The sequence below is a fragment of the Mesoplodon densirostris genome, chromosome 10 (genome assembly GCF_025265405.1).
Source record: "Mesoplodon densirostris isolate mMesDen1 chromosome 10, mMesDen1 primary haplotype, whole genome shotgun sequence".
NCBI classification, from domain to species: Eukaryota; Metazoa; Chordata; class Mammalia; order Artiodactyla; family Ziphiidae; genus Mesoplodon; species Mesoplodon densirostris.
Genome location: NC_082670.1, coordinates 57,129,090 through 57,417,447, shown reverse-complemented (window position 1 = coordinate 57,417,447; position 288,358 = coordinate 57,129,090). Strand labels below are relative to the sequence as shown.

Genomic DNA, 288,358 nt, shown 5'->3' with positions numbered 1-288,358 from the left:
CTCCTGTCTGCTAACCAACTAAACCAGACAGGCAGTGCCTGCATCTAGAAGTCCATACTCCCTGGCACGATCATCACTGTCACTCAACTCCTTAACCATTTTCCTCATCACTTCCCATCCAGTTAGGTTGGTTGCCTTATTATCCCTTTTGGGCTACTGTGCAAATCCTTGCTGGCATGAATCTGTTCCTTTTGTGCTGCACCTGGAATGCCCTCTGCCTATCCTGATCCTGTGTGTCTCTTGGCCCTGATTTGAGTCTTGCTTTTCCACTCATCTTTCTCCAGCTATTAGTGCAGGTGGATCTGAACATTTTCCTGAGATTTCCTGAATTTATGTATAACAAATGCTCAATTATGAGATATAAAATTATTGTTTTCTTATTTTTTCTTATACATTGATCTTTTGCTCTGTTATTACATGTTCCTATATATATTACAGTGTTGGATACATGATACTCAATACACTGTATTTTTTTAACTTTTCTCTTTTTTTTTTTTTTTTTTTTTTTTTTTCTTTTTGCGGTATGCGGGCCTCTCACTGTTGGGGCCTCTCCTGTTGCGGAGCACAGGCTCCGGATGCGCAGGCCCAGCGGCCATGGCTCACGGGCCCAGCCGCTCCGCGGCATATGGGATCCTCCCAGACCGGGGCACGAACCCGTATCCCCTGCATCGGCAGGCGGACTCTTAACCACTGCGCCACCAGGGAGGCCCAACTTTTCTCTTTTTCAGCATCTTTATTGGAGTATAATTTTTTTTTAATTTTTACTTATTTATTTTTGGCTGTGTTGGGTCTTCATCACTGCATGAGGGCTTTTCTCCAGTTGCAGCACGCGGGCTTCTCATTGTGGTGGGTTCTCTTGTTGCAGAGCAAAGGCTCTAGGAGCGTGGGCGTCAGTAGTTGTGGCTCATGGGCTCCAGAGCACAGGCTCAGTAGTTGTGGCGCACGGGCTTAGCTACTCCACGGCATGTGGGATCTTCCCGGACCAGAGCTCGAACCCGTGTCTGCTGCATTGGCAGGCAGATTCTTAACCACTGCGCCACTAGGGAAGCCCTATTGGAGTATAATTGCTTTACAGTGGTGTGTTAGTTTCTGCTGCATAACAAAGTGAATCAGCTATACATATACATATATCCCCATATCTCCTCCCTCTTGTGTCTCCCTCCCACCCTCCCTATCCCACCCCTATAGGTGGTCACAAAGCACCGAGCTGATCTCCCTGTGCTATGTGGCTGCTTCCCACTAGCTATCTGTTTTACATTTGGTAATATATATAAGTCCACGCCACTCTCTCACTTCATCCCAGCTTAACTTTCCCCCTCCCTGTGTCCTCAAGTCCATTCTCTATGTCTGCATCTTTATTCCTGTCCAGCCCCTAGGTTCTTCAGAAACTTTTTTTTTTTTTTTAGATTCCACATATATGTGTTAGCATACGGTATGTGTTTTTCTCTTTCTGACTTACTTCAATCTGTGTGACAGACTCTAGGTCCATCCACCTCACTACAAATAACTCAATTTCGTTTCTTTTTATGCCTGAGTAATATTCCATTGTATATATGTGCCACAACTTCTTTATCCATTTATCTGTGTGGACACTTAGGTTGCTTCCATGTCCTGGCTATTGTAAATAGAGCTGCAGTGAACATTGTGGTACATGAGTTTTTTTGAATTACAGTTTTCTCAGGGTATATGCCCAGTAGTGGGATTGCTGGGTCGTATGGTAGTTCTGTTTTGAGTTTAAGGAACCTCCATACTGTTCTCCATAATGGCTGTATCAGTTTACATTCCCATCAACAGTGCAGGAGGGTTCCCTTTTCTCGACACCCTTTCCAGCATTTGTTTGTAGATTTTTTCAAGATAGCCATTCTAACTGGTGTGAGTTGATACCTCATTGTAGTTTTGATTTGCATTTCTCTAATGATTAGTGATGTTGACCATTCTTTCATGTGTTTCTTGGCAATCTGTATATCTTCTTTGGAGAAATGTCTATTTAGGTCTTCTGCCCATTCTTGGGTTGTTTGTTTTTTTGATATTGAGCTGCATGAGCTGCTTGTAAATTTTGGAGATTAATCCTTTGTCAGTTGCTTCATTTGCAAGTATTTTCTCCCATTCTGAGGGTTATCTTTTTTTTTTTTTTTTTTTTTTGCTGTACACGGGCCTCTCACTGTTGTGGCCTCTCCCCTTGCGGCAGAGCACAGGCTCCGGATGCGCAGGCTCAGCGGCCATGGCTCACGGGCCCAGCCACTCCATGGCATGTGGGATCCTCCCAGACCGGGGCACAAAGCCATGTCCCCTGCATCGGCAGGCGGACTCTCAACCACTGTGCCACCAGGGAAGCCCCCATTTTTTATTTTTGTTTTTATTTCCATTTTTCTAGGAGGTGGGTCAAAAACGATCTTGCTGTGATTTATGTCAAGGAGTGTTCTTTCTGTGTTTTCCTCTAGGAGTTTTATAGTTTCCAGTCTTACATTTAGGTCTCTAATCCATTTTGAGTTTATTTTTGTGTATGGTGTTAGGGAGTGTTCTAATTTCTTTCTTTTACATGTAGCTGTCCAGTTTTCCCAGCACCACTTACTGAAGAGGCTGTCTTTTCTCCATTGTATAGTCTTGCCTCCTTTATCAAAAATAAGGTGACCATATGTGCGTGGGTTTATCTCTGGGCTTTCTATCCTGTTCCATTGATCTGTATTTCTGTTTTTGTGTCAGTACCATACTGTCTTGATTACTGTAGGCTTGTAGTATAGTCTGAAGGCAGGGACCCTGATTCCTCTACCTCCATTTTTCTTTCTCAAGATTGCTTTGGCTACTCAGGGTCTTTTGTGTTTCCATACAAATTGTGAAATTTTCTGTTCTACTTCTGTGAAAAATGCCATTGGTAGTTTGATAGGGACTCAACTGAATCTGTAGATTGCTTGGGGTAGTATAGTCATTTTCTCAATGTTGATTCCTCCAATCCAAGAACATGGTATATCTCTCCATCTGTTTGTATCATCTTTATTTCTTTCATGAGTGTCTTATAGTTTTCTGCATACAGGTCTTTTGTCTCCTTAGGTAGGTTTATTCCTAGGTATTTTATGCTTTTTGTTGTAATGGTAAATAGGAGTGTTTCCTTAATTTCTCCTTCTGATCTTTCATTCTTAGTGTATAGGAATGCAAGAGATTTCTGTGCATTAATTTTGTATCCTGCAACTTTACTAAATTCATTGATTAGCTCTAGCAGTTTTCTGGTAGCATCTTTTGGAGTCTCTATGTGTAGTATCATGTCATCTGCAAACAGTGAGAGCTTTATTTCTTTTCCAATTTGGATTCCTTTTATTTCTTTTTCTTCTCTGACTGCCGTGGCTAAAACTTCCAAAACTGTGTTGAATAATAGTGGTGAGAGTGGGCCACCTTGTCTTGTTTCTGATCTTAGTGGAAATGGTTTCAGTTGTTCACCATTCAGAACAATGTTGGCTGTAGTTTTGTCATATATGGCCTTTATTATGTTGAGGTAAGTTCCCTCTATGCCTACTTTCTGGAGAGTTTTTATCATAAATGGGGGTTGAATGATGTTAAAAGCTTTTTCTGCATCTGCTGAGATTATCATATGGTGTTTCTCCTTCAGTTTGTTAATATGGTTTATCACATTGATTGATTTGCGTATATTGAAGAATCCTTGCATTCTTGGGATAAACCCTATTTGATCATGGTGTATGATCCTTTTAATGTGCTGTTGGATTCTGTTTCCTAGTATTTTGTTGAGGATTTTTGCCTCTGTTTTCATCAGTGATGTCGGCCTGTAGTTTTCTTTCTTTCTTTTTTTTTTTTGCTGTGTTGGGTCTTTGTTTCTGTGTGCGGGCTTTCGCTAGTTATGGCAAGCAGGGGCTACTCGTCGTTGTGGTGCGCAGGCTTCTCATTATGGTGGATTCTCTCATTGCAGAGAATCTAGGCGCGTGGGTTTCAGTAGTTGTAGCACGCGGGCTCAGTAGTTGTGGCTCGTGGGCTCAATAGTTGTGGCTTACAGGCTCTAGAGCACAGGTTCAGTAGTTGTGGCGCATGGGATTAGTTGCTCTGTGGCATGTGGGATCTTCCCAGTCCAGGGCTCAAACCCGTGTCAGCTGCATTGGCAGGAGGATTCTTAACTACTGTGCCACCAGGGAAGTCCCTGGCCTGTAGTTTTCTTTGTGACATCTTTGTCTGGCTTTGGTGTCAGGGTGATGGTGGCCTCATAGAATGAGTTTGGGAGTGTTCCTCCCTCTCTGTATTTTGGAAGAGTTTGAGAAGGATAGGTGTTAGCTCTTCTCTAAATGTTTGATAGAATTCACCTGTGAAGCCATCTGGTCCTGGGCTTTTGTTTGTTGGAAGATTTTTAATCACAGTTTCAATTTCAGTGCTTGTGATTGTTCTGTTTATATGTTCTGTTTCTTCCTGGTTCAGTGTCGGAAGGTTGTGCTTTTCTAAGAATTTGTCCATTTCTTCCAGGTTGTCCGTTTTATTGGCATGTAGTTGCTTGTAATAATCTCTCATGATCTTTTGTATTTCTACAGTGTCAGTTGTTACTTATCCTTTTTCATTTCTAATTCTATTGATTTGAGTCTTCTCCCTTTTTTTCTTGATGAGTCTGGCTAATGGTTTATCAATTTTGTTTATCTTTTCAAAGAACCAGCTTTTAGTTTTATTGATCTTTGCTATTGCTTCCTTCATTTATTTCTGATCTGATCTTTATGATTTCTTTCTTTCTGCTACTTGGGGGCTTTTTTGTTCTTTCTCTAATTGCTTTAGGTGTAAGCTTAGGTTGTTTGAGATGTTTCTTGTTTCTTGAGGTAGGATTGTATTGCTGTAAGCTCCCTCTTAGAACTGCTTTTGCTGAATCCCATAGGTTTTGGGTCATTGTGTTTTCATTTGTTTCTAGGTATTTTTTGATTTCCTCAGTGATCTCTTGGTTATTAAGTAGTGTATTGTTTAGCCTCCATGTGTTTGTATTTTTTAGAGTTTTTCCTGTAATTGATATCTAGTCTCATAGCGTTGTGGTCGGAAAAGATACTTGATAAGATTTCAATTTTCTTAAATTTACCGAGGCTTGATTTGTGACCCAAGATAGGATTTTTCCTGGAGAATGTTCCATGAGCACTTAAGAAAGTGTATTCTGTTGTTTTTGGAAGGAATGTCCTATAAATATCAGTTAAGTCCATCTTGTTTAATGTATCATTTATAGCTTGTGTTTCCCTATTTATTTTCATTTTGGATGATCTGTCCATTGGTGAAAGTGGGGTGTTAAAGTCCCCTACTATGATTGTGTTACTGTCGATTTCCCCTTTTATGGCTGTTAGCATTTGCCTTATGTATTGAGGTGCTCCTCTGTTGGGTGCATAAATATTTATAATTGTTGTAACTTTTTCTTGGATTGACCCCTTGATCATTATGTAGTGTCCTTTTTTGTCTCCTGTAATCGTCTTTATTTTAAAGTCTATTTTGTCTGATATGAGAATTGCTACTGCAGCTTTCTTTTGATTTCCATTTGCATGATGTATCTTTTTCCATCCCCTCACTTTCAGTCTGAATGTGTCCCTAGGTCTGAAGTGGATCCCTTATAGACAGCATGTAGGTGGGTCTTGTTTTTGTATCCATTCAGCCAGTCTGTGTCTTTTGGTGGAAGCATTTAATCCATTTATATTTAATGTAATTATCGATATGTATTTTCCTATTACCATTTTCCTAATTGTTTGGGGTTTGTTATTGTAGGTCTTTTCCTTCTCTTGTGTCTCCTGCCTAGAAAAGTTTTTATTTTTAGCATTTGTTGTAAAGCTGGTTTGGTGGTGCTGAATTCTCTTAGCTTTCGCTTGTCTGTAAAGGTTTTAATTTCTCTGTCTAATCTGAGTGAGATCCTTGCTGGGTAGACTAATCTTGCTTGTAGGTTTTTCCCTTTCTTCACTTTAAATATGTCCTGCCACTCTCTTCTGGTTTTCAGAGTTTCTGCTGAAAGATCAGGTGTTAACGTTATGGAGTTCCCTTGTATGTTATTTGTTGTTTTTCCCTTGCTGCTTTTAATATTTTTTCTTTATATTTAATTTTTGATAGTTTAATTAATATGTGGCTTGGCGTGTTTCTCTTTGGATTTATCCTGTATGGGACTCTCTGTGCTTCCTGGACTTGGATTAACTGTTTCCTTTCCCATGTTAGGGAAGTTTTCAGCTATAATCTCTTCAAATATTTTCTCAGTCCCTTTCTTTTTCTCTTCCTCTTCTGGGACCCCTATAATTCCAATGTTGGTGCGTTTACTGTTGTCCCAGAGGTCTCTAAGACTGTCCTCAATTCTTTTCATTCTTTTTTCTTTATTCTGCTCTGCAGTAGTTATTGCCACTATTTTATCTTCCAGGTCACTTATCCATTCTTCTGCCTCAGTTGTTCTGCTGTTGATTCCTTCCTGAGAATTTTTAATTTTATTTACTGTGTTGTTCATCATTGTTTGTTTGCTCTTTAGTTCTACTAGGTCTTTGTTAAACGTTTCATATATTTTCTCCATTCTAGTTCCAAGATTTTGGATCATCTTCACTATCATTACTCTGAATTCTTTTTCAGGTAGACTGCCTATTTCCTCTTCAGTTGTTTGGTCTGGTGGGTTTTTATCTTGCTCCTTCATCTGCTGTGTGTTTCTCTGTCTTCTCATTTTGCTTAACTTACTGTGTTTGGGGTCTCCTTTTGGCAGGCTGCAGGATCCTAGTTCCTGTTGTTTTTGGTGTCTGCCTCCAGTGGCTAAGGTTGGTTCAGTGGGTTGTGTAGGCTTCCTGGTGGAGGGGACTAGTGCCTGTGTTCTGGTGGATGAGGCTGGATCTTGTCTTTCTGGTGGGCAGGACCGCGTCCGGTGGTGTGTTTGGGGGTGTCTGTGACCTTATTATGATTTTAGGCAGCCTCTCTGCTAATGGGTGGGGTTGTGTTCCTGTCTTGCTAGTTGTTTGGCACAGGGTGTCCAGCACTGTAGCTTGCTGGTCATTGAGTGAAGCTGGGTGCTGGTGTTGAGATGGAGATCTCTAGGAGATTTTCGCCGTTTGATATTACGTGGAGCCGGGAGGTTTCTCGTGGATCAGTGTCCTGAACTTGGCTCTCCCACCTCACAGGCACAGCCCTGACACCCATCCAGAGCACCAAGACCCTGTCAGTCACATGGCTCAGAAGAAAAGGGAGGAAAAAAAGAAAGGAAGAAAGATAAAAATAAAGTTACTAAAATAAAAAAAATAATTATTAAATAAGTTAAAAAGTAATTAAAAAAAGAAAAAGAAAGAAGAGAGCAACCAGACCAAAAAAAACAAATCCACCAATGATAACAAGCGCTAAAAACTACTAAAAACAAAAACAAAAACAAAAAACGGACAGGCAGAACCGTAGGACAAATGGTAAAAACAAAGCTATTCAGACAGAAACACACAAAGAAGCATACACATACACACGCTCAAAAAGAGAAAAAGGAAAAAAATATATCTATATATTTCAAAAAAAAAGGAGGAAGAGAGCAACCAAATCAATGAACAAATCTACCAATGATAAGAAACTCTAAACACTAAACTAAGATAAACAGAAAACCAGAAATAAATCCGATGCAGAAAGCAAACCTCAAGTCTACAGTTGCTCCCAAAGTCCACCGCCTCAATTTTGGGATGATTTGTTGTCTATTAAGGTATTCCAGAGATGTAGCATACATTAAGTTGATTGTGGAGATTTAATCCGCTGCTTGTGAGGCTGCTGGGAGAGACTTCCCTTTCTCTTCTTTGTTCACACAGCTCCTGGGGTTCAGCTTTAGATTTGGCCCCGCCTCTGCATGTAGGTCGCCTGAGGGCATCTGTTCCCTGCCAAGACAGGATGGGGTTAAAGTAGCAGCTGATTAGGGGGCTTTGGCTCTCTCAGGCCAGCGGGGGAGGGAGGGGTGTGGAATGTGGGGCGAGCCTGCAGCGGCAGAGGCTGGCATGACATTGCAACAGTCCCTGAGTTGCACCGTGTGTTCTCCCAGGGAAGTTGTCCCTGAATCACAGGACCCTGGCAGTGGCAGGCTGCACAGGCTCCCAGGAGGAGAGGTGTGGAGAGTGACCTGTGCTTGCACACAGGCTTCTTGGTGGCTGCAGCAGCAGCCTTAACGTTTCATGCCCGTCTCTGGTGTCCGTGCTGATAGCCGTGGCTCACGCCTGTCTCTGGAGCTCCTTTAGGCGGTGCTCTGAATCCCCTCTCCTTGCGCACCCTTTTGGGAAGTCTGAGGTCTTCTGTCAGCGTTCAGTAGGTGTTCTGTAGGAGTTGTTCCACATGTAGATGTATTTCCGATGTATTTGTGGGGAGGATGGTGATCTCCACATCTTACTCCTCTGCCATCTTGAAGGTCTCCCTCTAACTTATTTTTTAAATTGAGGTATAATTGACATGTAACAGTTTTAGATGTACAACATAATAATGTGATATTTGTGTATATTGTGAAATGATCCCTTTATTTTGTATTAGAGACTGTACAGTGCTGTGGGAGATTTTAAAGGAAGGTTAGTAGCATCAGAGATGGGGAGTCAAGAGAAATTTTCATACTGAATATAGCTTGTCAGTGCTGATTTCTTGGCCTTTATCTGGGACTAGGAACTAGTAAATCCCGAACTTGATCTAGTACCCCTTCATTCTCTAGGATGTCCATGCAGAACCCTCCTCTTGATACTGCTTTAGGGCTTAAGGTCAGTAAGAATGACTCCTTTAATAAGTTTGGAATAGGTCTTGTAATGACTTGTCACTGATTGCTTCTGGCCCAGCTGGATCCTGCCCTTTTCTTAGGGAGAGTAGATAAGCAGTCTTTGTCTCTACTACAGATAAGATTTTATTGTTTTATAGCCTGCACTGATGAGTGTTCCTGATAATCTCATTATTGTAGGGAAGAATAGTTCAAGATCAACTATTCTCACACCCCAATTAGAGTTTTAGGCTCATATCTTCTCATAGTTAATTGACTTTCATACACCTCAGGTATATTTTGCAAATGTCTCATAGAGAAACTCCTAAAACTTGGACAAGATTTAACAGAGTCAAGAATAAAGCAAATGGAATATTAAGACATTTGGTATCTTATTATACCGTAGACTTATAAAAACTCCTCTTGTAATTATAATTACAGGTGAAGAAGTACTTTTACACAATGACCTTTTGGGACTTGTCTTGGTGTGTCGCTTTATCCTGTGGTGCGGTGACTGGGAAGGCCTTGCCTAACATCTGTCTGATGTGAGGAAGTTGTTTGGGATATTCTGGACCATTTTATGCCTCATTAACTTACAGGAAATCACAGCAGTAGGACCTATTTTCGTCCTTACATGCATTCTTTTCAGTTGTGGGAATATATGAATTTTGTATTGCCAACAGGAAGGAGGAAATCCCTTTGAGGTTTAGATGCCAATTTGGATTTGAATTTTTTTAACTTTTTATTTTGAAATAATTGTAGAATCACAGGAACTTGCAAAAACAAAATGTAAAGGGAGGTCCTTTGCATTCGTGTGTGTGTGTGTGTGTACGTGTACGTCTACGTGTACCTCTATGCTGTTTTATCAAGTGTAGCTTCCTTAATCACTGCTGCAATCAAGAATCAGAACTATTCCATCAGACTTCCCTGGTGGTGCAGTGGTTAAGAATCCACCTGCCAGTGCAGGGGACACAGGTTCAATTCCTGGCCCGGGAAGATCCCACATGTCGCGGAGCAACTAAGCCCGTGCACCACAGCTATTAAGCCCGCGCACCTAGAGCCCATGCTTCGCAACAAGAGAAGCCACCGCAACGAGAAGCCTGTGCACTGCAATGAAGAGTAACCCCCGCTCGCTGCCACTAGAGAAAGCCTGCACGCGGCAACAAAGACCCAATGCAGCCAAAAAAAAAATAAATAAATGAATAAAAATTTAAAAACAAAACTGTTCCATCATCACATGGTTCCCTCATGCCACCCCTTTATAGCCACACCTCTCCCCTCCACCCTGGCCACCACTAATTTGTTCTCTATCTCTATAAGCTTTGTTATTATATAAATGGAGTCATGCAGTATGTAACCTTTGGAGATTGGATTTTTTTCACTTTGCATAGTTCTCTGGAGACTCATCCAGATTGTTGCATATACCAAGTTTGTTTTTATTGCTAAGTAGTATTCCATGGTATGGATTACCGCAGTTTGTATAACCATTGAAGGACATCTGTAGTGTTTAGAGTTTGGGTCTCTGATGAGTAAAACGTTATGCACATTCATGTATCAGTTTTTGCAGGAACGTAAGTTTTCATTTCTCTTGGTCATATACAGAATGTAGGAATGCAATTGCTGGGTCATACAGCAGTTGCATGCTTAGTTTTTAAAGAAACTGCTAAACTGTTTTCCAGAGTGGCTGTACTATTGACCTCTGATTTGATGAAAGTGTTTAGTAGGATAAAATTTTGATTGCCTACTTAATGTATGTGTTGATTTTGGTAGCAGTCTTATTGCCATTAATATATCTGGTTGCTCCTGCTGGCCTGACTTGTGTGAGACGGCATTTCCCAAAAGGCTTTCACTTGGGTCATCAGTCATTTTGATGGTTTAATACCCAGAAGGAAATTCCCTTAGCTTCTACAAAACCCACACAAACTGCACAAGTGAATCTCTTCTCTCTCTTCCTTCCTATTTCTAGAGAAGAGTTAGCCTCACACCTTGAGCCCTGAATCTTGCCTTTAGAGATCCTCTTTTCTTTCTCTGTCTTTAGACATCTTACAGGTTTCTGGCTAAGCATTTATCATGCTCAGTTCTCTCCTGTCTTGAAATTCCTTTCCCTTTGACCTCACCCACTACTACCCTTTATCTGGCCACTCAAAGCTGCACTGGGTGACTGGGCTGTCTCTATTGCACTGCCTTGTCCAGCCCTCACTTCCAGTGTACAGTACAGTAATCTAGGTTGCCTCCCTGAGCACACTGAAATGGTCCTGTTGATGTCACCAGCAACCCTGCAGCTCAGTCTCATGTAAGCATTTCAGTACTGTGAGTAGCATTCAGCACTCTTTTTTTGTTTGTTTGTTTTGTTTTTTTGTTTTTTTTTGTTTTTTTGCGGTACGCGGGCCTCTCACTGTTGTGGCCTCTCCTGTTGCGGAGCACAGGCTCCGGACGCGCAGGCTCAGTGGCCATGGCTCACGGGCCCAGCCGCTCCGTGGCATGTGGGATCCTCCCGGACCGGGGTACGAACCCATGTCTCCTGCATTGGCAGGCGGACTCTCAACCACTGCGCCACCAGGGAAGCCCCCAGCACTCTTGATTACTTGCTCTGAGTAGAAATACTTTTTTCGTGATCGACTACCCCTTGGTCTGCTGCTCCTAATTGTCCTTTGCTGGTGTCTCCCCCTCTGTTCATCCCTTAAATCTTGGGGTTCCTCACAGTTTTGCACAGGGCCGACTTTCCTCATTCTAGGTAATCTCCCACATCTTGGTCTCCACCTCAGACCTGTCTCCTGAGCTCCAGACCCATATATCCTTTTGCCTCCTAGCCAGCTCCACCTAACTCTTCTGCAGACCTCTCATATACAGCATATTTAAAATGGAATTTATTCTCTTCCCAGCACCCTTGCCTCTTAAAAAGAAGAAGAAAAACTCTTCTTTCTTCAGTGAGGCATCAGTGTGTTAATACCACATCACACAACAGTGGGAGTGCTGTTAAAACCACCTGCGTTTAATTGAGTTGCCGAATTAGCCAGAGATAACTGTTCTCCATTCAATGCAAATGCATAAAAATTATACTTAAAAAAAATTTATTTAGCCACGCCATGTCGTAGTTGTGGCACATGGGATCTTCACTGCCACATGCGGGATCTTCATTGCAGCATGCAAACTCTTAGTGTAGTATGGGGGATCTAGTTCCCTGACTAGGGATTGAACGCGGGCCCCTTGCACTGGGATTGCAGAATCTTAGCCACTGGACCACCAGGGAAGTCCCCCAAATTATACTTTTTATGGCCAGTTAAATAACTGCAAGACTAAAATTGAATGTGAAAAGGAATTGTTTCTATGAAAATAAATTGAATGCTTTGGAAAGACCAAAAAAGCTACTAAAATACTTGCAGTGGAATTAAGTAAGAGCAAGGCAACTGTGAAAGGCTAGTAAAACTCGTCCAACTCTAGAAGGATTCTGCGTGCTGCTTCTCAGGTGTCCCAGATCTTGCTCCACTTCAAATAACATCAGTCTGGAAATGGTAGTCATAAATGATGGAAGTGATTAATGCAGAAAACATGATGGGGAATTCCAGTCAGGTGCATTCTCAAAGAAAAGGCCCATTTCAAAAGACTGAATAAATAAATGTGCCTTTTTGTTTTAAATGAAAATAAAATGGTTTAAGCATATATATATTATCTTGTTTGCTATTCCGTTTGTATTCATCCTGTCTGATGAGGGCTTCTATTGCATCTTCCAGTGATTTCACTCTTGTCCATTACTACTACCCTGCTCACTGTCTTTCCTCTGATTTCTTACATCAGCTTCCCCAACTGGATGTCCAGCCCCAGTTTTGCCCTCCCCCACTGTCTCCCCCTCCCCGTCTCTCCCCCATCTCTCCTCCCCGTCCCTTCTTTATATTGTAGCTATAAAGAACTACTAAAAGCATAAACCTCATCATGTTACCCCTTTGCTTTATACATTTATTTATTTATTTTTAAAATTTATTTTTGGCTGCGTTGGGTCTTCGTTGCTGCGTGCAGGCTTTCTCTAGTTGCGATGAGTGGGGGCTACTCTTTGTTGCAGTGCACGGGCTCTAGGCGCACAGGCTTCAGTGCTTGTGGCACGTGGGCACGCTAGTTGTGGCTCGCGGGCTCCAGAGCACAGGCTCAGTAGTTGTGGCGCTCAGGCTTAGTTGCTTCATGGCATGTGGGATCTTCCCAGACCAGGGCTCAAACCCGTGTCTCTTGCATTGGCAGGCAGATTCTTAACCACTGCGCCACCAGGGAAGTCCCTACCCCTTTGCTTTAAAAATGCTTAAAATCCAGATTCCTTAAACTAGTAAAAGGAGGCATTTAGATCTGGCCTCTGCTTATTACCTCTCTGGTCTCATTTCATCATTTCTGTGCTGCCATCCCCTCCCCTCTGACACGTTAGCCATGTTGACTCAACTCACTTTCACAGTTGAGTGGGGCTTGTGGGATATCTGTGTGTGGTTGGCATGAGAAGGTACCAAGCTCTCTCATTTCTAGGTCTTTCTGTGCACTGCTTCTCTGCCTGGAACTTTTCCCCCTACCTTTCACCCCACAACTGACTCTACTGTCCTTCTGGTCTCAGCTTTCCTTCAGGAAGCCTTTCCCAACCTCCAGGTTGAGTGCCTTTTCTGTGTGCTTTTATAACAACACCTCGGATTTCTCCTGTTCTAGCATTTAGCACACAGTAGGTAGTTAATTATCTGTGTACCTATATTCCCTTCAAGGCAACTGGGGTGTAAATTATGTGTAGATCGGGTTCATTCAGTAATCTTGTTTGCCGAGTCTCCACTTGATAAATATTTGAGTGAACAGGTGGTGTTTTCTGAATAACGTAGGTTTCCCTGAAAAACACTTAAGCAAAATGTTTTGTTTCTTTTGTAGGTGCTGTCTCTGTTGGCCTTTATCTGTGAGGAAGTTGTGTCACAATGTACTTTGTGTGGAGGCCTTTACTTTTTCGAACTTGTAAGCTGCAGTGCCTTTCTGCTGAGTCTCCTTATGCTGATTGTGTACTGCACTCCAGTTTATGACAAAGTTGATCCTGCAAAAGTCAAGTCATCGGTAAGCATGAAAAAATATAATCCCTATAACAAGAATTTAGATATTTTTGGATCTTGTGTAGTTGTATTGTTCACAGTCGTAATGCTTTCATAACTCAGTAACAGGAAAAGACTCTATCCATTGTTCCAGCTCTGCCTCTAAGCAACTCAGTTTTTCCCTGCCAGATGGTATGGTAGAGGGGGAAGGTGAAATTAGAATGAGAGTGACAGACACTGCTGATAATTTAGTTATTGGTGGTTTAATCTAATTCACAGGTATTTTGTAAAAACTAGGATTTTGTCACTTTTGATTTCTCCTATTTCAGACTGTCACTCACTGGTTGTACAATTATTCACTATGTGCCTATCGTAGGCCAGGCGTTATGCCAGGCGTAAGAGATGGAGTAGTGAACTAATGTGATATATTGATACTTCTGAAGCCTTTAAACAAAACATGTAATTCTACCTATTTTGTTTTGATTTTATTTTATGAAAGAAAGATCTCTACAAGTGAATTTAGAAGGTATTTGTTAAATTTATTGCATAGAAATTTACCTTTTAATAAGAGTCTATGTGAGAATTTTATACTCACAAAATTAGAGATGTATAACTTTCTAAAGACTTAGTCTGCTGACCCTCTGTTTTTATTTGAGTATAATATGGATTTTTGAGATAACAGATGAGATAATTTACATAGTTACTGCATTTAAGGAAGAAAGAATTGAGCAGTTTACTTCTTCAATAGCATTCAAGTTATCAGGAGTGGTTTATCAGGAACTGTAACTATCAGGGTTGATTTATGAAAGAATTCTCAGTTTTGAGGGAAGAGATAAAAGTTAGGGTAAATTTTAACTATTAAAAGAAGAGAGGGACTTTCCTGGTGGCACAGTGGTTAACAATCCGCCTACAAACACTTCTCCTCGGCCAATTGGCAAAAAAAGTGGCCCACACCATCCAGAGTCCCATTGTTGCTGTCGAAATAGAAGCCCAGAGAGAGCTACAGGGTGAAAGTGAAAGGGAGATCAATCAAGAAAAAATGGACAAAGAAGACAGGAGATAAACAGAAAACAGGAGGAAGAAACTCTTGAGAAAAAAAGCAGAAAAAAGAGAAATAACAGATGGAGCCGTGTGGCTGACAGGGTCTTGGTGCTCAGGCCGGGTGTCAGGCCTGTTCCTCTGAGGTGGGAGAGACAACTTCAGGACATTGGTCCACCAGAGACCTCCCAGCTCCACGTAATATCAAACGGCAAAAGCTCTGCCAGAGATCTCCATCTCAACGCTAAGACCCAGCTCCACTCAACATCCAGCAAGCTACAGTGCTGGACACCCTATGCCAAACAACTAGCAAGACAGGAACACAACCCCACCCATTAGCAGAGAGGCTGCCTAAAATCATAATAAGGTCACAGACACCCCCAAACACACCACCGGACACAGTCCTGCCCACCAGAAAGACAAGATCCAGCCTCATGCACCAGAACACAGGCACTAGTCCTCTCTACCAGGAAGCCTACACAACCCACTGAACCAACCTTAGCCACTGGAGGCAGACACCAAAAACAACGGGAACTAGGATCCTGCAGCCTGCGAAAAGGAGACCCCAAACACAGTAAGATAAGCAAAATGAGAAGACAGAGAAACACACAGCAGATGAAGGAGCAAGGTAAAAATCCACCAGACCAAACAACTGAAGAGGAAGTAGGCAGACTACCTGAAAAAGAATTCAGAGTAATGATAGTGAAGATGATCCAAAATCTTGAAACTAGAATGGAGAAAATATAAGAAACGTTTAACAAGGACCTAGTAGAACTAAAGAGCAAACAAACAATGATGAACAACACAGTAAATAAAATTAAAAATTCTCTAGAAGGAATCAACAGCAGAACAACTGAGGCAGAAGAACGGATAAGTGACCTGGAAGATAAAATAGTGGCAATAACTAACGCAGAGCAGAATAAAGAAAAAAGAATGAAAAGAATTGAGGACAGTCTTAGAGACCTCTGGGACAACAGTAAACGCACCAACATTGGAATTATAGGGGTCCCAGAAGAGGAAGAGAAAAAGAAAGGGACTGAGAAAATATTTGAAGAGATTATAGTTGAAAACTTCCCTAATATGGGAAAGGAAATAGTTAATAAAGTCCAGGAAGCATAGACAGTCCCATACAGGATAAATCCAATGAGAAACACACCAAGACACATATTAATCAAACTATCAAAAATTAAATACACAGAAAAAATACTAAAAGCAGTGAGGGAAAAACAACAAATAACATACAAGGGAATCCCCATAAGGTTAACAGCTGAACTTTTGGCAGAAACTCTGCAAGCCAGAAGGGAATGGCAGGACATATTTAAAGTGAAGAAAGGGAAAAACCTACAACCAAGATTAGTCTACCCAGCAAGGATCTCACTCAGATTAGACGGAGAAATTAAAACCTTTACAGACAAGCGAAAGCTAAGAGAATTCAGCACTACCTAACCAGCTTTACAACAAATTCTAAAGGAACTTCTCTAGGCAGGAAACACAGGAGAAGGAAAAGACCTACAATAACAAACCCCAAACAATTAAGAAAATGGTAATAGGAACATACATATTGATAACTACCTTAAATGTAAAGGATTAAATGCTCCCACGAAAAGACATAGACTGGCTGAATGCATACATAAACAAGACCCATCTATATGCTGTCTACAAGAGACCCACTTCAGACCTCAGGACACATACAGACTGAAAGTGAGGGTATGGAAAAAGATATATCATGCAAATGGAAATCAAAAGAAAGCTGCAGTAGCAATTCTCATATCAGACAAAATAGACTTTAAAATAAAGACTATTACAGAAGACAAAGAAGGACACCAAGGGATCAATCCAAGAAGGAAGATATAACAATTGTAAATATTTATGCACCCAACATAGGAGCACCTCAAAACATAAGGCAAATGCTAACAGCCATAAAAGGGGAAATCGACAGTAATACAATCATAGTAGGGGACTTTAACACCCCACTTTCACCAATGGACAGATCATCCAAAATGAAAATAAATAAGGAAACACAAGCTATAAATGATATATTAAACAAGATGGACTTAACTGATATTTATAGGACATTCCTTCCAAAAGCAACAGAATACACTTTCTTCTCAAGTGCTCATGGAACATTCTCCAGGGTAGATCATATCTTGGGTCACAAATCAAGCCTTGGTAAATTTAACAAAATTGAAATCATATCAAGTATCTTTTCCGACCACAATGCTATGAGACTGAATAGCAGTTACAGGAAAAACTCTGTAAAAAATACAAGCACATGGAGGCTAAACAATACACTACTTAATAACCAAGAGATCACTGAAGAAATCAAAGAGGAAATCAAAAAATACCTAGAAACAAATGACAATGAAAACACGATGACCCAAAACCTATGGGATGCAACAAAAGCAGTTCTAAGAGGGAAGTTTATAGCAATACAGTCCTACCTGAAGAAACAAGAAACATCTCAAACAACCTAAACTTGCACCTAAAGCAATTAGAGAAAGAACAAAAGAGCCCCCAAGTACCAGAAAGAAAGAAATCATAAAGATTAGATCAGAAATAAATGAAAAAGAAATGAAGGAAGCAGTAGGAAAGATCAATAAAACTAAAAGCTGGTTCTTTGAGAAGATAAACAAAATTGATAAACCATTAGCCAGACTCATCAAGAAAAAAAACGGAGAAGACTCAAATCAACAGAATTAGAAATGAAAAAGGAGAAGTAACAACTGACACTGCAGAAATACAAAGGATCATGAAAGATTACTACAAGCAACTACATGCCAATAAAACGGACAACCTGGAAGAAATGGACAAATTCTTAGAAAAGCACAACCTTCTGAGACTGAACCTGGAATGGAAGAAATAGAAAATACAAAGAGACCAGTCACAAGCACTGAAATTGAAACTGTGATTAAAAATCTTTCAACAAACAAAAGCCCAGGACCAGATGGCTTCACAGGTGAATTCTATCAAACATTTAGAGAAGAACTAATACCGATCCTTCTCAAACTCTTCCAAAATATAGCAGAGGGAGGAACACTCCCAAACTCATTCTACGAGGCCACCATCACCCTGATACCAAAACCAGACAAAGATGTCACAAAGAAAGAAAACTACAGGCCAATATCACTGATTAACGTAGATGCAAAATCCTCAACAAAATACTAGGAAACAGAATCCAACAGCACATTAAAAGGATCATACACCATGATCAAGTGGGAACGCAAGGATTCTTCAGTATACACAAACCAATCAATGTGATACACCATGTTACCAAATTGAAGGAGAAAAACCATATTATCATCTCAATAGATGCAGAAAAAGCTTTTGACAAAATTCAACACCCATTTATGATAAAAAGTCTCCAGAAGTAGGCATAGAGGGAACTTACCTCAACATAATAAAGGCCATATATGACAAAGGCACAGCCAACATCATTCTCAATGGTGAACAACTGAAACCATTTCCACTAAGATCAGGAACAAGACAAGGTTGCCCACTCTCACCACTATTATTTATTTATTTATTTTTAAAAATTTATTTATTTATTTGTGGCTAAATTAGGTCTTTGTTCCTGCACGCGGGCTTTCTCTAGTTGTGGCAAGTGGGGTCTACTCTTCGTTGCGCTGCACGGGCTTCTCATTGCGGTGGCTTTTCTTGTTGCAGAGCACAGGCTTTACACCTGCGGGTTTCAGTAGTTGTGGCTTGCGGTCTCAGTAGTTGTGGCTCACAGGCTCTAGAGCGCAGGCTCAGTAGTTGTGGCGCACGGGCTCACGGGCTTAGTAGCTCTACGGCATTTGGGTTCTTCCTGAACCAGGGCTTGAACCCGTGTCCCCTGCATTGGCAGGCAGATTCTTAACCACTGCGCCACCAGGGAAGCCCCTCACGACTGTTATTCAACATAGTTTTGGAAGTTTTAGCCATGGCAGTCAGAGAAGAAAAAGAAATAAAAGAAATTTAAATCGGAAAAGAAGAAGTAAAGCTGTCACTGTTTGCAGATGACATGATGCTATCCATAGAGAATCCTAAAGACTCTACCAGAAAACTGCTAGAACTAATCAATGAATTTGGTAAAGTAGCAGGATACAAAATTAATGCACAGAAATCTCTTGCATTCCTATACACTAAGAATGAAAGATCAGAAAGAGAAATTAAGGAAACACTCCTATTTACCATTGCAACAAAAAGCCTAAAATACCTAGGAATAAACCTACCTAAGGAGACAAAAGACCTGTATGCAGAAAACTATAAGACACTGATGAAAGAAATTAAAGGTGATACAAACAGATGGAGAGATATACCATGTTCTTGGACTGGAGGAATCAACATTGTGAAAATGACTATACTACCCCAAGCAATCTACAGATTCAGTGGACTCCCTATCAAACTACCAATGGCATTTTTCACAGAAGTAGAACAGAAAATTTCACAATTTGTATGGAAACACAAAAGACCCTGAGTAGCCAAAGCAATCTTGAGAAAGAAAAATGGAGGTAGAGGAATCAGGGTCCCTGCCTTCAGACTATACTACAAGCCTACAGTAATCAAGACAGTATGGTACTGACACAAAAACAGAAATACAGATCAATGGAACAGGATAGAAAGCCCAGAGATAAACCCACGCACATATGGTCACCTTATTTTTGATAAAGGAGGCAAGACTATACAATGGAGAAAAGATAGCCTCTTCAGTAAGTGGTGCTGGGAAAACTGGACAGCTACATGTAAAAGAATGAAATTAGAACACCCCCTAACACCATACACAAAAATAAACTCAAAATGGATTAGAGACCTAAATGTAAGACTGGAAACTATAAAACTCCTAGAGGAAAACATAGAAGGAACACTCCTTGACATAAATCACAGCAAGATCGTTTTTGACTCACCTCCTAGAGAAATGTAAATAAAAACAAAAATAAACAAATGGGACCTAATCAAACTTAAAAGCTTTTGCACAGCAAAGGAAACCATAACAAGATGAAAAGACAACCCTCAGAATAGGAGAAAATACTTGCAAATAAAGCAACTGACAAAGGATTAATCTCCAAAATTTACAAGCAGTTCATGCAGCTCAATATCAAGAAAACAAACAACCCAATCCAAAAATGGGCAGAAGACCTGAATAGACATTTTTCCTAAGAAGATATACAGATTGCCAACAAACACATGAAAGTATGCTGAACATCACTAACCATTAGAGAAATGCAAATCAAAACTACAATGAGGTATCACCTCACACCAGTCTCAATGGCCATCATCAAAAAATCTACAAGCAGTAAATGCTGGAGAGGGTGTGGAGAAAAGGGAACCCCCTTGCACTGTTGGTGAGAATGTAAATTGATACCGCCACTATGGAGAACAGTATGGAGGTTCCTTAAAAAACTAAAAATAGAATTACCATACGACCCAGCAGATCCCACTACTGGGCATATACCCTGAGAAAACCGTAATTCAAAAAGAGTCATGTACCACAATGTTCACTGCAGCTCTATTTACAATAGCCAGGACATGGAAGCAACCTAAGTGTCCATCGACAGATGAATGGATAAAGAAGATGTGGCATATATATACAATGGAATATTACTCAGCCATAAAAAGAAATGAAATTGAGTTATTTGTAGTGAGGTGGATGGACCTAGTGTGTGTCATACAGAGTGAAGTCAGTCAGAAAGAGAAAAACAAATACCGTACGCTAACACATGTATATGGAATCTAAAGAAAAAAATGGTCATGAAGAACCTAGGGGTAGGAAAGGAATAAAGACGCAGATGTAGAGAATGGACTTGAGGACATGTGTAGGGGGAAGGGTAAGCTGGGACGAAGTGAGAGCGAGGCATGGACTTATATATACTACCAAAATACATAGCTAGTGGGAAGCAGCCTTATAGCACAGGGAGATCAGCTTGGTGCTTTGTGACCACCTATAGGGGTGGGATAGGGAGGGTGGGAGGCAGACGCAAGAGGGAGGAGATATGGGGATATATGTATATGTATAGCTGATTCACTTTGTTATAAAACAGAGACTAACACACCATCATAAAACAATTATACTCCAATAAAGATGTTAAAAAAATAAAAATAAAAAACTAAAACAATCCGCCTACCAGTGTAGGGGACATGGGTTCGATCCCTGGTCTGGCAAGATTCCCACATGCCACGAAGCAATTAAGCCCGTGCGCCACAACTACTGAGCTCTGTGCTCTAGAGCCCACGAGCCACAACTATGAAGCCCACACGCCTAGAGCCCATCCTCCGCAACAAGAGAAGCCACTGCAGTGAGAAGCCTCTGCACTGCAGTGAAGAGTAGCCCCTGCTCGCTGCAACTAGAGAAAGCCCGTGTGCAGCAACAAAGAGCCAATGCAACAAAAATAAATAGAGAACTGGATAAATACAAAGCAGTAAGATTTTATTGTTTTAAATTAATGAGAAGCAAGCGTTGGGTCCTATATTGATCATACACCTACGATTTACTTTTTTCTGTATACTCATTTGTACCTCTTAAGTTTTGTACCATTAGAATCTATTGCCTTCTTTCACTTATTTTTTTGCATTTAAAAAATTTTATTGAAGTATAGTTAATTTACAGTGTTGTGTTAATTTCTGCTGTACAGCAGAGTGATTCAGTTATACATATATATATCCTTTTTCACTATGTTTTATCACAGATACTGAGTATAGTTCCCTGTGCTACACAGTAGGGCCTTGTTGTTTATCCATCCTATATATACTTGTTTGCATCCGCTAATCCCAAACTCTCAATCCTTCCCTTTCCCACCCTCCCTCCCCTTTGGCAACCACAAGTCTGTTCTCTAAGTCCATGAGTCTGTTTGTTTAGTAAATAAGTTCATTTGTGTTGTATTTTACATTCCACATATAAGTGATATCATATGGTATTTGTCTTTCTCTGTCTAACCTACTTCACTTAGATGGACCTAGAGATCATCAGACTATGTTGCTGCAAATGGTGTGATTTTATTTTTTATGGCTGAGTAATATTCCATTGTGTGTATGTATGTGTGTGTGTATACACGCACACACTCATGTATATATATATACACCACATTTTCTTTATCCAGTCATTTGTTGATGGACATTTAGGTAGTTTCCGTGTCTTGGCTATTGGAAATAGTGCTGCTGTGAATATTGGGGTGCATGTATAGTTCTGAATTACAGTTTTGTCTGGGTATATTCCCAGGAGTGGAATTGCTGGATCACATGGTAACTATTTTTAGTTTTTTGAGGAGCCTCCATACTGTTTTCCATAGTGGCTATACCAATTTACATTCCCACCAGCGGTGTAAGAGGGTTCCCTTTTCTCCACACCTTCTCCAACATTTATTATTTGTAGACTTTTTAATGATGGCTGTTTTGACCAATGTGAGGTGGTGTACCTCACTGTAGTTTCAATTTGCATTTCTCTAATAATTAGCGATGATGAGCATGTTTTCTTGTGCCTATTGGCCATCTGTATATCTTTTTTGCAGAAATGTCTATTTAGGTCTTCTGACCATTTTTTAATTGGGCTTTTTTTGTTATTGAGTTGTTTGAGCTGTTTGTATATTTTGGAAATTAAGCCCTTGTCAGTCACATCATTTGCAAATATTTTCTCCCAGTCCATAGGTAGTCTTTTCATTTTGTTTATGGTTTCCTTTGCTTTACAAAAGCTTTTAAGTTTGATTAGGTCCCATTTATTTTTGCTTTTATTTCTATTGCCTTGGGTGACTGGTATGATTGGTACGACTTATGTCAGAATGTTTTGTCTATGTTCAAGGAGTTTTATGGTGTCATGTCTCATATTTAAGTCTTTAAGCCATTTTGAATTTATTTTTGTGTATGGTGTGATGGTGTGTTCTAACTTCATTGATTTGCACGTGGCTGTCCAACTTTTCCAATACCACTTGCTAAAGAGAGTGTCTTTTCCCCATTGTATATTCGTGCCTCCTTGGTTGAAGATTAATTGTCCATAGGTGTTTGGGTTTATTTCTGGGCTCTCCACTCTGTTCCATTGATCCATATGTTTTTGGGCCAAAACCATGCTGTTTTTTTTTTTTTTTAAATAAATTTATTTATTTATTTTTGGCTGCGTTGGGTCTTAATTGCTGTCTGCAGGCTTTCTCTGGTTGCTGTGAGTGGGGGCTACTCTTCGTTGTGGTGCGCGGGCTTCTCATTGTGGTGGCTTCTCTTGTTGCAGAGCACGGGCTCTAGGCGCATGGGCTTCAGTAGTTGTGGCACATTGGCTCAGTAGTTTTGGCTCATGGGCTCTAGAGCGCAGGCTCAGTAGTTGTGGCCCACAGGCTGAGTTGCTCCGTGGCATGTGGGATCTTCCCAGACCAGGGCTTGAACCCATGTCCCCTGCACTGGCAGGCAGACTCTTAACCACTGCACCACCAGGGAAGCCCAACCATGCTCTTTTGATTATTGTAGCTTTGTAGTATTGTCTGAAGTCTATGAGGATTATACCTCCTGCTTTGTTCTTTTTCCTAAGGACTGCTTTGGCAATTCTGGGTCTTTTATGGTTTCATATAAATTTTAGGATTATTTGTCCTAGTTCTGTGAAAAATGTCATGGATAATTTTATAGCAATTGCATGAAATCTGTAGATTGCTTTGGGTAGCATGTCCATTTTAACAGTTTTCTCCCAATCCAAGAGCATGGGATATCTTTCCATTTCCTTGAATCCTCTTTAATTTCCTTTATTAATGTTTTATATTTCTCAGCATGTAAGTCTGTCACTTCCTTAGTCAGGTTTATTCCTAGGGGTTTTTTGTTGGTGGTGGTAGTGGTGGTGCTATTTTAAAAGGTATTGTTTTTTTTACATTCCCTGTCTGATATTTCATTGTTAGTGTAAAGAAATGCAACTGTTTTCTAAATATTAATCTTGTATCTTGCTACTTGCTGAATTCATGTATTAGATCTAGTAGTTTTTGTGTGGAATCCTTAGGGTTTTCTATGTTTTGTATCATGTCATCTACATATAGTGAAAATTTTACCTCTTTCCTTCCAATTTGGATACCTTTTATTTCTTTTTCTTGTCTGATTGCTGTGGCTAGGACTTCCCAATACTGTGTTGAATAGAAGTGGTGAGAGTGGGCATCCTTGTTCCAGATTTTAGCAGGAAGACTTTCAGCTTTTCACTGTTGGGTATTATATTGGCTGTGGGTTTGTCATAAACAGCTTTCATTATGTTGAGATATATTCCTGTATACCCACTTTGGCAAGAGTTTTTATCATGAATGGATGTTGAATTTTGTCAGATGCTTTTTCTCATCTATTGAGATGATCATGTTATTTTTCTCTTTTTTAAAATTTATTTATTTTATTTATCTTTGGCTATATTATAAAGCCTGCTGCACGCAGGCTTTCTCTAGTTGCAGTGAGCGGGGGCTACTCTTAGTTGTGGTGCACGGGCTTCTCATTGCGGTGGCTTCTCTTGTTGTGGAGCACAGGCTCTAGGCACGTGTGTTTCAGTAGTTGTGACTCGCGGGCTCTAGAGCACAGGCCCAGTAGTTGTGGCACACGGGCTTAGTTGCCCTGTGGCATGTGGGATCTTCCTGGACCAGGGCTTGAACCCGTGTCCCCTGCGTTGGCAGGCGGATTCTTAACCAATGCGCCACCAGGGAAGCCTGACCATGTGTTTTTGACTTTTGTTAATGTGTATTACATTGATATGCGTATGTTGAACCATCCTTGTGAACTTGGGATGAATCCCACTTGGTCATGGTGTATGATCTTTTTTATGTGTTGTTGGATTCAGTTTGCTAATATATTGTTGATAATTTTTGCCTCTATATTTGTCAAAGATATTGGCTTGTAATTTTCTTTCTTGGTATCTTTGTTTGATTTTGGTATCAGAGTGATGGTGGCTTCATAGAATGTCTTTGGGAGTGTTCCCTCATCTTCAGTCTTTTGGAAGAGTTTGAGAAGAATTGGCAGAAGTTCTTCTTTGTATGTTTGGTAGAATTTGCCTGTGAAGTCATCTGGTCCTGGACTTTTGTTTGTAGGGAGTTTTGGTTTTTTTATTTTTATTTTTGCGGTACGCGGGCCTCTCACTGTTGTGGCCTCTCCCACTGCGGAGCACAGGCTCTGGATGCACAGGCTCAGCGGCCATGGCTCACGGGCCCAGCCGCTCGGCGGCATGTGGGATCTTGCCAGACTGGGGCACGAACCCGTGTCCCCTGCATCCGCAGGCGGACTCTCAACCACTGTGCCACCAGGGAAGCCCTGGTTTTAGTTTTTTGACCACACCATGCAGCATATGGGATCTTAGTTCCCTGACCAGGGATCAAGCTCTTGCCCCTTGCATTGGAAGCGTGGAGTCTTAACCACTGGACAGCCAGGGAAGTCCCTGTAGGGAGTTTTTTTGCTTTTTTTTTTTTTTTTTTTTTTTTTTTACTATAGATTCTGTTTCACTTCTAGTGATTGGTCTGTTCAAATTATTTCTTCTTGATTCAATTTTGGTGGGCTGTATGTTTCTAGAAAGTTGTCCATTTCTTCTAGATTGTCAAATATGTTGGCATATAATTGTTCATAGTATTCTCTTACAGTTTTTTTTGTATTTCTGCAGTATCAGTTGTGATTTTTCCCCTTTCATTTCTTATTTTGCTTATTTGGGTCTTGTCTCTTTTCTTCTTGGTGCACCTGGCCAGAGGCTTGTCAATTCTGTTTACCCTTTCAAAGAACCAGCTCTTGGTTTTATTGATTTTTTTTCTATTTTTTTAATCTCTATTTTATTTATTTCCTCTCTGATCATTATTATCTCCTTTCTTCTGCTGACTTTAGGTTTTGTTTGTTCTTCTTTTTCTGATTATTTTAGGTGGTGGGTTAGTTACTTGAGATTTTTCTTGTTTCTTAAAGAAGGCCTGTGTCACTATGAACTTCCTTCTAAGAACTGTTTTTATTGCATCCCATAGATTTTGTTTATCTTTTTTGGCTGCGCTACATGACTTGTGGGATCTTACTTCCCTGATCAGGGATTGAACCCGGACCCTCAGCAGTGAGAGCATGGAGTCCTAATCACTGGACCACTGGGGAATTTCCCCATAGATTTTGTATGGTTGTGTTTTCATTGTCATTTGCCTCAAGGTATTTTTAAATTTCTTCTTTGCTTTCACCATTGACCCATTGGTTATTTTAGGAGCATGTTGTTTAGTCTCCATGTAATTGTTTTTTTTCTTGTTTTTCTGTTGTTGATTTCTGGTTTCATGCTGTTGTGGTCAGAAACGATGCTTGAAATAATTCCTATACCCTTAAATTTGTTGAGGTTTGTTTTGTGCCCTAGTATGTGGTCAGTCCTAGAGAACGTTCCATGTGTGCTTGAAAAGAATGTGTATTCTGCTTTTTGGGGGTGTAATGTCCTGAAAATACCAACTAAGTCTAACTGTTCTATTGTATCACTTAGGATCTCTGTTGCCTTATTGATTTTCTGTGTAGAAGATCTGTCCATTGTTGTGAGTGGGGTGTTAAAATCTACTATTACTGGGGCCTCCCTGGTGGCGCAAGTGGTTGGGAGTCCGCCTGCCGATGCAGGGGATGCGGGTTCGTGCCCCGGTCTGGGAGGATCCCATGTGCCGCGGAGCGGCTGGGCCCGTGAGCCATGGCCGCTGAGCCTGCGCGTCCGGAGCCTGCGCGTCCGGAGCCTGTGCTCCGCGGCGGGGGAGGCCACAACAGTGAGAGGCCCGCATACCGCAAAAAAAAAAAAAAAAAAAAAAAAAAAAAAATCTACTATTACTGTACTCCTGTCAGTTTCTCCCTTTATGTGTGTGTTTGTTTAATGTATTGGGGTGCTCCTATATTGGGTACATACATGGTGACAAGTGTAATATCCTCTCCTTGTGTGATCCTGTTATTATATAGTGTTCTTTATCTTTCTTTATAGCCTTTGTTTTAAAGTCTATTTTGTCTGATGTGAGTATTGCAACCCCCACTTGTCGTTTTCATTTGCATGAAACATCTTTTTCCAACTCCTCACTCTAAATCTATATGTGGCCTTTGCCCTAAAGTGGGTCTTTATTTTTAATTATTTATTTATTTATTTATGGCTGCATTGGGTCTTCATTGCTGTGCACGGGCTTTCTCTAGTTGCGGCAAGCGGGGGCTTCTCTTTGTTGCGGTTCGTGGGCTTCTCGTTGCAGTGGCTTCTTTGGTTGCAGAGCACAGGCTCTAGGCACATGGGCTTCAGTTGTTGTGGCACACAGGCTCAGTAGTTGTGGCGCACAGGCTTAGTTGCTCCGTGGCATCTGGGATCTTCCCGGACCAGGGCTCGAATCCGGGTCTCCTGCATTGGCAGGCGGATTCTTAACCACTGCGCCACCAGGGAAGTCCCTTAAGTTGGTCTCTTGTAGGCAGCATAGTGTAGGTAGTCTCTTGTTTCATCCAGTCTGCCACTCTGTGTCTTTTGATTGGAGCATTTAGTCCATTGACATTTAAAGTAATTGTTGATAGATACATATTTACTGCCATTTTAAACCTTGTTTTCCCGTTGATTTTATATTTCTTCTTTGTCCCTTTTTGTTTTTCCTTTTGTGGTTTGAAGACTTTCTTTGGTATTATGCTTATGTTCTCTTCTTTTTGGTGTTTGTGAACCTATTGTGTGTTTTTGATTTGTGGTTGCCCTGTTTTTCAAGTATATTAACCCTTCCCACTTGCTTTAGACTGGTAATCATATGGGTTTGAACACATTCTAGGAAAAAAAAATTACATTTTCTTCCTCTCCTCCCCCACATTTGATGATTTTGATGTCTTCTTTTACATCTTCATGTTCTTCCTTTTGCTGTTCATTGTGGTTATCATCACTTCCACAGAAATTTTTTTTTTTTTTTCTGTACGTGGGCCTCTCACTGTTGTGGCCTCTCCCGTTGCGAAGCACAGGCTCCGGACGCGCAGGCCCAGTGGCCATGGCTCACGGGCCCAGCCGCTCCGTGGCATGTGGGATCTTCCCGGACCAGGGCACAAACCCGTGTCCCCTGCGTCGGCAGGCGGACTCTCAACCACTGCACCACCAGGGAAGCCCCCACAGAAATTTTTCATTTTTTTTTTAAATCTGTATATGAGCTTACTTAAGTGATTTACTTTCTGATTAGGATTTTCTCTTTTCTATAGATTCTTCTTTTCTATTTAGAGAAGACCTTTCAGTATTTCCCTTAGGATTGGTATTACTGTATTCTTTTAGTTTTTGCTTGTCTGAGAAATTCTTTATCTCTCCTTCTATTCTAAATGATAATCTTGCTGGGTAGAGTATCCTAGATTGCAGATTTTTCCCTCTCAGGACTTTGAATGTATCTTGCCACTCCCTTCTGGCCTGCAACATTTGTTTTTTTTCCATAGGCACCTTTTTTGGGGGGGGGCGGGGGAGCTACATTGAGTCTTCGTTGTGGCACATGGGATCTTCACTGTGGCATGCAGGATCTTTTGTTGTAGCGTGTGGGCTCTTCGTTGCAGTGCATGGGCTTCTCTCTAGTTGTGGTGTGTTGAGTTTTCTCTCTCTAGTTGAGGTGCATGGGCTCAGTAGTTGTGGTGCATGGGCTTAGCTGCCGCATAGCATGTGGGATCTTAGTTCCCCGACCGGGGATTGAACCTGTGTCCCCTGCATTGGAAGGCAGATTCTTTACCATTGGACCACCAGGGAAGTCCCTGGCCTGCAACATTTCTGTAGAAATATATGTCTTGGTGTAGATCTGTTTGGGTTTATCTTGTTTTGGACCCTCTGTGCTTCCTGTACTGGGGTATCTGTTATCTTCTTTAGGTTTGGGAAGTTTTCAGCCATCGCATCTTCAATTCCCTTTTCTCTTTCTTCTCCTTCTAGGATCCCAGTTATGCGTAGATTGGCATGCTTTGTATTATCCCACAGGTCTCTTATGTTGCTTTCATTTTTTTTTCATTTGCCTTTCTGTCTGCTGTTCTGTTTGGGTGATTTCCATTATTCTATCTTCCAGGTCATTTGTTCTTCTGCATTATTCGTTCTACTATTCATTGCCTTTAGCTCAACTTTCATCTCAGTGAATGAGTTCTCTAATTTTTCTTGGTTTCTTTTTTATAGTTTCTAGTTTCTTTTTATAGTAATCTGCATTTCTATCAATACTCCTTAACTTCTTCAGTGTTTTCATTATCTCCTTTTTTTTTTTTTTCCCAGTACGCGGGCCTCTCACTGCTGTGGCCTCTCCCGTTGCGGAGCACAGGCTCCGGATGCGCAGGCTCAGCGGCCATGGCTCACGGGCCCAGCCGCTCCGTGGCATGTGGGATCCTCCCAGACCGGGGCACAAACCCGTGTCCCCTGCATTGGCAGGTGGACTCTCAACCACTGCGCCACCAGGGAAGCCCCATTATCTCGTTTTTGAACTTACTGTCTATTAGACTGAAGAGGTCTGTTTTGTTGTTTGTTCTTTTGGGGAATTCTCTTGATCTTTTAATTGGGAGTGGTTCCTTTGCTTTTTCATTTTACTTATATTTCTCTTGGTTTATGAGTTGAGGACAAACAATTATCTACTGTGGTTTGGAGGGCTGTTTTTATGTGGGAGTGTTCCTGTGTAGCCTTTGTGGGTGTGATATTTTTTGGTGCGAGGGCTGTTTTTAGCTTGGATGCCTGCCACCTCTTTCCTCGGTGTATGCTGGCTGTTGTTATCCCCTTGCTAGGAGGTGTGACTGGTGTTGTGGTGACCAGAACCTGCACTGCATATTGAGTGGGGCCTCCTCCTTGCTCTGTGGTTTTCACTGCTCTATCAGGGGCTGGGTTTGTTCCCTAGTTGTTGTAGTAGAAGCCCCCAGATGCATTTCTGAGTGATGGTGCAAGGTAGGTGGGATTGGCGTGCTCCCATTGGGAGAGGAGCCACTATTTATCTGCTAGAGCTGTTCACAAGTGAGTGTGCTCACCTGTCACCTGTTGTGCGGGCTCACAAAGTACACTGTTGTTGGCACTGCCCTTGCCCCTGTCTCAACCTTGGGAATGCCATCAGTCAGCCCTGGTTTCCCTCTGGCCTTGTTTTCACAAGGCCACCAGTGCGGCCACCAGTGCAGATCCACTGAAGTCAGGTTCCAGGACTACAGTAGTTGTGCACCTGGACCCGCTGTGGGGGCTATGGAGGCAGCTCAGACCCTGGCCCAGCCCAGTCCCCACATGCATGTGCCCACAAAGCCCACAGCTGCTAAGGCCACATCTGTCCCAGCCATGGGAGGACCTGTTGTCCCTTGGATGTGCTGCAGGTGCTGACTTTACACGGCTGGCAGCGGAGGTGTAAGTCTGTGGCTTGCACAGCTGCAGGGAGAGATTTCAGCCCTACCTCCTAAGTTGCGTGGCTGCTGGGGTCCAGCTGTGGTTTCAGCTCTGCCTCTGTGTGTGGGCAACCTACTGGCGTTTGCGCCTGGAGCCTGCCAAGGCAGCGGCTGGTTCGCCGGAGCCTGTCAAGGCAGGAGCCCCCAAGGCGGTGGCTGAGGTGTGCTCGCCTGGAGCCTGCCGAGGTGGGGGCTGGCACGTGAGAAAGAGGCTGCTATGGCGGCCTCCATCGCCTCCTCGTACGCCACTTAACGATGGCGCTTCACTTCTGTGACAGGCCTGGGCTTCTTCCGCAAACATCCCCAGTTGCGACCACACCACATTCCAGCCCCTTCAGGCTGTTTCCACACAGCCAACAGAGCCCTCTCCCTGTTCTGTCCTCTAAACCCTGAGTTTCAGCACCCAGCCCCTGTCTGTACCAGCAGATGTGCGTCTCAGGCTGGGATGCGCAGGGCGGTGGCACGGCTCTCTGTGCAGGTCTCTGTTTGTTCTGCCTCCCACAGACCGGTTGTTGCACTCTCCTCTGTGCCTCTGAAGCTCCCTTTCTGTCCTGGTTGATCTCCCTGCCAGTGAGGGGGCATCCCAGGGTGCGGGAACCTTTCCTTTTTCCAGCTCCCTCCCATGGCCGCAGATCCCGTCCTTCTTTCCCTTTTTTTTTTTTCCCTTTCGTCCTACCTGGTCACATGGAGATTTTTCCTGTCCTTTCAGGTGTTTGAGGTCTTCTTGCTGGTGTTCAGTAGGTGTTCTGTGAGAACTGTTCCATTTGTGGGGGTATTTTTGGTGTATTTGTGGGAGGAGGTGAGTTCCACATCCTTCTACTCTGCTGTTTTGATTGGAGCTCCTATTCCCTTCTTTTAATTCTTTAAGCATGAAATATTGCCATTTGCAGTAATATGTTAGTTACTAGACCTAGAGAATATTAAACTTAGTGAAGTAAGTCAGAGAAAGACAAATACTATATGATATCACTTATATGTGGAATCTTAAAAATAATACAAAAGAACCTGCATACAAAACAGAAACAGACTTAACAGACATAGAAAACAAACTTATGGTTACCAAAGTGGAGAGGGAATGGAGGAGGGGACAAATTAGGGGTGTGGGGTTAACAGATACAAACTACTATACATAAAATAGATAAGCAAAAAGGATTTATTATGTAGCACAGGGAACAATATTCAATATCTTGTAATAACCTATAATGAATATAATCTGAAAAAATATAACTGAATCACTTTGCTGTACACCTGAAGCTAACACAATATTGTAAATCAACTGTACTTTAATAAAAAATACATATATATATAATGATTCTTTTACGTTTGAAAAGTTAAAAAACAAGAAGTTGATACCAAACAGCTAAAAAAATAACTTTGAAAAACAGAGTCTGAATCAAATCCATTAAGCCTTTGATGAACACATATGTGCAGTTCTTGGTATGGCCAATATATGACAGTTCCCATTATGTTACCTGATAATAGCTGCTGTCAGTGTTTACTGTGTGCCAGGCACTTTATGTGCTGTGATTTAGAATCTTCACACCTCAATGCTCCATTTTTCTGTTGAAGAAACTTAGGTTGAGAGTGGTTAAGTAACTTGTCCGAAGTTACACAGTGAGGGTAAAAATAAACAGATTTGAACCCAGGAAATTCTCACACTCTGCAGTCTATCATGTGGCCTAGGCAGAATGCTGCTAGAACCACTGCCCTAGTAACTTTAGATGCTATTATGGCAAATATCGTCACCACAAGAGTCTTTGTATAGCAATAACAACAGAACCCATTTGTTTTATGAAGTATGTATTAAGAAGAGGATGCAGAGAATATCTTAGAATTTTTGTTAATTATATTTTTAATCTTTGAAAAGTCCTCCTTTTTACAGATCAGTATGTGATAAGATTTGGACAAGGGAAAAATTCACTAGCATCTGAGCTGGTTGATTTGTAGCTTGAATGTGTAAATTTATGTTTTAAACATTAAAGATTGAAAATATTTTTTTCATTTCTTATCTCAACAGCAAAATAGCACTACTTTCCATAAAAATATTTTTAGAAATGTTTATAGTTTTTTAGTGCTGCATCTGTAGTGTTTAAGAACATTGGTCTTTTTGACAAGAAACAATATAATATTTTCCAGTTTAGTATAATGGTCAAACTAAGCAAAATGTAAAGCAGTTATTACATCAAACTTGAGCATTTAAGAAGTTATTTTAGAGTAAATACTAATTTTAAAATACTGAGGAAAAAAAGAAAAATTAGTCATTTCATCCTAAAATAGCTTTTGTAAATATTGTACTGTATGTCTTTTGGGTCTTATAGAAAGTTTTAAACACAGTTGTAATTGTAGAGTATGTATGTTCTCCTTTTCACCTAACATCATAAGGAAGTCATGTTTGTTTGAATGGTTTAAAAATTACTTTTACTGTCTGCTTATTAATATACTTAAATTAAAAAAATCTTTATGTAAGGGGTTTTCTGTTTTAGAGAAAATGTTTTGAGTGTGTGGTGGTGGTAGTGTCTAGGGAGGCTAGGGAGGAACAGTAATCTTTTTGGAAAGAGAATCTTTTCTATCCCATGCTCTTGCGGGTCCCATTGTATCAAGAATAACAATAGCCAGTGTTTATGGAACATTTATTGTGTTTCTGGCACTGATCTGAGCACTTTCCATGGATTAACTCTAATCTATAGAATCACCTATGAATACGATATTGTTACTACTCTCATTTTGCAGATGAAGAAACAAAGGCACACAGATGTTAGGTAACTAATTCAATCATGTAGCTAAGAAGTAATATTACTGGAATGTGAGCTCAGGTAGTCTGGCTCTAGAACCCATGTTTATTGAATACTGCATTATTCTGTCTCAAAATGATTGTCTTGTTTAAATACCTCCTTGAGTGTACTCCAAATATTAGTAAATAGTTTTATATTTGTATGTAACAGATTTAAATAATATTCAGTTCAAAGGAATAGAAAAAAAGAGAAAGTGCTGCAGAAAAACACCTCTTTTAGAAGCAAAGAGGAAATCTCTGAAATTTCTTAAGTGAACTAACAAAATAGTGAATTCTGTTTTGGGTAGTTTTACTGATACTAGGTTTAGTGGAGATTGCATTTCAGAAAACTCAAAGTATCAGACTTAAAACACTTTGGAGTGGCTATCATTTTTCCAGTTTCTCCTCTGAATCAAGTATGTATGTCAAGCACTGTTTTCAGTTGGCATTTGAGAGCGAACCTCATGAGGTGATGCCTGAGAGAGCACTTGGAAACCATGAAGAATTCCATTGCTGTAAGCTGCATTATGATGAGATGTGGATGCTTTTATGTAGTAGATAATCTCATCATACAAGCTCATGTTGGATTACCCACTTGGCACAATTGAAAACAACATGCTATTCCAAGAAAGCCTAAGTGTCTTTAGTTAATGATGGGTGATCCTTTTGAGTCTCTCTTTTTCCAAAGTGCTTTAAAAGCACTGAAGTACCCTCAGAGAGGCCATCCTAGCATGAATTATGTTGAAAGGGAAGAAAAATGCTGTTCTTTGCTGGAAGTAATGTGGGATTTAATAAATCCTTTGGCTTTGATCTTAATATGTCCTAGAGAGGGGACTTCCCTGGTGGTCCAGTGGCTAAGACTCCGTGTTCCCAATGCAGGGGACCCGGGTTCGATCCCTGGTCAGGGAACTAGATCCCACATGCCGCAACTAAAGATCCTGCATGCGGCAACGAAGATCCCACGTGCTGCAACTAAGACCTGGCGCAGCCAAATAAATAAATGAATATTTTAAAAAAATTAATACATCCTAGAGAAAAAGATAAGCACACACATGCATGACCTTTGGGGAACTGTTTTTATTTTATTTCATTTATTTGTAATAGAATATAATTGAATTTACAATATTATATTAGTTTCAGGTGAACAACATAGCAATTCAGTATTTTTATAGATTATACTCCATTTAAAGTTAGTTACCAAAAAACGGCTAGATTTTCCTGTGCTGTACAATGTATCCTTGTTGCTTATTTATTTTATATGTGATAGTTGGTACTTCTTAATCCCCTTCCCCTATCTTGCCCCTTCCCTTTCCCTTTCCCCACTGGTCACCACTAGTTTATTCTTTGTGTCTGTGGGTCTTTGTTACTCATTTGTTTACTTTTTAGATTCCACAAATAAGTAATAATGGATAACTATTTTTATTAAAACATTATCTTGTGATGTACTTTCTGAATATGCCCTGTCCAGAGTGTGCATAGTGTTCCTTTACAGGGTATTTATCAAATACCAGGCTTATTGAAAAGTTAGAAGTTGAAGTATGTAAGTTTGAGTCAAGAAAAAAAAGTCACTGAAGTTTTTTTTTTTTTTCCACTGAAGTTTTTTAAAAGTTAAAAATTAAAACATTTGTTTTCAGCCACCCTAACCATGCTGTATTCCTTATGTTTTATGTGTATGTGTAGGATTTTTATATTACTGTGGGAACAGGATTGGTGTTTTTGGTGGCATCCATCTTTTTCGCTTCGACACATGACAGTACCGCGGCTGAACTTGCTGCAATTGTAAGTACCTTTTATCTTTGCTTATTTTTATTTGCTTAGAAATATGGAATTTGGAAAGTACTTGACAGGTTATACAATAAGGGAGAGTGGTTTGTCTTTTAACTTATTTTTTAGTGTAATTTGATTAGAGGCCTAAAAGCAAATAAATATGATAGCCTTAAAAACCTAGAACCTGGGCTTCCCTGGTGGCGCAGTCGTTGAGAGTCCGCCTGCCGATGCAGGGGACATGGGTTCGTGCCCCGGTCTGGGAAGACTCCACATGCCGCGGAGCAGCTGGGCCCGTGAGCCATGGCCGCTGAGCCTGCGCGTCCGGAGCCTGTGCTCCGCAATGGGAGAGGCCACAACAGTGAGAGGCCCGTGTACTGCAAAAAAAAACAAAAAACAAAAAAAACCTAGAACCTGTCTTTAGAATTTGACTGAGTTTTGTTAACAAAAATCCATTGAAGCCACGTATGAACTTTATTGCTAATGGAAGTGGTAAAATTGACTTGATTATCTCATATTTCTCCCCTTTTTGGTTCAACAGAAACACACCTACATATCATGTGCTGTTTTAGGTGTAGAGAATAGACAGGAGAAATGACCCCAAAGTTCAGCTTAGTATAAGAGATAGATAAGTAAATGTTTTTATCTGAAATCCTTGAGGGACCAAATGTTTTTTAGAATTCAGAATATTCTGCATTTTAGAAAGGTAATACTGTGCATATACTGTATTACACACCTTCAGAGGGCCTGGGCAGCACCTTGTAATCCAACATATTAATTTTTCTGAAGCATCTGAATATTCACAGTAAAAGAGATAGGTAAAGACTGTAAAGAGTTTTACCTTGTGTCAATTTTGAGCCAAGTAAATCATGAAACTTCGAGTTTTTGTTGCTTTTTGGACTTCAGAATCGCAAATCAAGGATCATGGACTTAATTGGTGCCAGTGCTGTGGACATGAACAACTAACAACTCGTTAACAAGTCCTCTTACCAGTCAGCTGATTTCCAATTATTGCTCTGTTCATAAGAAAACTGAAGTTGTAATTAATTGAACTGTCAGCTAATAGATCATTAAAACTGCCTTTTATGATAGAACAACTCAAAAGGAGTTCAGAGAATTAGATAGCTATAACATATCTACCTATTTATGTGAACACGGTTTCTTAGTACTTACACGTGTAAAAACAAAACAATAAAATTAATGCCGAACCTTGATGCATTCTAGCAATAAGTACTATTTAGTCATGGATACATGAACCAGTTGAAGAGAAAAGAAGCCTTATGCTTAATTTGTTTGTAATCATATTTTTGTTGCAGAAGAATATGATAGGGTGAATCAGTAAAATACTTTCTAGTGTAAGAATGTATTACTGTAAAATCCTGTGGAGGAAGTAAAATAAAGTTGAGGAAATGTTGAGTTCGTGGGGGGAAAGAAAGCATGTCCTAAAATTACCAGCTATTAAAAAAAAGCTTATTTATGTGTTTTAATTAGGTGGTATGTCAGAATGTTACAGTATTCAGATTTCATTAGGTATATTTAAGAGCGACTGGTGGTTTAAAAGCTCAGTATTTATAATATGCTGGAAATTACCTTTTGCAACTAGTTAAATTATGAAAATTATATAGACTGAAATGGGTGAGGGAGTCCACTTTTTAAAAAATTGTGATGTGAGCAGAAGAGCTAGAAGATCATTTGGGTTATATGCATAGAGGGTCCTTTATGGACTGGAGCTCTCTAAGGCAGTCAGAGATGTCTTCGTAGACAAGATGACATCTGATCTGCCTTTAAAGTGTCAAATAAATTTGCCAGTCAAGTAAGGGGACAGATGCCATCAAGCCAAAATACAGACTCCAGAGTGGAGAAGAGACTTGGGTTTTGAGGGGTGGAATTGATAATTACATTTTGGTGGGCTGTGTTGGGGACATCCAGGTGAATTAATGAATTGGGAGCTCCGTTTGCTTTACAGTGAAATGAGGCAGAATGGAGGGATGGGGTGTGAAGGGCAAGAGACTGCAGCAAACGACAACAAAATGTTAAACTTCATGGAGATGGAGCCTTAGAATTGGGACTTTAGCCGTAACCTACATTGATTTTCTCTTTTTACAGAGCTCTTCTTTGGCCCCCTTCCTTAAGCGTTTTCCTAGTGAAGAAGCTATATTTGCACCATGGTCTTCTGTCTCTTGACAGAATTCTCAGAATGTTTGATTAGATGTTAGAAGAGTACAATGAGGAAGTCATTTAAGGAAGAGGTAGTAGGTAGTGGCGTCATGTTGCTGTGTCATTACAGTGTGACAGTGAGCTGGAAAATATTTTTTAGGTAATTGAACCATTTAACCTAAAAGTATCTTCAAAATAGAATTTCTGTTTTGATACAAATAACCTTTTCCATTTTTACCTAGGCATGGCTGCCTGCTCTTCTCATCTGTCAGTCTAAACCACTGCTAACAATCCGGTGTTTTGTATCATGTTATATAGGATTTTGTTTTTCATCTATTAACCTTAGCTTCATAGATTGGCACCTCACACATACACACACACACACAAGACAGGACATTAATATTTTGTGAGACCTTGACTAATGGCCATTATTCTGGATTTTTTTTGTAACTTCTTTCCATTTTTTGATGACCTTAAAATTTTTTTAACCACTAATGTTAAGAATGATGTGTATAAGATAAATTGATGAATTGTCTTGCTTGTATTAAACACGATCAGAGCCAAGTAGGAAATGTGAGAGTATATTGCAGCATTCCTCATATAATCTTTGCCCCCTTTTCCCTCCTCAGGTGTTTGGATTTCTAGCAAGTTTTGTGTTCCTGTCTGACTTTTTCATTATGGTCTATGAAAAACGTAAGGAGCCCCGGCCAAGAAAACCTGAGGCTACTGTTAGTGAACCACTTAATGCTTAGAGACTCTAGGGGAACAGGTGTTACGTCGCCACTGCATGGTGCCTGAGCCCTGGCAGAAGCTCTTGTAGAGTCTGTCATTATTAAACCACTTCTTTTGGAGCGCAAGGCAGAAAGGCAGTTTGATCAGTATTGATTGGACTGTGTGTTAGTCACCACAAATTGGGCCAGAGGGCTTTTTGTTTAAAAAAAATTTTTTTTTTTTTTGTAACAGTTGAAACTTGTGTCAGATGAAGTTTTGTTTTGTTTTGTTTGGAGGTGAGGGCAATTGTTTGTTTAAATCACATAGCTCAACTGATGATAAATTATTCTGTCATTGTTACTAGGCTTAGCTTTCAAATTATGCTTTATAGCTGTATAAACAGCATGATTAAGTTTATCCATTTAGAAATGGTTTCATTTTTAAATTAATTTGCTTAACTATAACTTTGCTTTTTGATGACTAGATAAAATTTAATGTATATTTAAGAGATCAATATTTTAAATGTTGGTCTAGGTTTTTTCCTTAAAATGTAAAACCCAGGCTTTACTGTATCTCACTCAGACTTAAAATTATACCGTAATATTTTAGGATAATAATAAACTTTTTCTGAGACCTTTTATAGCCTAACAGAAAATGTATGGGAGATGCTGATATTTTACATAAAAGCAACAGCATCAGTAACCCCATGTTTATACTGTACTTTGGTTGTCAATATCAAGTAAAAAAAAAGATCTTTATATAGAAAGATAGAAAAATGGAAGAAACTGCTATCATGACTAAGGACCAAAGATAAGATACACTTTTGCACAGTGCAGTGAAAGTAGTTATAAAAGTAGGCCTCAACCACTTCCAGATGCCTGAAGAGATGAGTTCATACTAGAAGACAGAAAATTGTTTGCTCCCTTTTGCCATATGATTATTTCTACTGAAGTTAATACAGCTCTGCAGGTTCTGTTCAGTGTTTTCTTTGGAGCCAGCCTTCTTTTGAAACCTCAATCTTTGATTTTTGATTTGAGAGCCTCCCTTTTCTGTCTCCTTATCAGAATGGTCCATGTACTACTTCATCAGGCATAGCTGGGCTTCTGGCTCTGGCTTCCTTGATGGCAGATTCTCCAGAATCTTGGGCCCTCTTAATTGCATAGAGTATAGAGCAGGATCTTTAGGGTTCTTGTTCCCACATAGGAATTGCTCTGGTTTCTCTTCAAAGGAGACCTTCTTAAGAAAGTGAATATCCAGAGATTCCTGCCCAGTTTAATACTGTTGATGGTGTAAGAAACCATTCTCAGAAGACACTTCATACCCAGTTCTGATAATCTGGAAGAACTGTCTGTTGCTGGCAGTCTGTCTTAGAGCCAGCCAGCCAGGGCACCTTGAGCAAGACTTTTCTTAAAGTGGGTCCTTTTTTTAAAATTTTTTATTTAAACGGGACCTTTCTGACCAAGTGGGTCACAGACCAGCCCTTTCTTGTCCTCCTGGTAGATTTTTTTGACTCAAGACTGTAGGGCTCAGGCAATGAGCCCATGCAATCACATCCTTCAGTACTTTGGTGAAAGTCTCCTGGGCTAGTAGGTTTTCTGTCTGAAAGAGTGGAATCATGTTTCCAGTGAGACAGTTTAATGACCTCATCCTTTTTAAATTTCTCATCTGCCAATTGTGTGTTGTAGATGGTTTTCAGACGCAGATGGCCAGACACAGCTTCTGCTCTTACCGACTCAGAACCTTATCCATTTGTATCAGAGCTTGGATGCTAGTGCTAGTGGTGATGTCACCACTACCTGCTTGGGAGATAATGAAGCCAATCTTGGATGCTGTTTTTACTAGGTGTGCTGTCTGAGAGAGGAGAAATAGCCTGGGTCTTGGGTTCAAAGATAAGCAGCTTATGATAGGCAGGTTCTCATATTTCACATCCAGCTATACCGTTATCCTTTTAAGTATCACCTGCACCCAGCTGGGATTCAGAGCAGACCATCTGGGCTACCTCAGGGTCCCCACTCATGCACTGGGCTCAGTTGAGTTTGATGGAATGTCCTCTGCTGGCCTCACATCCACAGCATGTTGGCGTGGAACTTAAGCTCTGCGTGTTCTGAGGTTTCACTTCCATTTGTTTCATTGGCGCTGAATGGACCTCTTAGCTGGCCACCGAAAGGTAATATCTTCACTGGTATTTTGGGTCACTCTAGAACCTTTCTTCACATTGTTTTTTACAGGACCCATGACTGATTAGCCTCCGTCTTCTATTGTAGAAGGAGTTAGGAGTAAAAAGATCTTTGTGGTAAATAAAAATTTCAAGGTGAACTTGAAACCAAAAATACTGTTACTTACAGAAAAGGGCACACCCAGTTAACGCAAATGTAAAATAATTTATTAACATTTATGGTAAATTTATATTCTACACAAATAGACTGTTTAGAATGGTTCTTAAAAATGATAAGGGAAATGCACATACAAAAATTTTATAATTGCTATACTTCTGTTTGGGGACTGGGAAATGTATTTTTACATTGTTTATAGCCAATCATCATTTTTGTATTTAATAATTTTAAATCCTGAGTCTTTTATATCTCTGTGTCAAATTTTGTAGTCTTCTTTTTAAATAAACCCACTTTATTGTTCACACCTTTGTAGTTGTTTAATTATTATAAAAACATGGTGTTTAAATGAAAGCTTTCTCCAGAGTTCTAGGAGTTGGCTCTACAACCTTGGTTAAGAATACTGGACTTTGGATCTACCTGGGCGTGGGGCATGGGTAGACGTCCAGCTCCTACCCATGGGCTGTCCCTCTTCTTGGAAAGTTGGAATACACATTGAAACAACATTTTTAGGGAGCCGTGTGTGAAGAGTTACAAAGGAATGGGCTTCCCTGGTGGCGCAGTGGTTGAGAGTCTGCCTGCCGATGCAGGGGACATGGGTTCGTGCCCCGGTCTGGGAAGATCCCACATGCCGTGGAGCGGCTAGGCCCGTAAGCCATGGCCGCTGAGCCTGTGCTCTGCAACGGGAGAGGCCCGCGTACTGCAAAAAAAAAAAAAAAAGTTACAAAGGAATATTACGGACTAAATATGCCTTTAAATACTCCCAAAGCAGCAAATTTGGACTCGATCACATTTCTCAGTGTGGCCAACCATCCTAAAAACAAAATAGGTACATTCTCTTTCAAGCTGTTCAATGATTGGGAAAGTGTGAAGCAAAACTGAGGTGGTTCTGGTAAAGCTACAATTATTTGTGTAGTTTGCAAAATTCCTGCCTCCAGACGTACAGAATAATAAGGTCTTTATAGTCGTCATGAACTCACTGGAATTTGTACATTCTTCAGAGTTTTGTGTTTTGTTTTGATAAGGAGCGTGATTTTATCAATGTGCAATCAACTGCAAGGAGCAGAAACGTAATTAAGTAAGTGGGTCTTAAACAGTAAGGAAAATTTATTTCACAAGAAGTCTGGGTAGGGCAGTTCCACAACTGGTAAATTCAGTGGCTCACCAGGGACCCAGGCTCTTTCCATGTTTTTCTGCCCATCCACCTTTTTTTTTTATTATTTATTATTTATTTTGGCCATGCTGGGTCTTAGTTGCAGCATGCATGTGGGATCTAGTTCCCCGACTGGGGATCAAACCCAGGCCCCCTGCATTGGCAGCACGGAGTCTTTCCCCTGAGCCACCAGGGAAGTCCCTGCCCATCCACCTTCTGCTGTGAGAGTTTTTGTTTTCTGGATTGACCCTTTATGGTTTCGCAAGATGGTGGCAACATCTCCAGGCATCATCTGCTTGTACAATGTCCAAAGGTCAGAAGAGAAGAGGTTGTTGATTCTTCCATGTCCTTCCAAGGTGTTCCTTTTTCACAGAGGCCCCTTGGTGGACTTCACCTACTTATCTTACTAGGAGATATTAAATGCCTGTTTCCAAATCACTTTTTAGCATGGAGACTAGAATTGCTGTGATTGGCTTAAAGTAATCAAGATTCCTCCCCTTAGGTTGTGAAAATCCTTTGAAGCCTATAGCCTTCTGATACCTGAACAAAACTGGTTCTGTTAGCAAGAGAAAGCGTCATGGGTTAGGGATCAACAGTGTCTGTCATAAGCATGTAAAGGATTGTGACCTAGCTAGCAGAAATAAAATTTCCAGTTTAAGAAATTCCTACAACATTGTAAGTCAACTGTACTTCAATTAAAATTAAAAGCAAAAAATTTCTGTAGGCCTGACTACTCCAAAACAATTTAAAATAGAAAAACTTGTTTTATTTCTTACACTAAATTATAATTCTACAAATAATGTCTACCATAGAAAATTGGTTTAACAAAAGTGGGAAGTATTTTTCGTTCCCTGATATCTTTGCATTTAGCTACTTTAAAAATTTTTGAAATATGTCAAGCACTGGAAGTACAGAGGATAATGCTTATTGTAGATACCACCCAGCTTTAGTGGATCATAACATTTTTGCCATATTTGCTTTAAGGCCCTTGTTTAAAGAGAAAATGAAGTTATACTTTTAAAGTACCACCACCTCTGATCTTATTCTCTTTCCTTTTCCAAAGGTAAACACTGTCTTGAATTTGGTGGATATCTTTCCTGTTTTTCTTGCCTGACATATATATAGATGTATCCATAAACAATGTACAGTGTGGTATAGTTTGCTTTTTTTAGTCAGTAATATTTTTTAAAATTTATTATTTTGGGCTGCGTTGGGTCTTTGTTGCTGTGTGCAGGCTTTCTCTAGTTGTGGTGAACAGGGGCTACTCTTCGTTGTGGTGCGCGGGCTTCTCATTGCGGTGGCTTCTCATTGCAGAGCACGGGCTCTAGGCGCTCAGGTTTCAGTAGTTGTGGCTCGTGGGCTCTACAGAGCACAGGCTCAGTAGTTGTGGTGCATGGCCTTAGTTGTTCCACAGCACGTGGGATCTTCCCAGACCAGGGCTCGAACCCATGTTCCCTGCATTGGCAGGCAGATTCTTAATCACTGCGCCATCAGGGAAGTCCCAGTCAATAGTATTTTGAAATTCATCTGATACTTGTAACTCTAGTTCATTCATTTTTACTGCTACTTGGTGTTCCATCATACGTATACTACATGCCACGATTTACTTATCATTCCTATGTTGATAGAAAATTTTTTAAAAATTCTTGATCATTTCAACCAGTGTTGTATTGAGCAAACATACTTGGAACATCTTGTGTACATGTGTTGGGTGTGTATTAAGAAATCAAATTGTTGGGTCAGAGGGTATATGCAATTTCAACATGGCTAAATATTTCCAAATGGGTCTGCAAAGTGGTGGAACCAATTTGTTTATATTATTTTTATTTTTAATACATTTATTTATTTATTTTGGCTGCATTGGGTCTTCGTTGCTGCACACGAGCTTTTTCTCTAGTAGCATCGAGCAGGGGCTACTCTTCGTTGTGGTGTGTGGGCTTCTCATTGTGGTGGCTTCTCTTGTTTCAGAGCAAGGGCTCTAGGTGCGCAGGCTTCAGTAGTTGTGGCACTGTGGCACACAGGCTCAGTAGTTGTGGCTGGTGGGCTCTAGAGCATAGGCTCAGTAGTTGTGGCACACAGGCATAGTTGCTCCATGGCATGTGGAATCTTCCCGGACCAGGGCTCAAACCTGTGTCCCCTGCATTGGCACGCAGATTCTTAACCACTGCACCACCAGGGAAGTCCCCCCAAATTTTTTGACATTATAAAGTACCATAAGGTAATGATGAAAGAAATATTAAAAGTAATAAAAAGCAAAGTTTATTCCTTTTACCTTTTGTATAGTGATTTAACTAGTAAATATTTAACAAAGAGAATTTAAGTTAAATATCCCAAAGCCAGATGAGCTACTTATGAACAGTTTACCAGAATAAACTCACCTATGTGGCAAAATAGTGAGAAGATTTATAAGTAGAGGTGATAAGCCTAATGAGCCTGGTGATAGCTGGTTGTCCAGAAACTTAGTTCAACTTTTAAAATTACCAAAAAAACTATAAATTTTAATGTATTTCTTTTTTTTTTTTTTTTGCGGTACGCGGGCCTCTCACTGTTGTGGCCTCTCCCGTTGTGGAGCACAGGCTCCAGATGCGCAGGCTCAGCGGTCATGGCTCACGGGCCTAGCCACTCCGCGGCATGTGGGATCTTCCCAGACTGGGGCACAAACCTGTGTCCCCTGCACTGGCAGGCGGACTCTCAACCACTGCGCCACCAGGGAAGCCCTTAATGTATTTCTAAATGTTCATCTAAAAAGGTACAGCTTTTTAGAAACAGGATACAACCTTATCTAGAGAGTAAATATAAACAATACCATAGTTGGCTTAAAAGCAGCCACCAATTAAGAAGGCATTCAATGGGGCTTCCCTGGTGGTGCGGTGGTTGGGAGTCCGCCTGCCGATGCAGGGCACACGGGTTCGTGCCCCGGACCGGGAGGATCCCACATGCCGCGGAGCGGCTGGGCCCGTGAGCCATGGCTGCTGAGCCTGTGCGTCCGGAGCCTGTGCTCCGCAACGGGAGAGGCCACAACAATGAGAAGCCCGCATACCGCAAAAAGAAAAAGAAAAAAAAAAAGAAGGCATTCAAGCTCAACAATATAATTATCTTCTCTCTCTTTTTTTTTTGTTTTGTTTTGTTTTTTGGCCACACCATGTGGCTTGCGGGATCTTAGTTCCCCGACCAGGGATTGAACCCGTGCCCCCTTGCAGTGGAAGCGCAGAGTCCTAACCACTGGACTGCCATGGAATTACCAACAAAATAATTATCTTAATACCAACAACAAATTAACTCCTAGTTTAATACTGGACTTATTAATTAATAGAAGCAGTAATGTTAATGAGTAACAAGAAATATTTCTCTTTGCATAAGCTTACATCAGTGACCAATGCTATACTGATAATTAACAGTAGATAAACGAAACCAATGATAAACTATTTATCAAATACAGTTAACCTTTATACAGTTATGCACCTAAGGAAGATTTTTAAAAAGTGAAAGGAACTCTGCAAATACAAACCCCACTTATTTACCAAAAACATCACCTCTAGCATAAGAAGTATTAGAGGCACTGCCTGCCCAGTGAGTGACATCTGTTAAACAACCGAGGTATCCTGACCATGCAAAGGTAACATCACGATTTGTTCTCTAAATGAGGACTTGTATGAATGGCCACACAAGGGTTTTATTGTCACTTACTTTTGATCAGTGAAATTGACCTTCCCATGAAGAGGTGGCAATGACAAAATAAGACCAGACGACCCTATGGAGCTTTAATTAATTAACCCAAAAAATAAACGATTAAGGGACAACAAAAATTTCATGCGGGTTAACAGTTTTGGTCCAGGTGACCTCAGAGAACAAAAAAACCTCCGAGTGATTAAAATCTAGACCTACTAGTCAAAATAATTTATCATTTATTGATCCAAAAAAATTGATCAATAGAACAAGTAACCCTAGGGCTAACAGCACAACCCTGTTCTAGAGTTCATATCGAAATAGGATTTACAGACTCGATGTTGGATCAGGACACCCCAATTGTGTAACCACTATTAAAGATTTGTTTGTTCAACTATTAAAGTCCTACTTGATCCCAGTTCAGACAGGAGTCATCCAGGTCGGTTTCTATCTACTCTATATTTTTCCCAGTTTGAAAGGGCAAGAGAAATAAAGCCTACTTTATGAAAGCACCTTAAAATAATTAATGATATAGGGACTTCCCTGGTGGTCCAGTGGTTAACACTGTGCTTCCAGTGCAGGGGGCGTGGGTTTGATCCCTGGTCAGGGAACTAAGGTCCTACATGCCGTGTGGCGCAGCCCAAAAAAAAAAAAAATGATATAATCTTAATTTAATTAATTCCTAATTACTCAAGAAAAGGGTTTGTTAGGGTGACAGAGTCCAGTAACTTCATAAACTTAAACCTTTATAATCAGAGGTTCCACTCCTCTCCCTAACACAGTGTTTATAGTTAATATCTTAATACTCGTTGCAATTCTTCCAGCCGTAGCATTCCTTACATCAACTGAACAAAAAGTACTAGGTTATATACAACTTCGAAAAGGACCAAACATCACTGGACCATATGGCCTATTACAACCTATTGTGAACGCAGTCAAATTATTCATTAAAGAACCACTATGAGGGCCTCCCTGGTGGCGCAGTGGTTAAGAGTCCGCCTGCCGATGCAGGGGATACGGGTTCGTGCCCCGGTCTGGGAGGATCCCATATGCCGCGGAGCGGCTGGGCCCGTGAGCCATGGCCGCTGGGCCTGCGCGTCCGGAGCCTGTGCTCCGCAACGGGGGAGGCCACAACAGTGAGAGGCCCGCATACCGCAAAAAAAAAAAAAAAAAAAAAAAAAAAAAAAAAAAAAGACAAGTGATAACAAGAGTTGGTAAAGATGTGGAGAAAAGGGAATCCTTGTGCACTGTTGATGGGAATGTGAACTGGTACAACCATTATGGAAAATAGTATGGAGTTTCCTCAAAAAATTAAAAGTAGAACTCATATATAATATTATCCAACAATTCCATTTCTGAGTATAACTCCAAAGGAAATGAAACCACTATCTTGAAGAGATATCTGCAACTCATGTTCATTGTAGCATTATTCACAATAGATAGAAAGATATGGAAACAACCTAAGTATCCATTAAAAGACAAGTGGATAAAGAAAATGTGGAATATTTATTTATATAATTCAACCATAAAAAGAAGGAGATCCTGTCTTTTGTGACAGCATGGACCATGAGGGCATTGTGCTAAGTGAAATAAGTCTGACATAGAGAAACTGTATGTTCCCACTTATATATGGAATCTAAAAAAAATTTAACTCATAGAAATAGAGAGTAGAATGACGGTTACCAGGGGCTGGGAGTGGGGGAAGTGGGGAGATGTTGATCAAATGGTACAAACTTCTAGCTATAGGATGAGTAAGTTCTGGGTATCTCGTGTACAGCATGGTGACTGTAATTAGCAATACTGTATTATATACTTTAAAGTTAAGAGAGTAGACCTTAAACATTATCACCACATGCAAAACAAGGGTAATTATATGAAGGGATGTAGGTGTTAACTTACATTTTTGTGGTATTCATTTCACAATATATTCATATATCAAATCAAAAAAAAACTAAAAAATGAACCATTATGGGGACTTCCGTGGTGGTCCAGTGATTAAGAATCCATCTTGCAATGCAGGGGATGCTGGTAAGATCCCACATGCCACAGGGCAACTAAGCCCACATGCTGCAACTACAGAGCCCACACGCCACAACTAGAGAGAAGCCCGCACACCACAACGAAGAGCCTGTGCACTGCAACGAAAGATCTCGCATGCCACAACTTAGACCCGATGCAGCCAAAAGATAAATAAATAGGGCTCCCCTGGTGGCGCAGTGATTAAGAATCCTTCTGCCAACACAGGGGACATGGGTTCGAGCCCTGGTCTGGGAAGATCCCACATGCTGCAGAGCAACTAAGCCCATGCGCCACAACTACTGAGCTTGCACTCTAGAGGCTGCGAGCCACAACTACTGAGCCTGTGTACCACAACTACTGAAGCCCACGTGCCTAGAACCCATGCTCTGCAACAAGAGAAGCCACTGCAATGAGAAGCCCACACACCACAGCGAAGAGTAGGCCCCACTTGCCACAACCAGAGAAAAGCCCACACACAGCAACGAAGACCCAATGCAGCCAAAAAAAAAGATGGGAGTTTAAATCTCCCCTTAATGATATGCCACAACCAGAGACATAAACAAGATTCATTACTATTTCATCAATCATTCTAGCCCTACTTATTATAGTCCAATAAAAAATTTCAAACTATGTTTATCACTTAAACCCAGAATTAAAACTCACTCAAATGCCAAAACAATCCACCCTTTGAGAAACAAAATGAATGAAAATGTATTGGCCTCTTTCATTACCCCAACAATAACAGGACTTCCTATTGCTATCTTCATTGCTCTAGTCCCAAGCATTGTATTCCCCACTCGTAACCCACGAATCCACAACCGTATCATTTTCACTCAACAGTGACGAGTCCAATGCACATCAAAACAAATAATGGCCATTCACAATCACAGAGGACAGACCTGAATACGAATACTTCAATCACTCATTCTATTTACTGGGTCAACAAATTTACTAAGACCCCTACCACCTTCATTTATTCCCACCACACAACTCTCAATGCATTCAGGTCTAGCAATCCCTCTATGAGCAGGAACTGTAATGACTGGTTTTCCCCACAAAACAAAAGCATCCTTGGCCTATTTTCTACCACAAGGACCCCAGTGTCTCTTATCCCTGTGCTAGTCATCATTGAAACTATAAGCCTATTTAGTCAACCAATAGCCTTAGCCATTCGATTAACAGCCAGTATTAGAGCAGGTCACTGATTAATTCATTGAATCGGAGGGGCAACTCTAGCACTACTACACATTAGTACCACCACAGCCCGTGTGACAGTCGTCATTATTATTTTTTTAGTATTTATTTGGCTGCATCGGGTCTTAGTTGCGGCATGCAGGCTCTAGAGCTCACGGGTTTAGTCGCCCCTCGGCATGTCAGATTTTACTTTCCCAACCAGGGATCAAACCTGTGTCCCCTGAATTGAAAGGATGATTCTTAACCACTGGACCACCAGGGAAGTCCCGACAGTCATTATTCTTCTCCTACTCACAGTCTTTGAATTCGCCGTCCCCCTAATTCACACTTACATATTCACCCTACTAGTAAGTTTCTACGTATATGACAACACACAAAGACCCACAAAACCCCTGCATGTCATAGAGTAAATCCTAGTCCCTGACCCCTTACAGGAGCTCTTCCAGCCCTCCTAATAACATCCAGCCTTGTCATAGGATTTCAGTTGAATTCAGTACTATCATTAGCACCAGGCTTACTAATACTCTAATAATATTACAGTGATGACAAGACATTGTCCAAGAAAGCACCTTCCAAGGCCATCCTATACCAACTGTTCAAAAACGACTTCGATATGATCTCATTCTCTTCATGATTTCAGAAGCCCTCTTTCTTACCAGCTTTTTCTGAGTCTTCCATCACTCGAGCCCCACCCCACACCTGAACTAGGCAGATGCAGACCATCCCGGGCATCTGCCCTCTAAACCCACTAGAAGGACCACTCCTCAACACCTCAGTCCAATTAGCCTCCAGCACACAGGCTTAGTTGCTCCGTGGCATGTGGGATCTTCCCGGACCAGGGCTTTAACCCATTTCCCCTGCACTGGCAGGCGGATTCTTAACCACTGCACCCCGAGGGAAGCCCCTCATTCTTTTTTTTTTTTTTAATGGATAATAGTCCATTGTGTGTGTGTATACCTATATATATATACATACATATATACATATATATATATATATATATATATATATATATATATGATGCATCTTCTTTATCCATTCATCTATGGATGGACACATAGGTTGCTTCTATACACTGGCTATTATAAATAATGCTCAATGAACATAGGGGTGCATGTGTCTTTTTGAACTAGTGTTTTTGTTTTCTTCCGAAAAAATACACAGAAGTGGAATTTCTGGATCTTATAATAGTTCTACTTTAAAAGTTTTGAGGAATGAGGTGCATTACTCTTGAAACGAAGTTTACCTGGTGATGTTAGGTGAATCCATCCAGGATCTCTGTGAAGACCTCCAAAACTGTTAAAACATAAGGGTAGGGACTTCCCTGGTGTCCAGTGGTAAAGAATCCGCCTTACAATGCAGGGGCCCTGGGTTCAGTCCCTGGTCAGGACACTAAGACCCCACGTGCCGCAGCGTAACTAAGGAATGGTGTGGAGGAGGTTAAGGAAAAGACCATGCCAAGCTCAGAGGCCGTTTCAGATGGCAACAAACTCCTGACATTGACTGAAAATCAAAGTTCTTTATGTGGAACAATCGAAGAGGCAGGGTGGGTCCTGTTAGCAAGGTCCCCTGAGATGCCAGGTCACCTGACCCCCAGCTCCAGATGCAGAGATGTCCGGGACCCAGGCTTTGCTGGCCTGGGAAGGCTGAGGGTGCCCAGCTGCTGACAGGACACACGAGGTGGGGGGATGAGGGCGGCCGGGGGAAAGAGTTGGTTGCCGCCCAAGGCAGACGAGCGTCTGTGCAGAACTGCCTCGGCTCAGCCTCGAGAAGCCTGGCTCAGAAATCGACAGCAAGTCTTCCAGAAGCTCTGCGCATATTCCATTCAGGCGTCACCGGTCACACCTGTGGCTGCCCGGATGAGGACTGGGGGCCCACACGTTCACACACTGAAAGTTATTACCAAATGCAAGAGAGTGAGGGATCAGACCATGAACTACTCTAATTTTAATGCCTAAGTAGAATCACACGCACCTTATTCTACTTTCCGGTTTTGCATTTGTAATTTCACAAAATGGGTGATTTGTGGGGCTTTTCTAATTGCTTGTCATTTTGCCTGATGAGAAAAAAACAGCACAATAAGAAAACATTATAGTTTTCACTGGTAATGGGCATAAAAATATATGCACTGTTCCTGCTTGAAAACAGCATTAATGTGAACGTTCCAGATGATTTTCTATTTGGTGATGGGTTAAGTGGCTTGCCCACGTTCACTTTTATGTAAAGGGAAGATTAGAAAATTGCACTCTTCTTGCACTTTAAACTTTAAGAAAATGGATTTCGGGAAACCTGGATAACAAATTAAGAAAGCAATCAGAACTGCAAGTATTTAGGGGTTTTAGGTTAGTTTCAAAACACAAGGGAACAACCCATGATGTATGTGTCTTAACAGACCCCTTGGTACAGTGAGATTCCACGGACAGCCTTGTCATCACAGAGCTCAGAACTGGTTGCACGTTTCCCACAGGCCACTTTCTCAGCATTAGGTGAACAGTGTCGGCTCACTCCCCTGCTTGGGGGCAGAGAGGACCCGTCTCCTTTCCTTTCTGAGATTCCTTTCATGAGTGGCCAGAAAGCTTAAGCACTGGAATTCCATTAGAGAAAAGGAGTATTCCTCAGAGGATTGTAAATGACACAACCCCAAGAGGACTTTCACAGCTGCGTCCCTGTGTCAGAGACCTCCCACGCATGGCGGGGGCCCAAATGACACAGAACAGGGGGGGCCCAAGGGCCGCGGTCCTGGGACGCCGCTCCCCAACCACCAGAGTCCTCCTGCTCCTCAGGGAAAAACAAAGGTGTTCTCAGACACACACAACTTCTGGAGCCAGGAAGTGAGGACCCCACCTGCCTGGCCTGTCCCAGGAGAGTGGCTGATGCAGTGCCCAGAACCAGAAAGGGGAACTGAGACCCAACAGAAAGGGAACCACGAGACCGATGCATTCCTCCCCCCTCACCCACCTACCCCCGCAAAGAAGCTGCACCCCAGTACCAAGGAGGGTGCTCTTCAACTAGGAATCTTATCCACACAAACGTGCTGATTTTGAGAACCTTTTGAAATGCATAGTATTCAACCTCTCAAAGTAAAAAAAAGGAAGGAATTACATAGCAATGCTGGAAAATACAGGAAAAAGACAATAAACCTTGGAAAACAATGTCTACTAACAGGACCCCAACTGGAAAAATTTAGAAACATTTAAGACGACTCTGAAAGCCAATAAGACAAGGAAAACAAAACAGAACAAAAGAAAACAAGACAGTATTGGGGCAGGAAGATGGGCAGTGGACATGAACAGGCCCTTCATATAAAAACAGAAATACATCAGTCTGAAAAGACCACAGAATGAAGGACTCCAACTACCTGACATTCTGGAAAGGGCAAAAATACACAGACAGTAACAAGACCAGCAGCTGTCAGGGGCTTGGGGGCACTGGGCAGGTGAACAGGTGGCCCCCAGGGATGTTTCGGGCAGTGAAATGGTTCTGGGTGGCACTGCAGTGGTGGCTGCAGGTCATCACATCTGTCCAAACCTGAACAGTAGGACACAGAGAGTGAGCTTTAATATAAACTACAGACTCCAGGGGAGAATTAGGTGTCAATGCCGATCGGTCACTGAGATGACGCGCCACACAGGCCAGAGATGTTACCAAGGGAGGGAACCCAGAGGGACGGGTGTAGGAAACTGCTGTCTGCTCGATTCTCCTGGAACCCTAAAACTGCTCTAAAGACTGTCTACCAATTAAAAAGAGGAAACAGCTTCTAAGCACGTGAAAATTCTCTCAACCTCATTCACGATTCAGAAAACCCCAAAGGAATGTCCATACTGCTTACCGGGGCCTAGGATGAGCGGGAACACGCCGCGGCCTCGCCCCTTCCTGTCGGGCATCGCGCTGGAGCCCAGAGTCCGCCTGACTTGACCCACCACACCCCACCCCGCGTTTCATGCCGTCCACAGTCTCTACACATGACTTTTTTTTTTTTTTCGGTACGCGGGCCTCTCACTGTTGTGGCCTCTCCCGTTGCGGAGCACAGGCTCTGGACGCGCAGGCTCAGCGGCCATGGCTCATGGACCCAGCCGCTCCGCGGCATGTGGGATCCTCCCGGACCAGGGCACAAACCCGTGTCCCCTGCATCAGCAGGCGGACTCTCAACCACTGCGCCACCAGGGAAGCCCTACACATGACATCTTTTGATCAGATGACTCACTGCCCCAATTACAAGGTTTCAGTTTCTCCACAGGATGAAACCAAAACCAGCACAGAGGGGAGGCTCTTCAGTCAACCTCAGGGTCTGCCTGCATTCACGTCCCGCTCTTCCTGACGGGAGGCCCACATCCTAAGGAAGGAGGTCCTTACCAGCACCTCAGGAGCCTCATCCAGTCCACCTCATGCTGCTCTGAGAGCCTCGCCAACCTCTGCAGCTACCTAAGTCCTGGTCACTTGAGGGCCATCACCCTTCCGCGATTCACTGAGCCACGTGCTCTGACAATGCATTTATAACCAGGCTCTCGGACTTCCCTGGTGGCACACTGGTTAAGAATCCGCCTGCCAATGGTGGGCACACGAGTTCGAACCCTGGTTTGGGAAGATCCCACGTGCTGCGGAGCAACTAAACCCATGCGCCACAACTACTGAGCCTGCGCTCTAGAGCCCGCGTGTCACAACTACTGAGCCTGTGACCCGCAACTACTGAAGCCCGCATGCCTAGAAGCTATGCTCCGCCATAAGAGAAGCCACCGCAATGAGAAGCCCGCGCACCGCCACGAAGAGTAGCCCCCGCTCGCCGCAAGTAGAGAACAAAGCCCGCGTGCAGCAATAGAGACCCAACGCAGCCGAAACTGAATAAGTTAAGAAGTAAACAAATAAAAAATTTAAATGAATAAATAAATAAAAGCAGGCTCTGCTTTGTCAGCACTCTGGAGTTCCCTACGTATCGACGGGCAGGATTCCCGTCCTCTCCTGTAAGTGCGTCTGTGAAGTGCCCTTCCCGAGGAGAACAGAAGCTCCCGGAAGCAGAGAACTGCTTCTTAAGATCACATGCAGAACCTGAAGACATTTGATGTTTATGTCTCAGATAAAAGACACAACACTAGATGGTGTGAAGGGTCCCCAAAGCCAAGAGCCAGGCAAGCAGGACACTTCCTCTGGGGACCCTTCCACCAGCAGAGCAGAAAACGTCTGTGGCCAGAACTGGCACTCAATTCGCTTTGAGCTGAGAAGCACCCATGTAATTACATAGGCTCCCCAAAGAGTAATTACTCCCACATTTAAGAAAGGAGATGGCTTTTCAGGCAGAGAAGGCAAGTACAGTCTTCCCAGCTGGCTGGACTGTGTGTGCTGATGGTCACGATGGAGCTGGGCCCCAGAGCTCTGCTCTCCCCTCAAACCCCCAACCTCACCCTCACCCTCAGCTGAGGAGCTGCTTCCCTGAGAACAGAGAAGCCATCGGAGGGCTTCCCCACCTGCAACCCAGCTCTGCCATCCCCTCCCCACTCCAGGACCCCGGGCAGCAGCTCTCCCCTCCCCCCCACACATCTACTGGATCATTCCCACTGTTATTTCTCCCATCACAACACAACACAACACAACACAACACAACATCCTCCCCGGACCTCAGCTCCTACCCCAGCTACTGTCCAGTTTCTCTGTTCCCCGTCACAGCAAAACGTCTTGAAAAAGTTGGCAAAAGAACAAACCCAGTTCTCCCACTCCTCTCTCCTAAGCCTCTCTGATCAGGATTTTACCCCACAGATCCATCCAAACACATCATCAGCGAGGTACGACCTCCCCCCAGTGCTGGGCTCGATGGTTAATGGCTCCACAGAACGGCAACCTCGTTTGTCCAGTCACCCAGGGAACCTCTAAAGTGCTTCCCACATGCAGACAAAACGCTGTGATTAATATTTTAGGAGAAATACTCAGCGTGGAGAATACACTTGAGCTGCTGGAAGAAAGAGGGAGCGGCACAGAAAAAAAGTTTCTGTAACTACAGAAATGAAAAGATAAGCTGTTTTAAATGCTAGCAAGTATGGGATGAAGGAGAACGAATAAAAACCATTTGGAATACGACATTAACAAGCCTCATCCTACAACGTGGTAACAGAGGATGCAGAAGGACTTCAGAATGAACTCATTTTTCTGGGTAGGTGACAGGCTGGATGATGCAACGATGAGCCGCCAGGGACAAAAGGACAAGGCAAGGGGCAGGGGAGCTGTAAATAATCATTTCTGGATCTACTGGATCTAGTAATCCGAGGTGCCCTTTGGACAAACTCCACAGAGATGCTGGCAAGTGGCTGGACAGAGGCATCTATCTGGTCCAGGTGGGAGAACTGACAGAGTTGGAGGTGAAAAGCGCCAGAGGGTGAGATCAGACGGGTTGAAGAGTCATGAACCAAGGGTGAAAAGACAACACACAAAGAGGGCGGAAGAAAGAATCAGTCAGGGGCTTCCCTGGTGGCGCAGTGGTTGAGAGTCCGCCTGCCGATGCAGGGGACACGGGTTCGTGCCCCGGTCCGGGAAGATCCCACATGTCGTGGAGTGGCTGGGCCCGAGAGCCATGGCTGCTGAGCCTGCGCGTCCGGAGTCTGTGCTCCACAACGGGAGAGGAGGCCACAACAGTGAGAGGCCGCGTACAGCAAAAAAAAAAAAAAAAAAAAAAAGAATCAGTCAGGAAGAGAGCAAGGAGAGATCTGTCACAGAAACCAACATAGCAGACTCTGCAGAAGGGAAGGCGACAGTGGTCTGAGGTGACGACGGGCAAATCTCCACTGGTTTGTATGCTGGATGCCAGGTCACCTCAACCGGATCAGGTTCCGGGGAGGGGCAGAACCAAGACCGCAGGCTGCACGATACAATTCAGCTGGGAAACAAGGAATCTTTGCCAGAGACCTCACTGCATGGTGTGTAACACGACCCTCTGAGATCGTAAGAGACAAAGAGGGAAATTTACTGGAAGGGTGACAAGGCTGTTCTTCCAGGTGATCCTCATTGCATCCCTTGACTGAGCACTGAAAACAATGTACATATGTGACAACGGTGTTCTACTGAACCGACAAGTTATATGCACTGAGTGCTCCCTGAACAGCACGCTCTCGGCTTACAAGAAGCACAAGGAAGGCACCAATGTCAACATGTGAGGGGCTGTCGCTCAGGAAGGCTCCCAGCCTACAGTGGGATCCTCAAGGAAACCTTTTAACACCCGAGAACAAAAGTGCTTCGGCAGGACAATGTAAGTCGAGCAAGGGATGGTGTTTTGCCACAAATGTCAAGAACACGAGGCTTGTACTGTGGCTCTAAGAGGATCGTGGGATCTACATGTAGAACTTGCCAGAAACACTTGGTACTGACCTGCTCCTCTACGCTTTGTCTAACCACATCTTTTACCTACTCCTGCTTTCCCATTTTAAATTTTGAACTATTCGCCTCCCAAGGTGTTATCACAAAGGAACAGCAGCAGATAAATACGTAAACAGCACAACTCACCAGAGGCTGATTCATTTTCCGCTGCTCTTGGAACAACGTGCAGGACTGTGACAGCAGAGGCGGACCTGGAGAAGGAAAACGCAGGCAGTGAAGCTACGATGGAAGCGGCTCGGGGTGCATGAGCACCCGCCCCGCGCTCCACAGGAGACACCTGTGGGAGACCCGTCCTTTCACCTTCAGAAGGGCCTGTGAGAATAAGGAGGGAGCAACCACCCTCAGGTCTGTAACTCCCACGTGACTGTGGTACCCGAGGGGATACCTTTTTTTTCAGTAGCGAGTGTACATTGAATCCTATTAAAATAAACCTCCGTCATTAAATATGAAATTAAAAAACGCTTAGAGTTTACCTCTTCTAAGTCTCTTAACAACTTAGATCAGAACATCCATAGGATACCCAGAATAAACGGACACACTCAGGTGTGTTTCAGTCTTGCAATGATTTGTACAAACTTTACAAACTTAAGTGTGACGCTCAAAAACATCTTTTATTAAAACTGACTTTAAGTGGACAGAACACCTGCCCTGGGAGTTTGGAGTCCTGTGAGCGACCCCACGTGCACACCCGGTGAGGATCTAGGACAAGTCATCTCCCTTCTCAGGCCCCATCGCTTCCTTCCTCACCCGAGGCAGCAGGACAGAAGCCCTGCAGACTCATCCTGCACCGATTACACTGTGCGACTCCACAGGCCACAACCCAGGGGGGCGGCGGACGCTTACATTAGACAACCAAGGTGCTGACGCGCCTTGAGACACACGTGCGAGATGCCGAGACGGCGACAGGAGGGGGAGAACGAGGAGGAGGTGGAGGATCGGGGTTGGACGGAGAGGAGGACGCGGCACGTCCCGGCCGAGCCTGTGGACCCTGCTCCCCCAGGACACCCGGAGCTCACAAGTCCCACGGGAGCCCCATCCCCTGTCCTCCAGCCCGGCCCCTCCACCTCCAGGAAGCGGTCAAACCCTCCCGGTGGCTCTACCGCGGGGCCCGGGGCGGGCTACCCCAAGCCCCGCTCTCCAAGGGCCGCAGGCTCCACAACCGCCTGCAGGCCTGCAGACACAACACCTACCCCGTCGGGACTCGCTCACCGGCCCCGGGCTCCTGAGGCTCCGGTCCGGGGGCTGCTCCTCGGGCGTGCTCCTCTCTCGGGGTCCCTTCGCTCCGCCTCCCGAGACCACTGGGCCAGAGGAGCCGGCTCTGGGCCTACGGCACCAGCTCCCTTCAGGCCCACGTCCCTCCCGGGACCTCGCTTGGCCGCGCGCTGCAGACGGTCTGGCACTGCACCGCCGCCGGCCGCTCGGCCACTCCGGCCCAAACGCGGGCTCCGCGGCTCGAGCTCAGGGGTCACAGTTCCAGCCTCCGCCTGGCCCACGCGAACCCTCGCCCGCACACACCGCTCCCGCTGGCTGCCGGCCGTCCAGGACTGCGTCCAGCCCCGCAAGCCCCGAAATGCTCGCCCGCAAGAGGCCAAGATGGGGAAACGACGGCCAGCGACGACCTGGGCACGCACAGGAAGCGAGGGCGGCGCGGCGACGCTGCGCTTGCCGCCAACACGCACAAACCCTGAGGCGCACCTGCGCAGGAGGACGCCCGGAGTCCGCCTGCCAAAGCCCGCCCGGAGAGTGGGACAGGTACCAGGACTCTATTTCCCAGAAGTCTCCGCGCCGTCAAGACAGGGAGCGTCTGAAATGTCTCCATCTCATCTGGCGCTGAAGAGCTGCTGTGCTGGGAGCGTGGGCCGCCTGGACCAGGGACTCAGTTGCCCATTTGTCTTCACTCCTGTTAGGGATCAAGGAAAGGTGTGGCCTCAAGTGGGGGCTGTGTGATGGCCTCCAGGGTCCCTTGTCCTTTCCCGGCCCTGGGACATTTCGGGTTACATCTGAGATTCCCCCACCACCAGGAGAGGGGAAGGAGTGCATCATGTTCGCTTAGCTGAAACGCTACAACTTTCATTCAAATCCTAGAATACAATAAATGCCCAGCCACGATACAAACTAATATTACCCACGGAAGGAAAAGAAAATAGAAATTGTAGCTGTTTAGATTACACAACCAGGACCCTGGGAAGATGGCGGAAGAGTAAGACGCGGAGATCACCTTCCTCCCCACAGATACATCAGAAATTCATCTACACGTGGAACAACTCCTACAGAACACCTACTGAACGCTGACAGAAGACCTCAGACCCCCCAAAAGGCAAGAAACTCCCCACATACCTGGATAGGGCAAAAGAAAAAAGAATAAACAGAGACAAAAGGATAGGGACGGGACCTGCACCAGTGGGAGGGAGCCGTGAAGGAGGAAAGGTTTCCACACACTACAAGCCCCTTCGCGGGCGGAGACTGCAGGTGGCGGAGGGGGAAAGCTTCGGAGTAGCGGAGGAGAGCACAGCAACAGGGGTGTGGAGGGCAAAGTGGAGAGATTCCGGCACAGAGGATAGGTGCCCTCAGGCACACACCAGCCCGAGAGGCTTGTCTGCTCGGGCCGCCGGGGCGGGCGGGGCTGGGAGCTGAGGCTCGGGTATCCGCTTTCAGTCGGAGCGCAGGGAGAGGACTGGGGCTGGCGGCAGGAAGAGAGCCTGAAGGGGTTAGTGCACCACGGCTAGCCCGGAGGGAGTCCGGGGAAAGGGTCTGGAGCTGCCGAAGAGGCAAGAGGCTTTTTCTTCCCTTTTGTTTCCTGGTGCGCGAGGAGAGGGCATTAAGAGGGCTGCTTTGGGAAGCGCCGGAGACGGGCGCGAGCCGCGGCTAAAGGCGCGGACCCCGGAGACGGGAGTGGGAAGCTGGGGCTGCTGCAGCTGCTGCCGCCGCCGCCGCGGGGCCTGTGTGCGACCGCAGGTCACTGTCCGCCCCGCCTTCCGGGGGGCCTGTGCACCCCGCCACTGTCGGGGTCCCGGAACCCGGGGACGGCTTTCCCGGGAAAGCGCACGGAGCGCCTCGGTCTGGTGCAACGTCACGCCGGCCTCTGCCGCCGCAGGCCCGCCTCGCTCTGCGCGCCCCTCCCTCCCCTCTGCCTGAGTGAGCCAGAGCCCCCCAATCAGCGGCTCCTTTAAACCCGTCCTGTCTTAGCGAAGAACGGACGCCCTCCGGCGACCTACGCGCAGAGGCGGGGCCGGTCCAAGGCTGAGACCCGGGAGCTGCGAGAGCAGAGAAGAGACAGGGAAATCTCTCTGTGCAGCCTCGGAGGCAGCGGATTAAAGCTCCACGGTCCACTTGATGTGCCCTGCATCTGTGGAGTGCATGAATAGATAGCGAATCATCCCAAATTGAGGAAGTGGACTTTGAGGACAAGATTTAAGACTTTCCCCCTTTTTCCTCTTTTTACAACGAATTATCCCAAATTAAGGAGGTGGACTTAGCAAGATTTCAGACTTCTCGCCCTTTTCCTCTTTTTACAACGAAGTAACCCAAATTGAGGAGGTGGATTTGGAGAGCAAGATTTTTGATTTTTCCCCCTGCTCTCTTTTTGTGAATGTGTATGTGTATTCTTCTGTGTAAGATTCTCTCTGTATAGCTTTGCTTCCACCATATGTCCCAGGGTTCTATCGGTCCGTTTTTTTTTCAATAATTACTTTTAAATTTTAATAACGCTACTATATTTCATACTTTATTCTATTTTACTTTACCTGCTCTTTCTTTTTTTCCTACCTTCCCTTCCTCCCTCCCTCCCTCCCTCCGCCCCTCCTTTCCTTCTTTCTCTCTTTCTTTCCTTCCTCCCTCCCTCCCTTCTTCCTTTCACTCTTTCTTTTTCTTTCCTTCCTCCCTCCCTCCCTCCTGTCTTTCTTTCCTTCCTCCCTCCCTTCCACCCCTCTTCCTTGCACTTTCTTTTTCTTTCCTTCCTCCCTCCCTCCCTGCTTCCTTTCACTCTTTCTTTTTTCCTTCCTCCCTCCCTCCCTCCTGTCTTTCTTTCCTTCCTCCCTTCCTCCCTCCCTCCCTTCTTCCATTCACTCTTCCTTTTTCTTTCATTCCTCCCTCTCTCCCTCCTTTCTTTCTTTCTTTCTTTCCATCCTTCCTCCCTCCCTCCCTCCTTTCTTCCTTTCTTCCTTCCTTCCTTTCTTTCCTTCTTCCTTTCTTTCTCTCTCTCTTTCTTTCTTCTACTAATTCTTTCTTTCTACTTTTTCTCCCTTTTATTCTGAGCCGGGTAGGTGAAAGGCTCTTGGTGCTGCAGCCAGGAGTCAGTGCTGTGCCTCTGAAGTGGGAGAGCCAACTTCAGGACACGGGTCCACAAGAGACCTCCCAGCTCCACATAATATCAAGCAGCGAAAATCTCCCAGAGATCTCCATCTCAACACCAGCACCCAGCTTCAGTCAACGACCAGCAAACTACAGTGCTGGTCACCCTATGCCAAGCAACTAGCAAGGCAGGAACACAACCGCACCCATTAACAGAGAGGCTGCCTAAAAACATAATAAGGCCACAGGCACCCCAAAACACACCACCAGACGTGGACCTGTCCACCAGAAAGACAAGATCGAGCCTCAACCACCAGAACACAGGCTCTAGTCCCCCCCACCAGGAAGCCTACACAACCTACTGAAACAACCTTGGCCACTGGGGACAGACACCAAAAACAACAGGAACTACGAATCTGCAGCCTGCAAAAAGGAGACCCCAAACACAGTAACATAAGCAAAATGAGGAGACAGAAAAACACACAGCAGGTGAAGGAGCAAGATAAAAAACTACCAGACCTAACAAATGAAGAGGTAATAGGCAGTCTACCTGAAAAAGAATTCAGAATAATGATAGTAAAGATGATCCAAGATTCTATTTCCAAGATCCAAAATCTTGGAAATAGAATAGACAAAATGCAAGAAACAGTTAACAAGGACCTAGAAGAACTAAAGATGAATCAAGCATCGATTAAAAACACAATAAATGAAATAAAAAATACTCTAGATGGGATCAATAGCAGAATAACTGAGGCAGAAGAACGGATAAGTGAGGTGGAAGATAAAATAGTGGAAATAACTGATGCAGAGCAAAATAAAGAAAAAAGAATGAAAAGAACAGAGGACAGTCTCAGAGACCTCTGGGACAACATTAAACGCACCAACATTCGAATTATAGGGGTTCCAGAAGAAGAAGAGAAAAAGAAAGGGACTGAGAAAATATTTGAAGAGATTATAGTTGAAAACTTCCCTAATATGGGAAAGGAAATAGTTAATCAAGTCCAGGAGGCACACAGAGTCCCATACAGAATAAATCCAAGGAGAAATACGCCAAGACACATATTAATCAAACTGTCAAAAATTAAACACAAAGAAATCATATTAAAATCAGCAAGGGAAAAAAAACAAATAACACACAAGGGAATCCCCATCAGTTAACAGCTGATCTCTCAGCAGAAACTCTACAAGCCAGAAGGGAGTGGCAGGACATAATTAAGGTGATGAAGGAGAAAAACCTGCAACCAAGATTACTCTACCCAGCAAGGATCTCATTCAGATTTGATGGAGAAATTAAAACGTTTACAGACAAGCAAAAGCTGAGAGAGTTCAGCACCACCAAACCAGCTTTACAACAAATGCTAAAGGAACTTCTCTAGGCAAGAAACACAACAGAAGGAAAAGACCTACAATAACGAACCCAAAGCAATTAAGGAAATGGGAATAGGAACATACATATCAATAATTACCTTAAATGTAAATGGACTAAATGCTCCCACCAAAAGACACAGATTGGCTGAATGGATACAAAAACAAGACCCATATATATGCTGTCTACAAGAGACCCACTTCAGACCTAGAGACACACACAGATTGAAAGTAAGGGGATGGAAAAAGATATTCCATGCAAATGGAAATCAAAAGAAAGCTGGAGTAGCAATTCTTATATCAGACAAAATAGACTTTAAAATAAAGACTATTAGAAGAGACAAAGAAGGACACTACATAATGATAAAGGGATCGATCCAAGAAGAAGATATAACAATTGTAAATATTTATGCACCCAACATAGGAGCACCTCAATACATAAGGCAAATACTAACAGCCATAAAAGGGGAAATCGACAGTAACACACTCATAGTAGGGGACTTTAACACCCCACTTTCACCAATGGACAGATCATCCAAAATGAAAATAAATAAGGAAACACAAGCTTTAAATGATACATTAAACAAGATGGACTTAATTGATATTTATAGGACATTCCATCCAAAAACAACAGAATACACATTTTTCTCAAGTGCTCATGGAACATTCTCCAGGATAGAGCATATGTTGGGTCACAAATCAAGCCTTGGTAAATTTAAGAAAATTGAAATTGTATCAAGTATCTTTTCTGACCACAATGCTATGAGACTAGACATCAATTACAGGAAAAGATCTGTAAAAAATACAAACACATGGAGGCTAAACAATACACTACTCAATAACGAAGTGATCACTGAAGAAATCAAAGAGGGAATAAAAAAATACCTAGAAACAAATGACAATGGAGACACGACGACCCAAAACCTATGGGACGCAGCAAAAGCAGTTCTAAGGGGGAAGTTTATAGCAATACAATCCCACCTTAAGAAACAGGAAACATCTCGAGCAAACAACCTGACCCTGCACCTAAAGCAATTAGAGAAAGAAGAACAAAAAACCCCCAAAGCTAGCAGAAGGAAAGAAATCATAAAGATCAGATCAGAAATAAATGAAAAAGAAATGAAGGAAACGATAGCAAAGATCAATAAAACTAAAAGCTGGTTCTTTGAGAAGATAAACAAAATAGACAAACCATTAGCCAGACTCATCAAGAAAAAAAGGGAGAAGACTCAAATCAATAGAATTAGAAATGAAAAAGGAGAAGTAACAACTGACACTGCAGAAATACAAAAGATCATGAGAGATTACTACAAGCAACTCTATGCCAATAAAATGGACAACCTGGAAGAAATGGACAAATTCTTAGAAATGCACAACCTGCCAAGACTGAATCAGGAAGAAATAGAAAATATGAATAGACCAATCACAAGCACTGAAATTGACACTGTGATTAAAAATCTTCCAACAAACAAAAGCCCAGGACCAGATGGCTTCACAGGCGAATTCTATCAAACATTTAGAGAAGAGCTAACACCCATCCTTCTCAAACTCTTCCAAACAATTTCAGAGGAAGGAACACTCCCAAACTCATTCTATGAGGCCACCATCACCTTGATACCAAAACCAGGCAAGGATGTCACAAAGAAAGAAAACTACAGGCCAATATCACTGATGAACATAGATGCAAAAATCCTCAACAAAATACTAGCAAACAGAATCCAACAGCACATTAAAAGGATCATACACCATGATCAAGTGGGGTTTATTCCAGGAATGCAAGGATTCTTCAATATACGCAATTCAATCAATATGATACACCATATTAACAAGTTGAAGGAGAAAAACCATATGATCATCTCAATAGATGCAGAGAAAGCTTTCGACAAAATTCAACACCCATTTATGATAAAAACCCTGCAGAAAGTAGGCATAGAGGGAACTTTCCTCAACATAATAAAGGCCATATATGACAAACCCACAGCCAACATTGCCCTCAATGGTGAAAAACTGAAACCATTTCCACTAAGATCAGGAACAAGACAAGGCTGCCCACTCTCACCACTCTTATTCAACTTAGTTTTGGAAGTTTTAGCCACAGCAATTAGAGAAGAAAAGGAAATAAAAGGAATCCAAATTGGAAAAGAAGAAGTAAATCTGTCACTGTTTGCAGATGACATGATACTATACATAGAGAATCCTAAAGATGCTACCAGAAAACTACTAGAGCTAATCAATGAATTTGGTAAAGTAGCAGGATACAAAATTAATGCATTGAAATCTCTGGCATTCCTGTACACTAATGATGAAAAATCTGAAAGTGAAATCAAGGAAACACTCCCATTTACCATTGCAACAAAAAGAATAAAATATCTAGGAATAAACCTACCTAAGGAGACAAAAGACCTGTATGCAGAAAATTATAAGACACTGATGAAAGAAATTAAAGATGATACAAATAGATGGAGAGATATACCATGCTCCTGGATTGGAAGAATCAATATTGTGAAAATGACTCTACTACCCAAAGCAATCTACAGATTCAATGCAATCCCTATCAAACTACCACTGGCATTTTTCACAGAACTAGAACAAAAAATTTCAAAATTTGTTTGGAGAAACAAACGACCCCGAATAGCCAAAGCAATCTTGAGAACGAAAAACGGAGCTGGAGGAATCAGGCTCCCTGACTTCAGACTATACTACAAAGCTACAGTAATCAAGACAGTGTGGTACTGGTACAAAAACAGAAAGATAGATCAATGGAACAGGATAGAAAGCCCAGAGATAAACCCACGCACATATGGTCAACTTATCTTTGATAAAGGAGGCAGGAATGTACAGTGGAGAAAGGACAGCCTCTTCAATAAGTGGTGCTGGGAAAACTGGACAGGGACATGTAAAAGTATGAGATTAGATCATTCCCTAACACCATACACAAAAATAAGCTCAAAATAGATTAAAGACCTAAATGTAAGGCCAGAAACTATCAAACTCTTAGAGGAAAACATAGGCAGAACACTCTATGACATAAATCACAGCAAGATCCTTTTGGACCCACCTCCTAGAGAAATGGAAATAAAAACAAAGATAAACAAATGGGACCTAATGAAACTTCAAAGCTTTTGCACAGCAAAGGAAACCATAAACAAGACCAAAAGACAACCCTCAGAATGGGAGAAAATATTTGCAAATGAAGCAACTGACAAAGGATTAATCTCCAAAATTTATAAACAGCTCATGCAGCTCAATAGCAAAAAAACAAACAACCCAATCCAAAAATGGGCAGAAGACTTAAATAGGCATTTCTCCAAAGAAGATATACAGACTGCCAACAAACACATGAAAGAATGCTCAACATCATTAATCATTAGAGAAATGCAAATCAAAACTACAATGAGATATCATCTCACACCAGTCAGAATGGCCATCATCAAGAAATCTAGAAACAATAAATGCTGGAGAGGGTGTGGAGAAAAGGGAACACTCTTGCACTGCTGGTGGGAATGTGAATTGGTACAGCCACTATGGAGAACAGTATGGAGGTTCCTTAAAAAACTAAAAATAGAACTACCATATGATCCAGCAATCCCACTACTAGACATATACCCTGAGAAAACCATAATTCAAAAAGAGACATGTACCAAAATGTTCATTGCAGCTCTATTCACAATAGCCCGGAGATGGAAACAACCTAAGTGTCCATCATCGGATGAATGGATAAAGAAGATGTGGCACATATATACAATGGAATATTACTCAGCCATAAAAAGAAACGAAACTGAGCTATTTGTAATGAGGTGGATAGACCTAGAGTCTGTCATACAGAGTGAAGTAAGTCAGAAAGAGAAAGACAAATACCGTATGCTAACACATATATATGGAATATAAGAAAAATAATGTCATGAAGAACCTAGGGGTAAAACGGGAATAAAGACACAGACCTACTTGAGAATGGACCTGAGGATATGGGGAGGGGGAAGGGTAAGCTGTGACAAAGCGAAAGAGAGGCATGGACATATATACAGTACCAAACGTAAGGTAGATAGATAGTGGGAAGCAACCGCATAGCACAGGGAGATCAGCTTGGTGCTTTGTGACTGCCTGGAGGAGTGGTATAGGGAGGGTGGGAGGGAGACGCAAGAGGGAGGGGATATGGGAACATATGTATATGTATAACTGATTCACTTTGTTATAAAGCAGAAACTAACACACCATTGTTAAGCAATTATACTCCAATAAAGATTTAAAAAAAAAGATTACACAACCAACGCATTAAAAACTGTACGGGGGCTTCCCTGGTGGTGCAGTGGTTGAGAGTCTGCCTGCTAGTGCAGGGGACACGGGTTCGTGCCCTGGTCCGGGAAGATCCCACATGCCGCGGAGCGGCTGAGCCCGTGAGCCATGGCCGCTGGGCCTGCGTGTCCAGAGCCTGTGCTCCACAACGGGAGAGGCCACAACAGTGAGAGGCCCGCGTACCACAAAAAAAAAAAAAAAAAAAGAAAGAAAGAAAAAGAAAAAAAAAAACTGTACGAAAATCAGAAGGTACACACAAACCGAAAACAGAAAACAGATACCTGGGATCTTACCTCTTAAAGAGGATACTGTTTATGTTAGGTAAAGATATCATTTTTCAAAAATGGAATCAGAAGGGTAATGATTTATCACTATTTTGGGGATGAAATAATATAACTGTGTTCTTGACCAACTGTTCCTTAAAAGCTGCTAGGGGAAAAGTTAGGAATAAAATCTCCAGGGACTTCCCTGGCGGTCCAGTGGTGAAGACTCCTAGGTTCCACTGCAGGGGGCACGTGTTTGATTCCTGGTTGGGGAACTAAGATCCCGCATGCTGCGCAGCGCAGTCTCATTGATTAATTAATTAACGAACACACAAAATAAAAATAAAAATAAAACCTCCCGCCAACCGAGAAAATCCTCTCCACAAATGTAGAGATAAAGAAAACGGTTTTACTGTTGAATAACCATTAAACCAGCCTGTGCTGTGCACCCACAGGTGAACCACTAATGTTTGTGCAAATGAAATCAACCTCACCTTTTTTTTTTTTTTATAGCTCAGCAGATAAATTCTTTGCATACACGTTCTCAAGATAAACGGGAACTTGTCTCATGTGAAAAGACTTGACAACACCATAAAAATGGCATACATTCTTTCAGAGTACATCCTAAATTCACCTGGTCATCTTGGTGGTTGTCCATGCTAGTTAATACCCTTTATCCAAAGGAGAAAGACAACTTCTCCTGTCTCTAGGACAAGCAGGTACTTATAGCGCAGAGGAAAGTGCCTAACACCTAGCCTAAACTCCCCTGCTGACAGAGAGATAAAGAAGATAGCTCTGAGGTCCTTAACATAAACATTCCTGGGTTGTAATGCTGGCAAGAGACTGATTTACCTTTTAAAAAGATTCAGATACTTACGAAAGGGACAGAGGAAGTATTTATATTACAAGCGTCTTGAGGAAATCCTCTAAAAGCGGAAATAAGAAGTGATGATTCATCCAAATGAGTAAGCACCTAACCCATTCCTGATTTCCCCAGCTGAACTGCCACATTAAATGAATCCTGCACAAAATGTGTGCTTCTCCAAAACTGCTCTTGGAAGTGGCTGCTTAGAGCCACGAATGGTCTTTTCCAGTTCTTGCTGCTGCTGACTGTGGCCTCTGCCTGAATTCTCACCGATGAAATGCTGCTTGTGTGGGAATGACAGCGACCACGCCTCCTCTGAGCCTGAGCCTGGCAAACCTCCAGGGCGCATTTCTCGCATTTTCCATGTTCACCACGTAAAGACGTCAGCTACACGGAGTACCTTGCTCGGAAGCACCTTGGATGGGCAGTGCGCCCATCAGTCCGCCACCAGGCCTCCAGTTCTCACCTCACCCACGTGCACTGACCGGCTCTCAGCAGACGACTGGGGTGGCCTGTGAACCCCAGCTGCTGTGCCCACCTCAAACCTCACTCTATCCCTTCAGCCCAGAGACATGCTGGGCTCCCCAGCCCCCTGCCCTGGACACTCTCTGGAAGTATTTCTATTACAAGTTGTCTTGAGGAAATGCTCTAAAAAAGGGAATAAGAAGTACGGAGTCATCCCAATGAACAGGATGTCCAGCAGTGAGCTGATGTCTCTCACGACTCACCCCTCTCTCCAAAAGGCGAAAAACCGTCATTTCATACATTTCCCTCTTTTTAAAGTTGTCGAAGCTAGGAGGGTAAACCTGCACCCTGCGATTTCACCTTGACCAGAAGCAGCAATGGCCACCTTTTAGTTTGGTTTCATTAAGATCTCTTCATATATATGGGTATTTACAATAAAAAGCTTTCTCTTTTTGTATCTGCATTTCTATTAAATACAGATATTTTCCCTACTTTGTCACTTATCTATTTTTATTGAAGTATACTTGGTTTACAATATTTCAGGTGTAGAGCAAAGTGATTCAGTTACATGTATTTATGTAAGAATATATGTATTCTTTTTCAGGTTCTTTTTTCCATTATGGGTTATTAGAAGATATTGAACATAGTTCCCTGTGCTCTACAGTAGCTCCTTATTGTTTATCTACGTTACATATACAAGTGTGTATCTGTCAATCCCTGTGCTTTATCTTTTTAACTTAATTTTTTACTCTCACATTCTGTTATACAGACACTTAAAAAGATATTTTGTGTTCAGATCTTTCACTTTCACTTCATACTTTTCATCGGCTTTGACACTGTACTTGAAGAAGCCTTTCCCATCCTGCATTTCCTAAGTAGTTGCCTGTGTTTTCTCCTGTTTATTTTGGGTCTCTTAACATATCAATTTTATCAAGATAACTGGCACCCATCTTCAGGATTTGTAAAATCATTTTCCTCTTAAAGTCTCTCAACCATTTTTTTCAACACTAACACACCTACCACAACCAGGAAACGCAACGTTGAAGAAGAAAACTCAAGTTTCTAATCTAACAGAAAAGGACAGGCTCTTCTTTGAAGCTCAGCAACACGTCTTACTTTCAAGGCAGGGGAGGGACTTCCCTGGTGTTCCAGTGGTAAAGAATCTGCCTTCTAATACAGGGTACGCGGGTTCAAAGCCTGGGAACACTGGTCCGGGGGCTAAGATCCCACACGCCACGGGGCAATTAAGCCCGCGTGCCGCAACTAAGACACGATGCAGCCTAAGAGAAATAAATAATTTTTTACAAATAAAAATAAAAAAATAAAGGCAGGGGAAGCAGGAAAGTGACCATCACATGTGAATTCCTTCTTATTCAAAATACAGGTCGTAGCAGTTTACTTGGGCTGCATCACAAAGTACGACACACTGGCGGGCTTAAGCAACACAAATGCACTGTCCAACATTTATGCAGGCTGGAAGTCTGAGATCAAGGTGTCAGCAGGGTTGGTCCCCTCTGAGGGCTGTACGGGAGGATGTGCGCCAGGCTTCCTGGTGGAGAGGGCAGTTTCCTCAGCAGCACATGCACTATGTATGTACCAGGTAGGTGCCTGGGCTGAACTCTGATCCCAGGGCTGCTTATCCGCAGCAGCACCAGGCCGCTGGAGGGCTTGTCACGGACCCGTTGGCAGGAGGACTGGAGGCTGACACAGACGTCCGCTCAGCTGTGGACCCATGGCACGGCCACAGCCCTGCCAGAGGCTGCCTGGGTGAAATCCAGGTCACGGTTCTCCTCCCTCCTGCTTATTGCATTCAACGACGCCTTGAAGACCCTCTACTGCACCAGCCTGGGTGGCACATCCCACCCAGACATTCCCGAATCAGAAGCATGTCAACTGAGAAGGTTAAAATTAGGCCCTAGCTCGGTGCTGTGGAATTAGAATCTGTGAGGCTGGGTCCAGGCATCTGTGTTGGAATATTTTCTCCACGTGACTCTCATGCCGAAAGGATTGTATTGACAAAGCACTTGTGCTTCACTCTACCGATATTTCTGCACTAGAGCTACAGCCGTTGTTATACTAAACTGCATCCACAGGAGGAAAAGAGAGGAGGAGAGGTGATAGTTTTGCTTGTCTCCAAACACGCTGTTACTGAACCAAACTTGGGTCCACTCGCCCGCTCGCACTAAAGCCAATCTACTGACACCGGGTCATGGTGAAGGAAAGTGCCGCGTTTATGACAGGGCAACAAGCAAGGGGTCCAGGTATCTAGGGCTCAAAAGGCCCCCACTCCCCAATGGCTTTCAGGGAAAGGTGTTTACAGATGGGGTGAGGCTGTTGGTGGGAATGTACACTGGTGCTGCTGCTATGCAGAACAGCATGGTGGTTCCTCAAAACACTAAAGCTAGAGCTACCATAGGACCCAGCAATCCCACTCTGGGCATATACCTAGAGAAAACCATAATTCAAAAAGACACATGCACCCCAATATGTATAGCAGTACTATTTACAATAGCCAAAACATGGAAGCAACTTAAATGTCCATCGACAGAGGAATGGATAAGGAAGATGTGGTACATATGTGTGATGGAATACTACTCAGCCATAAAAAAGAATGAGATAATGCCATGTGCAGCAACATGGATGGACCTAGAGATTATCATACTAAGTGAAGGAAGTCAGACAAAGACAAATACCATATGCTATCACTCCTATGTGGAATCTAAGACAGTGATACAAATGAACTTCTAAACAAAACAGAAACAGACTCACAGACATAGAAAACAAACTTATGGTTACCAAAAGGGAAAGGTGGGGGAGAGGGATAGATCAGGAGGTTGGGACTAACGTATGCACACAACTACATATAAAACAGACAATCAACAAAGACCTCCTGTATAGCACAGGGATCTCTACTCAATATTCTGTATTAACCTAGGGAGTTCCCTGGTGGCCCAGAGGTTAGGATTCTGGTCTTTCAGGGCCGTGGCCCAGGTTCAATCCCTGGTCAGGGAACTGAGATCCTACAAGCCACACAGTGCCACGAAAAAAAAGCAAAATTCTGTAATAACCTAAATGGGAAAACAATCTGAAAAAGAATAGATATCTGTATACATATAACTGAATCACTTTGCTGTACACCGGAAACTAACACAACACTGTAAATCAACTATACTCCCAATATAAAATTTAAAAAATGTTTAAAGTGAATTACAAAAGAGTGGGTGAGGGAGGGGAGGTTGAGGGGTGTGTGATCAGCTTGTGGACATTCTTCCGACTGGTTGGTGGTGAGGTAATCTGAGGTCAACATCATCAACCTTCTGGTTCCAGCTGGTCTGGGGTCTACGTGCTTGTGGGCAGCATGCAGTTAATTTCTTCCCCCTGCTGGGGGCTTCAGTCTCTGCAAAACAGCTCTAAGGACGTGGCTCAGAACAGTATCTACAGCCCTTGAGGAGGAACTAAAGGTCCTTGACTTTGTTTAACGGCTACACTAGTATTATTTGGTCTTTTTGGACTCTTTTCCTTTCTTTTTGCACTTCCTCCCTTCTCTGATTAAATTGTTTGTTTCGAACTCAGGGAAGCCTAGGAGGCTAAAATTTTCTAAAGACAAGAAGCAGGCAGAAGACATGGAGAGAATCCGTCCCAAGAAGGCCCCACAAGGTCCTGCTCACTTACAACATCACATTCAATCTGGGCTGTTTACGCCATTTTTGGACAACATACCAACACATCTTAAGATGGGTCCCACCCGACTGTAGCACATCTGGACAAGGTGCGGTGGGGTGGGATTATGCAAATCCAGATCTGAAGACTAGATAAAGCAATCAGGGTATTTCACAGTACACAAGAGAAATTTTCACAGGGACAGAATACAAACCTTCTAATATCTGAAAGCCTGTTAATCAACAGGGAGAGTGAACTTCTGTTTTGTTATACAAGGACCCAATCGGCTGTGATGGTTGAAAGCATGATGAATACAAATCTGAATTCATTTGCCTCCTAACAATGCAACGTCTACAGCAGAGGGACACAGGTTCTCAAGCAGCAGTGCTTTTCCCAGCAGTGCGGACCCTGAGGAGACCCGGGCTGTGGCAGCTCTGGAGGACCTCAGACACTCTTTGCACGGCCTCTGAGACCTAGAACATCTCAGAAAGTCCACGAGTGCAAACCAAAGAGACACTCAGTCCCTGCACCTTGGATGAACTGACTTGACTCTACGTATGCATTGCTTGGGCTAATTAGAAATGTGTAAGTGATCAAAAGACAAAATAAACCTCTGGGCACATCCTGAACAACAGAGATACTTCTCATCAAAGTCCAAACAATAATTCAAAAGCAAGATTCAGGGCCAAAATGTGGAAACAACCCAAGTGTTCATTGACAGATGAATGGATCAAGAAAATGTAGTGTGTATATTCACACAACAGACATTATTCACCCACAAACAGGAAGGAAAGTTTCTAATTGATACAAAGACCATTTATGTATTTTTCAAAGATTGACATTTCTTTGTATAAACAATGAAAATTCAACAATTCCACTGTTAAGAGGAAAGGTTAGTGTTTCTTTGTAGAAACAATTAAGTCTCAGCAGTAGAGGCATAAGCACACACGTGCACACAGAGTTAAACAGAAATAGCGCCCCCTACCTGCCTCCAATCTGATCCCCCGATGAGCCCTGCTGATTCTCCCTCCAAATACAGAGAACCTGTTTACTTCTCTCCATCTTCTCAGACATCGTCTTCCTGGACTACCACACCAAATTCCTAAGCATATCTGGGTCTCCCGACTTCCACTCTTACTGAATCCCCACCCCATCCATTTATGCAGCAGCCAAAATCAGTTGTTTCCCTTTCAGTGCAAACTGGATCACGACACCTCTCCTTCACTGGTTTCCCGCTGCACTTGGCATACGTCTGAACTTCTTCAGACCCACGGTTTTATTTCCTTCTCACTCACTGTGTACTGTCCACACTGGCTTTGGGGTCTAGGAAGGAAATTTTGACACAGGCTACCACACAGATGACACTTGAAGACATTATGCTAAGTGGATAAGCCAGATACAAATGGACAAATGTTACATGATTCCACTTCTGTGAGATCCCCAGAGGGGTCAAATTCATAGAAACAGAAAGTGGAGTGGTGGGTGTCAGGGGCTGGGAGGGTGATGGGGAGTCAGTGTTTAATGGGGACAGAGTTTCAGTTTGACAGGATGAAAACACTCTGGAGATGGATGGTCGGGATGGTTGCACAACAATGAGAATTCTTTTTTTTGTTTTCCTTAAGATTTTTGTTTTACTTATTTTCGGCTGTGCTGGGTCTTCATTGCTGTGCGCAGGCTTTCTCTAGTTGCGGCGAGCGGGGGCTACTCTTCGGTGCAGTGCGCGGGCTTCTCATTGCGGTGGCTTCTCTTTGCGGCAGAGCATGGGCTCTAGGCGCACGGGCTCAGTAGTTGTGGCTCGTGGGCTGAGGAGTTATGGCTTGCAGGCTCAGGAGTTGTGGCGCATGGGCGTAAGTTCTCCGCGGTATGTGGGATCTTCCCGGACCAGGGCTCGAACCCGTGTCCCCTGCATCGGCAGGCGGATTCTTGACCACTGTGCCACCAGGGAAACCCAAGAAAAAAAGCAAGACTCAGACCCTCAGGGGAGGAATGCAAGTATGAGTTGGGAGGTTCAGAAGCTTCCAGTGACACTGCATGACCCTGAGTTGGCTATTTTCCTCTCTGCATCTCGGCTACCCTATACTTCCTACCTTCATAGAAAAATAACATGTCTGGAATTGGAAATTCTTCCATTTAGTCTTTTTGTGCATGTGACATTTTTATTCAGAAAAATAATCTGTCTTGAACTGGAGATTTTTCCATTTAGTCTTTTGTACATGTGACATTTTTATTCAGGTAGTGAAATCTCTGGGTCAACAGTGATACCATATTCTCAAAATTTTGATACGTAGACTACAATTTATTAATTGGAATCGAGGGGCAGGCTTTGGACAATCCATGGACTTTGTGACATCCAAAGGTGCCCTTTGTGTGTGTGTGTGTGTGTGTGTCTGTGTCTGTGTCTGTGTGTCTGTTTGTAGACATCCTTTGAAGGATGCGTGAGCACCTGTAGTTTTCTATGATTTTAGCTTCTCCAAATGGCTCTTGTACTGAAAGGTGCCTGAGGGGAGCGGACGTGTGCTCCCCCAGTACAGAATTCTGAACACAGTGTCAGTAAACATTGAGCAGAAGAGCTTTGCCAAATTGCGAGTTTTAACGTAACTTTTTAATCCAGTTAGTCAATGTACCTGGGATCTTTTTTTACATACTTATCTCGATTTTTTTTTCTTTTTTTTGCAGTACGCGGGCCTCCCACTGTTGTGGCCTCTCCTGTTGTGGAGCACAGGCTCCGGATGCGCAGGCTCAGCAGCCATGGCTCACGGGCCCAGCCGCTCTGTGGCATTTGGGATCTTCGCGAACTGGGGTGCCAACCCGTGTCCCCTGCATCGGCAGGTGGACTCTCAACCACTGCGCCACCACGGAAGCCCTTATCTCACTCTTATAAGGCTGAACCGTTGCTGCTTCCCCTAACTTTCCTTGTCCCTCTCCCCACTCTCCCACGAGGCTGTGGAAAAGGAATGGGACGGAGAGGGAGAGTCCAGCAGGGAGAGGACAGTGCACCTGCTGGGAAGCGGTAAAGAGGGGTCTGGACCCCTTGAGGGGGGTTTTGTAGGACGGGCAGAGGTTGGGTCAGTGGCAGGAGATACCATTTACCCCTGATCTCTGGGACAAGTGCACACATAGGTCTGACAGTTACTTGCATTTTCCTTCAAACTGGTTTCCTTCAAACTCCGATTATGACATTAGAGGCTTCCGACCTTTCTGATTGGAAGGACCAGATTCCGTGGTGCTTGGCAGCAGTAGTAGACAACAGAATCTCGCCAGAGCTTCTCTCCACTGACAGTTGCCCCGCAGCTTGGAGAAGGGACGACCACTTGTGTTTAGCCCAAGTCCAGAAGAAGAGTTGGGACAAAGCAGAGTCTAGGCTTCGAGGAAGGGAAGAGTTTGGGAGACATCATGGACAATTGTCAACCGAGTTCCCAGGCTGAGGACCAGAACTCTCAGTCCAGCTCTTCAGGGTACCCCCTGGAGGTGACTGTCTATGAAGAAAGCCCAGGACCGTCAGGTGAGGGAGATGGCACGAGAAGGAATTTCAGAGGCTTGACCAGTAAGGAGGAAAGGGTACAGAGGTCGGGAAGGAGCACCTGCGTAAGATGCCTATGAAAGAAAGGAGACATTCAGAAAGCGAGGGATTGAGGGAGGAGAGCACAGGAGCTGGGGACACAGAACACCTGGGGAGCAAGAAAGAGGGTTAAGAGATGAGATCCAAGGATGAGAGAAGGGAAGAGAGGAAACAAGAGGAGGGTTCTTTTGTTTTTTTCTTGGTGGGAGAAATTATCTACCATGAGAAAGAGTTTCGAGGACAGGAAGCTGGACAAATGACAAAAAGAGTCAGGGAGGTGATAGGTAGATATGGACAGAGAAAGATGGAAAGATGACTTGGGGCAAGGTCGGCGGTCTGTGAGACTGGAAAGCCTGGGGGTGCTTCGAGGGGGAGGCGGAGTCAGGGTGGGGTTGGGTGGTCACCAGTGGCTGAATTCCCAAGACGAGTGCGTCATACTGTAGTCTCTTCTCCTTCGTCAGCCCCCTGGGCCAGTTGCAGCCCCCTGCCTCAGGGCCCCGACTGTAAGAGGAAGAGGTCAGTGGCACTCAGAGCGGAGGTGGAGGGCAACACGGCCTCTGAGGCCCAGGACACCTCAGTCGTGGAGTCGCTGAGTGGGCTCAAGATGAAGCTGAAGCGACAGCGGGTGTCTTCAGTGCTGCCTGAGCACCACGAGGTGTTCAACAGGATGCTCGGTAAGGACCCGTCCCTCCCCCCGCCCAGCACCCTCCAATCCTATACTTGAAAAACAAGCAGACAAAAACTTCCCATGACTACACTTTTCCAGTGGAAAAGAATTCCCTGCTACTTGGTGCGCTCTCCATCCCTGGCGGACTGTCTACGGATAAAGGATACAGGGGACACATAAATGATACAGGATGAGGTTAAATTTAGAAATGATACAAGACTAGGTTAGATTTAGAAATGATACAGGATTAGGTTTGCTTGGTTTCAACTGTACCTGAGACTCTAGCTCTTACTGGCCTTTTGAATCTTACTGGCATATGGCGGGGGGCGGGGCTTACAAGCCATGTTCACCCCGACATGACTGTCAATTGAGACATTGGCTGAGAGTAACTCGATGGCCTCTGCAGTGGTACGTAAATGCATGATGAAGGGGCATCACTCCCTGTCACTCGGCCCCCCTAGAAGGGGAGTCACCCCCTTTCCTCCCACAGTGAATGGTCTTCCCTCCCCTCTTCCCATCAGCTTCACCCTGGGCCACATCTTGGCATTTCCCCAGGGGGGCACGGTTCTCCCTCTTGGCTCTGGAATGCTCCCACGACAGCCCTGTTCCCACTGGCAACATCTGCCCTCTTTTCACAGAGGATCCCGTCGTCAAGAAATTCCTCGCAAGGGACAAAAACCTGGAAGTATCTGACAAGGTAAGTCACCCACTGAGATGGATTCCTGCGCCAGCGCCTGTCCTGGGTGGGTGCACTGGGTGCTTTCTACACCCACGTTTCCACTCCCCTCCCAACCTCATGCCTTGTCAACACTTCCCTCCAGGGGCCTTGAGGTCCCCTCTGGGATCTGAGCCCCAGGAGTGCCCCTTTGGTGGTTGCTGCCTAAGTCCCCTCTCCTCTCAGCTCCTGGGGACTCGCCTTGGCACTGGTTCATTAAACACCATCCTGTGCCAGCAGCCCTAAGTCCACGCCCTCAATCCCACAGCCTCCCATCCTGGGAGCGCTGCCACCTCTGACCTTCTGTCCTCTCCCCTTCCCCAAATAATCAGGCTCACCCCACACAGGGGTCTCTCCTCCAAGTGGCACCACCCATTCCTCATGCCCTGCTCCCTTCTCCCTCCCACTCTTTCTCCTCTTCCAGGATGTGACCTGTCTCCTACGTTTTTTTCCCTCTTTCCATCGGTATCTCCTGTCCATGGTGATAGCTTATGTTAGCCGGGCCAGGCTCTTCTCCTGGGAATTCCAGAGAATCCATTTCTTCATAGCTCTGTGAGTACCTTGCTCCATCCCCGCCATCAATATTCACTACCCTGGGAGGGCGGAGGGAGAGACATGGGGCTCCGACTTTTCATCTATTTTTTTAAATCCCTTTGTACTGTTTACTCTGGGTGTGAAAATGACAGGATTACGGTACAGTGGTTTCTTTTTCAAACCAAGTTCTGTTTTTTATACCATTCATTGTCAAAACAAACTACCCTAATGTTAATTAAAACACAACGAAACAAAGCAAAACGTGAAACCTTCCTAAGAGGAGAGGAAGAAAGAACTGACACCATCCTGCCCCCCGAGTAAACAGACTTGAGACGTTTCCGGTTCTGATTCTCCGGTCTCGGGTCTTCCCACATCAGCACCAAGTGTGATTATCTTCTGTTTCTGCGTTCCCGTGACAAATGCCACAATCGGGGCCCATATCACATAGCACGGATCTGGTGTCAAATGCTCCCCACTGATGTTTCTTCCAAGTCTCCCAAGCCAGTCGGCTCTATCTGCCTGAATATCCTTCCAAATCACAGGTCTGACCCCTTCACACAATTTCATTGGCTAATGACATGCCAAATCAAGGCCAGAGTTCTGGGTTGGAATTCAACTCTCTCTGCAATCTCCATCACACTGTCCTGATACTTTATTCCTGTGTTTCACTGTTCCTTCCAAATACCCTGCCCTCTAAGTTTCTATTGGGCTTTCTGTCCAGGTATCTTTCCCACACATTTATCTGAAGAAAATGACCCTATCCTTAAAGTGGGTTCAAACACCAAAACCTTCACAATGCCCAATCTCCCTAACTTCTGCATCCTGGAGGCACTTTAGTTAAAATCGTATTATAATGTGACGCTTTGCATTATAGTCATTTCTTATCTCCCCCCTTCCCCTTCCCCACTAGACTAGACACCATGTGGAAGGCAAGTATCATCAAAATGTCAATGCATTCCCAAAACACTCAGCACAATTCTTTTCATTTGGCAAATGTTTGTTATTGTGAGTCTTCCAGGTAATCAGTATTGCATTTGGCCATGAGATAAAATGTCCATTCATTCATTCATCTAACAAACCTTATAAAGTACACCCTACATGCTGGGGAATATGAGGTGGTGGGAACAGAGATTCACAAAAGGCTGTTGAATTCATGCATCAATATGAACCAAGCCCTAAATGTGTCATTTGCTAAGAGAGGGATGAATGCAGAAACAGATCAGATCAGCTCCTGCCCTCACGAACTGTACATGTACCTACAACATAGGGAGAGAGGTGTGTGCACATAAAACAAGTTGAAGGGAACGGGGGGTTTGGATCGTGGCCTCATCATCAAGGTGTGAGAGGCACCCTTCCGAAGGTCCTGCCTGGCAGTGGCTCCTTGATGACTGGGTGGCTCTCGGTGACGCTGGGCAGGGCTGGGTGGGTCGTGTGAGGATGCTCAGCCTGCCTCTTTTCTGGGAAGCTGATCTCAAGTGGAGGCCCTTCCTGTCCTGATGACAGCGACCTGATGTCTTTCCCCAGCTATGTGGCCAGCGACATGGAAGAGGACAACCAGGCCCCCAAGCAGGCCATCGTTTCGTTCCTCTATGGAGAGAACCGCTCCCAGCATGCCTTGTTCCACAAACTGCATTTGCGGTTCATCCGTTCCATGGGCTGGAAGAGGAGGGTCACTCGGGAAGAGTGCGAGTAGGTGGGCAGGCTGTGGTGGTCTCGGGGAGGGGGAGGGCCGGAGAGGAGGTGGGGATCATGGGGGACTCGGTTTGGGACTTGGAGAGAGACGAGAAGGAACCGGAGGCCGGGCAACGGGAGGCAGCGGCATCCTCATTGCCAGGGGCTGTTTGTCTTTCCAGATCCAGGCTTTTGATCCAGAGCTCTGGGTGTGGGGAAGAGATCGCGCCCTCTTGCCCCAGAGGCCCCAGGACCACGCAGGCCTGAGGTCATCGGCCTGTGCAAAGGTAGGTCTGCATGCACAAAGGTGCGGGTGGAATGACGTGTTGTCTACTGAGGAAATCGGAGGAATCCCACTGCTGGACCCACATCACCTCTCACGCTGTGAAGGGGGCCAGCCGGGCACACAGCCACATGCGGACTCAGCGCCAGCCACGGACTGACAGCCACACACAGACACCAGCACCACGGGGCCCGTGGGCGCCAGACCTCGGGGAAACCAGTTTGTCCCAGACGCATGGGTCTCACTGAAGTCATTTCACCCAAAGCAATTGGGTCCAAATAACAGCTTTGATGAGATGGTGATTGTTTTCCATATACTGTGTTTCCAGTTTCTCTTTTTCATTCATTTTTGGCCTTACATTCTTCAGGGATATGGGTTCTAGCATTTACCTACAACAAAGTCAATGTCTACAAACAGGATATTAGATAGAACAGTCCATACGTTCAATAAGAAAAGATGAATTATGACTAGCTTTATTTTCATCCAAATTTACTTTCAAATTGCCTATGGCCACATCACTGGGACTCTTTATTTCCCCTGACTCACCACTTCTGGACCAATGATTCTTCTTGTACAATTCACCTTTTCCCCCTCACGTTTATGGTCAAGGGGGTTTATCACAACGACTGAAGGTTAAGGAATGCCATCTTCAGCATGGCTTATTACAATTGACACATTAGAGTTCTAGATGTGGGCAGAGGATTGAGCAGACATTTGGTTTAAATCTTGCAAACTAGCTGTCTTAGTCCATTCAACCTGCCCTACTACAGACCGCATGGCTTATAAACAACACAGCACGGTCTCTTTTACAAGGGCAATAATCTCATTCATGAGGGCTCTACCCCATGACCTAATAACCTCTCAAAGACCCCACCTCCTAATACCAGCACCTTAGGGGTTAAGATTTTAAGATTTCAACATAAGAATTTGGGGGGACACAAACATTCAGCCCATAACACTAACCAAGTTTAGGACTCAGTATTATTTAAACATTAGCATCCAGGGAGTTCCCTGGTGGAGCAGTGGTTAAGAATCCGCTTGCCAACGCAGGGCACATGGGTTCGAGCCCTGGTCCGGGAAGACCCCACATGCCGCGGAGCAACTAAGCCTGTGCGCCACAACTACTGTGCCTGCGCTCTAGAGCCCACGAGCCACAACTACTGAGCCTGCATTCTAGAGCCCGCAAGCCGCAACTACTCAGCCTGTGCGCCTAGAGCCCGTGCTCTGCAACAAGAGAAGCCGTCATGAGAAGCAACGGAGAGTAGTCCTCGCTCACCAGAACTAGAGAAAGCCCACACGCAGCAACAGAGACCCAATGCAGCCAAAAATAAAAGAAAGAAAATAAGTAAATAAATGAAAAATTAATAATAACATACACATTAGCACGCAGGGTTAGGTTTAGGGATCCGGCCTCAGGTCTCCTGGCCCACGATGTTGACTTGTCAGTGATGTCCGTAGTGTGCTTCCAAGTTCAGAATTTAAGTGGTGCCAAAGGACCAAGGTGAGTTAAGACTAAAGCAGCATTCTCCAAATGCCAGCTCCCTGAGCAGAATCACCTGGAGTCTGGGCTATAAAGCAGATTACTGGGCCTGACCTTAGGTGTATTCAGTAGTTTTTGGAGTCAGGGTCACCAAAGTCCAAGAATCGCACTTGAAAACAATGAATGGCTCAGGATTGGGGTTCAGAATGGAGAACTTGAGATAAAACTGCAATCATAAATGGGTCTCAATTCTGGTTAGAATTGACTAAGAATGTGAAAACCTTTATATCTGGACAGTTGCCACTTTGAAATCTGACATCCTTGCTCCTTCTCTTACTTCCAGATCACAGAGTGCAGGAGAGATGGGGATGTTCAACACGAGGTCAATCCAGACACTGGTGAGAGCCGTGAGGAAGGAAGGGAGAAGCCTCTTGTGCAGATCATCAGGAAGAAGCCAGCATCTTCTAGAATGAGCTGAGGAGAATTTTCGTGTCATACTCCTAGGAGCGGGGCGTGCTTCTAGGAGTCTGTGGCAGGAGAGTAAGAAAACAGGGTTTTTTCAGATTCCACCCTTTTGGAAGGCACCACCCCAATTTTCAGATCATTTCATTCCCATCTCCCCTGAGATGAACATTGGAGGTCCAATTTTTTATACACTTGTTTGCCCCAGTCTAGAAGTGTTTGAAGGTGGAGTGTAGGGGCTCAGAATAGGAGGGAATAACTTTAAAATATATAATTAGAGCCATAGGGTTCTGACTGATGACAACTTTCACTGGCTTATTTTGAAAATGTCACCTATAAAATTATTGTATTTTTATATTTTATATTTATATATTTATTTTAAATAGTTTTGAAATCGTCATTTTGAAACATCTTGTTCCTACAAAGTGTTCTGATGAGTATCATAGCTGTTGTATATTTACACATATATACAATTTTACTCACATTTTCAAGAGAGATTGTTGATTTTATCTATTACATAATATACATTTTATCTATTACATAATATTTCCATTCTACTTATAGCTTGGTGGGTATTTCCCCCCAATTCTTGTGAGCATAAATTTTATTTTTTTAGTTCTCATTATTGAATTGTGGGAATTCAGTCGTAATTTTTTAACTTGTCTCAGCATGTTATTTGTATGTTATTTTGTATGTTATTTTAGATTATTAAAGAGTACCGTGCGATGCAGCTTTTGGGGAACTACAATAAAGATGAAAGTCTTCTCACAGTCATGACATGTGTGGTCATTACCAGTTGGCTTCACCTCTTTGCTGTCCAACGAGGTGTTGCTTAATGGCGTTGTGATTATCCAACCACATTTCTTAACTCTGAAGAATAATCCTGAATTATTTTTCATGTAGAGAAAACTACAGAAGATGAGGCAGGTCTTGCATCATTCAGGACTCCAATACTGAGAGACAAGTGTTGGGTAAAAGGAAAGATAGCTTTTATTGAGGAAGCTGGCAGTCCAGCGGAGAAGGTGGACTCATGGCCCGAAGAACCAACTCTCCCCTCCTGAGGTTTTGCTTGAGGACTATACAGGGAAAAGAGAAAGGGGCTACATGTTGAAGAGAGGATTACAGGGTGCGTGATCAGCTCACGGACGTTCTTCTGATTGGTTGGTGGTGAGGTAACGGGGACTCAACATCATCAGCCTCCTGGTTCCAACTGGTCTGGGGTCTACGTGCTTGTGGGCAGCATGCAGTTAACTTCTTCCACCTGCTGGGGGTTTCAGTCTCTGCCAAACAGCTTCAAGGATGTGGCTCAGAATATTACCCGATAGCCCTTGAGGAGGAACTAAAGGTCCTTGACTTTGTTTAACGACCAAGGTATGATCATTTTGTCTTGGCTGTTTTTTTGGCCTCGCCACGCAGCTTGCAGGATCTTAGTTCCCTGACCAGGGATCAAAAACAGGCCTCTAGCAGTGGAAGCGCAGAGTCCTAACTCCTGCAATGCCACGCAGTTCCTGACAGTACACTTTAAAAGAAAAAAAAAAAAAAAAGACCAAAAAGAACACAGTTTTAAGGAAGCTTAATTTTCTCAGAAATGCAGAAATTTTGTTGTGCATTTATTTTCTTTCTTTTTTTCAATACATTTATTTATATATTTATTTTTGTCTGCGTTGGGTCTTCATTGTTGCACGTGGGCTTTCTCTACTTGCGGTGAGCGGGGGGACTACTCTTCGTTGTGGTGCATCGCCGTCTCAATGAGATGGCTTCTCTTGTTGCGGAGCATGGGCTCTAGGCACGTGGATTCCAGTAGTTGTGGTTTGCGGGCTCTAGAGGTTTTTTTATTTTTTACTTTTTGCAAGTATTCATCAAATGTTTATTGCTTGAATGAATGACAAATAATTTCTTCCAACAACCTTCAAACTGCTTAACACTATGACAATATTTAGCATTTCAAATTTCACATAACCTTACTCTTTCCGTGCTCTAGTTTCTAAAAGCACGTGGGATCTTCCCAGACAAGGGCTCGAACCAGTGTGCCCTGCACTGGCAGGCAGATTCTTAACCACTGAGCCACCAGGGAAGTCCCTGTGCATTTATTTTCAAAAAATAATAAGGCCGGATGAATTCAGAACTAGGTGCAGAAAGCTCTTCCACTGAGATACAGAATCTCTACTGTTTAGGCAGATTTAGAGAACATTTCCAACCACTTATTAAAGAGACCAATACTGCACGAAAAAAATTTATCATTTATACAGAGAGAAACCAGCCTCCAGCTTTGTATCAATATAATATTTGATACTAAGAGAACCGTAAGCTCTTTTTTGAAAATCTCTGGAATAAACATCAAAACTGAGCCACCTTCGGCTCAGACAAATAAAATTCCCTTTCCACCCATCTCCTAGAACTTTCTATACTCATTCAGGTTGTGTCCTTCACTATCCTCTTTCTGGAGCTGGAACAATGAGTCATTTTACTTTAGGACCAAACTATTTTTGTTCCTGTTAATACACAAAATTACAACTCATTATCTTGCATACAAAGTTGTACCTCTCGGTTGCTGGAACCAAGCAGGACCCTGCAGGGCCCTTCCATGTCCCCTGCCTCTTGTTTTTAAAAGAGCTGCAGTCTCCCAGGCCTCCCCTGAGTCACCAAAGAACAGGTTCAAGCAGTTAATGATTAGGACAACAGCAGTCACAGAATCTTTAGTTCCTCCCGAAGGACATAAGTAACAGTGTCGGACACACACTCCTAACTTGTTTTGCAGATACTAAAACCACTACAAGAGGAGAAAGCTAACTGTACGATGACCAGACTGGATCTATGACACAAGCTGCTCCATCTGGAGCAGACCTGAACCAATGGCTTACACAATTCCAGGAACTGGCCTCAAGGAAATAGGAACAAACCAACACTGGAGTTGAAGATTAACTGTGCCTGAAACAATCAACATGACACTGACCACACCACTACATGACCAATTTCAAGACGACGGTCAGAGCTGACTGTGCTACTCTGCATGTAGCCCCCACCGGCACTGCCCAGAGACTTCCCGTCTTTTCCCTGTCAACCCCTCTCCCCTCTCATTGGCAACTGGGAGATGGTTTTGGGGACACTAGCCCACCATCTTCCCAGGTTGCCAGCTTCCTGAATAAGCATCTTTCTTCTTCCACCAACCCTTGTCTCTGGAACACTGACTTCTGAGCGATGAGCAGCTGAACCTGAGTTCTGTTCCAGCCGATAACATCACTATTGGTCAACACTCATTCATATTATATTAATAACTTTGAACCAAATTTACTTCAATTTCACAAAGAAAACTAGGAGTGAGGGCCTCCCTGGTGGCGCAGTGGTTGAGAGTCCGCCTGCCGATGCAGGGGATACGGGTTCGTGCCCCGGTCTGGGAGGATCCCATATGCCGCGGAGCGGCTGAGCCCGTGAGCCATGGCCGCTGGGCTTGCGCATCCGGAGCCTGTGCTCCACAACGGGAGAGGCCACAACAGTGAGAGGCCTGCATACCGCAAAAAGAAAAAAAAAAAAAAAAAGAAAGAAAACTAGGAGTGAATAATTGACAACTGCCCATCACACATAAGTATTTTAGGCTAGCAGAGCTCATGAACACACATAACAACTTTACACAGCCACAAACATCCCTTACACATCTTCTCCAAGTGGCAGAGACAAACACATTCATTAACACACCCATAGACAGAGCCTCTAGGTAACAAAAAAAATATGCAGCAAGAGCACATAACTTGAGATTATGCTTAGTAATGAATGTTTCATGTTTCTGTCTTGCATAGAAATGACCTCGGTATCCAATAATTATCCAGTAAGTAACACAATTTAGTATCAGTTCAAGGGTGTACGTAAACTAAAGATCTTGGAATTTATCGACAAGCTAAGACAGTACAAAACATAATTACTGTTGAAAGAAAGTTTGTCAGAATAAAAATTAAATGTGGTTAAACAAAAATTTACATTTCTGATAACCTTAAATATTAAGTAGAAGTAATGTTAGCTTATTTGATGGGCACACTTCTATAAATTTAGGAAGAACACACCCAAGTAGAATTCTTTAAAATGTATGCCTAATACTGATAAATAAGATAGGAATAAATTTTTTTTAAACCAGAAATATTAAACTAGCTTCATTTGTCAAAGATTTACCTAAATTATGTAAACTTGAAGTTTTTAAATTTCTGAGTTGGGTTTTTTTTTTTTTTTTTTTTTTTTTTTTTTTTGGCTGCACCGAGAGGCTTGCTGTATCTTACTTCCCTGACCAGGGACTGAACCCGGATCCTGGCAGTGAAAGCACCGAGTCCTAACCACTGGACCACCAGGGAATTCCCTGGCTTCATTTCTATAAGAATACTTCTCTAGCACATTTAAAATATTAGAAGGTCTAATTCTTTTCTCTCTAAGAATTTTAAGGATATATAATTTTTATAAGCAGATTTGTATCTTTGTAAGCCAATCAGGACAGAAACCCTTGAATTTAAGAGACTCTACAATCTACTTTAATAAATCCAGAAGTAGGAAAACATTACATACTCGCACTGTCAGAGGTAAAGACCTTTTTGAATTACAGACACACAGACATACAGAGAAATGGAACTTTTACCTGCAGTTTTAAGTCTTAGACTTGGGTCAGGAATAAACACTCACCAGTCTAGATATTAAAGAGCCGTTCTCCTCCCATTGTGCAAGAGATTCTTAATTGATTTGAGTTTGTCAAAGTAGACAAATAGACAAACAGAAAAGACTAAGAAAAGATTAACAAACTAAATCCCCTGTTACATCTCACCTACCTGAGATTGGTTCTGTAGAAACTTAATCCCTTTAGAGACCATTAAGTCTTCAAACGACAGAGTCAAACTCAGAATCACTGCTACGACAAATGGGGAACCACTTAGGTTTAATCTGAAAACAAAGGAGAAACACAAAATTAATAGAAGGGGAAACTGAAGAAACAGGAAGTGAGCCAAGTTCAAAGGCTGCTTGGGTTCACCCCTGGGAGAGGAGAAAAGATGTATCTGGGCTTCACCGGCTCATGAAATACACCACTTTTTGCTGGGCTTTTACAGTTTTATTTACGTATAACTGATATACAAAATCCAGCCCATGTTTAATGTATATAACTTGATGAGTTTGGACATATGCACACACCTGTGATACCATGACCACAATCATGGTAATATACTCGTCACTTCCAAAAGATTCCTTCTATCCCTTTGTGTGTGTGTATGTGTGTTTGAAATACTTAACACAGTACCAGGTATATGAAAAGGTGCTCAACGTCACTAATCATCCAGGAAATGCAAATCAAAATCATCATGAGATACTACCTCACATCTGTTAGAATGCCTACAATTTTTCATTTTTTTTTAAGGTAAGAGTTGTCAAAGTTGTAGAGAAATCGTAAGTCTTGCATATTGTAGGCAGCAATGTAACATCGTGCAGGCACTGTGGAAAACAGTATGGAGTTTTCTCAAAATCTTTTAAATAAAATTTCCATATGATCCAGCAATCCCACTTCTGGGTATACAGGCCCAGCTCAGAGACACTGCAGCTTCAGTTCCAGAACACTGCAATGAAGCGAAAACTGCCATAAAATGAGTCACATGAATTTTTTCGTGTACCCGTGCATGAAAAGCTTCTGTTTACACTATACTGTAGTCTGTTAAGTGTGCGACAGCCTTGTGTCTAAACAAACAATGTACATACCTTTATTGAAATATACTTTAGGGAAGAGAAATATAGATCAATGGAACAGGATAGAAAGCCCAGAGATAAACCCACGCACATATGGTCACCTTATCTTTGATGAAGGAGGCAAGAATATACAATGGAGAAAAGACAGCCTCTTCAATAAGTGGGGCTGGGAAAACTGGACAGCTACCTATAAAAGAATGAAATGAGAATACTACCTAACACCGTAACACAAAAATAAACTCAAAATGGATTAAAGACCTAAAGGTAAGGCCAGACACGATCAAACTCTTAGAGGAAAACATAGGCAGAACACTCTATGACATAAATCACAGCAAGATCCTTTTTGACTCACCTCCTAGAGAAATGGAAATAAAAACAAAAATAAACAAATGGGACCTAATCAAACTTAAAACCTTTTCCACAAGAAAGGAAACCATAAACAAGACAAAAAAAACAACTCTCAGAGTAGGAGAAAATATTTGTAGATGAAGCAACTGACAAAGGATTAATCTCCAAAATATACAAGCGGCTCACACAGCTCAATATCAAAAAAACAAACAACTCAATCCAAAAATGGACACAAGACCTAAATGGACATTTCTCCAAAGAAGATATAAGATTGCCAACAAACACACGAAAGGATGCTCAACAACACTAACCATTAGAGAAGGCAAATCAAAACTACAGTGAGGTATCACCTCACACCACTCAGAATGGCCATCATCAAAAAATCTACAAACGATAAATGCTGGAGAGGGTGTGGAGAAAAGGGAACCCTCTTGCACTGTTGGTGGGAATGTACATTGATACAGCCACTACGGAGAACAGTAGGGAGGTTCCTTAAAAAACTGAAAATAGGGCTTCCCTGGTGGCGCAGTGGTTAACAATCCTCCTCCCAATGCATGGGACACGGGTTTGAGCCCTCGTCCGGGAAGATCCCACATGCCGCAGGGCAACTAAGCCCGTGTGCCACAACTACTGAGCCTGCGCTCTAGAGCCCGCGAGCCACAACTACTGAAGCACACACACCTAGAGCCCGCGCTCCACAACAAGAGAAGCCACCGCAATGAGAAGCCCACACACCACAACACTGAAGCGCCTGCTCGCTGCAACTAGAGAAAGCCCGCGCACAGCAACGAAGACCCAACGCAGCCAAAAATAATGAATAGATATAAATACATAAATTTATACAAAAAAAAACAACTAAAAATAGAACTACCATATGATCCAGCAATCCCACTCCTGGGCATATACACTGAGAAGACCATAGTTCAAAAAGAGACACAGGGCTTTCCTGGTGGCGCAGTGGTTGAGAGTCTGTCTGCCGATGCAGGGGACCTGGGTTCGTGCCATGGTCCGGGAAGATCCCACATGCCGTGGAGTGGCTGGGCCTGTGAGCCATGGCCGCTGAGCCTGTGTTCTGCAACGGGAGAGGCCACAACAGTGAGAGGCCCGCGTACCGCAAAAAAAAAAAAAAAAAAGAGATACAAACTACTGTGTTTAAAATAAATAAGCTTCAAGGATATATCGTACAGCACAGGGAACATAGCCAATATTTTATAATAACTATAAATGGAACGTAACCTGTAAAATTTGTGAATCACTATGTTGTACACCTGAAACTTATTTAATATCATAAATCAACTATGCCTCATTGGAGTTCCCTGGTGGTCCAGGACTTGGTGCTTTCACTGCCATGGCCCAGGTTCAATCCCTGGTTGGGGAGCTAAGATCCTACAAGCTGTGCCGTACAGCCAAAAATTTTTAAAAAAATTTTTAATTAAAAAAAATTATGCCTCAATAAAAAATAAATAAATGATTTTTGTTTGTTTGTTTGCACGTCCAGAGCCTGTGCTCCGCAACGGGAGAGGCCACAACACTGAGAGGCTTGCGTACCACAAAACAAAACAAAACAAAACAAAAAAAGAGACACATACCACAGTGTTCACTGCAGCACTATTTACAATAGCCAGGACATGGAAACAACTTGAGTGTCCACTGACTGATGAATGGATAAAGAAGATGTGGCACATATATATAATGGAATATAACTCAGCTATAAAAGGAAACGAAATTGAACTATTTGTAGCGAGGTGGATGGACCTAGAGTCTGTGAAACAGAGTAAAGTAACTGAGAAAGAGAAAAACAAATACCATATGCTAACACATATTTATGGAATCTAAAGGGAAAAAAGAAGTGGTTCTGATGAACCTAGTGGCAGGACAGGAATAAAGACACAGACGTAGAGAATGCACTTGAGGACACGGGGAGGGGCAAGGGTAAACTGGGACGAAGCGAGACAGTGGCATGGACATATATACACTACCCAATGTAAAACAGATTTCTAGTGGGAAGCAGCCGCATAGCACAGGGAGATCAGCTCGGTGCTTTGTGTCCACCTAGAGGGGTGGGATAGGGAGGGTGGGAGGGAGACGCAAGATGGAGAGTATATGCGGATATATGTATACATACAGCTGACTCACTTTGTTATACAGCAGAAACTAACACAACATTGTAAAGCAATTATACTCCAATACAGATGTTAAAAAAAAAAAAAACTTTAGGGACTTCCCTGTTGGTCCAGTGGTTAAGAATACACCTTCCTACAGGGGGTGCAGGTTTGATCTCTGGTCGGGGAACTGAGATCCCACGTGCTGTGGTGTGCATCACAGCTGAAACAAAAAGAAAATTAAAAATACTATACTGCTAAAAAATGCTAACCATCATCTGAGCCTTCGGCGAGTAGTAACCTTTTTGCTGATGGAGGGTTTGAAATAGTGTGAGAATTACTAAAATATGACACAAAGACAAGAAGTGAGCAACTGCTGTTGGAGATACGGTGCCACCAGACTTGCTCAACAAAGAGTTGCCACAAACCTTCAATTTGTGAAAAACATAAGATCCTGGAAGCACAATAATTATAATAGAATATAATGTAATAGAATATAATACAATATAATATAGCCTGTATATTCAAAGAAAAGGAAATCAATATCTAGAAGAGATACATGCACCTCTATAGTCATTACAGCATTATTCACCAGAGCCTAGATAGGAAAACAACACAAATTTTCATCAACAGAGAAATGGATAAAGAAAATGGGGTATATACATAGGATATTATTCAGACTTATTAGAAGGAAATCCTACCAGTTGTGACAATGGGGATATAACTGGAAGACATTATGATAAGTGAAGTAAGTCAGTCACAAAAGGACAAAACTGTGTGTTTCCACTTATATGAGGTATCTAGAAGAGTCAGACATAAATTGTCAGGGGTGGGGGAGGAGAGAATGGGGAGTTGTTCAACGGGTATAAAGTTACAGTTAACAGGATGAATATGTTCTAGAGAATTGCTGTATGACTAAGCGTCTCTAGTTAACGAGGCACACTATTCTTTTCGTTTGGATTAAAAATTTTTAATTCAAGTGTAACTGACCCACAACACTATGTTAGTTCCAGATGCATAATGTCAATATTTCTGTACATTAGAAAATGATCACCAAGATTAACTCTAGTTATGGTCTAGTTACCATCCGTCACCGTACAAAGTTATAATGTTACTGACTGTATTGCCCATGCTGTATATTTCATTCCCATGACTCATTTATTTTGTAACTGCTTATCTGTTCCTCTTAATCTCCCTCCAATATTTCACTCATCCACCTACCCTCTTCTGGCAACCACCTGTTTGCTCTCTGTATATGTGAGTCTCTTTCTGTTTAGTGAGATTAGTTCATTTGTTCTGTTTTTTAGATTCCACACACAAATGAGATCATACGGTATTTGTCTTTCTCTGTCTGACTTACTGCACTTAGCATAACACCCTCTAGCTCCATCCATGTTGCCACAAATCGCAAGATTTCATTCTTTTTTTTAATTTTTAAAAATTTATGTATTTTACTTTTGGCTGCATTGGGTCTTTGTTGCTGCATGCGGCCTCTTTTCTAGTTGCAGCTAGCGGGGGCTTCTCTTCCTTGCGATGCGTGGGCTTCTCATTGCGGTGACTTCGCTTGTTGCAGAGCATGGGCTCTAGGTGAGTGGGCTTCAGTAGCTGTGGTACGCGGGCTCAGTAGTTGTGGCTCGCAGGCTCTAGAGCACCATGGCTCATACCCATCACCTGAGCCTGCCACAACCTCATAGAAGCAAACCAAACACATACGCTCCAAGCACTTTCTATGACAATTGCGTTGCGTGTTTACTTCACACTTCTACAAGCCTCAGAATAGTACAAAACACCTTTTACAATTTCAGATGGTGTATATGGATCAACTTTCTTCATGGCTACAGGATTCCACGGCCGACATGGAATGATTGATTCTACTTTCCTAATCATCTGCTTCTTACACCAATTAAAATTTCACTTTACATCCAATCACCACTTGGAATCTGTGGCCTGATATTGACATTCTGTAGACATAGTATGACTATTCCTTTACATATCTATTTATTGATGAGGATCTTCTTCTTTAGTATTAAATCGTTCAGTTGACTTTCAATCAATTACTGTTGGTATAATCCAAAAAATAACAAATCTTATACTGATATTAATCACAAATAGAGCACTATCCTCACTGCTTGTATGTATCACATTCTGACTCCTTCCATTAAATATTTACACAGAAAAAACAAGTCTCTATGAGTGTGGATTTGACCCCATGTGGTTGGCACACTTATCCTGTTCCAGAAAAGTTTTCTCAGTGGCTATGACATTTCTTCTCTTCGACTTAGAGATTGCTCTCCTTTTACCTTTACCCTGAGCATCCAAACAAATAACCTAAAAACAATGCTCATTATAGCTCTGTTTCTAACACTACTAGCAAAAAGGCTGGCCTATGAATGAACCCAAAAAGCATTAGAATGAACTGAAAATGATCATTAGTTTAAGCTACAATAAAGGATTTAAACTCATTAGATTATGATTAAGTTCATAATTATCAAGTGCCTTTAATATATATTATTATAGCACATACAGCATCTCTTGTAGGATTACTAATGTACCAATGTTACCTAATATCCTCACTAGATATTATGCCAAGAAGGAATACTATTATCACTATTCATTATAGCAACCTAATAATTATTTGCAACCCTAATAATTCTAAACACATTTCACTCTAGCAGAATACCCATTGTCCTACTAGTATTTGCAACTTACAAAGTTGCACTTGGACTACCCCTATTAGTAATAGTATCACACATACATGGCACTGATGAGGTACAAAATCTTAACGTTCTCCAATGTCAAAAATCATTATCCCTACAATTATATTAATACCACTAACAGGATTATCAAGGAATAATAGAATAGGAAGTAACCCTATAGCCCATAGCTTACTGATTAGTTGAATAAGCCTACTTCTTCTCAGCCAATTTAATGATTATAGCCTCAACTCTTCACTAGTTCTTTTCTCTGACTCCCTATCAGCACCACTATTAGCTTTAACAACATGACTTTTGCCACTCATACTTCTAGCCAGCCAATTCCACCTGTCCAAAGAATCCCTAACCCAGAAAAAACTGTACATCACCATACTAGTAAAATGACAAATATTTCTAATCTTAACATTGGCTACCATATATGGAAACACAAAAGACCCTGAATAGCCAAAGCAATCTTGAGAAAGAAAAACGGAGCTAGAGGAATAAGGCTGCCTGACTTCAGACTATACTACAAAGCTACAGTAATCAAGAGAGTATGGTATTGGCACAAAAACAGAAACATAGATCAATGGAACAGGATAGAAAGTCCAGAGATAAACCCACATACCTATGGTCACCCAATCTATGACAAAGGAGACAAGAATATACAATGGAGAAAAGACAGCCTCTTCAGTAACTGGTGCTAGGAAAACTGGACAAAACACTCCCTAACACCATACACAGAAATAAACTCAAAATGGATTAATGACCTAAATATAAGACCAGACACTATAAAACTCATAGAGGAAAACATAGAACACTCTTTGACATAAATCACAGCAAGATCTTTTTTTGACCCACCTCCTAGAGTAATGAAAATGAAAACAAAAATAAACAAATGGGACCTAATTAAACTTAAAAGCTTCTGCACAGCAAAGGAAACCATAAACAAGATGAAAAGACAACGCTCAGAATGGGAGAAAATATTTGCAAATGAAGCAACTGACAAAGGACTAATCTCCAAATATATACAAAGAGCTCATGCAGCTCAATATCAAAAAAACAACCCAATCAAAAAATGGGTGTGGGCCTCCCTGGTGGCGCAGTGGTTGAGAGTCCGCCTGCTGATGCAGGGGATACGGGTTCGTGCCCTGGTCTGGGAGGATCCCATATGCCGCGGAGCGGCTGGGCCCGTGAGCCATGGCCGCTGAGCCTGCGCGTCCGGAGCCTGTGCTCCGCAACGGGAGAGGCCACAACAGTGAGAGGCCCGCGTACCGCAAAAAAAAAAAAAAAAAAAATGGGTGGAAGACCTAAATAGACATTTCTTCAAAGAAGACATACAGATAGCCAACAAACACATGAAAAGATGCTCAACATCACTAATTATTAGAGAAATGCAAATCAAAACTATGAGGTATCACCTCACACCGGTCAAATGGCCATTGTCAAAAAATCTACAGGCAATAAATGCTGGAGAAGGTGTGGAGAAAAGGAAACACTTTTGCACTGTTGGTGGGAATGTAAATTGATACACCACTATGGAGGTTCCTTAAAAAACTAAAAACAGAACTACCATATGACCCAGCAATCCCACTACTGGGCATATAACCAGAGAAAAACATAATTCAAAAAGACACATGCACTCTGATGTTCACTGCAGCACTATTTACAATAGCCAGGACATGGAAGCAACCTAAATGTCTATCAGCAGAGGAATGGATAAAGAAGGTGTGGTACATATATACAATGGAATATTACTCAACTGTAAAAAGGAATGAAATTGGGTCATTTGTAGAGATGTGGATGTACCTATAGACTGTCATACAGAATGAAGTCAGAAAGAGAAAAAATATATATATTAATGCATATATGTGGAATCTAGAAAAATGGTATAGATGGTCTTATTTGCAAAGCAGAAATAGAGACACAGACGTAGAGAACAAACATATGGATACCAAGGGGGAAGGAGGGGTGGGATGAATTGGGAGATTGGGATTGACATATATATACTACTGATACTATGTATAAAATAGATAACTAATGAGAATGTACTGTATAGCACAGGGAACTCTCTCTACTCAATGCTCTGTGGTGACCTAAATGGGAAGGAAATCCAAAAAAGAGGGGATATATGTATACCTATAGTGGCTTGACTTTGCTGTACAGTAGAAACTAACACAACATTGTAAAGCAACTATACTCCAATAAAAAATAATAAAATGTTTCCAGAAGAAAAAAAAATGACTGCCATAGAACGAATCCTAGTTTACATTTTATTTGAAGCAACACTAGTTGCAGCACTTATTATCATTACCCTGTTATATAGTCCAACAGAACGACTGATGCAGGACTTTATTTCTTTTCTACACACTAGTAGGATCCCTCCCACTTCAGGTTTTTTTCTGGGTTTTTTTTTTTTTTTTTGGCCACACCTTGCAGCTTGTGGGATCTTAGTTGCCCGACCAGGGACTGAACCTGTGGCATGACAGTGAAAATGCTGAGTCCTAACCACTGGACCACCAGGGAAGTCCCCCCATTCAGTATTTTTTAAATTTGGGGGATGCTTCGCCTCAGCTATGGCATCTGAGGCCCTAACACAGTCAAATACATGTACATTTGAGCTTGAGCATCTTTTTTTTTTTTTTTTGCAGTATGTGGGCCTCTCACTGTTGTGGCCTCTCCCGTTGCGGAGCACAGGCTCCAGACGCGCAGGCTCAGTGGCCATGGCTCACGGGCCTAGCTGCTCTGTGGCATGCAGGATCTTCCCGGACCGGGGCACGACCCCGTGTCCCCTGCATCAGCAGGAGGACTCTCAACCACTGCGCCACCAGGGAAGCCCGAGCTTGAGCATCTTTTCATATGTTTGTTGACCTTTTAGGTCATGAGCCCATCTATACCAGTAGGTACAGATGCTGATACACGATCATACTTTACATCAGCTACTTCAATTATCTCTATTCCCACAGGAATAAAAGAATTTAGCTGATTAGCCACTCTTCACGGAGGTAACATCAAATGATCCCCCGCTATATTATGAGCCCTAGGATTTCTTTTCCTTTTACAGGTGGTTTAACAGGAATTGTTAGAGCCAACTCATCCCTAGATACTGTCCTCGACACACACTCCGGAGTTGCACTTTTCCACTGTGCATTAGGAGCCGTCTTCACCACCATAGGAGGCTTTGTGCAACTGATTCTCGCTATTTTCAGCTTATACACTCACTTCAGCAGGAGCAAAAATCCATTGTGTACTTATATTTGTAGGCATAAATATATCCTTCTGCCCACAACATTTCCTCGGTTTATCTGGAATACCACAATGATATACTGACTACCCTGACACATATACAACGTGAAATACCATTTCATTAATAGGTTCCTGCATTTCAGTTACAGCAGTCATACTAATAATTTTCATCATCTGAGAAGCACCTGCATCACAACGAGCGGTCTCAACAGTAGATGTAACCACTCCCAACTTAGAGTGATTACATGGATGCCCTCCACCATATCACACATTTGAAGAACCCACTTATGTCAATCTAAAATAAGTAGGAAAGGGACTTCCCTGGCAGTCCAGTGGTCAAGACTCTGCCCTTCCGATGCAGGGGGCGCAGCTTTGATCCCTGGCTGGGGAACTAAGATCCTACATGATGTACGGCACGGCCAAATAAATAAATAAAATAAAACAACTAGGGGACTCCCCTGGTGGTCCAGTGGTAAAGAATCCACCTTCCAGTGCAGGGGACGTGGGTTCAATCCCTGGCTGGGGAACTAAGATCCCACATGCCCCGGGGCAACTAAGCCACAACTATTTAGCTCGCGAGCCTCAACGAGAGAGCCTGTGTGCCGCTGACTACAGAGTCCATGCGCTCTGGAGCCTGCACACCACAACTAGAGAAGAGAAAACCCACATGCTACAACTAGAGAGAAACCCGAGCATACCGCGCACCATAACGAAAAGATCCCACATGCCTCAAAGATCGCGTGTGCTGCAACTAAGACCCAATGCAGCCAAAAAAAAAAAAAAGAAAAAAGAAAAGAAAACTAGGAAAGGAAGGAACCAAACCCTCTTCTACTGTTTCAAGCCAATACCATAAGCACTATGTCTTTCTCAAAAATGAGATATTGGTAAAAAGTACATAACTTTGTCCAAGTTAAATTATAGGTGAAAGCCCTATCCCTCTCCATGGCATATCCTTTTCAACTAGGCTTTCAAGATGCAACATCACCCATGATAGAAGAGCTTCCTACATTTCCATGATCACACATGAAACATCTTTTTTTTTTTAATTTACTTACTTGGCTGCACCGAGTCTTAGTTGTTGCATGCGGGATGTTACTTGCGGCATTTGGGACATTAGTTGCGGCATGCAGACTTCTTGGTTGTAGCATGCGGGATCTAGTTCCCTGACCAGGGATCAAACCCCGGCCCTCGGCATTGGGAGTGCTGAGTCTTAGCCACTGGACCACCTCAGAAGTCCCGAATCATCCTATTTTTCATTGGCTCTTTGGTTCCTTATATTATTTCACTCATACTAACGACTAAACTAACACATACAAACACAAGAGATGCACAAGAAGTCAAAACGATCTGAACAATTTAACAGCCATCGTCCCAGTCTTAATTGCCTTGGCATCTTTATGACTTCTTTACATCAATCATCCTTCTCTGACTGTAAAAACTCTAGGGCACCAGTGAGACTGGAGTTACAACTACACAGATTATGAAGCTTTAAATTCTGACTCCTCTGTGATCCCTGCCTCCGACCTAAAGCCAGGAGAACTGCGATTGTTAGAAGGAGATAACCGAGTAGTTCTACCCATAGAAGTGACAATGCGAACATTAACCTCTTCTGAAGAGGTTTTACACTCATGAGCTGGCCCTTCATTGGGCCTAAAAAGAGGTGCTACTCCAGGATGCTGAAACCAAACAACCCTTATATCAACACAGCCAGACAGTGCTCAGGAATCTGTGGAGCAAATCATACCTTCATACCTATCATCTTCGAATTACTTCCACTAAAGTATTTCAAGAAATTGATCTGCAACAATATCATAAATTCATTAAGAAGCTAAACTGAATGAAACTTTTAAGTTAAAGATGGGAGTTTAAACCTCCCCTTAATGATATGCCACAACTAGAGACATCAGCACGATTCATTACTATTTCATCAATCACTCTAGCCGTGTTTATTATATTTCAATGAAACATTTCAAACTATGTTTATCACTTAAACCCAGAACTAAAACTCACTCAAACACAAAAACAATCCAGCCCTTGAGAAACAAAATGAATGAAAATGTATTGGCCTCTTTCATTACCCCAACAATAACAGGACTTCCTATTGCTATCTTCATTGTTCTAGTCCCAAGCATTGTATTCCTCACTCCTAACCCACGAATCCACAACCGCATCATTTCTTTTTTTTTTAATACAAATTTATTTATTTTATTGATTTATTTTAGGCTGCGTTGGGTCTTCATTGCTACACATGGGCTTTCTCTAGTTGCGGTAAGCGGGGGCTACTCTTCATTGTGGTGTGCGGGCTTCTAGTTGCGGTGGCTTCTCTGGTTGCAGAGCACGGGCTCTAGGCACATGGGCTCTAGAGCGCAGGCTCAGTAGTTGTGGCGCACGGGCTTAGTTGCTCCACGGCATGTGGGATCTTCCCGGGCCAGGGCTCGAACCCATGTTCCCTGCATTGGCAGGCGGATTCTTAACCACTGCACCACCAGGGAAGCCCAACCTCATAATTTCTACTCAATAATGACAAGTCCAATGAACATCAAAACAAATAACAGTCATTCATAATCACAGAGGACAGACCTGAACACAAATATTTTGATCACTCATTCTATTTATTGGGTCAACAAATTCACTAAGACCCCTACCACCTTCATTTATACCCATGACACAATTCTCAATGCATTCAGGTCTAGCAATCCCTCTATGAGCAGGAAATGTAATGACTGGTTTTCCCCACAAAACAAAAGCATCCTTGGCCTATTTTCTTTTCTTTTTTTTAAATTTAAATTTATGTATGTATGTATGTATGTACGTATGGCTGCGTTGGGTCTTCATTGTGGAGTGGGCTTCTCATTGCCGTGGCTTCTCTTGTTGCAGGGCACGGGCTCTAGGCACACAAGCTTCAGTAGTTGTGGCACACAGGCTCATTAGTTGTGGCTCGCGGGCTTTAGAGAACAGGCTGAGTAGTTGCGGCGCATGGGCTTAGCTGCTCTGTGGCATGTGGGATCTTCCCGGACCAGGGATCGAACCCATGTCCCCTGCTTCGGCAGGCAGATTCTTAACCACTGAGCCACCTGGGAAGTCCCCTTCCCTATTTTCTACCACAAGGAATCCTCAGTGCCTCTTATCCCTGTGCTAGTCATCATCAAAACTATAAGCCTACTTAGGCAACCAATAGCCTTAGCCATACGGTTAACAGCCAATATTAAAGCAGGTCACTTGCTAATTCATTGAATCAGAGGGGCAACTCTAGCACTATTCAATATTAGGACCACAACAGCCCTTATGACAGTCATTATTCTTATCTCACGATCCTCGAATTTGCTCTCCCTCTAATTCAAGCTTTCATATTCACCCTAATAGTACAGTAAGTCCCCTACATATGAACAAATTCCAATCCAAGAGCACATTCGTAAATTCAATTCGTTCATAAGTCCAAAGTTAGCCTTGGTACCCAACTAACACAATCGGCTATACAGTACTGTAATGTGTTTATAATACTTTTCACACAAATAATACATAAAAAACAAACACAGAAAATAAAGAAAACATTTTTAATCTTACAGTCCAGTACCTTGAAAAGTACAGTAGTACAGTACAACATCTGGCATACAGGGGCTGGCTTTGAGTGAACAGGCAAGAAGAGTTACTGACTGGAGGAGGGAGAGGAGGTGGGAGATGGTAGAGCTGAAGGATCGTCAGCAAAAGGAGGAGGGCAAGCTGCAATTTCACTCACGCCTGACATTGATGGCACAGGTTCTGGTTCCTTGCTGGATTCAATTCTATCTACTCTCTTGAAAAAACGATCCAGTGATGTCTGGGTAGTACTGTAGTAACAGCTACATCACCGCTGCTTTTATGCCTGCTTCTGGATGTCCTGGGCTTGAAATAAAGACACTATACTACTGTACTCTATATATTACTGTACAGTAAAGTACACAAAAGCACAACTGTAGAGGATGCAGTCATGTGACAGTGTACACCAGACACGTGAACTAACTTACGTGGTCGGACATGCAAATGCACATTCACATCTTTGAAAGTTTGCAACTTGGAGGTCCGTATATAGGGGACTTACTTTAAGTCTCTACTTAAATGACAACACCAAACCCCTGCATGTCATAGAGTAAATCCTAGTCCCTGACCCCTTACAGGAGCTCTTCCAGCCCTCCTAATAACATCTGGCCTCGTCACAGGATTTCAGTTTAATTCAATATTATTGATAGCACAAGGCTTACTAATACTCTAATAATATATCAGTGATGATGAAACATCATCCGAGAAAGCACCTTCCAAGGCCATCCTGTACCAATTGTTCAAGAAGGACTTCGATATGGACTCATTCTCTTCATGATTTCAGAAGCCCTCTTTCTTACCAGCTTTTTCTGAGTCTTGCATCACTCGAGCCTCACCCCACACCTGAACTAGGCGGATGCTGACCATCCCAGGCATCTGCCCTTAAACCCACTAGAAGGACCACTCCTCAACACCTCAGTCCAATTAGCCTCCGGGGTACCCATCACCTGAGCCTGCCACAACCTCACAGAAGGAAACCAAACACATACGCTCCAAGCCCTTTCTATGACAATTGCGTCGCGTGTTTACTTCACACTTCCTCAAGCCTCAGAATAGTACAAAACGCCTTTTACAATTTCAGGTGGTGTATATGGATCAACTTTCTTCATGGCTACAGGATTCCACGGCCGACATGGAATGACTGATTCTACTTTCCTAATCATCTGCTTCTTACACCAATTAAAATTTCACTTTACATCCAATCACCACTTGGACTTTGCGGCCTGATACTGACATTTTGTAGACATAGCATGACTATTCCTTTGCATATCTATTTATTATTGAGGATCTTACTCTTTTAGTATTAAATTGTACAACTGACTTCCAATCAGTGTCAGTATAATCCAAAAAAGAAAAATCTTATACTGACGTGAATCACAAATAGAACACTAGCCTCACTACTTGTATGTATCGGATTCTGGCCCCTCCATTAAATATTTACACAGAAAAAACAAGTGTCTATCAGTGCGGATTTGACCCCATAGGATTGGCACGCTTACCATGTTCCATAAAATTTCTTAGTGGCTATGATATTTCTTACCTTCAACTTAGAGATTGCTCTCCTTTTATTGTACCTTTACCCTGAGGATCCCAAACAAATAAAGACAATGCTCCATGAAAACATGCTCAACATCACTAATTATCAGAGAGATGCAAATCAAAGCTACAATGCAGTATCGCCTCACACCAGTCAGAATGGCCATCATCAAAAAGTCTACAAACAGTGGGCTTCGCTGGTGGCGCAGTAGGTAAGAACCCACCTGTCAATGCAGGGGACACGGGTTCAAGCCCTGGTCTGGGAAGATCCCACATGCTGTGGAGCAACTAATCTCATGCGCCACAACTACTGAGCCTGCGCTCTAGAGCCCACGAGCCACAGCTACTGAAGCCTGTGCACCTAGAGCCCGTGCTCCGCAACAAGAGAAGCCACCGCAATGAGAAGCCCGCGCACCGCAACGAAGAGTAGCCCCTGCTCGCCACAACTAGAGAAAGCCCACTCACAGCAACAAAGACCCAACACAGCCAAAAATAAATTAATTAAATAAAAAATTTAAAAAAGTCTACAAACGATAAGGTGTGGAGAAAAGAGAACCCTCTTACACAGTTGGTGGGAATGTAAATTGGTACAACCATTATGGAGAACAGTATGGAGGTTCCTTAAAAAACTAAAAACAGAGCTACCGTATGATCCAGCAATCCCATTCCTGGGTATATACTCAGAGAAAACCATAATTCGAAAAGACACATGCACCCCAATATTCACTGCAGCACTATTTACAATAGCGAGGACATGGAAGCAACCTAAATGTCCATCAACAGTGGAATGGATAAAGAAGATGTGGTACATACATACAATGGAATATTAGCCATAAAAAAGAATGAAATAATGCCATGTGCACCAACATGGATGGACCTAGAGATGATCATACTAAGCGAAGTCAGACAAAGACAAATATCATGTGATATCACTCATACGTGGAATCTAATTTTTTAAAAAATGGACACAAATAAACTTATTTACAAAACAGAAACAGATTTACAGATACCAAAAGCAAACTTATAGTTACCAAAGGAGAAATGTTCGGGGAGGGACAAATCAGGAGCTTGGGATTAACATACACACACTGCTATATATAAGACAGGTAACCAACAAGGACCTACTGTATAGCAAAGGGAACTCTACTCAATATTCTGTGTTAACCTATATGAGAAAAACATCTGGAAAAGAATGAATGTATGTATATGAATAACTGAATCACTTTCCTGTACACCTGAAACAACGTTGTAAATCAACTCTACTCCAATAAATGCAGTACGCGGGCCTCTCACTGTTGTGGCCTCTCCCGTTGCGGAGCACAGGCTCCGGACACGCAGGCTCAGCGGCCATGGCTCACGGGCCCAGCCGCTCCGCGGCATGTGGGATCCTCCCGGACCGGGGCACAAACCCGTGTCCCCTGCATCGGCTGGCGGACTCTCAACCACTGCGCCAGCAGGGAAGCCCTCATTAAACTTCTTAATAATTCACGGACACAGAGAACAGACTGGTGGTTGCCAAGGGGGAGGGGGGTGGGGGAGGGATGGAGAGGGAGGCTGGGATTAACAGACGTAAGTTTTTATATACAGAATGGATAAGCAAAAAGGTCCTACTGTATAACACAGAGAACTATATTCAATGTCCTATGACAAACCATAATGGAAAAGAATATAAAAAAAGAATGTATATATATGCATAACTGAGTCACTTTGCTGTATAGCAGAAGGTAACACAACACTGTAAATCAACTATACTTCAATTAAAAAATATTTTTAAACTTCTTAATAATTCAACATCAAACACAAATAATACCCGACTCCTGATCTAACATTTTCATGGGACTAGCAGGCATAATAGCCTTCAGTGTAAAAATACCTCTCGACAGCCTTCACCTCTGATCGCCTAAAGCCCAGGTAGAAGCCCCCAGTGCAGGATCCATAGTCCTTGCAGCTGTACTACCAACACGTGGAGGCTACAGCGTGCTATGGTCACAACAATTCTAAACCCACGCACAGATTTCAGAGCATATCCCTTTCTCATCCTTTCCTGACCAGGAGTAGTTCTCACTTGCTCCATTTCTTCACACCAAACAGACTTACGGTCACTCACCACATATTCATCAGTCAGCTGCACGGCACTAGTCGTCGTAGCCATTCTCATCCAAACACTTTGAAGCTATAGAGGAGCTGCCACCCTAACAATTACCACCGCCTCACATCATGTATACTCTTCTCCCAGCAAACATACCACCAACGCATTCACAGCCAAGCAAGCATCCCAGCACAGAGGCCCACCAACACTCCTCCCTTCACAGCAACATGATTATGACCAGCAAGCCTTACAGATTTAGCCCTACCCCCAACTCTCATTCTAATTGGAGAATTTTTTTAATTGGACTAGAGTTGATTTACAATGTTGTGTTAGTTTCTGCTGTACAGCAAGTGAATCAGTTATACATATACATATGTCTGCTCTTTTTAGATTCTTTTCCCATATAGGTCATTACAGAGTATTGAGTAGAGTTTCCTGTGCTATACAGTAGGTCCTTATTAGTTATCTATTTTATATATAGTAGTGTGTATAGTCAACCCCAATCTCACAATTTATCCTCCGGGAACCATAAGTTTATTTTCTACATCTGTGACTCTATGTCTGTTTTGTAAATAAGTTCATGTGTACCTTTTTTAGATTCCACATATAAGTGGTATCATATGATGTTCATCTTTGTCTGACTTACTTCACTTACTATGATCATCTCTAGGTCCATCCATGTTGCTGCAGATGGCATTATTTAATTCTTTTTTATGGCTGAGTAATATTCCATAATATATATATATAATGGAATATTATATATATTGGTATATATAATTGTACATAAATATATATCTTTATCCATTCCTCTGTTGATGGACATTTTGGTTGCTTCCATGTCTTGGCTATTGTAAATAGTGCTGCAGTGAACATTGGGGTGCATGTATCCTTTTGGATTATGGTTTTCTCCAGATACATGACCAGGAGTGGGATTGCTGGATCATATGGTAGTTCTATTTTTAGGTTTTTTTCTTTTTTTTTTTTTGCGGTACGCGGGCCTCTCACTGTTGTGGCCTCTCCTGTTGCGGAGCACAGGCTCCGGACACGCAGTCCCAGCAGTCATGGCCCACGGGCCCAGCTGCTCCGCGGCATGTGGGATCCTCCCGGACCGGGGTACGAACCCACGTCCCCTGCATCGGCAGGCGGACTCCCAACCACTGAGCCACCAGGGAAGCCCTATTTTTAGTTTTTTAAGGAAACTCCATACTGTTCTCCATAGTGCTTGTACCAATTTACATTCTTACCAACAGCGTAGGAGGGTTCCTAGAGTACTATTTGTAGTAATATCATCTTTCTCATGATCAAACATTACCATTATCCTCATAGGAATTAAAATAGTAATGACTGCTTTAGACTCCCTATAAATGCTAATCATAACACAACGAGGTAAATATATACATTACGTTAATAGCATCAAACTATCACTGACATGAGGAAATGCCCTTATAACTCTCCACCTCTTACCTCTCTTACTCCTATCACTTAATCACCAAATTATTTGGGGGCCCCTCTACCGTAAATATAGTTTAAAAACCCCCCACTAGATTGTGCATCTAGTAACAGAAGCTCAAACCTTCTTATTTACCAAAAAAGCATGCAAGAACTGCTAATTCACTCCTCCATACCTAACAGGATGGCTTTTTCAGACTTTTAAAGGATAGTAGTCATCCCCTGATCTTAGGAGCCAGAACACTGGTGCAACTCCAAATAAATTGAATAAACTCATTTGCCTCTTTCACACTAGTTACATGATTTATTTTAACACCACCAATTATAACAACAAATTCTAACATCTATGAAAGTAATATATACCCATCCTACATAAAAACCACTATCTCAGAGGCTTTATTACCAGTCTAATCCCCACAATATTATTCATTCACTCAAGCCAAGAAATAATGATTTCAAACTGACATTGAGTCACCCTCCAAACCTTTAAATGATCACTTAGCTTCAAAATAGATGACTTCTCAGTAATATTTGTACCGATAGCACTATTTGTTACATGATCTATTATAAAATTCTCAATGTGATATATATATACGCAGACCCGAATATTAACTGATTTTTCAAATACTTACTCCTCTTTCTAATTACAATACTAATTCTTGGTACTGCCAACAATCTTTTCCAACTTTTCATCAGAGGAGGAGTTGAATTATATCTTTTTTACTGATTGGATGATGACGTGGCCGAGCAGCTGCAAATCTAGCTGCCCTTCAAGCAATCTTTTTTTTTTTTTTTCCTGTGGCCATGCCATGGAGCTCGTGGGATCTTAGTTCCCAACAAGGGATCCAAGCAGCCCTGGCAGTGAAAGCATGGAATCCTAACCAGTAGGCCACCAGGGAACTCCCCGTCAAGCCATCTTTTATAACTGCATGCGAGATACTGGATTTCTTATATCGATAGCATGATTCTTATTCAACTTAAATGCATGGGATTTACAACAATTTTTTTTTTTTTTTTTGCGGTATGTGGGCCTCTCATTGTTGTGGCCTCTCCCGTTGCGGAGCACGGGCTCCAGACGCGCAGGCTCAGCAGCTCATGGGCCTAGCCGCTCCGTGGCATGTGGGATCTTCCCAGACCGGGGCATGAACCCGTGTCCCCTGCATTGGCAGGCAGACTCTCAACCACTGCGTCACCAGGGAAGCCCTACAACAAATTTTTATACATAACCTAGACTACCCAAACTTACCCTTCATAGGACTTCTTTTCCAGCTGCAGCTGAAAAACCCACCCCATTTGGCCTATCCCCTTGAATTCCCTCAGTAAGGAAAGGCCCTACCCCTCCCACCCCCTCCCCCACCCCCAGCCCTGCTCCACTCAAGTACAAAATCGCAAGACTGGTAACAGCATTTTTCTACTTATTCACGTTTACCCCCTAGTAGAAAATAACAAGTTCCTTCAAACAACAGCATTATGCTTAGGAGCAATCACCACACCCTTTACAGCAACGGGTGTTCTCACCAAAAACGACATCCAAAAAATGGTTGTTTTCTCCACTTCCAGCCAAGTAGGCCTCATCAGAGTAACAATGGCAAGAATCAACTTCATTGAGCCTTGCTGCACATTTGTACACGCACCTTCTTCAAAGCCATATCGTTTCTATGCTCCGGATCCATGATCCACGATTCAAACGATGAACAAGACATTCGAACAATAGGAGGTTTATGGAAAGCCGTATCTTTTACCACAACATCTCTGGTCATCGGAAGCCTCGCGGGAACAGGAAGACCTCACAGGTTTTCATTCCAAAGACCTAATAATGGAAACTCCTGATGCATCATATACCTACACCTGAGCCCTGTTAGTCACTCTCATCACCGCGTCGCTCCCAGCTGTCTACAGCACTGGAATTCTTTTCTTCCTGCTCCCAGGGCAACCTCGCTTCTCTACATTAATTCTCATCAGTGAAAACACCCGCTCTCAATCAATTCCATCAAATGTCTATTAGCCAGAAGCAACTTCACTGGATTCCTTCCCTCCAACAATATTCCCCCACCAACAATTCCACAAATAACTATGCCTCATTATTGGAAATGAACTGCCCTGGCTGTGACTGTGTCAGGTTTTATTCTGGCCCTTGAAATCAACCTGACTACACAAAATCTAAAATTGAATTATCCTTCCAACCTCTTCAAATTCTCTCACCTCTTAGGATATTTTCCAACTCTCATGCACTGCCTCTCACCATACTTAAATTTATCAGTGAGCCAAAAATCAGCCTCATCATTTAAAAAAAAATTTATTGAAGTATAGTTGATTTACAATGTTGTGTTACTTTCTACTGTACAGCAAAGTGAATCAGTTATACATATACATATATCTACTCTTTTTTAGATTCTTTTCCCTTATACGTCATTACAGCATACTGAATAGAGTTCCAGTAGGTCCTTATTAGTTACCTATTTTATATATAGCAGTGTTCCTTTGCCTTTTTTTAAATATTGAGTATTTTCTTCATTTGAGAGTTCTTGACATATTATAGATATAACCCTTTGGAACATGCCTTGGAAATATCTTCTCATATTCTGTGAATTATATTTTAACTTTGTTTCTGTAGTTACCTCAAGGTCAGAGATGTTCTCTTCTTTCTAAAATGTTTAAGGATTTGCATCTTATATTTAGTACTTGCTTCTGCCTTGATTTTTGTGTGTGGTGTGAGCCTCTCATCCCCTCTGATTTATTATTTCAGTGAGTGACTCTGCTCTTCTAATAGACAATATTGCCCCTGTCATTTACCAGGTTTATGTATATGCCTGGGTCTGGTGCTAACTTTCTTGGGCTATTTTTCCCCTTGCTAATACCACAGTCTTGATAAAAATCTTAGTATCTGATATGGCAAGTTCTAAATTGTTTTATTCTTGGCACTTTTTAAATTTTAAAGATGTTTTAGGGAAGTTTTGGGTTTACAATAAAATGGAGAGGACGATTACAGAGGCACTTTAGTTTTTATTATGAATTCTTAAGGCGGATTTGGCAAGTTTCATTAAAAAATGAAAAAACCTTTTTGATTTTTTTCTTGGAATTGCATTAATAGATTAATTTGTGGAAAAATGATTTATTATTGAACCTCACAGTCATGAACATAGCATCTTCACTGATTTAGGTCCTGTATTGTTTTTCCAGTACAGTTTCATGGTTTTCTTCATAAAAGTCTTGCCCGTCTTTTGTCAGGTTCATCCTAATTTTTGTACCTACCCAGAATGGGATATTTTTCTTATTTTGGCCACGCAATGCGGCTTGTGGGATCTTAGTTCCCTGACTGGGGATTGAACCCGGGCCCTCGGCAGTGAGAGTATGGAATCCTAACCACTGGACCACCAGGAAATTCCCCAGAATGGGATCTTTATTTAAAGATTACATATTCTGATTAGAATTGTGGAACAAGGATGGGGTTAATTTTGATTACTTTGTATTCAGCAATGTTGCTGGCTTCTTTTTTTCCCCTCTAATAGTTTGGATTCCTGTAAGACATCTCACATTCTGGAGTTATCTGTTTGTGTTCTTGTGTTGTTTATCTTGTTCCTCTATTGCTAGTATTTCCTCTAAACAGAAAGCAAGCTCTAAAGTCTTGCTTAAATTCAGGTTAGGCTTCTTTTTGTTTTAAGCATTTCTTGTAGGTGATGCTGTGTACTTCATCAGGCAGTGTGTACCCTGACGTAGTGCCACTCTTAGTGCACACTTAATCAGTGGGTTCAGGTGCTGACAGCCTGACTCCTCCCACTGTAAAGTTTCCCATCACCTTTTTAGCTGAAAAATTTCATCCATTGACCTTTGTCTAAATCTGTTATTTTAGTAAAGGCTGCAAAATGGTGACTTTATAATTCTGTAATTCCTGCCACTTTTATTAATGAAAATTCTTCAGTAATACTGTTACATTTTTAGAATGCATATTTGATTTTATACAAATGTATAAATTTAATCAGTGTTCCTACCCATCTCCCAAACAAAACTCACCTTAGAATGAATGCCCATCAGTTCTTCCCATCTACTGCATTGTTGTTGCCTAGTCGTTTAAATTTATCTTGTTTTAACATCTCCCTCAAGTTAGCTATTATTGTTGTTTTATGCAACCATTGCTTTTTTAGACTTGCCAATATATTTTATTTTTTCCTCACCATTGCCTCTTTACATTCTACTTATTTTTGGATCCCAATTTCTTCTGACTCAAGGGTTAGTTGCCCTTTCAGCAAGAGTGCCCTTACACTTAAAAAATAGCTAAGCTGAGGGCTTCCCTGGTGGCGCAGTGGTTAAGAATCCGCCTGCCAATGCAGGGGACATAGGTTCGAGCCCTGGTCTGGGAAGATCCCACATGCCGCGGAGCAACTAAGCCCGTGTGCCACAACTACTGAGCCTGAGCTCTAGAGCCCGTGAGCCACAACTACTGAGCCCACGTGCCACAACTGCTGAAGCCCATGCACCTAGAGCCCCTACTCCACAACAAGAGAAACCACCACAATGAGAAACCCACGCACCGCAACGAAGAGTAGACCCTGCTTGCCACAACTAGAGAAAAGCCCGCACACAGCCACAAAGACCCAATGCAACCAAAACTAAATAAATAAAATAAATAAATAAATAAATAATAGCTAAGCTGGGGCTTCCCTGGTGGCGCAGTGGTTGAGGGTCTGCCTGCCGATGCAGGGTGCACGGGTTTGTGCCCTGGTCTGGGAGGATTCCGCGTGCTGTGAAGCGGCTGGGCCCGTGAGCCGTGGCCGCTGGGCCTGCGCGTCCGGAGCCTGTGCTCCAGAGTGGGAGGGGCCCCAGCGGTGAGAGCCCCGTGTACCGCAAAAAAAAAAAAAAAGAAATAAAAATAGCTAATCTGGATGGTGAATTCTAGATTGACAGTTTTTGTTTTTTTTTTAAATCTCAATCCTTCAGAGATATTATTCCATTGTCATCTGGGCTCTAACATTGCAAAAAAAATCTGCTGTGAGCCTACATTCATAGTAGGTCATCTTTGGTTCTTTTAAGATTTTATCTTTGCATTTGGTATTGAGTTTCACTGGAAGACATCTAGGTGGATTTATTTTTATGTAACTTGAGAGGGATGTGGTATGCTTCCTTAGTCTGAGGATTGATGTTCTTCATTTCTAGAAAATTCTCATTTGTTTTCCACTTTGAAATAAGCTCTCCTTATTCTCCCTCTGGATTAGATTCTGCATCAGACATGTGTGGGACCTTCTCATTCCATCCTCTGTAAAAGTTTTTTTTTATGAGAAATGTGTTGTTTTTTTAATATATATATTTTTTGGCTGCATCAGGTCTTAGTTGCAGCACATGGGCTTTTCGTTGCAGTGTGTGGGCTTCTCTCTAGTTGTGGCGTGCAGGCTCCAGAGTGCATGGGCTCTGTAGTTGTGGCACACAGGCTCCACAGCATGTGGGCTCTGTAGTTGCGGCACATGGGCTCTCTAGTTGTGGCGTGTGGGCTTAGTTGCCCTGTGGCCTGTGGGATCTTAGTGCCCCAACCAGGGATTGAACCAGCATCCCCTGCATTGCAAGATGGATTCTTAACCACTGGACCACCAGGGAAGTCCCACCCTCTATAACAATGAACTCTTTAATATTTTCTAATTCTTTATCTCTCTGTGCTACATTCTGGATGGTAGCCTCAAACACTAATATTTTTCTTAAGCTGTATTTCACTTATTCATTGAATTTTAACTCTAATTTACAGTATAGCAGCTCCATTGAGTTTTTAAATTCATTTTCTTTCAGATTATTCTATGAAGATCCTAAGTTCTTTTGATGCTAATTCTCCTATTTGTTGGATTTACTGAATCTTCCTCACATTGGTTCCACTGTATCCTTTGGAAGTGCAAACTCCAGGTTTCCAATGGCTCAGCCCTTTTTATTTGATCCTCAAGTTCGACTCAACCACCTGTACACTTGGCCTAGCTTCTGAATACTTTTCCCAGCCACCAGTTACCCCCCTTCCCTCACAGTCAGAATATTTAACATCTACAAAAAGATTGTTCCACCAGAAGCCAGTAGCCAGTTGGAACCTAATCCTGGCTCTGGACAAACCAATGTCAACACATTGCTTCTGCCTTTGAAATCCTCTCATGTTAGGGTTTAACCTAAAATCTACATGGCAACAGAGAAGAAGCCAGATCTTTTTTTTTTTTTTGTCACACTGCAAGGCATGTGGGATATTAGTTCCCTGATCAGGGATCGAACCCATGCCCCCTGCAGTGGAAGCCCGGATCCCTAATCACTGGACCACCAGGGAATTCCCAGAAGCCAGCTCTTAATAAAACCAGCCTCTATGGAGCAGGAGGTATAGTTGGAGACCCTGAAGTTCTAAACACCCCCTTGATACCTCCTGTAATTATCTCCACAAATATTGATGCATACTAAGTAACTCCCAAATTCAGTGACTTAACATTATGTACTTAGCTCATGAGTCTGTGGGTCATAGTTTAGGTTGTGTGACTTTTCTGTCCTTGGCAGGGCTGACTTGAAGTCTGGGCATAGGCTTGCTGTTGGCTGGAAGCTCATGCTTCTGGGTCATCTGCCTGTCAACAGGGGAAACTGGTTCTCCTCCATGTGCCTCTCACATCCTGCCAGCAGGCTGGCCCAAACATGTTCTCATGGCAGTGGGAGAAGCAAGAGGGACAAGCCCCAAAGGGAAAGTGCTTTTCAGGTCCCTGTTTTATCCTGTTTTAACATCCCACCCATGTCTCTACTTCCTTGAGCACATGCCCTCACAACGAAGGGTGGTAGCTGTCACCCTGATGGGCATCCTCTGATTAAAGACTATTTTCCCTCAAATGTGAATCTATAGGGGAATACGTTCACTGAATGGAATACAGAAATTCTCTACTGACATGGAAAGATATCCAATTTAATATGACACTGTGCCTCTTGGTACAGATATAAGTAAGGCATATTGGGGGGAATCAAGCAGGTTAGAAGTTGAGTGTGTGCAGTTCCCCAAGCTTTCATTAGCCTATAGTTTGTTCAGGACATAAACAGACTACAGGCAGAGAGGCACCCCATCCCACAGTGCTCCCATGTGTATGTACAGAAGGTACAGGGGGCACTTGAGTAATCATTCAACTCTCAAAGGATGGAAGCTCTCTGGAAGAGTGGCCTTATTGGAAAAGGAGACCCTCAAGAGCTCAGGGGCTGGACAATCCCACTCCTGGGCATACATCCAGAGAAACGATGCATGCACCCCTATGTTCATTGCATCTATTTACAATAGAATGGATTAAAAAGATGTGGTATATACAATGGAATATTACTCAGCCATAAAAAAGAACAAAATAATGCCATTTGCAGTGACATGGATGGACCTAGAGATTGTCATACAAAGTAAGTCAGAAAGAGAAAGACAAACATCTTATAATATCACTTATATGTGGAATCTAGGAAATTTGTACAAATGAACTTATTTGCAAAACAGAAAGAGTCACAGATGTAGAAAACAAACTTATGGTTACCAAGTGGGGAAGGGGAGGTGGGATGAACTGGGAGATTGGGCTTGGCATATATACACTACTATGTATAAAATAGATAACCATTAAGAAACTACTGTAGAGTGCAGGTAACTCAGTGCTCTGTGGTGACCTAAATGGGAAGGAAATCTAAAAGAGAGTGGATATATGTAAATGTATAACTGATTCACTTTGCTGCACAGCAGAAACTAACACAACATTGTAAAACAACTATACTCCAATAAAAATTTAAAAAAAAACAAAACTCAAGGGCTGGAATCAGTATGTTTTTCCATTGTGCTAACTCAGACCTTTAGAGTCATCTCTCCAATAAGCTACCAAAATGAGGGAGGAAATGAACCTCCAGGGCCATCCAAATTTGTCTTAATCCACCTCTGGCCCTGGGGCCCTGCAGCTGGGTTAGATGAGGGTGACATATTCAACATCATGAGAACTAGAAGATTAGGGGAAGGACATTTGAAACTGTTGGTCCATACTTGTAAAAGGGAAAAAAAAAGTTACTCATGTCCCCTTGACCTCCATGTATTTCTGGGGTCAGACATGTCCACACCTGATCAGTTGAGATCTGTCATCCCCCATCAGGAATGAGCCACCTCATCCTCCTTTCTGGACTCAGGAGTTGCCATTTTCCAATGTAAGTAGACAGTGGGCAGAGGAGGGTGGCCATAGAATACCTGGGATAAAGTGTCCAAGTTTGTCTACATAGATTTGAATGAAATGAAACATCCACCCATTCATCTGTTGAGGTCAAAGCAGGTGCAAAAGTCCTTGAGTACCTAGGAGCTCAGGTAGACAGAGGCGGTATAATCACCTTGTGCAAGTTGTAACTAGGTGAAGACAGACCAGCTGGCCCTGTGGAAGTCATCACTGAGGACTCTGCTATAGTTGGCAAATAATACAAGTCTTTGCAGTGAAGAGTTGCTTGCATGATTTCTCACTGGGCATCTCAAGCTTTATGGTGGTTGCTTACCCATGGTGGACTTGAGCACAGTCCACTGGTCTGTGGTAAAGGTGATGGCCACACATGTTGGCTTTTTCCACGTATGTTTGTCTCAACACTTTTCTCTAGATGTGGTTGCTTCATCTAAACATACATATAATGTAAATATTGAGTCTGGAATTAGTTATGTTTCCAAGGGGGATGCACCCAATATATGGTATGTCTTTACAAGTCCAGTCCTGGGTGGCCCAAAGACCTGACCATTACAGCCAGGCCATTAGTGACAGCCCATGAGCTTATATACAGATATTGTTCATTAAATCCTGGGGAGAGGGTGCACTCTGGCTAGAAGTCCCACCTTAAGTTCAGCTCATCACAAGGGGCATCCATTGCTGTGGGCCATCGGCCGTTTGCTCTCACTGAAAGGCTCTAGCATCATAGAGGACCTGCTCACCTTGGAGGTCGGTGGGCTCCTTTGTCACTGATTCTTGTCAGCTGGCCTTCATGAAACCAGCAGCCCAGTAGGGAAGACACCTGTTTGTGAAGTTAGTTAAAGGCTTAGGGGCTGGCCTTAATTGGAAGATCCATGATATTTTCATGATAGAACTTTCCCACCTATGCAATTTAGTTCAGAATTGCAGGATGTCAAGTTGGAGGCTGTTTTGATTAGAGCTCAGTCATTCTCACAGTCACTTCTCAGCGGTAGGAGAAAGTTCTCAAGTTCAAAAGCTCAGAGGCCCAGGAGAACTGGAGGAGTGGGCATTACCAAAGGCCCCCTTCAGCTGTGCGGTTGGTCACAGACACCTGTACTTCCTCTAGGTCTGAAGGAGACAGAGGTGCTAGGGTAAGGCGTCTTTCATTGCTGCCCAAACGGCTTCCAAGATTATTGGTTTTTGGGGGCCCTCATTCAAAGGTGGCCACACGTCTGATGACTTGGGGCGGAGGCTGTGGGAATATTTCCAGGTTTGGGACGTACTCCTGTCTCCAACAGCCAATATGCAAAGTGGCCAGGTTGGGGGTGGGGCCCCTTTTTTGGTAAGCAGTGGCTACGACAAAGTTTGTCCTTAATTGATTGTGAAATGTCTCTTTGGCTGTGACGCAGCTCCCAAGATGGTTAGTTGGAAGGCAGGTCACTTGGACTTTGTCCTTGTTGAGGGGCCCATCTGTCTTTCATCAGCTGTGCTTGGGTGATGCAGCAAAGCAGTTTTCTCTGTGGAGCCATTACAATGCCTGCATACCCACCAACAGTTCACACGATACCAGGTGTGTCCAAACCACTGATGCTCTCTCACTGGAGAATTCAGGGCAATAAGTGTGCTGTGTGCTGTGCCAGGTGAAGGCAAACTGATTCCACCCGTCCCTCACCCCCCACGCCCCCATTTAAAAAATAAACTGTTAGCAGTACCCCAGGCTGCAAACTTAGGGCCAGGTATGATGGCAGCAGCTCCTCCATCCACTTTGGAGACATCGGGCACTGCGGAAATGAAATTGGCCACCTTCTTATTTAAGCGCCCAGAGTCCACAGTAAAGCTCCCAGCTTCCATCGGCCAGACAGCGGGGTGCAACTTCTAAGGAAGCTTGGAAGCTACGTGAAGCAGCCCTGGCCATCCAAAACCTTGGGTGAAAAGACCTTGTACCTTTTCTTCTCCCAGGAAAAGGCACTGTTTCAAATGCTCGGCGAGCTTTAAGGGGAAACCCTGTCCTCGGCCCTGCCTCTGACCCCTTGCATGAGCCACCAACAGTGGATGCGATGAACGGATCCCGCGAGCAGGTTCTTACAAAAGAGCAGCAAGCACAGTCCAGACCCAAACCAACCAAACAAAACCCCACAAAACCACCGGCAGTATCTGTAACAGAGTTTAGGGATATGTAGGGCTTCCCCTTGGGTGGGGATGAATCCCGCCACCCGATCCTGTACCTGAGTCTTGTCCCTGCTTGTCTCATGGCTGTAGTTTATCCGGCCTGAGTGGTATCAGCTCACACTGAGTAGTTCTTTGCTTCACAGGAGCCGTGGACTCCCTCCAGGTTTCTGCCTCTGCTGGTCCGCTCCGCCCTCCCCTTTAAGGCTGTCAATCACCTGACTTGGCTTTTAGTCGTAAAATAGATGCATCTGTGCAGGAATTTTCCTGGGCTGCCTTCTTCCTGGCATTCAGTGGCCTCATTACCCAGGATTTTTATTTGGTAGGTGATTCACCTCTTGTTCAAACGACTTGATCATCTGAGAATCTTAGTGGCTTTCTGTCCACCCACTTCTTGGGGTCCCTGGCCGTTCACTGCCCCCTTGAGGCTGTGTATTTTCTTTCCTTGGATGAGTCAGATGCTCAGAGCTCTGGCCACTGGGGCCGCCAATCTCCACTACTGCCTTCTGAGTAAGGCTGTTGGTGCAGCTGCCGCATATTGTCGGCTTGTACCCACAGATCCAGATGAACCATCTACGTGGGCAGTGAAGCCGGGAAGGAGAGAGAACCAGCCAGTAGGAGGATGCGCTGCCGAGTGGACCACCCTCTGTGATCATTTGCATGGTCCCATGGGACTGTCCTTGGAGACACTGTATAAAACCTGCCTCAGGACAGTCTGTCCCGGGAGAGAAGGAGGACAAATATATCCACTGACTCCTATGTCCCATTAGCCAGCATCACCCCACGGGGCAGGAACTCCTGCACCTGCGGGCTGGACACCCCTGGCGGCGACCACGGTGAAGCTCTGGTGTGACAGTTAAGAGCTGTCAGTGAAGCGTGCAGCCCAGCTCCGTGGTTGCGCTGGAGTGAAACTGGTCACAGCCCTTGCAGGGCAGGCAGGCGGTGCCGGCTGGATTAAGAGATGGGGGGGGGGGGCAAGAGGATGTCCAGTGCTTCCTAAAAGGCGGTGTCTGTTACAGCAACACAGCGAAAGGATGACATACAGCGTGGGGTTTAATAAATAACTGCCATACTTAGCTGCACTTTTTAGGCAATACATCGAGCGACGCTGGAATTATGTAATAAGAAAAGCAAAGGTGTGGTGAATGGTAGATTCGGAAGAGAAGAGGACGGGGGGCGATGGGAAGCGTGTAGTTACAGTTAAATGGAGGCCGCGGTCACGAACCAGAGGATTATGATTCATCTGAGCGCCTGAAGTCCAAATAAAACGTGCAAGTTGTGCTTCTGTTCCCGAACCCTGGAGTCGGACGAACTGGGCTCCCCGCGGCCACCAAAAGGCGGCGCTGCGGGCGCGGGCGGCCACCTGCGGGGCCCGGTGAGTTTCCCGTAGAAAGGCAGGCCGAGCCCCCCGGGGAGCCGCGGCGGCGCCGGGCAGCGCGCCTCGGGCTGGGGACCCGGCTCCCGCTCCCCGGGGAGGGACCCGCCCCGGCCCAGCGGTCGGGAGGAAGCAGCTGACTTCCTGCGTCTCCCACCCCGACCCCCCGCGCCCACCCGCCCCAGCACCGCCGCCCCGGGGCGGGGTAGCAAACCTGGGGCCCGCAGGCCGCGGCCAGCCCCACGCAAGTTTTGTTTGGCCTAAAAATCCAGATTTCCACTTCTCTCAGTCACTCGGGGAATGAGGCTTTCTTTTTCCTTTTTACAGTTTTGGTCAGATCAATAGTCAGAGCGCCCATTTTCCTGGCGGCTATCACTCTTCAGAACTGAGCCCTGCGCAACGCTTCATACCATAGCATTTCCTCTTTTGCACAACTTTATATATTAATCATGGTCTTTTTTTTTTTTGCATAATTACTTATCTATACAGAAAATTACAGTAAATCTTCAACAAGCCACCAGCGGCCTCAGTCTCCTTACAAGGTCCAGAGGCACCTGAGGAAGTTTTTCCCGGTGTCCTGCCCCCTCCAACCTGGGCCGGTCGCTGTGTCCATTTGTCTGGTGCCCCGTGGGCAGCCTGGCAGCTCCATTCAGTGCAGGGGGTGCCTGACTTTTCTTTTTTAAAGCAGAGAAATCCCCTTTCTCAATCTAAATCCCCCATGAAATTCCATTATATAAAACAGGAAATATAGTATTCATATAAATAACTCATTTACATTTATAACACTGACTTATTATGAAGTGAGTCTAGAAGAGTAATGGGATTAATTTGAAAAGCGTATGATTTGGAGGAAGGAGCTAACTGGGGCTGTAGCCTCATCTTCCATTCATTCCGCTGCTTGGTGCTGGTGGCAGGAGTTGGAGGAAGCCTGGCTCGCCCAGGACGTCGTGGAAGGTTCTCAGCCACTCACCTCCCACTCCTGGCGTCTCCCTGGACCAGCCCAACCACAAGGCCAGCCTTCCCCAAGGTCTGCATGAGGCCAGGAAGCCTGTGCTGGAGCACGGCCGGCCCAGGGGTTCCCACCGTTCAGTGTTTGCCACTGATAACGGAAGAGTGTGCGTTTTAAGATGTTAACATATATTTTGCACATAAAATCGACATCTGTGAGCTCCTCGGAGCACCTGTGAGAGTTCACAGGCCGCAGTTCAGAAACCACTACAGTGGGGAAAAGATGGGGCTGAGAAGGGGCCCAAAGGTCTGCGGTGTTTCCATGGCAACAGAAATTAGCTATCCTTGCTAAGGATGAGGCCTGGGAGGTGGTGGCACAGGGAGTGGGACAGCTCTGGGTCACCTGAGCGTCCTGGCTGGAGGCCCAGGCTGAGGGCCGAGCAGGTCACCATGTCTGGAAGAGAAGCCCCCAGGCCCAATGCAGCACAAGGGCTGTGTCAGGCCAGGGCCTCCGTCAGGAACACACTTGTGGGGCTTTCCTGGTGGCGCAGTGGCTGAGAATCCGCCTGCCAATGCAGGGGACACGGGTTCGAGCCCTGGTCTGGGAAGATCCCACATGCCGCGGAGCAACTGGGCCCATGAGCCACAACTACTGAGCCTGCGCGTCTGGAGCCTGTGCTCCGCAACAAGAGAGGACGCGATAGTGAGAGGCCCGCGCACCGTGATGAAGAGTGGCCCCCGCTCGCCGCAACTAGAGAAAGCCCTCGCACAGAAACAAAGACCCAACACAGCCAAAAACAAATAAATAAATTTATTAAAAAAAAGAAAAACAGAACACACTTGTTTTCTTCTCTGGGCCTCCTGCAGACACCAGGGCTACCCGCCTGTGGAGGAAACCAGCTGGCACAGGCTGGCTCTGGCCCCGCCCTGCCTGCCCCCGCAGAGGACCTGGACTCAAATCCCAGCTCTAGCCCTAACCTCACTTCCCCTCGGCTGTCTCCTTGGGTCTCCCTACTCCACGGCCCGACCTTCAGGATAGATGCGCTTCCTAGCGGGGCCCTCAGAGAAAGAGGCAGTGCTATGGCTGCACGCCACCTCCTGCAGAGAGAAGCACAGCTAAGCTGTTTTCCAGAGCCTCTCTGAGCAGCAGTCTTTCTTGTGGGTGGTGAGAAAACACCTGTGCAGAGGCCTGCTGGGCACAGGGCACCAGCCCACTGTCCAGCCCTCCTCCCCAGGTCTCTGCTGGCCGGGAGCTGCCCGCTCATGGGAGATGATGTGGGCAGACCCACTCTGGTCTCACCTCCCCGTGTCCCTAGTGCCCCAGGTGCTAACACCCTATCCCGGGCCTGCAGTGGCCACGATGAGCCAAGGCTGGCTCTTGGTCCCTGGGGCAGGTACCGGACTCCCATCCTCCCGCCATGGGTCCAGTCTTCCCTCCTCTCACACCTTGGCTTGGTCCTGCCTGGCTGGGTCTGCTCAGTGGGTCACCTCCCCGTGCTGGGACAGAGTTTGGCTTACGCCTGGGCACTCCCCCTGGGTGAGCAGCCTCAGAGAGCACCTGGTGTAGAGAAGACACACACATCCTGCAGTCTGCATCCTTTACACCTGCGATGCTTAGCTGTGAGAACACGGTGCTGGCCTCTGCTGGGCTGTGGTGCCTGCTGTGGGGTGTGCGTAATTGGACCTCTGCCTTCCTCCATTTCCCAAGTAGCTTTGCAGCTACTTAGGTACCTTAGACAGAAGGTCCTGCCTTGCTTTAAAAAAAGAAAAAATCGTGGTAAAATATACATAACATAAAAGTTAACCGTTTTAACACATTTTAGCTATACAGTGCAGTGGCATTAATTACATTTAGATTATTGTGCAGCCATCACCACCGTCCATCTCCAGAATGTTTTGTTCTTTTTTTGGCTTCTCGGCATGTGGGATCTTAGTTCCCCGACCAGGGATCAAACCTGTATCCCCTGCAGTGGAAGCACGGAGTCCTAACCACTGGACCACCATGGAAGTCCCAACCAGAATGTTTTCATCTTCCCAAATGGAAACTGTACGCATTAAACACTCACACCAGGGCCCCTCCCTCCAGACCCTGGCAACCAACCACCATTTTACTTTCTGTCTCTCTGAATTTTGCCTACACTATGCACCTCATGTAACTAAAATCATACAGTATTTGTCCTTTTGTGTCTGGCTTATTTCACTTAACATAATATCTTCAAGGTTCATCCATGGTGTAGCATGTATTAGAACTGCCCTCTTTTTAAAGGCTGCCTGCGTTGCTTTTGAGTCTCGTGTAAACAGTACTGGCTTCCACCCTTTATATCAATTTACTTTGAAAATACACAAGGACTTCACTGGTTTCACAGTGGTTAAGAATCCGCGTGCCAATGCAGGGGACACGGGTTCGAGCCCTGGTCCGGGAAGATCCCACATGTCGTGGAGCAACTAAGCCTGTGCGCCCCAACTACCGAAGCCCGCGCGCCTAGAGCCAGTGCTCCGCAACAAGAGAAGCCACCGCAATGAGAAGCCCGCGCATCGCATGGAAGAGTGGCCCCCGCTCTCCACAACTAGAGGAAGCCCGCGCCCAGCAACAAAGACCCAACGCAGCCAAAATTAAATAAATAATTTATAAAAAAGAAAATACTCAAATCTTGAGAGGCCAGGACCATCTGCACCCTCTGCTCCTCTTACCTCCAGTGGACCCCCAGGTAGCGCTCACTTCACAGCCTTCTTCTAACTTAGTAAGAAATCCTTCTGCAATTGGCCAAGTCAACATTTTATTTAAAAACACACGAACACGTACACAATGGTAACAACAGGAAAGGAGCCAAGAGCTCCTATCTGGGGACAGGCTGACCGCATGGTGCTCCCGTAAGCCTCACTTTAAGAAAGAGGGTACCTTCAAAACCAGATTTCCAAGCGAGATAAATTAGGAGGTGGCTGTGTTTTCACAAGAGGATTTAAGGCAGCGCCCCTCCCCGAGGGCTGGGGAGAGGGGAAGGGTTCGGCAGAGTATTCAAAAACCACCCCTTCACCTTAACGGGGGGAGGGGGGCATCAGTCCCTGAGGCGGTTCTAAAGCAGGAGGGAGAGATCAGATTTCCCTGGAGGCTGCTTTTCTTTCCCGGACGGGGAGGAATATTCTCTGAGGAAGTGAAGAAGGCTGGCGAGAGAGGCTGGACCCGCTCAGGAGCCGGAGGAAGGGCCCGTCCCGCACCCACCGGCCCGGGGACCCAGACCCCGGTCTCTCCTGCGGCCGCCGGCTCAAGCCCCTCCATCCGCGTGGGTCACACGTCCTGCAGCGCCTCCTACAGGGCTGGCGGGCTGTTAGGGCATCAGACGGCGGCATCTGGGGAAGGAAGCGGCAGAGTTGGGAGAGCTCGGCCGGCAGGGCTGCCCCACGGCTGCGCATGCGCTGCCTCCCCCCGCCCGCACCACCGCCCGTGGCAATGATGATTCATCTCCCTGCTCCTCTCCACCCCAGGCCTCTTCCTCAGAGGTACTGTAACTTCTTCAGCTGTTACCTTTGGCTCTTCCTCCGTAATTTTACCTAGTATATGTATACTTACACTTACAGATTACTTTTAGACATTACCTATTAACTTTTTCGCATTCTTTTTTCATCATTCATTTTTTCTTAAACAGCTTCACAGACATATAATTCATATACCATACAGTTCACCCATTTAAAGTGTTCAATTCCGCCGTTTGCACTATATTCACAGAATTGTGCAGCTACCCCAATTTTAGAACATTCTCATCACTTCCAAAAGAAGCACCACAGGCATGTGCAGTCACCCCTGTATCCCCTCCCGCCAGCCCTAAGCAACCACTACCCTACTCTCTGTCTCTGTGAATTTGTCTATTTTGGACATTTTTCCTAAATGGAATCCTACAATATGTGGTCCTTGGTGACTGGCTCCTTTCACCTAGCCTTCTGTTAGCTTTTTGCCAGTGGGACCATTAAGATTGAAGCGCTACTGTGGCAACCTCTCTGCTGGGCAAGGTAAGGTGCTTCGATATTTTTACTGTATTTTTAAAAAACAAAGAAAAAGAAGAAAGGAAGTGCTGGATCAAAGAAAGAAGTAAATTAACCGAAATAGCTGGTTTGACTTTCAGCAATTCTATTTCTAGAAATTTATTCTAAAGATAAAAAATATTAAGTGTGTGTATAGGGATATATTTACAAGGATATTCATTACAGCACTGTTTAGTAGGAAAGAATTTTTTTTAAAAAAATAAAAAAACAAACCTAATGCCCCCAAATAGGAGACAAGTAAACTACGGCACCGACATGCAATGGAGCCAGTGCAACACCGTGGAGCCATGAAGGATGCCAGAGAAGGACACCTAATGATGTGGAGAAAGTGCTTGATAGGAGGCTAGGGAGGAGCAGAAGAGAAGGTTACAAAATAATACATCAACTCTGATCCTTTAATAAATGCACATGTGTTGGGACTTCCCTGGCGGTCCAGTGGTTAAGACTCCGTGCTTCCACTGCAGGGAGCATGGTTTTGCTCCCTGGTCGGGGAACTAAGATCCTGCAAGCCGCACGGGGCAGCCAAACAAACAAAACAAGCACATCTCTCTATATATACTCAGAGAGGAAATGCAGGAGGGATGGACACCCAGCAGATACTATTTCTGGGTAGTGTGATAATGGTTTTTATTTTTTAAAATTTTTTTCTTATTTCGATTTTCTATATGTATTACATTTTATTTTTGTCGTTAGGAAACTCATTTAAAGAAAACGCTTGGCCATCAGAGACGTAGATGTTAGGGTGCCCCTGGGCACTGTGGAGACGAGATGGAGCACAGGGTCCTCTGCAGCAGGGTGGTTCCCTACTGCCGAGCTCCAGAGCCTGTGTCCTCCCGTTCCTGAGCAGAGGGAACCTTCTTGGTCATCTGTTTTCAGACCAGAACTCACCTGTTGACTGGGTCACGCACGAGATCTTGTAGGACAGCCACACGCTCGCCAGGCAGAGGAAGGTGGCCAGGAAACCGAAGATCTGCACGGGAGAAAGGGGGCAGGAAGCGCCCAGGCCAAGGGCAGTCACTCGGGCAGCCCTTTCTGCTGCTCATCCCTGGGCTTGTTTCCTATACCAGCTGTGGCTGGGAGGGAGCTCAGGGACTCAAGTGACCCGGCCACCTGTCCTCGCTCAGGTGTGGAGGTGACGCCCGGGCCCTGGCCGGGCCCGCAGCTGGGACACAGTCAGGCCTCCGGTCGCCACCCCTCGCCTCTTCTCTAGGCAACTACCTGCCCACGCTCGGGTTTATGTTTACAGCCGAGCTGGGGCCAAGCCACCGCACTTTAATTATCCTGGGCTAATAAGACAGAAAAAGGAGGAACAGTACACTTTAATTTGGGTTTTTAACACATTAACGTTCAAATGGATTTTCTTGGGTGTGGTACCATCATCTGCACTTCATCCATAAAGGCTTTCTGTCTGGCTGGCTTTACAGCTGTGTTGGAGCCAGAAGCTGAGGCCCCAATACCTAGTCTTAGGTTTGCATGTATTTAAGTAACATTAGGCTGAAATAAGTTCAGGCAGCGCGCCTTTCCTTTCTGTGCTCAGCTGTGAGCACCTAGCGCAGAGCAGCCGCCTCATTTGTGATAAGGAAAGGGCCTCACGGTGGCTCATTAAATGATGGAGCAAGAAGCAGGCAGGGACACAGGTGTCTTGGCCTGGAACTTGGAAGCCTGTAGCCTCTCCTGACTTGTCAACAACACTCGCAGCTGCAGCAGCTAACACTGACTGAGCGCTTACTTCGTACCAGGCAGTGTTCTAAGGCCTTTAAAGGAACCCGCACAGCTCTGCCAGGTGGGCACGGCTGTTACCTCTCCGCCCTCATTTTTCAGCTCAAGAAACCAGGGACAGGAGGTCAACTCTTCAGCCCAGGAATGTGGAGCCAGCAAGGGCCAGACCAGAGATCTGAGCCCAGAGTCCACCTCTGCTTGCCTGTTGCCCAGGTGTCCTCGGGCCCTCCAAGTGCACGGCTGGGAGCTCCCTGAGGTCCAGCCCAGGAGCAGCCAGACCAAGTGCAGGATTATCCAACCTAGCTGCTGGTTTCCACACGTGGCTGCCCGTCACCCCACCCCCGACCCCGTCCATTGCCGTGGCTCCTTTTGTACCAACTGTCTGCACCACATAATCAGCCTATTAGAGCCTGTCCTGGCCTCTCATTGTCTGTTCCACACAATTAGCACATTATACACCATCCCAGTCTCCAACTGTCCACACTGCATAACTGAACAGTTTATTATAGGGCTACACAATGCTCTTCGGGATGACAGTGCCTTGTGTGCTAATTGTTTCATGTGCCCTGGCCTCCTAAGCTAGATCACCACTTTCTCATCAGCAGGGACCATGTCTTTTCATTTCTTCTGGCTCCTTGCCCGGCCCATGCTTGGTCCTAGGCACAGAGATCGTGTATGACAAATGGGGTTTATTGGGATTCCAGGGCTAACATTGTGATGTGCCACCTCAATGAGGAAACCCAGTGGGAATCTCCCCGCATGGTCCTGAAACACAGCGGGTGCCAAGCTCTTCTGTCCCCCCTCCGCCAGCCTGCCTGCAGCTGGGCAGGGGGCAACCATTCCTCTTCTTGGAAGCTGCCTGGGGAGGGGGGGAAGGTGCTTAAGGGGCACGAGTGCTCAGGGGTTTGGCTGCCCCTCCGCGGTGACCTTCTGCCCCATGCAGGTTCCACCCCTCCGTGGAATTCCACGCACTCACCCACTCTTGGCCCAAAGTCAAGAGAATTTTGGTACCGTGTGGAAGTGAGTGACTATCACACAGAGAGCTTTTCTTAAAACTCGTTTGAAAAGTGAGGCACATCAGTTCTGGCCTACAGACTTCCAAACTGTAAACAATTAGCTAAATCAGAAATCAGATGACACCAATCTATAGATCTTTTTACAATAATGTATATACACATATGTGTATCTGTGTGATAAATATATATTGCTCCCATAGCACTGTTTTGTCCACTTCCATGCTACTTCTATTCAGGTTAGCAGATGTGTCAATTTTCACCTATGAAAGGTATAGGAGTGTTATCTCCTGGCCTGAGTACTGTTAAAAGTCAGGAATGGCAAAGCTAGGACTCACGGCAGATTATCACTAGCTGATCACAATAATGTTCCCCTGGGCTGGAAAAAGGCCTCAGAACCTTTCCCTGAACGGGGCTGAGACAGGCATGAGCAAATGACCAGAGTGAACATGAGAATTAAAACCTATTTGCCCCCTGATTTAAGGAGTGGCTGTAAGAGAAAGAGGCCTGGGCCGCTGGGGCCATTTGAGTGTGTAACAGCCCTGCCCATCCACCTTCTGACACCCTCCACCGTGGGCCCAAGTTTAAGGCTCTTTGGAGACCACTGCTGGTGGATCAAGGTCCAGACTGATTCTGAGAAAGAAAGGCCCCAGAAAACAACCCCTTTGCTGCCCTGAGAGGAAGAAAATGAGCATTCGGAACAGGAATTCACTCCTGCCACCTCCCGGAGAATGTCCTCACCGCTCCAGCCACCAGTCGGCTCTGGTTGTAACTCTTGGAAGCTGCCACGATGGACGCGATTAGGAGAAGCAGGGTACCGATTAAATAGTGCAGGAGTTCCTGGGGGCAAAAACAAAGCAGAGCAGTGGGTAGGGAGCTCCACTCCTGGTTCTCAGAGGCACCTGGGCGTCAGGAGAGATGAATGGAAGGGAGGGAGTGACACTTCCTCTTCTCCCTGTAACACCCCGGCAGGAGCAGCGAAGCTCACTGGCAACAAGAAAGGAAGGCCAGCCAGGATGAGGCCACACAAGAGAGAAAAGACGCCAGGCAGGCAGGAAGAGAGGCGACAAAGAGAAAGGATGCTTCTCGGGTGAGGAGAGATGTCCCCTAAGGACCACTCCACTCCTGAGGTCAATCTGTCCACGGTACCTTGACCTCCGGCCAAAGCTACTAACAAGCAAATGAGCTGCTTCCAACTCCAAGGATGGAGAGTTTAAATGAAGCTCCAGCTCTGAGAAGCAAAGCTCCTTAAAAAGATGTGTGCCTTCGCTTCTGCTTCAGAGAAAGTTCTGGGCTAGCAATGTGCTGGTTTTGGTGGCTGCCTGGAGGGTCTCCCCATTCCATGAACAAAAGTCCTCCCAGTTCTGTCCTCATTTTGTCTTCCCTCTTCTTTTCTGTTGGAAGTGTGCCCTCAGGCCAGACTGCTGAGGGGTCTGCAGGAAGGGCTGACTCCGCCTTTGCTTCCCTTGGGTCCACAGGGGCATCCATGTCCACCCCATTCACTCTCCATGATAAAATGGGGTCTTTGCAGGCCCTGGATGAGGCGGGGCCTCTATCATTTGACAACAAAGGAATGCTTCGCCTCATCCTTTCCCCTCCCCACAAATGCCAGATCAGAGGAGAACTGGGGCTTACGGTCACTGACGGTGGGGTGTGCTACAGAGAGAAATTTATAGCTGTCAAGGCCTATATTAAAAATGAAGAAAGGTTTCAAATTAATAACCTAACCTTTACCTTAAGACACTGGAAAAAGGAAAGCAAACTAAACCTAAAGCAAGAAGAAAGAAGGAAATACTGATTGGAGCAGAAATCAATGATACTGAGGACTGAAGAAAAATAGAGGAAATCAATGAAATCAATAGCTGGTTCGTTGAAAAGGTCAACAAAATAGAGAAACCTTTAGCTAGACTGATCAAGAAACAAAAAAAGAAACATTCAAATGACCAGAATCAGAAATGAAAGACAGATGGGAATTCCCTGTTAATCCAGTGGTTAGGACTCAGTGCTTTCACTGCTGGGGCCTGGGTTCAATCCTTGGTCTCGAAACTAAGATCCCACAAGCAAAGAGCTGTGGCCAAAAATAAATAAAAGCGGGGCATCACTACTGGTTTTACAGAGATAAAAAGGATTTTAAAAGAATACTATGATCAATCATATGCCAATAAGTTAGATAACTTAGATGAAATGGAGATATTCCTAGAAAGACATGCTACTGAAAATGACTCAAGTAGGAATAATCTGAATAAAATTTATAATAAGTGGAATTTGAATTAATAATAAAAACACTACCCACAAGAAACGCTCAGGACCAGGTGGCTTCACTGCAGAATTCTACCAAACATTTAGAGAAGAATCAATTCCAACTTTTCCCAAACTCTTCTAAAGAACACAAGAGGAGGGAACACTTCCCAGATCATTCTATGAGGGCAATATTACCCTGGTAACAAAACCAAAGACATCACAGGAAAACTAAAGACCAATAATATATCTTATGATTACAAATGCAAAAGTCCTAGCAAACCAAATCCAGCTACACATAAACTGAATTATACACCACAGCCAATCAGAATTTATCCCAGGAATGCAAAGTTAGTTCCACATGTGAATATCAATGTAATATGCCATATTAATAGAATCCTGGGGGGAAAACCTACATGACTATCTCAATAGACAAAGAAAAAGCATTTGACAGATTCTAACACCCTTTCATCATGGAAACAACAAAGTAGGACTAGAAGGTAACTTCTTCTATTTGATAAACCTCCTACAAACCCCCCACCTAGCATCATATTTAATGATAAAAGATGAGTGCTTTCCTCCTAAAATCAGGAACAAGATAATGATATCTGCTCTTGCCACTTTAATGCAACATTCAACTAATTCCTTGCAATGAGCCAAGAAAATGAAGTAAAAAGCATCTAGATTGGAAAGGAATGTAAAACTGTCTCTATTCACAGATGGTACGCTCTTATAGATAGAAAATCCTAAGGAATCCACTAATAATCTATTAGATCTAATAAATGATTTCAACAAGATTGAGGCTACAAGATCAATATACAGAAATCAACTGTATTTCTATCCACTTGCAATGAACACTCCAAAAATGAAATTAATAATTACATTTGAAATAGTATCAAAAAGGGTAAGATACTTAGGAACACACTAAACAAAAATAGTATAAAACTCATGCTCTGAAAACTACAAAACATTGTTGAAAGAAATTTTTTTTTTTTTCTTGAAGGTATGCTGGCCTCTCACTGTTGCAGCCTCTCCCATTGCGGCGCACAGGCTCTGGACGCGCAGGCTCACGGGCCCAGCCGCTCCGCGGCATGTGGGATCTTCCCCGACTGGGGCACAAACCCGTGTCCCCTGCATCGGCAGGTGGACTCTCAACCACTGCGCCACCAGGGAAGGCCAAGAAATTTTAAAAGATCTAAATAAATGGGAAAACCTCCCATGTTCATGGATCATGACTTAATATTGTTAAAATGGTAATACTCTCCAAACTTATCTACCGATTCAATGCAATTTGTATTAGAATCCCAGCTGACTTCTTTGTAGAAACTGAAAAGCTGATTCTAAAGTTCATACGGAATGGCAAAAATCCAAACAATCCTGAAAAAAAAGGACAAATGGTAAGACTCACACTTCCTAACTTCAAAACTTACTGCAAATCCATAGTGATCAAGGTAGTATAGTAAGATCAAGGCAACAGAGTTGAGAGTCCAGAAATAAATCCATGCATTTGTGGCCAACTAATTTTCAACAAGCTGCCAAGACCACTCAATGGGAGAAAGAATATCCTTCCCAACAGATAACTGGGACAACAGGATATTCACATGCAAAAGAATGAAGCTGAATCCTTGCTTCATACTATCTACAAAAATTAACTCAAAATGGATCAAACACCTAAATGTAAGAGCTAAAAGTATGGAAGGCTTAAAAGAAAATACAGAGGTGAATCTTCATGATCTTGAATTGGCAATGGCTTTTTAGATATTATACCAAAACCATAAACAACAAGAGAAAAATATAAATTAGATTTCATCAAAATAAAAAACTTGTCCTTTAACAGATACTATCAAGAAAGTAAAGACAAAAAGAAAAGAAAAAGAAAAAATCATGGGAGAAAATATTTGATAAAGGACATTTAACTAGAATATACAAAGAACTCTTACAACTCAATAATAAAAAGACAACTTAATCAAAAAATTGGCAAAGGATCTGAAAAGACATTTCTCTAAGGAAAATATACAAATGGCCAAAAAGCACATGAAAAGATGACTAACATCGTTAGTCATCAGAGAAATGCAAATCAAAACCACAAGCTGTAACTTCACACTCACTAGAATAAAATCTCAAAGTCGAATCAAAGTCGGAAATAACAAGTGTTGACAAGGATGTGGAAAAATTCGAACCTTTATACACCACTGCTAGGAAAGTAAAGTGGTACATCCACTTTGGAAAACAGTCTGGCAGTTCCTCAAACAATTAAACATAGTTACCATGTGACCCAGCAATTCCACTCTTAGGTATATTCCCAAGCAAAATGAAAATATGTCCACATACAAAATTTGTACACAAAATGTTCATAGCAGCATGATTCATAATTGCCAAAAGGTGGAAATTCATAATTGCCACATGTCCATCAATGATGAATGAATAAACAAAATGTGGTATATCCTTTCCATGGAATATTAGCTATAAAAAGAAATGAAGTACTGATATATGCTACAGCATAGATAAACCATGAAAACACTCTACTAAATGAAAGAAGCTAGTCACAGAAGACCAAATATATGAGTCCATTTATATGATATGTCCAGAATAGGAAAAGTTACAGAGGCAGGAAGCCAATTAGTAGTTGCTCAGGACTGGAGGTGATGAGGGATAGGAGGTAACAGCTAAAGGGTACAGGGTTTCTTTTTGAGGTGATGAAAACATTCTAAAAATGACTGAGGTAATGGTTACACAAGTCTGGGAATACACTAAAATTCATTGAATTGTACACTTCAATGGGTAATTGTATGACATGTGAATTATATATAAATAAAGCTGTTTTTAAATAGAATAGAGTGGGAAGAAAAGACCCTAGCAACTTCTGACATGTTTCCTCAGACTCTGCCAGTCCACTTTAGCTGACAAATCTTATCAGTACTCACACAGTGTAAATACCCATTACCCCTATCAGCTTCTTCCCTCCATGTTCCTCCTCCAAGTCACACACACACACAGACCATTGTCTGTCACTTGAGAAAACAAGCACCGAGGTGAAAGGCACAGCCTTCTTGTAGCTGGAAGGTGAGTTTTAGATACCAGTGGTGAGTTTTAGAAACCAGTGGGACATGAGGCATAGAAGTCCACCCAACAGTGGGAAATTCAGAGCTGAAGCAGCCAAGGATGGTGCAGGAGGCGGGGTAGGCAGACAGGAAGGACTTCGTCAGGTCTCAGCGCACAGCCAGCATCCTGACTCGTGCAAGCCGAGAGCAGGCCCGGCCACTCCCTTACCGACAGGGGCCAGCTGATACAGGTGAGCACGCGGTACAGGCGGAAGAGGTGGACCAGGTAAAAGGCGAGAATCATGATCAAGTTGCAAATGGTGACCACTTCAAAGTAGCTGTAGGCACTGTAGCTGGTCCACAGAGAGCTCCTCACGCAGATGAAGGCAATCAGCAGCGAGACCTGGGACGTGAACACAGAGACATCAGAGAAATGCCCACCCAAGATGGGCACCCAGGGAATGAACAACAAAACAACAGAAACACAGACCACCACAGGGAACCGAGGAGCTGCCACGATCCAAGTTACCCCATCACAAACTGGCTGGAACAGTGCAATTTCCCACAGTACAACCTTTTGAAACACAAGCCGTTGTGAACGCTGAGGACGGCAGGGAGTGGTCTGTTCTCTCTGTTCTCTGAGGTCCATGTGCCGGCATGATGCATCCTCAGGGAGAAGGCAGGAATTCTGGAAATAACCAGGCAGGACCACCTCCCTTATCTGCTGGACCTCCACGGAGTCGGCGTGATATTGAACCCCAGGTTTCCCATTTTAGGTTGAACTGAAGGAAGTTGCCAATATTTGACTGTTTTTGACCCACCAAAATGTCAGTTCATACGTATAACCTACCAGCTGGCAGACAGTAAGTTACTGTCAACGAAAAATCAAATAACCAGCAAGCCAAGAAGAAAGAAAAGAGAATTGTATTCGGGCCAAACTGAGTACTATAACCTGGGACACATCAGAAGCTCTGAGAACTGCTCCATTGATCAGGCGTTAGAAATGCAGTTTTATATATTTTTAAAATAAATTTATTTATTTATTTTTGTCTGCATTGGGTCTTCGTTGCTGCCCACGGGCTTTCTCTAGTTGTGGTGAGCGGGGGCTACTCTTTTTTTTTTTTTGCTGTACGCGGGCCTCTCACTGTCGTGGCCTCTCCCGTTGCAGAGCACAGGCTCCGGACGCGCAGGCTCAGCGGCCATGGCTCACGGGCCCAGCCGCTCTGCGGCACGTGGGATCTTCCCGGGCCGGGGCACGAACCCGTATCCCCTGCATCGGCAGGCGGCCTCTCAAACACTGCACCACCAGGGAAGCCGGGGGTCTACTCTTCGTTGCAGTGCATGGGCTTCTCACTGCGGTGGCTTCTCTTGTCGCGGAGCATGGGCTCTAGGCGCGCATGCTCAGTAGTTGTGGCGCACAGGATTAGTTGCTCCACAGCATGTGGGATCTTCCCAGACCAGGGCTCGAACCCGTGTCCCCTGCATTGGCAGGCAGCTTCTTAACCACTGCGCCACCAGGATAGTCCCACAGTTTTATATATTTTTGAGACAAAGAAATTATGTATCATATTGACAGGTTAGCATTGTGTACACAGTTCCTCAAGTGTTTTTTTTTCAATTATGCACATAGAGACAAACTTTTTAGTCAGTGCAACCCCTTATAGAAGATGAAAAAGAAATATATTAATCATAGAATTACAATGCTGGCATGTGAAGAAAGGGGCCAGCTTTTTCTCAAAGGTTGATCTCATCCTCCTGCTTTGAGGAGGTCTGGTTAATGTGTAATGCAGATGCACACTGCCCATGGGGTAAGGCCTACCACAAAGGGGGCATGTCATTTGTTGTTGCTGTTTTTGTTTTTTTCTGTTTGTCCTGCCATAGAAAATTTACGAATTTCCTCATTGTTACCACTTACTGATGCTTGATGTACATGATCTCCTTGAGACTCCCACAACTCTGCCAGGTCAACAAGATCACCCCCATGCTCATAAGGGGAAATGGAGGCACACAAGCCTCCATAATTAGCTTAAGGCTACGTCCAATGTAAGCTGCGGAGGCACGATTTGAACCTTAGTCTGTCTGATTCCAGGGATCGTGTTCCTCCAAGTCAGATGCAGCTTTGCCTTCCAAAAACTGTGAACCCTCACCACAAACGACCTGAGGAAGGCAGATGTGCCATCAAATGTGTGGGAATCCTGGCTACAAGGTGGTGCTTGCTCCTGCCTGGGCCTGCAGTGAGAGCTTGCTAAGTATATTATTACATGAATGAATGAGTGTGCAGAATTAATAAACTAATGACCTGGTAATGAATGAACAGATCAGGTCAATTATTAGCAACGTAAGAATACCATGGAAGGGCAGACTGGAAGAGGGGAGAGAATATTCTGAGTTTCTGGGAAGGCCACTCACAGAGAACAAAGTCTTGTTCATCCCACACAGGAGATCAACCAATAACACGCAGGTGTTAAATGTACATAAAGTCTCAGGGTCTATTTTATTTTATTTTATTTTATTTTATTATTTTTTTTCAATTTTAAATGCTAATTTTTATTTACTGCTAAATGTGCAAAGGACACCAATCCTGTGCAGGAAAATGGTTACATAAATCCAATACTAAACAACACCACATGGGATAAATCTAAAGCAGAGTGCCATGTGCCTTCAGAACTGATTAATATCACAGAACACAACTCAGTTCACACAATTCTTAAGAAACCTGAAGAGAACTCTCACTTAATATTAAGCTAGTTACTCAGAAGCAAATGCGCTTGGTTTTGTTTCATTTTCTAGGAAAAAGTAGAAGTTTTTCCAATTTTGCATGGTTTAACATTAATATGATGTGTGACATCGGACCCAAGGCAATAGTTCGTAAGATTTACTCCATTTATCAATTGGTACCATCAGCTAATACAAAGTTGACAAGCTGGCTAACAGGAAAACAGCTGAATACAATGAAATATGCTCAAATATGGGGCTACATGTACATTCATCTCAATGTGCTTATTCACAACCCAAAGAAATATTCCTTTATTTTAAAGAACTACTTTAAATCAAAAGATAAAATAATCTTAAAGACAGATACAACAGTAACCACTCTAACCACTCTTAAACATTAACATGAAACACTTTTTAAAAACCAAACAACAAGAAAAATGGCAGTGCAAGAACACGTCATACTACTGAATCTTCCATATTCTGAGGTACATAATGAGAAGGTGAGGGAGGTGAAGCAATATAGGCAAGTGGCCCAGGACTCATAGCACCACGAACCTGAGAACCAACATATGCAGCCCTGACTGGACGCCAGGGGGCAACACAGGGATAATCTGGCACAACAGGAAGGCAGGAATCAAAACCTGGCAAAGGTCGCTGCCCATAGGGATCTGACATCAGTGGATAACAGAATGCTCCATGAGGGACAGATGCAGGGTCAGCATTTGGAAAAGTACCTGCAACAGTGGGGGGACGCTGTGAAGGAGGAAAGGTTTCCACACTAGACGCCCCTTCGAGGGCGGAGACTGCTGGTGGCGGAGGAGGGGAGCTTCGGAGCTGATGCGGCGGGCGGGGCTGGGAGCTGAAGTTCGGGCTTCAGTTGGATCCCAGGGAGAGGAATGGCGTTGTCCGCGTGAACCAACCACGGCTAGCCGGGAGGGAGTCTGGGAAAAGTCTGGACTTGCCGAAGAGGCAAGAGACTTTTTCCTCCCTCTTTGTTTCCATGTGCTGATACATCTGCCGCTGTGCCATCTTGTCTCCCCACCTCACTGTATAACTGAGGAATGGTGGGATTCACCAGAGGTGGCGGCTCAGTATAGACTGGATAATTCTCTACATGAAGCTGCTGCTGCATCTGCGGCACACAGACCATGGAGTGCCACAAGCTGTGGTGATAGCACTGCAATCCCAGATTGAAATAGTACTGCAAAACGTTTGCATCTCGAGGCAGATCACTGCCATGTGGATCACAGGAATAAGGGGGAGGGAGTGGTGGGAAGTTTGAAGCGTCTGTCACCTCAAGAGGAGGAGGAGGAGGAGGAGGAGGAGGAGGAGGTGGTGGTGGAGCAGGTGGAGGTGGTAGAAAGGCAGCAGCGGCGGGAATAGGAGCAGCCAGGTATGGATAGGGTGCTGGCCTGCCTTGTGTAGGCGGAGATACAAACAGAGGCTGTAGAGCATTCTGTGAGGACACTGAAGTGGTACCACTAGCTTGATTAGCTGCTGCACAGTTAGGCAAGACTGGAGCTGGAATAATATTCGCACAGGAAGCTGCAACTACCGCAGAATTTACCATCACCACCTTCTGGGGGTAGTTGTATGAGGTAACTGTGTCATGAGGAGACATAGAACATGGTCTTCTATCCTGAAGAGACAAGTTTGCTGTAGATTCAGTTGTGCTGTAAACACCTGAAGTTTCATAGGCTTGTTCTGAAGGATAAATATATTCTTCATGATATCCCCCACTGTCACTCTGGCCATCACCTTCCTCTGAACTCAGAGTCTGTTTGCCTGAGCTATGTCCTCGCCTTGCAACATGGTATCTCGAAGTAGCAGGAACCATTGTAGAGGGCCCTCCAGGATTAGGTAAAGCTGGATAAGACGTCTCATCCCCTTCTTCAACTTCGTAAAAAGTAATGGTTTCTTCCAAGCCCCTGGGCATCTGTCCATTCTCTGGAACAAAGCTAAACTGGCACTCCTTATTCATACAATGCATCTGGCGGTGACTACGTCTAAAGGAACGAGATCTATAGGAGAAGTTATCATAGCTCTGGCAGCACCTTCTACCCGAGCCAGGGTAAAAACCAACTTTAGGGCCTGCCATGTTGTGCCTGTTTATAAAGCGAGGTGAATCCCTGGGCGTCCCATATCCCCGACCTTGTCCCTGAGATAAATGTTGAGGATGAAAACGTCCATTAGACATAACACCGCCAGCTGTCTGTGAGCAGTGCATTGGAGAGTCATGCCCATAACGCATACTGTGCTGAAGCGTGGGTGGGAGGAGGGGGTCTCCCCTGCTGTAAGTCATAGTCATATAAACCTCTTTCCCTCTAATTTTCTTGAACATCTTCCTCCGTTGCTTCATGTCCATCTCTGACATAGCCATTTCTGGGACACAGCCGCAGGAAATTTTCTGGTAACCTCTTCCTTTCCTACTGGGTGTAACATTCCAGGTAGGAACAGGTGTTACTTGGGTAAGTGGTTTTAAGTTAGCCAGTGGAACAACATGCTTTTCTGCCAATTCTTCAACGAAGACTGTTACAGAATTGCTTTCATTTCCAACTTCCTGAATATGAGCATTATAATATCTTCCACCTGATTCCAAGTGAACCTGACATTTGTCTCCCAAATAGTACTGTCTCCCAGCATACTCCATATAATCAGATTTTTGAAGTTCTTTTCTGCTGTCCAGCCAAACATCAAATTCTACATTACGATAGATTTCTGGATCCAGGGCTTTGAGCACCTTATAAGGGAAGAGCATCTTTGATGGATTTCTTGGAGACTCTGCTTCTTCTGTTCCTTGATTGTACCCCGCTGGTATATTTTCAACATTGCAGCAGGCACCCAACTCTTCAGTCCTATCCTGAGTTGAACTCTTGGAGTCAATATGGACATTCCCACTTCTAGTCACAGCATTGTTCCTGTTCTTCTTGGAACCACTTCGAAACAATTCAATTGCAGTCTTCAACTCTTCTTCATCCACAACAAACACATCTTTATAGAGAATTTCATACAACACAGCTTGACAAATAGCTGCACTTGACTGAAATTGTTTTGAGTACACTGAATCATAATGACCATTACTTGAACAGCAGAGTAGAATCTTGTCTTCATAGCCATTATCTGTGACATGAGTTGGAGGCCTGCCAGGATAGCGATAAAGAATGAAATCCCGATTATAAATTAGAGAAAGAGCTCTTATTTCCAGATGGCCAGCACTTTCCTTGGGATCTCCCAACCGTTCCAGGTATTTCTCAAAAGATCCCTCCACATAAGACTCAAAAGTTTGTTGATTTTCTCTCATATATGAGACACAAGCCTTCCTGATTTCCAAGTGATGGACCTGGCTGCAAAACAACTGCTCCGAAATAGCCCGAAAGAGGCAAGAGGCATCCTTGGCAGTCAGCTTTCGAAACAGCCCTAAGCTGCCTAAATGTTCATCCATTGATGCCTCATTCAGAGACTTCTGGCCGCAGTACTTTTTCCATCCTTTATGCATTGTGCACAGGGGGTGGAGTTGGGGAGGGGGAGAAAATAACACAGGTGTGACAAGAAGGAAAAAGCAGGGTGCAGGTAGGAATGGGTAGCAGTGACAGGGCTTGCTTATGCAGGTATCCAGAAAGCAGCCCAAAGTCTAGGCACGAGAAGGCAGTTGGAGTCAGCGCTGCAGAATCTTGGCACTTCTCAGGAGCAGGAGAAGCAAAGGGCTGGTCCAGGATAAGTCGGGACCCTGTGAAAACAAGAGGAAGAGCCGATGCTCCTAGGAATAGAGAACTTGACTTGAGAAGGAGATGTGGGAGCAAGAAGGAACTTGCAGAGCTACCTTGTTGGGGAAGGGTGGGACTCTCAGGGTCTATTTTAAAAGCACAACTAATTTAGGACAAAGGTTAAATATTTCACACTGCCTCTTTCCTACAGAACAGTGATTCTCCAAGGGTGTGTGTGTGTGATTTCGTGTCCTATGGGACATTTGGCAATGTCTGGAAACATTCCTGGTTGTCACAGCTGCAGGGGGGATGTTACCCGCCCTCCACAATGCACAGGATAGGCCCCGTAATACACAACTGTCAGGCCTCAAGTGTAGCCTTCAAACTACTGTCCTACTGTGGAGAAACCCCGCTGTAGAAAATTGAGTCTGCAATGAGAATTAGATCACGAAATGGATCTAACGCTGGTTAAAGTGGCTAACGCTAAAAACTCTATTTTCCAAAGCCCCTCACTGCTAGCATTCTACCAAGGTCCTCAGGTACAGGGACACCAGCTAGCAAAGAACACTCAGCTTGAGCCTAAAGTGGGCGTGAAGAGTGTTCTGCTTAACAGATCAAAGCAGAAGAGTGTGGCCCTGACACACAGGACCCTCAACATTTGCGTATTTCCCTTTGCTAATGAGCAGCATGAGGATTTTCATTTTTCAGTTCCTCTCCAGCCAGCCGGCCACAGTGATATAATGATTCACACCTTGAGGTTGTTTTAAAGCCTCAAAGGGAGGCTTTGCTTCACTCAGGAGTATGCATGATGGTCAGAGCTCTGCTGCCCTATAAGCCCCCATTTCCAGGCCTCGTCTCTCTGGGGAGTCTGGGGGGGGTCTCCCCAGCCCTGCACTGACCCTCTCACACACACTGGGGCATTTTAACTCAAGGCCTGCCTTAAAATGCAAATAACCCAGGATTATGCAGTGGATTTCTAGGTGGAGAAGCTGTTTTGCACCTAATTCAAAGATAGAATAATTTTTATAAGTCTTCATCTGTGACAAAGTCTGCAGACACGTGGGTGAGAGTTTCCCCAGCCAACGAAAGGGGCCCGGGCAGGTCTTCCCCTCTGAGCCCCGGGGCTGGGCGCCGGGCAGCAGGAAGTACATTATTGTTCTCCCCAAACTGTCTCAGACCTCTCTGGGAAATCTGACTGTGAAATAAGACTTTCTGAATTCTGACCCCTGAGTCTCAGGCCACCTACCACGTGCTCTTCTCCAGCAGAGCCCAATTTTGGACAATCTCGTTTAGACAGCGCATGGTGTGTACTTGTGCACACTACCGAAAGTGTCCTTTTTGCCGAAGGAGTCATTTATTACTACTTTAGCTAGCCAGCATCTTAGCTAGTGCACTTAAGAAAAAAAGAGACACTTGATTGACTCTAAACTCTTCAAGAACTCCTCCAGGGCCAGTGGGTAACCTCTGCAAGTGCCCTGAACCCTCTAGATCAATACTCAGGGGGCAGCCAGGAAGGTGAAGCAGAAGAAAGAACAGACAACGGAGAGAAAAGGCCTGGGATGTGGGCGACTGCCCCACCCCCTGCAACCAGCCCTCTCAGGACCTCTTCTTCCCCGACCCTTTTTAAAAATTTGAAGTAGAGTTGATTTACAATGTTGTGTTAGTTTCAGGTGTACAGCTAAATAATTCAGTTATGTGTGTGTGTGTGTGTTTGTATATATATATATATATATATATATATATATATATATATGTATATCAGTTATACATATATGTTCTTTTTCCGATTCTTTTTCTATTATTCAATATTACAAGACATTGAATATAGGTCCCTGTGCTGTACAGTAGGACACTGTTGTTTATCTATTAGGACCTTTTCTTGTTCTCAGTGAGAAAAGCCTGAATTCAGAGAAACTGAAGTGAAGAAGGCTGAGAGGCTTTTGGAAGACACATACGGTTCTGTTTATTCATTTATTTTTCCTTAAAAATTTATATTAGTTTTTGGCTGTGCTGGGTCTTCGTTGAGGCACTCGGGATCCTCGTTGAGGCATGTGGGATCTTTTAGTTGTGGCACGCAGATTTCTTAGTTGCAGCACGCATGTGGGATCGAACCCGAGCCCCCTGCATTTGGGAGCATGGAGTCTTACCCACTGGACCACCAACGAAGCCCTGGTTCTGTTTAGAGTAACGTCAGTGTGATACCACCTAAAAGGACTCACTTGTTTCTCTGGGTGCTTCCTAGCTCCTCTCAAAAAGGTCTGTTCTTTTTTACTTTTTATTATTATTATTATCTTTTTTGGCCTCACTGCACGGCCTGTAGGATCTTAGTGCCCCGACCAGGGATCAAACCCATGTGCCCTGCAGTGGAAGTGCGGAGTCTTAACCACTGGACTGCCAGGGAAGCCCCAGGTCTGTTCTTTTATAATGAACTGTCATGAAAGTTGAAAATAAGGTATCTAACATAAACGTCCAGGGGTTTAAGTCACGTTGCAAGGACCCTCAACTCACAGCCGGGTCTCACAGACGCCCCGTGGCGCTGTGTACAGCCACTGGCTTTCCCTCAGACTAGAAACTTCCTCTCCCTCAAACCGCGTCCTTTCTGACTCCATGCTATCAGAATTCTTACCAGAAAGAAGAGATAATTTTTGTGAAAGCAGCAGTGTGTTTCAATTTCACAGGAGACGAAGCACACTGAACATTACCTGAAAGAGACGATCGTCCCCTGAGAATTTTGGAACTAAAACAGGCTGGTCCCTAAGTCCAGCAGGCCAGGCCTGGGTGGATCTCCCTCAAGGAGGAAATGGAATTTTGACGTAGTGCTCAGGAGATGACCTCTGGTGGTCTCAGCGTCCTGGCTGCCTGTGCCCAGGGACATTCCCTCAGCAGGCCTGTCCCCCGATGCCCTGCCACGTCTGGGGCACTGAGTGTGCCTGTGTCTGGCTGCAGGTGGCACCAGACACCTTTGTTTGAGAGCCCGGGGCTGGATGCCAGCAGGTCACCCACCCCACCCTCTCGCAGGGTTTTTATTCTGACCTTGGGATAATGTCTCAGAGAGAGACAGGCAGGAAGAGGGAAAGTAACTGATAAAAGGCAACGTCAAAAGGCCTCAGACCAACTCTAAGAGGCTTTTCTGGAAAAGCCCAGGAGATGAAAGCCAAGCTTGTTCAAGAAGTCAGAGATGTGGATGATGATGCAGTGATGGGAAACTGCATTTGTAGATTCAAGCAGGCCCCTAGTGACTCTGCTTGGCAGCGGGCAGGCAGGCAGGAGACTCTGCAGTGTGCCAGCTGTGGCTGAGCTCTGCCCTGGGGCACGGGGAGACGCACCTGTCTGCTGGTGAAGCCCCCTCTAGGGACCAGGAAATGGCCCCGTGCAATCTCACGAACAGCCACGTGCCAAAGGATTATTCATTGGTTATTAAAATTCACTTATTTTGCTTTCTTGTATTACAAAGATCACACGTCAAGTTGTAAAAAGCACTTTATGACACGTCTTGGGGCTCTTTAATGGCACATATACAGATCTACCCTTTCCTTTTCATCAGCTGCGGCTTCACTGGACTCAGGGTCTCTCTACCTTGGCACCACCGACACTGACCAGGAGGATGCACTGTCGGGGGGGGCTGCCCTGTAAAATGCCTGGCTGCCACCCGGTCTCTTGTTTCCCATGTGGACTTCCTTTCTGTCGCACTGACCCTCCTTGACTTGATGCTCCACAAAGGACAGCCCTTTGTGAGCACTTACTACACCCAAGCCCAGGGCTCAGTGCTCTACAATTTTTAACCAAGTTCATCCTCACAGCAGTCCTAGAAGGTAAATACTACTGTCATCATTTTACAAGGAAAAGAAGGCACAGAGAGGTTAAGTGACTTGCTGAAAGTCACACAGCAGGGAAGTAGCGCCGGCTGGGCCCCCGGCATGCGACTGCATGTCCTTGCTCCCCACCATGATGCTGCCCTGCCTACAGGACCTGTTTGTTTCTCTCCAGGACGGTTTCCTGGCTCTTGCCTCTGTTTTCAGTCAAGGTCTTGAACTCTCTGTCCAGTTCCCACTAGGGACGAGCACGGAACAGCTTGTGGGACCCCGGATAAAAGAAGGGAACCCTACCCTGATTCAGAGTCCCACCCACTCAGAGGCAGGGCTCTGGGGCTCCAACTCAGAAAGGTGGGCCCGTTAAAAATGGCGGTCATGTCAAGTGTCCTGCTCAACTGACAGGGTTACTCTAATTACACAATCAATACTTATTTAGTATAGAAAATTAATTCATACAGGTGTCTATTTAAGAAAACAAAAATCACCGATCATCCCACTTCTCAGAGATAACCACCACCCCTGGTATTTTGGGGTATTTCTTTCCACATATGGATGTTATGAGCACATATGTATTATTTTTCCTTTTTGAAGATTGGATTACATACTATATACAGTTTTATACTCTGCTTTTTAAAAAGATTAAGTATTTTATCATTTGTAGTCTCTCCTCACTCAGTTATTCTGCTTTAGAGCCCCAGCAAGCTATGTATTTCACCTGTTTATTTTTGTTGTCACCCCCCGAACATAAGCCCCCTGATGATGGGGGCTTTGATCTGTTTTGCTCACTGCTGTTGCCCCAGAGCCAGGAACCCTGAATGGTGCGTGGGCTCTCCATGGTTATTTGTGGCTGGAATGAATGAATACAGCTTACGGTGCACCCCTGAGGCCTTCCACGTTCCAGGCACTGGGCAAGGCCACGCTCCTGCTGCCTCGTGCTGAGAGGGGAACAGAGAAAGGAAAAAGCATCGCCCTGGACAGGCCCTACCTTTTACGCGCGGGAGGAGACCAGTACGTTTGTGGTTCTCCTGTGCGTCTGAAACAACTGCGAGCTTTAACCCCAGAAGCAAGGGGTCACCAGGGAAGCTGTGCAAAATACACACGCACACGTTCAGGTGTGGATCAGGCCAGAGTGACGCTTTGACAAGCTGGCCACCCCAGCCGAGGCCACCGCTGGCCACTGCATTCCTCATTGGAGATGGGTCAGCTGTGGGCACACGGGCAGGGCCCAGAGCGAATTCCCTGCTGTACTCCCAGGGCCCAGCACAGAAGAGGTCTTCAGTGACGTGTGCAGAACTGCATTTGGGGTGAAACTGGATTCTCACCGGGACCCCGCAGTAAACATGGCCTGTGGGCGGACTGCAGCCTGTTCTCCGCAATCCTGTCCCCTTGGCTCTCAGGTTACAGGAGGCAGCACTGGACGCAGGGGTTTGCTTTGGGGGCACAAGCAGGAGGGGGGCTGCCTTAGCAGGGGCCACCACAACAAGCAGATGGAGTGCCCAGCAATTGCGACACACCCTGCAATATTTATGGATGAGCCAAAACGTAGTATAGGAGCTGCTTCACAATAATATGGGAGCAAGTGGGCATGAGGGGTCTTTGGGGGATGATGGAACTGTTCTAAAATTGGATTACGGTGATGGCTGCACAACCCTGTCAGTTTATGCAAAATCACTTAATAGTATGCTTAAAACGAGTAGCTTTTACAATATGTACATTATGCCTCAATAAAGCTGTTAAAAATAATATGGGAAGAGTAAGGGGATGAGAATGTATTTCAAGGAGGACTGGGCATGAATTGGTGACTGTTACAGCAGGTGATGAAGGTGACAGTACACCCTCTAAGGATGCGATGAGGATTAACTTCAGTTAACACGTGGGAAGTCCTGGTGCTTCACCCCAAATAAGTATGCAATGAACCGTGAAATAAGATTAACAGGGAACTAACATGTGAGGGTTCATACTGAGCACGGGGGACTTCCCTGGTGGCGCAGTGGTTAAGAACCTGCCTGCCAATGCAGGGGACATGGGTTCGATCACTGGTCCGGGAAGGTCCCACATGACGCAGAGCAACTAAGCCCGTGCATCACAATTACTGAGCCTGTGGGCCACAACTACTGAGCCCCCGTGCCACAACTACTGAAGCCCGTGCGCCTAGAGCCCGTGCTCTGCAACAAGAGAAGCCACCGCAATGAGAAGCCCACGCACTGCAACGAAGACCCAACGTAGCCAAAAATAAATTAATTAAGAAAAAAAAACTGAGCATGGGCTTGGGAGGCACCGCTGGGCTCAACACCGAATTGTCAAATATCTTTAAAAAATGCATATCCTTTGACCCAGTAATGCCATCTCTAGTAAATTATCCTATTGAAACAGTGGTGGGTTTTTTTGTTTGGCTTCTAGTCTTGCAGAATCTTAGTTCCCCAACCAGGGACTGAACCCAGGCCTCGGCAGTGAAAGCACTGAGTCCTAACCATTGCACCGCCAGGGAATTCCCCAGCGGTGGGTTTTCAATTGAGGAAATACAGTATTTAACTTAGAACAGGGGGAAACATAGAAAATACATTAAATGCTCTTTTTTAAGATTCTAAGATCAGGATAAAATCAGATGATGAGACCCCTGTGTGCAGCCAGGGTCTGACTCAGTAGGAGCTAGTGTTTCTCAGAGGTTCCCTGATGAATAATAAAAATAAAATAAAAGAGGGTGACTGCCAAGAATCTTCTCCAGGACAGGGGGAGCAGGGGCAGGGTCCACAGCCCTTGTTGGGACCTGAGCTTTTTACAAAGTGCTGAAATAATGATGATTATTCTCACGAATGGCTACTACCCATTAGGTACCTCCCACGTGCCCGGTACAGGGTTGTGCTATTATGACTCCCCTTCTACAGATGAGGAAACAGATGTGGAGAGGTGCCTGCCCCAGGCCAGAGAGCTATTTGCACAGAGATGGGATTCAGTCTTTTCCACCATCTGGTTCCCAAATGCGGTTCTTAACCACAGCACCCTGCTTCCTGCCTCTTTTATGTGTTTTTTTCCCCCAAGCTGTGGGACTGGGCAGATGACTTCATCAGCAAAGCTTTAACTGTAAAGCTTTCCCTGAAGACTCAATGGCCTGTGGTAGGAGACAGGATGGGACCGGACCGGGCTGCACAAGAAGCTTAAACTCTCTGCAACCAGATATTCTGATTCCTTCGGCCTCAGCAGTGCAAGGTACAGGGAACATCCGACCCCCCATTAGCACACTGTGGCTGACTATGTTCTCCAAGAACGGCCACAGCACCACCTCCAGGCTCCTGTGCTTCTTCCAGAGCCTTGCTGCTCCCCACCAAGAAGCAGAAGCCATCCACTGCCCTTGAATCTGGGCAGCCTTGGCACCGCCTGAAATGTGGTGGGAGTGACAGGGCAGGCCTCCCACGGCTGGGTTAGGGGCCCCGACATAGCTTCCCTGTGGCCCCCCCATCTGCAGACGCACCCCTGGAACTCTCCCACCAGAGGTCACTTGGTGAGGCCACACGGGTGGGCGTCTGGCCAAAACCCCAGCTGAGGGCTGGTCACCAGCCAGTATCAACCACCACACGTGAGGAAAGCTAGTCTTCAGTCATTCCGGCCCCAGCTCTCGAGGTCTCCCAGATGCAGCCCAGTCATCCTGGAGCAAAGACGAGCCCTGTTCACTGCATCCTGCCCAAGCTCCTGACCCACAGACTCTGTGAGCGTAATAAGTGACTGTTTTACAGCTACTAACCTTGGGCGTGATTTGCTGTGCAAGCACAGCAGCTGGAGCAAGCGCTTCAACAAAAAAAAAGGTCCCGCTTGGTCTGCTTTGAAAGTTGCATATGCATTGTTCTGGGTTTCGTGTTTTGATTCTTTGCAAGGGGAAGTTGAGGTCCGCTCAGAGGGCAGTGGTGGGCCCAGGTGAGAGATCACATCTGCGTCTCGCACCTGGCACTCTGGCTTAGACACGTCCCCTCTGCGGAGATGCTCTTGGGGCAGCTCAGCTGGAAGGCAGCTGTCGCCTCAGAGAACCTTGTCGCTGACTATTACATAACGAAGCCGCTGGAAAGGGGACGGCGGAGGATGGCTCGATAGATCCCCACCTCCGTCCCACATCGCATCCGAGAGGATGCCTGTCCTGGATCGTCCTCGACGAGAGGCTCTGATGGGGCAAAAACTGCCTGGGCCTGGAGGCTCCGGGTTCGATTGAGAAAAACGAAAAATGCCAGTGACAGTCAGAGGCTACATCCTCGAGCTCTCGGTCTGGGCTTCCTGCAGCCATGGCATCTAAGAGGGAAAAGCAGGAGCCCAGGACGGCTGCCTTGGCATCCTCTCGGCCCACCCCGAGTGGCTCAGCTGGTGAGAACCACTTATTTATGCTTCCTGGTAAGATTTCACTTGAAAAGAAGATCCTCCTACCACATACATCTACGTATTGATTTTCTTTTAATTCAGGGCGGCAACTGTCTACACAGTGCTGAGCACAGGCAGCTCCTTGAGTCTGGGGAGTGGGTACTGCCCACCATAAGCTCTGTGACAACGCCACCTCCCACCATGTCACGAGACTCAAGCTGCTGGGCTCCTAGAGGGTGACAGACACGTGGATAGTGCCGAACCCAGTTACTCCAGCCGAACCCAGCTCAGATCAGACTAGAAGCTAACCTCGAGACATGGAAGCCAGCCCAGGTCATGATTAGCAGGGTCAACCCCAGCTGACCTCCGTCATGTGAGCAACGAACACTCATTGTTGATGCCACCAAGATTTTACGACTGTTTGTCATGCAGCAAAAGCTAACCGATGCATCTGTTTTCAGAAGTTTCCTGGTTTCCCATTCAGGCGACCCCAGTTTTTAAAGCGGAAAGAAGAATAAGTTATTTATTCAGTGATTATTTATTGAGTCCTAACCATGTTCCCAGCCCTGCTGAGGGACACAAGGCTACACTGGTTTCCACTTTGCCGAAGACAATCCTACGGAAACCTTGATGAAGAAGAAAGGGTTATGCCACTCAGTATTTTGGCCAGATCCTGGGGAAGTAAATATTTGAAGAAGCTGTGCGGCCAGCCCCAGCAGGAGGCCTGGTATTCAGCCCTGGGCACATGCCAGAAGTAAGCACCTGCTGAATTTGAGAATGTGGGTGTGGGATACCTTGATTAAAAACCCAGGCAGCATGATGCCAAATCAGTGCCAGCCTGGGGGAAAAAGAAATTAGTCTGGGATAAAAAATGACAAAGCAAGTACCTAAGAACCATTAAATGATTGTAAGCATGTGTCACTGATGGAAAACCACAGTGGTTAAGGATACATGATTGTCGTCTGGTATCCTGTGAGGAGTGGAGAAGGACGCCTGAGTGTTGGCCAAAGGCCACCTCCAATCAGAATGAGTGAGGCTGAAGGGGAACAGTAAAGCACGGCCAGCAACCACGATAGGTCAAACAGTCACTTAACAAACACAATTACTAATGGGTCAGTTAACCTCGCTGGGCCTCAGTTTCCTCATTTTTAAAATGGGGACAGGGCTTCCCTGGTGGTGCAGTAGTTAAGAATCCGCCTGCCAATGCAGGGGACACGGGTTCGAGCCCTGGTCCGGGAAGATCCCACATGCCATGGAGCGACTAAGCCTGTGCACCGTGACTACTGAGCCTGCACTCTAGAGCCCTCAAGCCACAACTACTGAGTCCGCGTGCCACAACTACTGAAGCTTGTGGGCCTAGAGCCCTGCTCTGCAACAAGCCACCGCGATGAGAAGCCCGTGCACCGCAACAAAGAGTAGCCCCTGCTCGCCCCAACCAGAGAAAGCCTGCGCGCAGCAATGAAGACCCAACGCAGCCAAAAATAAATAAATTAATTAATTAAAAAAAAAGTCCTTGCAGAGGTATTTTGGGAAGAATAAACAGGATGATTTTGAGAAGCTCTTAGCACAGAGCAGCACTTAAATGGTGGTTCATCTAAGCGCAGCAAGTTGTCACCAGGAGTGAGCACAACGTTAAGGACAGCTTAGACACCCATGCTGCCCAAAGGGAGAGGAGCCTCGGACCCGGACACAGGTACCTAAAAAGAAAACAGGGGACGAGTGCCATCAGGGAGGTACCGTCCGTGAGGAAGGATGCTGGAGGAGAGGAAGGCCAGGGACGCCCTCTGTGAAGAGCGGGTGTGGCCCAGTGTGGACCCGCGGGAGGCAGGATCTGAACACACAGGGAAGGGAAAAGGAGGCTTCCAGCTGAGGGAACCTGGTGGGAAGGCGTGGGGTGGAAAAGCACGGGGCATATTTGGGGACAGGTGAGTTGTTCTCCATTGCAGGCAAACCACACATGTGCGTGACAAAGCTGGCAGGGGCGGGGCGGGGGGCGCGTCCGATTCCAGGCTGAGGAAGTAGATATTCCAGGCAGGCAGTGGGGGAGCCAGCGAAGGTTACTGAGCAGGGAAGAACCACAACAGAACTGCAGGCTTGGAAAATGAATCTAGTGGAGATGGGGGAGAAGGAGTGCGGGGTCAGTTAGGAGGAGGCTGTGTCCATCCTTGCAGGGGACGAGGAGCAGAATCAGACATACAGCCAGAGGAACGGGCAGGGAAGGTGGGTGGGAGGAGAACGGCAGGCGGCACAGATGTTCCGGGGACCCTTGGGGGTGACGTGGGGAGCAGCCCCCGCATCACGGCAGGCGGAGGCCAACAGGAAACTCCCCCTGCAAGCCCATTCGGGAGGGGGCTGCCTCGGATTCCTCAGACTGCTGACCACAGGCTCCAAATGAGCTGTCAGTCCCATCTGTCCAGACCTTGGCACAAAACCACTCATGAAAGAAAAATGTGCCAGGCCTCCCTCTCCTGCGGGCCACCAGTGCCCCCACTCTTGCTCTCTGGCCCAATTCTAGAAAACAACTCCCCAGAGAGGACAAGACCATGGGGCTGGCATGGACACCTCACCCCTGTCTTCTTCCCTCTCCAGCCACCATGTCCTCGGTTCAAGGGCACAGTTACTGTGACCTGCGCCCCTAGCTTCAGTGACATCACTCCCCAAGGCAGGCCCTTCTCTGATGCCTCGCTCTCCTTTGCTCTCTCACTTTCGAGTCACCTGTGTGCCCGGTGAAAACAAAGACTTTCCTTCAGAAAGTTCCCCATCCCCTTGACCTTCGCTTACAAAATAACCGGTAAGGCTGGAACCTGGCCCCTCCCTACACTTCCCCTCACCAGGCCTGCAGGGTCACCCTGAGCCTCCTGGCTGCTGTAAAAGCTGCCTGGTGGTAAGACACAGGGCCTTTCGGTCCCCACGGAGCAGCCCTGCCTCTGCCCTGGTCTAGATGCCTGTGGAGGAAGCAGGAAGGACAGAGACATGAACATAAAGTGCCTCCTAAACAAAGCCCCCTCTCGTGCACCTGCTAAGAGGGAACCAGACCACTCAGATGAATGCAGCACAAATACACTGTCCCCAGGGCTGCACTGGGGCCGGGCCGAGAGCAGGACCTCAGTAAGGTGAGACAAATCACCTTGGATCTGGACTCAAATGCTTCTTTTTACATCCTGTTTCTGAATTGAGTTTCACTACGTTATATGCTGTTCTAACTCGTGGGCAGAAGTGAGACACAGGTAAAGCCCAAAAGAGCAGCAACCACAGGAAGAGGAATGAGAGACAAGGATTCAGAACAACCCGAGCTGGCTTATCAGTATGTGAATGTCTCAACGAGAAGGTCTGGAAGTGGGCTGGGTCATTAGTGAGCTGCTGGATCAGCTCTTTCCAGGCTACCAAAACCCTCAACAACATATTGGCATATTGAATCTAACAATCTATAAAAAAACATAAATGCTCAAGAATTAACTAAAGTTTGTCCCAGGAATGCACGGCTGGTTCAACATTTGAAAATCAATGTATGTACCGTATTAACAGACCGAAGAAGAAAACCTAAATACTCATATCAACTGATACAGAAAAAGCATTTGACAAAATTCAATATCCATTTATGATAAAAGCTTTCAGCAAACTAGGATAGCAGGGAACTTCCTTAACCTGATAAAAGGCATCTACAAAATAATCTAAAGCTAACAATGTACTCAGTAATGAGAGACTGCATGTTTCCCCCTAAAATAGGGAACAAGGATGTCCTCTCTCACCACGCTTATTCAACATATTTCCAAAGGTTGCAGTAAGAAAAGGAAATGAAAGGCATGTAGATTGAAAAGGAAGAAACAAAACTTCTTTATTTGTAAACAACATGATTATTTATGTGGAAAATCCCAACAGAATCTACAGAAAAAGATTCTAGAACTAATAAATGGGTTTAGCAATGTCACAGGTTTCAAGATCAATACCACAATCAACTGAACCTGCAGATCTAACTGCCAACTGGTAGGAAATACTGGGGACTGAAGAACTTGTTAAGGACACTGCAGGGATGCACTCAGACGCATCTACTCAGTGGGAGTGAACCACAGGAATGAATGAACAGCTTTATTCAAGAAATAAATTGTAATGAAAAAGAAGGAAGAGGAGGAAGCCATAGATTAAAAGAGACTTGAGAGACACATGAACAAAATACAATGTGTGGTTTTTATCTGGATCCTGATTTGAGCAAACCAACTGTTTAGACACATACACACATAACTGGGGAAACCTGAACAGACTGGATATTTGATATTGCTTGTCTTTTAAGCTATGACAACAGTAATATAACAATATAATATAATATAGTAATAGTGGTCACTATTAAAAAGTATACATACTGAAATATGGAATCTAGGATTTGCTTCAAAACAATCCATGGGGTAGCTGGGAGACAGACATAAAACAAGATTGACGGTGTGTTGAGAACTGTTTTAGTTGGGGGATGGATGCAGGGTCATTATAATATTCTCAATATTTTTATGTTGAAAATTCCCCATTATATGGGGCTTCCCTGGTGGCGCAGTGGTTCGGAGTCCGCCTGCCGATGCAGGGGACGTGGGTTCGTGCCCCGGTCTGGGAGGATCCCACATGCTGCGGAGCGACTGGGCCCGTGAACCATGGCTGCTGAGCCTGTGCTCCGCGGCGGGAGAGGCCACAACAGTGAGAGGCCCACGTACAGCAAAAAAAAAAAAAAAAAGAAAGAAAATTCCCCATTATACGAACTTTAAAAAGCAACGTACAGAGAACTATGAGTAGACCCGAACCATGGAAATAATGCTGCGGCCAGGGAAGGGTGGCAGCTGAACAGAGGTGTCAAGAAACCTTTTCCCAGTTTATCCTGTTTAGACTTTCAATGAAAGACCCAGATGAAACAGGTAAATTAACACCCTCACTGCTTGATTGATTCCTCCAGCAATTTTGATGAGGCAGTTGACAATGATGGGGGGAAGCTGTCAAAGCCTAACAGAACCATGACGAACTGATGTCTATGGCTGACAGCGCTTCCATACCTCACCACTACCAAAACGCCCGTTCTGTGAACCGATCAAGAATTTTTCCAAACTCTACACCTTTGCACGGGCCGTTCCCTCCTCCAGAACGCTCTTCCCGCCTTTTCCTCCTGCCTCGCCATCATCCCACGCTCAGGTCTCAGCCTGGAGGTGCCTTTGCCGGGAAGGTCTGAGCACAGGCTGGGAGGACCCAGGGCACCCTCTGCCCCCTCCTGCAGAATCTGGGCCCCTATGCTAATCACACTTCACGGATTCAAAGACGCCCCGTCTTTTCACACCATCCCTTCCCTCCAGCCAGAGGCGGAGCTACACCTGCTGCCGGCCAGACCAGACAGCACCTGTGGAGCAGTTACCATTGTCTGCCATGTGCCAGCATCAAAACTTGAGAATGGATGTCAGCACATGGAAGAAAATCCCAGAGGCCAGAGCGGAGCACTCTTCGAAGCCCTGGGAACCAGAGGTTGTGGGGCTGAGATGGCGAGATGGTGAAACAGGCACATTTAACATCATTTCCAGAAGCAGGAGTCAAAGGCCAGCTTACGAGCCCAGCACCAGTAGCTTTTAGTTCTTTCATGGATTCTTCTAAAGAATGCTGCACTGCTCACACTTTGGATGGCACAGAGGACCAGAGTATGCAAAGATATTTTAAAAGGATTTCTTTAAAAAGAGTCCTTAAAAAAAAAAAGAAATTTAGAAGAGGGCTACTTTAGGAATATCTTAACCAATTTATTTTCCTTCATCAAGTTTCCTTTTTATGTATTCACAAGAATATATAAAATCTCCATTTAGTTAAGTCTAAAGGAACTCTTTCAAGGAGCATAAAATAAAATTTCTAAATGATAAGAGATTTGCATCCTCATATAGTTAACATTGGCTTCCTTTCCTAGCAGTGCCTAAAACAATGCGGCCTTGGAGGTGATGAAATACAACACCTGTATAGTGTCCAGATCTTCTGCCCAAGGGGAAAGGTCTGATCAGCCTCGTTCACCGCTGTCCCCCTCAACATCTGGCACAGGGCTGGGACAGAGGAAGCATCAAATAAATATCTGATGCAGTGACCTGAAGCAGAGCCTCTGCCAGACAAAGAGCCACGACTAGGACCACACGAAGGTTTATCACTCGAGCCGGAACTAGAAATCCGAAAGTGAGCTGGCTGCGTCAGGTCTTCTATTCTCTCAGCCTTTAATCCACTACAGCGATGCCATTGTTCAGTGTTTGCTGGTGTTGCTTTAAACTAGGAGCCCCATCCTGACAGCTTGACAAACCGGCAGACGCTTCTCTCATCCCTCGGCTCATCTCTGCTGGCTTTGGCGTTGGAACCCCGTTTTGAGTGTGTAGGTCAGTGGAAAGCTGTTGACCCAACTAAATAAAATCGGGCATCCAGCTTCTCCCCGCAAGCTCCTGCCTCCTGGCCTGCAGGCCTGAAGCGACTGCCCTGGGCCCTTCCACAGCTGGGCCACTCCCCTCTCCCTCATTATCCCTATTAATGACCATGATTAATAATTATCATTACTGGGTCTTCTGAGGAGGTCCACGTCTCTCAAGCACTTCACCCAAGCTGACTTTTCTGAAAGGAGTGCTGTTACCAGAGGCTTTGGCAAAGAAAATCTTCTTTCATTTCATTAAAAAAAAAAAAAAGATTCTGCACGGACAGAGAGAACAGACTGGTGGTTGCCAAGGAGGAGGGGGTCGGGGAAGGATGGAGAGGGAGGCTGGGGTTAGCAGGTGCAAACTATTATACACAGAATGGATAAACAACAAGGTCCTACTGTATAGCACAGGGAACTATATTCAGTATCCTGTGATAAACCATAATGGAAAAGAATATTTTTTAAAAAGAACGTGTGTATATATACACATGCATAATTGAATCATTCTGCTGTACAGCAGTAATTAACACTGTAAATCAACCATACTTCAATAAAAAATAAATTAAAATAAAAGCAAAAACAAACAAAAATGACAACAAGAAAAAAAGATCCTGAGTGCTTTCTAAATTCCAGGCACCCTGTGGTGACCCAGACAGGACGGTCACTGCTCCTATGCAGTTTAGGTCCTGGTAGAGAAGACCCACCACCAACAGGTAATGAAGATGTGAGCAAGTGGATTTCAGCTAAAGAGGTGCTGGGAAGAAAACAGAACTGGGCAACAGAACAGGGGGAAGCAGGCCGTCTCTAGACCTGGGATTGTTTCTGTTTCCTTATCTTTAAATAGGAAAAAAAGGGGAAAACCACACGGTCCAGTGGTTAGGACTCAGCGCTTTCACTGCCAAGGGCCCAGGTTTGATCTCTGGTTGGGGAACAAAGATCTTGTAAGCCGTGTGGCATAGCCCCCAAAAAACAAAACAAAACCATAAATATGAAAAATAGGGCCTTGGAGTCCTCTGCACACAGCTGACAGAACAAAGAGTAGAGAATCCTGCCTCTTAAGAGCCTCAAACAGGAAGCGACAAATAACACTTCTACGCTCATTCCATGGGTGAGAGCTAGCTGCATGGCTGCACAGCTGTCGACCAGAAACAAGCCTGCACCCTGGGAGAGGGAGCACGGGTTTTTGGTCAACAGCTAAATACTTCAGCTGAACTCTGGCATAAATTACTGTGAACTAGGGTGCATGGCAAAAAAAAAGAAAGGAAAATAACAGTAACTAAATGATAGAGGCTGTTGTGAGGAATCGCCCAAGCAATTTTAGCCGCTGTCCCAAGGATATTACCTTTTTTTTTTGGCCAAGCCATGAGGCATGCAGGATCTTAGTTCCCCGACCAGGGATCGAACCTGTGCCCCCTGCAGTGGAAGCGTGGAGTCTTAACCACTAGACCGCCAGGGAAGTGCTAAGGATGTTACCTTTGAGCGAAGCCATTTTTGCTTTTTCTTTTTATTAACGGGACATGCAGTTAAGCTCAACTTGAACTATTACCTCCAGATAGGAAGTCTGCAAAAGGGACTTTTGTGAAAACAAAAGCACTAAAAGGGAGATAAGTCACCATGATCCAAACACTTTTCTTTCCTTTCTTTCTCTTTTGCCTCTGTTGTAGCCACAAAACACGGAGAATCAGAGGGTCCCTCCAAACCAACTTCAATATCCAATGATGGGGCTGCTCCGCCCTGGACTCTTCACAAATGTCAAAGTCACGAAAGATAAGAGAGACCGTTCCAGGTTGAAGAGATTACAGAGACACAACCACTGAAGGCAACAATAGACCAGAAAAAGGACGTTAGTGGGTCAACTGGTGAAACCCGAATAAGGCTGATAGATTAGACACAACAGCACTGGTGTCACTGATCTCCTGATGGGGGGAGCCATACTGCAGTTTGTAAGAGAAGGTCCTTCTTAGGAAATGCTCACTGACGCACTGGGGACAAAAGGGCATCATGTCTGCAACTTACTCTCAAATGGTCCAGAGGGAAAAAAATAACGTGTATATAAGTAAAAAATGATTAAGCAAGTGTGGCAAAACGTTAACGACCGGAGGACCTGAGGGAAGGGTACGTGGGGAGTTCTTTGTGCTGTTCCTGCAAAGTTTCTGTATATCTGGAATTGTTTATAAATAAGAAGTTACAAAGGTATATATAGTTTAGAGACAAATCACTGGGCACTTCTACAAACATTTAAAACAGCAACTATTTCACAAGCAGTAAATTAAGCAGGGTTCACTCGACCATTTTAAGACATATTTGAGCTGCAGTCTCTTATCTGTAAAGATTCTACTAGAATGCGGTAAAATTTATTTGGCATTCTGACAGTTTGGGGGAACTGGGGACACTTCATTTACTGTCTGTGGAAGGCCAGACAGCACATCTCTGGAACCCACTTTTCATCTTTTGCCTCCACCCTGCCATCTGAGAATGACTCTGAGGCTCTCTCTCTTCAAGTCTGCTCTGTCTTTATGGTTCTGCTTTTCTCAGCAAAAATTCAAGGACCGCTTCTCTCTCTGAAGAAGCTATTAAGGAAAAAAATGTGCTAAAATTAAGAAGATGGAGGCGTAACTGCCAGCCAGAGTGGCGGAGGGTGGCCATCACCTCTCCAAAACTTCATGCCTAGAAATAAGCAAAGCGCTTCTAAAAGGACAAACTAGGGACTTCCCTGGTGGTTCAGCGGCTAAGGCTCCACACTCCCAATGCAGGGGGCCTGGGTTCGATCCCTGGTTGGGGAACTAGATCCCACATGCATGCCACATCTAAAGATCCTGTGTGCTGTAACTAAGACCCGGCACAGCCAAATAAATAAATATTAAAAATATATAATCAATTAAAAGGACAAACTATGAGAAGTTTGCCCACAATGGACAGTCTTTAATTGGTTTTATTAGTGTCCTGTGGCTGCTGTTACAAGTTACCACAAAATTGGTGGCTTAGAGCAACAGAAATTTATTCTTTCACAGTTCTGGAGGCCGGAAGTCCAAAATCAGTATCACTGGGCTGCAATCAAGGAGTTGGCGGGGCTGAGCTCTCTCTGGAGACTTCAGGAGGGTGTGCTCCTCACTCCTCCCAGCTTCCACGGCTGCTCTGGCCATCCTGGCTCATGGCTGCATCACTCAAGCTCTGCCCCATCTTCACATCACCATCGCCTTCCCCACAACCCTGCTGCTGAGTCTCTTATAAAAACACTTGTCGTGGGATGTAGGGCCCACCCAGAGAATCTAGATAATCATTTAAAGACCCTTAACGTGATTAAATCTGGAAAGACCCTTGTTCCAAATAAGGTAACATTCACAGGTCCCTAGGTTTAGGACGGGGATATAAATTTGAGGGGAGGGGGACCAGATGACCCACTACACCTGGAAATCAATTTTTTATCTCTAAATGACACTAAGACAATTATATGTTGAAATGGTGATCATAGCGCTAAATATAGGCATATCTTGTTTTACTGCATTTTGCTTTATTGCATTTTTTACAATAGCACTGGCGTCACTGATCTCCTGGAGTATCTATTGGTGCCTGTTTTCCAACAGCATTTGCTCACGTCATGTCTGTGTCACACTTTGGTAATCCTTGCAGTATTTCAAACTTTTTCATTATTATTATATTTGTTATAGTGATCTGTGATCAGTGATCAGTGATGTTACTATTGTAATTCTTTCGGGGCACCACAAACCATGCCCATGAAAGACGGTGAGCTTGGGACTTCCCTGGTGGCGCAGTGATTAAGAATCCGCCTGCCAATGCAGGGGACACGGATTCAAGCCCCGGTCCGGGAAGATCCCACATGCCGTGGAGCAACTGAACCTGTGCGCCACAACTACTGAGCCCACGTGCCACAACTACCAAAGCCCGCACACCTAGAGCCCGTGCTCCGCAACAAGAGAAGCCGCCGCAATGAGAAGCCCGCGCACCACAACGAAGAGTAGCCCCCGCTTGCCACAACTAGAGAAAGCCTGCACGCAGCAACGAAGACCCAACGCAGCCAAAAATAGATAAACTAAAAAAAAAAAAAGATGGTGAGCTTAACCAGTAAGTGTTGTGGGGTTTTGTTTGTTTGTTTGTTGGGGGTTTTTTTGGCTGCACCCCACGGCATGTGGGATTTTAGTTTCCCGACCAGGATCGACCCCACGCCCCCTGCAGTGGAAACATGGAGTCTTAACCACTGGACCACCAGGGAAGTCCCTGTTGTGTGTGTTCTGACTGCTCCACTGACCAGCTGCTCCCCATCTCTCTCCCTCCTCTCTAGTGTCCCTATTCTCTGAGACACAACAATATTGAAATTAGGCCAATTAATAACCCTACAACGACCTCTAAGTGTTCAAGTGAAAGGAAGACTCACATGTCTCTCAGTTTAAATCAAAAGCTAGAAATGATGAAACTTAGTGAGGAAGGCATGTCCAAAGCCCAGACAGGCTGAAAGCTCGGCCTCTTGTGCCAAACAGCCAAGCTGTGAGTGCAAAGGAAAAGTTATTGGAGGAAATTAAAAGTGCTCCTCCAGCGAATACACGAATGATAAGAAAGCAAAACAGACTTAATGCTGATAAACAGAAAGTTTTAGGGGCCTGGTTAGAAGATCAAACCAGCCACAACATTCCCTTAAGTCAAAACCTAATCCAGATCCAGGTCCTAACTCTCTTTAATTCTATGAAGACTGACTGAGATGAGGAAGCTACAGAAGAAAAGTCTGAAACGAGCAGAGGTTGGTTCATGAGGTTTAAGGAAAGAAGCCGTCTCCATAACATAAAAGTGCAAGGTGAAGCAGCAAGTGCTGATGTAGAAGCTGCAGCAAGTTATGTAGAAGATCTAACTAAGATAATTCACGAAGTTGGCTACACTAAACCATAGATTTTCAATGTAGACAAAACAAACTTCTATTGGAAGAAGATGCCATCCAGGACTTTCATAGCTAGAGAGAAGTCAATGTCTGGCTTCAAAGCCTCAAAGGACAGGCTGATTTTCTTGTTTGGGGCTATTGCAATGTTAAATTGAAGCCAACACTCACTTATCATTCCAAAAATCCTGGGCCCTTAAGAATTATGCTAAATCTACCCTGCCTATGCTCTCTAAATGGAACAACAAAGCCTGGATGACAGCACATCTGTTTACAACATGGTTTACTGAACACGTTAAGCCCACTGGTAAGACCTATTGCTCAGAAAAAAAGATTCCTTTCAAAATATGACCACACGTTGACAAGGCACGTGTTCGCCCAACATCTCTGATGGAGATGTACAAAGTGAATGTTGTTTTTAAGCCTGCTAACACAACATTCTGCAGCCCGTGGATCAAAGAGTCATTTTGACTTCAAGTCTTATTACTTAAGAAATACATTTTGTTAAGACTATATAGCTGCCATAGATAGGAATTCCTCTGATGGATCTGGGCAAAGTCAACTGAAAACCTCTGGAAAGGATTCACCATTCTAGCTGCCATGAAGAACATTCATGATTCATGGGAGGAAGTCAAAATAGCAACATTAACAGGAGTTTGAAAGAAGTTGATTCCAGCCCTCATGGATGACCTTGAGGGGTTCAAGACTTTAGTGGAGGAAGTCACTGCAGATGTGGTGGAAACAGCAAGAGAACTAGAATTAGACGTGAAGCCTGAAGATGGGACTGAATTGCTGCATCTCCTGATAAAACTAGAACAGAACAGAGGTCACTTCTTATGGATGAGCAAAAAAGTTGTTTCTTAAGATGGAATCTGCTCCTGGTGAAGATGCTATAAAGCGTGTTGAAATGACAACAAAGGATTTAGAATATTACAAAAACTTAGTTGATAAAGCAGCAGCAGGGTTTGAGAGGATTGACTCCAATTTTGAAAGAAGTTCTCCACTGGGTCAAATGCTATCAAACAGCACTGCAGGGCTTCCCTGGTGGCGCAGTGGTTGAGAGTCCGCCTGCCGATGCAGGGGACACGGGTTCATGCCCCGGTCCTGGAGGATCCCACATGCCGCGGAGCGGCTGGGCCCGTGAGCCATGGCCACTGAGCCTGCGCGTCCGGAGCCTGTGCTCCGCAACGGGAGAGGCCACAACAGTGAGAGGCCCACATACCGCAAAAAAAAAAAAAAAAAAAAAAAAAAAAAACCCAGCACTGCAGGCCGCAGAGAAATCATTTGTGAAAGGAAGAGTCAATCTATGCGGCAAACTTCAGTTGCCCTATTTCAAGAAATTGCCACAGCAGCCCCGACCTTCAGCATCCACCACCCTGATCAGTCAGCAACCATCAAACACCAAGGCCAGACCCTCCACCAGCCAAAAGATTATGACTCGTTAACGGCTGGAGAAGCATCTCTGTGGTGCACCTCACTCTCCAGAGCTCCTCGCAAGATCAGGCTGAGGCGAGACTGCTCAAACCCATCTGTCTAGTCCTCCTCTTGCCCTTGACTGCTGCCCTCACTCCAGAACCAGTTGCACGAGAATCCCCATCTCTAGCTCTGCTTTTAGGGAAGCTGACTTCAACACTCCCTGTGATGGATGTTGGGAAATTCTAAGAAAAATGCTGGTCATGCAGGTCTTCTTGTTCCCTAGACTTTTCTGTTTCTTAACATCTTAAATAAAGTTAAGTGGGAGTCTAGAGCAGTGGAACTCTGAACCTGAACACGAAGTAGAGTCTCTCAATGGCAATAAATGTGGAAGACCCCTGAAACCCTCTGGGAGAAGATCACAGGAGATGTGTGAGAATCTAAATTACAGGACAGATGAAAAAATTTCCACGAGCAGGCAACATCTGGTCCAGGAATTCTACTTTTAGGAGTTTCTCCTTCTGATTACCTTGTACACACACAGAACTATGATTATGTACAAGGGTATCCACAACAGCACTACGACCTAACAAAAGATGGGAAATAACCTAAATGCCTGTTGAGAGGGGACTGGGTAAATAAATTATGGTAAATCTATTCTCTGGAACACAATGCAGCTGTTAAGGAAAATGAGGAGAATGAGAATACACTGAACACATACGGAATTATCCCCAAGATGAAAAGAAGATGGACAAACACACACACACACACACACACACATCAAAACATAAAATAACTCCTGAAGGATATACAAGAAACCAGTATCACTGGTAGCCTCCAGGAAGGGAAAGCAAGAATTGGAGGACTTTTTGAACTTTTAAAATCTTGATCATGTGAATGTTATCTGTTCAAAAAAACCAAATACAATTTTAACAATTGTACAACCATAATTACTGTTTGCATGAGGATTTTTATTTTTTAGAATGGCTCTGGGAAGTGACCCTGGAGGACAGTGGGACTACTGGGCTGAAGAGGCCGTTCCTACATGTCTAGTAGCTGCACAGAAGGTATTTAAATTCCCCCACACGGTTTCCTCATCTGTAAAGTGGAAGTACTGATGCCTCTTAGGGATGTTGTAATGACGAGTGAGTTCTTGCATTTAAAGCATTCAGCACAATGCCAAGAGCAAGAACTCAGCCAACAGATTTACGCCACAGGAATTCAATGACATGTGACCACAGCCCAGATAAAAACTTGTATAACTGTTATTGTAAAAGTGGCCACTGTACCTCCTGTCTCCTGCACGGCTGTTGCCCCATGTTTTCTTGCTAAGGAGCAGCCGTGAGAGCATCAGATTTGATGCAGGAGGCCCAGGCTTCTGTGGGTGTGTGAGATGTCTACTGCTGCATAACAAATTACCCCAAGTTGGTAGCTTAAAACAGTATTCATTTATCATCTCACAGTTCCCACCAGTCAGGAGCCCTGGCAAGAGACTTCTGCTCAAGGCTGCAGTGTAGGTGGTGGCCAGACTGGGGTTTCATCTGAGGCTTGGGGTCCTCACCCAAGCTCATATGCTACTGCAGCTATAGGAATGAGGTCCCTGTTTTCTGGCTGTCTGTCAGTAGAGGGCTGCTCTCAGCTTCCAGACAGAACCTACAGATGCTCGCCACGTGGTCCTCTGCCAGGCCCTCTCCTAGCAAGGCAGTTTACTTCTCCAGGGCCAGCCGGAGCATCTCTCCTTTGGGAAGAACCCAGTACAGCAGGTCCCCTATGTACGAACCTTCAAGTTGCGAACTTCCAAAGATGCGAACGTGTGTTCGCAAGTCCAATCACATAAGTTAGTTCACATGTCTGGCGTACACTGTCACGTGCGTGCATCCTCTACAAGTGGTTGTGCTTTTGTGTACTTTACTGTACAGTACTGTATAGAGTACAGTAGTACAGTATCTGTAATTCAAGCCCAGGATATCCACAGAGATTCACAATGCAGGAAATGGCGTGGGGATTTTCTCTATTCGAGGAGGCACTGTTAGTTTCTGAAGCACAGGACCCGAACGTAGAACGGTACACGAAGGTCGCAGCAGCCATTCAGAACGCAATCCAGTGCTACCATGTCATCTATGACGAGAAAAAAGGAGCTCCTGGGCCTCCCTGGTGGCGCAGTGGTTAAGAGTCCGCCTGCCGATGCAGGGGATACGGGTTCGTGCCCCGGTCTGGGAGGATCCCATATGCCGCGGAGCGGCTGGGCCCGTGAGCCATGGCCGCTGGGCCTGCGCGTCCGGAGTCTGTGCTCCGCAACGGGAGAGGCCACAACAGTGAGAGGCCCGCGTACCACAAAAAAAAAAAAAAAAAAAAAAGGAGCTCCTAGCAGTGATAGCTACTACTATCACTGGATCATTTTTCAAGAGGGTGGAGAGAATTGAATCCAGCAAGGAACCGAACCTGTGCCATCAACGTCAGGCGTGAGTGAAATTGCAGCTCGCTCTCCATCTCCTATTGCTGACGATCCTTCAGCTCTACCATCTCCCACCTCCTCTCCCTCCTCCAGTCAGTAGCTCTTCTTGCCTGTTCACTCGATGCCAGCCCTGTACGCCAGCTGTTGTCCTGTACTACTGTACTTTTCAAGGTACTGGACTGTAAGATTAAAAATGTTTTATTTTTTGTGTTTGTTTTTTATGTATTATTTGTGTGAAAAGTATGATAAACCTATTACAGTACAGTACTATATAGCCGATTGTGTTAGTTGGGTACCTAGGCTAACTTTGTTGGACTTACGAACAAACTGGACTTACGAACGCACTCTTGGAACGGAATTCGTTCATATGTGGGGGACTTAACTGTACCTCTTTTGAGGGCTGTCACCTGATTAGATCAGGCCTACCTGGAGATAATGTCCTTTTGATCAACTCAGAATCATGTGATTTAGAACCTTAATTACATCTGCAGCATCCCTTCACCTTGGCATAGGACGTAACCATGGGAAGGACATCCCATCATCTTTGCTATTTCTTATTGGTTAGAACAAGTCACAGGTCCTGCCCACACTCGAGAGGATGGAATTACATAAGGTTGTGACTCATTGGGGGTCCCCTAGGGTGTGTCTGCCACAGTGGGCTAGCCTGGGAGCCTGTCTGCCATACATACACAGACAGACAGCACACCATGGTGGGGAAGGGTTGGGCCTTGGCCACACCTACGCTCAAATGCTGGCTCCAGAATTTAATGGAATTTTTGAAACTTGGGCAAGTTACAAACCCTCTCAGCCTTCATTCAACCAACAGAAAGGGAAAATAAATAACAGAGTCATTAAGGGTTAAACAAAGGGAAACTGCACGTAAAATTGCCTGACATACTAAAGCAGACACCCAAACCTTAGTTCTCCTCGCAGGAGGAACTTAGGACTTAAACACAAAGATGAAACTAATGGTTTCCTCTTAAGCGTTCCAGCAGCCCAGAGAGTACATGCGAAACGCTCTATAACATACGACACACACTGTCTGGCCTATACCCCAGGGAGGGGTTTTCCCCACTCTGGCTGAGTTCATCTCTGGCAAAAGGTGAAACTGTCATTAGTACCTGCTGTCACATCTCAGGGCACCGCCTTTTAGCTCTGCTACCGTCTGCCCACCAATGAGGAGACAAATGGATAAGTTATGGTCCAACCAACTACCATGTGTAGTTGTCACAGCATCCTTTTCAAATAAGGTTTAATGACTTGGAAAACTTCTCATGGCATATTGATAATGATACAAAATAAGCCCAAATTGTCCTCTTATGAGCTCAAGATCTGGACTCAAACTGCTTCACTATTTAATGGCTTTGTGACTTTGGGCAAGTTACCTAATTTCTCTGTGTTTCCTCATCTGTAAGGGGCAGATAATGATCGGACCTACCTATCGTGAGGACTAAGTGAGGTCACGCATGTAAAACACCCAGCCCAGTGGCTGTCACCTAACAGGAACTCAACATGTGACAGACGCTATGATGATTAGTTAAGCATCACTTTCCTCATTTGAGAGGAAAAGTTTAAAAAAGACTCTTTCTAAGCAATATTAGCATTGTTGCCACCTCCTTAGGGGAATAAAGAAAACCTAAGAGGAAGAAGTGAGTGAAGAGATATGGAAGGTCATGCTACATTTAATCACTCCCTCTGCCTTCCAGAAGGTCCAAGTTACTCTGTACCCGAAAGCCTTTCATTTCTCCCCCCTCCTTCTCATTCCCTTCTGAATTCCCTTCACTTTCTCCATCTCTAAAAAATGAAAATGACACCCTCTTTACTCTTAAATGTCACGGCAACCTCTTCCATGAGTAGTGTGTGGCAACCATTGTATGGACAATTTCTCTTTATCAATCAATCTATCCTTCTATTTATGTAAAGTAAAAGGCTGCTCAAGGGAAAGGAATAGCCTTGTCACTGCCGCTGTGAAGTAAAACACAAACCAGGTGAAAGGCTTTCTCAGCAGGACACTGAGAAGCTTCTCGGTGCTGATTTCCGCCAGGGAGCAGGACAGGGCTGCTCTGGGGAGAGGCCCCGTTCTCCTTGCCAGCCCTCATCTCTCAGGAAGACCCGGGGCTGGAGGACCAGCTGCCAGCACCAGGCCCTGAGCCAGGCCACGGATGCCAGGAGTTGCTAAGGACCCCAGAGAGGAATGCCCGGGAGTGAGCAGTGGGCAAAGGAACTGCTGAGCCAAACTGGTGACAAAGAAGGAGAGCATCTGGCAGGCGGCGGGTCAGAGGGAGGCTCCCAGGCAGCAGGCCTGGGGCAGCACCTCGGGCAGATGGCAGGGGGAGGAAACAGATGGACAGCCAGGGGCCCAGGCAGGAAGTGCCAGCACTGAGAGTGGGGGATGAGGGATGGGAGGAAGGGAGCAGAGAGAAGGCCTTCCCTGGTACAGAACTGAAATCAATGCACTGACCCACACAGGGAGGCCTCGGAATGTCCTGGAGGGTCTCCAGGACCCACTGTAATGCCAGAAACCCTGTGCAACTCTGTCCCGACTCATGCGGGACAATGCACCAGCCCCATTCCCACCCTGGTCCCCCAGCCTCATGGACCCTTCAGCTGCTGTTTGCATCAGGACCATCTTCTCTAGCCAGTGGTTCCCAATCGGGGGTGGGGGGGGACAGGCAGTTATTTGGGGTGCCCTGGAGGGGAATTCTTGCCAGTAGTTAGGAAATCCACATGCTCTGCAGCCTGAATAAATAATGCCTCATACCCTCGTGGTACTATCATCCTTCCAATGTACGTGGCTATTGCCATAGCTTAAATACAAGTGCCTTTAAAAGTATTTGATGAAAAGAAAGGCTGCAGTAGACGTTATACAGTTCTCATTTCATACTGGACATACAGAAGATGATTTCTCCAAGACCCCTTGCTTTTGGAAAGGACATGCGGCTGCTTCTGACCAATGGTATCACCTTTGAGCCAAAGAATAAAAGAGAACCTGTAAGATCCTTATGTGCTTGTTATCTTCTTTGGTTTCAACTGAAGAAAGCATGTGTCATAGAGGGTGTCCCAAAGTCACGGTGGTGACTCCATCAGCCTTGCACTGTGTGACTTGTGAAAAAGATAAATTTTCACACCAGCAACCAATGACTGATATAAACTCTGAAGAAATAAATCTTTTCTTATTAAGCTCTAAAAAAATAAAATAAAAGCATTACGAAATTTCCCAGTCCATCCATGTCACTGTTCCTTTTCCAAACCATCAGACACCAAAAATACTACTATGACTTAAAATATTACTACTATCACATTTGGCTCCTTGAAATTTCTGGATGATAAAGGGACAACTATTGATTCTAGATGTTAACAAGTCTAGATAGTTATTTAATGCCAGCATGCTCAGCAGGGAAAGAGGTGCTCCATTCCTCTCTCTGTGAAAGGTGAGGGCCATTTATCCCGGGGAAGTATTTACAGCTTTGCACACCAAAACTTCTCTACAGGGGAGTTCATCACTGTCTTATTTGTGAATAGGCAGAACTGGAAGCTCCTTGAGCCACAAAAAGGGGGAGGGGGCTGGTCACACAGACTAAGGGACATTAGTGACTGGCTATAAAAACGCTGTTCAAAACCTAATTGCAGACAAACCTTAAGTGACATGAGAAATCATTCATTACATATTAAGCAAAAAACTTACAAACTGTAGAGCATCACCCTTCTTTTGTAAAACCAAAACAAAACCAACAACCACAAATTCTCTCTCTCCTATGAAATAGTAGAAAATCTTACTTTAAATATCAATCTTGGGGGAGAGGGAGTGGGAGACTCTGGTTTCTTCCCTGTGTTTCTCAAAGTTTCTACAATGAACAAGTATTACTTCTGTTATTGGGAACAAAGCCCATAACTTATGTCTTATCATTTTTATTTGTTTGACCATTGATGGACAGCTGTTTCTTGTTCTTGGATCGGGATTGGGTTTGGGTCAAAGACTCCTGACAGTGAGGTTCTTCGCTGCCCTTAACTCTGCAGCTTCCAGGAAACAGGGCATGGGGGTGCAGGTTGCATTTGGGAACCAAATGATCTGAAACAGAACACGGAGGGGTGGGCCATTCTGGGCTATGCTGGCTCATTCTCCACTCTATTCACGGTTATATCGGAGGCTGCGATCCCCCAAAGTCTAACTCCATTTGGAATCTCGGCTGTGAATGTCCAAGGGAAGACCATACTTGCTCCGACCTCCTAGAAAGTCTTTAGGATGCTCTCTCTGGCCAGAAAACTCAGGCAGTCTCCCCCGACTCACACACCCACTTAGGCTCCTTCAATCGTATTTCTGACAATCCACCTCTTTAGAATCGTAAATCAGTACTTGCAGTGCCTCTTCGTTCTATGAAATGAATAAAATGCATCCTGAATATGACCCTAATCCCTGTGACAACTGAAAAAAGCTTCCACAAAGTTCCAAAATGACCCCTAGGGGGCTGTACAGCCCCAGGTTGAGAACCATCACTTCAGTGGTGGGTTGATATCGACATGATTACTTCTGGGATAGTCTCAGAATAAGGACCATATCCTCAGCACTATCTGGCAGACCCTAGATAGTCTAGTCTTGGCATACTTCTCCAGACTCACCCACATCACTCCCAGCCGTGTTCCTTCCCTCCAACCATTATCACTACTCCTTCCTCCAGCCTCAGAGCCATTGTCTGTGCTCTTCCTTCTTTTGGTAACACTGTTCCCTCATCCTTCAAATATCCCTTCCTCAGAGAAGCCCATCCTTACCTCCCAGACAGGGCAGACCCCCTAGTTAATCCTCTATGACACTGAGGACCTCTCTTTCATAGCTTTTGTCCCAGTTTATAATTTTATATTTAAAATCAATTGATTAATACTTTCCCTATTACAGTATAGAGAGAACAGGAGATGACCTGTCTGGTTTACTCTGCTTTCCACACTGCCCTAGCATACAGTAGGTGCTCAATATTTACTGAGTAAATAAAGGAAGCTTCTTGGAATTCCCTGGCGGTCCAGTGGTTAGGACTCTGTGCTCTCACTGCAAGGGCCTGGATTCAATACCTGGTCGAGGAACTAAGATCCCACAAGCCCCGTGGTGCAGCCAAAAAATAAAAATAAAATAAAGGAACCTTCTGGAAGACACTTAAATTTCCATCTTTACTGCTTATGAAACTACACTCTGATTCTCCTTCCCTATTATGGTTCTGCAAATGTCCCAGTCACTGCCGAAAGGATCTATCTTGTTAACGGCTGTATTCCACACGCCTCGCTTGCACAGAGGTAAGAAGAGAGCAGATGCTCAATAAGTGAGAAGCCTCTTTCTACATGTCCGGGTGGGAAGGGGAAGAACTGCCCAACACTGGCCCATGTCTCACCCTACCTCCTTCCTTTCCACCACCCCAGCATCACCCAGCTCTGTCTTTCGCACACTGAATAAGGACACGGAGAGGCCAACGGGGCACGCCCAGCCCAACACACCCACATTCATCTCCCAAGATTCAACTCAAATGTCACCTTCGTCTTCCCTCCATCTTTCCTCCCTTATGTGGGCAACCACAGAGCTTTCATCTCCCCGACCACGGGGTTTGGGGACTTGTGTGTCTCCTCAGAACCAAAGACTCCTTGAGGGCAAGGGCTCTGTCAAATCCATCTGTTTCCGCAGAAATGGAGATGAACATGGCACTCACAAACGTCTGCTGAACAAACAAACTGATGAGGAGTGCTGCTGGAGCCCTGAGCAAGGCCCTCTGGATCCCTGCAGCTCAGGGCCCTCAGGGATCCAGGTGATGCCAGGAGACCCGGCTCCAGCTTACACTCTGTGAGGTTCCAGATGGACATTCCTTCCTCGAGTAATGGACTTGGGGAGACTCCCAGAAAAGAGGAGAAGGAGGAGAATGGGGAAGAGATGGACAAGGGGCCCACGCAGAGAGTCCTAAATGGTCTCTCTGTTGTAATATGACCATCCAGCAAGGGCAACTTCACTCCCAGGGGCTCTGCTCAAACCAGCCTGCAGCCACACGGCAGTCCCCAGGGGAGGAAGAAGATGTGAGAGTCCTCTGGGCACACAGAGAAGCAATCCTCCAAGTCTTTGTTCTCTTTGGAACAAGCGGCCCATCACTGTCACCTGCAACTTGGCACAAGAGCCTGAGGTAAGAGGCTAGCTTAGGAGCTTAGAGTGAAACAGAGGTTTCTCTTCTCCATAATCTTTGTCCATTAAACTCATGGACCGAAACAGAGGGTCTGACCGTGATTTTTCTCCACCAAACTCATCATTCAGCTCCTGATACATTTTCCAACGCTCAGTTAAGGCCTGACCCACTCCCACCCATTTTTTTTTAAGGATGGGGAAGTAGGCTGGTCCCCTCTATTTGGCTGATCAGATCTCTTAGCCTGAACCCCCAGAATGCCTTGCTCAAAACCAACACAGCTCAGCATGATTTTTTTTTGTAAGTAACTAAAATGCCTCTACTTCCTAATTTTTAGTCCATCTAGACGCTCTTCTTTGAGAAAAGGGAACTAAGTCCCTCTTCCCTTCAGGTCTGGCCCAAGCAGGAAACCAGAGCCCCCTCTACACACACTCAGCACCCAGAGTAACAGAGCTGTGGATGCCTGGGCAGCCCTCACCCTGTGTCCAGGCCTGGGGCTGGCCCACCTTGGTACGTACGCCCTGCCTCTGGGTCTGTGACCTTGCGTCTAACCCACAACCCCTCCTTCACCCCCCCTTTCAAAACTACCACTTCCCCCTCACCATTCTGGCTGCAGACATGACAAGGAGTGGAGTCACAAAGAACCCAGCCCAGTTTCAAAACTTACCGAACAAACGGGAAAGGTGTTTAAAATTTTAAAATTGTAAGGAATAAAAACATGGGAAGGCAGAGAAGAGTGCGGAACAGGGTAACAGGCCGGGCAAGGTCTGCGTTGCTGGAGGTCCCTGCAGCGCCGGTGGCACTCGGCGCCCAGGCCTTCGTCCTGCCCGCTCCACAGTGACCCCCATTCCGGCGACTCCCGCTCTCCCCAGATAAGTACCGGCTCCCCAAAAGGCCTTCCCCATTGACCACTGCCGTCCAACGGCCCCGAGAACCGGCCCGCCCTTGGAACTTGAGGGGCAGGGCCCGGGACGGCTTCCCCAAGGGTCCCAGGGCTTTCTACCCCGTGAACGCCTGGCTTTCAGACCCCGCGATCGGGCGAGGGTGAGCCCCGAGCAGGAAGCCCTGCGGCGCGGGGTCCGGGGAAAGAGGCGGCGGGAGAAGGTCGGCTTCCGCGGCCTGAGCGCCGCCGTCCGGCCGCTCTCCACCCTCGGTCCGGGTCCGAAGCAGCGCGGCCCGAGAAGAGGAAGAAAGACACACAGGAACTTTGGCCGTGGTTTCGGTCACCAGCTCGCAGGCTCCGCAGAGTGGCTGGAAAAACTTGGGACCTCCGAGCGGGGGCGGCGCGAGCAGGCCGGCTGGGTGCGCCGAGCTCCAGCGCGGGGGCTGCACGCGCAACTCGCCCGAGGAAGCCCCCTCCAACTTGACTTGGGAGGCGAGACCCACGCCCGGGGCGCGATGCTCCCGCCGCGAGCGCGTCCCCGCCGCGGCCACCCCGTGTGACCCCGGCTCGCGCCCGGGCCTCTCTTACCATCTGCGCCACTTTCAGCAGCGCTGCGTGGGTGCGGGGGTAGACGGGGTCCAGCAGCCCCTCCGAAGAGCTCGCGCCCAGTTGCCCCGCGCCGGCCCCGGCTCCGGGGGCGCTGCCGCTGCTGCACGTGGTGCGGACGAGCCCGGGTCCGTGCGACATCGCGCGGCCCTCGCCGGCCGGGAGCCTCCCGCTGCCGCGGTCGAAGGCCAGAAGCGGAGAGGCTGGGTGGGGCCGCGGGGGCGGGGCGCCGGGGCGGGGCGGAGCGCCGGGGCGGGGTCCTGGGGTGGGGCGGGGCCCGCGCCCCCGGCCCGCGCTGAGGACGCCCACCCAGCCTCCGCCGGACGCGCGGGGGAGGGCCTGGCCTGAGCTCTCCGGAAAGGTGGCGGCAGCCCCCGCCCTCGGGGAGTCGCGAAAGTTGGGCTGGAGGGAGGAGAGAAACGGACGCCAGGGGCCGTGGCCTTTCCGAGATGGGCGAGGCCCGGGCACAGCTGGGTGTCAGCCTCCTGGGATCTGGTGTGGGTGCGACTGCGGTGCTAAGGGTACTTGACTGAAGTATAACTCACATACACTGAAATGTCCAAATCTTCCGTGTTCAGCTCCGTTAATTGTTCTGTATGTGTATGTAATGTACACCTGTGTAACCACCGCCCACAGCAACAAATACCGGGCCGATACCCCCCAAAAAGTTCCCTCTTGCTCCTTCCCTCTTTCTGTCACTATAGATTCGTTCTGCCTCTTCTGACTTGATGTACTTGAAATAATACAGAATATTCTCATTTGTGTCTGGCTTCTTTCACTCAACAAGATGCATCGAGATTAATCCCAATAAAGCTGTGGTGAACATTCTGGTGAGATTTTTTGGTGGACAGCTCTCATTTCTCCCGGGAAAATACTTAATGAGTGGGTTTGCTGGGTCACAAGGTGAACATAGGTTTACTTCTAGCAGAAGCTGTCAAACAGTTAGAGATGCTACATTGCACTCCTTCCGGGTTAGTTTTAAAATGAGCAAGCGGGACTACAGAAATGAAATGTTATCAGTGTTCTCTCTGAGCAGAGTGTCCCTGTGGCCAAACTTGATATATCTCCAAATGTTTTGAAATAACACAAAAAATCTACCTCATGACATCATTGGATGCTAGTGCTGTCCTGTCACCAGAAGACTGTCAATGTGGCAAAGTCTTCATAATTCTAGAATGTGGAGATACTCACGCAATCTGTTTCGACAAGTCTCCCAGGTGATTCTGATGACCACTCAAGTTGAGCACCATCATTGCCAAAGCTGAGGCATTTCAGGAATCGTAATACCATGTTCTCTACTTGTGCATACATTTCAGAGTTTTCATGACCAAAAAAAATTGCCTCTAATACCTGTTTTCTGTTTAGATAATAGTCACAGTGCCTTCCATTTCGTTCTCTATAAAACAAAGATAATTGCATCTCGGGGCTGCTGTAACAATGTGATAGCCGTGCAGGCGCTCTGTGACAGCTCCAGATGCATGTCGTTTTCCATACAGATTTACATCTTCACTTTTGTACTTTTCCAAGGCTTCGGAACCCATCATGGAGATGACAGGGGGTCTTTTTTGAAGTGAGGGCTTCAGGGAAGCAGAAAAACCCAGCAGTGGATAATTTCCCCTCCTTCCAGGGGCCTTCATCCAATTCTCCAGCCATCTTCTAAATCCTATCCCTATTTGTGAAATGGGCTGATAGCGCTCATTTTTGAGGTTCAAACAGAAATGAATCTGAAAATGTTAAAAGAGGTAACAAAGCGACATACAAATGTAAGGAATAATTAGCTTTTTGTGCTAATATTTTCTATCAGCATCAGTATTCCTATGAAGTTATCAGGACAGGGTGGGGAAGGAAGGGGAGAGGGAGGAGAGGAGGCTCTTTTTCCTTCTTTATCCATGAAATCTTTCATAAATGAAATAAATGATGACCAAAGATGACTACTCTTCCCTTCAAAAGGAGACCAAGGAATGGGCATAGTCCTCTGAATGGTTTTTATGCAGTGATTTTCAATGTATGGTCCCCAGACCAGCAGCACCAGCAGCACCAGCATCACCCCGGAACTGGTGAGAAATGCAAATTCTTAGCCCCACCCCACCCCCATCCGCCCCAGACCTGCTGAATCAGAACCTCTGGGGGTGAGGCTCAGCAATCTGTGTTTTGGCAAGGTCGGCCCTCCACCTCCCACGTGATTCAGATGCATGACGGAGTTTGAGAACCACTGGCGTTTCCGGAATCCACTGGAGCTGAGACTTGGCTGGGTTTCTTGGACTGCCATTGGCCCACGTGCCACCCAGCTTAGATCGGAAATAATCACTGGTGGTGGCCACTCTGTGTTAATCGCTTTATCATGATCACTTAAAAGCCCGAGCGAGAGGCTTGGCAGCACAAGAGCCGCGTGCTGGCCCAGAGTGCAAGAAGAGGCTCCACAGACCAGACCTGCGGCCAAGTACACGGAGGTGTCTACACGGGGCAACGACTTCTTGGTGGGAAGGGCTGCCTCCTGGGGAGGAAGGGCTTTGGTGGGTGCAGGGCTGGGTGCACTCAAAAGAGGGGGCCCACCCACCTTTGCCATCTTGTCTTGCCACCTCTCCAGCCAAATCTAGCAGCTTCCACTCCTTTGGACCCCATGCTCAAGCCTGAATGAACGTCACGCCCTCTGCTATATCATGCCTCTGAGTGTTTGTCTGAACTCCCTTCTCCACCGACGGCTGGTTAACAGCTCTTTATCCTTCAGTGTGTGTGGTTGAGATGGCCCCTCCTCCTCCAGGAAGCCTTCCCTGACTTCCCACCACTTCCCAGTAAGGGTAAGGTGACCCTGGTGGGCTCCCATCATTTGATTAGGAAGTGGCATGGTGATACTGTCAAGTCATCTTTGGAAAATACCACCTGACATGACTCCTATGAGGATTAGATTAATTAAGGCCTGGAAAGTCCTCAGTACAGTGCTTGGCATATAGCAAGTCCTCAACAGTGTGCAGGCTCTTCTGGGCCTTTATCCTGTCATCCATGGCACCAATCACAATGCCTGGAACACAACGGTGCATCTTTATTACTTTTCAATTTGATAGTGGAAGAACCATTTATTTATGCTTAATTGCCATGAAGCCCAAGAATAATCATGACTATCAGGTGTGACTAACAGGTCACATCAGTTTTACTGGTCTATTAAATTAAAACTAAGTCTGAGCATGAATGCTCACTCTGCATTATTTGTTGTGCATAAGGAACAATCTTCTACTTGCAAATGGGGGGAAACCTATCTGGAGATTCAAGAAAAGAGCAGCGTGGAAAGAGCACTGGATTCAGAGTTAGAAGACCTGGCTGGGAATCCAGGTGCCTCGGAGCAGGAATCTCCAGATCTGCAAAGCAGGGGGCGGCGCTGCTTACTCACAGGGCTGCTGTGAGGAGTGAATGAGATTACACGTGTTCAGGCATTTGGTACACGTTAGTGGACCCTGAAATAGGCCGGGATAGAGGACGGCTGTGTCTGGCAGGTTGGGGCACTGGCAGACGGGCAAACAGCATTCTGAGCCAGGACCTAGCAAAAAACAAGCAAGCAAACAACAAAGCAAAAACCTCTGGGCTGCCCTTGGTTCAGATCTGCCCTTTTTGTTCATAAACCTTGACCAGCTTACATGCCTTGTACCACGTCCCTCCGATACCCCCAAGAAACGTCTGTAAACAACTGAGGGGCACGAAATATTGCTAACGCTTGCTGCCCCGCTCAGGATGTTTGTACTTGGTTCCTGCCTACACTTGAGAATTTGGCGCTGACCCACACAGGTGGTCCCCGAATTACCCCCACCTCCGCCCAATGTGTCTCTGGAAAGCCCACCCTATATGGTGGATGTCACGTTGCAGACTGATGTCTGGCAGTGGTTGATGAGAGCACGGTGACACTGGGTGGATCAGCAGTGAAGCTGACCTTGGACAATTTTCTCTCATTTTCTGATAATTTCCTGTGTGCTGCCATGACTCCTCAAGTAGACTGTAGGCTCCCTGTAGACCATCTGCTTTGTGAATGCTCTCCACTGGCTGTGACTTGCTATGCTTTGGGGCTGTACACTTGCAAGAGTGGGGCAATGGAGGACCCCTAACTCCTTTAGCAGTGGGACAGTCTGCGTAAAGGTCCTGGTTTTATTTGCTTGACCTCTGGAATGAGGAGATGGGACTTTGGTTGCTGGTCTGCCCACAAGTGAAGTTATCTGGACCTCAGTGTTCCTATTTGTGAAATGGGCTGATAGCACTCATTTTTGAGGTTCAAACAGAAATGAATCTGAAAATGTTAAAAAAGGTAACAAAGCAACATACAAATGTAAGGAATTATTAGCTTTTTGTGCTAATATTTTCTATCAGCATCAGTATTCCTATGAAGTTACCAGGACAGGGGAGAGAAGGAAGGGGAGAGGGAGGAGAGGAGAGGAGGCTCTTTTTCCTTCTTTATCCATGAAATCTTTCATAAATGAAATAAATGATGACCAAAGATGACTACACTTCCCTTCAAAAGGAGACCAAGGAATGGGCATAGTCCTCTGAATGGTTTTTATGCAATTGCTCTGGTCACCTGCCCACCTTTATAAGAGAACTTGAAGATGTTAATTTTTCCACAAATAATAAGGATCCTTTTGTTTTTTTGACCTGCTGAAACCACTGCCTTCTCGTCTTTTATTTTAAAATGTTTATTTCCTGATGATGAAGGTATTTCCTGCTCATCGTAGAAAATTGGGGGAAATTCAGAAAAAACAAAGAAAATTGAAATCACCCCATGATCCCACCACCCTTTACAGTTTCGTTTGCTCTGCCTGTTGTAAACTCCAAGTTATACTGCAAACATTTCCTGTTAAAAATTACTCACAGGGCTTCCCTGGTGGCGCAGTGGTTGAGAGTCCGCCTGCCAATGCAGGGGACACGGGTTCGTGCCCCAGTTCGGGAAGATCGCACATACCACGGAGTGGCTGGGCCCGTAAGCCATGGCCGCTGAGCCTGAGCGTCCGGAGCCCGTGCTCCGCAACAGGAGAGGCCACAGCAGCGAGAGGCCCGTGTACCACAAAAAAAAAAAAAAAAAAAAAAAAAATTACCCACAAAGGGTTTTTAGTGGGAGCATTGATTTTTTGTGTGTGCTCAACTTATTTTTCTCCATTATATATTTTTAGGAAGACAATACTTTAACAACTGATATTTGTTTTAATAACCAATCTAGCAACCACAGTTCAAGCACAGCTTGAAAAATGTGTTAAAAATACAAAGTTAAATCATTAATGATGATGACTCTGATTAAACTTGGGTTGTAGTGCATTCATTTCTAAAGTCTCATTCAATGGATTTAATTAATTATTGAATCATTCTCCTACTGTTAGGGTTTTAGGCTAATTTAGTTCTTTTTCCCTATTATACATAAGACCAGGACTAGCATCTTTGTGCATGAATGTTAGACTCCTAAGAGAAACATCCCCAAGTTCAAGGGAATGGATAATTTTTAAGGCTCTTCATATGTATAGTGAAATAGATTTCTGGAAATGTACCACTTCATCCCTGCAGCATATGTAGTTTTCACCTGGTTCCTTTCCTCACAGTACAGATGTTCTCTATCCACTATGCTGGAGGAGCTGGAAGCTCAATGATGTCATCATTAAGAAGTTTCTTTCCCCCTCCATCTCTCATCCAGTCACCTTCATCCTGCGACTGGCTTCTCCTTGTGGTCGCAAGATATTTGCCAACAACTTCCTGCCTACGCATTTCCTCAGAATTCCTTTCCCAGAACTCCCCAGCAAGCCTGGTCGCGTGCCCCTGCCTGAACCAGTCACTGTGGCTGAGGTGGGACTGGCTTAGGCCATTGCTAGAGCACAGCGGAGCTGGCTTTCCCTGAAGTTGCTGGGGTGTAAATGGGTGGTATGGATGTGCAATAAAAACTAGGGTAGTCGGATAACAAGAGGCGGGGAGAAGGGATGCTGAGGCAGCAACAAGGTTGGCTACATCCTGGATGAGTTATTCCGAATATTCTAGAAAAAAGTCTTCCATTGACACACAAGTTTTCTCAAAACACACCTTCCAAATGGGATGTCTCTTCAACTTGCTTGCCACTCACCTTCCTAAGTTTCTGAAAAATCATCACCTCTAGGTTGCCAAGCACTTTCCCCCAAACCTGATCCTCTTTTATATACACCGAACACCTAAGTTTACTTATAACAACACATATTCTAATCTTCCCCGTTATCCTAGGTCATCAGCACTGGAACAGTTACCTCACCTTCCTTTACAGCTGTCTGCTTACAACTGGCAGCAAGAACATAGCCAGAACATTTATGAAAGGCCAAGTTAGGAAATACTTCTCAGGTTGCCCTTTTTCAGTGTAAGTGTGCACACGTCTGCCCCAGGCTTATATGGGCTTTCCTCGGAAATACGGCGGGTCTGGTCCCAGACCACCACGATAACGCGAGTCACAAAAATTTTTTGGTTTCCCGGTGCATATAAAAGCTCTGTTTAGGGCTTCCCTGGTGGCGCAGTGGTTAAGAGTCTGACTGCTGATGCAGGGGACGCGGGTTTGTGCCCCGATTCGGGAGGATGCCACATGCCGCGGAGTGGCTGGGCCTGTGAGCCATGGCCGCTGAGCCTGCTCGTCCGGAGCCTGTGCTCCGCAAGGGGAGAGGCCGCGACAGAGAGGCCCGCATACCGCACAAAAACAAAACAAAACAAACCCCACAATGTACATACTTGATTTAAAAATATTTTACTTGCTAAAAAATCCTAACTATCACCTGAGGCTTCAGGAGTCCTAATCTTTTTGCTGGTGGAGGGTCTTGCCTGGATGTTGATGTTGCTGACTGATCAGGCGGTTGCTGAAGGTCAGGGCATCTGTGGCAGTTTCTTAAAATAGGACAACAGTGAAGTCTGCTTCATCAATTGAGTCTGCCTTTCACAAATGACTTCTCTGCAGCCTGCAGTGCTGTTTGATAGCATCTGACCCATAGATCTTCTTTCCAAACTGGAGTCAATCCTCTCAAACCCTGCCACTGTTTTATCAACTAACAGTCTGAACCCTCAGTTGTCATTTCAACAACCTTCACAGCACCTTCACCAGGAGCAGACTCCATCTCAAGAAACCACTGTCTTTGCTCATCCATAAGAAGCAAACTCTCTTCTGTTCAAGTTTGATCAGGAGATGCAGCAATTCAGTCCCATCTTCAGGCTCCACATTTAATTCTAGTTCTCTTGCTATTTCCACCACATCTGCAGTGACTTCCTCCACTAAAGTCTGAGGGCTGGAATCAACTTCTTCCAAACTCCTGTCAATGTTGATATTTTTTACCTCTTCTCATAAATCAAGAATGTTCTTAATGGTATCTAGATCAGTCCTTTCCAGAAGATTTTCAATTGACTTTGCCCAGATCCGTCACAGTAATCACTACCTATGGCAAAATCTTATGAAAAATGTTATTTCTTAAATAATAAGCTGAAATGACTCCTTTATCCATGGGCTGCAGAATGGATGTCGTGTTAGCAGGCATGACAACAACATTATCTCATTGTATGTCTCCATCAGCGCATTTGGGTGATCTGGTGCCTTGTCAATGAGCAGTAATATTTGGAAAGGAATCTTCTTCTGGGCAGTAGGTTTCAACAGTGGGCTTAAAAGAGTCAGTAAACCATGTTGTCAACAGATGTGCTGTCATCCAGGCTTTGTTGTTCCACTTACAGAGCACAGGCAGGGTGGACTTAGCCTAACCCTTAAGGTCCCTAGGATTTTCAGAATGGTAAATGAACACTAGATTCAACTTAAAATCACCAGCTGCATTAGCCCCTAACAACAGTCAGCCTGTCCCTTGAAGCTTTGAAGCCAGGCACTGACTTCTCCTCTCTAGCTATGAAAGTCCTAGATGGCATCTTCTTCCAGTAGAAGCTTGTTTTGCCTACACTGAAAATCTCCTGTTTAGTGTAGCCACCTTCATGAATTATCTGATCTTCTGCACAACTTGCTGAAGCTTCTACATCAGCACTTGCTGCTTCACCTTGCACTTTTGATGTTGAGACGGCTTCTTTCCTTAAACCTCATGAACCAACCTCTGCTAGCTTTAAACTTCTCTTCTGCACCTTCCTCATCTCCCTTAGCCATCACAGAATTGAGATTTAGGACCTGGCTCTAGGTGGGCTTTTTTTTTTTTTTTTTTTTTTTTTTGACTTAAGGGAATGTTGTGGCTGGTTTGATCTTCTAACCAGGCCCCTAAAACTTTCTGTGTATCAGTGAGTCTGTTTTGCTTTCTTATCATTCGTGTATTCGCTGAAGGAGCACTTTTAATTTCCTCCAAGAACTTTTCCTTTGCACTCACAGCTTGGCCGTTTGGCACAAGAGGCCGAGCTCTCAGCCTGTCTGGGCTTTGGACATGCCTTCCTCACTAAGTTTAATCATTTCTAGCTTTTGATTTAAACTGAGAGACATGTGAGTCTTCCTTTCACTTGAACACTTCGAGGCCATTGTAGGGTTATTAACTGGCCTAATTTCAATATTGTTATGTCTCAGGGAATAGGGAGGCCTGAGGAGAGGGAGAGAGATGGGGAATGGCTGATTGGTGGAGCAGTCAGAACACACACATTTACTGATTAAGTTTGTCATCTTGTATGGGCATGGCTGTGGTGCCCCCAAACAATGAACAATAGTAACATCAAAGATCACTGATCACAGATCACCATAAGCAACATGAGAAAGTTTGAAATATTGGGAGAATTACAAAAATGTGACACAGAGGCATGAAATGAGAAAATGCTGCTGGAAAAATGGCACCGATAGGCTTGCTCCACATAGGGTTGCCACAAACCTTCAATTTGTGAAGGTTGTTAAGGTGAAGCACAATAAAATGAGGTCTGACTGTATGCCTGGATTGTTTTTTTCTGTGAAAATCTCTCTTTTTAATTTAATAATTGTCTAGGGAACAGAAATACAGACTTTGAAATTGATTTTCTACCCAGGGCTGCATCTTCAGTTAGTGGTTTTAAATGTCTGTCCTCTACACAGAGATATTTTATGTATTTAAAATCTTTTGTGTGCTGATACCCTGAAGGGATTTTCCTATGAAGGGAGCAATTTAAAAATGTACAAAAGCAACTGACACTGAACATTCTTGTCTCTAGATTTTCTTATAGTTTTAAAATATTGGCTAAATATTTACCTTTGGGGGCTATGAGTTGGAAATAGCAATGGAGAGAGATTAAATGCCTAAAGCATTTCATTGATTTGCCACGAGTGTGGAAATACATCAAATTAAAATCCACCCAGCTCTATCAAAGAGAACGTGATGGTTCTGGAAGGGCTGAGAGGTGAATGCAGACAGCGAGCATAGACAGCAGAGTGTAAGCACACTCTATACTATCCCTGAAACAACATTTTTCAACCTCAGAAACCTATTCTTCTTGTTATGCTGGCTGTGTTGCATGTGGCTTTGCTTTTGTTTTTTTCTTCTTTCTCGAGAGAAAAATTAAAGCCAGTTCAAAACTTATAGCTTTAGCTGAATAACAGAGAATCATTTTGTTGTCTAAAAACCCACACTTAAAAATTATTCATGGGCCTCCCTGGTGGCGCAGTGGTTGAGAGTCCGCCTGCCGATGCAGGGGATACGGGTTCGTGCCCCGGTCTGGGAGGATCCCATATGCCGCGGAGCGGCTGGGCCCGTGAGCCATGGCCGCTGGGCCTGCGCGTCCGGAGCCTGTGCTCCGCAGCGGGGGAGGCCACAGCAGTGAGAGGCCCGCATACCACAAAAAAAAAAAAAAAAAAAAAAAAAATTATTCATGAACGAAGTCTCTCAGCATTCAAAAGAAGAAATAATTTCCTTTCAGCCAAAAATAAATGTTTTTTGGTGGTTTTTTGGGATGAACTTTTAAGGCAACACAAAGGGTCATGCTCTTGAAAACCCATATATAAAGACATGCCAGCAAGTCCCCTCCGCATGGATGCAAATGAATCACTGATCTCTTGAAACAGATCTCTTTGGCGCTACCAGTTCAGGAAAGGCCTACGGCTGGTTGTGGTCTATTTGGAAGACATTTCAAAGTGGCTTATGAAATCTTTTACTCTGGAAGTTATTTCCTATATATGTGTCCATGATGATAGAAATCACACTCACACACACACAATCATAAAAGCAGGCTTCTTTCTTTATGACTGTTTCCAGAAACAGACCTATTAGGTTACAGTTTTTCTACCTCTTATGGAGACTTGATTGCAATATAAAGTACTTTAAAAATCTACCAGGTTATGAAAGAGAATGTAAAAAAGAATATATGTGTATATATACACATAGAACTAAATCACTTTGCTGTACACCTGAAACTAACACAACATTGTCAATCAACTATATTTCAATTTTAAATAAATCCACCACAAGGTGAACATGCTTCTGGGAGTGTGAGAGGGAGAGATGGACAGAGCGGCAGCACACACAAGCCCTGACTGGCTATTTCAGCTCTTCTTGCAAAATCAGCGAGTCGGAGGCTGTCCGGGTGATGACTGGGAACGCCGCTCCAGAAAGATCGCAGCCCTGGTCACCTGCAGGTCTGCATCACTGAAGCTGAAGCTTCACAGCTACACGCGGGACCCAAAGAGGCCTCTCGTGTTCCCCACGCCAACCCACTCCCACCCTCCACCCCACCTCTCCCTCTTGGTGTCCCCTCCCCCCTACCTTTTTGGACACACAACCCAAGAACATTCTTCATTGTTCCTTTCAAAGGTCTGGGGTGGGTGTCATTAGACACTGAAGAAATCCCAACTCTCCTTTATAGGGGGAAACAGCTTGGCTAAGGAATTAGATGAACAGGAAAACCAATGCAAACAACACACAACAGAAAGAAAACAGCACTGCCACACGAGCAGAAAAGAGGTGGCCACGGGGCCATGTCCACAGAGTGCACGGCTGAGCCCTCTCCCTACCATCAACTAAACTAACGTTTCAGTGGTTTTTTGTTTTTCAGTTTGAAAACTCATCCAAGATACACTGCCATTCCAGCAAGAACCATCTTGCCTAAAAACACTTCCTCTAAGTGCACATCTGCCTCCGGAACAGGGTTCTTCCCACCGTCTCAAAATATCTAATAACAATGTTACAAAATATTAGGGCTTGGAGATTTGGAGCCTTTTGGTCCAGTATGTTCCACCTAATATGGTACCTGTGTCTCTGTGGGCAGCAAGATGGGTTTTAAGGTACATGCAAGTATTCATCCTTTTAATGGTTATGAGCTTATTTTAATCTGTATTAGGAAAAAATACCACCAGCACATCAGCCACTGTGCTCAGAGCACCACTTAAGGCGAGCTCATTACTAAGTTCTACGGATAGTGTCTCATTAGATGCTTTCTGTGCCAACCAGTTGGCATGTGAGACTCATGCCGCCGGCGATCCCCAGACTTGGGGAGATGGGTCTCTCTGACCATGCTGGCCTGGGGGCTGTGGACAGTGTCTCCTGGCAATATCACCCCAGGCAACCCCATGAGGATGAAGAATTCCCCACAGCTCCCAGCTTCAGGCTTCAGCAACAGATCTCCTTTCTTGAGTCAGACGCCACATTACCCTGGATTGTAAAACATTTAATGAAAAAAGAATCTGGCATTTTTAAAAGTTAGGTTTACAAACTTGATGCATTCTTAATATTAGCAATTTATCTATTTCTAATACATTGCCTAAGAAAATAAGGTCTATGAAGACATCAACAAGATATTTAAGATTCATTATAAGCTACAGCACTTTGCAAATAAGTATCCAGTTTAATTATAACAAACCACTGTGAGCAAATTTAACTAAGTATATAAAAACATTAGTTAAATACAATTCTCTGGAAATATACATTATACCTACAGCTGTTTTTACAGTGAGATTCTTCCTTTTTTTTTCCCTTTTAATTCTCAGAATGGTGAATCACTGTATGGTCCTGGATCTCCAAGCTATAAAACTGAAATATGTATTTCCAGCATAGCAGATGGTGACCAGGAAGGCGAAGAACTGGAGAAAACAAAGCATAATAGAAAGGGGGTTTAGGGCACATCCTAATTAGCAAAAGTTGTCATTTCACCTCTACTGAATAATGCACTTATGGCATCCCTCGACTCCAAGCTTTCTCATCTAAACCTGCTTTATTGGTTCAATTATCTTCCTTCTGAAACAATTTCAGGCTAGGCTGTTTTTCTTTTTTGGAACCTATCTGGAAAGCCTGTGGTCTTACTCCAATAAGCCCAGGGTGTTCACGTGGGGGTGAATATGGTGGTGTGCATCTGAGAAAAGCCTGTGTATTTCTAATTTAGTATTGGTGATTTTAGACCAAGGCTTAACCTCACACTGTCACAGGCTCAGTTTACACAAACAAGCTGAGTGGGCGGAAGGAAGCCAGGGGCCCACATGGGGTGTGAGTGCAGAGCCGGGAAAACGCCAGGCCCTCTCCTGGGGCAACCACAGCCCAGTTCCACCTGATTCTTCATTTAAAAAAAAATTTTATTGATGTCCAGTTGATTTACAATGTTGTGCTAATTTCTGCTTTATAGCAAAGTGACTCAGTTATACATATATGTATGCTCCTTTTCATATTCTTTTCCATGATGGTTTATCACAGGCTATTGAATATAGTTCCCAGTGCTATACAGTAGGACCTTGTTGTTTATCCATCCTATATATACTAGTTTGCATCTGCCCAGCTGATTCTTGCTGTGTGCTAACTTGAGCCCTGTGACTTTTAATCTCACGTGGACCCACGCTCTTTACCCTTAAATAGAAATTCTGAAATATAGGTCAAGAATACGATGAACACCCATGGATCACCCACCAGCTTTAACACCATACTGTTGGTCTTCATGTCTAACTGCCTGCCTTCCGCCCCCATCACTTCTACTGCGGATGGAATATTATAAGGCCCATCTCAGAGAAACTTTTAAAATTCGTTTTTTAAATTTGAAAAATATACACTTATGGTTTAAAAATGAAAACAGTACATAAACGCATAAATTAAAATTAGAAGCCCCTCATCCCATGCTCCTCATGGTCCATCACAGTCCCTGGAAGGAGCCTCTGCTGGTGTCTATCTTCCTAGGCATCCTTAGAGCATAAACAAACATTTCTACTTCAACAAACAGAATCCTAGTGTGCTCATTTTCTGCCTCTCTCTCCCACTGACACTGTAGGCAGCAGAATTATTTTTAGAATCCCTCAAACATTTTTTCTCCCTCAAACACTTATTTTGTTCTAGCATTTGGCTTTTACTCGAGTGGACTCTTTCAGCCACTTTGTGCTCCAGGCCATCGGGAGGCCCCATGATGCTCAAACCAGAAAGTTCACTGCCAAGGTGTCCCTCCCGCAGGTGATGCTTTTCCCTGCAGGTAACTTTGTCCTCCTCGCCCAGATCCTCAGCCGGCCTTGGGGAGGGAGGAGGAGACCATGGGGATGAAGTGCTCACTCACCGAAGAGGCTGCCCAGCTGTTGAAGTTGTGACTGTCCCTCTCCGGGGAGACAGAAGACGCATCCACAATAGCGGCTGAGAGGTATAAGACGAAGGCACTGCCATTAAAGCACAGACCCTGGGAGACAGAGGCGCAGAGTGTTTAGGGAGCCTGGGAAGGTCTGGGCACACCCGGACCTCAGAAGCGGCCAGAAGCGCACCCCGGCTGTGGCAAGGGGCCCACCTGGACTCGTGAGGGGGGCAGGGGACAAGGGCGATGAGAAGGCAGCTCCTCGGCGCCTTGGGGGTACTCGGTGCACGCTGCTTCCTCGCTTACCAACACTTTGAGGGGTTGCAAAGGGGCTCCGCAGTTGGAGCAGCAAATAAAATATCCCAACCAGAAGGCAGACGCATCTGACGTCTAGCATCTGCCAGCAGCAAGTAAAATTTTCAAAATTTGGCTGTAAACATCTTAAAACTGGGGGAGTTTACACAGAAACCCAGATTTCTGGATTCTCTTAGGAAGGGGAAAAACAACAACAACAACAGAAGATCTAGCGATCCTGGGAGCACATTTCCAGCTTACTTCTCTGTGAAGAATATCCTGCGGTCGTTTAAGTCAGTGCATCTGGGTGGCAAGGATTCAACAGAGTTTACGCTCACTTGCATGACTTTCTGGTCTCTTCACACGAGTGAGTGTGGAACCCCAACGTGGAGGGGTCTCCTGACTATTGGCCAGGGCTCTACTCACTACTCAGGCAGAGGAGCACCCAGAGCAGGATGACATCAGAAAAAACTGCTGGATGGAAGTCGAGAGACATGGGCCCAATTGTGCGTGAACCCGTGCAAAGTCAGGAGGCTCCAAACCTCAGTTTCCTTAGCTATAAAATGGGGACACACCTCATGATGATAAATTCTGAAAATGCAAATCAGAGCATTTTAAAACCAGGGAGTTTCGGAAGGGAGCAGTGTTAAACAAGAAAAAAAAAAACAGTAACATTAAAGGCAATATTTTAAGTTCTTAATGTAATAAATCAATGAGGGAGGCTTAGGTTTGGAGGAGAGACAGACTAATAGATGCTCTAGGCCAGAGGTCAGCAAAATAAGAACCCTGACCAGCAGTCAGGAGACCAAGACTTCGAGTCCCTTCAGAACTGTCACAAAATAGCTAAAAATATGGAAGTGGCTTTGGCACTGGCTAATGAAGAGAGGCTGGAGAGTTCTGAGGCACACGCTAGAAATATGGATGTTTAAGGAGATTCTGGTGAGGTCTCAGATGGAAATGAGGAATATATGTTATCGGAAACTGGGGGAAAGGTGATCCTTGCTATAAAGTGGCAAAGAACTTGTCTGAAAGTTGTTCTAGTGTTTTGTGGAAGGGAGAACTTCAAGCAATGACACTGAACATTTAGCTGAGGAAATTTTTTTAGCAAAGTGCCGAAGGAGTGGCCTGGTTCCCCCCCGACAGCTTGGAGGAAAATGCAAAAGGAGAGAGATGAATTGAAGAAGGAATTGTTAAGCAAAAAAGAACCAAAACTGGGACTTCCCTGGCAATCCAGTGGTTAAGACTCCGCACTTCCAATGCAGGGGGTGCGGGTTCGATCCCTGCTCAGGGAACTAAGATCCCACACGCCGTGCGGCGCAGCCAAAAAACCAAAAATAACAAAACCAAAAAGAACCAGAACTTGAAGATTTGAAAAGTTCTCAGCTCAGCCATATTGTGAAACATGAGAAAGCTCTTTCAGAACACTCAGGGTGTGGCCAAACAGCCTTTTGATAAAGAGATTACAGGTACAAACCACAGATCTAATCGACCATCTCAGCAGAAGCCAGGAATAGGTAAGGGATTATACCAGTAGAAACATTACGAGTTTGAACTGAAGGGGATGCAGACGGGCCAAAATGAAGGAGGGCTGTGGGACTTCTTGGATTCTATGGGACAGAACCACAGAACTATCTGACTGCGAAATAGCTTTATCTTTCACGAAAACAATGAATCACCCGAAGGTGATTCAGAGGTCCTCAGGGCTGCCACTCTCATTGCTGGGCCCAGTGGGCAGGCTGGTTCCTCCTCAGTTTCAAAGGGTGGGATTTCTGTGAGTCAGGATGTCCCTACCCAGTGCCCCAGGGGCAGGGCCACCCTGAAGAGACACCAGGGTGACAATGCTACCCCAGTGCACCGGGACGGCAGAGCACTGAACCAAAACAAGGCTTGTTCTGGAGCCTCAAGATCAGATGGAATTTGCCTTGTAACTTTTGGGCTTGCTGGGGACCTGTCACCCCTTCCTTCTTTCCTAGCTCTCCCTTTTGACATGGGAATGCCTATCTGTACCCGTCTCACCGCTGTATTTTGGGAGCACTCAACTTGTCTGGTTTCACAGGTTCATAGCTGGGGAGGAATTCTGCCTCGGGATGAACTGCACCTCAAGCCCCACCCATATCTGACACAGATGACACTTAAAGGAGACTTTGGATCAAGACTTTAGTTGATGCTGGAATGAGTTTGGGGGATGCTGAGATGGAACGAATGTATCTGCGTGTGAGATGGTCAAGACTGGGGGGGGCAGAATTTTTTTTAATATGTTATTCTTTTTATTGATATTAGTATAATATCATATTGATAATATTGATATAGTATAATATTTTATAATATTTTTTATATTTATATAAATATTTATTTATTTATTTATTTTTATTTACTTATTCTTTTTGACTGTGTTGGGTCTTCGTTGCTGCACGCAGGCTTTCTCTAGTTGAGGCAAGTAGGGGCTACTCTTCCTTGTGGTGCGCGGGCTTCTCATTGCGGTGGCTTCTCTTTTTTTTTTTTTTTTTTTTTTGCGGTATGCGGGCCTCTCACTGTTGTGGCCTCCCCCGTTGCGGAGCACAGGCTCCGGATGCACAGGCTCCGGATGCGCAGGCCCAGCGGCCATGGCTCACGGGCCCAGCCGCTCCGCGGCATATGGGATCCTCCCAGACCGGGGCACGAACCCGTATCCCCTGCATCGGCAGGCGGACTCTCAACCACTGCGCCACCAGGGAGGCCCGCGGTGGCTTCTCTTGTTGCGGAGCACAGGCTCTAGAGCGCGTGGGCTTCAGTAGATGTGGCACGTGGGCTCAGTAGTTGTGGCTCGTGGGCTCTAGAGCGCAGGCTCAGTAGTTGTGGCACACGGGCTTAGTTGCTCCGTGGCACGTGGCATCTTCCCAGACCAGGGCTCCAACCCGTGTCCCCAGCATTGACAGGTGGATTCTTAACCACTGCGCCACCAGGGAGGCCCGGGGCAGAATATTATGGACTGAATGTGTCCCCTCAAATTCATATGTTGAAGCCCTAACCCTCAACGTGATAGTATTTGGATACGGGGCCTTTGAGGTAATTAGGGTTAGAGAAGCTCATGAGAGTGGGGTCCCCCTGAGAGGGTTAGCACCCTTCTAAGAAGAGACGAAAGTGAGCTCACATCCTCTCTTTCTCTCTCTGCCATGTGAGGACACAGCAAGATCAGCAGGCATCTGCAAGCCAGGAGGAGAGCTTTCACCAGAAACCAACTATACTGACACCTGATCTTAGACTTCTAGCCTCCAGAACTGAGAGAAATTTCTGTCACTGAAGCTTCCCGTCTAGAGTATTCTGTTTTGGCACCCAAGCAGAAAAAGACAGGTTCTGTAATCTACACATTTTCTTATCTATTCCCCCTGCCCCACCCCTAGGCTGTGGCTCCCTTTGTAATCATGCACCCAGCATGGAGTCAGGACAAGAATCCAGTCACGCTTTTTTTATTCACCCCCCCACCCCCCCACCCCCCCACACACCCCAACCCCCCCACACCCCACACACACCCCCAATCCCCGTACGCGGGCCTCTCATTGTTGTGGCCTCTCCCGTTGCGGCTCCGGACGCGCAGGTTCAGCGGCCATGGCTCACGGGGCCAGCCGCTCCGTGGCACGTGGGATCTTCCCGGACCGGGGCACGAACCTGTGTCCCCTGCATCGGCAGGCGGACTCTAACCACTGCGCCACCAGGGAAGCCCAAGAATCCAGTCACTCTGGACCACTCTTGCTCCCCCATGTGAGGTCACCTAGTTGCTCTAACAGTGACTTTCATTTTTCATTCTAACTCTTCACCTCTCAACATCAAAGAACTCTGGTACAAAAAGGGTTAAAGCCACGGCCCCAGGAGGGGTTTGGAGGACAGAAGATCTGCAGAGGCTATGCCCTGACACACCTGTTCTTAGATGACACTGCTTATAGGGAATTAATAAAACAGAGAACAGAGCTTCTCTTGATTCACTCCTCTGAGGACCGGTTTGCTACTTTGCCTAAAAGGAATTCCTGGACCTTCCAACAATGCTGTTTCACACTCAGGTGTAAAACACCTGTGCTGGGTTCTCCCTGGCTTTGCCCTCTGCTTTGACAATCCCGAATTGTCTGGAGAAGGACTAAATTCCATCCTACTTAATGGGCAGTGGACAGGAAGAACACCCATGGTTTACTTACCACCGTGGTCCAGGGCACCTGGGGAATCCTGGTGTAGGTCATCGTTATGTAGATGATGAGGAAGAAGACGGTGAGGACCCAGTAAAACACAGCTACAAACATGACCCAGCCAAACGCAGGGACCCGGAAGTACTCAGTTCCAGCGATCAGTGTCCATACCAGCAGTCCCAGAACCTGTAAAAGAGGAGAGGCCATGGAAAAGAAAAGGGAGGTGGAAGAGAAAATGAAGGAGGAGGAGGAAGTGGGGACAGAGAAAAAAGCAATTATACAAAGTGTCAATTACAAGTTTTACTCATATATATGGGTACATGTACCAAGTGTGATCTGGCTGCAAGCTCACATTCTTGCAAATGCCAGGAAGGTAAAATGAATGGACAGAAGAGGCAGGGCAGAGACCAAGACAAACAAGAAACCCACACCTTGTTTCTGGAAGAAGTCTCTGCCTAGCTCCGGGCAGGTGTGGGCTGGTTTTCTCGATCTTTCTCCCACCCCCACCCCCAGGAGAACACAGAAACTCAAGTTTGTACGTGATGATCTCAATTTTTAAATGTCAGCACTAATAAAGAGGGACAAAACAACACACATCTGTGGCTGGAATATGCTCCTGATACCTGTGAAGGGAACAAGACGTAAGTCATGCATTTATTCCAGCAACGGTCACCCGACTTCACTGCTGCTACAGAGCAAGACAAGCCCGAAGCCCCACCACATCACCACTGAGTGAAGGAAGGATGCTGGCCTACGCCGTGTGAGTCTCTGGTCCTCAAGGAGGGAGGCCTTCCAGGGCCCAGGAGGACTTTATTCCTAACTCATCGGAAAGTTGGCATCGAAACCCTATTCCCAGGAGACAGTATCAGGCGTGTGGGACGGACTCTGGCAGCAGATCTGGCTGCTGTGTAACCCGGGGCAGGCGAGTTCCTTCCTGTCTCGGCTCTCTCCATGGGATGTGGGACAAGACAGGAAAGTGACTCTAATCACAAAGCTGGTCATTCGGCATTGACACCTGAGCACCTGCCCTGAGCACATGCCACAGGCCGGGCTTCCTGCTCCGCGGGCCCCGAGGATACAGCAGGGCAGAAACCAAACAGACCTGCTCATGCATGACTTAGAGTCTCATGGGGGGAAAAATCTGAATAGTTACAGTTGTGAAAATGCTCTGAAGGAAATAAAGGGTGTGACAAGGGTCTGTGACGGGGGCTGTGACCTTTTAGGCAGGAACAACAAATGTCCGAGGGGGCTGTGCTGAGGAAGAGCCTGAAGACCCTCTGGGAGCTAGTAAGATGGGCAGAAGACACCGTCCCAGGCAGAGAGCATGGCATGGGCAGAGGGCTGCAGGGGAAGGGCCTTCTAGAACCTGTAGGAGAGTGGAGGACGTTAGGACATGGGTACAAGATGTTAGAGGGCTTGGGGAGGGTCAGATTACGTGGGCCCAGGAGACCTAAGGATTTTGTACTTTATCCTAAGAGCTACAGGAGGATTCTGAGCAAGACAATGATAAGATCAGGTTAAGTTTTTGCAAGATCACTCTGACTGCACGGTGAGAAGAGGCAAGCAGAGTGGGGTGTAGGGGTAGGGAAACAGTTCGGAGACTGCTGTAATAATCCAAGTGGAAGAAGATGATGTGTCCAACACCAAGATGCTGGTGAATACTGGGAAGTGAGTGATTCAAGGCAAATTTCAGAAGGAGACAGGACCTTCACAGATTTGACAGATTAGATTAGGATAAAGTGGAATTACCCCCAGGTTTCTGGAAAGACTCCCCAGTGGATTAGGGTGTCACTTCCTCAGCTGGAAGGATGCAACAGGAACAGGTTAAAGGGCTGACCTGGGCTCAGTTTACAACCTATCCAGTCTAGGGGAGCCAGAGACCTCAGGATGGGGTTAGAAGTGGACAATCCAGGGGGAAGAGTTCAGGCCCCTCTTTAGGAAAGAAGACTTCCTGTTAGGATCACTTAGTCCTCAGACAGCCTTCCAGGGGACCTTTTCAACTGTTCACTGAGACAAGCCCACCTCCCTGGCGAGGTCTGGATGTCTGTGCTGGGGAACAGGGAACAGACTCGTAAGTGCTGCTGCTCCCCCTCCTTAGACCTGAAAGTTGATGTTCTTTTATCTGCTTGATGTCGTATATGAATTCCGAAGAAACATTTAATGGTATTTTTGTGTTTACATCTGTGGCAACGAAATTTATGGAAAGTGAAGAAGCACAAAACAGGATAAAATCCCAGAAAGTGCCAAGCCTCAACACCCATGGGGTTTTGGTCCAGAATTCATCACAACTGACAGGTCATCTACACACACAGGTGTGCTATTCCATTGGATCAGTAAGACAGGTAACACACCTCATCCAGCATGGCAGGGTCTGAAACAACAACAAGGGCTTCCTGATTCAAACTGAAGGGGTCAGAAGGGCTCTCTGTTGATTCACACAGGAAATAACCACAGGAAGAGCCACTGCAACGTGGCAGCTGTCTCTCCAGGAGGGTGCAAGAGGTTAAGAGTTGCCAGCATAAGCTTGTGCCAGCTGAATAGGCTCAGCTAACAGCTCTTGGCTCTGAATGTGAAAATGTTTTCATTATTAAAGCAAGTGGAGTCCACTATCCAGAGACGCTCTGTCTAATGTGCTAGCGGCGGTCATCTTTTACACACAGAGATAATATCGCTAACTGAGCTGTCTCTCAAAAAACAGGAATCCTTGACCCAAGATCTTACTAGCAAACACAGGAAAAGAACTGTCAAGAAAAGAATTACTCTACCCAAGTGAATTTCCTAGGTAAGTGAAATATATCCAGAAGCACACTTTTTGTCTCTCACTATAACAAATACTGATGAAAAGCACTCTACAAAAATGTTACTCAGCTCTGTGTGTGTGTGTGTGTGCGTGTAACTACATCTTTGTTTAGAGTACAAAAATACTGTTTGTTTTTTCACTGATAAACATTATTTTAAGCCAACCCTTTTTTTGGAATGGTAAATCTAAGAGTTAAAAAAGTTTAAGAAAGTGATAAGTGCAGGTAAAAATAAGCACAGCAGTATAAAAACTATATATAAAACACACAAAGAAGTTACAAACACCAGTTGTAAATTCTCGAGAAACCAATATAAAAATTTTACATTGAGCCTTCCTAACTTCTTTCGCTTGCATTTCTAACTACCACCTGCAAATCCTTTTCTTTCTCCTTTAAAAATACGGATCACTGGGGCTTCCCTGGTGGCGCAGTGGTTGAGAGTCTGCCTGCCGATGCAGGGGACAAGGGTTCGTTCCCCGGTCCGGGAAGATCCCACATGCCACAGAGCCGCTAGGCCCGTGAGCCATGGCTGCTGAGCCTGCGCGTCCGGAGCCTGTGCTCTGCAACGGGAGAGGCCACAGCAGTGGGAGGCCCGTGTACCACAAAAAAACAAACAAACAAACAAAAAAAAAAAACCGGATCACTCAGTATATGGTGCCTATAACCTGTTTCTTTCAGTCAGCCATGCCACCAAGGACCTCTTTCCAGATCTATGTCGATTTTAACAGCTGCCCAGTTTTCCATAATTCATGTAACCAGTTCCCTATGGAGAAAAATTTAAGTTGTCTCCTTTATGTTTGTACAAAAAATACCCAGGGAGCATTCTTATATAATGTATACCTCTGCAAACGTGAATTCCAGGATAGACTTCTAGAAGTGGAATCTCTAGAATATTTTAAGCTTTAGAGGTACTGTCAAATTACTCATCAAAAAACTTGTGCCAATTCATCCTCTCATCTGAGTATGTCTGCTCTTCCCTTCCAACCTCATTAAATGCCCAGGTTTTAAATGATTAAAAACCTGACTAAAAAACAAAACAAAAGAGATCTCATGTTTTGCCCTTCACTGCTTGACTGAAGTACAGCACAGAGAAAAGTGTACAAATCCTAAGTGAACAGCTCAATGAATTTTCACAAACTGGACCAACTTGTGTCAACCAGCATCCACTCAAGAAAGAGAACATGACTAGCACCGCTGCGGCGGCGGGGGGGGGGGGGCGCTCCATCACGCCTAGTTACTCCTTCCCTCCTCCGAGGGTCCCAACCCCCCTGGTTTCTGTCATCCTGTTTTGGAACTTCACAGACATGGAATCCTATCGTCCATGCTCCCATGTTTTTTTTTGTTTTTTGTTTTTGTTTTGCAGTACGCGGGCCTCTCACTGTTGTGGCCTCTTCCGTTGTGGAGCACAGGCTCAGAGGCCATGGCTCACGGGCCCAGTCGCTCCGCGGCACGTGGGATCTTCCCGGACCGGGGCACGAACCCGTGTCCCCTGCATCGGCAGGCGGACTCTCAACCACTGCGCCACCAGGGAAGCCCCATGCTCCCATGTTTGATTTCTCTCACTCAACATTGTGAGTTTCATCCATGACACTGAACGTCATTTGTTCACTCTCTCAGCTGCCCAGCAATGGTTCTCAAACATCAGAATCAACTGAAGGGCTTGTTAACCTACAGGTGGATGGGCTTCCCCCCAGAGTTCGTGATTAGTAAGTAGTAGGTCTAGGAAGGGATCTGAGAATCTGCATTTCTAAGTTCCCAGGGGATGCTGCTGGTTCAGGGACCACACACTAAGAACAGATGTACTGTATCCTTCTTGTTTATTTTGGTTTGCGTTTTCCTGATCAGTCGTGAGGATGGAAGAGCATCTTTTCAAATGCTTATTAACCACTTCTAGTTCTGATTTATTGACATTTAAAAAAAATCACTTTCTTACTGATCTGTAGAAAACTTTACATAACAGGGATGGTAACAAACTACGTATGTGGCAATATTTTCCCATCCAGCTTTTTTTTTTTTTTTTTTTTTTTGTGGTATGCGGGCCTCTCACTGTTGTGGCCTCCCCCGTTGCGGAGCACAGGCTCCGGACGCGCAGGCTCCGGACGCGCAGGCTCAGTGGCCATGGCTCACGGGCCCAGCCGCTCCGCGGCATATGGGATCCTCCCAGACCGGGGCACGAACCCGTATCCCCTGCATCGGCAGGCGGACTCTCAACCACTTGCGCCACCAGGGAGGCCCCCATCCAGCTTTTTAAAATTCAGTCTTTAGTCACATGGGAGTTTAAAATTGTTACACAGTTAACTGGTAGCTCTTTGAGCCTTCTTCTATTCCTATGTGCTTAGGAAGGGCTTCCTCAGCACATGATCATAAAAATATTCTCCTATATTTTCTGATAGTTTTGTGTGTATGCTTAAATCTTTAAACAAACTAGAATTGAATCTATATACGGGGTGAAGAAAGTCCAACTTTATTCTTTTTCTAGCAGATGGTCAGGTGATCTGTTATCACTTACTAGTGACTTCTCACATTTTGGGTCAGTTTCTGGAAACTTTATTCCACTCATCTGTGTTGACTGCTGTGCCAGCACCAATTCCTGTAGCTTCAGCATGTATTTTAGGCTTTTGGGTAAAGATGTCAAAATGGACACATGAATCTAACTTTGTTCCTTCCCCAAACCCTTCTAAAATTATCATCAGGATGAGATGAATAGGAAAGGAGACAAAAGTGACACATTTTTGGAAGGGGCTCCCCTGGGTACCCAGCATAATGGATGAAGACAGACCCAACCGAGGTTCAGAAATCTCAGAACCTCAGGTGCAAAGAGAAGATGTTTTGAACAATCAAAGAACCACCAAGGATCGGAAAACAGAAAGGCTTTTAACCTTTTCCAGAATCAGACAGAATGTTAGAAAATAATGGCAAATGCTTTCAAATTGGAAAGTGGTTTCTAACCCAGAAATTACCCAGGAAAATAATCAGTGAAGAGCAAGAGGCAGACTTTTTTTTTTTTCAGATATGCAACATCTAAAAAAAATCCACCTTCCACACATTCTCTCTCAGTAATCTACTGAAGGATATGACCCAACAAAATGAGGGTATAAACTCTAAAAGAGGAACTATTGAGTAAACCAACAGAACTCTGTGGGAGAAAGCTGAGGGTAATCCCCAGAAGGAGGGGGAAATCCAGGCATGACAAATGACCCAGGCACAGAAGGCAACCCGGTCAGATCGGAGCCGAGTGACTCAAAAGACAGGGACTTCCCTGGTGGTCCAGTGGTTAAGACTTCACACTCTCAATGCAGGGGGCCCCGGTTCCATCCCTGGTCAGGGAAGATCCCCGCCATGTCACAACTAAAAGATCCTGCATGCCGCAACTAAGACCCAGTGCAGCCAAATAAATAAATAAATAATCAATTTAAAAAAAACCCAAAAACAAAAGACAGGCATGGTGAAGGCCATCACCACCGTGCCTTTTGTCACTTTACCTTCTTCTTGTTTTTTTTTTTTTTTTTTGCGGTACGCGGGCCTCTCACTGTTGTGACCTCTCCCATTGCAGAGCACAGGCTCCGGAGGTGCAGGCTCAGCAGCCATGGCTCACGGGCCCAGCTGCTCTGCGGCATGTGGGATCTTCCCGGACTGGGGAACGAACCCTTGTCCCCTGCATCGGCAGGCGGACTCTCAACCACTGTGCCACCAGGGAAGCCCCTTTACCTTCTTCTTAAACTGGTGAGTCAATTAGGGAATCTGCTCCACCCCAAGTGAGGGAGGAAGCCAAGAAAGAGGAAGACAAGGGATCCAGGAAACCAGAAAGTCAGCCCAACAGAAAGGTAAAGGGAATTCCAAGGTGAAGGGAGATCCCCAGGAGAAATGCATCCAAGATAAAAATGAGAACTCTGATTATCTGATGGGAATGGCTTGTGGGAAACTTTACTGAAAGGCTATTAGAAAAATGCGAGGTAGGGGGCTTCCCTGGTGGCACAGTGTTTGAGAGTTCACCTGCCGATGCAGGGGACACGGGTTCGTGCCCCGGTGAAAAGAAAAGTGAGCAAATTCTTAAAAAATATGTATGTTATTAACGTCACTAAATACCAAAAGAAACTATTAGCAGCTGTTTGTAGTTAAGTGTTCACTGTAACACTTGACTCTAATATTTACACAGAGATAATAAATACTGAATATTGACCTAAACAAATGATAACAAGGAGAGGAAAGCAATAGGGATGATGCAATGGACTGAATATTTCAATTAACTGCCTTATGGAATGAGATTGATTGCCCCACCCACCCTGCTTCCTGAATGGTACCAGATATCTGTGTTTTTTCTATGAAGAAAGTTTAAAACTGAAAACCTTCAACGTCGTGACCTCTTGAGACCGTCAGCAAGCTGATTCCAACAGCCCTGCTGGATCCTCCGCATGCACATGCCCCCACGCAGCTTCCTTATTCTAGGGTCCTGTGGACCAAGGAAACAGATGCCTTAGATTTTTAAAAATCACACTGAAAGACACACTGAGTTTGTCTGTGAGTTCTCTCCTGCCTCTGAAGCCTCTGAACTTTGTGACAGCTGTTCTGCTGCTCAGAGGAGTTTAAAGGTTCTCATTTATTCACATGTACACTGAGCATCTCTTATGAGCCAGGGTTTTTTCGAGGCACTACAGGTTGGCTGATTTCTTTATGACTTTAGCCTGGAACCGGGATAGGCACCATCTGTCCTTCAGCCTTGAAAACAGACAGGTGACTTCTGACAATGAACTAGGCTACCCTAGGCTACCCTGGGAGCAACGCAACAGTTGTTTCCAGCTGGCTTTGCCCCGGGGGAGTTATGTTGATCCAGGTGTGAGCTCAGCACACCTCCAAAATACCTCATTGGGCTTTAGATCATTGACCATATTAATTCCTTGCAATAAAGTGGCGTCGAAAACTGGCTACTGTAGACTTTCTCTTATGTGTTCTGCAAGGAGAGAACCAAACAATATGACCATGCCAGGCTGTCTCCTCCTGCCATGTTTAATACCACCCACACGTGACAACATTCAAACATTCAAAAACCTCACTGAGGGCTTCCCTGGTGGCACAGTGGTTAAGAATCCTCCTGCCAACTCAGGGGACAAGGGGTTCAAGCCCTAGTCCAGGAAGATCCCACATGCCGCGGAGCAACTAAGCCCGTGCGCCACAACTACTGAGCCTGCGTTCTAGAGCCCGCAAGCCACAACTACTAAGCCCATGTGCCACAACTACTGAAGCCCATGCACCTAGAGCCCGTGCTCCACAACAAGAGAAGCCACCACAATGAGAAGCCCGCACACCGCAAGGAAGAGTAGCCCCCGCTCGCTGCAACTAAAAAGAAAGCCCACACGCAGCAACGAAGACCCAATGCAGCCAAAAATAAATAAATCATTTATTTTTTAAAAAAACCTCACTGAGTGTGCACTGGTGGTGCAATGATGTGGGAAAACAGACATGGTCTCTGCCTCTGGAAAAGGTCCGTCAATGGATATTCGACTACGGACTGTGGTTAGGTCCTATGAAAGGAAACTAGGCTGATACAGGAATGTAAAGCACAAGGACCCAACCAGGTCTGGATGGTCAGAGGCAGTTTAAGATTAAGTAGGTGAACGGGAGTTAGCCAGGCAACATTTGGGTGATGGGGGGAAAGCCAAGACTCTGAGATCTCAAAGACATCCCACTGATGACGTGAGTCTCCCACAGGCTCCGACCCAATACACGAAGGTCAGATGGAAGTTCAGTTCCAGAGGAGACTGACCCATGGCTTGGCATCGGATGTCAGTCTCCAGACAGCACCTTTTCTCAAAGTCAAGACTCATTCCATAGCGGTTTGAGGGCCAAAGAATGTGAATGCTGGAAGAGAAGCTCAGGAGATGCTTGGGATCAACAAGCTTAGAGCTAGTTAGTGGTCAGAGCAGAACCAAACATCTAGTCTGATGTTATTTTAATTTGTAGCATCGGGTCTTGATGTCTTCCTCTCCTTCTCCACTTCCCCATTCTCTGGCTGGGGTGAGGCTAGCACTCGCGGTAACGTCAGACTGAGCAGCAGAGCTGGCTCAGTGGGGAAATCAGGTACTCCAGATTGAGCCTGTCCTTGGCCAAGTTACCAACCTGAGCCTGTTTCCTTTATCTGTAAAATGGGGATACGGAAACTTTCTTCATAGGGTTGTTGGAAGACAAAGTGAGTTAATATATGCACAGCAGTGCTTGGGATCAGCTGGGTGCTGGGTCAGTTATTACTACTATGCTAGTATTATTAACAGGGTTGACAGTTGCTCCCAGGAATCCGTCCCCTCCTCCTTTCCCAGTATCCTCTTCTCTATCTTTCAAGATTTTTACACCTGTAGGGAGCCAAGGGGTCTTACCTATGTCCAGCTCCCTGACATATGGACTGAACTTGAGGCCTCTCCTATGGCCAAGATGCCCAAGAAGATGTCAGGCTAAGTGAACCAGGAGCGTTTGACCCTTCAGCTCTGCCCTCTCTGCCTGTGTGGACACCGTCAATATCATGGTTACCATGTCCTCCATTCCTATTTGGTTAAATGGTACAATGCCAAGGCCATCTGGCCTGGTAGAAAGATTCAGGCTTTGAATTCTTACCAGCTGTGTGACTGGGCAAATAACATTTATCTCTTTAACCAATATTTTTTGAGCACTTACTATATGCCCAGGCCCCAGGTAATAGTAATAACACATTATGTCCTAGAGAGTAAGGAAGAGCTTTACATGCCTCATCTCACTTTAACCCACACAGCTGCCCTCTGAATAACTTTCATTAGGACCGTTTTACAAATGGAAAAACAGGCACTATGTGTTACATAACTTAGTCCAGACTTTTAACTATGGTGCCACATAATATCAATAACATGCCCCAAATCAGTTAATTTCTCCGTGCCTCAGTTTCTTCATCTGTACCCAGGGATAAAATGTATTTTCTAGAATTCACATGAGACAAGATGCTCTATAAATGATAACTACTATTGTGATTAATAATGGCAAAAACAGAGCGTTTGGCAGACCACAAACCTGCCCTGAGGGCCAGCCACATGCAAGGCTGAAGAGGCCGGCACCTGCTCTGTTTTCTTGCTGTGCTGGTTTGGAGCATCACCTAGAATGCCACCAGCCAACCCCTCCCAAGCGCAAGTCTCTGGGCAGAAATAAGCTCTGGTAAAATGAGCAGATGCCTTGATGCAAACCCATGCCTGGTTCTGCAAAACAAAATTCCTCAGAGCTGCCCACTGATGCTGGGCCACCAGGCAGTGCTCGAGCTCATCGTTACAAAGCCTATTATCTGCTGGCCTCTCACGTGGCACCTTGGTTCATTTAAAAGAGACAAATAGAAAGAAAACAGGGATGGCTGCAAATCCTATCTGCTCTGATGCTTTAAACATCCGATTCAGAGAGTTGCTCTTTTTAACTCAATGAAGACCAAGAAATCCTGGAAGAAAGCTGATATATTACAGAGGTTGACATCAGAGCCATCTCAGGTCAGCAACCACGCCGTGAGCGCCTGCTACAAGCCAGACACAGTGCTGGGTGCCCAGGGTCCAAAGGTGAGCAGGGCAAGAGTCCCCACTCCTGAGGACTCTACCACCTCGTGTGAGAGATGAACACAATCCAGTTCCTTCTTTTTCATGGGGGTTGACAACTGTGGGCCATGGTCACCCGCAGCCCACTGCCTGTTATGTACAACCCACAAACATGGCCAATGCTCATCCATTTAAGTGTTATCTAAGGCTGTCTTCATGCTACAACAGCAGAGTGCATGGCCTTTGGCTGCAAAGCCTAAAATATCTACTATCTGGACCTTTACAGAAAAAATTTAGCCAATCCTGTTAACCGTCACACTTACTCTCTGCATCAGGAAATATACACACGTGCACATATAGTTGTTATATTTTTGTTTCCTGCATTGTTTCAAATAAACCAGATTATTAACACATTGAGCCAGAGGGGATGATAGGGAAAAAGCGTGCACCCTTTCCCTGCACCATCGAGGAACTGTATCATACTCGAGATGACAGCTCCCTACACCTGCTGAGTGCTGTCGAGTCACCGCCACGCCCCTTCCAGATCAGTAGTGCTTCTGTTCAGCAAGCATGGCGAACTTTTCCATTTACCCACTAGAGGGTGCCCGAACACTGCTCATGAAAGATTTAGGAGCTACGGTCCCTCTTCGGTGGGATGAGATCAGAGCTTACCATCTGTCTGGATAAGTTCCTACATTTGAAGCACATTCCACAGAGGTGGCAGGATGTGGAAGAATAAACTCGGTCTGGGACCCACCCATTAGACCCAGATGTTGCCTGGAAAAAGATCTGACAAGAAATGTACTCAGCTGGCTTGCGATAAGGATTAATTAATACAAAGACTTGGAAGGGCAAATTTAATCCATGCGCCCCAACTAAGCTTTACTGAAGTATGCTTAATACCTGCTGCTTTCTTCAACAAGAAACTGTGCCTCTTTGGGCCTCTGCTTCCCAATCTGGGAAATGGGGAAGACAGAGATAGGAAAGCAGTTTCAAATGGGAGTGGGGGGACCAGCACCTGGGAGATGCATATGTGAATCACCCAGGGGTATTTCAAACCACTTTCTTCTTGGTCGTCTTCCCACTTTCACACACCATGAGGGTGGGTGTCTCCCTTTGGCCCTGTTTGACCGCTCCTTAAGGAGACCCTTGGGTGCTGCAGAGCAGAACAAAGCTTGAGGCCTACATGATGCTAGTAGTTTGTGACTTAACCTTGCTCTTGCTTGGAACTTTAGTGTGACATCTATGATCAATTAAAGGTCTGCTCTGAGGGAAACCACAGAACCTCAATAGTCCCAGCAGGCAACTGAATGGAAATCTGCATACTGGGCTGGTTTTCAAATATATTTACAAATTCTTTGACACACCTCTTGAGTACAGGCTCCCCTCAAATGTTTCTGTTGAACGGAGTGTGGCAGAAATGATGCTATGTGATTTGGGAGGCTAGGTCATAAAAAGGATTCAGCTTCTCCTGGGCTCTGGGGAAGTTAGCAGCCACGCTGTGAGGACACTCAAGCAGTCTTGCAGGGAGGCCCACACAGAGAGAAACAGAGTCCTCCCACCAACTTGCCAGCCAGGCGAGTGACTGCCTTGGTGAAATGGATCTCCAGGCTCAGTCAAGTCTTAACTGACTGCAGCCCCAGAAGACACCTGACTGAGCCCCAGGAAAATGCCTGACCCAGAACTGTCCAGTTAAGTTGATCTTGAATTCCTGATCCACAGACACTGCGAGTGATAATACATATTTATTGCAGTTTAAAACTGTTAGGCTTGGGGGTCATCTGTTACGCAGTAATAGATGACTAATACACGAAGTTCATCCAATGTGGGCTTGTGTCCAAGAGGCAGAGTGGTAGGGAGGGAGGACTGAAGACCTAAGTTCGTCATAACTTTCTGGCCCCTCTAAGCCTCAGTCTGTGCCTCCATGAGATGGGCATGGCACCATCTAGGTTGCTGCAGGGTCTGAAGGTGTTTTGTGACCTGCAAAGAGCTACATAAACAGCAGTGATTACTGGTCTCATGCTTTTCTCCTCTAAGAAACATGATGCAATGCTTAGCAGAGCTGGTATCTTGGCAGTAAGGGTTCTAGAGTATTCAGCCAGTAAAATAAAGTGGGGTCTATTCCTGTAGTTAGAACCACGGGGCTCAGGGCATTAAGGACGCGCTAGAGGACACGCTGGCACACTTTTCCTGTGAAGGGCCACACAGTAAATACTTTGGGCTTTCTGGGCCATATGGTCTCCATCACAACTATTCAATTCTGCCACTGTGGCATGAAAGCAGCCACAGACAATATGCAAAAGGATGGAAGTAACCGTGTTCCACAAAAACTATTTACAAAAACAGGTGGCAGGCTGGATTGGCTGGCAGGCTATCATCTGCCAACCTCTGCCCTCGAGCCTTGCTTCTCCAAGTGTGTGGTCCCCAGAGCAACAGTCACACCTCCAAGGAGCTTGTTAGAAATGCAGACTCTGGGACCTCCCTGGTGGCCCAGTGGCTTAGACTCCACGCTCCCAATGCAGGGGGCCCAGGCTCGATCCCTGGTCAGGGAACTAGATCCCACATGCCACAACTAAGAGTTCGCATGCTGCAACTAAAGATCCCGCATGCCGCAACTAAGACCCAGTGTAGCCAAATAAATAAATATTTTTAAAAAGAAGAGGAAGAAATGCTGATTCTCAGGTCACCCAGCACTGAATCAGCATCCCTGGGGGAGGGGTCCAGCCACATGTTCTGAAAGCCCCCAGCAGCTCAGCTCTGAGAAGGCCCACCTTCCTTCCCTCCTTTCCCCCAAACCCCATACACCAGGGGCTTACGAGGGATCTTGGGTGACAATGACCTGATCAAAGATCTCAGGCCTCACAAAGGACACACATCATCTCAATATTCTCCATGAATCAGTGAACAACACTGGCTTCATGGTCCTGGGTCACCAGTAAGCAAAGGAGCAGTCAGTCCTGGTCAAATAGCTTAGAGACTTCAAGAAAACAGAGCAAACTGTGTGGTAGCAGCCCTCTCAGGGTGAAGGGATTGGGTTCAGTGACACCCAAAGGCCTCCTCAGTCCCTGAGGCTGAGGGAGCCCTTTGGGGTCAGACGCCGGCCCGGCTCCCAGCCCTGCTTGTTTCTTTCAGCAAAGTTCTTTGAATGCTGGCTTCCTTCCGTTTTGGTGAAGCGCTGGGGTATAAAAGGCAAAGGGCGGAAGGAAAAGGGATACCTTTTAAGGAACAGAAGAGAGATGAAAGGCTTATAGGGAAGAAGCAATAGGAAGGAGGAGAAGACAGGAATTATGGGGAGTGGGGATCTCTACAAAGCAGCACCTTCCTCTTTGACCTGCAGGGACCCTCCATCCCATCACGACGATAACTGTCTTGCCTCTCATCAGCATCGGTGTCTGCCTATGGTATTGCCAGTTACATCACTCATCTCATTCAGCCACCCACAGCCGCGTGGTGCCGAGAGTCACGACCCCCAGTGTAAGGTCAGGTCCAAATCCACAGTCTACAAAGCCGGGTCTGAGGACTCCTTTCTGCTATGGAACCTCCCAGCACTGCCCACAGGAGCACAGCTCTGCTTGAGGTCAAGGAAGCATCTCACACGAACGTGCCTTCCTGTATGCTGACTCTACTGCATTGCAGGACCCCTGTGGGCACGTCCCACCAGCGGTGGGGCTCCACCTCTGTCCTCCGCCCTTGAGGCACCAGGAGAAGGAGGAGATCAGACAAAGCAGTTCAGACACTGTAAATAAACAGTATCAGAAGTCACACGGCCGCTCGTTAATGTCAACCTTAAAAGCACTGTAATAAAAACCAAGCAAGGAGGATTATGAACCGCTTTCCTCCACCAAAGATGCCGAGCACTTGACCCACAGCTGCGGTGTGAAAAGCCGAACCCTCACATTGAGGAAGCCGGATCAATGTGCTGGATGTGGGGGGCTCTGCAGCTCTCTGTCCAGGCTGCTGTTCTATGCAGTCTGTCCTTCCCTCGGTCCACGCGCCCTTTGGGTGTCTAAGTGACTCTGAGTGCAGGAAATAAGGCTGTGCTTCATCTTTAGCCAAGGGCTCGGATCCCTCAGCAGTCAGGTCTTGCTTCCACGGAGCTGGAAAGGCACCAGTGACATGATCCCCTGATGGTCCAGCGGTTAAGAATCCGTCTTGCAGGGACTTCCCTGGTGGCGCAGTGGTTGAGAATCCGCCTGCTAATGCAGGGGACACGGGTTCAAGCCCCGGTCCAGGGAGATCCCACATGCTGCAGAGCAACTAAGCCTGTGCACCACAACTATGAAGCCTGTGCTCTAGAGCCCACGAGCCACAACTACTGAGCCCTCGTGCCACAACTGCTGAAGCCCATGTGCCTAGAGCCCATGCTCTGCAACAAGAGAAGCCACTGCAATGAGAAGCCCACGCACCGCAATGAAGAGTAGCCCCCACTCACCAGAACTAAAGAAAGCCCTCACAGCAATGAAGACCGAACACAGCAATCAATCAATCAATCAATCAATCAAGTTCCCTTAAAAAAAAGAATGGGCCTCGGGCCTGGAACACAGCATTACCAAGAGAGAAAGAACCCAGAGAGCCTGTGCAGGGCTTATCACCTTGTGTGGGAATATCTTTCCCTGTTTCAAGCACAATGAGTGTTCCTTTGTTCTGCTTTAGTATGTACACAATGGCCCTCAGGCATGTCCCAGCTTTCAGACTCCAAAGGGGAAGCGTTGGGGCCTTTCTGCTGTGGCTTAAGAAGGGTGCTCACAGGCCAACTGCTCTGTGTTGGCCACCAGGGGGGCTGCCTAGTGAGGAGGGACTGATGTCTACTACTGAAACTGATGTCTCTTCTCCACGTAGGTAAAGCAATGTCCCATCCAGTTGTGTTTTTCTTGGTAACTCCAGTTCCAAGGTGCAGTGGCAGAAGTGTTTGAAGTGCTGACTGAGATTGGTGATCAGTACAAGATGTTCTGCTCCCTTGGGATTGAAAACTAGTGATGGTACTCAGCTTGACATCTGTCTTTATGTCATTTCCATACTGTTTTGATTACTGCAACTTTATAACAAGTTTTGAAATCAGGAAGTGTGAGGCCTCTAGCTTTACTTTTCTTTCTCTAGATTTTTTGGATGTTCATGATCCTTTGAAATTCTATATGAATTTAAAAATTTTTCTGTGCTTTGGTGCTGGACAGCTACATGTAAAAGAATGAAATTAGAACACTCTCTAACACCATACACGAAAATAAACTCAAAATGGATTAAAGACCTAAATGTAAGGCCAGATACTATCAAACTCTTAGAGGAAAACATAGGCAGAACACTCTATGACATAAATCACAGCAAGATCCTTTTGGACCCACCTCCTAGAGAAATGGAAATAAAACCAAAAATAAATAAATGGGACCTAATGAAACTTAAAAGCTTCTGCACAGCAAAGGCAACCATAAGCAAGACGAAAAGACAACCCTCAGAATGAGAGAAAATATTTGCAAATGAAGCAACTGACAAAGGATTAATCTCCAAAATTTACAAGCAGCTCATGAAGCTCAATATCAAAAAAACAAACAACCCAATCAAAAAATGGGCAGAAGACCTAAATAGACATTTCTCCAAAGATATACAGACTGCCAACAAACACATGAAAGAATGCTCAACATCATTAATCATTAGAGAAATGCAAATCAAAACTACAATGAGGTGATCACCTCACACCAGTCAGAATGGCCATCATCAAAAAATCTATAAACAATAAATGCTGGAGAGGGTGAGGAGAAAAGGGAACCCTTCTGCACTGTTGGAGGGAATGTAAATTGATACAGCCTCTATGGAGAACAGTATGGAGGTTCCTTAAAATACTAAAAATAGAACTACCATATGGCCCAACAATCCCACTACTGGGCATATACCCTGAGAAAACCATAATTCAAAAAGAGTCATGTACCACAATGTTCACTGCAGCTCTATTTACAATAGCCAGGTCATGGAAGCAACCTAAGTATCCATCGACAGATGAATGGATAAAGAAGATGTGGCACATATATACAATGGAATATTACTCAGCCATAAAAAGAAACGAAATTGAGTTATTTGTAGTGACGTGGATGGACCCAGAGTCTGTCTGAGTGAAGTAAGTCAGAAAGAGAAAAACAAATACCATATGGTAACACATATATATGGAATCTAAAAAAGAAAAAATGGTGTTGAAGAACCTAGGGGCAGGACAGGAATAAAGACGCAGATGCAGAGAATGGACTTGAGGGAAGGGTAAGCTAGGACGAAGTGAGAGTGGCATGGACTTATATATACTACCAAATGTAAAATAGATAGCTAGTGGGAAGCAGCCACATAGCACATGGAGATCAGCTCGGTGCTTTGTGACCACCTAGAGGGGTGGGACAGGGTTGGGGGGAGGGAGGGAGACACAAGAGGGAGGAGATATGGTGATATATGTATATGTATAGCTGATTCACTTTGTTATAAAGCAGAAACTAACACAGCATTTTAAAGCAGTTATACTCCAATAAAGATGTTATTAAAAAAATTTTTTTCTGTGCTTTTGCAAAAAATGCCATTGGAATTTTGATACGATTGCGTTGAATCTGTAGACTACTCTGTGTAGTATGGACATTTTAACAACACTAAGTCTTCCAATCCACAAACACAGATGTCTTTCCATTTATTTGTCTTCTTTAATTTCTTTCAGAAGTGCTTTGTAGTTTTCATTGTACAAGTCTTTTGCCTCCTTGATTAAGTTTATTCCAAAGTATTTTATTCTTTTTGATGCTATTGTAAATGGGATTGTTTCTTAATTTTCTTTTCAGATTATTCACTGGCAGTGCATAGAAATGCAACTAATTTTTGTGTGTGGATTTTGTATCCTGCAACTTTGTTAAATTCATTTACTTGTTTTAACAGGAGCTTTGTTTGGTGAAATATTTAGGGTTTTCTATATACAAGATCATATCATCTGGGAAGAGAGCAAATTTTACTTCTTCATTTCCTATCTGCATGACTTTTTTTGTGTGTATGTGTGGTACGTGGGCCTCTCACTGTTGTGGCCTCTCCCGTTGCGGAGCACAGGCTCCGGACGCACAGGCTCAGCAGCCATGGCTCACGGGCCCAGCCACTCCGCGGCATGTGGGATCTTCCCGGACCGTGGCATGAACCTGTGTCCCCTGCATCAGCAGGCAGACTCTCAACCACCGCGCCACCAGGGAAGCCCTGCATGACTTTTATTTCTTTTTCTTGCCTACTTAGTTTGGTTAGGACTTCCAGTACTATGTTGAAAGCAGTGGTGAGAGTGGACATCCTTGCCTTTTTCCTCATCTCGGAGGGAAAGCTTTCAGTTTTTCACCATTGAGTACATTGTTAACTATGGGCTTTTATATATAGCCTTACTTATGTTGAGTTTGTTCCTAGTTTGTTGAGCATTTTTATCTTGAAAGGGTGTAGAATCTTGTCACATGCTTTTTCTGCATCAATTGAAATGATCATGCAGCTTTTGTCCTTCATGTGTTAATGTGGTGTGTTATACATTAACCTTCATATGGTGAACCATCCTTGCATTCCAGTAATAAATTCCACCTGATCATGATGTATAATCTTTTTAATGTGTGGTTGAATTGGGTTTCTTAGTATTTTGTTGAGGATTTTTTCATCTACATTCATTAGGGATATTGGTCTGCAGGTTTCTTACAGTATCTTTGTCTCATTTTGGTATCAGGGTAATGCTCACCTCATAGAATAAGTCTGGTAGTGCTCCCTCCTCTTCAATTTCTGGGAAGTCTGAGAGGACTGGTGTTAATTCTCCTTTAAATGTTTGGTAGAATTCTCCAGTGAAGCCATCTTGTCCTTGGTTCTTTTTTAAGAGGTTTTTGATTACTAATTTAATCTCTTTCTAAGTTATACGTCTGGTTCAAGTTTTTAATTTCTTCACAATTCAGTCTTAGAAGATTATATGTTCCTAGAAATTTATCTGTTTCTTCTGGATTGCCCAATCTGTTGACGTATAATTGTTTACAATAGTCTCTTGTGAGCATTTTTATTTCTGTCCCATCAGTTGTAATGTTTCCTCTTTCATTTCTTATTTTGTTTCAGTCTTTCTTCTCTTTTCTTAGTTAGCCTACCTAAGGATTTGTCAATTTTGTTGATCTTTTCAAAAAACCAATTAAGTGTTTCTTTCTTGCTGGTGAGGATCACATACCTCTATAGCACACATATAGGTATATATTCATGGGTTTTAATATTCACTGATTGAAGGTTCACCTACTACTGCAACAGAAAAGAATCCACGGAGAAGGAGGCTAACTTGCCATATTACTGAAGACTGTCCAGGCAGTGTCTGTTATCAGTATATTCTACACTTCAGTCTTTTTGACCTGTCATATAAAGAATGAACTTTCTTTCTACATTAAGGGCAAGGAGAGGCCGCAGCACAGCTTATATGATTTGGTAGTTTGGACTGAATGGACCCTTCCAATTGCCTTCCCAAAACTCCTCACGTGCTGAATCTGATATTTTGTAATTAAGAAAAATGCAATGGGATTATTTTGGCAATCTTGTTTGGGAGTCTCAAATTCAAACTTCACTCTAGCTTTTTTCCTAAAAGAGGTTATCAAGTTGCTGTAAATCAAAATTTATTTTAAAAGCCTTAGAGAAGCGCCATTCACAAGAGGATGCATAAAATCCTGTTTGGGAGCATAATTACCTTCTAACTCCATGTAAATGTGAGTTTTCCTAGTCTGCATCTATTTATAGCACATCTGTGTGAAACTCCATTTTTTCCTCCTTCCACCGGCTGAATGAGGGGCACTCATATTACCGTACACCAGGACAACCAAAGAGATGGGCTTGCACGAGGCCAGCGCGTGCAAGAGAAAAGACACGGCTCTTTCCCTTGAAGAATGCTCAGTGTGGCCGGGGAGATGAAACAAACAGAAAACAACACTGCAGCACAGCACAGGGTAAGGGCCTAGGAAGTGCAATCACGTCAAGAAATGCTGAGAGGTTCATTCAGGAGAAGCAAAAGATGACTCTGGGTGCTCGGAGAGGACTAACAGCCTCAGGAAGGCCAGGATGGCAGGCAGTGGTGAGGCGGGGGCTTGGCTCCCACCCGCTTTAAGGGTGTGGGCAAAGACAGAGAGGGTTGGCAGCGAGAGACGCGGAGGGACAGAGTGGTTGGGGCCACACTGTGGAGAGCTCAGGGCGGCAGGTTAAGGAGTTCAGATCTTATTCACCAGGAGGGCGTGACAGGACCAGAGGCACTTTTGGAAACAGATATTTCTGGCATCAGCATGTCTGAGTTGGCACACCTTCAAAATCTCCTTTGGCAATGGCTGCATGGGGTGAACCGGTCATGTAATCGAGCGCGGCTCGTCATCGGGAGGATCTGTTTCAACGTAATGTTGCCTGGACGGCCAGCAGGTCGGGGGAGTGCCGGGGCCCCTGCCGGGCTGGCCTCTGCACCACCTGGCTGCGTCTGCTTCATCTTAGGAGCAGACCTGCGATCCTGAGGGAAGGTTCTAAGCCAGCTGTCCTGAGCCGGCTTATTTCACGGCTCCCATTAAGTGTCTGCATCCTAGGTGATGCCATCACCTACCACTGCTCCTGGGAGGGTAATGTCCCTCCACTCGGTGGGTTCAGATGCTCAACCCGGCATTTTACAGTCAGCCACTGGCCCCTTGGGACTTCCTTTGTGACTGTCCAGGAATACTGTACACATGACTAATCTTGGGGAGGACGTGGCACTTTGCCACATTCCTTCCTCCACCAGCTGAATGACGGCACTAAGGTTACCTACCGTACCCCAGGACGACCAAAGAGATGGGCTTGCACGAGGCCAGCGCGTGCAAGAAAAAAGACACGGCTCTTTCCCTTGAAGAATGCTCAGTGTGGCCAGGGAGATGAAACAAACAGAAAACAACACTGCAGCACAGTTGTATGGGAAGCCACATTATCTTAGCATCAATTTTATTCAAAGATCTGGGGCTAAGTTAGGGGAAAAGTGCTATCACAGATAAATAACTAAATACCAGCTATAGACTGAAAGTTTGTGTCCCCTCCAAATTCATATGCTGAAACCTAACCCCCAATGTGATGGCATTTGGAGGCGGGGCCTTTGGCAGATGATTAGGTCATCAGGGTGGAGCTTGCACGAGGCCGGTGCACGAAAGGGGTTAGGCTCCTTCTAAACAAGTCATCAGGAAGCTCCCTCTTCCCTTCTGCCATCGAGGACACAGTGAGAAAGCAGCCATTTATGAACTAGGAAATAGGCTCTCACCAGACACCAAATCTGCCAGCACCTTGATCTTGGACCTCCCGCCTCCAGAACTGTGAGAGAGAAATCTCTGAGGTTTACAAGCCACCCCGTCTATGGTATTCTGTTAAAGCAGCCAAACGGACTAAGACAGTACCTTTTCACTGAAAATCAAAACCAGAAATATTGCAGAGGAGAAGGCTCACAGGAATTTTAAAAATAAAATATAAAACTCCAAAAAAAAAAAAAATCCACCTGGGCAGCATCAAGCCTCACCCTCAGATCCCTGAGTTCACTCTCAGAGGTTGGGGAGATTTTTGGTTGAAAAGCTTGATAAGCCCAGGCTGATAGAAACAAGACTTGTTAATTTGCATACTTACTGTCACATTTTCCTTCCACTGAGTGTCTAAAAATGACAAGTCCCCTCCCCTCCCCTCCCCTGGGAGAAGCTAATTATCCGTGGCTCAGCTTGGACTTTTCTCTGAAGAACAGGCGACCATGGAGGTTTTTTTTAAGGCTGCCAATAACAATGCATCTCTATTACTGGAACTTATTCCCTGCAGCTGAGTTAACACCTAGAAACCCCTTAGTTTATTTCACAATTTAAATAGGCAGGCGATGCTCCACCGGGCATGGTCACAATCCAGTGCTCCCATTAAAACTGGAATAAGATGCTGCTGCCAAAGGAGCTGAAATTTTAAACAGTTCACCAAGCTCCTTCCTGGGCAAGATGACGTGAGAGACCCCAGCCTCCTTTTCCCTTAGACGAGCTTAACAGTAATGATTCCCTAAATGAGGAAAAAAGGTCCACCTGCTATTTCCTGTGCTCTCGCAGAGAGGCCTGACAGAGCTTCACATAAGAGGAGGACACACAGGCCAATAAACCTGGGATGATTACACTAAATTGGCAGCAGCCCACTGGAGGCAGAACATTTTAACAAATAGGCATTTATAATATTTATAACAAGTCCATGTTGTCTTTGGAAAGGAGAGCCCAGAGAACATCTTTCACGGGGGATAACTAGAAGGCATTTGTGGATGGAAGGAGGTTTCCGCTACTCATGAGGTAGGGCTCCTAGACGGGAGAAATGTTTTCACGTTACAAGCAAACAGCTTCATGACCAGGCCCCCGACACCACACTTTCCTCTTCTTAAGTAAATGGTCCAATAGATCGTGTTGCAAGCCACCAGTGAAAGGTCTCATCATTGTGAACACACAGAAATGAAGGGAAGGGCCCTGATGTTAAAATAAAGCCCAGCCAACTCAGTTGTAGAAACGTGGGGCTGGCATCCAAGTCAAAGTTCACCAGAAATACCCCAAATTCGCTTGGCCAGTTTCAAAGCCATTCATTGCTGCATCTACCCAAATGTGTTGGCAACTAGCAGAACTGATCAGCCTTGGGCTGGGTCTGCATCATTTTACACAGGGGAAAAAAAAAAGAAACAACTAGCATTCCTTGAGTCCATATTATGGGCTAGGGGATTCCTACGTATCACCACCTATCAAGGCAACAACTTGACAATGTCGGTAATTTTGTCCGCATTTTAAAATGCAGAAACAGAAGGGAGGATGGCAATTTGCCCAAAGCCAGCAGCAGGTGTAGGATCTGCACCTGATTTTCTGATTCTGGAGGCTGTGGTCACTTATAAGATCTTGGGCCGCCTCTTTGGAGTTATGCTCAAAAAGGCGGAAAGGGATGTAGCAGGTCAGACTCCTTGGATGACAGACACCTCTTGGTGACAAAGCCTCAGAGCTCTTGGGAGTCTCTTGGATACTAGGCAAAGCTTGTGATGACTCGGCCTCTGGTTCAGGAGCTACGGGGAACTATTTATGTGGGAGGATTATTAGGGGTAGAAACTACAGAGCTACATTATGGGTGAAAGTTACCAAGTTTGAGAGTCAAAGTCTGGCCCTGCTGGTGTAAATTTAAAAACATGCTTTTTATACATAGAGCTTGTGTATGTAAACTACTTAAGACGAAGATGGAGAGTCAGAGGAAGAAGCGGAAATGGCTGTTTTACCGCTGATGCTTGCTCCCAGAAACCCAGGAATGCATCTCGAGGAAGCGAACTGGGGACAGGAAGCCTGGCAGATGAGTGGCAAGTGGAAAGCTACCAGGGCAGGTCCACAACATCCACCCCGCAGTCCCGTCTCCGCCCCCAGCCCTGCCGGCCTCGGGAGCTTAGCAGCTGTCAGAGTGCAGTCGGGAGGACCAAACCTCTTCCAACCAAACCGCCCAAATCTGCTCCAGCATCCTCAGGCTGTTTGACAACCATTAGGCTGGACCTCACTGCCTCCCTGCTTATGGGAAAGGTCAGGCCCCAGGGCTGGCACCTGGGCCAGCGTTTGTGGTGAGAGCTCATGCGGTTCTCCAGGAGGTCCAACCCCACCCACCCCTAAAACACCCACTTTGCTGAAACAGGAACCAAGATCGACCAAGATGCCCTGGGGAAGGCAAGAAGCTCCCTCTGCTGTCTCCACCTCTGGATTTCTCTGTAACTCAGCCACGGAGAAGAAAAAGGCCACCCATGTTGCCAGTGTCAGTGCTCTGGTCACTTAGGGAGAGATGGCAGCAACTCAAGTCTCAAGTCTAACTTCCTGGGGAGGGACTTCCTTGGTGGTCCAGTGGGTAAGACTCCCCGCTCCCAATGCAGGGGGCCAGGGTTCAATCCCTGGTTGGGGAACTAGATCCCTCATGCATGCCACAACTAAGAGTTTGCATGCTACAGTGAAGATCCTGCGTGCCGCAACTAATACCTGGCGCAACCAAAATAAATAAATACTTTAAAAAAAAAAAACTTCCTGGGGACACCACTGATGGGCCGACTTAGGTCAGCTGCCTATCCCCAGACCACCCAACTGTAGCCATGGCTGGGTTTGGGGGGAGGTGGTTGCCACCATTACCTCTTCCACTGCCACCATCTGTAGAGAGAAGGAAATTCCTAGAAACCCTGTAAGCAAAGAACTCAACAGGTGTCTGGGACCAGGACAGCATTAAAAGTGGCCCAGGGCTTCCCTGGTGGTGCAGTGGTTGAGAGTCCGCCTGCCGATGCAGGGGACGTGGGTTCATGCCCCGGTACGGGAAGATCCCACATGCCGCAGAGCAGCTGGGCCCGTGAGCCACGGCCGCTGAGCCTGCGCATCCGGAGCCTGTTGCTCCACAACGGGAGAGGCCACAGCAGTGAGTGGCCCGCGTACCACAAAAAAAAAAAAAGTGGCCCAGCAAACAAGTTACCTGGATTACCAATCCACGAGGACATTAAAACCCTCATGGATAAAATATTAAACTTGATGTCATGCAAAATGTAAATTAGCTTCATGCCAGCTCCTCAATGACTTTAAATGCTCCTAATAAGTTATAAACCCACCACTAAAGAACACTTGAAAGATGACCAAAAATAATGACCTACCTGATAACTCCAAGGGAAAAGAAAAAGCCATCTGATTAATACAGAGCTAACATGCCATGCAGAATAATCTGGATTGAACTGCCTGCTAACTTGGGTTCTGTAGTTTAGCTCTGAGACCTGCGGTTTTTCCTCTCAAACACACATAGTGCTCAAGTTCCAAGTGCCACGGATATAGGCCTGTTCCCGGACTCCCGTGGGAAGGGAATTCATCACTGAGCACTGAAGTCAGCAAACTTTTTCTGTAAAGGGCCAGAGAGTAAATAGTTTAGGCTTTGCAGGACAGACAGTTGCAGTAGCTCATCTCTGTGGCTGAGGCCTGGGAGCAGCTGATATGCAAACCAATAGGCATGGCTGTGTTTGAACAAAGATTCCTGAAACCTGGCAGCAGCACAGATTTGGCCCCCAGGCTGTAGTCTGCCAACTCCTGATCTAGCAGATTACAGACACAATTTCCTTGCACCTAAAAAGCGGTTTGGGATACTATGGTGGGGCTCCCCTACCTGTGAGGCACGCTGCTGCTCACCAGAACATCTCCCTGAAGATGTCAGGACAGGATGTGCCTCTCCCTCTTGTGTCCCAGGAGGGAGGCTCGAGGAGTCAGTCCACACACACACGCACACGCGCGCCCACAGGCACACTTTCACGAACTGTGTGGTCCTCCCCCTCTCCCCATACAATTTTCTATTTTCAGCAGATTGTCAAGTGAACAAGCTGGTGCAAGACCCAAGCCTCACTTAGGTCCCCAATGCCGTTTAAATAGTGCCACGTTTCCCTGGGAAGCATGTTGGCACAGCTTTTACACCAGGAGGAAAATACACCTCTGACTTGGGTGTTGCTTTTATTTATATTTATTTTTTAAATTTTTTGGCCTCACCACTTGGCTTTCGGGATCTTAGTTTCCCGACCGGGGATTAAACCCAGGCCCCCAGCAGGGGAAATGCACAGTCCTAACCACTGGACCGCCAGGGAATCCCCTTGGGTGTTGTATTTAAATCCTGTCTCCTTGTGGGTCATATAAATAAAACGGCTGGTTCTTAGCCGATACCAGCACTGATTTCTCAAGACCAAAGTAACTGCCGACATAGGAAAACTCCAGAAAAGGAAAGTCACCGACTATTGCCCGAGAAGTACAACGATGGGGCTTCCCTGGTGGCGCAGTGGTTGAGAGTCCGCCTGCCGGTGCAGGGCACATGGGTTCGTGCCCCGATCCAGGAGGATCCCACATGCCGCGGAGCAGCTGGGCCCATGAGCCATGGCCGCTGAGCCTGCGCGTCCGGAGCCTGTGCTCCGCGACGGGAGACGCCACAGCAGTGGGAGGCCCGCGTACCACAAAACAAAAAAAAAAAAAAAAAGAAGTACAACAATGCTTTAAAATAAGTTTGGGGCGGGGGGGTCTTGGGTAGAGAAGAAAGGAAGCCATTAGCTGCTAAAGGAACCACTGTCCTAACCCCGAATGAAGGACGGGAAGTAAAATAAGATCACAGGGTCAAATAAATTCACTCCTGTTTTCCAGTGATTTTGCGGGGAGAGAAACTAAGTTTACATGGAGTTTCAGAGATGAAAGGAAACCACATCTCCTTCCTCCTTCATCTCACCTACCACACCCCAAGTCCAGGACAAAAAGCAAAAACAGATGCCAAGGAAGAGGTTCAGGTACATCTCGAGGCATTATAAATTAATCCAGTGCTATTTAATAACAGCTTTATTGAGATGTAATTTACACACTATAAACCCCACCCATTTAAAGTGTACAATGCAATGCATTTTAGTGTATTCACAGAACTGTACACCTGTCGCTATCATTTTCGAACATTTTCATCAACCTAAAGAAACCCCTTCCCCATCAGCAATCCCTCCCCCTTTCCTCCCACCATCACCACCCTCAGCCCTGAGTAAGCACTGATATACTGTCTCTACACATCTGCCTATTCTGGACATTTCATATAAATGGAATCATGCGATACCCAGCCCTTGTGTCTGGCTTCCTCTTATTTTTTTCAATGGCTGAATAACATTCCATTGTATACCACACCACATGGTGTTTGTCTGTTTATCAGCTGATGGAAATTTGGGTTCTTTCCACTTTTTGGCTTTTATGATTCACTATCATCATGTTTGTGTGGACATACATTTTCATTTCTTCGACGTCTGATTTGATTTCAGATGTACGAGGGAAACTGACTAAGGATCTGAGGGAGTGGCACCGTTTGGGGTCAGTTTAGGTTTTCAACAACAGACTCACAGATCTCGGGGGAGAAGCAGAAGTTTCTTGGGGCGCTCCCTCTCCGACAGAGCTGCTCCAGCGAAGCACGCCTGCAGGAGGACGTCCACAGGGGCCTCGACTTGCAAGTCCACTCTGCTCATTACTGATTGCAGCTCCCAAACCCTTTTATGTCAAGTATCCCAACGTGAACTGACAAACTACTATTTCCACCAAGGGTTGTTTTTTTCGAGGATGGTTTTGACAGCTCTGCCATGCCTCCCTTCTCAGCAGAGCTAGTTTGCACCAATATCTGAATATTTTGTGGCATTTTCCCCTTCTTAGCTCATTAGAGCGAGTGTTAAATGGAACAGTGGAACCACCAATGCAGGCGACAGCATCGTTAACTATGTGTTCACAGGATGGAAGTCAGCAGACCGTCCAACTGAGAAGAACAAACTTCACACATAGAAAATGCTGGAAGTAGCTCTCTGGAGAGCACCTAAACAGCAAGGTGAGGGTTTCCCTGGTGGCGCAGTGGTTAAGAGTCCGCCTGCCGATGCAGGGGACACGGGTTCGTGCCCCGATCCGGGAAGATCCCACATGCCGCTGAGCAGCTGGGCCCATGAGCCATGGCTGCTGAGCCTGCATGTCCAGAGCCTGTGCTCCGCAACAGGAGAGGCCACAACAGTGAGAGGCCCGCGTACCGCAAAAAAAAAAAAAAAAAAAAAAAGCAAGGTGAAGTGATGAATGAAGTGGTAAAACCTTTTGAAGTATGGACTGAGAATTAACATTTCAAAAAAAACCCCAGCATGGTCAATTTTCAAGTGAGACAGTATCGTGATGGGGGGTGGGGGAGTAGAGAGAAGCTGACTTAAATATTTTTTCTATTTTAAAATATAGTATTTTCAAACACTGAGTTAATTCCTATCATTTAGAGCTACTCACCACAATGTTTATGGGATGAAATGACATTTCCTTCAACATCTTCCTGGAGGAAGAATGGGTAGGAATACGGAGGAAACAATACAGACCATAAATTAATAATGACTGGGATTGGTTCAAGTTGGTGGAGTAGAAGGACATGTGCTCACTCCCTCTTGCGAGAACACCAGAATCACAACTAACTGCTGAACAATCATCAACAGGAAGACACTGGAACTCACCAAAAAAGATACCCCACATCCAAAGACAAAGGAGAAGCCATAATGAGATGGTAGGAGGGGCGCAATCACAATAAAATCAAATCCCATAACTGCAGGGTGGGTGACTCACAGACTAGAGAACACTTATACCACAGAAGTCCACCCACTGGACTGAAGGTTCTGAGCCCCACATCAGGCTTCCAAACCTGGGGGTCCGGCAACAGGAGGAGGAATTCCTAGAGAATCAGACTTTGAAGGCTAGTGGGATTTGACTGCAGAACTTCGACAGGACTGGGGGAAACAGAGACTCCACTCCTGGAGGGCACACACAAAGTAGTGTGTGCATCGGGACCCAGGGGAAGGAACAGTGACCCCATAGGAGACTGAACAGATCTACCTGCTAGTGTTGGAGGGTCTCCTGTAGAGGTAGGGGGTGGCTTTGTCTCACCCTAAGGACAAGGACACTGGCAGCAGAAGTTCTGGGAAGTACTCCTTGGCATGACCCTCCCAGAGTCCTCCATTAGCCCCACCAAAGAGCCTGAGTAGGCTCCAGCGTTGGGTCGCCTCAGGCAAAACAAGAAACAGGGAGGGAACCCAGCCCCACCCATCAGCAGACAAGAGGATTAAAATTTTACTGAGCTCTGCCCACCAGAGCAACAGCCAGCTCTACCCACCACCAGTTCCTCCCATCAGGAAACTTGGACAAGCTTCTTAGATAGCCTAATCCACCAGAGGGCAGACAGCAGCAAGAAGAACTACAGTCCTTCAGCCTGTGGAACAAAAACCACATTCACAGAAAGACAGACAAGATGAAAAGGCAGAGGGCTATGTACCAAATGAAGGAACAAGATAAAACCCCAGAAAAACAACTAAATGAAGTGGAGATAGGCAACCTTCCAGAAAAAGAATTCAGAATAATGATAGTGAAGATGATCCAGGACCTCGGAAAAAGAATGGAGGCAAAGATCGAGAAGATACAAGAAATGTTTAACAGAGACCTAGAAGAATTAAAGAACAAACAGAGATGAACACTACAATAACTGAAATGAAAAATACACTAGAAGGAATCAATAGCAGAATAACTGAGTAAGAAGAATGGATAAGTGACCTGGAAGACAGAATAGTGGAATTCATTGCTGCAGAACAGAATAAAGAAAAAAGAATGAAAAGAAATGAAGACAGCCTAAGAGACCTCTGGGACGACACTAACTGCAACAACATTCGCATTATAGCGGTTGCATTAGGAGAAGAGAGAGAGAAAGGACCAGAGAAAATATTTGAAGAGATTATACTCGAAAACTTCCCTAACACGGGAAAGGAAATAGCCACCCAAGTCCAGGAAGTGCAGCAAGTCCCATACAGGATAAACCCAAGGAGAAACACGCCGAGACACACAGTAATCAAATTGGCAAAAATTAAAGACAAAGAAAAATTATTGAAAGCAGCAAGGGAAAAACGACAAGTAACATACAAGGGAACTCCCGTAAGGTTAACAGCTGATTTCTCAGCAGAAACTCGACAATCCAGAAGGGAGTGGCATGATATACTTAAAGTAATGAAAGGGAAGAACCTACAAGCAAGATTACTCTACCCAGCAAGGATCTCATTCAGATTCGATGGAGAAATCAAAAGCTTTACAGGCAAGCACAAGCTAAGAGAATCAGTATCACCAAACCAGCTCTAAAACAAATGCTAATTTCTCTAAGTGGGAAACACAAGAGAAGAAAAGGATCTACAAAAACAAACCCAAAACAATTAAGAAAATGGTCATAGGAACATACATATCGATAACTACCTTAAACGTGAATGGATTAAATGCTCCAACCAAAAGACACAGGCTTGCTGAATGGATACAAAAACAAGATCCATATATATGCTGTCTACAAGAGACCCACTTCAGACCTAGGGACACATGCAGACTGAAAGTGAGGGGATGGAAAAAGATATTCCATGCAAATGGAAATCAAAACAAAGCTGGAGTAGCAATACTCATAGCAGATAAAATAGACTTTAAAATAAAGAATGTTACAAGAGACAAGGAAGGCCACTACATAATGATCAAGGGATCAATCAAAGAAGAAGATATAACAATTCTAAATATATATGCACCCAACATAGGAGCACCTCAATACATAAGGCAACTGCTAACAGCTATAAAAGAGGAAATAGACAGTAACACAATAATGGTGGGAGACTTTAACACCTCACTTACACCAATGGACAGATCATCCAGAGAGAAAATTAATAAGGAAACACAAGCTTTAAATGACACAATAGACGAGATAGATTTAATTGATATTTATAGGACATTCCATCCAAAACAGCAGATTACACTTTCTTCTTAAGTGTGCACAGAACATTCTCCAGGATAGATCACATCTTGGGTCACAAATCAAGCCTCAGTAAATTTAAGAAAATTGAAATCATATCAAGCATCTTTTCTGACCACAATGCTATGAGATTAGAAATCAATTACAGGGAAAAAAACGTAAAAAACACAAACACATGGAGGCTAAACAATACATTACTAAATAACCAAGAGATCATTGAAGAAATCAAAAAGGAAATCAAAAAATACCTAGAGACAAATCACAGTGAAAACACGACGACCCAAAACCTATGGGATGCAGCAAAAGCAGTTCTAAGAGGGAAGTTTATAGCTATACAAGCCTACCTCAAGAAACAAAAAAAAACTCAAATAAACAATTTAACCCTACACCTAAAGGAACAAGAGAAAGAAGAACAAACAAAACCCAAAGTTAGCAGAAGGAAAGAAATCATAAAGATCAGAGCAGAAATAAATGAAATAGAAACAATAAAACAATAGCAAAGATCAATAAAACTAAAAGCTGGTTCTTTGAGAAGATAAAGAAAATTGATACACCATTAGCCAGACTCATCAAGAGGGAGAGGACTCAAATCAATAAAATTAGAAATGAAAAAGGAGAAGTTATAACAGACACCGCAGAAATACAAAAGCATCCTAAGAGACTACTACAAGCAACTCTATGCCAAAATAATGGACAACCTGGAAGAAATGGACAAATTCTTAGAGAGGTATAACCTTCCAAGACTGAACCAGGGAGAAATAGAAAATATTAACAGAGCAATCACAAGTAATGAAATTGAAACTGTGACTGAAAATCTTCCAACAAACAAAAGTCCAGGACCAGATGGCTTCACAGGTGAATTCTATCAAACATTTAGAGAAGAGCTAACACCCACCCTTCTCAAACTCTTCCAAAAAATTGCAGAGGAAGGAACACTCCCAAACTCATTCTATAAGGTCACCATCACCCTGATACCAAAACCAGACAAAGATACTACAAAGAAAGAAAATTACAGACCAATATCACTCATGAATACAGATGCAAAAATCCTCAACAAAATACTAGCAAACAGAATCCAACAACACATTAAAAGGATCATACACCAGGATCCAGTGGGATTTATCCCAGGGATGCAAGGATTCTTCAGTATATGCAAATCAATCAATGTGATACACCATATTATCACACTGAAGAAGAAAAACCATATGATCATCTCAATAGATGCAGAAAAAGCTTTTTAAAAAATTCAACACCCATTTATGATAAAAACTCTCCAGAAAGTGGGCATAGAGGGAACCTATCTCAACTTAATAAAGGCCATATATGACAAACCCACAGCAAACATCATTCTCAGTGGTGAAAAACTGAAAGCATTTCCTCTAAGATCAGAAATAAGATAAGGATGTCCACTCTCACCACTGTTATTCAACATGGTGTTGGAAGTCCTAGCCACGGCAATCAGAGAAGAAAAAGGAATCCAAAAGAAGAAATAAAACTGTCACTGTTTGAAGATGACATGATACTACACATAGAGAATCCTAAAGATGCCAGCAGAAAACTACTAGAGCTAACCAATGAATCTGGTAAAGTTGCGGGTTACAAAATTAATGAACAGAAATCTCTTGCATTCCTATACACTAATGATGAAAAATCTGACAGAGAAATTAAGGAAACACTCCCATTTACCACTGCAACAAAAAGAATAAAATACCTAGGAATAAATCTACCTAGGGAGACAAAAGACCTGTATGCAGAAAACTGTAAGACAGTGATGAAAGAAATTAAAGATATCAACAGATGGAGAGATATACCATGTTCTTGGATTGGAAGAATCAACATTGTGAAAATGACTATACTACCCAAAGCAATCTACAGATTCAATGCAATCCCCATCAAATTACCAATGGCATTTTTTACAGAACTAGAACAAAAAATCTTAAAATTTGTATACAGACACAAAAGACCCCAAATAGCCAAAGCAGTCTTGAGCAAAAAAAACGGAGCTGGAGGAATCTGACTCCCTGACTTCAGACTATATTACAAAGCTACAGTAATCAAGACAATATGGTACTGGCACAAAAACAGAAATATAGATCAATGGAACAAGATAGAAAGCCCAGAGATAAACCCACACACTTATGGTCAGGTAATCTATGACAAAGGAGGCAAGGATATACAACAGAGAAAAGAGAGCCTCTTCAATAAGTGGTGCTGGGAAAACGGGACAGCTACATGTAAAATAATGAAATTAGAACACTCCCTAACACCATACACAAAAAAAACCCTCAAAGTGGATTAGAGAACTAAATGTAAGACCGGACACTATAAAACTCTTAGAGGAAAACATAGGAAGAACACTCTTTGACATAAATCACAGCACGATATTTTTTGATCCACCTCCTAGAGAAATGGATATAAAAACAAAAGTAAACAAATGGGACCTAATGAAACTTAAATGCTTTTGCACAGCAAAGGAAACCATAAACAAGACCAAAAGACAACCCTCAGAATGGTAGAAAATATTTGCAAACGAATCAACGGACAAAGGATTAATCTCCAAAATATATAAACAGCTCATGCAGCTCAATATTAAAAAAACAAACAACGCAATCCAAAAATGGGCAGAAGACCTAAATAGACATTTCTCCAAAGAAGACATACAGATGGCCAAGAAGCACATGAAAAGTTGCTCAACATCACTAAATATTAGAGAAATGCAAATCAAAACTATAATGAGGTATCACCTCACACCAGTTAGAATGGACATCATCAGAAAATCTACAAACAACAAATGCCGGAGAGGGTGTGTTGAAAAGGGAACCCTCTTGCACTGTTGGTGGGAATATAAATTGACACAGCCACTATGGAGGTTCCTCAAAAAACTAAGAATAGAATTACCATATGACTCAGCAATCCCACTACTGGGCATATATACCCAGAGAGAACCATAATTCAAAAAGACACATGCACCCCAATGTTCACTGCAGCACTATTTACAATAGCCAGGTCATGGAAGCAACCTAAATGCCCATCGACAGACGAATGGATAAAGAAGATGTAGTACATATATACAATGGAATATTACTCATCCATAAAAAGGAACGAAATTGGGTCATTTGTAGAGACGTGGATGGGTCTAGAGACTGTCATACAGAGTGAAGTAAGTCAGAAAAAGAGAAACAAATATCGTACTTTAACGCGTATATGTGCAACCTAGAAAAATGGTACAGATGAACCAGTTTGCAGGGCAGAAACTGAGACACAGGTGTAGAGAACAAACATATGGACATCAAGGGGGGAAAGTGGTGGGGGGGTGGTGGGATGAATTGGGAGATTGGGATTGACATGTATACACTATGTGTATAAAATGGATGACTAATAAGAACCTGCTGTATAAAAAAATAAAATAAATAAATAAAAAGCAAGGAAAAAAAATGACTGAAGCTGGGCAGTGGGTAGATGGGAGTTTATTACCCTCAGTTTGAAATTTCCCATAATAAAATTAAAATAAAACTACACATTCCCGAGACCTAAACACGGAGAGAAATTCCCAGGGCCTCAGCACTGTTTGGCAACAGTTTGCTGTCACCTTTATCAAAAGTGGAAGATTGTGGTGGAAATTCCTTCTGATTATTTTAATTCATCAAACAGGTAATACACTGACATGGCTCGGAAATGGAAAAGTATAAAGAGTCAGACAGCAAGGCGTCTCCAGGTCACTGGATCCCTCTTGGGTCTCTCCCCCCACAGCTTCCCCTGCTCCCTGCCTCTGCCCAGAGGCAAACGCTGTTATTAGTTTCTTGCGCATCTTTCCGAAATTACACTTAACTCTCCCCCTCTGCCTCCCCTTGCTGTCCTGACTTAATATGTTTTGGAGCTCTTTTCCAAGAACTTAGAAAGCATCCTTACGTCTCATTAAACTGCTACATAATGTTCCTGAGTGTAGAGTCTTTGCTAGTTCCGTATTGGTGGACATTTGGGTTTGTTTCCGGTCTCCTGCTCTGCAAACAGTGCTGCAAAGGCTCACCTTGTACAAATACCATTTTGTATGCATTCGGGTTCGCTGTGGGGTAGATTTATACAGCAGTGTAACTCCTGAGTCAAAGAGTACCTGTGCCTGTTCTTACAATACCTGCTGTTAAACTGCCCTTCATAAAGGTTAGACTTCCATTTACTTTTATTTACTTTCCCACCAACAATATGTGAATTTCAAAATAAAACCCAGACAAAGTTCTGAGCATCTCTTTCCTCCTTCCCTTTAGCATTGTCTTTCCTCCGACATGAATGCTTGTTTTCCTACTAAATGTCATTTCAGTTGAGATGGACCAGGTCAGACATGAAGAGTTTACTTTAAAGAAGTAATCACAATTTTCCATGCTTACTGTTTAATCTATGTTTTAAGTCCTTACATAAAAAATGAGCTAACATTTACTGAGCAGCCCCTAAGAGCGAGGCGGTGCTTCGAGCCCTTTCCGTGGACCCACACACTTAGACCCTGTACAGTTTTGAAGTCAATTCTATCACCAGTCTCAGTTCAGATGAGGAGAGAAGCCCGGACTGAGTGACCGTCCCAGGTCACACAGCTTGGGAGTGACAGGTGATGTCAGAGGTCCTCCACCACTCTGATGGTTAGAAAAACTTATAAATTCAGATTCCAGGCCACTTCCCAATATCCAGGTCTCTAATAGTAACATGTAAGTCTGGTGTTCCATTTTCAAACAGTGGCTTGTCCTGCATTTTTAGGAATAAATTATACACAAAAGCATTTTCTTATCAGAGGAAAATGTCCACCATATTGGCAAACAGACTTCCAAATCTGTACTCACAACCAGTCGGATGTGAGCTGAGCGTGGAGCCCTGAAATATTTATAAATGGAAAACGTTTGACATTAAAAAAAAAAAACCCACAGCAGTCCATATATTCTATGACTTAGGGGAAAAAAAAAAAAGAGAGAGAGATAGAGAGAGAGAATTGGGACTTCCCTGGTGGCGCAGTGGTTAAGAATCCGCCTGCCAATGCAGGGGACACGGGTTCGAGCCCTGATCCAGGAAGATCCCACATGCCGCGGAGCAACTAAGCCCGTGCGCCACAACTATTGAGTCTGCAGTCTGGAGCCCACGAGCCACAACTACTGAAGCCCGTGTGCCTAGAGCCCGTGCTCCGCAACAAGAGAAGCCACCGCAGTGAGAAGCCTGAGCACCACAACAAAGAGTAGCTCCCCCTCGCCGCAACTAGAGAAAGCCCGCGTGCAGCAACGAAGACCCAACGCAGCCAAATAAATAAATAAATAAATAAATAAGAATTGAACTTAGGGGACTTCCCTGGTGGCACAGCGGATAAACCTCCACACTCCCAATGCAGGGGGCCCAGGCTCTGCAGACGGGAAAACCAAGGCACAGAGAGGTTAAGTAACACCGAGGTCGTGAACAAAGACAGAGCCCAATCTCCTTGTGTCCTATATCAGTGTCCTTCCCACTGTCCCACCCAACACTCCAAGGCTCTGGAGAAGGACCTGGGCAGTGGAGGTGCCCAGGTGTGTGCTAAGGGGCATGCCTGCAAATCGTCTGTTTTGTTCCGAGCACATATACACACAGAGATGGGCAGGCAACTTTATACATTTGTTTCTCCCCATATAGAAAACTCAACAGATTACTCTGCAGCTTGCTTGTTTTTTAGTTCACATCACTAAGGTCCCTAACAGTCTGTAGACATGAACCTGCTTCTGTGTTGTCTGATGCTGCTGAGAGCAGGACCCTTTAGCCTGAAGGCATCCTCCTACCCAGGCCAAATTAGAGACAAGAGGTGGGTGGAGCCTGAGGGAGCCACGGTTCCTCTTCTATTTTTCTGAAAAGGAAGCTTATGTCTCTTCCATCCTGAAATAGTAACAGTAGGAATAATAATAATAGTAATAATACTAATATTAATAATAGTACTACTAATAATAATAAAAGAAGAAAAATATGCTTCTCTCCATCTCCCTTTTTTCTCTTTTCTTTCTGAATTGTGCTCCTAACGGGAATGGCCTTAACTTGCACCTCGGTTTCTTCTTAAAGCAGCAGCCTCTTGTCTTCTAAGAGCTTACACTCTGTCAGATTCTTTTGCTGCTTTGTTTTCCTTTGCACATTCCCTGAACATGGTCCTCCAGGGCCTTCTCCACTTGTCCTCTTGTCCTACACTGGTGGTCCCCAGACCAGGAGCAGCGTCACCTGGAAGCTCCACTCCAGACATACTGAGTCAGAAACCCTGCGGGGGGATCAGTGAGTTGAGATTTAGCGATCTTCCTGGTGATCCTAAGGTTTGAGAGCCTCTGCCCCCAACAACTCCAGCCCACAGTCACCTCCCCTCATCGTGTGTGCCCAGATCCTCACTTTTAACCTCAACTTCTTTCCAGCTGCACATCCACACACGCAGGTGTGCTAACACTGATGCCAAGGACTTCTTCTCTCCCCCAGGGTCCCTTCTTCCCATACCCCAATGCCACATCCCCACCTACCCAGACGAGCCAGGCAGGTGACACCACAGACTCTTGCTGTTCCCTCACCTTCCCCATCCAATCGGCTACCAGGCCAGGTCAATTCTACCTCTTCTCTCCATTTCTAGGGCCTTACGTCTGGTCCTCATCATGTCTCAGCTGGCCTAACCTGGGTGCTTCCAAAGAGATGGCGGCAGTGTGGGACTACAAGAACACTGGGCACGGCTGGTCTGAGTGAGGCCTACAGCAAGTGTCTTGAAGAATGTCTGCATGTAGTCAAACTAAGTGTAGATATATGCTATGCCTCAGCAATCTTATTCCTGGGACTGTGTCCCCCATATTCTCACACAGGTCCACGGGTGACAATATACAAGGATGATTATCACAGCATCCAGGGTTGGAAGGAACTTGGCCAAGCATCCCTGGGAGACAGGATAGGTAAAAGGTGATGGACGCACACTCTGTTTGACTAATCGCATTGATGGCCCCAATTAACCTACTACCATGCCCCTTGCAATGTGATTTTTCCGCTCCTTCCTTCAAGAGGTAGAGTATTTCCCCACACTTTGAATATGGGTTGAACGTATGACTTGGTTTAGCCAACAGAATATGATGGCAATGAGTGTGTGTAAGTTCCAAGTCTAGGCCTTGTGCATTTCCCTCTCTTGGACTCCTGTCCTGCCACCATGTGACCAAGCTTGGGCTAGCCTCACAGAGGATGACCACAATATACCAAAGACCTCTGAAACTACCAAGCCCCCAGCAGACCCCAGATGAATGAGTGATACCCGCTGAGATGACCAGGGCCAGGCACAGATCAGCCAAACCACTCAACCAATCACTCAGACTCGGGAAAACTGAGTGACTGTTGTTTCAAGTCACTAAGTTTGTGGTGATTTGTCGCTAAGCATAACTAACTGATAACACACACTCCAAGGAGTACTATGCAGCAACTAGAAGCAACAGAACAGACGGGTGTGTAGCAAAATAAATTGATTCTAACAGCATAGAGCTAACTAGAAAAAAACATGAGTGAGATGATTTATGCAAATGCAATTGTGTTAAGATATCCACACAAGTCAATAAAACGCATTTTATGGAAAAAAAGGAAACATGCAAAATCAAAGACTTACACTTAAACCCTAAGTATGGTTGCCATGGTGTAGAGGAAAAGGAGGATAAAGGGGAAACAATAAGAGGCCTCGCAGAGGTCAATGCTAATGTATGAACAGAAGAGTGATTTCGTAACCCTCCACGCTGACTCATCCTGTAAACTCCAGCTCAGAGGAAGCGCCTGTTCTCAGCCTAATGCATCAGTTCCTCTCCAACAGCTAAGGTGGCCTGTAAACTAAGAACGTGCATTTAACAGAGTTTGGTGATTGTCTACTGGTCTGTTTTCCTAATGAGATGATCAGCTTTGAGCACAGTGTCTTAATTTTCTTGGAACACCCAGTACCTCATATACTGCAAACATTTGTTGATAACAGAACTCTTTTATCCTGTAAAAAGGAGCTTTTCCACCTTGGTACTACTGACATTTTAGACCTGATATTTCTTTGTTGTTGGTAGTATGTATGTGTGGTGGAGGACGGTGTCCTGTTTACTGTAGGATATTTTAGCAGCACCCCTGCCTCTACTTAGTAGATGCCAAATAGCACCCTCCCGGTTGTGACAATCAAAGATGTCTCCAGGGGCTTCCCTGGTGGCGCAGTGGTTGAGAGTCCGCCTGCCGATGCAGGGGACGCAGGTTCGTGCCCCGGTCCGGGAAGATCCCACATGCCACGGAGCGGCTGGGCCCGTGAGCCATGGCCACTGAGCCTGCACGTCTGGAGCCTGTGCTCCGCAACGGGAGAGGCCACAGCAGTGAGACGCCCACGTACCGCAAAAAAAAAAAAAAAAAAATGTCTCCAGGGACTTCCCTGGTGGTCCAGTGGTTAAGACTCCACGCTCCCAATGCAGGGGGCACAGGTTCGATCCCTGGTTGGGGAACTAAGATCCTTCAAACCATGAGGTGCAGCCAAAAAAAAAAGAAAATCTCCAGATTTTGCCATACGTTCCTTATGGGTCAAAACCACTCCCTGGGGGGCTTCCCTGGTGGCGCAGTGGTTGAGAGTCCGCCTGCCGATGCAGGAGACACAGGTTCGTGCCCCGGCCCAGGAAGATCCCACATGCCGCGGAGCGGCTGGGCCCGTGAGCCATGGCTGCTGAGCCTGTGCGTCCGGAGCCTGTGCTTCACAACGGGAGGGGCCACAACAGTGAGAGGCCCGCGTACCGCAAAAAAAAAACCAAAAAAAAACCACTCCCTGGTTGAGGACCACTGCCATAAAGGATTGGGCTACATGATGCTACAATTCTGAGATGGCACTTTACAAACAGTGAACGTGTTTGAAACAAATAACGTCTAAGATGACTAAATTATACCACACTCTACAGAATACTTCTCCAGGAGGATTCAGATTGCCAACATTTTTCCTTCTTAGATGGTTCTCATCTAGTAGCTCAAAACTAGTGTCTTCGCTCACTACCCTAAGGGTAGATGAAATATTCAATACAAAATCCACTTGAGTTTTCACATCCATGCAGAAATATTTCTAAGTTTTTCGTCAAACCTTTTCTTTTTAATTAAAGTATAGTTGATTTATAGTATCATGTTAGTTTTAGGTGTACAGCACACTGATTCAGTTATACGTATTTTTTTCAGATTCTTTTCCCTTATAGGTTATTACAAAATATTGAGTATAGTTCCCTGTGCTATCCAGTAGGTCCTTGTTAGTTATCCATTTTACAGTCAAACTTTTTATTTACAAAGTTTAAATGTCCCTTTAAGCCAGCGGTAGATGCTGCAGATTTTTCTCATGACACTGCAGAGGCTGTTTATCTAGCCAGCGCTGCTGAAGCGGACATCCCTGTTCTGTCCTATTAACTAAACATGAAAACCAATGCGTAACCACGCTCACATAATTCTGCCTCATTTGTCTTGTGTGCGCCACCAGGGCAAACACCAGGCATTTCAATAACCTCACCCAGACCTTCAGTAATCACTGCAGGCTACTGACTCCAGACAAATATTTGCCTTGGAGGTCTCTCTATGGGGAGAGGGAGCTCAATAAGCTTCTTTTGTTCATATAGACGGAGTGAAACAATCTGGAAGCGACAGAGCACGCACATCGTTCATTTCTTGCAATTATACAAAGAAAGGAGCCACAGGGACGGTTCTACAAGGATCTGACTGGACGCCCTTCCTTTTACTTCTTTTTCCCTTGCAGCCTCCAACAACAAATCAAACAGGGCTAAGAAGAACATCAGTGGGTGAAAGTCTATTGGGGAGGAGTACACTCACATGGTCTCAAAAGAGGGCCCCACAGACCTATGACAAGAGCGCCCCATTTTAAAAGATCTGGCAGATACCCCTGTAACCCGGAGACCACACTTAGCAATGCTGCTGTGGAAACAAGCCATGATCATGTGCAGCCTCATGTGACCTGGTCAGAAACATACAGCACCACCTACCTTGTATTCTTGCCCACACTGTTTAACCTGAACCTCATCATGAGGAAACAGACAAACCAGGCTGTGGAACATTCCAGAAGAAAATGGCCTGGACTCCTAAAATGTCAGTGTCCTAAGACAACAAAAGGCTGAGGACGTTCCTAGATTAAAAGTGACTAAAGAGACATGGCCACCAAATGCAATTTGTGATCCTGATTGAATCCTTGAACAGAAAAGGTGGAGGGAAAGGACATTATAGGGACATACTGGGACATTAAAGAACATCTTGGGAATGCGAATATGGGCTGCATTAACTATATAGTATTGAACTGATGCTAAATTCCTTCAGTGTGATACAGGGATTGCAATTATAGAGTATCTTTGTTCTTGGGAGATACACTGGAGTATTTAGGGACTGTCATATCTGCAACTTCAGAGTGACTGAACAAAAAATAAAATACACAAGCAGAAACTAACACAACATTGTAAAGCAATTATACTCCAATAAAGATGTATTTTAAAAAAACCACACACACAAGGAGGTACAGCAAGCGTGGCAAAATGTTAAATCGGAAATTTAAATGAAGGAGTTTAGGGACTTCCCTGGTGGTGCAGTGGTTAAGAATCCGCCTGCCAATGCAGGGGACACGGGTTCAATCCCTGGTGCAGAAAGATCCCACATGCCACGGAGCAACTAAGCCTGTGTGCCACAACTACTGAGCCTGCGCTCTAGAGCCCCGTGAGTCACAACTACTGAGCACGCGTGCCACAACTACAGCATGCCTAGAGCCTGCGCTCCTCAACAAGAGAAGCCACCACAACGAGAAGCACACACACCACAATAAAGAGTAGCCTCTCCACCTGCCAATGCAGGGGACACGGGTTCGTGCCCCGGCCCGTGAAGATACCACATGCCGCAGAGCGGCTGGGCCCGTGAGCCATGGCCGCTGAGCCTGAGCATCCGGAGCCTGTGCTCCGCAACGGGAGAGGCCACAACAGTGAGAGGCCCGCGTACCGCAAAAAAAAAAAAAAAAAGATATTGAGTGTAGTTCCCTGTGCTATACAGTAGGTCCTTGTCATTTACAGAGTATGTTATTCTTATTTAGGAAAAAAAAATTAGAATTTAGTGACTACTCTTAATTCCACCAAAGGAATGAGTCTATTTTTGTTACAAAATTTTCAGCACCAGAAGGAATATTAATGACTAGAGAGTTCCAGCTTTCCATTTTACATATGATATGCAAAAACAAAAGTGCCCTGATTTATCCAATGTCACACAGCTAGTTGGCTACAAACTCAAAACTCAGAACCTCTAAAGCCAGTCCAATGTTCTCTGGAATACCACCCAGCTTCTCCACATTAATGCCTTCTGGAAAAAACATTTTTCCTCCTTCTTTGTTTTAAGACTATCAATAATAAGAACCTCTGGCTGGAGCCAAAAAGCATTCTTGGAAAACTGTGTGAGCTGTCAGGAATCTCCAGTACAATGTCACCACTGTGCCTGGAGAAGCAATGCTACAGCTCCCCTGAGCCCAAGTGGGCACAAGAGATCCCCCCCAGCTGTGTCTCCCCTCTGCCCCTCTTCACCCACCTCCACCCTACCTTGACCATTTCCTGCACTCAACTGGCAAGTTGGAAGATAGGGCATAAATCTTTTATATTGAATGATTTATTGAATTGCCTTGTTCTTAGTTTTAAACAGAAATGAACAGAAATTTCTACATTGTTATTTAAAAGGTACCATGTTGCTTTTTATCCATGTGGCTGTCAAAGTATACTTTTTGAAAATTTAAACACTTGCCTCTCATGTAAATATAGGGGAGACATGCCAAAGATTTAACTCATTGATGAAGGAATCAGTAGGATGACAAAGCTGGGTCAAAGGAGGGCACAAAAACCGAAGTGGAGGAAAAAAATTTATGGAAAAAATGAACTCTGGAATAGACTAGAAATTCTGATACAAAACTAGTTAGGAAATTCCCCGGCTGTCCAGTGGTTAGGACTCCGTACTTTCACTACTGAGCTCCCAGTTTCGATCCCGGGTCAGGGAACTAACATCCCACAAGCCGCGTGGTGTGGCCAAACAAAACAAAACAAAACAAAACAAAAAACCCAAAAACTAATTAATGTCCTACAGGGCATAAAGCTTTAGCCTTGATGGGCCTTTCCTACCTGGGAGAAATCATTCACATCTTAATTGGACAAAAATCATTTGCAACTTATTAATATCAGCCTGTTTTCACAGGGCTTGTGAGTGAAAAATGATTTTTATATTTTCAAATGATTGAAAAAAATCAAAAGAAAAATATTTTATGACACATGAAAATTACATGAAATTCAAATATCAATCATAAATAAAGGTTTATTGGAACACAGTTGAATGCATTTATTTATGCATTGTTTATGGCTGTGTTCACAATACAATGAGTTCAGTAGTTACCACAGAGATCAAATGGCCTACAAAGCCTAAACTATTTACTATGTGACACTTTACAGAAAAAAAAATTGCTGACTTCTGCCTTAGAACATCAGATGATCTTCAGGAGGCTTGTTAGACAACGTTCTAGTAGGATACAGAAAGGGCACTCGGTCAGTTCTGGATAAATTTTTCTTAAATCTTTCCACGAGTTTTTGATGTTTCTCCCCTTGAGTTAATGACTCCTGTAGAAGAAAAACGTATGTCTAGTGTAGGAACAGCCAAACTAGATAGAATCCTGGCATTCTTATGGTTAAACCGAAGTCCTCCAATGTGTTTACAAAATACAGGGTAACCTAAGTCAACGTTTTCATTGATTTAAACCAATGCTCCCTTTTGAACACATCTCCAAAAGGAGGAGTAGAAGGAAGAGACACTTACATTTGAAAATGGTGCCGCAACATCCTCTGACCTCGGGTTGTTTGTCTAGGACCTCGGACTGTTCTCCGTGGAAATACACCAGACTCTTCGAAAAATGAACCCAACCACGATGGGTTTAAACTAGCCATGTGATGAGGGGCTGGCTGATAGGGGAGAGCAAATGAAATATAAAATCAGGACTGTTTTCATTTTATAAGCAAAGCTGGATGTAAAGAAAAATTCCTGCTAAGGTTTCTCTGGAAAGAGACCAAGAATTCTGAAAAAAAATTTTAAGGAAAGATTTCAAAAAGCAATGAGTCACATGCCAATTGCATGTCTCATATTTTAGATCTTCCAATGCTCAAAGTTTTTAGTTAGGAGATTATCGAGAGTGTGTGGGGATTCTATGAACAAGGAACACTGCCAATGACCATGAAATGTGCTGGGGAACACAAACCAGGCCTCTTTGCCTTTGCCCTGGGGTTCCTTGGCATCTCTGACTTCTCTCTGGCTATTCTCATCCAGAGTTCCCTCATAAACAAACATTCCAAGTCCTTAAATTAGTACCCAAACTATTCCCCCAAATTCTTCCCACATACAGATCTTCTTTTCCTATTTTAAACTGCCAAAGCCCCCTGAGTTTAAGAACTTTATTTTCTTTAACTACCACAAGCTGGTAATGAAGTATTCCTCCAGATAAGGCCGGTGAACAATAGAATAAATTATCTTTCACCACCATTTTCTGCAAGACGCTGTAACGACACTACTGGGACTTCAGGCAGACAAAGCAACCTGGAGCATCCACCCCAGCAGTGACAGGGCTGAGACCAGCTATGGGGTTGTCTGGGTGAGGCAACCATTTATTCCACAAGGGGAGTTTGAGTCACAAATATTGCTTCATAGAAGAGAGTAGCCTGGTTAAAAGTTCAAGCTCAGACTGTGTCCATTCAAGGCAAGGAAATGGTGTGATCCCTCTTCAAAAGTGGAGGGCAATTTCCCTAAAATCATCTTTTTACACTAACACAGAATACGGGGATTGATTCTTTGTCCAGTGACTAAAACACAAATCTCCCAGAAAAACCACCATCTTTTGAGAGCAACCGCATAGGGAATGAGCTGAAAAGGTAACCTCCTGAGGCTTATTAAAACGATAAAAACGTGGACAGTAGGTGGGCTGCTCTGCTGCCCTGTACTGGCGGGGCCAAGGATCAACAACACACAAAGGCACCCACGCAAACGTGGGCACACACACACCCCTCCTGTGCCTCTGTGATCGAACGAGGCACTGATCTTCCCAAGAAAAACCTGGGTGAGGAAGGCGGAGGTTGCAACCCATGGAATCTCAAATCCAGTAGGAACAGCTGAAGCAACACAGCACATTAAGCAACCCTACGGGCGCCATTCCCAGGGAATAACGTCGACAGAGCCCTCAGAGTGAAGCAACACTGCAGCCCCAGCAGGTCATTTAATAAATGTTCCAGAAGAACAAGTGATCTCCCCAGGGTCATCAGGCCAGTAATGGGGCCAGAAGCAGAACACATGGCTTGTCTCAAGGGAGTGGCAAAGGGAAACCAGATTCCTACAAAGGAAAACAGGTTCCAACTGTGCCAGGTTGAATAAAGATACACAATAACAAGCATCCACGGTCTGTCCTATGCTTCAACTATCTCAGAGGAGATGGCGTTTGGAAGCCTCAAAGGACAGTGAAAATTTTGAAAGCGAGGAGGAAGAGCATTCTTGGGGGAGGAACGGCAAGAGCAAAGACCCAGAAATGGACAAGTGCAGGACACTTGCCACGCGGGAAAGCAGATGAGGCTGCATTTCACTGAGCACCTTGTTCACCATGAATAAGGTTATTAAAATAGATGTTGGGACTTCCCTGGTGGTCCAGTGGTTAACACTCCGAGCTTCCACTGCAGGGGGCAGGGGTGCCTTCCCTGGTTGGGGAACTAAGATCCCACGTGGTATGCGGCGCAGCCAAAAAAATAGAAAATTAAAAAAAAAATTTTTTTAATAAATGTAATGCTGGCTGATGAGGAAACACGTGGCATTGCTCACCTACAGAGCCAGCAAGAATCTGAAGTTTCTACAACACCGATGGTGTGGCAGTGGGGAAACAGCTGATGGGATTGCCAAAGGGCACGGCCCTCGTGGAGGGGAAAGCTGGCAAGAGCCACCAAAATGAGAGAAGTTTACCCTTGATCCAGGAGCCCCACTTCTGGGGACCTATCCCACAGATACACCTGCACAAGGGGACCATGGCCATGAATAAGCGGCTGACCAGCAGCAGCCTACAAGCCAGGGCCCAACGAGGGGGACTCGCTGACTCCATCACAGTGCCGCCACCAAGGATGCGAGCAGCTGAGGACCCGGGGCGGGGGTGGGGGTGGCTGGGATATCTGTACACGGAAAAGTAAAAATAGGCAGACAGACAGAAAGACAGGCAGACAGACATCTCAGGAAGAGGAGCTGTGTATAGAGCTTGTTAAGGTAAAAAGAGGTGGGAAATAAAGATGCTTGTATTTGCCTGAAGAAGCAGTTCTCAACTTTGAAACAGTTTTGCCCCCGGAGGCGTTTGATGAACATCTGGAGACATTTTTGATTGTCATGAGGCATGTGGGTGCTTCTGGCATCTAGTGCATATGCACAGGACAGCCCCCTGCCCCCCAACAAAGAACTACCCAACCCCAGACGTCAACAGTGCTGAGGCTGAGGAACCCCAGCCTAGAGAAGTGACAGAAGGATAAAGAAGAAGCCTAAGGCTGTCCTGTGTGAGAGGCGGGGTTAACGACAGGGGTGGGGGGCAATATTTCTGTGCACAGCTTCGCGTAAGTTTGCCTTTTGAACCATGTAGACATATTACCTAGTATATGCCTGTTTGGAAACTAAGTGCAATTAAGAAAACAGAAACACAAAGTTGTGATGTGTGTGAAACAAGAGAGGCTCCACACTGGGACTTGGGGCCCGGCTCTGCCACACCCCGGTCTCCAGGCCCAGCCTCCTCATCTGTGAAAGGAGGCACCTCTGTAAGAGGAGCTCCACGCCCCTTGGGAATCTCCTCCAATTCCAAGCTGCCCTGCACCACAAGGAGGTCACGACCCAAGGTGATGTGGGTTGAATGAGGGGGCAGACATTTCTCCCACGCTCAAACTCAAACTCAGGAATGCTCAGATTTTTTTTCTGAATATTTTCTCCAATAACCGCCTTGAAAAACACGGAACATTCTCTGTTTCCAGAGCATTTTGTTAAAAATCAAGCCGCGAGGTAAGCCTGGACAGAAGAAAATGAAAGCTACAGATCATGGGAGGGGTTTAAGGAGATAGAATCTCACCTAATTCATAGCCTATATGTTAAATTACCAAGTCATACAGGCTGGGAAAATAAATCCCACTAGCCATCCAGAGTGGCGGCAAAGGCCACCTCCTCCTCTAAAAAATAAATTCACACAGGAGGAACCAGGTGTAAGGGGGCAGGATGTAGGGCCCAGGACTTGTGCCCAGGTCACTGGCTTAACTCACCACAAACCAGGCGGGTGCCGGGTACCTCAGACCTTTAGGTGGGAAAAGGAAAATTCAAGAAATAAGGTTTCCATATTCCTTCCTTTCCTGGATCCAACTGTGACCATCCCAGTGAGGCCACCACTCATCCCTGCATGACAGCTTGGTAGAAGGGGATGTGGGCTGAACTGGCATCCTCCCTGTTTCACTTCCAGCTACGTGGCTTTCAATAAGTCACTTAACTTTTCTCCATTTCTTCATCTGATTAAGTGAAATGCCTACAGACTTGTCAACAGTTGACCTACAACAAATATGCTTCTCCACCCAAACTCATCTTTGCCTCTCATCTCCCATGAGATTGCCAGCAGAGAAAGAAAAATAAAATCTACATCATATTCCAGCCCTACTTAGCCTGTTTTAGTATTTCTCAATCTTCAATAGTACATGGGCCTCTTTAAAGTGAACATAATTCTTACAACAACCCTCAGTGATGGCTAAGTCATGTAATGTCAGTATGAATGAGAACTAAACGTACATCCTTTCTTTCTTCTTTTTGGCCACACCTCGCGGCTTGTAGGATTTTAGTTCCCTGACCAGGGACTGAACCCGGGCCCCAGTAGTGAGAGCACAGAGTCCTAACCACGGGACTGCTAGGGAATTCCCAAACACACATCTTTTACTTACAGGTTCCTCCACACTGATAAACCAAACCAAACTTGCAATTAAATAGAACACAAAACCATAAATCCAATAAACTTCTAATCAACAACACTAGTTATTTTTCAGTAGCAAGATTTTATGAAACCAGACACTCTTTGCAACTGAGATACGGTACTGAAAGCAGTTGTGTCAGTTGTTTTGTGTTTACTAGCCATGTCATATCCTGTGTGGAAATACAATTCTCCAGTCACTTTACGCCAGCTGCCGCAAGCCCCTTCATGAACTGTGGCATTACTTGGCCTCACTTGGTCTAACCAGACCCCTATATAATCAGTCTGTTTGTTCCTTTGTCATTAGCCCATGATGGATGACTACAGCTCAGCATCAAGGTGATGCAAACACAAACACAAGTGTCTGCCCTGAAGATGCCTGGCAACCCTTGGGCAAGCTCAGAATGTCCAGAATTTGCTTGTAACACTACAGTTACTCAAAATTTTTTTTAATTTCTGAAAACACAAACACTGACTCCAGCCTAAGAAACACTGCCATATTAGATCACATCTAAACCAAATAATCTAGCACCAAAGTACTCGAAATTTGGCCCCAGACTATCTTGCTTCACATAGGAACACATTTTAAAAGCAGCTTAAGTTACACATACCTTACACTTACCCACACAAAGGTTTTGTGATTTGGACTGTAATTATTTTGAATGAATTTATTTGGGAAAGAGTTGACATCTGTACAATATTGATGCTTCCCCATTCATGAACACAGTATAGCTTTCCATTTTTTTAGATCTTCATCTTTCATAGCTCTGTTCTATAAAGGTCATATACAGTAAGTTTTAAAAATTATAATTGCAAACTGTTTATTGCTTGTGTACAGAAATGGAATTGACTTGGCCATCTCCATACAGTTGGAAGATACATGAAATAATGAGGATTTTTATACAAAGACTAATTTTCTAAAGTATTTATTCAGATTCTATCAATCTAATCAACCTTTAAAAGCCTCCCAAGATGCATTTATATATTCTACTAAACTTATATCACGCTAAATCCAATGTTCTAATTTAAATGTATTCTGATTTGGTAGAATAACTGTAGTTCCTGTCATACACAATGACAAAATATAAACCTTTATCAGCACCCAATAAATCTAACACTAAAATTTATTTGAACACTAAGAAAATAATTCACCTAGTAATAGTTTAATAGTATTAGCAGCTGAAGTATTTCGTGATTTTAAGAGTAAAAGTAATGATCACATTGGCCCCCAACCTGGTTAGGAACAAAATATCTGGGAGGTTTAAGTAAAACTTTGAAAAAAAAAAATTCATGACTATGTGTCATGCTAATTCTGATAAAGATAAAATATTGAAGAAAAAACTTCAAATTGAGAGAACTGAGCAGGTGTGTATGTGTGTGTCTAAGAAAATGGTGGCAATCTTACTGTATTCCTTTCTAGCTGGGAACTCCCTTACCTCATCTGGGTTCAAATATCACAGAAGGTACCCAATAAAAATGGTAGTTATGCGCAATGGCTTAATTTCTAAAATATGCAAACAGCTCATACAACTCAAGGACAAAAAAACCAAACAACCCAATCAAAAAATGGGCAGGGCTTCCCTGGTGGCGCAGTGGTTGAGAGTCCGCCTGCCGATGCAGGGGACACGGGTTCGTGCCCCGGTCCGGGAAGATCCCACATGCCGCGGAGCGGCTGGACCCGTGAGCCATGGCCGCTGAGCCTGTGCGTCCGGAGCCTGTGCTCCGCAACGGGAGAGGCCACAACAGTGAGAGGCCCGCATACCACAAAAAAAAAAAAAAAAAATGGGCAGAAGACCTAAACAGACATTTCCTCAAAGAAGAAAAACAGATGGCCAATAGGCACATGAAAAGATGCTCAACATCGCTAATTATTGGAGAAATGCAAATCAAAACTACAATGAGGTACCACCTCACACTGGTCAGAATGGCCATCATTAAAAAGTCTACAAATAACAAATGCTGGAGAGGGTATGGAGAAAAGGGAACCCTCTTACGATGTTGGTGGGAATGTAAATTGGTGCAGCCACTATGGAAAACAGTATGGAGGTTCCTCAGAAAACTAAAAATAGGATTACCATATGATCCAGTGATCCCACTCCTGGGCATATACCCCGAGAAAACCATAATTCAAAAGGACACACGCACCCCCAATGTTCACTGCAGCACTATTTACAATAGCCAGGTCATGGAAGCAGCCTAAGTGTCCATCAACAGAGGAGTGGATAAAGAAGATGTGGTACATATATACACTGGAATAGTACTCAGCCATAAAAAATAATGAAATAATGCCATTTGTAGCAATGCAGATAGAACTAGAGATTATGACACTAAATGAAGAAAGTCAGACAAAGACAAATATCATGATATCACTTTCTAAAAATCTATACAAATGAACTAATTTACAAAACAGAAACAGACTTAGAAAACTTATGGTTACTAAAGGGGAAAGGTGGTGGGGGAGGATAAATTAGGAGGTTGAGATTAACACATACACACTAATATACATAAAATAGTAAACAAGAAGGTTGGGACTTCCCTGGTGGTGCAGTGGTTAAGAACCCGCCTGCAAATGCAGGGGACACAGGTTCCAGCCCTGGTCCAGGAAGACCCCACATGCCGCGGAGCAACTAAGCCCGTGTGCCACAACTACTGAGCCTGTGCTCTAGAGCCCGCAAGCCACAACTACTGAAGCCTGCATGCGTAGAGCCCATGCTCCACAACAAGAGAAGCCACTGCAATGAGAGGCCCGCACACCGCATCGAAGAGTAGCTCCTGCTTGCTGCAACTAAAGAAAGCCCGTGCGCAGCAACAAAGACCCAATGCATCCAAAAATAAATAAATAAAAAATAAAATAAAATAACAGGCAAAGATAAATATTATTAAAATGCACTGATATAATAGAAGAAAAACCCAACTCGAAATTGTTTAAAAAAAGAATGTAGGTATATACGTATAACTGAATCACTTTGCTGGACAATAGAAATTAACACAACATTGTAAATCAATTATACTTTAATAAAAATATATTAAAACTGAAAAAAAATACAGTGGTTACATGCTAGGGACCTTACATATTGTTGTGTGTCAGTTCTCAAAGCAACATGTTGACGTATTTATTGGATGAGTGTAACTACTTAAGCAGAAAAGGGGATTCAGTGGATGTCAGCCAGCTCAAAATAAAAGATGGGAAGCACCACAAACCTGACTCCACTGCACATCACAACTCCAGTTCTAACGTGGAGGCAACTGGGTTTCAGAGGGACTGAGGGACCTGCCGCCCTCCCAGAGCTGAAAGGCTGTTCAGGCAGGCTGAGCCCAAATCTATCTGACCTTCCAGGAGACAAGTTCATCTGGAGAACAGTCCATAAAGAGGTGCCTGGAGCTGAGGGGATTTTTGTGAAATATGTACACAGGAAATGGGGCTTCCTGGACAATGCAGGCTGAGGCCCCAGGAGCGGCCTTCCTCCCAGCCCAGAGAGGGATGGTTACACTTACCCCTTTGTGTGGGGGAACACTGACTCTGCCCCAAAGTCTCGAGTTTCCAGAGTTTCTGTGTGTGCCTGTAGCCACTAACATGGAGAACGAGCTTGGGAAAAAGGCAGAGCCCAGAGGCCCATGAGCTAAGGGTGATTTCTATATTTTTAAATGGTTGGGGAAAAAAAGAAGACAAATACTTCATAAAGTGAAAACTACATGAAATTCAAGTTTCAGGGCTTCCCCGGTGGCACAATGGTTAAGAATCCGCCTGCCAATGCAGGGGATATAGGTTCGAGCCCTGGTCCGGGAAGATCCCACATGCCGTGGAGCAACTAAGCCCATGCACCACAACTACTGAGCCTGCGCTCTACAGCCCACGAGCCACAACTACTGAGCCCACGTGCCACAACTACTGAAGCCCAGACGCCTAGAGCCTGTGCTCCACCACAAGAGAAGCCACCGCAATGAGAAGCCCAAGCACCACAATGAAGAGTAGCCCCTGCTCGCCAAAACTAGAGAAAGCCTGTGCACAGTAACAAAGACTAACACAGCCAAAAAATAAAAATAAATAAAATTTTTTAAAAAAGAAAGAAATTCAAGTTTCAATGTCTGCAAATAAAATTGCACTGGAGCACACGCAGGCTCACTCAGCTACAGGCTGCCTCACTGTGGTGCAGAGCTGCATGGCCTGCAAAGCCCTGAACATTTTCTCTGGCTCTTTGTGGAAAGTGTGCCAAGCCCTGAGTCGAGTGTTTGCTCTCGGGCAGGCCCTGAGTTCCACCCACATTACAGACATTTAATTCTCCCAATGCCCGAAGGAGGTGGCATTGTTCTCCTTGTCAGAAAACCAGAACAGCCTCAACTTCAAAGTCACCTGTGCTACCTTCATTCAAACATTTGAGTACAAAAAATAGGTGCCAGGCACTGTGCTAAGTAGGGGGGAATTTAGCAGTGAACAAAACGGATACAGCTTCTGCTTTCAAGGACTTTATATTCCCAAGGGGAGAAAGGCAAAGAGCAGTATGTAGTTATCAGTCGGGATAAGGGATACGGAAAAGTCACCAATCAGCACAGGATAGGGTGAGGCGGAAGCCAGTTCCGTTGCCAGTCCCTGCTATAAAAACCAAAAAAAAAAACAAAAAACCCCCAAAAACACAAACTTTTTATTTTAAATTATAGACTCATAAAACAGTACAGAAAGGTCTTGGGTACCCATCACCCAGCTTCTCCCAATAGCGGCATTTTACGTTAACTGTAGTACTTTATTAAAACCAGGACATTGATACATTGAGACAGGCACAATACACTTAACTAGTCTACAGAAATCATGTGGATTTCATCCATTTCTGCAAATACTTTTTTGGGGTATACGCTTATGTATAATTCTGTGCAAGGTCCCTGCTTTCTACTACTATATTACCGAACTTCCAACCGAACCGCCTCCAGCACGTACCTGCTGCTGCCCCAGAAGCAGTAACATTTAGGGACTGCTCTCCATGTGCCCTGAGGGTCCTAAGCTTCCTCCTTGGGTCAGGTCAAATGTGCCTAGACTGCATCGCTGGAGACTCTGAAACGCTCCCTCATTCAACTGCCCTGCAATGCCAGGCCTGCAACTTCCCTCTACAAGGAAAGGCTGCATGGACCCTGCATCTGAAGTTTCACCCAAGCTTCTCTGAGGACAAGATCCAGGACACCACTCAACATTCCTGATATAACTGCCCACATGAGAGAACTCTCAAAAAGAGCCAGGAAGGGGGGCAGGGATAAATTAGGAGTTTGGGATTAACATACACACACTAGTATATATAAAGTAGATAACCAACAAGAACCTATTGTACAGCACAGGGAGCTATATTCAATGCTTTGTAATAACTCATAAGGGGAAAGAATCTGAAAAAAAGAATATATATATGTATAACTGAATCACTGTGCTGTATACCTGAAACACGACACTGTAAATCAAGTATACTTCAATTAAAAAAAGAAAAGAAAATTCACACACACACACACACACACACACACACAAGAAAAACAAAACAGGGACTTTCCTGGTGGCGCAGTGGTTAAGAATCCGCCCGCCAGTGCAGGGGACACGGGTTCAAGCCCTGGTCTGGGAAGATCCCACATGCCACGGAGCAACTAAGCCCATGTGCCACAACTACTGAGCCTGTGCTCTAGAGCCCGTGAGCCACAACTACTGAGCCTGTGTGCCACAACTACTGAGCCTGCACTCTAGAGCCCGTGCTCTGCAACAAGAGAAGTCACCGCAATGAGTAGCCCGCACACCACAACCAAGAGTAGCCCCCACTCACCACAACTAGAGAAAGCCTGCGTGTAGCAACAAAGACCCAATGCAGCCAAAAATTAATTAATTAATTAATTAATTTTTTTTGAAAAGAGAGAAACAAAACAAAATGAGCCAGGAAGAAAACCAAGCAACCAAACAAACTCTCCCTCAAACAATTGACTGGCTTCTTCTGTTCCAGTAAGGAGAACAGTAGTACCATTCATTTACTCAATAAAATATTTATCGAGTTCCTCCTGCCTTCCAGGTACCAGAGTACCATGATGAATAGGGACAGTTCACGGCCTCTCTGAACTGTGATCTTGGCCAGAGGTGGAGGCACACACGAATCATCTAGAATGTCTACTCTAAGTCCTAAATACACTTTTTTCGATGATGCTATAGAATCATTTACTTAGATTTTTCAGTAAAAAACACAACATGATGACTAAAAGAAATAAAAACTTATGAGTGACAAAGCAGAGTGTGGCAGTCGTGGGGGGCAGTGCACCTCCCCAGTTCCTGGTCGGTGGGCAGCAGAGAGCGTGGGGCGCAGTGGGCCCCTCCTACCCGCCACCACCACGATGCTCACTCACCTGCTTCCTCCTGCTTTCCCGGGCTAGAGTTTTTCCCATTTTCTTTTGTTAAATGTAAGTGTATATTTGCATGGGGGTTTATATATACTCCTAAAGCTACTTCAAATCCTTTTTAGAAACAAGTGGGCTACAAATAAAATACCCAGTGGATAATTATAAATGGAGTTTCAGAGAAGACACCAAAGGCATTCTGAATATCCAGAGCATCATTTTCTGGCCAGAAACTAACAGTGCATTGGAGTCTCTGCATGGATTGCCTCATTTCTCTGTTACTCCTCCTCAAAGGCTCTCTGTACCCTAGTTCTCAAATGGGGGTATGTGCACGTGTGTGAAATGTACTGAAGATGTTTTTGGTGTCAAGATCAATCCTGGGAGCCAGAGGCAGTAAACATCTTATCATGGGGGAAGAGTCCCAAGCAATGGTCACCATTAGCCACATAGGATGAGCTCAAGAGATTGTGGTCCAGTCCAGAAAGAAGAAATTCAAGTGGGCTTTCCCCTGTAAGAGTCAATTAGCCAAGTTCTGCTCCATGACATGCAGCTGTCACGGATAAAATGACACAGATTGTCCCACGAGGGAAAATAGCAAAGAACAATACAGTAAGGAGGGTAATAGCAGCTCTTAGATGATCACGCGCTTTCCCACGACTTGGGCTAAGGCCCATTTCTCAACCTTTTTGCATGATTGTCCCTCATTCCCAAGGAACCTTTGTAAACATTTTTTCCCTAATGTCCTCCACTTCTCCCCTCCATGAAACATGTTTTTCTTTTAACAAACATTTATTTAGTGCCTATGATGTGTAACGAGATATTTCAAGCCCTGGGGGTATAGAAGTGAGCAATATAAACAGTCCCTACTCTCACATCGCTCTCATTCTAGTGGGAGTATCAGCCCCACAAAAGTACGTATGTCAGATTGTCAGATGGTGATACATGTTATGGAGAAAAATAAGGCAGGTACAAGGAAGCCGAATAGCTGGAGAGGCTGACCCAGGAGCAGAGTGGGGCATGGGGTCTTGTAGACTGAACAGATTTTGGCTCTTACTCCAAATGAAATGGATGGGGCATAACATGACACATCTTAGCAGGATCTCCATGGCTGCTTTGCTGAAAACAGACTGGGGCTGGGGTGGCAGAAGCAAGGGGATCAGTTAAGAGGCAACTGTAAAAATAAGACAAGAAAGAATGCTGGTTTGGCTGAGGGTGGTAATACTGGAGGTGGGAAGAACTGATAACATTCTGGGTAGATTTTAACTTTCTTTTCTAGTATAACCAAATCACCATCATCACAGCTAAAAAAATTAACAGTATTTAATACCAATACTCAGTCAATATTCAAATATCCCTGATTATCTCATAATTGTTTTTACCATTGGCTTGTTTAATCAACATACAAATAAGATCCCTAAATGTAACTCACGGACATTTATCTCTTAAGTCTCTCTTAATCTATAAGGTTTGTCTCCCATTACTCACTTTATTTTTTCTTTAAAATTTGTTTTTTGAAGAAATTGGGTAATTTGTCCTATAGACACAGTCTGGATTTTGCTAACTGCATTCCCTTTTTTTTTTTAGATGTTGGGGGTAGGAGTTTATTAATTAATTAATTAATTAATTTTTATTTTTGCTGTGTTGCGTCTTCATTTCTGTGCGACGGTGTTCTCTACTTGTGGCAAGCGGGGGCCACTCTTCATCGTGGTGCGCGGGTCTCTAACTATCGCGGGCTCTCTTGTTGCGGAGCACAGGCTCCAGACGCACAGGCTCAGTAGTTGTGGCTCACGGGCCTAGTTGCTCAGCGGCATGTGGGATCCTCCCAGACCAGGGCTCAAACCCGTCTCCCCTGCATTAGCAGACAGATTCTCAACCACTGCACTACCAGGGAAGCCCCCCACTTTTTTTTTTTAATTTACTTATTTGTATATTTTTGGCTGCGTTGGGTCTTCGTTGCTGCACACGAGCTTTCTCTAGTTGTGGCGAGCAGGGGCTACTCTGTTGCAGTGCGCAAGCTTCTCATTGCGGTGGCTTCTCTTGTTGCAGAGCACGGGCTCTAGGCATGCAGGCTTCAGTAGTTGTGGCTCACGGGTTCTAGAGCACAGGCTCAGTAGTTGCGGCAGACGGGCTTAGTTGCTCCACGGCATGTGGGATCTTCCCAGACCAAGGATCGAACCCATGTCCCCTGCACTGGCAGACAGATTTTTAACCACTGCGCCACCAGGGAAGCCCCCACTAACTGCATTCTTGTGAGTTCTTTTAACATGTTTCTCTGACCCCCATATTTCCCGAAAATTGAGTTGCCAATGAAACATACAAGAAGAGACCTATACAAATCTGGGATTCAGGGAAGATTCAGGGGAGAGGTCCAAGCTGGAGATAGAAATTGGGAATCATAGGGACTTCCCTGGCGGTACAGTGGTTAAGAATCTGCGCTTCCACTGCAGGGGGCACGGGGTTCGATCCCTGGTCAGGGAACTAAGATCCTGCATGCCACGTGGTGCGGCCAAAAAAATTAAAAAAGGAAGTGGGAGTCACAGACATTGAGAGAGAGCGTTTAAAGCATGATTCTGGAGATCAATAAGTGCAGACAGACAAGAAAAATGTTGTAAGGCCTGAGTCCCCACACTCCCATGTTTAGAGTTGGGGAGATGAGGAGGTACCAGGAAAGAAGATGAGGAGGACATCCAAGGAGATAAAAGAGAATGAATTTAGGACAATAACCCCAAATCCAAGAAAAGAAGGTATTTAAAGAAAAAAGGAGTGGTCAACTGTGTCAATGTATTACACAGCTTCAGTAAGATGAGGACTGAAAGTTTACTGTTGGGTTTGGCAAAGTGGATGCCAGTGGTGACCAGAGCTGGCTGGGTGGGGTAGTGACAGGTTGACTGGAGTGGGTTCAAGAGTGAATGGGATGAGAAAAGTACAGGCCAAGATCCCTGATGAACACAGATGCAAAAAATCCTCAATAAAATATTAGCAAACCAAATTCAAGAATACGCGAAAGGGATCATACACCATGATCTAGTAGGATTCATTTCAGGGATGCAAGGATGGTTTAACATCTGCAAATCAATCAACATGATATACCACATTATAACGAAGGATAAAAATCATCTCAGTAGATGCAGAAAAAGAATTTGACAAAATTCAACATCCATTTATGATAACTCTCAATAAAGCTCTTTGACATCAGTCTTAGCAATATCTTTTTGGATATGTCTCCTCAGGCAAGGACAACAAAAGCAAAAATACAAAAAAAAGGGGGGGGGGGGTCTAAACTGAACTAAAAAGCTTTTGCACAGTACAGGAAACCACCAACAAAATGGAAAGGCAATCTACTGAATGGGAGAAGGTATTTACAAATGATGTATCCAGTAAGGGGTTGATACCCAAAATATACAAAGAACTCATACAACTGAACATCAAAAAAAACAAACAACCAATTTAAAAAATGAGCTAAGACCTGAATAGACATTTTTGCAAAGAGGACATATGGAATACCAATAGGTACAGGAAAAGATGCTCAACATCACTAATCATCAGGGAAATGCAAATCAAAACCACAATGAGATATCACCTCACACTTGTCAGAATGGCCAGCATCAAAAAGACAAGAAATAACAAGTGTTGGCCAGGATATGGAGAAAAAGGAACACTTGTGCACTGTTGGTGGGAATGTAAATTGGTGCAGCTACTGTGGAAAAGAGTATGGAGGTTCCCCAAAAAATTAAAAATAGAGTTACCACATGGTCCAGCATTCAAATTCTGGGTATTTAAGCAAAGAAAAATAAAAACACTAATTAGAAAAGATATATATACCCCTACGTTCATTGCAGCATTATTTACAATAGCCAACATATAGGGACTTCACTGATGGCACAGTGGTTAAGAATCCACCTGCCAACGCAGAGGACATGGGTTCGATCCCTGGCCCGGGAAGATCCCACATGCCGCAGAGCAACTAAGCCCATGTGCCACAACTACTGAGCCTGCGCACCTAGAGCCCGTGCTCTGCAACAAGAGAAGCCACTGCAATAAGAAGCCCGTGCACTGCAATGAAGAGTAGCCCACACTCTCTGCAACTAGAGGAAGTCCGTGAGCAGCAACAAAGACCCAACACAGCCATAAATAAATAGATAGATAGATAGATAGATAGATAGATAGATAGATAGATAGATTTTTTAAAAAATAGCCAACATATGGAAGCAACCTAAGTGTCCATCAACAGATGAATGCATAAAGAAAATGTGGTGTCTATATACATATATACACACATATACAGTGGAGTATTAGCCATACAAAGAATGAAATCTTGGGAGTTCCCTAGTGGCCTAGTGGTTAGGATTCGGCGCTTTCACTGCCATGGCCCAGGTTCAACCCCTGGTCTGGGAACTGAGATCCCACAAGCCGTGCAGCATGGCGATAAATTAAATTAAATTTAAAATAAAATAAAATAAAATAGGGCTTCCCTGGTGACACAGTGGTTAAGAATCTGCCTGCCAATGCAGGGGACACGGGTTTGAGCCCTGGTCCGGGAAGATCCCACATGCCGTGTAGCAACTAAGCCCGTGAGCCACAACTACTGAGCCTGTGCTCTAGAGCCTGCGAGCCACAACTACTGAGCCCGCATGCCACAACTACTGAAGCCTGCGCACCTAGAGCCCGGGATCCACAACAACAGAAGCCACCGCAATGAGAAGCCCGCGCACTGCAACGAAGAGTAGCCCCTACTCGCCGCAAGTAAGGAAAGCCCACGCACAGCAATGAAGACCCAATGCAGCCAAAAATAAATAATAAAATAAAATAAATAAATTTATAAAAAATAAAATAAATAAAATAAAAATAAAATAAAATAATGAAATCTTGCCCTTTGTGACAATATGGATGGATCTAGATGGCGTTATGCTAAGTGAAATAAGTCGGACAGAGAAATACAAATGCCATATGATTTCACTCATATGTGGAATAACAAGCAAAACAAATGAACGTACAAAACAAAACAGAAAAAGACTCACAGATACAGAGAACAAACTGGTGGTTGCCAGAGGCAACGGGCAAAATAGGCAAAGGGGATTAAGAAGTATAAACTTCCAGTTATAAAATAAATAAGTCACAGGGATGTAATGTACAGCACAGGGAATACAGTCAATAATAATGTAATAACTTTGCATGGTGACAGATAGTTACTAGACTTACAGTGGTGATCACTACGCGTACACCTGAAGCTAATATAATACTGCATATCAATTATAATTCAGTTTTTAAAAAGAGCAAATGGGATGAGAGGAATTAGGAAATAAAGACAAGTCTTTCAAGAAGTTTTGCTGCAGAGAGTTCCCTGGTGGTCTAGTGGTTAGTATTCAGCACTGTCACTGCCGTGGCCTGGGTTCAATTCCTGGTCGGGGAACCGAGATCCTCAAGAAAGTTTTACTGCAAAGAGGAACAGAGAAAAGTGATAACTGGAGGCGTATATGATCTTGAAGAAATTTGCTGTTGTTTTCGAGAGGGGTCCCATGAGAGCAGAGTCTCCTCATGCAATTCTAATACCACAGACAAATCACTCACAGACATAGAAAACAAACTTATGGTAAGCAAAGGGGAAATGGGGGGCAGGGAGAAATTAGGAGTTTGGGACTAACATATACACATATGTATATACTATACACAAAACAGATAACCAACAAGGTCCTACTGTACAGCACAGGGGACCATATTTAATACCATAAATACCATATTTAATCTATAATGGAAAAGAATCTAATATACATGTATGTGTGTGTATATATATACACACACGTATATGAATCACGTTACTGTATACCTGAAACTAACACAATAATGCAAATTAACTATATTTAATTTTTGAAAAACTGTAAATTTACTAAAAAACAATGAACTGTACACTTAAAAACAGGTGATTTTTTTTTTTTTTTTTTTTTTTTTTTTTTGCAGTATGCGGGCCTCTCACTGCTGTGGCCTCTCCTGTTGCGGAGCACAGGCTCCGGACGCGCAGGCTCCGGACGCGCAGGCTCAGCGGCCATGGCTCATGGGCCCAGCCGCTCCGTAGCATGTGGGATCTTCCCGGACCGGGGCACGAACCTGTGTCCCCTACATCGGCAGGCGGACTCTCAACCACTGTGCCACCAGGGAAGCCCTAAACAGGTGAATTTTATGGTATGTAAATTATACCTAAATAAAACTATTTTTAAAAATACCACAGCTAAACCATATATCTATTTGTGTACTATACATATATATGCACTTATACATGAAAAGAGTAAGATTTTTTTTTGTTTCCCCCCACTGGGAACAAGTTTTCGCTCCCTTGCAGATAATATTGCCTCCGTTGGGAATGCATGTGCTAAAGTAACCAAAATGTTCCAAGAGAAGAATCCAGCTACCTGACTCCTCCTACTTCCATTAATGTAAAATGAGTTCTTTGCTAGCCAAGGAAAGTGTGTTCAGGTATAGCCACCAGATGTATTCCAGGGAAAGCAGAGCTTATAGCTACATGTGTACTTCTACACAAAATCCTCCCATGGTGGGGATACTAGATAATTCCATATTCTGACAGTCATACATAAAGGCATCAAACCTCAGTTTTCCCCAAACAAAGACAGGAGTTCCAGGGTCATTCACTCTCCAAACAGTTGGGTGCAGTGAACTAAGCACCCACCATCTGGAGTCAGAAAGACCTGGTTTGAATCCCACTTCTGCCACTTCCTGGTTGTGATCTCACATCACCATAACTTCTTTTAGCCTCATCTGTGAAATGGGATAAGGGTAGTTCCAGATATAGTGGGCTCATGCTTTTGCCTGTTTTCTCTCTCCTTGGAGAGCTACCTTTTCTGCAATGTAATTTGAGAGGGGATGACTCCATCCCCTGGTACCAGAAGTAGACAGATGACCCAGGTGTGGCCAGTGTGTTCTATCTCCTTGTCCATACTGACTGGACCAGGAATGGCCATACGACTTAAGGTAGGCCAATGCGAGACCTCCTCCAGCACTCGGTTACCACTATGAAGAAAAAGATTCATGTTCTTTTTTTTTTCCCTGGAATCAGTAACTATAAAAATAATACTGAACTGTGGGTGGCTTCTTTGTCATCATGTAGAGAAAGGCTTCCTGAGAACAAAGTCTACACAGAAAAAAGCATGGCCAAGAGATGGAGAAAGACTAAGTTCTGCTATCATTTGTGCTCCTGGTTCCAGCCATACCTGAAGCTAGACCCATACCTCCATTTCTCAGATACATGAACCAATAAATGCTTCTCCTTTCTGCTGTTGTTCAAGTCAGTTTGGGTCAAGTTTCCATCATCTACAACTAGAAAGGCCGCGATTAACACGCTATTTCATTGTGGTACATTAAAAATGTTTATACAAGTTCTACAAAGTGTCTTTCTCTGAGTAAACACTCAATAAATGGTACTGATCATTACCCTGTTATGCACCAGGTGCTTTGCCAGGCATCGAGGATATAAAGGTAAGTGACAGGTATCATGTAGAATTAGCAGTTTGTGTATTAGGATGGGACAAAGCAGGGAGAACTCAACTTGGGAAAGAAGGGGCAGAGTTATCCTGAGAAGGAGTTTGCCAGGCCTGAACGGGAGGGAAGGGAACTCTAAACAGAGGTAGCGGAAGTATAAAAGCCTGAAGGTGTGTTGAAAGAGATGATCAGGGTACAGCTGAGCAAGCAACCTCAAATGTCTACTGGGACCAAGCAGGTAACAAAATGAGTGAAACCCGTGAGGTATAAGGCAATGAACAGCTATGACTCTTGGGCTCAGTTGTGAGCAATCTGGACGGGGTGGAGGGCTGCATCGAGGTGAACACAGGGCCTGCAGTGGCATAAAACAGGACCCACTCTCACCTTCTCTCTTTATGAAGAAATGGGTTTTAGTTATTCACACGGCCATAGAGACAGAAACCACATTTCCCCAGCCTTAGCTGCAGCCAGATGTGGCTAAACCAACAGGACAGGCCAACAGAGAAGAAATGACACATGCAACTTCCAGGTTGGGTCTTGAAGGGGTGTAGCCTCCACTTTGCCCTACTACTGGCGCCTGGTGCAGACATGACGGTGGGAAACAAAGTAGGATCTGGGACCATAGATGAACCCACTGTTCAGGGCAGAGAGAAAACAAGACAGAAGCAGTTGGGCCTCCCTGGTGGCGCAGTGGTTAAGAGTCCGCCTGCCGATGCAGGGGATACGGGTTCGTGCCCCGGTCTGGGAGGATCCCATATGCCGCGGAGCGGCTGGGCCCGTGAGCCATGGCCGCTGGGCCTGCGCATCCGGAGCCTGTGCTCCGCAACGGGAGAGGCCACAACAGTGAGAGGCCCACATACCGCAAAAAGAAAAAAAAAAAAAAAAAAAAAAGACAGAAGCAGCTGGATCCCTGGCACCTTGGAGCCATCCTATCTGCTCTGGGAAACCAGCCTTTTGGCTGCTGAATGCAAGAAAAACACATTCCTGCCTGGTTTAAGCTCCGTATCTTGGTCTTTGTCACAACAGTCAAACATGCATTTAACCAGTACTCTTACAGGTAGAGGCCAGTCACCTTTTGGTTCCAGAGAATGACTGCCATGAGGGACTGCAGGCCCCAGGTTGTGCCTTGATCCAATTTTCCAAGAGAACAGGGAAATCTAGATTTTCTTTTCCTTTTTTCTTTCTTTCTTTCTTTCTTTCTTTTTTTGGCCATGCTGCTGTGTGGCATGCGGGATCTTAGTGCCCCGACCAGGGATCAAACCCGTGCCCCCTGCAGTGGAAGCGCAGAGTCCTAACCACTGGATCACCAGGGAAGTCCTGGGAAATCTAAATTTTCTTAAAATATCTAATTTTTACATATTGGCAATGAATTCTGATTTTCAACACTATACAGGCCAGGCTCATTTCTGTTCCATGGGCTTCTCTGAAACAAAGACTTGTCATTAGAACAAATAACAATTTAGGGTGACAACAGTGACAAGACATTCAGAGTCCTGAATGTTTGGGCCACACAAGAGAGTTCGTACAAGCTCTTATCACTCAGTACAGGCCTCAGGGCAACTCCGCCTCCAGAGCACCAGCTGTCCAAGCCCGAGAGCAGCAGCAGCAGCCATGGGGTCTGACCTGCCTGCAGCCCACCATGCAGGGCCTCCCTGGATACCAGCGGCCTCTGCCAGGGTGAACGCTTCCCTTTCTTTCTCTCCCTTCCCGCTTCTTTTCAAGATTAAAGAATTTCTCATGAGACAGGGATGGACAGCAGTGTCTGGAGGTGTCACCCATTCGTGCAAAAAAAATAGGTGGTGAGAAAGGCATCCCTCAGTTTCCTATGGAAGGGCTGGGAGCCTCACTGAACAGGTTCACCCAGACCGACAGCTCCCTGGAGAAGGAGTGGGAGGTGGCAGAAGACCTAGAAGGTATGACATCCACTGCTCATCCACCAACTGAGTGGCATCGGCGCCCGGCAGGGCCCCAAGGGATCCTTCTAAAAAGTAATCTCCTGGTGATGCAACTTCAGTTGAGCCCTCCTTCTGCCCAGGAACGCAGGGGAATCACCCACACAAAGGTCCACGGTTAACCAGAGGCAACTCCTCTCACTGCTCAGAGGTGATGACGCCCATCAAGGTGCTCAGACAGGTGCAGACCACGTGACATCCTCGCGAGCCGATGTAACGACAGGAGAAATACCAGGGCATTACTGTTGCTCAAGGAGCACAATGAACAAAACAAAACCAATCACGTTATAGAAGAAGTAGTTCCTATTTATAGTGCCATCTGCCCTCTAAGGAGCTGGTTCCTAGCCTGCTGCAGAACCCTTGTTCTGTGGCGCCCTCACCAGATTAAGATGCATAACAGAGGCAGATGGATTTGGAGGTGAGGAGGGCGAGTAAGCCAGGAGGGAAGGGTGACACAAGAACACTAGAATGGAGGCAGAGGTCAGCTTGCACTGGCCAAGCTCCAGCCCCCATCACTGGTCAGTGCCCAAAACTAACCCAGCACTTGGGCTGGTGGGCTTCTTATGGACACGGGAGACGGGCAACAACGAAGGGCAGGGGAGATGGGGGAGGAGGCAGGAGACCAAGAGAACACTGGCAGGAGGCCTTTAGGCTCCACCTACAGGGATACTGAGGTTCTGAGCCATTTCACCAATACCCTTGGCAATGGTAGAGGGGGAAAATCTGCCTTTCAATTTAGAGCCATATGCAGTCTCTCCTTTGGGTTGGGTCTGGGTCTGTGAAGATTGTGATAGGCATAGTAGATAGGAAAAAGGTAAAGAATTTCTAGAAACGTAAGAGAATTGAAATTAAAATTTGAGTATGTAAATTAAACTAAAGAAAGAATTATTAACATGGAAGATATAGCAATAACATTGATACATATGTATATCAGAACACAGAGTTGGAAATTATCAATTTAAAAGACACGGCAGGGAATTCCCTGGTGGTCCTGGGTTAGGACTCGGCACTCTCACTGCCATGGACCTGAGTTCAATCCCTGGTCAGGGAACTAAAATCCCACAAGCCTCGCAGTGTGGCCAGAAAAAATAAATAAATAAATAAAAGACATGGCAGATAGAGTCTGAGGATCTAACACATATTTAGTTAGAGTTTCAGAAGGAGATGAAATAAAATGACAAAGGTAATACTTTCAACATTTCAATAGATAATGGCTGAGGGTTTTCCAATATTGTTGAAAGATCAATCACTGGATTCAAGAATCCCAATTAAACCCAAGGATATATAAAAAGAAATCCTCAGCTTGACCTATTATAATGAGATTGCTGTACATACAAAGACAATTTTAAAAGCAAAAACAGTTCATTTAAAAAGGAATGATGGGGACTTCCCTGGTGGCGCAGTGGTTAAGAATCCGCCTGCCAATGCAGGGAACATGGGTTTGAGCCCTGGTCCGGGAAGATCCCACATGCCACGGAGCAACTAAGTGCGTGCGCCACAGCTACTGAGCCTGCGCTCTAGAGCTCACGAGCCACAACTACTGAGCCCACGTGCCACAACTACTGAAGCCCACATGCCTAGATCCTGTGCTCCGCAACAAAAGAAGCCACCGCAATGAGAAGCTTGCACACCACAACAAAGAGTAGTCCCTGCCCGCCGCAACTAGAGAAAAGCCCGCACGCAGCAACGAAGACCCAATGCAGCCAAAAATAAATAAATAAATAAATTCATTTTTAAAAAAAAAAGGAATGATGAATTACGCTTTGACTGCCAACTCTGACAGCAACCATGGAAACCAATAAGACAAAATAACAATACCTTCAATGAACTGAGACCGTCAGTTTGGAATTTGGCCTAATAATCTTTCAAGAATGAGGAAGAAAAAGATTTTCAGAAAAACAAAAACAGATGGGAGGTCTGAGATGGAAGAAGGAACAGTGAGCAAAGATGTCAGGCAACCATGTGGGCTGTGGATAAAACTAAACTGTTGATTGTATACAAGTGTCATGCCTATCTTGTAGGTAGAGAAGAGGACAGAACTAAATGGCTAGACCATATTTTAAACTGTGAGGGACGTCATCTGAGCTAGAGTTCCAAGGTCTCTGTTTCTGTGTAAGAGCAAGGGAAAACTACAGATTCATTTTAACCTGGATGACAGACTAAGCCTGCTTGTTACAATAGGTAGAGAATCTACCTAACTAACAGACAGAGCATAACTTCCAAGCAAATAGGAGAAAGGAAAAAAAAAAAGAGAAACACAAAAAAGAGAATTTAATCCACCTAAAACATAGCAGTCCAGGCGGCCATCAACACAGAAGATGCAGATGACAGTACATTGATATAATGGACTACAACTTGGAAAGCGAGTGAATACACATGTAGCAACGTGGAAGATGCCGAGTGATGAATGAAAGTAGCAAGTCATAGAAGAAAATATCACGTGATACTATATTCTGTTAACGGTCAAAATAAGTCAAGGCTAAAGAATGGCCGGACCATGAACTTTACAGAATACAAAGCCAGGACAGTGGGTTACCTCTGGGGAAGTGGGCAGGGCACACCAGGGGCCTCTAAGATAAGGTCATGTTCTATTTCTTAAACTGAGTGGATAGCATATGATTACTTGTTTTATTATTCTTTAAATTATATATGGGTTTAGTGATGTATGTTATTTCACACAAAAAAGTTTGAAGGAATCAGTTCTGGGGGCATGATAAAGTCTGCAGAGGACACACCTCCCCACTTCTTAATTATATGTCAGCCATGAAAAGACTGTGGCTCCACCTTTTTTAAGTGCCTCGGGAGCTGGGAAATGTGAGGGCCAACTCCCACCCGAGCTTCTTTCCACAGCTGGCAGCTAAGCCAGCCTGATCTTAACGAGTGGCCTAGTTAACCTGATCGCTGGTCTTGCACCTGTCACTAAATCAACTTAATCACATAAAGGGAAGTTAAAAAAATCCAACATTCGCCTCCCAGGGCAGTGTGAACATCAGCTCATGATTTGAAATGTGAATGAAAAGGAAAACCACTCAAGATTCATGTCACAGTGAAAGGAACCTTAGCCATGACTTCCAAACCATAAGCTAGGAGAATATTAAATACAGCTATTTTAGATCTCCTCAAACATCCATCTCTAAAGAAACTTCTGGGCCTGTGAAATCCGGAGAAAGGCAGGGCCTCAAAGCACACAGACTTTGTTCCCCCTGAAGTAAACCTAAAGCTGAAGGAAGACTGGCTGACAAATCTTCCATACTTTCTCCCCTTGACGGTCGCACACGGTGTCGGGCAACACAGTGGCTTTGTGCCTCCAAGAATCTTATTCAAGAATGTTCCTTCAAGTCTGTTCAAAGTTTAGTGCTTCAGATAAAGTGTTTCTTTTTCTAAAGTGATCTTTGATGCCTGCCAATCCATGACTGATGTAGATTTCTTGTTGCATCCTTTAAAAACTTTAATTCAAAGATTTTTGTCCTGCCTCAAGTCCTTTCTGGAAACAAGGCAGGTTATAAATCAATGATAAACATGTCTTTAGGGGCTTCCCTGGTGGTGCAGTGGTTGAGAATCTGCCTGCTAATGCAGGGGACACGGGTTCGAGCCCTGGTCTGGGAGGATCCCACATGCCGCGGAGCAACTAGGCCCGTGAGCCACGACTACTGAGCCTGTGCGTCTGGCGCCTGTGCTCCGCAACAAGAGGCCGCGATAGTGAGAGGCCCGCGCACCGCGATGAAGAGTGGCCCCCGCTTGCCACAACTAGAGGAAGCCCTCACACAGAAATGAAGACGCAACACAGCAAAAATAAATTAATTAATTAATAAAAACTCCTACCCCCAACATCTTCTAAAAAAAAACAAAACAAAACATGTCTTTCTCCTCTGAATTATTTTTCCCCCAGAAAGTGGCACTTCTGATAATTAGATTTGGGATAGATGAAGGAAAGGGGGAGGCAAGATAAGAAGCAAGGTCAATGCCTTGCATGTTTTCCAAAACACTGCATTAAACTCAGACCCTTGGAAAACGGACCCACCCCGTGGCTTTTTAGACCTTCTCTGAGTAAAGTCTACACAGGAACACAAATAGATGAAATCTTTCCACTGCATCTACAAACCTGGCATCACTCATAACTGTGGCTAGATCACTCTACTAATTTTTCACAGTCTAAATGAACTAATAGTATTGAAAGTTAAAATAAGCAGGTCTTTGTGTTTCTCAATGTAACTTTTAAGCTTTCTTTAGTTAAAATTCTAATCCTAACCCTAACCCCACTACACACCACAGAGGCTAAATTCTATATTCATGCTCATTGCTGGGTGCATGAGAACTCACAAGAAACTAAGATTTGGCCACTCATTCCAAATGCAGCCCTGTTCGAGGTGGATTAATCTACAGAGTCTGGACCTACTGAGGGAAGAAATGAACCTACATTTACCCAAGAAATAAACTAATATTTCCCTCTGAGACAGGGCTTACGTATAGTTTAGCTCACTTCATCTGCTAACCTGTGAAGTCATCATCACCCTTCTCATTATTATAAATGGAAGTTCAAGAAATCTTAGGTTGGTCATGCAAGGTCACAGAGCTAGAAATCAAACGCACATCTAGAGGGAATTCTCTGGCGGAACTGACAGGTTCAATCCCTGGTCGGGGAACAAAGATCCCGCAAGCCGCATGTCCAAAAAAAGAAAAAAAAGAAAAGAAAATGCACATCTAAATAGAAAAAGGGCAAGTCCTTAGAATGTTCTAGAAGTGTGACAAATCACAGGAGGTCTTCCACCTCCAACACAGTGACCCTGGTAGAATCCAATGAAGGTGGCCGTAGCAAGCACTGCACATGGAGCCACTCAGCTCCACTCCCCTCCCCTCACAGCGTTGCTCACTCTCACGAGACGCTGGAAAGCCAGACCGCCACAGCTCAGGTCCAACACATGATGGAGCTCTGGCAGACACACCCATGCAGGCTTTAGAAGCCAAAGACCACATCGTGAGGCCAGAAGACAGGCTTCAGCAGCTTCTGCATTCCCACTGGCAGACTCAGCCAAGGCAGCGTTTGTTTTTTTGTGGCAGCGGTAACTGAAATCCCAGTGTCCCATCCCTAGCTTCAGAGTGTTGACAGATAAGTCAGGGGGCACGTGGGGCCGTGTGTCACAATGGAGGTCCAAGATCCAGCAGCAATGAGGAGATCCTGCTTCCTTGCCTTCCTAGGATAGGCCAGTTCTGTGGTGTTATACTGGGAAGTGTTGCTGGAAGCTCAGCCTAGAGCCTGCTCCCCCAGCTCTACCAAAAATTTTGGAAGCCATCTAGTGATTTATAATAATAAGTCTCCTGATGCTCCCACTAGCTAAAGTGGATGCTGTCGTCTGCAACTGAACCTTGACCGAGACAGTGGATATAGTACGTTCCCGTAGAAGGGAGATTCCACTGGGCTGGTTACCATGAATCTCATGGGTACGTATGGGAGAGGTAGAAGCAACCAATGGAACTGTTTCCCCTTGCACCCCACAAAGGTGTGGCTGACTCATTCACATATAATTTGAGAACTGCTTCCTCAAATCATGGCTCAACTAGAAATGGGAATGAAAGAAGGGATTCCCCAAAACCTGGGGCTGGCTTCATATCAAGTGAGATAATAAACATGGAAATTCATTTACTTTTAAATGAAAATGAATGGTAAAATGCTCATCTAAGGAAAAGTACTACTACCTTCCTGGGAATAACTCTAGCCATAAATCTTAGCAAAAAAAGGAAACAAATTGTATTCTGCATGTGTTAAATTTCAGATATAAGTCCTTGAGATGAATAAAAGACCAAAGGCCAGCAAGGAATAAATGCCTCTTGAGTTTCTGCTCAAATTTGAAAATTTGAGGATTTTTTAAAAACTACCCTTCGATATCATCCTAAGCATATTTTTCTTTTCATGTCTTACATCCTATCATTGATCATTCCTTTAAATAAAAATAGAAAGGTGCTATACCACTATATTCTAAACGTTAGACAAAGGTTCTGGAACACAATAACTATTCAACACATATTTGATGACTGAATAAATAAGATATGCATTATTAACTTACACTGTAAAACTCACAGCATTATAGACTGGAAAAGACCTTGAAGAGCTTAAGAATCAATAAGAAGATTAACAGAAGACAAGGGAACAGCTGATGAGTCTTCTTCTTAGGAACTATAAAGTAGTATAAATCCCTTTTCCAAACATTAATCTATGTATTACATAATAACCCAATCAAAAGCCCAGATAATTTTACAGAGGAGAGGGGACACAGCAGTGAATGACTTTTTAGAAAATTCTAAAATTTATGGCTGGGGTGGTTTATGTTATCATATGGTAAAATGTATCCTAGAATGACAGATTTTAAAACTTGGGAACAAAGACTGGAATAGACTAGAAAGTACAGAATTGAGCCCAAGTCGATACAAGAACCAAATAAATGAAATAAAGAGAGCAACCCAGATTACTGAATGAAAAATAGATATATAGATTATCATTATATCATGTTGGGACGACTGAGAAGATGTCTAAAAGCAAAGTTAGAGCCCAACTTTCTACCTTCAGCTAAAATAATTAAGATTAAACATTAAAAAGTACTATAAGAAAAACACAGGTTAAAAATTAATGTATAATTAATTATATTCAGTTTTGTTAGAGAAGTAGAATTTTCTAATGAACCAGACATAAGAAAAAAACATGACTGATTAAACTTAAAGATAAGCTTTACACTGTGTAAATAAAGTCAAGGCATGAAAAGCTAGAAAAAAATGTCTGCAACACAGAAAGAAGGTCAATACTCTTTATATCCATAAAAAATGCCTTTACATGAATAACAAAATAGCAGAACTTCTCTCTCAAGGCAGCTGACTAGACCTGTATGTTTCTCTCTCCATCCTTCCCAAATTCCACTGAAATGACCAATAACAAAAAACACCACACACATGCAAATAATTTTAAAATACACAGTAGTGCTGAGAAGCTGCAAAGAGCAACAGCAACTATCTATAGCCGTGAGGGATTCCTGGGAGGCATGTGGGAACAAACTAAGGATAAGCAATGGGGTTTCCAGTCTTCAGCCCTGGAGAGGAAAACAGAGGACCATCAAAAAGGGGAATTTCCAAGCAGACGCTCAGAAAAATTCAAAGATTAAAGGTAACAGCAGAAGTGGGAAAAGGAATGATCCAAGAGTAATCTGATAAGGACTAAATTTAAAGACTTAGAGAGCTGTCAATCATTCTCTCCACATCCCCTCTAGCAGTTACTTCTGGAAACAGTCTCCAAGATAAAGCTTCAAGACTTCCAGATGCTTCAACAAGCTATGTGCACACCTCATAGCAAAGCCTGAGCAGCCACACTGCCAATGCCCCTTCTACCCCATTAATAATTCCTTTCCTCTGAGAAAAAGACACTAGATGCAGGTCATGTGGTGAAAACCTGCATTTGCTGCTGGGGGCACAGGGATTCTCACTTAAGCTGAGCAAACAGTCTCCAACCATCTCATCTACAATTACAAATCGACAATCATGAATCACCAAATGATTGAGGAAAACAGCCGTATAGAAGCAACAGACTCAACAAGCAGAAGTGGTCTCTTTGTAAACTAAGAAAAGCTTAAATACGATTGACCTCTGAACAACACAGGGGTTAGGACCACCTCTGACCCTCTGCGGTTGAAAATCTGAGTATAACTTATAGTCAGCCAACCTCGGATCATGTGATACTGCAGTATTTGCTATTGAAAATAACCCACCTGTAAATGGAACCAGACAATTCAAACCTGTGTTGTTCAAGGGTCAACTGTATACCCAAGAGTCTTAAAGTGATTCAGTAAAAAAGCAATCAGACTACAAAGTAAAAGAATGACAAAATGTTGGGAATTAAAACTATCAAAGCCAAAATAAAAATTCAGGAGTTGGGGGCCTCCCTGGTGGCGCAGTGGTTGAGAGTCCGCCTGCCGATGCAGGGGATACGGGTTCGTGCCCCGATCTGGGAGGATCCCATATGCCGCGGAGCGGCTGGGCCCGTGAGCCATGGCCGCTGGGCCTGCGCGTCCGGAGCCTGTGCTCCGCAACGGGAGAGGCCACAACAGTGAGAGGCCCGCATACCGCAAAAAGAAAAAAAAAAAAAAAAAAAATTCAGGAGTTGGGCTGAAGAGCAGAACATACTCAACTGAAAACCACCTGAATTTGGGCTGGAAGTGTTATTGTCCTGGGACTCTGCAAAAGAACAAAGAAACGGAAAGTATAAAAGAAAAGTTAGGAGATATTGAAGACAGTTTAATCTCTTCTGGAACGTCTTTTGAATGAAGATTATTTTTTGAAAGAGAAAACAGAAAAAAAACAGATGCAGGAAATACAAGGAATTTCCCTGCACTGAAGACAGATTTGAATATTAGTTATAAAGGGCCCAACGAGTACTGGGAAAGATGAATTTTAAAATGCCCTTCTGGATTCATAGTGGTAAAGCATATGATCTCTAAAGAAGGGGAGAAAATTCCAAAAGCTTTCAGGGAGATTTTTTTTTTTAATTTGGTTACTTAAAAGGAAATTAAAAAAAAAAAAAAGGAAGTGAGAACCTAATTCCCCCAGAAGAGTGGGTTTGAAGCCTAGTAAAACAAGCCTTTGACTTAAATACTATAAAGCTCACAGTTTACTGCAACTGATGCAAAGGACATGTTCTCAGCAGGGAACATCTGGCTACAGCTGTCCTGAGAAAGGGGTTTCAAGGTCTTCCTGATTTCTCCCAGGCTGGAATGAGGGCGTTCAGCCTGCCCAGGCACAGATACCACCAGGACTCAGGAAACTCCAGGTGGAGGCTTAACAATCTTTTACTCCCAACCACATCAACCTGATGCTCCAGTATAATTACCTCATATGGTTGCAAAACTGCCTTTCATGAGCCATTTCACCCTGATATAGTAACAACATTCCACCTACAATTTCTTGCTACACCATCAACACCAGCTTTCTACGTTCTCATAGGTAATTTAATGTGCAAGGCATCATTCATGTAATGTTGTACTGCAACTAAATCTGTGGGAATGGCAATCATGAGACCAAGGCGGGTTGGGGGGACTGAACCTTACAGGCCTGTCCAGGGACTACCAGACCATCAGGTCTCTTATTAACACCACCGGATGCTAGAAGACAATGAAGCAACATCTTCAAATAATTAATGAAAAGAAATTTTAAGACCTACAATTTTATACCAATCAAATTATTCAAGTATAAAGGTAAAAGAAAGATGTTATTAGATGTGCAAGGATTCAAAAAATTCAACACCTTCAAACCCTTGCTAAAAGAATTACTCAAGGAGGTACTTCAAAAGTGAAAAATAAACCAAGAAAGCAAATAACACAAAAAACAGCATGAAAAAAATTAAACCTGTAGTTGTCAAAATAGTTGTTTGGCAATATGGGTGGAAAGCTTCAGACAACTGGCAAGTAATTATTCCTAAGAAATCATTTTTTTTAAAAGTAGCCCAGGGATTTTAAAATGGTGCATTCACTTTGGAAACCAGTCTGGCAGTTCCTCGTACAGTTAAATATAAAGTTATCACACAATCCAGCAATTCCACTCCTAGGAATACATCCAAGAGAAACGAAAATATATGTCTACACAAAAACTTGTACATAAATGTTCTTAACAGCATTACCAATAGCTAAAAGGTGAAAACAACCCAAATGTCCATGAACTCATGAATGGATAGATAAAATGTAGCCATACAATGAAATAATATTTAGCAATAAAAAGAAATGAAGTACTGATTCATGCTTCAACATGGATGAACCTTGAAAATATCAGGATAAGTCAAAGAAGAGAGTCACAAAAGATCACATATTGTGGGATTCCATTTATATGAGATGTCCAAAATAGGCAAATTTTATAGAGACAGAATGTAGAATTAGTGATAGCATAGGGAGAGCTGTGGGGAAATGGAGAATGACTGCTAATGGGCATGGGGTTTCTTTCTGGGACGATGAAAATATTCTAAAATTGATTATGGTGATGGTTGCACAACTCTGTGAATATTCCAAAAGCCACTGAGTTGTACACTTTAAGTGGGTAAACTGTATGGTATATGAATTATATCTCAATAAAGGTTATTAAAAAAACAAAAAATTGTCTAACACAAAGTGCATGGTGAGGAATAGGTTAAGTGTTATCTCCTGAATGGAATGTGGTTACACATCTTAATTCTCTGGGTAGTTAGAAAAATATGTATAAATAATTTGGGTAGATTTTTAAAAGTAACTCCAAACAAAATAGAAATGGAATTTATAATTTTCAATCACTAGAGGAAAAATAAGGAAAACCAAGAATTCTAAATAAGTTATCACAATAAATATGAATGTGTTAAAAATTTCCATATTGAAAGACAAATTCTCAGACTCAGTATAGAACTAAAATCTAGTTATATGATCAATACAGAAGGCATAACCAGATGACAAAAAGGAAGAAAATTAAAGGTAGGGTTTCCTTTGAGGAGATAAAAATGTTCCAGAACTAGATAGAAGTGATCACACAACATTGTGAATGTACTAAATGCCATTCAATTGTTCATTTTAAAAGTTAATTTTATAGACATACCTCATTGCATTGCACTTTGATTTAATGCACTTCAAAGATATTGTGTTTTTTACAAATTGAAGGCTTGGGGCAACCCTGCATCAAACAAGTCTTATTGGCACCATTTTTCTAATAGCATTTGCTCACTTTGTGTCTGTCACATTTGTTAATTCTCACAATATTTCAAACTTTTTCATTATGTTAAGTAGGGTTTTTTCTGTTTGTTTTTTTAAATTAATTAATTAATTAATTTTTTTTTTGGCTGCGTTGGGTCTTTGTTGCTGCACAAGGGCTTTTTTCTAGCTGTGGCGAGCGGGGGATACTCTTCATTGCAGTGCGCAGACTTCTCATTGTGGTGGCTTCTCTTGTTGCAGAGCATGGGCTGTAGGTACGCAGGCTTCAGTAGTTGCAGCATGTGGGCTCAGCAGTTGTGGCTCGCGGGCTCTAGAGCGCAGGCTCAGTAGTTGTGGCACACGGGCTTAGTTGCTCCATGGCATGTGGGATCTTCCCGGACCAGGGCTCGAACCCGTGTCCCCTGCATTGGCAGGCAGATTCTTAACCACTGCACCACCAGGGAAGTCCCAATCTTTTTCATTATTATTACATTTGTTATGGTCATCTGTGATCAGTGATCTCTGATGATACTATTTTAATTGTTTTGGGGCACCATGAACCCAGTCCATGTAAGATGGTGAACTTAATCGATTGCTGAAATGACAACAGAGAATTTAGAATATTACATAAACTTAGTTGATAAAGCAGTGGCGGGGTTTGTGAGGATTGACTCCAATTTTGAAAGAAGTTCTACTGTGGGTCAAATGCTGTCAAACAGCACTGCGTGGTATAGAGAAATCATTCATAAAAGGAAGAGTCAATTGATGTGGCAAACTTCACTGCTGTCTTGTTTTAAGAAACTGCCGCAGCCTCCCCAACCTTCAGCAGCCACCGCCCTGATCAGTCTGCAGCACCAATATCCAGGCAAGACCCTCCACCAGCAAAAAGATTAGGACTCACTGAAGGCTCAGGTGATGGTTAACATTTTTTAGCAACAAGGTATTTTTAGTTAAGGTATGTACATTTGTTTTTTGAGATGTAATGCTATTATACACATAATAGCTTACAGTATAGTATAAACATAACTTTTATATGCACTTGGAAACCCAAGAATTCATGTGAGTAGCTTTATTTTGATATTTGCTTTATTGTGGTGGTCTGGAACCACAATATCTCTGAGGTATGTTATGTGAATCTCACTTCAATTAAAAAGGGACAAGCGGGCCTCCCTGGTGGCGCAAGTGGTTGAGAGTCCGCCTGCCGATGCAGGGGATGCGGGTTCGTGCCCCGGTCTGGGAGGATCCCATATGCCGCGGAGCAGCTGGGCCCGTGAGCCATGGCCGCTGAGCCTGCGCGTCCGGAGCCTGCGCGTCCGGAGCCTGTGCTCTGCGACGGGGGAGGCCACAACAGTGAGAGGCCCGCATACCGCAAAAAAAAAAAAAAAAAAAAAAAAAAAAAAAGGGACAAGAACATATCAGATAAATGCTAGCCAAAAAAAGCTGGGGTGAGTGGCAGTATTAAAATCAGACAAAATAGAACACAGCAAAGTGATCTACAAGGCTGGTCTTATATATGAACATAGACACAAAACCCTCAGATATGATACTAACAAATCAAATCCAAGAGTTAAAAAAATTTTTTAAATCCACTAGTTTATTAAAAGAATACCTTATAACTAAATAGAGATTATCCTAGGAGTACAAGAATGATTCAACATTAGATTTCCTAATACAACTCACTCCATTAGCAAATAGAAAAAAACAAAAACCTAATAAAAAGGCACCCCACCCCCCAACCAAATCCTGTCTCCCCAATTCAACAACCATTCCTGATTAAAATAGTTACACAGTTAAACCTACCTTCCTTACTTCAATAAAGAATATCTACCAGAACCTACAGTAAAACCTGTATTATCATTAAAGCATTAGAAACACCGCAATTAAAGTTATGAGTCCGCCAAAGATACCCATCTCATCCCAATCATTCAATATTACACTGGCAGTCCTAACCTATGTAATAATGAAAAAAAAAGTATAAATATAAAAAGGAAAAGAAAACCATCGTTGTTTCACAGATATTACTATAATTTACTTATAAAATAATAAAACTATTAGAACTAATTACTCAAATAAAATGGCTACACACAAGAGTAAAACAAGATAATCAACAGCTTTCTTACAAACCACAAATAGTCAGAAATTGCCAAATCCAATTCATTTTTTATAAATCCTATTTATCAAATATAGTAAGAAGTACATAAGACTCATCTGGATAAAACTTACAACTTCAAGAGCATCAAATGACCTTAAATAAATAGATACAATATTCCTAGGTGATAAATTCAATATTATAAGGACATCTCTTCAAATTAAGTTATAAATTTAATGCAATCTCAATCAAAGTTGTAGTGGAATGTAAGGAACACTGATTTTAAAAATCACCTCTAGGGCTTCCCTGGTGGCGCGGTGGTTGGGAGTCCGCCTGCCGATGCAGGGGATGCGGGTTCGTGCCCCGGTCCGGGAAGATCGCACGCGCCACAGAGCGGCTGGGCCCGTGAGCCATGGCCGCTGAGCCTGCGTGTCTGGAGCCTGTGCTCCGCAACGGGAGAGGCCACAACAGTGAGAGGCCCAATTAGCTTAAAAAAAAAAAAAAAAAAAAAATCACCTCTAACTGTTAGTGTAAGTATACAAGCACAGCAAGAAAGAGAAAAATTTGTATGATTTACCCTACTGAATATTAAAATGCATGATAAAGCTATAGTCAATTTGGAAATGACTCAGAAATAGAACAGGGTCAAGAAATAGTTACACATATGTGGGAATATAATATGATTAATGGTGAGACAACTAGCTATGCATTTGGGGGAAAAAAGTGAGATTACATTCGTATCCACACAGAAAGAACTTACAGCTTTAGATGGCAAATTTTTTAAAAATTATTTTTTTAATTTATGTATTTATTGTATAATTTGTATTTATCAATAAATAAGGCGTGCGGGATCTCAGTTCCCCAACCAGGGATTGAACCCAGGCCATGGCAGTGAAAGCACTGAATCCTAACCACTGGAGCACCAGAGAACTCCCACTAGTAAATATTTTTAGCATTTAAAGAAACTATATTTTCTTCAAATATCTGTGTAATCCTGGGGATAAGGAAGCCATGTTTAAGCAAACTAAACCCCGCAAGGCTAAATAAAGGTAACACTCTAGATTTCATGCAAATTAGAAACTTATTTTGATGAAAAATGTCATGAATGATACTAATAACAAATGACTAAAGAAAATTAATACCCATAATACACAGGAAACATAAATCAACAAAAAGCGATATGGAAAAATATCAAGATATTATTAAATGAAAAATAAATTGCAGAATACATAATACAACCATTCATGTGTATTTGTTTTATACTACGTGTGTATTTGCAAGTGTACAGAACAAGTGTACAGAAAAATGTGAATGGTAGGGACTTCCCTGGCAGTCCAGTGGTTAGGACTCTGTACTTCCACTGCAGGGGGCCCGGATTCTATCCCTGGTCAGGGAACTAAGATCCTGCACGCCACAGGGCGCGGCCAAAAAAAAAGAAAAAGAAAGAAATGTGGAGTGAAGGAGGTAGGTTAGAGGAGACCAAAGACATTCAGTTTTCACTCTATATATACATGATTTTAAATTTATTTGTACAATGAACACACTGCTTTAAGCTTCTGTAATTACATTAATGTATAAATATATTCTCATTATAAAAAAGTTAAACCATACAAAAGATAAGGAGTTAAAAAGCAAACATCCCTATTCAAACACATCCCCAAAACCAATCTTATTTCCCTCCTGGGAGGTAATTTTCATTAACGTCTTTGCTCCCTTTAATATCTCTAAAACATTTTTTAAAGAAAGAAAGACCCCCGGGATTTCCCTGGTGACCCAGTAGTTAGGACTCCACGCTTTCACTGCCAAGGGGCCGGGTTCAATCCCTGGTCAGGAAACTAAGATCCCAGAAGCCATGCAGCCGGCCAAAAAAAAAATAAGAGCCCTATTTTTTTAAATGGGTGAAGGAAAAAAACAACAACAGGTAGTTACTAAAAGAAAAAATAAATGGCTAATAAGCATATTTAAAATGTTCAATTTTAATAATCACAGGAACACAAACAAAAACCATTTGCTTTCTGTGTGAAGTCAGATAAAGACGAATATATGATATCACTTATATGTGGAATCTAAAAAAATAGTACAAATGAACTTATTTACAATACAGAAATAGAGTCACAGATGTAGAAAACAAACTTATGGTTGGGGCAGGGTATAAATTGGGAGTTTGGGATTGACATATACACACTACTATATATAAAACGGATAACTAATAAGGACCTACTGTATAGCACAGCCAACTGTACTCAATACTCTCTAATGACCTACCTATATGGGAAAAGAATCTAAAAAAGAGTGGAGATATGTACAACTGAATCACTTTGTTGTACACCTGGAATTAACACAACATTGTAAATCAACTCTACTCCAATAAAAATTTTTTTAAAGTTTGCTTTTTGTCACATGTGCAGGGCTCCCCTGAATATTAGCTGATGGTCTGCCTGGTGGGTGTTTATGCCAAGTCAGTTTTTATTAATCTGAACATCTCCCACCCCAAGAAAATGGGCAAATATTAAAAGTTTGAGCATTTGCAAAAACAAACCCTGTCAAACACTGAAACACCACTAGAGGGAATGCAAATCAGTTTAAACCTTTCTGTACAACTTGGCAGTAATATCAAAAGCCTTAAAAACACATAGGCCAACCCCACCCCACCCCCTACACACACACAAACACACACAAAACTATTAGAACTAATAAATGAGGTCAGCAAAGTTGTAGGATACAAGGTCAAGGATACAGAACTCAGTTGGATTTCTATGATCTAGCAATGAACAATTTGAAAATGAAATTAAGAAAATAATTCCATCTTCAATAGCATCAAAAAGAATAAAATACTTAGGAATAAATTTAACAAAAGAAATGCAAGACATGTATGCAGAAGATTATAAAACATGGTAAAGAAATTAGAGAAGATCTAAATAAATGGAAAGACATCCCATGTTCATGAATTGGAAAACAATTTTTTTAAGGCGGCAATACTCCCCAAATTGATCTACAGGTTGAACACAATCCATATTAAAATCCCAGCTGCCGGGGCTTCCCTGGTGGCGCAGTGGTTAAGAATCTGCCTGCCAATGCAGGGGACACAGGTTTGAGCCCTGGTCCGGGAAGTTCCCACATGCCGCGGAGCAGCTAAGCCCGTGCGCCACAGCTACTGAGCCTGGGCTCTAGAGCCCACGCGCCACAACTACTGGGCCTGCGTGCCACAACTACTGAAGCCCGTGTGCCTAGAGTCCATGCTCCGCAAAAAGAGAAGCCACCGCAATAAGAAGCCTACGCACCTCAACAAAGAGTAGCCCCATTCACCACACTACAGAAAGCCTGTGCGCAGCAACAAAGACCCAATGCAGCCGAAAATAAATAAATAAATAAATAAAACTTATATATATAAAAAAGGAAAATTTGTTAAAAAAAAAATCCCAGCCTCCCTTTTTGCAGAAATTGGCAACATGATACTAAAATTCAAGGGCTTGTATTTGGAAATACAAACCAAAACCACTATGAGATACCACTTCATACCTTGTAGGATGATTAGAATCAAAAAAAAAAAAATCTTGGTGAGGATGTGGAGAAATTGGAACACTCATATTGCTGTTGGGATTGTAAATCAGTGCAGCCATTTTGGAAGCAGTCTAGCAGTGCCTCGAAATATTAAACAAAGAGTTACCATATGATCCAGCCATCCCTTCCTAGGTAAATGCCCAAGAGAATTGAAAACTATGTCCACAGAAAAACTTGTACATGAAGGTTCACAGTAGCATATTCATAACAGTCAAAATGTGGAAACAACCCAAATGTCCATCAACTGACGAATGAATAAACAAAATGTTATATATATATATATATATATATATATATATATATATATATATATATATATATATATAATACAATGAAATATTATTTGGCAACTAAAGGAATGAAGTACTGAGATATACTACAGCCTGGATGACCCTTGAAAACATTATGCTAAGTAAAAGAAGCCAGACAGAAAGGGCCACATATTACAGGATTCCATTTATAAAGAAATGACCAGGATAGACAAATCCATAGAGGTAGAAAGTAAATTAGTGGTTACCAAGGGCTGAGGCCAGGGGAGACCAAGGAGTGACTGCTAACAGGTAGAGGTTTCTTTTTGCAGTGACAGAAATGTTCTAAAATCAGTAGTGAAAGCTGTACAAATGTGAATATCCTAAAAATCCCTAAATTGTACACTTTTAAAAGATCAACTTTTCGTGAATGATATCTCAATAAAGCTGCTTTTTAAACACGGCTATGCCCAAACTCATAGAACTCTACACTAAAAAGGGTAAATTTTACTGTATACCTCTATAAATTTGACTTTAAAGAAGATTCATATACCCTGTTACTCAATCTTAAGTACTCATCTGTAGAAAACATTAAAGATCATACAGAAAGATGTAGCTTAAAGAAAGTTTGTTACAACAGTTACAGAAAAGAAAGAAACCTAAACTGAGCAGCAGGAACCTGGATATTTATGGAATACTAGGTGGCCTTTAAGAATGCCAGAAGAGGGCTTCCCTGGTGGCGCAGTGGTTGAGAATCTACCTGCTAATGCAGGGGACACAGGTTCAAGCCCTGGTCTGGGAAGATCCCACATGCCGCAGAGCAACTAGGCCCGTGAGCCACAACTACTGAGCCTGCGCGTCTGGAGCCTGTGCTCCGCAACAAGAGAGGCCGCGATAGTGAGAGGCCCGTGCACCGTGATGAAGGGTAGCCCCCACTTGCCACAACTAGAGAAAGCCCTTGCACAGAAATGAAGACCCAACACAGCCCTAAATAAATAAATTAATTAATTTTTTTAAAAAAGAAAAAGAATGTCAGAAGAGAGCTTCCCTGGTGGCGCAGTGGTTAAGAATCCGCCTGCCAATGCAGGGGACATGGGTTCGAGCCCTGGTCCAGGAAGATCCCACATGCCGCGGAGCAACTAAGTCCGTGCGCCACAACTACTGAGCCCGCATGCCACAACTACTGAAGCCCGCGCGCCTACAACCCATACTCCACAAAAGAAGCCCGCACACCACAACGAAGAGCAGCCCCCACTCACCACAACTAGAAGAAAGCCCGCGGCGCAGCAACGAAGACCCAATCAGCCAAAAATAAATAAATTAAAAAAAAAAAAAAAAAAAAAAAGAATGCCAGAAGATGGGGAAAGGTAACTTATCAGGTCTCCCCAGAAACTGGCACATTTAGATTGGGTAATCTGAGCAGAGTTTAATAAAGGTCTTATTTAGAAAGCAGGGTGCAGAAGACCACAAGCCATAACGCAGTGCCTGGCAAGAGGAAGCGGCTGGGAGTGACCAGTCAGCAGAGCCAGGGAAAACAGCCGAGTGCAGAGGACTGCCAGACAGCCCGCCCAGCACGGAGGGACACAGCCAGGCTGCTGAGCCCCAGCAGGGAGGAATCCCAGGAACCTGCTCCCCTCCCACCTTACAGCCTCCTGCGGGTGCCAGGAGGACATCGGAATCCAGTGGGACATCAGAGGGGACCCTGGACACGATCCGTGCAAGTCAGCCTGCAGGGTGGAGAGCTGGGTGGAGAGTGCATCCAAGTGACAAATGGAAGATGTCCAGCACAGATGGTCACAGCAGTAAACAAGGAGTAGTTTACAAGTGACTACATTTTTAAAAAAATACAGATACGTAACATACAACCACTTAAGAAACTCTAGAATGGTTTACTCCAAGGGGTAAACAGTGGTTCACCCAGAGTTCCTCAACGGTGGTGCTGTTGGCAGCTGGCAAAGCAATTCTTCATGGTTGGGTACTGTCCCAGGCACTTTAGGACATTAGCCTCCCTGGCCCCCAGGGCACTAAACACCAATAGAAACCTCAGGCATTACAATAACCAAAAATTTTTGAAAAGCCTCCCCACTCCCTGACATGGGTTGGTACCATGCCTGATAGTAACCACCGTGGGGGTGAGAATTAAAGGGGTTTTTTTTTTCTTACCTGCATTTTTATAATTTTTCTACCAAGACTAGGTACTGTTTTTGTGAAGCAGAAAAAATATGTTCACTATTCTTTAAAAAGAACTCAACAGGATAGAATAATTTAGATTCCAGCTCTCGGGAAACCCTATTTTGCCCTTCCCCTAACTTTGCTCATGACAGTAAGTAAATGAAAGGCGATCTGACATTCTTACACGGATGACATAACTCATTTTGAAGTCACCAATAACAGGAAGGGTGAGATTAACTCACCTTCTGACAAATCACTTTTATTCTTCATATACTCATAACTGTTATGAGATCACAGCATCCTACGAGTCACAGGTCAAGTACTAGATTGCTTCCAGCTTGTTATAAAACTTTAAAAGGAAGGAAACCAATACAATTTGGTTTCTACATGATGTTACATTGGCACAGCCTAGAGTATTTTAGCAGGTTTAGCTATTACCACTCACCCCTGTGAGAAAGCCAGGGCAAGGGATTTTGACAACGCATTTGGGGAAACATTGTGTTTTGTTCTCTATTACTTCCCCCAGGCTCAAGCAGGGAGTCAGGTTCTTAGTAATTCTTTGTCTCAGTACTTTGTATTTTCAAGGCAGAAAGTAGCATTCTTCTGGGGGCAGGTCTAACTTAATCTAAGGGCTGGAAGAGTAATAGTTTGAAACCGCCCTGCCGCCATCCTGGGATAAAGAAGCAGTGGTACCATTTTTCAATAAGTTCAAGAAACCATCCATTGTAAGCTGCATCCTGACCCAGATATTAAAACATGAACAAAAAACGATCTTGGATCAATAAAACATAGTATACCACTTAGGGTGATCCTTAGCATTTTTAATTTTAAAAGTTCTTCTAATGTAAAAAAATATTTTTAGTTTAATAGGCTCACATTACTGATGACAGTTTAAATTAATACAGCTTTGGGGAAAGATAACTTCAGGATATGTATCAAAACAGAATATGTAAATTTGTGTACCCTTTGACACATCAATATATACTTTAAGGAACTTTCCCTCAATAAAGTCAACTGGAGGGTTTCCCTGGTGGCGCAGTGGTTAAGAATCCGCCTGCCAATGCAGGGGACAAGGGTTTGAGCCCTGGTCCGGGAAGATCCCACAGGCCGCGGAGCAGCTAACCCGTGCGCCGCAACTACTGAGCCTGAACTCTAGAGCCCGCAAGCCACAACTACTGAGCCCGTGTGCCACAACTACTGAAGCCTGCGTGCCTAGAGCCCGTGCTCTGCAACGAGAAGCCACCGCAATGAGAAGCCCACGCACCGCAATGAAGAGTAGCAACCACTCGCTGCAGCTAGAGAAAGCCCGTGCGCAGCAACGAAGACACAACACAGCCAAAAATAAATATATAAATAAAATTAATTAATTAAAAAAAAAGAAAAGAAAGTCACTGGAAAAGTGTGGAAAGAGAGGGAAAAACAGGAAGATTGCTACACCTCTGGCTATACTAGTACAACCTAGAACATGTTAGTTTTAAAACAGAAAGCTGAGGAAATCAAATATAGTACTTCTATATGACAGAAAACTGTAATAATGCAAGAGATCCAAGACCCTGAAAAATGTTCACAGTAAGTAAACACAGCAGTTAACAAATCCATGAGAAAAATTATAAGAAGATACATGCGTAGGGGAAAAAAAGTATAAAAGGAATTTCAGAAAAAAAAACTAAGAAAACGGAAAGATAAAAAATCAAATTTTGGGGCTTCCCTGGTGGTGCAGTGGTTGAGAATCTGCCTGCTAATGCAGGGGACACGGGTTCGAGCCCTGGGCTGGGAGGATCCCACATGCCGCGGAGCAACTAGGCCCGTGAGCCACAACGACTGAGCCTGCGCGTCTGGAGCCTGTGCTCCGCAACAAGAGAGGCCGCGATAGTGAGAGGCCTGCGCATTGCGATGAAGAGTGGCCCCCGCTTGCCACAACTAGAGAAAGCCCTAGCACAGAAACGAAGACCCAACACAGCAGAAATAAATAAATGAATTAATTTTTTTAAAAAAATCACATTTTTGGGCTTCCCTGGTGGCGCAGTGGTTGAGAGTCCGCCTGCCGATGCAGGGGACACAGGTTCGTGCCCCGGTCCGGGAAGATCCCACATGCCGCAGAGCGGCGGGGCCCGTGAGCCATGGCCGCTGAGCCTGCGCGTCCGGAGCCTGTGCTCCGCAACGGGAGAGGCCACGACAGTGAGAGACCCGCGTACCACAAAAAAAAAAAAAAAAAAATCAAATTTTTAAAAATCTCCTTAACCGTCCATGAGTTTTCCTGATTGAGAGAACACACCAGGTCCTTAGTATTATGGAAGAAAACGGACTATGAAGGCACATCATTTTGATGTTACAGACCTCTGGGGAGAAAGAAGATTCTATAAGCTTCCAGAAAGGGTAGGGGGGTGGGGATCAAGAATTGGAATTTTTTAAAAAGAATTATAAGAGCTAGAAGATAACAGAGGAATACTTTCAAAATTCTGAGGGAAAACAATTTCCAATCCACCATTCTTTACCTAGTCACCCTATTAATTATGTGTAACAGTAGAATCAAGACATTTTGAAAGATGCAAATCTCGATTTACACATGCATCCTTCCTCAGGAGGCTGTGTGTTCCCCCAGCAGCAGTGAGTCAAGACAGAGAAGGACACAGGTCATGGGAAGGACAGGGTCCAACCCAGGAGAGAGGGGAAGAGAATCTCCAGGGTGACACGCAGGAGATCCCAGGCCATCAGCTGTGCCCAGGTGAGCAGGCTGGGTGGGAGGAGGTCAGTAGCTCCCAGAGGACTGGTCAGAAGGATGACCCTGACTGAGTACCTGCTGTGTCTCAGTTTCCTGAGAGGGGATTCAAACAACTAAGGTAAAGTTAGTGTCTAAATATCTAGAGAACTAAAAAATGGAAATAGAATTACAAACTCCAGGGAAAACAAGAAATTGGACAGAAAAGGAAAAGCACTCATAGACCACTCAGTGGCTCCTCTGTGAACAGTGTTTCCGGTATCCTAAGGTAGCACTGGTTAGTGATGTAACCCAAAGACAGGAAAGGTGTATGTATAATGGGGGTGGGGAAGAGGTGGTCCAAGAGAGCTAAAGCCTCATCTTTCAGAGTGGGAAGCCACTGAATAACATCTACAATTTGGGGGGGGGGGGGTGGTTGGAATCAAGAACCAGCATTATAAACACATTATTTAGAGCTCTAAGAGATGTGAACGTGGGTACCTCTGGTATAGCGATGGTGGCGGAAACTTACATTTCTACCCGTAGAACCATGACTCTTTCAAACTTGTGCATATATAGACGTGTCAAAAATAAAAACCCGACTCTAGTAGTAATAAGGACAATTTTTCTTACATATTTTTCCATTTTTTTCAAAAAACGTATTGAAATCGTAAAGTATACATGCTAACATATCAACAGTGGTTATTTCTAGAACGCGACTGTGGACCATTTACATTTTTTCTTTCACTTTCCAACTTTCGGAAAAAAGTATGTAACATGGAGTTTATTGACAATAAATCAGAAAACAAGAGGTGTGTTACTTTACGTCTGGTCCACATCCACCCCAGGGTAGAAGCCCCATCTCTGTCATTTTAGCTTCTGCTCGTTCTGCTGGAGCAGGGGAGCCTGCCAACTCCTTCATTCACACAGCAAATATTTGTTGGATTCCTATAAGCCAGGCCCTGCACAGTGATTCCAATACCCCAGCTTTTTTTTTTTTTTTTTTTGGATCTCAAGGCCTCAATGCCAGCTGGGGGAACCATATGGGGCAACCAGCTGGGGCATGGGCTAAGCCAACACTTCAAACTCCTCGTGCACTGGATACATCTGGGATTGATTCAGTTGGTCTGAGTTGGGCTCTGAGACTCTGGAGGAGCAAGCAAGCTACTTGATGTGCACAGGTTTTGCTGAAGGTTTCTCAGAGGAACCACTGGGGTCCTCAGTCACTTCGGCACCATCATGGCCCCATATAGGCTAGATTTCAATCCCACAAATGTTTAAGTGAAAGTATACGAGATACAGCAAAAGGGGTGCTGCTTAGACAGCTGGAAGGGATGCCCCTTGGCAGTTAAGAGCAGGACCCTGGAGTCAGGCAGGCCTGGGTTTGAATCCCACCTCCACCACCCCCAGGTGCGACATACTTCCTCTCTCTAAGCCTCAGTCTCTTCACATGTAAAATGAGATAATTAAAGCTACCTTCACAGAATAGGGTTGTTGTGTGGTACATGAGAGCACGAAGGCATCTAAAGCGCTTGACAAGACCCTGGCACAGGATGAAGACAATAAATAGTGGCAACCACTAGCTGTTAACACGGCCGGCGTCCTTTCTCAGCCACGAAGGGACCTAAGGGGTGATCACTTGACCTCTCAGCCTCCATGTCTTCCTATGGAGAGGAGAAGGCACATGCCCGGCCTTCTCCCCAGGAACGTTCTGAGTCTTAAACCAGGATGTGCACAGCACCAAACAGGAGACCCTTTGGTCTTCAAAGAGCACCAGACAAGAGACCCTCAGATTTTATTCAGTAAACGTCTCCTGATTCACCTCGATTTTACTACCAGGGAGATAAATTTTAAAAAAAGAAAAAGTCTTCTCCTCTCCTCTGATCTTCGTAAAGTTTTGTTTTTAGGGAAAAGGCCACCCAGGTAGAGAGCAGGTAAGGGAGGCACCAGGTGTCCCTGACACTCATTAACACAAACTCAATGCCCACCAAGCATCCTGCTCCCAGAACACACCACGCCCACAAAGAGGGCCCAGCAAGTCGAGTTTCTCTCCAATGGACCTCCCAAGGGTCACGACCCTCTCCCCCAAAAGAGCCCAAGGTGATGAGACCTCGTTCAGAGAGGGGGTCTCTGAGTTCGGCACCTGGGGATGAAGAAGAGGCTGAACAAAAAGGACTCCTTCGAAGCCCTCCCGAGCATGTGAACAAGCTCCCAGGCGAGGAGCACAGCGCGGGGCCCAGCTGCGCCCCTGCCCCCAGCCCCGCCCTCCCGGAGGTACTCACGATCTCCGCCACGATGAGGAGTCCGGGCAGGGTGCGGAGGAACTCGCGGTCGTAGGCGAAGCTGCTGCTGGTGGTGGAGAAGTTCTCCGCGAAGGAGCTGGCGGTGGTGGTGACGGTGTGCGAGCGGGCGCGCTGCGGCTCCTCCATCGTCGCGCCCCGGCCGGGCCGGCCCCGCCTCGGGAACCCCCGGCGCCTCGGGGCTGGCCGCGCGGCCCTGAGCCCGGGGACACCGGCGGGGGGGGGAGGGGAGCGCGGCGGCACGGGGACCAGGGCGCACGGGGGGCACCCGCCGGGATCCGTCCGGCCACAGTGCGTGTCCGGCGAGTGCGCGGCCGCCCCTGCTCCTAGGCGCGCGGGCTCTCGGCCTGCGCGGGGGCCCCGTAGCAGGAGACCGGGTGAGGGGAGGCCGCCAGCAGCCAAGGGAGGCGGCGAAGGCCGGGCGGAGGGGAGGGGGCGTGGAGAGGGGCGGGCGCGCGGCTGGCGAGGAGAGACCGCCCCGCGGAGGCGCCGAGGAGCGGCGGCCGCTTCACCTGTTGCGGGGCTCGCGGCCGGGAGGGCGCGCTGGCGCGCGCGGGGCGGCGGGCTGCACGGGGAGTTGGGGGAAGGAGGGCTTGGGGAGTAGCGGGAGGGAGGGAGGGCGCGGGGAGCGCGTAGAGGGAGGGCGCGGGGAGTGGGGGGAGGGAGGGCGGGGGTCGCGGCCGCTCCGCCAGGCCCCGCCTCCCGGGGGCGGGCCGCCGCTAACCTGTCTCCTTCCACCTGGTGGCGGCCAGCCCTGGGTCCTTGGACCCCGGGGAGAGCCAGGCCTCCTGGCCCTGCGGCTCCGGGAATGGAGGGGGTGGGGAGGGGCGGTGACTCCAGGGGCGTAAGAGCGGCTGGAATTACGATCCGGCCGGACCTTAGACCCGAGATCGATGCTAGGCCGCCGGGACGGTCCAACCAGAGCTTCTCCCCCTGCCGCCGCTTCCGCTGCCGAAGCCCGACGTGATTTCTTGCCGCTCCTGCCGGGAATAATTTGAGGAACCAACTTTTTCGCTGGGTTTGGAAGACGAGATGCTTCTTGGCGCTCGCAGTGGCTCGATCGCCGGGATCCGTGGAGCCTCGGCGCCGGCGCCTGGCCCGGAGATGAGAGCGGGGAGATATTTGGGATCCCTGGTCATGATGAATCAGTGTCCCATAACCCTCGGGAGGAAATGTTGGAGGAAAGCTTGAACGGTGTGTGTGTTGCGCAAACTGAAGTTTCTGACTAACGGGCTGTACTTTCCTGGGGTGCGGGAGAAGAGGAGGGAGCCCCACACAGTGAGGCAGCTTGTTAGAGGGTCGGGCTGACCCGAGCTCCAACACCGGCACTTGCATTTCTCAGCTGTGTGACCAGGAGCAAGGACCTCCACCTCTCTGTGCCTCAGTGGTGCCATCTGTAAAATGCGTAGATGGGCGCATGGCCAACAAAAGCATCTTCGTGGCGCTCTCTCCTTTTGTATTGTGAAAGGATGGCAAGAAAGGATGGTTCTATTTTATTCAGAAACCCCCAAAAGGAAATATCCTTGTTCACAAATAAAGCGTTGCTTTGGGGTCACCACAAAGCCATTCCCTCTTATCTGCCCCAAGACACGTTTAAAAAAGATCAGAAGGGACATTTTTTTCCACAATGTCCTATCAGCTGAGCTGAGAAAGCAAAAACTATTGCATACAATCTAATAAAACAAAACAAGGAATTCGTTTCTTTTAGTCTAGGGCCTACTCAGGCGGACCTCAGGGAGTAAAAGTTAAGGCTTCAAAAGCATTACAAAGACGACGATTTAGAGAAATTCCATCCATGAGCATTTGCTAAGTATCTTGGGCTGGTGGGTAAAGAGAATAAGAAATATAGCCCTGGGGCTTCCCTGGTGGCGCAGTGGTTGAGAGTCCGCCTGCCAATGCAGGGGACACGGGTTTGTGCCCCGGTGCAGGAAGATCCCACATGCCGCGGAGCGGCTAGGCCCGTGAGCCATGGTCGCTGAGCCTGCGCGTCCGGAGCCTGTGCTCCGCAACGGGAGAGGCCACAACAGTGAGAGGCCCGCGTACCCCCCAAAAAAAGAAAGAAATATAGCCCTTTCCCCGAGAGCAGCGGTTCCCAACGTGTGGTACCCGGACCAGCAGCATCAGTATCAACCAAGAACTCTCAGAAATGCAAGTTCTCAAGCCCCATCCTAGGCCCACTGAATCAGAAACTCTGAGGGCAGGGGCCAGGAAGCTGTTTTTGAACCAGCCTTCCAGGAGACTCTGATACATACTGAAGTTTGAGAGCTACTGGTTTAGAGAAACCAATTTTGCAGCTGTGGAAATAAGAGATACACACATGGAATGGCTGGAGAAGCTGTCTGTGGCATCATGCAGGACATTTAGCGAAGGCACGAAGGAAGTCGAAACAGCTCTATTTCTGTATTACAAAGGACAAGCCCTTCTCAGAAAACCCCTAAGGCCAAATGGATTTCAAAACTCAGATCTTTAATTTAGAAAGGTAAAAATGTACATATACCATACACCATATAACACCCTCAGTGAGGTCTGGAGTGGCACTTTCATCAAATACACTAGTTTTCGGCAATGAAAATACGTACATGAATTAAGTGTGTGTTTGGCTTATCTACTGCAGTGCGATAAGTGCTCCCAAACATCAGTGGTTTAAAATAACAACCATCTAGGGCTTCCCTGGTGGCGCAGTGGTTGAGAGTCCGCCTGCCGATGCAGGGGACACGGGTTCGTGCCCCGGTCCGGGAAGATCCCACATGCCGCGGAGCGGCTGGGCCCGTGAGCCATGGCCGCTGAGCCTGCGCATCCGGAGCCTGTGCTCCGCAACGGGAGAGGCCACAACAGTGAGAGGCCCGCGTACCGCAAAAAATAAAAAAATAATAATAATAACAACCATCTTACTCATGAATCTGTGGGTCAGGAATTTGGGCGGGGCTTGGCTGGCAGAGTCTTCCGCTCCACAGGGTGTTGGTTGGAGTCATTAACTCAGCTGTTTTCAGCCGGTGGCAGGGCAGGTGTGGAAAGGCTGAAAAGCCTTCAGTGCTTTTCAGAGCACTTCAGTGCTCCTCTACCTGGTCTCTCTCTCTCTCTCTCTCCCCCCGCCCCGTGAAGCTTATTAGGCTTCCTCATAGCATGGTGGGTTCAGAGTAGTTGGACTTCTACACAGTAGTTGGCTTCCAAGAGGGGAAAAAATAAGCAGAAGCTGCAGGTCTCTTAAGATCCAGCCTTGAAATCTACAGAGCATCATTTCTGCCACATTCTATTGGTCAAAGCCAGTGATAAGGGCAGCCTGATTCAAACAGAGGGGAAAAAGACACCATGTCTGGATGAGAGAAGCAGCAAAGGACTGTGGCCTTTGCTTTTAATCCACAGCTTTTCATCTTTTAATCCATGAAGTGGGATAAAAAAAAGACAATGGGCTTCCCTGGTGGCGCAGTGGTTGAGAGTCCGCCTGCCGATGCAGGGGACACGGGTTCGTGCCCCGATCCCGGAAGATCCCACATGCCGCGGAGCGGCTGGGCCCGCGAGCCATGGCCGCGGAGCCTGTGTGTCCGGAGCCTGTGCTCCGCAACGGGAGAGGCCACAGCAGTGAGAGGCCCGCGTACAGCAAAAAAAAAAAAAAGAAAAAAAAAAAAGACAATGAATAACTTCACACCAGGTTAAGTCATATGTTTCTACCAAATACATTTTCTGCAAACTTGAAACTTTTGGTTTTCATCTTCTTAGATTTCAGAATTACAAAGAAGCAATTATACACTGGTTGTTGACAAATGGGCTGCTCCTTTCCAACTGCTGCCTAAATTCAGGTGCTCATCTTCTGCCTGGAAGCATCCTGATGGGATGTCCATTCCTCCAATGACATGTTTATACAATCCACCCTTCATCTACCTGTAAGAATTATTGTCCTGAAACCCCAGGCTCAGATCTGGGTTAATGTCCCACTGTGCACACTATAAAAGCCGCTAGGAGGTGGCACACCTTTACGTTTCCAGCCCTTTTCCCAAAGTGCTCTAGAATGCTTCCCATTCCAACCCCCAATACATTTTCACATGTCTCTGTGTGACCACTTTATGTCCCTAACCAGCTTTTCTCAGCCTAGAAAGCCTCCTACCTTCACCCACAGCTCAAATCTGCATCCTTTGGGCCCATTTCAAAAGCCACCTTTTCTGTGATTTCCATTAGATTTCCATAAAGCTTATTCTTCTTTGCTTTAGAATTCGTTCATTTTACGCACCTCTCTTCACCACTTCTTGAGGGACTATGAACTACCCTTCTTTATCTCCCTCCCCACCAGAGGAGGTATTGAATGAATGCTGAAACCCAAACTTTATTCTTTTTTTTTAATGTTGATGAAGTCTAGATTATTTTCTTTTGTTGCTCATGCTTTGGATTTTATATCTAAGACTCCATTGCCAAATCCAAAGTCATGAAAAGTCACACCTGTGTTTTCTCTTTTTTTTAATTGATTAATTATTTATTTTTGGCTGCATTGGGTCTTCATTGCTGCGTGCGGGCCCTCTCTAGTTGTGAGCAGGGCCACTCTTCGTTGCAGTGCAGAGGCTTCTCATTGCGGTGGCTTCTCCTGTTGCTGAGCACAGGCTCTAGGCACACTGGCTTCAGTAGTTGTGGCGCACAGGCTCAGTTGCTCCGTGGCATGTGGGATCTTCCCGGACCAGGGCTTGAACCCGTGTCCCCTGCATTGGTAGGTGGATTCTTAACCATTGTGCCACCAGGGAAGTCCCCCAAACTTTATTCTTAAATGCAGAAAAATATCAGAGGAAGAAAAGGTAGGCCCTGCCCTCCTATAAAAGACTTCATGAAGAACAGAGCTTTGAGCTTAGACTTGTAGGAGGTATCTAATTCATTAAAATGGAGGAGAAGGTGGACAGGTAAGACAGACATCACCCAGCCTATAGGAACAGGCGAAGCAACACCACAAGTGCCAACATGAGTAGGCCAGGTACAAACAGATACAGGGAAATCTAAGGAGATCTGTTTGCATGGAAGAATGTTCTCGTGTGGGTTGTTGAGGGTTTATACAGAGTCTGAAATATGGTTTCCACTAGGCCATATTACCCAAGAAGCAAGCTATGAGATGTAGCATTGCCAAGAATCCGTGGAGCCCAGGCCATTCCATAGGGACCCAAGGCTCATCAATAATTCAGTGAAAAAGTGGACACCTTGTGACTTTTACCTACTATCTGAAAGAGGACCAAGGGACATTCTCATTTATAAAGAATTTGTTATAGATTCATCTAACACTCCTTTCTCTTCATTATTATTCTAGTTTAAAATTAATTATGATTTTTTCAGGCAAGAATCATCAATGGATGTTAGAATTAGTGAGCGGAAGTATGATGAGAAAAAAGGATATTTACATCATCTCAAAGTATCTCCCCAGAAGATACAGTTTTCCCTTTGAATACTTATGAATTCATAAGTAAGTCTGCAGTAGGGAGACCTGTGAGACACCACCAGATGTCGAAGTCAGTATTATCAGATAGCGTGTACCTCCTGATCTGACGCATCGAGGAGAAGGCAAGATCACTTCTGTGGTCTTCTTATCAAAATGAATAACCTGACTTCAGTCATGAGGAAAGAACAGACAGACCAAAATCAAAGGACATTTTGTTAAGTATCAAGGTCATAAAAGACAAAGAAACACTGAGGAATTGTTCCACACTTGAGAGCCAAGTGCAAGGTAAAATGCTAGATGAGTCGGAAAAAGAACCTCAGGGGACTTCCCTGGCGTCCAGTGGTTAAGACTCCGTGCTTCCAATGCAGAGGACTCGGGTTCGATTTCTGGTTGGGGAACTAAGATCCCACATGCCACTCGGCCAAAAAATAAAAAAATAGAATAAAACACATGTGAATTCAAAAATATACAATTTTAAAAAAAAACCCTCAGTGAGACAGTGGGGGAAATCTGAATACATTTTGTAGATTAGATAACAGCATTGTATCAGTGTTAATCCCATGATTTCAATCTTGATACTCTTGTTATGTAAAATGTTAATATTTGTGGCATCTGGGTGAAAGTTTACAGAAAATCTTTTATTTTTTGCAACTTTTTGATTAGTCTGAAATTATTTCCAAAAGTTAAGAAAATAAAAATATTTATGGTTGATCATAAATAGGGTTCTCTAGTTCCAACTGTAGTTCAGATTCTCCAAGCACATTTGATTTTGTAGTTTATCCATCCCAGAACTTCCAGTCTCCCCTCCTCTTGTTATTAATGTGTCTTGTAGGGAAAGCAGGAGTTTGGCTTAGAAGTGAAAATGTTCTTTCACTCAGTCCTGAAAGCTACCAGTCAGTCTGGTCTGTCCTCAACTTGAAAACAGGCAGACATGGGGCCCAAATCCATTCACCAATGAAGCTGTAGGTCTGTTTGTTTGGGTTCCAAGATGCTCTCTCAATTTGACCAGAGGCCTTAAGTCCTCTGGGGTGAGCAGATAAGGTCAAACAAGTAAATGTATCAGCCGGTTTTGTTTCAGAATGGCCTCTTGAATTGTGGTCTTCTAACCAGATACACTTGGACTTAAAATATTAACTTTGTAGAAGGTTCTTACCTTACACAAAGGAGTCCATTCACTCCCATTTTTCTTGAAACATATGATCCCCCGGGTCACACTTTATTTTTGTGTTTTAGTGTTAGAAACAGGGACCAGAAATATTTCACTTTCCTCTTACCATAAATCCACATTTGGGAACCTGGAAATGCAGTGAAATCAGCTCAACATTCAAACTCAGTTGAGGGGCATGTCATAGAGAATGGTGGGGTCTGTGGTGAACAAGAGCACGAATGCTCTAAAAGGGCCACCTGGGTTTCTACCCCACCTGATTGCTACCTTGCAAAACTTTAGGCCTAGTATTGCTAGAAATCCCCGTTTATTTATTTATTTATTTTCAGCCACACAGCGCGGCTTGTGGGATCTTAGTTCCCCGACCAAAGATCGAACCTAGGCCCTCGGCAGTGAAAGCTTGGAGTCCTAACCACTAAAATACCAGTTTTTAAATATTGCCAGTTAACGTCCATTATTTTAAAAGACTGTATGTGTCACCTTTGTGGGCTGAACAACGAATCTGAGAAACCATCAGTTGGCATCACCTGATTCAGGCAAAGGGGGAAGGCTCTCTTCTCCCTTCCCAGCCCCCTCTCCCTCTCCCTCCCCCTGGGAGGCCCTCTAGAAGTCTGGGAGGGTGACTCTGAGGGTGGAGGGGCTGGAGGAACTACTGAGGAGAGAGAGGTGAGTGAAATGTGAAATCAGTGGAGGGATGCTTAGGGTTGATCAGGGTTCTCTGGAGCCGAGGAAGGTTAAGAGTGGGAAAATTTGGAGGGGTTAAGAGTCAGCTGATTTAGAACTAGGTGTTTAGAAGGTGTAATAATAATAACTAAGTAGTAATTAATTTATTATTGGCTTATTTTGGGTCAAGCACTGCCTTAAGTTGAATTCTATTCGATTTTTAAAAAATCTTCTTGGGACTTCCCTGGCGGTCCAGTGGTTAGGACTCGGCGCTTTCTCTGCCGAGGGCCCGGGTTCAATCCCTGGTCAGGGAACTAAGATCCCACAAGCTGGGCAGAGCCAAAATAAAATAAAATGAAAAATAAAAATAAAAAATAAAAATCTTAAGGGTCTTGATCTCAATGAAAAAGATGGGCTCCCCAGAGTTCTTAGCTGCGGCCACTGGCTCAAGAAACATTGATCTAATATCTACAATGTGCTGTGCACTATTGGACTACACAGCTCTGTACGACTGTCCCTTCCTTTACTGAATATGTCATCAGAAGCGGGGAGAGAGCAGTAAATGAGTGATGGGTGGGATCCCTGCCAGGCCAGGGGTGGGCCCAAGGTCAGCCTGCACAGTGGGAAGGCAGCATGGTCAGCCTGGGGACCAGGGACTGTTTCTTCCAGAAGCAGACATTTAACTGTTTTCAAGGGCCATTCGAAGTTAACTAAGCAAAGAACTGGGATAGAGGAGGAAATTCCAGAGGAAGGACACAATTCCCCCATCAGGAAGCGCTGGAACGGTGTGTTCTCTGAGATATATGGTGAGATGGGTTTTCAGCCCGCCTGGCTGTCCAGGGTAAAAAGCAATGGGCCTGCTCCCTCTCCATTTGGTCCATAAACATTAATTACACTGCGCTTGGCAAAGGGGGAGATGGGGAGAAATTCCATCAACGAGCATTTATGAAGCTCGTTATCATACCATACCCGCTCCTGTTTGAGTCACTGAGAGCTGCAGGGGTGCGTGTGTGTGTATGTTATCATCTTCCTAGAGGAGTGAATAAAGTCAAGATCAGGTACCTGAGGCTCTCGTGATCTTCAAGCTTTTTACTTTTTCTGCAAGTACTTTACAAGCAAGTAGAAAATTAAATTGACGATACATATAACATTTCCACCAAACCAAAGCTCAAGAAGAGGACTGGGAGGTGGGGCGGGGGGGGGTACCGTTCACTCCCTCCCGAGGGGCAGCTTAGTTGACCCCTCACACCAGGTCCTAGAGTGGAAAATGACTGAGGTCTGTGGAAGGAAGGGCAAGTTTTCCTGCAGCACCTTGCAGGGGCCCATTTATCACATTCAAACAATAAAACAGCATCAATCACAAGCAAATGGAAACCCTGGAACGTGTCAGAATGAGGCCCACGAGGGTGGGCGCTGGATTCAGAAAGGAGACCCGGTGCGTTTGGAGGAGCCGCCCTAGAAGTTCCAAAAGGGGTGGGAAATCGGAAGCAGCCGCTGCTAAAAATACCCTGTGCTTGTGAATATCTCTTTGTGGAGGCTCCATGGGCCTAATCTACAGACTTTGCTTTGTAGGACTGAAAAAAATTCTAGGCTCTTATAACAATCTGAAACAGAGGTGAATTTGAGGGTCCTGTTGCCAACACCTTTTAATGAATAAAAGTTAATTAATGCTAATGAATAGCGTTAATTAGGTGCCCACGAGCAAATTCCTCTGACCTAGGTACTGGATGAGCAAAGACCTGTCCCCACATAGCTGACCACACCCAAAGAAGCGCCAGGAACCTTTCCAAATGAAATCAGAAGCACACCCAAAAATTGGACGGCAGAGATAAAGAGCAGAGTAATTATACCCCCAAGTCTCTCCAGAATGGACTCTCAAGAGGAACGCATTAAGCAAGCAATTTAGGGAGTGGGTGTTTGCTTACCAACTACCTTTGCTTTAGAAAGAATTAATTGGAGGGTTTGTTTATAGATGATTAACTGTTTGACTGAAGAGAGAGGATGCTGAGAAATTTAAAGGCAGCTAGGATCTTTAGCCAAAGAGTCCGAGAAGCACCAATGAAACACCCCATTTGTACAAAGAGATACATTTAAATGCATTCTTGAAGAGTTGCTGGCAAATAAAAGGTAAAATGTATTATGGGGTTGCCTGTTTATAATGCCAAGAATCACCCCCTTGTGTATTTGTCTTGGAATTCCCACGGTCAAATCCAATTCGTTCACAGGTAAGTTGCTATTTCTTTGCGCGCAGCATGTACTTGCCTTGGATGGTGGGGGAGAGGCTCAAAGCCTGGGTAGCACGTCCACATTTGCACAAGCCTAAGTCATATTAGCATCAAGCTTATTAACGGATGGATGACAGACTGCACTTGGGTTTCTCCCCTCCCTCGACCTGGTGAATCTGTAACCAGAAAAGCCAGTAAGGTCTCCTGGCACAGTCAGGGGTGGGGGCTGACGGAGAAGGAGCAGGTGGACTAGTTTTGTGGGATCTGTGCTTTTCAGAGGGGGGCATCCTGTGAGGGCCTCGGAATGTATTATAAACTCACTGCCCGTGAGAATGGAATTCACCACGGACTCCTAGCCTCGTGCGTGGAAGCTGATAAGCATGCAACAAGAACTGAGGCGGGAAAAGAGTAAAAAGCACTTTTCATAAAACCACAGTACTGTGGGACCTCTAAACAGGTTGTCACAGACAATTGAGACAGCGCTCGGCACAGAGCCTCATACGTTATTCTTATTTTTAATTCTTCTTATTATTTTGGCCACGCCGCACAGCTTGCAGGATCTCAGTTCCCTGACCAGGGACTGAACCCAGACCAGGGCAGTGAAAGTGCCCAATCCTAACCACTGGACCACCAGGAAATTCTCACGTTATTTATTTATTTATTATTTTTATTTTTTTGCGGTACGCGGGCCTCTCACTGTTGTGGTCTCTCCCGTTGCGGAGCACAGGCTCCGGACGCGCAGGCTCAACGGCCATGGCTCACGGGCCCAGCCGCTCCGCGGCATGTGGGATCCTCCCGGACCGGGGCACGAACCTGTGTCCCCTGCATCGGCAGGCGGACTCTCAGCCACTGTGCCACCAGGGAAGCCCCTCTCACATTATTATTGTTTTGATGATTGTCTCCATCTCTAGGAGTGGATCATGTCCACCCCATCACACAAGGAGGAGTTGACATAGGGTTTTTAGGCCCAAATTGGAGATTACAATCGCTTCTCATCAGCAGTCTTTTTACAGGACTGATTTTAGCAACTCTGACATGACAGAGACTCTAGCTGTCTTCAGATGTCCCCTGTCCGCTCCTTCCTTTAATAATAGAACTCTAGAGTCTTAGCAGGGCACACAGTCACCTAGTTAAGGACATTTCCCAGCCTCCCTCAAAGTTAGGTGTGGCCATATAGCTAAACAAATAATAATAACAACAATAACAACTTACAGTCTCATATGTTTCAGGTAACTATTCTAAGTGCTTTAGATGTACCAACCCATTTAATTTTCACAATAACCCCATGAAGGATTAGGAAACAGAGGTGCAAAGAAATTAACTGACTTGGCCAAGACCACAGATGGTAAGTGGTAGAACTGGGATTTCAACCCCAAAATGGGGGTCCAGAGTTTGCCTTCTAGCTCCCATTCAGCCCAGTGGAATGTGAGTAGAACTTCCAGGCCCTGCCTCCAGAGGGGAGAGGCTCACTCCCCAACACCCTGTCTCTCCTTCCTACCAGCGGGAAATTGCCACCTTAAGCCACAGGATGGAAGCTGCCTGTTGAAGGCGGCGGGACAAGGTGAAAGGATGGGTGCCCAACACCATAGAACCCATCAGCCTGATGCCTTATGCTCAGCGTGTTACAGGAGAGAGAAAGAAATCTTTATCTGATTTTAACCATTGCTATTTGGGGAGAGAAGGGTTAGGGTTAGGTAGTCTTCGTTACAGTAACACTGTAAGAACATAACCTAACGAATCCACCTTAGGTCAAGAGTGAAGTCATGGAGGGAAGGAAAACATGTCTTTGAGCACCTACTGTCTTCACACATTGTCTCATTCATTCCCCACAGACGTTCTGCAAATAGGCATTGTTAGCCCATATTTGGAACGAAGAATCTGAGGCTCAGAGTAGGTAAGAAACTTGCCTAAGACCACACAGCTCGTAGATGGATGGGCTGAGATTTCAAGAAACCTTCTCCAAAGGGCTCTTTTCCACTGTTCCACAGTGATGCTCTGGGAAAAGGTGACTCATTTATAAGATGCATTTCTACAACATCTGTAACGTGATCAATACACTTTTATGAGTTACTCCTCAAAGCAATCTGATCAGATTGGTGCTCTTAGTTCCATGCTGTAGATGAGAAAACAGGCAAGACAAGCAATTATACCCCCAACATCCACAGAGGGCTAGATTTAGAAGCCACAGCTGCAGAAATTCAAGGCTGATGATTCCTCTACAAAGAGAACAAATTTGAGAACGTAGCAGTCCTTATTTTTAAACTTGTGAAGTAAGTGTCTTCTCATTTTTCAGGAATTTTAATGGTGGGGGATAGAAGGGGAAGAGGTCAGTTGCTGATGATGCAGAAGTGCTGTGTTTAGTATGAGTTTTACAGATTTTTCCTATTTGACTATTCAAGGTTTGTTGGTCCTGTCAGACCTTCTGAGTTGCGGGGGACAATTACATAAAGACCCCCCAACCCAGAAGCTGGCCCTCTTCTAGAGACAAAGGAGGTGGTCACCGAGGGTCTCACTCATTCTGGCCATAGACAGCCTCAAGATGGGAGACCTGGGGACCCCTGGGTCCTCACTACCACTTTGCCTCTTCTCCTGTTTCCTGCAGGAAACCAGCTTTCTCTGTTCCTGGTCTATCTGTGGGGATATGGTAGCCAAAACTTCTCTACCCCATTTCTCCTGGGTTAACAAGGGCAGCCAGACCACGCTGGAATCTGCATCTCCCACCCAAATTCCCAGGGAAGGGGTCCAAGAGTGTAGTTTAAGCCCACTGCCTGCTCCCTCATACAATCAACGATGGCCGATGCACCACAACCCTGTGGATTGGGGGTGGGGGGGCATTCCCACGGAAACAGCAGTGGCCAGATGACTTCGTACAAGGGGTCCTCAAAACTAGCTGCACATCAGTCATCTGAGGAACTTAAAAAACTGTCCAAGTCCAATCCCCACCTCCAGAAACTTCGATTTAATTGGTCTGAATGAGATGGAGTATGGAATCCTGGCATCAGTGTTTTGGGGGAAGTTCCCCAGGTGATTCTTTGTAGCCATGGTAGGGCATTTGCAATGTATCTTAACAGCAAAGAGGAACATTTTCAGGAAGATTGTTAAGCAGGAAGCTGTGTGTTCTGAAAAGCTGTTTGCTTTTTGCTGTGATTTGTCAGTGGCTCCATTCCTCTCTTATGTTAAAGAAACGTCTGAAGATCCTGCTACTTGAAGAGTGGTCCCTAGACCAGCCGCTGCAGCAGTGGCACTGCAGAACCTCGGGCCCTGCTCAGACCTGCTGGACTAGACTCTGCATTTTAACAAAATCCTGGCTGCTTCCGTGCGTATTAGAAGCACTGCTTTAAGCCCCTGGTTCTCAAACCTGGTTGCACATTGGAGTCACCTGGGGAATATTAAAAACTACTGAGGCCAGGCCCTACCCCCAGGGATTCTGATTTAATTGGACTGAAGTACAGCCTGGGTATTGGGATTTTGAAGAGCTCCCCAGATGACGGTAATAGGAAGCAAAATTTGAGAACTATGGCCTTAAGAGTCTTCCCTTCCCACATTCCCCGCCCCACTTCTCGCCCTGTTCCCCCATCCCCCGCCACCCGCCCCGCCAAAAAGCAAGTAGGGGAGTCAGTACTGAAGATCCTACTCTGTTAGGATGGTGAATTCCGAGAAAGCAGTTTTCCTGCTTTGTACAATTTGCTGTAGGCTTAAGGATGGTAAACAGCTCCAGGCAAAAATACAGCCCTAAAGATTCGACTTAAACTTTTACAAGAATTGATTTGGAGACCGTATGCCTGTCCAACTCTCAACCCTTACCCTCTCCAGAGCCGTACCCCTAGGTGTCAGCCTGGCGTTCTCTCCAAACCACTGCTTGAGGGCAGGGGAAGGGGGAATAAATATTAGGCTTCCAAACACCTCGGTGTCCACAACACAGGAGAGAGTTTTTCTTTTCTTTCTTTCTTTTTTTTTAAGTGGGCTGCTCAGTTTATGCTTTGCCCTGCGCTGAGCAGCTGAACTGAAAAGCACTCCAGAGTCCATCAAGCGGGGCAGACAGCATGGGAAGGAAATAATGGAAAACCATAGCAGAACAATTGCTCTTTTATACAAGGTGAACTTCACTGGGGGAGGGGACTCTTTTGTTTTATTATTCTCCAAATTAGCCTCACAGGAAACGGTCTGTGCTCTCCCCCGAATGCCCATCACCCCAATCCTGGGCTTTTCTTTGTCACCTTTCAATCTCCCCAACTCCGTAGTTTTTCTTGGGAAAGAATCACGTTTCCTAAAAAGGGTTGAGGCAGATGTTGAAACTCAAAACCAAAGAACTTAAATCTGTAGGATTTCAGGAGCACCAGTGACCAATGAAATACGGCAGAGTAGAGACAAAACTGAACGAACAGGGAACTGGGTCATCTCCCCAGTACCTGGCTCCAAGAAGCAGCCACCTGGAGCTATGAAAATATGCCACAGTTCCTTAGATCTTCCTGAACCAGGTCTTGAAGTCGAAGGGTAACTTCCAGTGTGACAGGATGGGTTTGTTGGACTTTGAGTTTGCCTCTCTAACATCAATCATACCCCTCCATCATTGTAGGGTTGCCAAGATGGGAGAATGAGCCTGACCCCACCCCCAGCCCCTTGGCTGGTCCCTGATTGGTTCAAGGCAGTCGGGATACTCCTACCTCTGAATCCTGATTGGTTGGAAGAGAAGCCTATCTCAATACTGTGAGGGGAAGCTGGACTGAGGACCAAGCCTACACGGGGAAGGAACACTGAGCTCAAAAGCAGAGAGGCACCCCTCAACGTGGCCCTGAGGAGTCAGCGCATATGCAGCTCAGCGTCCTCATCCCTGGGTCGGGAGAAATCTGCGGCGTGTGTTCCAGCACACTTCTGAGAGCTTCCCGAGGGACTAAGCTTAGGTGCCCAGAGTCTGTAACCGACTTAACAATGCTCCCTTTATTGGCCGCCTTCCCTTCCCCTTATCACTTCCCAGCGCTTTTCTCGTGTTCCCTTAAGATCCCAGAATAAACTACTTGTACTCAAATCCTCATCTCATGTCTGCTTTTGGGGGAAACCTAAGCTAAGACAGTTTTGTTCAAGTCGAACTTTTAGAACAAATAGGAGCTTTCTCTTTGTGGATGCTGTGGTGCTTTTTGATCCTCTGCCTGGATTGATTGCCCCTTCTCCCTGGTCTCTGCTAGACAAACTCCTACTCACGCTTCAAGACCCAATTCAGGGCTTCCCTGGTGGCGCAGTGGTTGAGAATCTGCCTGCTAATGCAGGGGACACGGGTTCGAGCCCTGGTCTGGGAGGATCCCACATGCCGCGGAGCCGCCAGGCCCGTGAGCCACAACTACTTAGCCTACACGTCTGGAGCCTGTGCTACGCAACAAGAGAGGCCGCGATAGGGAGAGGCCCACACACCACGATGAAGAGTGGCCCCCACTTGCCACAACTAGAGAAAGCCTTTGCACAGAAATGAAGACCCAACACAGCAAAAATAAATTAATTAATTAATAAAACTCCTACCTCCAACATCTAAAAAAAAAAAATTTTTTTTTTAAAGACCCAATTCAGACTTGTCCTTCTCTGGGTTCTTCCTAGAAGACTTAGTCATGGCCTCCCTCGTGCCATCACTGGACTGTGAACAACCCTCCACTGTTGGAATGACCTTATTGGAGATGGGCATTTACCTGGCAGTCTTTCTTCCAAACCGAGTCAAGCTCCTCTTCCCCAGGGACTTGCACAGAAGGTGGCACACAGCTGTCATTCAATAAATATTTGTTGAGTCCATGTGTGAATCCCTGACATGATAACATGGTGGTTGTTTTACATCACTAAGTTTTGGGATGGTTTGCTACATAGTAGTAGCTAACCAGACAGCCATGATTAACTTTTTTACCTTGTGCATGCTACTTGAACTTTCAGGTTGCTTACCTGAAAAATGGGGATGATAATAGTCGTACATGCTGCCTAGCTGGGTTTTTGTGAGTGTAAGTTAAGGGATTTGTGCCTGGCACGTAGTAGTTTCCCAAGGAATACTTTCACTAGAGTTCTTACTGGCAGGGCCAAGCACTGAACTTGTGATCTTAAAGAGATGTTTAATAACCACACAGCTGGCTTTCCAACAGGGTCCTTTTAAGCAGTTTCAGTTCTGAGACTAATTCCTCTCCCAGAGGTTTAGTTCTTCACCTGCCACAGGTGGTGTTTTTTTGGGCTTTGGGAGGCAGGGGCTTGTGGCAGATGGGTACCCATTCCCCAACCCTTTCCCTGGCCTCACCCAAGGCCCAGAGGGCTCACTTTAACTGCCAGTAGAGGAAACAGGCTTCCCAATTCCCTTAATCCCTGATTCTCACAACATTCTGCTGCCATCGTACAGAAGATGAAGCAGTCAGCCTGTGCTAGCCTTGCAAGGGCCTCTCCTCCCCTCCCTCCAATCTCCTGCTGAGGCTCCTGAGTGGCTAAAGAGAGCAGCCTCCAGGGCAGTCTGGTACAACAGCAGGATGGGAAAGGGTAGAGAGGAGAGCTACAGGGGCAAATGGAAGTCCTCTAGCTCAGCATCGGTGTCTTGATTGAATTTTCAGGGGGAAAACCATAAAGGCTCAAAAAAGATTAAATCACTTTCCCAAGGATACAAGGAAATGGAAGGCGCTCCCTGGAGGGATGGCCCAGTTATTCTCCTTATAAATATGTCTTTGAGTGCAAGTTCCTTGATAATATCAGAGCAAGATTTTTAAAATTGTTTTGGAGGGAATGGGATGCAACCTAAATATATTTGAATCTTCTTTTAAATCATATTTATGTCAATTAGGTTGGGTTTTTGTTTTGTTTTTCTGCCACACAGCAAGGCTTGTAGGATCCTAGTTCCCCAACCAGGGATTGAACCTGTGGCCTTGCAGTGTAAGCATGCAGCGCTAACCACTGGACTGCCAGGGAATTCCCCAATATCAGGTAGTCTCCTTGGGAAAATGTTTCTCTCACTGGGCTGGGTCTAGGGCTGGGCTGAGAGCAGGGTGACAGTGATTAAGGTAACTCCCTTGAACCCTGGAAATCACTGGTTTTGAATGGAAAGGCACCCAACATTTTTCCCATTTTTCCAAGTAGGTTGACAGTGTGACTTAACTCCGTTCTTCCTTTTCTCATATGTTTCAACTACGTCTGGGTTCTAATAAAGACTAAACTGAGACATGTTGGTCTCCCTTGCTAGTGAGCAGTCATTATTTGCGGTATCTAAGGATTGCATACCGTAGGCAAATGCCAGAGGCTTGGAACTACTTCAGGCATGAATAAAAGCCGGGCTGTTTTTAACTATTGCTGGTCCCTGGATCTCCCTGAGCCTTATCTGGGAGGCAGGAGTGTAGCCAGAAGCATAGATCCTGAAGCCAGAACACCCAGGTCTGCCATTTCTAGCTGTGTGACCATTGGCAATTAACTTAACCTCTCTGTGCCTTGGATTACTTATATATATATATAAGGAATATATTCAGTCATATATATATATATATATATATATATATATATATATATATATATGACTGAATCACTTTGCTGTTCGCTTGAAATACTGTAAATCAACTATATGTCAATAAAGAAAAAAAATCCCTGACCCTCTGGAGCTGACATTCTAACACTGTTGGTCGTAGACATCAAAGGTAGACTTACCATGAAGATCAAGGCTACAGGCCCCTCAATTGCACAGGCCCTTCCAAAGGCTCTATGGGCACCCCTACCAATGCCTTTTCATTTCTTGCCTAATTTTGTACTCATAATTGTGTATTCTCTTTCTTCAAGAGGGCCCTCAAAACTGCAGAAGCCTGAGACTGCAAACCCCACAAAACCTGTCTGCCTTCTTTTTAAAAAAATATTTATTTATTTATTTATTTGGCTGCACTGGCTCTGAGTTGCAGCACACGGGATCTTCATTGCTGCATGTGGGATATTCGTTGTGGCACGTGGGTTCTTTAGGTGCGGCATGCAGGATCTTTTAGTTGAGGCATGCAGGATCTTTAGTTGTGGCATGTGGGATCTACTTCCCTGACCAGGGATCGAACCCGGGCCCCCTGCATTGGGAGCACGGAGTCAGCCACTGGACCACCAGGGAAGTCCCAAGTCTGCCTTCTTACTGTTTATTACTAGTAATAATTATTATTTGGGTGATAACAATCATTATTATTTGTTGGGAAATGAGGCAATGCTGTAGGTGACTTCTGAGGTCTTATGTTATTACTCTGAATATCTATTCCTTTAAGTATCCCAAAGAAGGTTATCCCTGGTAGACTCACAGGCCAGGTGCAGAGCCTTGTGGATCCAAATAGGAATTAGAACATCTCTTCCTTTGTCACCTCCCCCATCCCCTTTGGCACACTGTGCCATCTAGTTAAGCCTGAAAGCTGTCAAAAAAGAAAATTGTTTGCATCAGCTGCTCCACCTGATTCATTCCCTTAAGGCTGTGGACTGGGCTTGGACTCTTTTGGTGAGAAGGGGGCTTGGAGACCGTAGGGCTCCAAACCCTCATTTCACACACACAAGAGCAAGCCGGGGTGCTCAAAACTAGGATCTGAATTCAATACTCTTCTCTATAGCGGCCTGGATCCGTCATCCAGAGAGGGGACAACCCATATTTGTCAAAATATCATGTAACAAGTATTCAGGTGTTTTTTTCACAATGTACCTACTGCTCAGGTATCTGCAATACACATGCAAATATAACTTCTAACCTGCCCCCATGGAGTGGCCTCTTTGGATGGCAAACAAGACTTTGCTCCCTTTAAATGCCTCTGTACACAGAGTGTGTGCAGCCCACCTCACCCCACGCAGCTGACTTCGGAAAACAAACATATTTGTCAATAGGCACAGCCATTAAAGACCCATGCAGGAATTTTATTTTACAGGTTCTAAGTCCCTCTAGAAAAACTTTTGCTTTTTGGACTGGGAATATCTAAGGAAGTAGATTTTAAATAGTTGGTTTCATATCAGTTATCTTGTGCTATTTATTGCCATTCTGAAAAAAAACGTATAAAATAGAATTGCCTGTCATGTAGATTCTGGGGGGAATTACATGCAAAATTAATTTACTCTTTAAGCCAGACAGCATATATAATTATCTGCTGTGGCTAGGATTGCAGTTTTAAAGAGTGCTGGGAATAGCAATGGGTGAAAAAGGAAAGATTTGGATAGGAGCTTTCAAATAATTATTCCATTAGAGCTGGTTTATTAACTTTGGTATTAAATTAATATATCGATGGCATACTCATTCCAGGAACAAATTTTCTTTAACCTTCTCCATGTATCCAAATGCCCACAGAACTTTCAAAAATTATGCTGGGCAATTTTGCTTTTAAAAATGCCTTGAGGGACTTCCCTGGTGGCGCAATGGTTAAGAATCCGTCTGCCAATGCAGGAGACACGGGTTCAAGCCCTGGTCCAGGAAGATCCCACATGCCATGGAACAACAAAGCCCGTGCACCACAACTACTGAGCCTGCGCTCTAGAGCCCATGAGCCACAACTAACGAGCCCATATGCCACAACTACTGAAGCCCAGGGGCCTAGAGCCCGTGCTTCACAGCAAGAGAAGGCACTGCAATGAGAAGCCTCGGCACAGCAACAAAGACCCAACACAGCCAAAAAAAAAAAAAAAAAAAAGCCTTTTAGGGACTTTGCTGGTAGTCCAGTGGTTAGGACTCCTGGCTTCCACTTCAGGGGGCATGGGTTCCATCCCTGGTCGGGAAGCTGTGGTGAGGCAAAAAAAAACCACTGCCTTTTATACAATGGTCTTTTGGATAAAAGTTCGGGGCTTCCCTGGTGGCACAGAGGTTAAGAATCCACCTGCCAATGCAGGGGACATAGGTTCGAGCCCTGGTCCGGGAAGATCCCACATGGCACTGAGCAGCTAAGCCTGTGCGCCACAACTACTGAGCCTGCGCTCTAGAGTCCGAGAGCCACAACTACTGACCCTGCATGCTGCAACTACTGAAGCCCGCATGCCTAGAGCCTGTGCTCCTCAACAAGAGGAGCCACCGCAATGAGAAACCCACGCACCGCAACGAAGAATAGCCTCTGCTCGCCACAACTAGAGAAAGCCCACGGGCAGCAACAAAGACCCAATGCAGCCATGGATAAATAAGTAAATTTATAAAAAAAAAAAGTTCTTCACAAGTTAAATAACTTAATTGCACATGATTTTTCAAAGCATAGCTTTAAAGTACTAGGGGATCTGAAATGGATGGTAATTTTTATTTCAGTTGTTTTGTTTTTTCAGCCAGTGTGAGTTTACATATCTTGTCTAGGTCTCATGGTAATATTGGTTGGCCAAAAAGTTCGTTCGTTTTTTCCCTAAGATTGTTCTAGTAGGACTTAG

At 44.7% G+C, this 288,358-nt stretch overlaps 5 protein-coding genes and 3 pseudogenes across 5 annotated transcripts in view; 5 read left to right on the top strand and 3 right to left on the bottom strand.

Annotated features, from left to right (window-relative positions):
• CMTM6 (CKLF like MARVEL transmembrane domain containing 6) overlaps window positions 1-40,043 on the top strand; it is a 45,590-nt gene extending 5,547 nt beyond the window's left edge. The window contains exons 2-4 of the mRNA XM_060110937.1: window positions 13,556-13,732; window positions 34,457-34,555; window positions 37,327-40,043. Of these exons, the coding sequence (XP_059966920.1) occupies window positions 13,556-13,732; window positions 34,457-34,555; window positions 37,327-37,449 (399 nt within the window). The 3' untranslated portion in view covers window positions 37,450-40,043. The remainder of the gene's footprint in view (window positions 1-13,555; window positions 13,733-34,456; window positions 34,556-37,326) is intronic.
• LOC132497928 (cytochrome c oxidase subunit 3-like) lies at window positions 39,549-89,859 on the top strand (annotated as a pseudogene).
• Window positions 74,458-77,916, top strand: LOC132497249 (speedy protein E4-like). The gene is given in 5 exon segments (XM_060110314.1): window positions 74,458-74,560; window positions 75,192-75,249; window positions 75,734-75,820; window positions 77,327-77,495; window positions 77,656-77,916. Coding segments are annotated over 5 exon segments (645 nt in total). The 5' UTR covers window positions 74,458-74,490.
• Window positions 89,860-93,456: 3,597 nt separating the features above from the next.
• Window positions 93,457-95,625, top strand: LOC132497927 (cytochrome c oxidase subunit 2-like; annotated as a pseudogene).
• Window positions 95,626-97,901: 2,276 nt separating this feature from the next.
• Window positions 97,902-98,653, top strand: LOC132497760 (cytochrome c oxidase subunit 3-like; annotated as a pseudogene).
• A 19,181-nt stretch (window positions 98,654-117,834) lies between these two features.
• CMTM7 (CKLF like MARVEL transmembrane domain containing 7) lies at window positions 117,835-164,676 on the bottom strand. Its single transcript, XM_060110663.1, has 5 exons — window positions 164,474-164,676; window positions 127,361-127,534; window positions 122,594-122,692; window positions 120,009-120,090; window positions 117,835-118,430 (listed from the first exon to the last, which is right to left on the bottom strand). Exons 1-5 carry the CDS (start codon window positions 164,630-164,632, stop codon window positions 118,417-118,419), a joined length of 528 nt encoding a protein of 175 aa, XP_059966646.1. The 5' UTR covers window positions 164,633-164,676; the 3' UTR covers window positions 117,835-118,416.
• LOC132497475 (putative bifunctional UDP-N-acetylglucosamine transferase and deubiquitinase ALG13) lies at window positions 130,624-133,442 on the bottom strand. The gene has a single exon (XM_060110662.1). It carries the CDS (start codon window positions 133,340-133,342, stop codon window positions 130,772-130,774), a length of 2,571 nt encoding a protein of 856 aa, XP_059966645.1. The 5' UTR covers window positions 133,343-133,442; the 3' UTR covers window positions 130,624-130,771.
• An 11,617-nt stretch (window positions 164,677-176,293) lies between the features above and the next one.
• CMTM8 (CKLF like MARVEL transmembrane domain containing 8) lies at window positions 176,294-268,700 on the bottom strand. Its single transcript, XM_060110792.1, has 4 exons — window positions 268,540-268,700; window positions 182,380-182,553; window positions 177,911-178,027; window positions 176,294-176,465 (listed from the first exon to the last, which is right to left on the bottom strand). The coding sequence occupies exons 1-4, from the start codon at window positions 268,684-268,686 to the stop codon at window positions 176,382-176,384; spliced, it is 522 nt and encodes a 173-aa protein (XP_059966775.1). The 5' UTR covers window positions 268,687-268,700; the 3' UTR covers window positions 176,294-176,381.
• Between the last annotated feature and the right edge of the window lie 19,658 nt (window positions 268,701-288,358).

Bases quoted from the DNA above. Each gene is read 5' to 3' on its own strand.
- LOC132497475 (XM_060110662.1), bottom strand. From the start codon at position 133,342: ATGCATAAAGGATGGAAAAAGTACTGCGGCCAGAAGTCTCTGAATGAG.
- CMTM7 (XM_060110663.1), bottom strand. From the start codon at position 164,632: ATGTCGCACGGACCCGGGCTCGTCCGCACCACGTGCAGCAGCGGCAGC. The intron at 127,535-164,473 runs GTAAGAGAGGCC...TTCACGTCCCAG, and splicing joins TGCTGAAAGTGGCGCAGATG to GTCTCGCTGCTGATTGCCTT. The intron at 122,693-127,360 runs GTAAGGGAGTGG...TTTTGCCCCCAG, and splicing joins GTATCAGCTGGCCCCTGTCG to GAACTCCTGCACTATTTAAT.
- CMTM8 (XM_060110792.1), bottom strand. From the start codon at position 268,686: ATGGAGGAGCCGCAGCGCGCCCGCTCGCACACCGTCACCACCACCGCC. The intron at 178,028-182,379 runs GTAAGTAAACCA...TCTGTCTCCCAG, and splicing joins AGGTGCCCTGGACCACGGTG to GGTCTGTGCTTTAATGGCAG. The intron at 176,466-177,910 runs GTGAGTGAGCAC...TGTTTTCTCCAG, and splicing joins ACAGCTGGGCAGCCTCTTCG to TTCTTCGCCTTCCTGGTCAC.